Source organism: Pinus tabuliformis, chromosome 8 (assembly GCF_031772625.1).
Source record: "Pinus tabuliformis cultivar Carrire ecotype Pingquan chromosome 8, CPIR1, whole genome shotgun sequence".
NCBI lineage: Eukaryota > Viridiplantae > Streptophyta > Pinopsida > Pinales > Pinaceae > Pinus > Pinus tabuliformis.
This window is the reverse complement of record NC_142294.1, coordinates 1,842,270,624-1,842,558,981: the sequence shown is the minus strand read 5'-3', so window position 1 is coordinate 1,842,558,981 and position 288,358 is coordinate 1,842,270,624. Positions and strand designations below refer to the sequence as shown.

At 38.2% G+C, this 288,358-nt stretch overlaps 4 protein-coding genes across 6 annotated transcripts; 2 read left to right on the top strand and 2 right to left on the bottom strand.

The window, feature by feature from the left end:
• Positions 1–6,122: 6,122 nt before the first annotated feature.
• LOC149243628 (COP9 signalosome complex subunit 5-like) lies at positions 6,123–69,213 on the top strand. Its single transcript, XM_089374588.1, has 6 exons — positions 6,123–7,103; positions 32,752–33,033; positions 33,185–33,332; positions 65,760–65,842; positions 68,547–68,624; positions 68,760–69,213. Exons 1-6 carry the CDS (start codon positions 6,702–6,704, stop codon positions 68,856–68,858), a joined length of 1,092 nt encoding a protein of 363 aa, XP_089230714.1. The 5' UTR covers positions 6,123–6,701; the 3' UTR covers positions 68,859–69,213.
• LOC149243629 (uncharacterized) lies at positions 50,504–60,743 on the top strand. Its single transcript, XM_089461045.1, has 4 exons — positions 50,504–50,614; positions 50,765–50,830; positions 58,832–59,726; positions 59,887–60,743. Exons 1-4 carry the CDS (start codon positions 50,504–50,506, stop codon positions 60,531–60,533), a joined length of 1,719 nt encoding a protein of 572 aa, XP_089317171.1. The 3' UTR covers positions 60,534–60,743.
• Positions 69,214–79,757: 10,544 nt separating the features above from the next.
• LOC149243627 (uncharacterized) lies at positions 79,758–244,060 on the bottom strand. Of its 3 annotated transcripts, none has more exons than XM_089374587.1 (11): positions 243,888–244,060; positions 243,387–243,694; positions 186,964–187,007; positions 186,607–186,749; positions 84,116–84,356; positions 83,629–83,922; positions 82,194–82,619; positions 81,911–82,096; positions 81,657–81,744; positions 81,400–81,459; positions 79,758–81,234 (listed from the first exon to the last, which is right to left on the bottom strand). In XM_089374587.1, the coding sequence occupies exons 2-11, from the start codon at positions 243,664–243,666 to the stop codon at positions 80,156–80,158; spliced, it is 2,841 nt and encodes a 946-aa protein (XP_089230713.1). In that variant the 5' UTR covers positions 243,667–243,694; positions 243,888–244,060; the 3' UTR covers positions 79,758–80,155. The 3 variants fall into 3 exon arrangements, with proteins under 3 accessions (XP_089230713.1, XP_089230711.1, XP_089230712.1); XM_089374585.1 differs by having other exon boundaries at positions 79,758–81,197; positions 81,300–81,459; positions 243,888–244,059; XM_089374586.1 differs by having other exon boundaries at positions 79,758–81,197; positions 81,300–81,459; positions 186,607–186,725; positions 243,888–244,058.
• Positions 244,061–263,353: 19,293 nt separating this feature from the next.
• LOC149243626 (nucleoside diphosphate kinase B-like) lies at positions 263,354–264,855 on the bottom strand. The gene is given in 2 exon segments (XM_089367839.1): positions 263,354–263,410; positions 264,466–264,855. Coding segments are annotated over 2 exon segments (447 nt in total).
• Between the last annotated feature and the right edge of the window lie 23,503 nt (positions 264,856–288,358).

Sequence of the window (288,358 nt, the reverse complement as noted above, 5' to 3'; positions counted from 1 at the left end):
ACTCAAATCACCAAGGGCGAAGCGAAAGAAAAGTTTTTTTGGCCCGAAACCCAACAAAAGTCGTTTTCTGAGTTGAAGCATCGCCTCTGCTCTGCACCAATGCTGACATTACCAGACCTGCAACAACCATTTGAGATTGAGACACACACCTCTGACTATGCTATTGGTTAAGTTCTTACTCAACGAGGGCATCCAATGGCTTACCATAGTGAGAAACGTCTGAAAGTATCCCACTTATGTCAAAGACATGTATTCCATTGTGCAGGGTTGTCATCAATGGAAACATTACATTATGGGGAAGGAAACGGTCACCCACACAGACCACCGACCCTTGCAATTCATACAGACACAACAGAAGTTGCAAAACGATTTCCATAAGAAATGGTCCACATACCTACAACTATTCAATTTGAACATTAAGTACAAGAAGGGCAACACCAATAATGTTGTAGACTGTCTAAGCTGACCACCAGCGATGGTGTTGATCACTATGCTCGACTCCTGTGGGCACGAGACTTCGGGGTGGCTGCATCTTTACGAGAGCGATCCTAAATTCGATAGTACATACCAGACACTCCTAGAAGGTAAGCAAGTTCCAAATTTTCACCTCTAGGATGCATAATTATGCCACTTGGGACACATCTGTGTTCCTTCAAGCAAGCGTGCCAAGATGATTTGGGAGGTGCACTACAGTCGGATCGCTGGACATTTCGGAGTAGAAAAAACAATGATAGTACTACAAAAGTATTTTTATTGGCCAAACTTTCGTCAGGATGTTGGAAGGAACATTAAATCCTGCACTGTCTGTGCCATTGCCAAACCAACCATCAAGAAGCAAGGCTTATATACTCCTCTGCCTACTCCTAGTCGACCTTCAGAATCCATCGCCATGGATTACATGTCGGGCCTTCCTTCTACTAAGCACGACAACGACTACGTTTTCATGGTCATTGACAAATTCTCTAAGATGGCCATTATGGCGGCTTGCAAGAAGAGTATCACAACAAAGGCCACTGCTAAGCTTTTCTTTGAACGAGTGTGGGTACACTTTGGGATCCCACAGTCCATTGTCTCTAATCAGGACAACAAATTCCTAAGTGCATTTTGGTCAAGTCTCTAGTCAATGCTGGATACCAAACTCACTAAGTCCATGACTTTCCATCCCAAATTGATTGCCAAACAAAAGTCGTCAACAAGATGATCGTACACATTATGCGCATGTACAACTCGAAGCATCCACACACATGAGATGAAAGCCTCCCCTATGCCCAACATAGTTACAAAAGAGCTCTCCACAGCTCAACGGGCCACAACCCCTTTCAGGTAGGGCTGGGATTTCAGTGATTATGTCCCATTGATGCAGCCATACCATTTGCAGCTACTCAGGTAGATTCGACTCATGTCCAGTTCGAAGTCAACAGGGCTAAAAACTTCATTGAGTGTATTCAACACATCTGCCAGCAGGTCCATGATATATTGGACAGAGCCAATGCTAAGTACAAGCAATGCCATGATCAACATTGGGTGTCGCACAAGTTCCAGGTGTGCGACAAAGTTGGCTACATTTGCAGAAAGAGTGCCCCGTTGTACCCCACCGCAAGCTTCACCCGCTCTGATATGGACCATACACCATCACCAAAGCTATAGGCGACAATGCCTTCGAGCTCAACCTTCCACTGTTCCTTGGTCTGCACCCAGTGGTCAATGTAGACCACCTTCGACCATACTTTCCACCATTGCTGGACACATTTGACATTGCAGAACAACTCACACCAACAGAGCTAAACCCAGATTACATAGAACATGCCACAATGGATCAAATCTTGGACACACAGATCAAGAACACTCGCCAACAAAAGATCCAACTATATCGGGTTGTCAAAGTTGACAAACTCCTGCACCAAGGCAAGTGGCTCACTAGGAACCAAGTTCAGCAGAAGTTTCCCCATCTCATGGAGGTACTCAACGCAATGGGGACCATTGCTTCCTAAGGGGGAGGACTGATCCAGGTGGATATTGGTGGCCACCCGCCTATTCCACTTGGACTCCAACATTGTCTCTTTTAGTTTTCCAGTTTCCTTAATTTTAGCACAATTTACTATTTTTGGCAGTTTTTCGGGTCCTGAACTTTCAGAGTCGTTTTGTGGCCCTAAACAATGTTTTTGTGGGAAAACGAAGAGTTCGAAAAAAGTCCTATCTTTGTTAATTGTTTTGTTTTTGACCTCCTCTTCGAGCTCTTCGAAACAAGGTATTATGATAGCCAAACAGAGATCGTATGCCAACGTTACGACCCGCAAACGGGGCCCACAATTTTGGCGCTTCATCTCCTAGGGTTAGGTTTTTGGATGTTTAGTGTTTTCCATTGTTTCTCAATAATAAATAGGCCTTTGAGCCTCCTTGTAACATAGTTCAGAGGCATGTAGCCCCCACATCTCTTCTCAGAGATAAGCTACCATCGCCCAAGCTAGTTTATTTCTATTCTGTTTGTAAGCATATTTAAGTATTATGATATTAATGAAATGAAGTGTTATTTCAGCTGCATTTTTGTATTTATGGTTATATTCGTAATTTGTTGCGTTCCTATTTAAGTTTAGATCAACTTTGTAGTGGGACAACAACACATTTAAGGTATGTTAATGCGTCTCTTTCCTTCTCTTGGTTACTTTTTGTTTGCTCTTTATCTTTAATCCAAGTTGCTTTCCTCTTTTCATATTTCTCTTGTTCACTTGTTTCAAAAGCTAATTAATAACTATACTTCATACAGGGCAATTAATGAACCATTTGCTTGTACGTCATAACTAAAAAATATTGTTTAGTTTAATGCTCAAGGTTTGATCTTTGCATTGAATCAAGGCTAGTATGGTTGCATATGTTTCCCTCCCCACTTTCATTTTATTTTCCTTCTTTCACGTAGTAATTAACTTACCAAGATGAAATTAATTAGCCTTAATTTGTTATTCTTTCCTTTGTTAATTTTGTTGGTTGATATATTTATTGCCACAACAATCCAAAAGAACTCATCCTCAATCAAATAATCTACAAACCTAGGCGTTATGTAACAAGCTCTCTTATAGTAATAAACCTAATGACCTAAGTCTTTCTTCTTTTCACCTCTCTTCCAAATTTTCTTAGTTCCCAAATATTGAGAGGCAACTCCATTTCCATTCTAAACCCAAAAGCTCACGCCTTTCTGACTACGATAATGTAATTCCTCGCTCTAACCTTTATACTAAACTTTAATTTTTATAATAAGAAAATAAATTGCTTTCCGATTAATGCTTGGTTTGATGAGGAATGCAAAAAGGCAAGGAGAACATGGAAAGAATCAAACAAGGATAACATAAAGCTCAAAGCTTACAAGTAGTTATTAAGCAAGAAAAAGGTCGATTTCATGGTTTTAAGAAGGGAAGAACTAATCTTCCTTGGGAAAAATAATCGCAAATTATTTTGGAAGGAGCTCCAACCGAAAAAGATACAAATTGGAGATAATAATACAACTTCTAAATGGTTTGACTATGCAAGACAACTCTATGAGCAGGTTCCCAAGGTTGACCCTCCCCCCTTGGTCAGCACTGATACTGAACTCTTCATGGTACAAGAGGCAGAGATGGGTATCAAGAAGTTGGGTGTTGGAAAAGCAAAAGACTTAGTTGAACTCCAAGCAGAATATCTAAAGTGGGGCCCAAAGATTTTTGCACCTCACATTATAAAAATCTTCAACAACATCATACAACAGGGGCTCCCCACAGATTGGACAACTAGTCTGGCAATACCTCTTTTCAAGAGCGGTGACATCAATAATCCCTCCAATGATAGGACCATCATGATAAATTCTTTGCTTGCAAAGCTATTTGGAAGAATGCTAGAAAACAAAATTAGCAAGTGGGCAGAAGAAAGAGATAAGCGTGCTAAAGGGCAAGAAGGTTTTAGACCTAAACATTCCATAGTTGATCATTGTATAACTTTAAGGCACATCATTGAAAAAGTTTGGGAGAAAAAGGAAGAAGTCTTTGTTGAATTTAGAAAAGCATTTGACTTGGTTCCTAGGGATAAGCTTTGGCAGAGAATAGAGGAACTGGGGTTCCTAAACATTCCACAGTTGATCATTGTATAACTTTTAGGCACATCATTGAAAAAGTTTGGGAGAAAAAGGAAGAAGTCTTTGTTGATTTCAGAAAAGCGTTTGACTTAGTTCCTAGGGATAAGCTTTGACACATAATGGAGGAACTTGGGGTTCCTAAACATTTGAGAGCAGCTGTGCATAGGCTGTATTAAGAGGTGAAAGTCAAAACTAGAACTTCAGCAGGCATTTCTGAACGTTTTAGAAGCGATATCGGGGTCAAATAAGGTTGCCCACTGTCTCCTACCCTTTTTGGTTTATATACCAACAAGCTTGAGGAGTGGTTAAATTCACAAGGGGGTGATGGTATCTATTTGGGCAAGTTTGTTACAAGGCTTCTTTTGTATGCAAATGACCTTATTCTGATTGCTAAATTGGCTCTTGGTTTGCAAGAGCATTTTCTATCCCTTGAGCATTTTTGTAGAAGTGTGGGGATGCAAGTCAATATCAACAAAATGAAAGTAGTGGTTTTCTCTAAGAAAATACAACATAACCAACATAAGTTCTACTTTGAAGGCAACATTTTAGAAGAAGTTATAGATTACAAATACACCGGAATTGACTTCAACAAAAATCTAAGCGAGAATTGTTGTAGAAAGAAAAGAACTTTGGGGGGTTGGAAAACATTTTATGCTTTTCAAAATAGGTGTAGAGAGGCAGAGTTATGGGACTGAAAAACCACACAAACCCTTTTTGGGCTTCTAGTGATTCCGATGATTCTCTATGGTTGTGAACTATGGGCCAGCAATACATTTGACATGCAGTGGAGGCAAATTGAGAAAATTCAAAAGCGTTTGATTACAAACAAATTTAAGATTAAAAGTGCAGTTCCTTATGCTATCTTGTTAAGTGAAATAGGGACTGCTCCTATAGAAGCAATTGCTATGGTGCGAGTCATAAAGTGTTTGAAAAAAATTAAGCAAATGGAAGAGGGTAGGTGGGCTAAGGTTGTCTTTAATGAAAGATTTTGCAACAACAAAAAGAATTGGATGCAACAAAATAACAAATGGTTTAGTAAATGGGGTATTTGCTTGAACGCGTGTCCCATAAATAGTAAAGAGATAAAAGATTTTGTTATGGAAAAGTTCCATAAGCGTACTTGGGATAAGGAGCTAGGAAGAAAGAAAAAGTATTATATTGAAGTGTTTAATCCCACTCATAGTCATCAACCAAAAGCATACATAGAGGCCAATATCTCTTGGAGAGCCAAAATTCATATTGCTCAGTTAAGGACTAATTCTCATCAACTCCGTTGCGAAACAGGGTGTTGGAAAAGGTCAAAGGAAGTGTGGGAGGAACGAGTATGCGTTTTTTGTTCTTTTGGAAAAGTGGAAACAGAAAAACATTTCATTTTAGAATGTGAGGCCTTCAAAGACAACAGGGAAAGTTATGTAGATATGCTGGCAGCTAGCTCTTGGGATAATCTATTTAGTGAGGGGTTTGTCGAGAAACTAGGAGCATTTATTTTGAAGCTTCACAGAAAAATGCTAAATATATCAAGCAGATTAAGAAACAATCTACACCCTAAACTATCTTTAGCTTTGTAAACATTAAAATAATTCTTCCTTTCCTTGAACACAATCTCTAAACTATAAAAAAAAACTAACATTATACAATATTTTACACTAACCAATAATACCACCCATATCACATATAATAACATCAATATAACAATTAAAAATTATCCACCGCACCGCCCCCGCATACTTAAATCTTACACAACCCTTTAACTTATTCAATAAATAATATATATCCTTATCGAATTTCACCATATCTTGGAGAATTACACAACAAACAAACTCTATCTCCCTTTAATCGTAATAATCAAATCACCCATGATTAACACCACTCTCTTATGGGTCCAGACTCCCACATCACTAGTGAAAAAGTGAAAAGGGCCAAAAGGCCCCCACGAGAAGGCGCTCATTCCTTAAAAGGGGTCTCCTAAATATAAAGCCCATTCTTTAAAAGGGAGCTCCTAAATTTTGAAGTCATTACAATAAAAACTTGACGCGTCCCATGAATTCAACACATAGACACCACTTAGGTAAGTTAAACGATTCTTGGTCGGTCCGTGGATAAAAGCGCGACACTCAAGGAGCATTCTACAGACATACCACTTAGGTCAGTTACGCAGACGATTCTTGGTCGGTCATCAAATAAAGGATGCACTGACGCGATCTAGGGGCATATAAAGAACGTTGTGGAAACTGGTGGCTGAGAGAGCGAGGGATTTAGTTACATAGGCCAACCGAATTTATCTGGGAAACCTTCGTATTAAAATTTGAAGGAAAACCACTCCGAAGCATTGAAATTTCATTATCCTCCATTGATATTTTCCTTTACTCCTCTGAAGGCCTTTGTGTGCATCAAGAGTTCAATGCCAAAACATAGTGGGCATTGAGGTGTTTTCACAAATTGTATCAGGCGCTCAAGCTTTTTGAATAGGGTGGCATGATTTGAATGGGGGACTGAGTTTCTTCACAAATTCTTATGCGAGTCTTGTAATTTTGAATTGGGTATTGATTGGTTTCGCAAATTCTGATCAGGTTATTCTGATTTGAAAGCGGGCACTGAACCGATGGAGGTCTCAAGTGCTTCTCTTTCCGCCACAATAGCACAGCAAACATGGGAGCTTGAGAATAATATAGCTAACATGGATGGTCATTCTGCGGAGTCTGACTCAATATATTACTATGATGAAGTTGCTCAGAAGAAGATTCAGCAGGACAAGCCGTGGGCCAGGGATCCTCATTACTTCAAGAAGGTGAAGATATCAGCACTAGCTCTGTTGAAGATGGTGGTGCATTCTAGGTCTGGAGGTACGATAGAGATCATGGGTCTTATGCAGGGGAAGACAGACGGGGACACCATAATTGTCATGGATGCATTTGCCCTTCCCGTGGAGGGAACTGAAACCAGAGTCAATGCACAGGCTGATGCTTATGAATATATGGTGGATTATGCCCAGACTAACAAGCAGGTATTTCCCTAGTAACTCCCTCGATTATTTATTTATTTTTTGAGGGTTTCGTAGTGATAAACTCTTATTGCTTGGATTTGCAATTTGTTTAGTTATCTATTTTGCTTGCTGTGGGGTAGGCATATACCTTAGAAACTCTTTTGCTTGAAACTGCAATTTATATTTGATTGGGGCAGACGAACGGGAAAATCCTATTAGGCCATCCTATGAGCACTGGCATTGGCTGTATGCAGAAGAGTTACACCTAAATAAAGGGAAAAGTAAAAGAACCAAGACAGGCCTTGTTTCGTCTGCATAGTTGCCAATAGATGACATGACTTCTATTATATATATGGGCTTTGACTCTGGGGCAAATGTTGTGAAAAAGTTAGCTTTAACTTTTGAGCCATCACATTTTTTGTTTGTTTGGTTTGTCAAGTTGTCTATGTGCTTGAGATGGCTACATACTTAAACGTACTTTTGATTTGATGACTATATACTTAACCTCTGGCATGACTCGGGCATCTAAGCCATCAAAATCACTTGGAGATGGCACCTTGCCTGGACACACCAGCCTTTCAGCCTTTAAAATGACTAGACTTTTACCCATGGATTTTTGAACCAGTGACCTTCACATTGAGGAGTATTAAAAGAGTCATCGAGGAATGTTAAAGAGTGACTTTCACTTAACAGTATGCCCTATCACCATTTATTCAATGCCCCATGAACTTGAACCATCACATTTTTGAAAATGCTTCTCACATATTACTTTCAAGCTGTGCGTTTAGCTTGCTCTTGCATTTCACATGTTGTACTGATCTTTATATGGATAATTAAAAAATGGGCAACTCTATGGTTTGAAATGCTTGGTTACATATATTACTTTCACGCTGTGTGTTTGGCTTGCTATTGTCTTTGGCATGGAAAATCCAAAAACCCTAAATCCCCCATCCATTATGTAGGGTTCTTGATGTTATGAATGATTGTATGCATTGTGTTTCCTCACTCCCCAAAGCTTCAAGTTAAAAAGCTTAAAACTAATTGATGTGCTGAAGGAGCTAATTATGGATTGACTGATGATCTCTGATATTGTGGAACGGGTATCGCAGCTAGATTAAAAGTAGAATAACTACTAGCTATAGATTACCTGTATTATAAGACGATGACTCCTGAGAGAAATTTGGATGTAAAGCGTGAATATAATTGATTTTTTGAAAAAAATATTGATCAATTTAATGACAATTTAACATAGTCCAGCAAAAAACATTAAAAAATGATATTATACTCTACAAATGACCAATCATGTTAACTACTTTCTATAGTTGCCGGAGTACATTAGGGATAGGAGGTGCTTAATGTGTAGTTGTACTCTATCGAAGAAGCAATTTATCCTAGGTGGTCCTGTGTTATTCTGAACATTTGACTATAAATTTTATACCTGAACCAATTCATTCATGTCCACCTGCTGGATAATATGGTACCATAGTTATTGGATTGACCTTATGCCACCCTGCATCCGCATCCACATCCACATCCACATCCACATCCAATTCTTGTGAGAATCGTGGATCTGGTTCTGATTCATGGTATTTTGGTTTATTTTGGATAGGACTGTTCCTATCTTACACCTGAACCAATTTATCCATGCTCACCTGCTGGATGATATGGTACCAGTAACCATAGTTACTAGATTCACGTTAGGGCACCCTTCATTTGCATCCACATCCAATTCTTCCGAGAATCATGGAATCCTGCATCTGTATCTGATTCTTGGTATTTTCGTTTATTTTGGATAGGATTGTTCCTAAAATAGGATTTGTTTCCGTTTTAACTGGATCCAGATTCCAGTGACAGAATTGTGCCAGATTTACCCTCCAGCTGCATATTTTGAACAGCATTTGTATCCATGTCCAATTCTTCCGAGAATCTTGAAATCCTGGATCTGTATCTGATTCTTGGTATTTTGGTTTATTTTGGATAGGGTTGTTCTTAAAAGAGGATTTGTTTTTGTTTTAACTGGTCCCAGATTGCGGTGACAGAATTGTGGCAGATTTACCCTCTAGCTGCATGTTTTGAACAACTTTTACCATCACCATCTCTACGAACAGTGAACACAATTTACATAATAATTATTTGCTAACTTGGTCAAATTTGAGCAATTGGTTCTCAAGTGCTCTTTAAGGTTAGCATTAGATTAGTTGTGTTCATCATGTTTCTATCAATATTGTATATTGGTACTTGTACAGTGAGTTGTATTCAGTTTTCTGTCTTTTAAAGAAGTCTAGCTCTCATCTGAAAGGTTAAAGTTCACATGCAAGTTTTTTCTGTATTTAACAGGTCTCTCTTTTTATTTAGCCATTGTCACTTGTATATTAGCATAGTTTGGTAATGTGAATTAGAAATGTTCACACTGCACGGTTTTCTACTACCAGTAAGGTGTCTCTTTTTCCTTGGTTGGAAAAGATTCATAATTTTATTCAAAATAGATAAAATGACATTCCTCATGCATTCAATCATTTCAAACTGAGTCAAAAAGAGGAAGTAACACATTAGCTCTCCACAAAATATAGAAGCTGTCCAGACAGTTCCGAAATATCAAAATAGTTTCAAAGTATTCTTTGCCTATATATCCCTATACACCCATAAATTGCTTAAAGAAGTCCCATAAAGTGCTGACATAATGAAATTGTGTTAAAATTGACTCATTATTTTGGCATTATAGCCTCAATATTTGATGATACTATCTGCTAGTAATGTGGTCATTAAATTTACAGCAAACTTGGTGGTTTTGTCTCATTCTGCAATTGGACAATATGAGTCTGAAAGTCAGGCATCGATATACTTTAATTCAGATTTCATTTTTTTCAGGATAAATTTAAATTTTAAATATATATTTAAGAAAACAGGGTTATTGTTCCAATCCCCTGATTCCTAATTTTTGGACAAGTGCTGCACCCGCGCAGGATTCTTCTGTTAATTCTGATTGTTCTGTGTTCATTATTTGTCTGAAAACAAAATTCTTATGAATTACCAATCAAAACTTTTCCTTTTCAAAACAAATACTGTGGAAGTGTAGATTAGCTGTAGAGAAACAAAATATCTGAATTTTGGATCAAATACACCATGTAATGAGCTGTAGATTCGAGAAACACTGCTGCTGAAAATCAAATCTGCCAAGCTTGAAATCTGTAAGATAAATCACAATTTCTCACTAATACAAGAGGGATACACCCCCAGACGGTAGGTGTTCCACTTGCTTGAGTTCTCTCAAGTCAACTTGCACTCAAACTCACTTTGGATGCAAGGATACTCCAGATTGGTAACCCTTGTGATGCCATTTTGTTTCATAGGTGGCATGCCTTGTGGGTCCTCTTGGTTGAAGAGATATTCAAGGTTGAAGCTAGATGCCCCAAATGGATGGGTTTCTCATCAGCTCTTGCCCCACAAATTTATGGCTTTAGTAATTCCTTTCTGCCCCTAGGAGGTGGTCTGGCCAAAGTCCTTTGTTCAAAATCAGCCTTGAAACATTATTTTTTTGAAAGACAAATTAATTTTTTATGAACTAAAGCCACCTCTTACAGGTCAGCTTTCCTCCTTCAGGTTGGCTCCTAATTGACATGCCATTTCAAAATAAAATATCTTGTTTTGGTATTGGTCGACCCTGTGAAAATTTGAGAATCCCACCCGGATCTACTACTGCAGCAACTGTTTAAACTTTTCCTATTTGTTATTTTTGAAACAAATTATTTACTGATTCCTACAAGAAATATTGAAGCTAACACACTACAGCCTACACCATTTAAATTATATGCCCAAAACAAGAACAGAACAATAGAGAAAGATACATGCAAGTGACACAATATTTTTTGGACAAATGTCCCTGGGAAAACCCAATTAGGGAAAACCGGTGCAGCTCCTCTCCTCTACTTCAGAAAATCGAACTTCTGAACTCTGCATGTTTTCCAAGTGACCCTCAAGCTTCCTTAAATAATCTCCTCGTTGACATTCAACGACCCAGATTAGAAGCTAATCAATGGCTAAAATCATTTCTGCTTGATCCTTGTCTTCCTCTAGAAGTTACACCCATAGTTTATATTAATACCCTTTAATTATTTTATTTTCATAAGTTTAGACTTAGGGACCCTTTAAAAATAATTAATTATTTTAATAAAATTGTTTCTGGGTGGAATTTCCCAAAATGATTATTGGGTTCTTTGGAATACATGTGCCTAAGCCTCTTTGCAAAATTTGAGACTCAGAGCACATCCAATGCTACCAGAAATCAACACTCCCTCTTAGCGAGGAATGTGCTCTAGTAATGCAACCTACTGAAGCATTACTCTGTTCTGTAACATCTCCCTCTGCGCTGCTAATGTCTGACAAGCTGTCCACCAACCATGGCGCAAATGCTGCATTTGTATTGTTGCTGACCTTGCCACTGTCAACATTACATCCGTATTGCGACTCCCTTTGAATTTCTGCATTTGTGTTGTTGTTGGCACTGCCACTGCCAACTGCCTCTGCAATGCAAATTGTTGCTGCTACTTCATCAGCAACGGAAAAACATCCCAAATTACTGAACTAACTGTGTTCAATATGATACCATGTGAAAGTTGGAGTCTGACTGTTGTTAGTCACTTCGTTGACCCTTTGAATCTACTACAATGTTGCTAACCACTGCTCTATGCCATTTGCATTGCTGCCAACTCTGCTCTGCGATGCTCAGTCTCTGGCGCTCCTAGCCACTGCAATTGTCTCTCTGACACTCCTCGACACCATTCGACACTAGTCCATCTTGCTACCACAAAACTGGGCTCCCGTAGCAAGGTAATGATCCAAGAGGTGGGCTCCTCAAGGATCCTGCCCATCTGTAGCTCCTTCGAACTACAACTCCATATCTCCTCACCTCCCTTGTGGAGATGTGGTTGCCATCTCTGCCAAATAGAAATGTCGAATAACCTCCTCTCTGGTTCTTACTGTTGCTGCTCAGCCAATAAGAGAACATACTTCTTTGCGGAAAGTCTTACCGAGGAAGAAATTCCCTCATCCGTGCTTCTTCCTTCTCTTTTGACGTCTTTTTGCCCAGCGAAACGGCCTGTAGAAAAGTGTCCCACCAACTCTTCCTCACACTGAGGCTTCATCGCTGCTCCCTCTGCCCCGACAAACTTTAGAACTAGGAGTCCTTCCTCTCTGTCGACTCACTTAGAGAGAGACTGCCTCGAAAATCAGTCCTCCGGTAGGACTGGGCAAACCCTCTGGGGTTTCAAATTTTTGCCTCCTGCATCTTTTTTGATCTCCCTCTTCTGCTCAACGCTGGGTTCTCTGGCACTGTTCTTCTTGCTTCACCTGCACTACCTCTGATATCATGTGAGAATTCAAGAATCCCACCCGAATCTACTACTGCAACAATTGATTAAACTTCTCCTATTTGTTAATTTTTGAAACAAATTATTTACTGCTTCCTACAACAAATATTGAAGCTAACACACTGCAGCCTACACCATTTAAATTATATGCCCAAAACAAGAACAAAACAATAGAGAAAGATACACACAAGTGACACAATATTTTTTAGACAAATGTCCTCGGGAAAACCCAATGCGGGAAAACCAGTGCAAGAACTTTGAGGGTTATATATTATTAGCAGTAGTTTTTGAATACAACTCTGGATGCCCTTTTGGCAATCCAGTTACAGAGAAATAAACTGGCAAAAAAACTTAGTGAGATTACTTCGCTCTACCTGGCAAGTCCCGATTGTTCTGTCAGCTGAGCCAACTGTCCCCGACTATCTTTGTGTTGCCCCTGCGTAGGCCTTGCATCAGCCTTAAAAGGATCTGCGTTAGCTCAACTAGGAAACGTTTGCCCTTTGGAGCAGTTTCCAACCCTCTGAGTATAGAAATGTTAGCTCCCTTAGCAAACTCGGACTTTTGCCTCTAAAGACTGCACAACTTCTGCGTGAGCCCTCCTGGCTCAGCGTCAAGCTCTGTGTGGGCCCTTCTGGCCCAGCGTCAACCCCTTCTGGGTTTGCCTTGCCTCCTCCTGGCATCTCTCTGCCTCTTTGTTGCGTATCCTAGGCTCTGGAGAAGATACTCGAACCCAACTATCCCTGCCCCTCACTACAACAACTCACTATCGAGATTCTCCCGGCAGCTTCTTTGCTCTGCTTTAGAAAATCGAACTTCTGAACTTTGTGTGTTTTCTAAGTGACCCTCAAGCTTCCTTAAATAATCTCCTCGTTGACATTCAACAACCTAGATTAGAAGCTAATCAATGGCTAAGATCATTTCTGTTTGATCCTTGTCTTCTTCTAGAAGTTACATCCACAGTTTATATTAATACCCTTTAATTATTTTATTTTCCTAATTTTAGACTTAGGGTCCCTTTAAAAATAATTAATTATTTTAATAAAACTGTTTTTGGGTAGAATTTCCCAAAATTATTTATGGGTTTTTTGGAATACATATGCCTAAGCCTCTCTGCAAAATTTGAGATTCAGAGCACATTTGATGCTACCAGAAATCAACAGACTCCAATATAGGGACCCCTCCAAACATGATAGTCATTGGCATTCCTAGGGCATCAACTTGGAGCATCTGAGGAAAGACTAAATCTGAAGCAAACCTAGACTCAAAAGGAGGGGCGAAGGTGACATGAAGATCATTGATCTGGGTTAAATCTATCTTTGTTTTGGTTCATCATCTATGGTTTTTCGCTGAGGTAATTTTGTCTTTTCTGAGGTATTCGTTCATTGTTAAAATGGATGATCTGAAGACAAATTAAAGGCAGATCTATGCCATCATCTGAGGTGTTCTCAGACCCTCCTCTGTGGCAAATTTTGCTGTGTTTTGTCGTGATGATAAGGCTTAAATTCGGCTTGTCTGAGGTCTCATTTGGTCTTGCTCTGAGGTCAATTTCGGCCCCATCTTAGGGCAAATCTGAAGCTATTTCAGCCCTATTTTTGAGATAAAAATTTGGCCCTGTTTTAGGGCAGACCTGAAGCAAGTTTTGGCCTTGTTTAGGGCAAACTTGAAGCAAGTTTCGTAGGTCATCTTGAGGCTGATCCTAAGGTCATTTTGCGTTATTTCAAGCTTACCTGAGGCAGATTGTGAGCTGTGTTCTAGAACATTTTGTGCTAAATCAAATCTCTGCTTAGGGCAAATTTGAGGCATCATTCTTGTAGAAGTTTGGAGCAGATCTTGAAGTTATACTTGTAGAAGTTTGGAGCAGCCCCCGATGTCATCCTAGTAGAAGTCTTGAAGCAGATCCAAGTTACCTACCCTTGAGGCAGATTAATAGTCTTTTCTGAGGCAGAGTTTCTGAGGGAGATCTGAGCTTCTAAAATCACAATCCAAGGTTTGTTCTAAGGCATATCTGAAGCAACTGATTGAAGCTATGTATTAGAATCTGTTTTGTTGCATTGGAGGTCAAAGTTACAGTGGCATACTTATTGGAGCAGATCTGAAGCTGAATATATTTAGGCAGAGATAACAATGATTGTATATTGTTGTATTTGGGTCACTGTCCTTGGCATGGGGAGCCCAAGAGGTTTTTGTTTTATCTTTTATTCTATAGGGTGGCAAGGTGTTGCTAAGCAATGAAGTTGTTGTTTCCTTTATGAGGTTGTCACCTCCTTCCAGTGGTAGTTGGTAAATCTAGGGTTGTAGCCCTTTTAATTGTAGCTGGTAAACTGAAAGTTGTAGCTTCCCTCAAATATAAATAAATTGTTTATATATATATATATATCCAGTGTTCCTTTGATGTGATGTTATTGGTTAATGCTTTTGATACTAAATTGTAAGTAAAGTGAAAAACTGATTCACCCCCCCTCTCAGTGTTTCCAACAATTGGTATCAGAGCAGGTTACCCTCTAACAGTCTAATCACTGGAGGGAAGATCGCGAATAAATATGGATCATATGGAAGGCATCTCTTCAAGGACAATTTCGATGTTCTATGGAAATGATTATTCACTATGAGTACGGAGCAATTGAATGGAAACCTACTTGAAGGCTTTAGGAGTGGATGTTTGTCTCTCCATCATAAATGGCTACAAAGTTCCTTAACATCCTTCAACAATCTTGACGAGAAAAAGTTGTTCAAGTGCAATTCAAAAGCTCTTCATGCCACCACAACCAAAGATGTTTGGGATAGATTTAAAACTCTATATGAAGGTGATGAGAAGGTCAAACAGGTTAAATTTCAAAAATATAGCGCTCAGATTGAAAATCTGAAAAAGGATGAAAAAGAAGATATTGTGACTTATTTACTCAGAGTAGATGAAGTTTTCAACTCCATTAGAGGATTAGGAGAAGAAATTAAAGATCCCTTGATAGTACAAAAGTTATGTAGATCGCTTCCTATGAAATACGATGCCAAGGTTTCTGCCATAGAAGAAACCAAGGACTTGACTAAAATGACAATGGAAGAACTACATAGCACTCTTACAACACACAAAATGAGAATAGATACAAAAGATGAACCATCAACCAAAGAAGCAGCTTTCAAAGCCACGTAGAAGACAAGTAACAAAGAATTCAAGGTTGAAGGAGCTCTAGATGATGAATTAGATATAGAAGAAGCAAATTTCATTAGAAAGATTGAAAGGGGAACTATAAAACACTAAGGTAAGTTACCTTTTAAATGTTTCAATTGTGGTAGAATAGGTCATTATGCTAAGAGATGTCCTTTTGGAGAAAATAAAAACTTCCATAAGAAAAATGTTTATTTTGAAGAAGACAATAGTTCTTTAGAAGAGAGTGACACAGAAGAAGGGGATGCAAGAGAAGTTCTCTTCATAACCCAAGAAAATCAAGATAATGATCATAATGACGAAGAAGTCATTGATTCAGATGAAGAAACAAAAGGACCAAATGTGAGAATAGATTCCTTTTGGAGACTCAGAAATGATTCAAAAATTGAACAAGAAGATATAGTCGAAGTGTAGATTAGTTGTAGAGAAACAAAATATCTGAATTTTGGATCAAATACACCATGTAATGAGCTGTAGATTTGAGAAACACTGCTGCTGAAAATCAAATCTGGCAAGCTTGAAATCTGTAAGATTAATCACAATTTCTCACTAATACAAGAGGGATACACCCCTAGAAGGTAGGTGTTCCACTTGCTTGAGTTCTCTCAAGTCAACTTGCACTTGAACTCACTTTGGATGCAAGGACACTCTAGATTGGTAACCCTTGTGATGCCATTTTGTTTCATAGGTGGCATGCCTTGTGGGTCCTCTTGGTTGAAGAGATATTCGAGGTTGAAGCTAGATGCCCCAAATGGACGGGTTTCTCATCAGCTTTTGCCCCACAAATTTATGGCTTTAGTAATTCCTTTCTGCCCCTAGGAGGTGGTCTGGCCAAAGTCCTTTGTTCAAAATCAGCCTCAAAACATTATTTTTTTCAAAGACAAACTAATATTTTTATGAACTAAAGCCACCTCTTACAGGTCAGCTTTCCTCCTTCAGGTTGGCTCCTAATTGACTCACACTTTCAAAATTTTCCACAATAGCCAATGAAATTTTCTCAAAATATGAGAATTACAAGGGAGAAATCAGCCTCAAAGGGCCCACGGCCTAGCTATTTTGCAGCTGCCTTCAAGCAAATTCGACCTTGTACAAAGTGCTCATGGCCTCCTTGAAATTTGATCTCCACTTGTGTGAGAGGTCCTGCAAACCCTTATTAGAAGTCTCAAGAAATTTCTCTTCAAAATCTGTCACAGGATGAGTTAGCAAATGCTTCAACAATGGGCTGCAAAACAAAAAGAATGTTAGTGGAGAGAGCATGTAAAGAAGACAAATTATAGTACATACTAATATACAAGAAACCAAATTAAGTGATGGGAGTGAAACCCCATACTTATCTAGTTTAGAAAATTGCTCTTAATTAGCTTATGTAATATTTGAAAGCTCTAGATCAAAAGAAACATGAAATTTAGATTTATAAATGATTCAACTAGATAATGGGAAAGAGAACTCCCCTCTTGTTTCTCTTTAAATGAAAGCCTTGAAGTGAAAATTGATAGGTCTTCAACAACCTTGAATCCGGGAGTGAGTTGATCTAATTGAGACTCCTCCCATGCCCAAAAGGATTCCTACACAGAATTCAAACAAATTTTCCCTACACACTTGGAGATAGATGTTAGCTTACAAAAGGAATTAAAGCAACACGATCGGTGAAATAGATCAAAGATTCCTCCAAAAATCAATTAACAATTTCACTCCTAAAATACTACTTTAAATCAAAGGTATGTGCAAAATAACTTGCACATATCAATCCAAAATATATGGCAATAGAAGCTAGCACCATTCAAATGTATAGAAAATTGAAGCACAATAATAATAGTATGGAAATAAATCACCTCAAAGAAGCCAAGATAACACCACCAATGATGCCTCCCAAGTCTTTGTTTTATTAGCAAAATTCAAGTGTACAAAATGACAGAGTTTTCTCAAGCCCAATAGCTCATAACATGAATACATAGTGAGAGCTCAATGCTCACTTAAATAGAAATTTGGGAGCAAATCCCAATGAGAGATCCAAGTGACAAGTGGCGTTGGAGAAGATCCCAAGAAGAGAAGTCGAATTCCAAGTGGAGAGATGAGATGACATGTGTGGAGCTTCAACCAAATCGAACTCCTTGAGGTGGCCATCAAATTCTTCATCAAGCAAATCGAATATCCAAGTGGAGAGCCAAAAAATGCCAAATGTGTAACAAGAGGGAGTTAACTCTCAATCGTCAAGCCAAGAAGTGCCACCTCGAATTTATGTTCCTAATGTGCCATACGTTGGAGCTCCTTGAGGAAATGTGTGGGCCTTCCTTGGGGAACTCGTTGATCCATTGAGATCCCAAGTGTAGAGATAGTAGAGTTAAGTTGGAGACAAGCTTCCAACAAAATCTCATTCAAAATCCATCAAAATATTCCCTCATGTGCATTTATTTCCAACCATTTTGATTTTCTCAATCAACAAATCAAATTTCCTTTTTGTAGCAAGAAAAACTCTATTTTCCCATGTCATAAGTCATTTACATGTCATTTTCTCACATGGAGTCATTTATTTATCTCCATTTATTTAATTTCTTGGCTAATTCATTTCCACATTTTCCACTAAACTTAAGAAAAATGGGTTTGAGGGTCTAAAACTTATTTTTTATCCTTCAAAGTGTGTCCTAGTAGAAAGTTGAGGATGAGAGGTGTAATTTTGAGCACACATAACTCATACAACCTCTCTAGACATCACTTATTACATTTTGCATTCAGAATTTATTCAAATTCCCCCCTTGCGGGAATTTAAAAAATTAAAAAACTGACCCCTAGACCTATTCAAATTTCACAAAGTTTTAAGAGTGATATAGTATGGTAATATACAATGACTCTAGACACTAGGACTCACCCAAGGCCTCACCATCAAGTCACACCTCGACTTTGTGGTTATGCTTGGAGGAAAAAACTCAATTAATTATTAAGTCCTTGAAAGCACCTAATAAATTAACGAAGTAAAAAAACCTCCCCTAGTAAACTCATTTGATGACAATGTCCCAAGTTACCTAGGTCTGTTACATGACTCAATTCATCACACTAGCATCACTTTACATCATCCCCGCAGGGCTTGTGGAATCTGAGTACAACATGAGAAGAAGATGAGAAGAAGAAATAGAGTTAAAAAAACTCTGATGATATAGTGAACTTTGATGGTACATGGAGACTCTGACATATCTTTAGGCATGGAGTATGTTATCATTCTATATTTTTGAGGTTGAAGGAGTAAATATATTGGACAACATCAAACCACTTTTAAAGCTGGGATCTAGCCCTGCCAACTTCAGAGAGGGATCTCTCTTTATGATTTAGCTTGGTTTTTAAGTTGATTTTAGGCTAGTTATGATTATGCTTGGTTGTTTGTTTGAATTTGTTTGATTGGTTGGTTGGTTGATCTAATCAAATTACTTTCTTTCCATTGGGCTATGGAGTCAAATTACGCTGGATGCTGCACCAAATGTTTAAAAGAGTAATCACAGGGCAAGCTAGTTACATTTACTAGATCTTTTAAATTGAATTATGGAATGGAGAAAAGGTGTGTTTCAGTAGTGATTGAAAAGCATTTAAGAATTTCTCAATCAGACTTCAGAAGAAAACATGCAGATTGTAAAAGCAGTCCAAATAAGGTGTTCAATAACATATCTTATTTTTCACATCTCTTGTTTTACAATTAGATTTCAGATGATAAACATACATAGAATAACAGTGGAAACAACAGTTACAATAAGAAAAACATCACCAGTAATCGCAACACAAGAATCTCGCAAAAAGTCTTTTTATTAATGGTGCTCCAGCAGCGTGGAAAAAGTTCAGTGCTTGATAAAAAGAGTTACAATGATAAGGAACCGACCCTCAATACTTCAATTGAATGAAGTATTTAAACATAATTTGCAAAAAAGATTACAATTAATTCCTTATTGACATGGCATTCTATTATTAACTTCAAACTAACAGAAATGAAATAATGTGACCAAAAGAGGTGAATTTGGCGAAGTGATCTGGACATCTGGCACTGCTTTGGTGGAGAACAGTTGTTGAGTGGCCACTATTTAGGTGTTGCACTGGTGAAGCTGGCCCTTTCTTTAATCCTGGTATTCACATAATTTATCCCACCGCTCCTCATCTGGAATGGTAATTTTTTTGCCTTGCGGTAAATCTCATCCCTACGGTATACCGAGCGAATGTGGGTTTTACTACAAAAATGTGCGGTAAATCTCATCCCTACGGTATACCGAGCGAATGTGGGTTTTACTACAAAAATGTGCTTTATCTCATGCTGGATGAAACTCATGTTGCTGATAGCTTCGTAAAAAGCTCTCCCTGTCATAACACCTTTAATGTGGGAAGACTTGGCAGTATCCTTTGCAATGTCTTTCAGCTTCTTCATATAGTCTTCCTTGGTCATCAGCTTGTCATTGATTACAAATAAAGAAGGCAGACCCTTCTTATTTAATGCTTCTATTCTGGTGAAAAACCTGTTAATTGCTACCTCCAAACTGTGACATTTCTCTGTCAGCTGCACAATCAAATTCTTCTTTGTCAGAACTTTCTTTACTTCTAAGATTGTTTCTGTTCTGTCATCTACTCCCAAATCATCCAATTCATATCTGTTTTTAGAGTTGAGAAATTTGATAATGTGGTTGGTTGTGGTAGGCATTTCTCCCAATTCAGTGTTGATAGTGGAAATGGCTTGCTTGACTTTCTCCATCAACTCTTTCTGCGCATATAATCTACAAGGCCAGATTTCATCCATTGCTTCAATAATATTGTTCCAGGTAATTTCTTTAACTTGGGCCAATGTGTGGCCAATAGAGGACTCAATTGCTGATTTCCTCCATATTGCTATCTGGTTTTGAGCTCTGTAGCTTTGTTGCATGAAAAGTTTCAGTCTTTGTCTTCTGGTCTTGTAGAAGATTGACTTGAGCCTGCAATCTTTTGATTTCTTCAGTTTGGAGAGACATGTTCTGCACTGCACTTGCTAACTGATTTGCAGCAGCCCTGTGTTTGTTGTAGAAGATGTAGTTGTAGGAATTGTTGTGATAGGCAGTGCTTCCAAAGGGACAATAGCCATTTTGGCAGCTTGCTCCTTTTCTTTGATTATCTTTTCCATCTCTGTCTCCATTTGCTTCAATTGTGCACTCTGCTCCATGATGAGCTTCATCATGTCTGCCTTTTGTGACTCTGTTTCTTCAATGTCCTTGGCCAGAGGATCTTTTGTGGCTGGTAATTTCAACTGCTTCCTTAATGCTGCTATGTCTGTATTCTTTTTCCTTATGAGCTCTTCTGTAGCATTGATATTTGCAGGATCATAACCTACTTTGATCACCAAGTCCTCCAAAGCTTTGATCCTTGTGTCTTTGGCAAGTGCAGAGACTTTCTCCATCTTCAATTGTGACTAGACATTAGCTAAAGTAACCTGCAATTTAGGCTAAGGTAACCTGTAATTTAGACAAACTCATAGCAATGTTAGTGAGAGTGGATGAAATCATTTGCCTAGTCTGCTTGTGCATCTCCATTTGGTCAATGGGATGTATGTCTTTCACATCAAATTCAAATGATGTCTTCTTGTAGTCTGATGCTGCCTTGGGCTGGGGAATTTGTGCTTGGAGGAAGGCCATTTGCATTTTTCCTTTCTCTGAATCAAAGGCTAACAACAACCTGCTTTGAGAACTGGAAGTCTGCTTCCAGAACTGATTGTATGTATTGATCTTCAAGGCCTCATTTCTTACTTTAATCTCCTTGAATATATCAAATATACTCTTTTCTGTCTCCCCTGTAGTAGATGTGCTAGTTTGCATAACCTGCTGCTGATCTTGTGAAGTTGTCGAGGTAGTGGGAGAAAGTGTAGTCTGATCACCCACTAATGAGGAAACAAGTGGCTCTTTAGTGGTGATAATATTCTCTTGCTCTGAATCCTTGTTTAGGCTTAGTTTGGAATGTAACTTGGCCTTCTTCCTGTACATGATTTTGAAGCCTTCACTGGAAATCTCAGTCACTGAAGGTGACTCTTCTTCTCTGTTCCTCTTTGCTGTTTTCTCCTGTGTGATAGGAGTTTGTACTGTTGAAGATGACACCAATTGCTCCTCTGCCTCTTGTAGAGTGTTCTCAGTCCATTCTAGTTGGTTTTATACTTTTCAATCTTTGGTCTGGTTGTGTGAAATAAGTAGTAGATTTGTTCTCTACCCTTAACTTAGGGATGACCCTTAATGGATCATATGACCATGTGAAACTGAGACTGAACTGAATTTCTTTCAGCAACTTATCTGCTTCTTCCCCTGCTGTTGCAAATAAAAGGCCCTATTTGTGTTTTGATTTTGAACTGGGATTTCTTCTTGGCAACTACAAAGTGAATCTCATCCATATTAAGCATTTGCCTGATGTATTCTAAGGCAAAAATCCTCGTTGGGAGGAATTTGGGTGGCTTGTAAGGGCAAGTTCACACCCAAATATCTTCAACTTTGTGTAATTATGATAAAGGTACCAATCCTCTGTCTGGACTTGGTTTGATAACTGCAAAACTTTCCTGATTTCCTCAATGATTCTTGGCTCTGACCTGCTGGTTAGGAGACTGAGTGCTGGATGTACAAACATCTCTATGAATTGTTTGTATGAATATTCCTTTTGTTCCTTCATCACCAACGTAGTCCAGAAGATGATTGATTGCTGATTCCCTTCTGCATCCAACTTTTGCAGAACAAGCTTTAGGTTGTCTCCTTGAAAATATAAAAACATATACACTAACACAAAATCATATGTAAATACTTCCTCAGTCTGGAATTTGATAAATTGTTCATGGATGGAATCTGCAAGAAATTGGCTAAAGTTGAACAAGATGGAAGGCTTGGAATCTGCAGAGAAAATGGAAAGAAATCCTATGATTGCCTCATCTACCCACTGATCTGAGTAATAGCCAAGGAGGTAGGAGATGACTGTGATGATTTGCTTAGCTCTCTCAAGGAAAATGGAGGATGGATAGGAGGATTTTTCTTGGGTAATGGGGCATCTTTAGTCAAGAAAAGCTCAAGGGTTTTGCCTCGAGTTTTTGATATAATTCAACAAGTGCTTCATGGGAAAAACGGGTGGCATTCTCTGCTGTAGGAGCTTGCATCATTTGGTCTATAGCTTGGGGAGTGATAGTGAATAGAATTTCTCTAGTAGGGGCAATAATAACTCTTTGGCTGGGTAGATAACAAGCATGACATTTCCTGATGAATTCAGGGGTGTTGTGGGTACGGGGAAAGATAGTGGGGCAAATTGGATTCCTAGAGTTGAATATCATCAGATTTATCTATAAACTTGTCCTCAAGCCAACAATACATCTCAAAAAGATCAATGTTACAGAGGGTTTCATGAATTTTATAGTCTTTGTTTGCCAAAGGAAATTGGATTCCCACAGTTGAGTATCATTAGATTTATCTATAAACTTGTCCTTGAGCCAGCAATACATCTCAAAAAGATCAATGTCACAGAGGGTTTCATGAATTTTATAGTCTTTGTCTGCCAAAGGGATGTGGTGAAAATCGATGGGAGGGTGGAACAGAGGACTCACGGGTTCTTCTGATCCCTTGTCTTTCGGAGGCATGATTGGATAAAGTTATATACACTGGTGAAATAGCTCTTTGGCTGGGTAGACAACAAGCATGACATTTCCTAATGAATTCAGGGGTGCTGTGAGTACGGGAAAAGATATAGTGGGGCAAATTGGATTCCCATAGTTGAATATCATCAAATTTATCTATGAAATTGTCCTCAAGCTAGCAATACATCTAAAAAAGATCAATATCACAGAGGGTTTCATGAATTTTATAGTCTCTGTCTGCCAAATGGATGTGGTGAAAATCGATGGGAGGGTGGATCAGAGGACTCACAGGTTCTTCTGATCCATTGTCTTTCGGAGGCATGATTGGATAAAGTTACAGACACTGGTGAAATCTGAATTGTATAGGTTTACAGTGTGCAGAGAGGACCTGGGATTTGCAGAAAGGAAGATAAGGTACTGGCCTGAATTGAGTTAGCGGGCAATATCCTTGGTCGAGTGAAGTTGTTGCAATTTGGACTAGCACACCTGTAACAGAACAATGGCAATAGCAGTGTATAAACTCAGTAATCGGCGAATGGGTGAAATAAAGGATTTTATAATTTTTGGGCTTTCCTGTTGATGGTGGCATGGGTCTGTTGGATTAACGGTTAAGCAATTTAAGGGATTAACGGTTAGGCAATTTAATTGCTTAACAGATTAATTTTGGAGGGAGCGGATGTGATAGGCGGAGTGACGGACAGATGACGTGGTGATGGGCGCGAGTTTGAATACCACCCATTTCAGACCCACCCCCGATTGTAAAGTTCAGATGGTGAGGGGGGGCAAAACATAAGATGGGCCGTTGGATGCGAGGAGGTGGGTGTGGATGATGGGAAAGGTGGCGGGGTATTAACGTGACGTGACAGGGCACTCGATGGGGTAGGAAAAAGTATTTAATGCATCGCGGGGAAATGCTTGAAGTGTATGGTGGGGTAGAGAAGTGGACGAAATAGATAGCGGAGGAATGATTTTGGGGTAACGAAACTTAGGAAAAGGGAATAATATATAGAATATCATCTAATACATCAAACTTTAGAGTCAAACTCTAATTCCTTTTCTTTTTCTTCTGCACATGAAAATAATATTTAACATTTGATTTAGGATAAAATCTTCATGTTTTTCCTCTAATCACCATAGTGATTCTACCTACCCTTTCTCATTTCAATTCTTTTTGTAAGCTAACATTTTCTCTTCTTGCTTTGCAGGGTGCATTTGAACTAGTAGACCCAAATCATTTTTTTTAATGAAAATCTACCTTATCCTATCACTTATTTCGCCATTGATTCAGATTAAATTGTTTGGTAAATCTTCATTTACTAACATATTGAACATAAATTTAAATGTGTTCAATCATGATTAAACTGTATGATTTGAATAGAACTTTAGTCATTGTGGCATCCAAGAACAATTTGCACACAACCTTATTTGATAATGAAATAAAAGATCTAACTTATCAATAGTGGCACTTAGACTTGCAACACTTTCTGTATTATTTTCTATTTTTTCTTTTGTGGGGTTCTTATTTCCTTTTTTTCTTATTTATTTTTTAACATACTCTCTTTTCATTTTCTTTTTTTTTCACATTTTTTGAAAATCATTTGAATATTGAAATTTATGTACAATAGGAAATTACAAATACAAAATACTCAATCACCTTGAGATCCTATAATTTATAGGACCCTAAGAGAGTCTTCAAAATTTTTTTAGGTACACTTCAGTGGTCAACAGATCCGAAGTTGAATATGTTTAGGCAGAGATATCAGTGATTGTATATTGTTGTATTTGGGTCATTGTCCCTAATATTGGAGCCCAAGATGTTTTTGTTTTATCTTTTATTCTATAGGGTGGCATGATGGTGCTAGGCAAGGAAGTTGTAGTTTCTTTCAGGAGGTTGTCGCCTCCTTCTAATGGGAGTTGGTAAATCCGGGGTTGTCGCCCTTCTAGTTGTAGCTGGTAAATCGAAAGTTTTAGCTTTATATATATATATATATATCCCGTGTTCCTTTGATGTGATGTTATTGCTTAATGCTTTTGATACTAAATTGTAAGAAAACGTGAAATACTGATTCAACCCCCCTCTCAATATTTCCAACAATCCATCACTAGTGCTAGGTATTTCTTTCTTTTTCTTGATGACTAAAATAGGAAAAGTGGATGTATTTTATGAAATTGAAATTTGATGTGTTCAATCAATTTCAAGATTTTAAAGCATTAATAGAAAAAGAGTTAGGTTGTTATAGTACTATTTGATTTGATAATGGTAGAGAACTTCATTCAAAAGAATTTAGCAACTTTAAACATGGTATAAGAAGATAGTTTACTACATCATAGACTCAATGGTAGAATGGAGTGGTGGAGAGACTAAACTGCACTATTGTATAGATGGTCAAATGCATGATGACAAAGAGGTGTGTTCCAAATAGGGTTTGGAATGAGGTAGTGTTTACAACAGTATATCTACTAAATGTATCTTCAACGATGGTGTGAAGTAGAACACCCAAAAGGTATCATGGTATAGAAGGAAGCACAAAGCTAGTGATCTTGGGGTCTTTGGTTTCATTCTTTATGCATGGATTCCAGAAGAGAAAAGAACCAAATTAGACCCAAAGAGAGAAATTGACCATCACAATGTACAATGAGAGTCGTATAGCCTATAGGTTGATTAATGTTGACACCAACTAGCTGAGCTTCAATGGAGATGTCGTAGGTGAGGAGGAAATTGGGCCTTTCAGAACTTCAGAGATCAAAATTACCAAAGAGAAACTCATTGTGGCTTAAGGATTAAAGTGTTAAGCTTTTAAGTAGCTACACTTGGAAGAGGGGAGGATTTTAAGCATGAGGAGTCTTCCAGGTTGTTAATTTCTTTGCGTCCAGATTTTGATGTAGATAGTCGGATCAACATTTGGATGATATAGGTATAAGTAGCCAAGTCATGGTGACGACACTAATTTGGATGGGAAGGATCCCAACAAGAGGCTAGAGTGGTAGCACAACACTATTGGACATGTTCAGGTGGGTGAAATGATGGAGGGATTATCATTGAGAGGTTAGTAAGAAGAAACCTAACATAATTAACTTTGCTATGATGGCCAATATTCAAGGAGTTTATGAGCCATAGGTGTTTGAGGAGGCAATAGAGAAAACTGAATGGGAGAAAGCCGTGGCAATTGAATATGGGAGTCTAATGAAAAAATAGACTTGGGATCTTATAAGTCTTTGACCAAGTAAGAGAACCATTGGTTGCAAATGAATGTATAAGGCACAATTGGTTGCAAAAGGGTTCTTATGGTGAGAAGGCATCCACTATGACGAGACCTTTGCTCCTACATCTAAGATGAACACCATTTAATTAGTATAGCCATGACATCACAATTTGGATGGAAGGTCTATTATTAAATGGATGTGGAGTGCCTTCCTCAATGGAGATTTGGAAGAAATCTACATGTATCAACCACAAGGATTTTAGGTTCCAAGGAAGGTGCATCTTGTGTGCAAATTGAAGAAAAACTCTAATGGCATGAAGTAAGGACCTAGGGAGTGGTACATTAAAATTGATAAGTACCTGGATGAACATGGCTTCTAATGGAGTCATTTTCATTCCAATATGTATGTCAAAAGCATAGTTTTAAAACTCTGACTCCGACTCCGACTCGGCCAAGGGTTGACTCCGACTCGGTATCGACTCGGTCGACTCGATTTCAATGACCCGGTTGTTGTAAAAAATACATTAAATATTTATTTTTTATAAAAACACATAATTTTAAAGATTTTCATTCATGTTTCCAAACACACAGCATTAGAATATAGATAGAAGACAACATATGATCGAAGTAGGCTCATGAATATATCCATTATATCAAAATGGCACCCAGGGCATTGTCCAATACATACACGATGATGATATAGAGATCAAAACAAAAACACATAACCAAGGAGGCTATAAATGGCCTCTACAACAAAAGTCTGTGACCAATACTACTGGCTACTGCTAGAGTTGCCAACATCATCTGGCTCAGTGTTACTTGGGAGTAGGAGCGAAAGTGGGGAGCGAGAGCGAAAACAGGAGCGAGAGCGACATTTTCAGAAGCTCCTGGTTTGGGAGCGAATCCCAGAGGAGTTCGACAACCAATGTCACTAACATCAACGTACATAGAGGGATTGGTGCTCTTGATTAAATACGAGTTCCATACCCTAATACATGACAAAAGTCAATGGAAACATTGCAATACTCCAATCCTGAAATCTTGAAAAACTGATAAGTCTGCTGGATTTTGAATGAAATCTAAAATTCTACTTTCTCCATATGAAATCCAATGAGGCCGAAACCACTCTCAAACATCCTGAGTCATTTCATGGTAATGTTAAAAATTTAAGTAAAATGATGAAAATGAAGATTAAGGAGAATGTCACTTTTACTTTAAGAATTTAACATTACTATGAAATTTGAATAGCATATCAATAGTACATCGCATTTGAGTGTGTTAATAAGGTTTGGGAGGGGGAAATGGACCCCAAATAACATTTAATTAATTCATAAAACACATTGGAGTCCAAACCAATCAGCAAACACCTTAAAAAATCATTATAAAATTGTTAAATCGTTGTTTTACTAGGGTTACAGGCCGCTGTTTGTGATTCGGCCGAGTTAGTATGGAAACGACCGAGTTGGCCGAGTCAGCCATGACTCGGCCAAACGAGCCGTTTCTTCTACCAAGTCACTCTTGAGGGCAACAAAACGGATCAACTCGGCTGTTTCGGTTTCGAAACGGTCGAATTTTAAAACTATGGTCAAAGCTTAGGTAATGATATCATTGTATTGGTCATATATGTAGATGACGTCATTATTATAAGCTAAGTCACCATGTTCGGTGAACAAAATTGATTGAATTCGAAGTTTGCCGAATTTCATTGCTGGGTAAATTTATTTTATGGGGTTCGCAAATCTCAAGCCAAACATGAACATGAATAATTTCACGAAATTCATCTAAAATTCTATTGAAGTTCGTTATGAAATCACAAGAAATTTAAAGAGGTTCGTAATAAAAAATAAAAAAACAATTTAAAGGCTAAAATCTACTTGCTTTTAAATTTTTGAGACTAATATTGGTTAAGTTAGCTTGGGAGGATGCTGGGAGTTGTGTTGTTAATTTACGAAGAATATGATTTTTTTTCAAATAATATTTGTCATTTCTATTTTAATAGTGCTTTTTCTTTTCTATTTTAATAGTGTTTTTTCATTTCTATTTGTTTATCTTTATCTTCACAAAATTTTGATATGTTAATTTTTTATTTATACCATACACACTTAAATTATATCAATTTATATATTCATAAACAATTATGATAGAAGCGCAATATTTCAATAAAATGTAAAAGTTTAATATATAAAAGAAGCATATGTAAATTACACAAATATTTTAATCTTTTAATTTTGTTGTTATTTATTATTTTTGAATGAATATATATATAGAGATATATCTATATTTGTTAATTTTATTTACACCATACACACTTAAATTAGGGCCGATGATTTAATCAGGGCCGATGATTTACCCAGTGTAACATCCACGAAATGTGGGGAAGTAATCTGCGGTTTCTCGTGCTTTGCTTCCAAGAAAAAATAAAAATAAATATTTTTTTTAATAATATATAAAAGAAACATATGCATATTTAACAATATTTTGATCTTTAAATTTTGTAGTCATTATATATATATATATAGGGACGAGTGGATGCAGTTGCAGAGAAGGTGGATGTGTGGGAGTACCCTCAAATTTTAGGAAACTTAGTGGGGACGAGGGGATGTGTGGGAGTACCCTCAATTTTTAGGGAAATTTAGGAGAGATGTGGGGATGTGGGGGTATATATATATATATATATACCTCCACATCCCCTCATATATTTTAAATTCATATTCAATAATGAAAGCATAAATACACTGATACATACATAATTGAATTAAATAATGAAATACATTGATCTATACTCATCATTCTTATTGATACATAAATCATTCATCCATAGACCATGAGATCCAATAATGAAATACATTGATCCATATTCATTATTCATTATTCACCATTCTAGAATCTAAATTGATTTAAAAATTAATTCATCATTCATCAATCTAGATTCTAAATTGATTTAAAAGTAAAATTCATCATTCTAGAATCTAATTAGTACTAAGCAAAATAGACTATAATAGATACTGAAATTTGAAGACTGGAATAGTAGATCGATATAACTAAAACTCAAAAATAGTAAAGAGTGATAAGTCAAAGAGTTCATCTAAGGTTCAAAGAGGGCTTGGTGCTCTTGATTGAATATTAATTCCATACCCTCGTACATTACAATATCTAATGGAAACGTCGCAGTTCTGAAATCTTGAAAAAACTCTTAGTCTGCTAGATTTTGAGTGAGATCTAAAATTCTACTTTCTCCATTTGAAATACATGAGGTTGGAGCCACTCTCCAACATCTTGAGTCATTTCATGGTAATGTTAAAAATTTAAGTAAAATAATGAAAATGAAAGATAAAGGAGAATGATACTTTTACTTTAAGAATTTAACATTACCATTAATTACATAGCATTAGTAGGGCCCTAGGGTTGAATATTAAGCTTCACCACTCATAATCATTGTTTTCATGCAAAATTAAGGGGGATGCCGATAAGCACCCCTTTTGAGGAAACACATCCCCCACATTGGGGAAATGTTCCCCCTGCGTCTCTCGAAAAGGGGGACGTGGGGAAACATTTCCCCAGGCATCCCCCCATCGCAGGTGGGTGGGAACTGTGAGGTACATGCACCCCACCTTGGGGAATGCATCCTTCTGAAACATTGATATATATATATATATATATATTTATTTATTTTTGGTTTCTTTCTATGTGATTCACGACCCCCGAGGATCGGTGACTGCTATGTTCATGAAATATTTGTACTAGGCAGATCTACTTGAAGGGATCGCTTCCTGTCGGCTCAACCACATACCTTGACTTTGAGAGTGTCAAGAGAATTGAACCCATGGTCTCTCAACAACAGAAGTGCTTTAGCAACAGGGACTTGCCCAAATGAGCTAACCCTAAGGGTTATATATATATATATATATATATATATATATATATAATCTAAAAACACATTTATATCTTCACATATATAATCTAAAAACACATTTATATCTTCATGTTATATATAAAAAGAGTTACAACTTTAAAGTCGTCGAACACAAACACGAACTATGTGACTTAGATTACAGGTAGAGAGGGAAGTGCAATAGAACATGTCATATTTGATATGAGTAACACTTTCAACATGATTGATTTAGGCCTTCTACATTACTGTCCAGCTATAGAAGATTGGCAAATAGGCAGCGACATTTTTGCCTCACAAACAAAATATTCCAACAGTTTGCTCGATAGGCTTAGATGAGATATTTCAAATCTTGTCTACACCTATGGAGAAAGGGTTGAAGCTTTCAGTCAAGTCTGAATCTAAGTTACTTACTGAGTCAATCTAGGCAACTAGTGGGGAGCTTAATAATACCTTACAACCACTAGGCTTGATTTGAGCTATGTCATGAGCTTCATCTCCAAAATCATGACAACGTTGAAAGTAGAACATTGGATTGTAGTGAGGAGGGTGTTGAAATATGTGAAAGGGACACCTGACTTTGGCATTCTGTACAACAAAATCAAAGACCATAGGTTACATGGGCATACAGGTTCAAGTTGTGTAGGTTTTGTGGATGATAGACAAATCCATTTTGGATATGTTTTTAGATTTTGCATGGGTGTAGTCACATGGACCGACATGAAGTGTGCATGTGATGGCCCTCTCACAATTAAAGCTAAATATCAAGGAGCAACGAAAGGTGTGTGTGAGGTAGTTTGGCTTAGCAGGATGCTTTCAGACATGGAGATACAATAAACAAAACCAACATCCTTTTGTGATAATTAAGATGTGCTTAAACTAGCCAAGAATCTAGTTTTCCATAAGCATACCAAGCATGTTGAAACACATTTTACACTGTAAAACAACTTATAGAGGATGGATTTATTGCTTTATTGTCTAAGGATTAAACTGTAGACATCTTAACCAAGTTTTTGGGTCCAGACAAATATGTTAGAGTAATAAATGGTCAATTAGACATTAGACATAGGCATTAATAAAGCCATCTTGACTTTAGTTTATATTGCACTTCAATGTTTTATTTTACTTTAGTATGTATCTTAGTCTATCCTCCATTTATAAAGTAGATTGACTTGACTAGCACGATTTTACTTTTCAATTAACCAATGCAATATAGAGAGCTCTAATCCTAGTTTTCACTGTGTCTGATTTTTGTGTTGTCGTGATAAGTTTGAGATAGAGGACCATTCCATATTCTTTTGTTGCACCTATTATTAGATCCGAGGGAGGTTCCTTTGTCTATTCAAGGAGTCATAGACCCTCTCTAGTTTCTTCTAGTGATCAAAGATGTCTGGGCTTTTGTTAGATCATCTAGCTACACTTAGATCAATCTCCATCCAGATGATTACTTCCCTTTTTACGATGCTTCCATCTCCAAGGGGGACAAAGTGATGGACCAATAGCAGCCTTGCTTCTGGTCCTAGATTGGTGAGGGGTTGCGGGTCACATCCCTACTTCCCAAACATCCCAGCAAAAGTGATGCGGTTCTTTATCTCACACTAGCAGACAGACTAGTCGTTCCAGGCCTCAGTAGCAGGCCGCCTGTTCTAGGCAGCAACATATTGTGCAGTACAACTATTCTTCCAGGTCCCCTTCCATAGAGTCATCTGTATGGAGTTTTCTGCGTTAGGCCTTGTATGTTAGGGTAGCTCACTTTAGTGGACCCTGATATGTTTATATTGTTTGTATTCATGACTTTAACTAGTTTCATTGTACATTTTTCTTTGAGTTCTGCTCCCTCCTATCAGGGTTCAGATGCTGGGTTTTAAGTTTAGATTGGTACTTTGCATTTTGCATCTCGCTATATAATAAGGAGCCTTTTTTTGCTCCCACATTGTTATGGCATTTTTGTACTTGGCAGTCCCTTTGACTTACTTTTTTGGTTATTTGTTAGACATTAATAAAATCATCTTATCTCTGCCAAACTAAGTCTGTCTCTCAGCAATTTTAATTGCTCCTTTACTTACATTCCTTTTCCTATTTGGATAGTTTTTTGTGTTTTCATTTCGATGGTGGATTCAGCAATTTCTAGTCAAAGCCTCATCCAAAACGCTCCATGGTATAACTTTATAATTCTATGCAAAGATGACATTTAGGGCATAGTTTCTAACTAAGCCTGTTGCAGATGATCCAATTTTCATTCAACAGAGAACTCATCAAACGGTCATGATTATCATCTTTATCCCAGTTGCCATGAAATGATTTTCTATTCATGAATGTTATTAATCTAACGTGCTTGAATATCGATATCGATTATGTTGGGTCAGTATGCATTGGGTTTGAGAGTATTTTTGCGTTAAAATCTTATCATTATCAAATATTGACCAGTAACTGTATTCCTGTATCTAACATGTGCAGGTTGGACGCTTGGAAAATGTTGTGGGGTGGTATCACTCACATCCTGGGTATGGTTGCTGGCTTTCTGGTATTGATGTGCATACACAGGTTTCTAATCAGCAGTTTCAGGAACCTTTCTTAGCAGTAGTCATAGACCCCACAAGAACTGTATCTGCTGGAAAAGTTGAGATTGGTGCTTTTCGAACATACCCTGATGGATACAAACCTCCTGATGAGCCTGCCTCCGAGTATCAAACAATCCCTCTGAATAAAATTGAGGATTTTGGTGTTCACTGCAAGCGGGTATGTTGTCTATCTTCTTTGATAGGCCCTTCTGTGAATGTATAGAGATATTGGTTTAGTGTCCAGTTAAGATTAGGTTGGCTTTAAGGTGTACCATCATTATTGGCTATTTATAGATGGCACTAATTACACATTGGTTGATTTCTTGCAGTATTATGCTCTGGATATTACATACTTCAAGTCATCACTTGATTCTCACCTCTTGGACCTCTTATGGAATAAATATTGGGTGAATACTCTTTCATCTTCTCCACTATTAGGGAACCGAGATTATGTTGCAGGGCAAATTTCAGATCTTGGTGAGTGCATAATTATCAATTTTCTTACTAGTAACAATATTACTATTGTACGTAGCATGCTGGGTATAGATTTGAAAGTTTTGTTTTGTTTTTTTTCAATTATTTTGTGGACTTCTTTCTCATTCGTTTGACCTGGATTTGTGGTCATTCATTGGACATTAATAAAATTACTATGTTGTATGCTGGAGTATGGATTTGAAAGTTCTGTTTTTCTTGACATTCTTTTGACCTACTGTCCTGGTCATTTGTGGGATATATTAATAAAATTATCTTATCTAATATTTAATTCTAGAAGTTTAATGGGTGACTATCACGAGGAGTAGGAAATGACAGCAGTTGTTGCTGTACATCTGCTACAACAGTCCAAACTAAGACTAATAGAAAAATTTGAGATCTCAGAGATGTAAGGTTTCTCCAGCAAATTAATCCCCCAAGAATATGCTTGAGTTCACCCCCAAATTCATAAAGATTAAATGTGACCTGAACCATGGGAGCTAAGCTTGAGATATTTTCTATATTTACAGCTGCTCAAATGAAGAATAAGCAGAATTATTTTTCTTTTTAGAGGATCCCTGTTAAGTGCTTTAGAGAGATTTTGGATCAGGAGGATATCTCTGTTGAATTTCCCTCTAGCTCTCCTGTGGAAAAACACATGTTTAATACTCTTGAAGCCATTTATGATGCTTTCCTTAAACCCAAAAATGCTTCAGCTCACTAACAATTAAAGTTGTCCTCTGATGGATAGGATGATTGGAACTGAAAGGATTGTATTAATAGACATTCATATGTTAATGGTAGCATTTGGTGCTGAGTAGACTGTAGAGGAGAAATTAAGACCCTTGAAGAATATGATGTCCAAAACAATGTTGCACGAAGCATGGACGTTTTTTGAAAGCAAAGCGTCAGAAGCCTCATTTTCCAAAATTCCCCAGAAGCAAGCGCACTGGAAGTGTGTGTGTGTGTGTATATATATATATATTGTTGAAGAATGTAACTAGGTTCGGTCTTCATAATTGTATTTGAGTAATAATGAAATGTATTTATCAAAAGAAAGAAAAATAATTTATTATTATTATTATTGTGACTTATTAAAACACGGGTTTCATGCTTGGGTCATCATGTTATTCAAAGTCCCCATTGAGGACTTCTAGGTTTTATTTTGAGTCATTATATTCATTGCCCATTTTATAAGACCCTTCTTGGGCTTTTGAATCATGTAAAAAGAATTATTATTGAGTCAAATAAGTCATTTGTCACCTCCACACCAAGTCGGCCCTTACCTGATGAAGTCGGCCTACATTAAGGCAATTCGACCCACAAAAAAATGGTATATATAGAAGTGAAATTCAATTCATTTGGAGCATCACTCACACAAGTTCGATATTCAAGAGAAAGAAGCAAAAGAATACGAAATTGCAGAAGAAATAGAAGGAGATTTGCTGGAGAAGGAAATCAAATATTCTGGGTTACCTCTCTCTCACAAGTGTGAATTTACTGGGCTACTGCTGGAAGGTTGAAGCGCTGCATCAAGGTCGAGTTCCTGTTGCCGCATCAAGGTCGAGTTTCTGCGACTGCATCAAGGTTGAAGATCTGTTGCTGCATCCAGGTCGAAATTGTTGCTGGAAGGTTATCATCTGCAGAAGAAGGGAAGGGCTAAGTTGGTGATTGGAGGAAATCTGTGTCTAGGTTTAGGAGTCTTGGATCATCTCGTGAAACTATTGAAGGAAAAGTTGTTGACTGAGTTTTCCCCTAGATAGGGGTTTTGCCTTAGCTGCCTACCTACATCTAGTGTCTTTGATCTTTGCGTTATGGTTTTGGTAATTGCTTGATGAACTAAGATAAAAGGGCACAAGAAAGTTAATAAGAACATAAGAATATCACAAGTAATTATCAACATAAAGAAAATCTTTTTGCCTTTCTGATTTTCTAACATATATAACATCGAGAGTGCCAAATTAATTGCAAAATATATCAAATCATGCATATTTTACACAAATCAAGATAGAAATGGCATCCATAATACATTAATGATTAATTATTCGAGCATCAACCATCTAGAATCTAGGTCCCTCTCCTCTTGTCTAGCCTTTGCCTCTACTTTGTTTCTCTAAGGATATTAGTCAACTTTGCCCAATTTTGATCAAATTGCTTAATCAAAGCCTTATAATATGGTAGAAAAAGCTTAACATGCATGATCAAGGATTTTGACTCGAGTGAAGGGTACATTTTTGCTAAAGCCATGACAAAGGAGTTCAACAGTCAAAACCACCAACGTTGGGGTACATATAGGGCTTGGAGTTCTTGATTAAATGGAAATCACATACCCTCATACATGATATAATCTAATGAAATGCCATAATCCCATTGATCCCGAAATCTTGAAAACTGTTAAGTCTGCTGAATTTTGAATGGGATATGAAAATCTATTTTTTCCATATAAAATTCGATGAGGTTGAAATCCCTCTCAAACCTCTTGAGTCATTTCATGGTAATGTTAATAATTGAATTAAAAGGATGAAACGTGACATTATCCTTTATCTTTCATTTTCATCCTCCTTCAAGAATTTAACATTACCATTAGGGAGCATTTAGGAAGCGTATAGGGAGCATCAAGGGAGTGTTCAGGAAGCATGGCAAGGGAGTGTTAAGGAAGCATGGTTCCCACATAGTGGTTCGAAAATTCCCAAAAAAAGGCCTTGAAAAACCATGTGAGTGGTTTCCAAAACTGTGGGGGAACTATGGTTAGAAACCGTGACAGTTTCAAAAGTTCTAGGAACTGTGAATTTCAGGTGGTTTGGTCACGTTTTCGCACGGGACATGAATCTAGTCCATAATGTTTCCTTCCATTGGGACAATTGAAATGATTTTGTTTTTAGGTTTGGACCGAATCATATTTATCTAGAAAGATAGCCAATCCTTCTTTTAAGCCATCCCAAATGTTGAATGAATAAGCAACGAATCTCTTGTAGTAAACTGGACCAAAGAGATTGACCATATCTCCACTTGAAGCCCCAGAACATAGAGAAAGGGCAAGCATAAAGAGTTGCACAATTATTGCGCATTGTTGTTCTATGTCTTTGTCTTCAAAACTTCCTATTGAACTCCAGTTAGTGTTGGGTGAGGACCAATTCAACAATGCTGATGATAAAATTTGCTGTATTCGTAGAAAATTGTTCCTTGATGAAGTGTTAGAGAGACAAAAGATGCGCCTTTGTAGAATGCTTTGTGTAAAGGCCCACAACATCAAGTGAATAGCCTTGAGCAAAGGGACTTCTAGTGTGATCTCTAACTAGAGTTGAGGAATTCATTAGTTTTTTTTGAGATAGGAGAATATCACAATTGATGTTGAAGGCGTTAAGTGCTAGGCTACAAGATATAACCCTGTTAGGAAGGCTTCTGGATTTTAGAGAGGAGGTAGAAAACACAAATGTTAACCTTCTTATGCGTAATTTGAAGGATGAAGTCAAATTCATCATTTGAGATAAATCGTTGGTCTTTTGTAACAAGAGGAAATATTATGGAGTTTGAAGAAGATATTCCTCTAGGGGACATCAACGAGCTATTGCCCCCTCACTTGTACACCTAGGCTAGTGTCGGAAAAATCTTCAACCCCACAAGGTGTGATTTTGGTGGCAAACTAAGAGAAGGGGCTGTCACCTAATCCCTACTCTCTTCGTTAAAACTCTCTCCTAGTTAAGCTAAGGGGGGTGGTTCCTAAAGAAGATTAATGAAGGAAATGTGATTTTTTAAGAGATTAAAGTTAAAAGGAAATATTTATCAAAGATGACTTGATCTCCAAAATGTGAACAAGCATAAATAAATATATAAATAATTTTCAATGATATATTCAAAGTATAGACCAACGCTTCAAACTAAATGACAAATGCTTGCTCAAAATAAAATTTCAAAACACAATGATAGATAATCCTACCAAAATCAAATTGTTAGACCAATATGAACATAAAAATTTCACTTGCAACTACAAATGAAATAATATGTGTAAAGACTCAAGAGAGTGCTCAAGTAACAAAAAATAATGACATCCAATAATCATGAGCTAAATAGCAAGTACATGAAATGGTTAAATTGCAAGTAAAACAAAGATTGCAAATGTAAAGATCCACACTACTTGCAAAATAGAGAAAATGCTACTTGAAAGAAAGATAATTCTTGGAAATGAGATTCAATAAATAATATTGCTTGTAAAATGTAAATAGAGATTGTACTTGTTAAAAGAATTGTTTAAATAACAAGAGATAATAACATTAAGTAATAATGAGACCATTCATCATGACAAGTAAATGAGACCAATAATATTGCAAGTAAATTTAAAGTGCTCAAAGATGACTAAATTGAAGTGATGTGCAATCTATCTAATGTGGACTGCAATTATCTTGGTTAGTTTTAAATTAAATGCCTACCTAGATGAATCCTTTCTCTCAACAATTTTGAAACTAGTTTCTAGTGCAAGTTGTGGAGAGAAGCTCAGGGAAAGATAGCAAAGGCTATATTAATGATACCTCCCCTGGAAATCAAACCACATGTGGCTATGATGATTGCAAGGTCACTATGTTAACCACAAAAGGGGTTCTATGTTTTGCGAGTTGGGTGAGAAAGGTGGTCCTAGAGTCTTTCAAGCCAACTTATGCTTGGAGGTAAGTTAATAAAGATGCAAATTAGTACTAAGAATGACTAAATGAGATGCTTGTGTGAATATTTGTGTTTCCCAAAAAAATATTGAAACAATGAGAGATAAATTTTCAAGTAAATGGTACCAATATCTTTCAATGGAAAATGAAAAGTGAAACAATTAGCTCAATGTAGTTCCACAAGTTCTCAATATATTGCTTGCAAGTAAAATAAATTTGCTCCAAGTGAAATGGCCAAAAAGAATGCTTCAAGAGATGATCATCAATAACAAAAATGCCACATAAACATGAGTTGACAAAATGTATTGAAACAATGTATTCAAGCAACTTATAGAACCAAGTAGGTGGATAAGTGAAAATAGTCCAAGTTTGCTAAATAAATATGAAGCACTTGCGTGTTCAAAAAAATAAATATTGCATGTGTTGTAAATGGATTGCACAATACAAGTACTTAAGGAAATGGAAATAGCAAACGTAAACCAATGTTAAACTTATACAAAAATATAAAGGGAAATGAGTGCTATGTTACAAAACTAATCATGCATGAGTGAAATTAATAAATGAAATTAGCAGAAGAGAATTTAGAGAAACTAAACTAAAGAGATTAGTCCACCCACAAGCAAAGATCCTCCCTTTAAATGGGGAGAAGGGATACCATGGGAAAAATTCCCAAGCTCTCACCCAAAAAATCAACCTTTTATTAATTTGATTACAAGAGATGAGAACCCTTCAAAGGCCTCAACCGAACTCAAAGAGAGTCTTTACAATAATAGCTTGGACGCTTCAACATTAGACTTTCTCCTTGATAAATTAGATTGATGCAAATCAAGCACAAAAGAAAAGCCTTCAAATCTGAAATTTAAAGGACTGTTTTGGAAATCACAAATCAACCATTTGAAAAATCACAATGAATGCAAAGGAAGAGAGGCTAGGCCTCCTCCAACTCTTGGCCTTGAAGAAGAAAACTTGCAGCATTCACACTAGCCCACGACCTCCTTAAAATGTGTCCAAAATGAGCTCTCGAACTTGCCAAAATGCCTCCACTATGATGCCAAATGTTTTGCAAGAAATATGTTAGTAGTTTTCAAGAGCTCCTCCATCAAAATTGCCACCAAAATGGATTTATAATTCTATTTAAAGAGACTACAAAACAGATTTAAAAAATGAGTGGAGAGAGCAAGAAAGAAGGGAAACAATAATTTACAACTAGTGGACAAGAATTAGATCAAGCTATGCAGGTAGAACTCCATACTTGTCTAGTTGAAGTCATGCTCTAAATAGCTCATAAAATCATTGAAAACACAAAATTTTTGTTCAAGTTCAAGAAAAATATTGAATCTAATTTTATGTGATTTTAATAGACTAAAGGAAAGGAAACTCCCCTTTTGCATTTCTTTTGATGAGATCCTTGAGGCAAAATCGACTGGGTCCTTCGATCCTTGAGCTTGAGAGTGAGTTAATCTATTGAAGACTTCTCCCGCACCCAAGCATTCCTTCACAAGTCTTCAAAAGAGTTTTCTACACACTTGGAAATACGTATTAGTATTAATAAAGGTATTAGAGAAGTACAATGGATGAGAGAACTAGAGATTCCTCTTAAAATCACTTAGTGCTTTTCACTCCTAGAATATTTCTGTAAATAAAAAATAAACACAAGCTTGCATATGTTAATCCAAAATGAGTGGCAAGATGATAGCTAACATAATCCAAATTGCATATAAAAATGAAGAACAAATCAAAACATCACCTCAAAGAGAGAAGGATAGCACCATCAATGTAATATCTCAATCTTTTTTATTAATTGAAAACAAGTACACAATCCAATAGAGTCTCCTTAAGCCCAGTAGCTCATTACAAAAATACAAAGTGAGAGCCCAAAGTTCATTTAAATAGAGAATTGAGCGCAAATTCCAAGAGAAAACCATGTGACATGTGGACTTGGAGATGATCCCAAGGCAATCAAACTCATGAGAGGAGGAGCCAAGTGTAACCTCATGCAATTCAAACTCCTCTTGCTGCCCAAATGAAATCCTCCCATGCAAAAGTCGAAATGCCAAGTGTGAAGGACGTAGGTGGAGTGGGAGCCAACCATTGAATTTCCTCAAGCGATACAAGAAGTGATACCTCTCCATGATAATCCCACTGAGCCAGGCATACTAGCAATAAAGAAATGCATTGAAGCTACCATGATGGAATGCATTGAGCTTGATCTCCAGTGTGGTTGCCATGTGTGAGAGTTAAGTGAAGTTGTAGTGGAGACAAGACTTCACTAATTTCTCAATATATTCTCCAACATGCATTAATCTTGCATGAATTTTGATTTTCCAAGTCATCAAATCGATCTCCGCAAGTGTAGCAAAAATTTCGATTTTCCCATGTGCTTAATCTCTTGATGATGTCACGTGCCAAATCACCCTTTGTCCCTTCTTTTGTCTTTTGACTTGAGATCATTTTCAAGTCATTTCCATGTCATTTTGTCACATGGAGTTCTCTTATTTTCTCCATTTAATTTATTTCTGGCTCAATTTATCGACACATTTTCCATAAAACTTAGGAAAAATGGGTTTTGAGGGTCCATAACTTATTTTTCACCTCTCAAAGTTTTTTTTAGTAGAAGGTTGAGGGTAAGAGGTGTAATTTTGAGCACACATACACAACTTATTTAAACATCACTTATTACATTTCATAATCAGAATTTATTAAATTTTTTGTCTTGCGAGAAATCTTAAAAATTAAAAAATTGACCTCTAAACCTAATCAAATTCCGCAAAAGTTTACGAGTGATCTAATATGGTAAATATACAATGACTCTAGAGACTAGGACTTCACCCAAGGCATTGCCATCAAGCCGCACTTTGACTTTGGGGTTATTGCTTGGAGGAAAATACTCAATTAATTATTTAGTGCTAAAAAGTACCTAATAATTATCATGTAAAAAAAACCTCCCAGAGTAAACTCACTTGATGACAATGTCCCAAGTTACCTAGGCCTGTTACATGACTCAATTCATCACACTAACATCACTGTGGGCTTGCGAAATCTAAGTACAATATAGAAGAATATGAGAAGAAGAAGATAGAGTTAAAAAACTCTGAGTAAACTCACTTGATGACAATGTCCCATGTTACGTAGGTCTATTACATGACTCAATTCATCAAACTAACATCACTTTACAACATCACTGTAGGGCTTGCGAAATTTGAGTAAAATATAGAAGAATATGAGAAGAAGAAGATAGAGTTAAAAAACTCTGATGGTACATGAAGCCTCTGACATATCGTCGGGCATGGAGTCTTCAAGTGATCTTCAATGGTCAACATGACTATTCATAGATATTGAAATTTTATTGTGGGAAGATTCCCTTAGAAATATGCTAGTCTTTGCTAGGAACAATGGTTCTAAGATTTTAATTAGCGAGCTTGATGAAAATTGAGGGGTGTAATGTAAGCGAATGCCTCCCTTGACCATGAAGGCACTCCCTACGAATTCCCTTTTCTATTCACCGACAAGCAGGAAGAATTTGAACTTTGGCAGGAATATAATCTAGAATTCATATGCAAATGTTAAACAATAGTGGAAATAACAATACATATTTTGAATTCATTATTTAGATATTATGAACATAAAGCATGCCGCAGATAGGCAAAATTATGATTATGAACACTTACCTCTAAGTGAATGCAAGTCCACCAAATGGGTTGTTGAGGAGAAATTTAGCTCCCAATCCAAGCCAAACTATGATGGGAATACTATGAGGGAAAGGGAGGCTTCCACGTGGTTCTAATCTCACTCAACCCAACCAATTGCTGGCACTGTGAAGATAATTTGTCTTAGCACTCTCTTCCACTGCCCTACACAAGAAGGAAGATCTTCCCTTTCTCTACTCCATAGGTCATTGGGGAGCTTCCCTTCATATTGTTATAAGAGGACTCTTCAACTAGAGTTGGATGGGATTGATCTAATTCAATTACTAATGGCATAGCCATCATCTCACTCAACCCAACCAATTGCTCGCACTGTGAAGATAATTTCTCTTACCCCTCTCCTCCACTGCCCTACACAAGAAGGAAAATCTTCCCTCTCTACTCCATAGGGCATTGGGGAGCTTGCCTTCATATTGTTATAAGAGGACTCTTCAACTAGAGTTGGATGGGATTGATCTAATTCAATTATTAATGGCATAGCCATCCTTTGTACACTATACATTATTATCTATGCATTTTCTCAAAGATTTCTTTTTAGCGTTATCAAAAAATGAAAATGAAAACTTTGATGTGTTAGACAATGAGATAGTTAATTATCTATTGCTATACAACCTATAGATAGTTAATTACTTATACAAGTATACAACCTACAAATTACTAATAAGTAATCGAATAAAAAATATAAATAGAATGTTTGGTTTTTAGGGTTTCAAACAGGTGGCAAATATCCTTAAAAAATAGAAAATAAACCAAAAACTCTAATGTTATTTCCCTGGGATTTAGTGTGTGAGGGCTAGTTGGGACAAGATTCGTTTCAGTAGCATGGGATTTGTTTTTGGGTTTGAAGGATTTGTTTATGTGGTGGATCCTTCGTGGATCTGGGTGGATCCATATCTGTATCTGTATTCAAAATGCAGATTCGTGTATCCAGTATCCAGACCTCGTGGATCCGGTAACTCAGCCTCTTAGAAATAACTTGCAGGAGAAACACTTGGCCAAAGTAGTCAATGTGCAGTGATAATTGGGTTGCGGGTCTTTAGTGGTATTTGGTGGTCTTTAGTGGTGTTTGAACATTCATGCAATGATTTTCCTCAAAATCATTCCATCCCCTTTGATATTGTAAGCAACAACTCCCCCAATGTCCACATGTTGTTACCCACCACAAATGCGCAGGGTTCTCTTGCCATTTACAAGCCATAGCATCCATGGTTTTACACAAGTTCCTTCGTGAACAAGGAGAGGAAAATGTTGATGGTGTTGAAGAAAGTGTAACTAGGTTCGGTCTTCATGACATTGTAATTATGATTTTTGTAAACAAGAAAATGAATTTATTATTATTCCTTGCTGCATGGGTTTCATGAGCAAGAGGTTTATTTATTAGTAGCTCCCATTGAGAGCCTTAGGATGTCAAAGAGTCAATGTCATGCTCTTCTTGAGCCTATGTGTAATGTATACAAGTCTATAGAAAGGTCTAGAAGCCCTCCAAAGACAAGCACAATCCTCTTGAAAAAGGCAACAAGCTAAACGATGTATAACACAGTCATGTCGGCCTGCAAATGAATATAAATGTCAAGTCGGCTCACAAAAGAAGACACAACACTTCACACTGTCATGTTGGCTCAAATACAGAGACATAACACCTATAAATATGCGACTAGAGTCACAGAGAGACAAAACTTCGCATAAGCCTCTGCAACTTCGGGTATCTCTGAAGTCTCGCTAATAATTGCAGTGATATCTCAGACAAGTAATGGAGCAAGAAAAACTCAGATTCTCTTTGTAATTTTTGGATGGTACAGTAAGGACAGAATCTCGGATTACTTTGTGACTTCGGATGGTACAATGAGTTGCAGTCTTAGTGATAATTACAGTGAAGTCCTCGCATATATCTCTGCAGTCTCGGCCTAGTTACAGGGTCACAGTGATACAGTCTCGGCATAGTTATGACAAATCTCAGTGCAAGGAAAACATGGTTACAGTCTCGGTTAAGATCACAGTAATAGTCTCGACATTCATGTTAGAGGAAGGATCTCGGTGAAGCATATATCATAGACACAGTCATGTCCTCGACATCACTGTAATCATGATATCAGTCATGATCCTAATGAAGATGAAGACTTCGGTACAACTGTCATACATATATACCTCTAAATGGAGATCTCATTGGTGTGATAAAGTTCTTGGTGAAGGTGAAGCATTGGTGCAACAAGATCTCAATGAAGGAACAATCATGATGCAACAGTGATGAAGATCTCGATGATGGAGAAATCATGGTGCAGCAGGAATGAATATTCTAGTGGCGCAGCAGTGACAAAGAAGAGGATTGGTGTCTTGGTCTTGGAGTGGCATAATAGGTCAAGGGTCGTGGTCTTGGTATTTGTCAATTGGAATCTCTATAAGAAGAATTTTGTGCGGGTTTTCCTCTCCAAGAGGGAGAGGTTTTGGCCCTGGTAGAAAGCCAACATTGTGTGTTCTTGTCTCTTTGTTTTGGTAGCTATTTGATGAACTAAGAAGACACACTCTAATAATAATAAGTGAAGATTGTGCTAAGAAGTAAAGTTGAATACCTCACAAATAGTTATCATGCAAGAAGAATCTCATTAACTCTAATTGCCCTAGATTCTTCAACAGATGGGAGATTGGATAAGTGATCCATGGACCACGACAATGATGAATAATTCTCTTCCCCAGGAATTTGCACAATACATGCTTGCCTTGCATGGGGAGTACACCCTTCTAAGAAACATGGAGAAATGTCAAAAATGACAACTCAAGTCAAATATTGATAGGAAGTATATGCAAAGAATCATGGGCAAGAAAGGTTGTACCTTCAAATGACAAGTGTCAAGTCAAAAATCACCCTTGCACAACCTTTAATATTCCTCTCTTGTGGTATCATTTTCCCCTTGTTGCATCTCAGGCAACCTTTTTGGTGGATATTATTAATACATTTTGTCTTAATTCATTCACCATAGAAACATAATAGCCATGGCGCAATCTTTGTTGACCATTCGGATTCATATGCATTCACTAGAGTTTTGGACTTGAGCTTCACATTAGGAATATGTACAATACATTTCACATTTTTTTTAAATGCCTTGTATTTACAAACAACAAAATGAACTATGGAATGGTATATACTATACACAATGGACATCATAACCTCTTTTGTAATGCTACTAGTATTGAATTAAATTCAACATAAGCTATGGGATTTAGAATTTGGGCATATTTGAAGGAGAATGTCCTTAGCTAGGTATTGATGGCATGCCTCATCTCACTAGATATAGCAAAAACTAGGCAATGAGCAAACCTCATGTTCCAAAACAGACTTACACATGTTCTCTTTGTAGGGATTGCACCTATAACTCTATTTACTCACAATTTTTTTAATCGCATACAACATAGGTGTTAAGTTTAGGTATGTTCTATGCTTAGAGCAATTTATTTCAATTTTTAGAGCTAGCTCAATATCTTCACCATGCTGCACCTATCATCACTATGCTGCATCTCATCATGCTTCATTAATCATGACTGTACCCATCACTGTACTGCATTATGTGCCATTGCTACACCATGTTTCCATATTGACCTATGTGCTGGCCACACCTTGCTTGCTTGTTGCCCCTTTCTTGCTTGTTGTCCCTAGCATGCTTGTTGTCCTTAGCATGCTTGCTGTTGCATGCTAGCTGTCCCTTGCATGCTAGCTATACCAATACATGCTTGTTACACTAAGTATCATGCTGTTGTTCCAATATTAGTTTGTTGTCCCTTGCATGCTTGCTGTAACATTGCATGCTTGGTGTACTTGCTGCTAAGTACCATACAACTGTCCCAATGTTAGTTAGTTGTCCCTTGCATGCTGCTCTCCTTCGGAGACAGATGCTCTGGCTGTTTCGGCAGTTCTTGACAGTTCCATCAGTTCCGGCAAGTTACCTACAGTTCCGGTAGTTCCGGCTGTTCTCGGTAGTTTCGAATTCTGCCCTTTGCATCAACTTTCCTGGTTGTTCCGGCATTTCCCGGTAGTTCCTGCTTCTGCCCTCTACGTCAGCTTTCCGGCTGTTCCAGCATTTCCTGACAGTTCTGGCTGTTCCCGGTAGTTTCGGCTTCTGCCCTCTACGTCAGCTTTCCCGACAATTCCAGTTGTTCCCGACAGTTCCGGCTTTTGCCCTCTGTGTCAGCTTTCCCAGTAGTTCTGGCAGTTCTCGACAATTCTAGTTGTTCCTGGCAGTTGCGGCAATTCCCGGCAATTCCGGTTGTTCCCGACAGTTCCGGCTTTTTCCCTCTGCATCAACGTTCCTGGCTATTCCGACAGTTCTCGACAGTTCCCGGTAGTTCCGACTTCTGCCCTCTGCATCAGCTTTTTCTGCAGTTCCGGCAGTTCCCGGCAGTTCCGGCTTCTCCCCTCTGCGTCAGCTTTTTCGGCAGTCTCGGTAGTTCCTAGCAATTCCGGTTGTTCCCGGCAGTTTCAGCTTTTGCCCTCTGCGTCAGCTTTCCTGGCAGTTCTAGCAGTTCCTGGTAATTCCGATTGTTCCCAGTAGTTCTGGCGTCTGCCCTGTAGATTAGGGCAGCGTTATCCCTTAGGATCTCTCCTCCTACTAAAACCCAAAGACAAGTAGAGAGGAAGAGATCCCAAGTGTGTTGAAATGACTTGAAGGCCGCCTCTATTTATACTAAAACGTTGAACACAAGTGGGGTTTATTTGGTTGCTGGCCGACCTTGACGAATTGTCCCATAACACAAATAAATTCATATCTCCATGAATACTTATCGGAATCAGATGATCTTTAGATCAATCCTATGAGAGGGATCCAAGAAAAATATCAGCTTCCATTAATAAGATGACCCACATGGAGTTTGGCCCTAGCTGCCAATTTTAACACTCCCTCTCAACTAGGGAGAACTCCATCCGCTGATCCATATGTCTGATTGTACTATCTCTGTCATTAGTGCCCTGCACTGCTGAACCATGAAGAAGAAGAATTGATCGAGAATGGCTCATACCATTCTCTACTGACCCGAAGTCAGTTTCATCTGAAGAGAGTGTGTCACATCACTCTTACTGGCCCGAAGTCAGTTTTATTGATCCCAGATCAATATCACAAGAGAGTGTCTCAAACCACTCATATTGATCCCAGATCAGTTTCATTGATTCCAGATCAATGGAGGTCATCCTAGGACAGAGAGTACGGTAGATACATCGATGCGTCCATCGATAGTACTACTATGGTCCCTAACCCTATTTCCCTGCTCATTGGTCAGATGAGAGGTACTTCCCATGAGTCCCAGACTGCATGGGTAGGATGCCTCGACAGGAGAACTAATCATCCTATCCACAGGAGAACGAATCATCCTGCCCCACAGTTGCCACGGGAAAACTAATCATCGCGGCCCACAGGAGAACTAATCATCCTGTTTCACAGTTTCCATGGGAGAACTAATCATCCGGGCCCACAGAAGAACTAATCATCTTGTTCCACAGTTGCCACGGGAGAACTAATCATCCTGGCCCACAGGAGAACTAATCATCTTGTTCCACAGTCGCCACAGGAGAACTAATCATCCTAGCTCACAGGAGAACTAATCATCATGTTCCACAGTCGCCACGGGGTATCACAGGGGAAGGTTGAACCTGTCATCTTGTACATAGCGCACCACCAGGGAGGGTGAGTCGCCCTGTGGTCGTATGTTGCTCTAGTAAGTACCCCAAGCCCCCCAGAGCTCCCAGAGCTCAATGCATGCAACATGCAGGACCCTTATAAGAAGGTATCTCATTGAAAGTTGTTCGGGAAAGTCACAGATTTGACCTTTCCTTGGGGCTTTGACAAAATGTCTACGACCTGTACATCAGTCTCAATGCAATGGAGCCTCCTCGCTCATCGACTTACCATATCCCTGATAAGGCAGTATCTGATGTCTATTTACTAGAGCAATCATCGAATACAGGATTGTTGAACAATCGAATCCCCCCTGGTTGTCACAGAGGATCACGGTGGTATTCATCATATGTACAAACAACTCACTAAATAGCTTCTACAACTAGGCAACTTCATACGAGATCATACTCGTAGCTATGTATTCGGTCTCGACAGTGCTTATAGCAACCGACTGCTGCTCCGTGCTCATCCATGATATCGAAGCAGAACCCAAAGAGAACCAACACTGAGAAGTGCTCTAGTGATCCTCCACACTACCTGCCTAGTCAGCATTCGAATAATCATGCAGCTTCATATTTCCGGCAGTGTATCTCAATCCATGAGAGATTGTGCCCCAAAGATATCTTAGAAGATTCTTGGCACCAATCCAATGAGGCTCAACCAAATATGAGCTCACCATGCTAACTGCAAAACATATGTCCGGACGGAAGTTCACCAAGAACATCAACGCGAATGAGTTTATGAAACTCAGAGGCATTTCCCAAATCTGGTCCGACATCACTACCATATAACTTTTGAAAGTTAAGATCCTCAAGGTAGTCACAGGCTTGCAGTTTATCATTCCACATCCAGAATCCAACTCCCTCTTACTTCTGCAAATGAGAGGGTCTGCACCTGTCAGAAATAGGTCGTCCTCAAAAGGTGCCGGTATGAGAGGTCTATCATCCACAACCTTCGGGTAATGGTTTGGATGCCGGTATGAGAGGTCTATCATCCACAACCTTCGAGTAATGGTTTGGATCGGTTTCACTCCTAGTGAATCTCAGCTTCACCAGACAATTATCAATCCTCTCATACTACGCCCGGGGAGTTTTGCTTCAAGCCATAGAAGGCTTTATTCCACCTGCATACGTGAGATTCCCGATCATGAATCTCAAACCCCTCGGGTTGTTCCAAACCTGTGGACCTGCTACATGAGGGGAATGGTCCCCTCGTAAGATTTTCCTTTGGTACATCTCAGACATGTACTTTCATGTTCTTTTTGAATTCAAGCATCCCTATCACCATTTGACTCACATTTGGTAGGGCCCCATAGGTAAACCTCCGGTGTTATAGATGTGATATGTCAATTGACATGATCCCCCATGGACCATCCTGCAACTTAATATAAATTGCCAACCCTGAACCCATGAGAAAAAGCATCTTTGAAAATTCTATTTTTTAACACGTACCTTTCCATCGATGAGTGCCACCCTGTAACCTTTGACTTCCATTGCCGAAATGGACACTAGGTTCTTCTTGCGATCAGGTACATAAAAGAGATTCTGTAAATGAATTGAGTTACTCTCATTCAATTGAGGGGTAACATTCTCTACACCCTTTCCGGGATAGGTGGCATCGGCTCCAAGTATAATCCCACTATTGTTTCCATCTCTACCAAATTAGAGAGTGCACCCTTCTATCCGATGAAGTGCCTTGAAGCACTACAATCAATAAGCCAGATTCCCAAAGAATCTGGCGGAGAGGGCCAATACAAGATAACGCTTCTTTATCTTATCAAAAACAACATTTGATTCTTCGTACCTGGGGTTCCTTGCTTTCTTTGAAGAGTCGGCCATTTCCTTGATGACCTGCATTACTTGTCATTCCTTTGATCATTGAAGATGTCCTTGGAATGATTGTTATCTTCATCGAGTGTCTCTGTCATTCAGACACTCCTTTGCATAATGGCTGAACTTATTGCAACCAAGGCATTTGCCTTTCCTTCCACTTTTAGGTCTGGACTTCCCAATGAAGTGATCTTTAGGTAGGCCATCAGAAACTTCCGCTGCGCCATTCTGATAATATTCTCTGCTTCGACTTCACCCTCGATGAATTTGAAGAGGGATGAGGAATCCACTGATCCTTTTGTCGTTTCCCAACTGTCTTCAGTGATTTCTCTTTCACTCTTGCTTGGGCATTGTCTTCACCTCAACTTTGATACCATGTTAATTTTAGGTATGTTCTATGCTTAGAGCAATTTATTTCAATTTTCAGAGCTAGCTCAATATCTTTTCCAGATTAGTAATCACATCAGCATTAAAGTAAACTGCAGATAGAACATAAACATAAATCGCAAAAGACAAGCCAAGACTGTTGACACCTAATCCGAAACGGATGGGTGAACTGGACAGTCATCAGGAAGATGAACTGATCCGTTGTATTTATGCATATAAGTATGAGTTAGCTAATGAATAATACATATCAGTTTTCTCTCCCGCTCATTCTGGAGTTACCCTGGCCTGACATGGTATCAGAGCTCAGGTCCCAGTCCCTAAAATAGTTGTAACTCCTGTCCTGAGAGCTGCTCAGTCCTGAGCGCTACTCTGACATTGATTCCCTGGCTCTGCCTCTGCCTGGCCTGCCAGAGACTGCGCATTGTTTTTTATAAACGTTTGTCTGACACTGTCCACGCTGCTCCTCTCTGCGCATGAATCCATGAATGTATCGGTTATGTTTTTGAGAGCTCCCTTGCGCGTTTCAGATGAGAACGATTGACCTTCTCACAGATTCGATTTGATGGTTCTCTCATTCTTTTTTCCCTCGCTGTCTCCAAACCTCTGATTGTGCCCAAACACCGATTGATATACCCAAAACGCAATTCAATTTTGTTTAGCTGGCCTGGAATGGTCTGTTACTGTTTTGAGTGGGCTTGAGTTTGTTCGTGGCTGCATTGACTGTGGTTTATTCCCATACTCTGCATCCATATCCCGCTCCCAGTTTGGTTGGTTGTATTCCATGTTGTGTTGTATGTTACATACCGCCGTATCGCATACACTTTCGCTTCCCATTTTTTTCATTGCTCTAGGCATTTTGCTGATAAATTCAAGGAGCAATATCAGATAGACGTGCCAACTAATGTTCGAGCCAGTCAGAGATTGCGCCTAAATCCTCTCCGCTTGATGCACGAGACCACAGCCACTGCCTTGGCTTACGGCATTTACAAGACTGATCTGCCTGAAAATGATCCGTTGAACGTCGTGTTTGTTGATATCAGCCATACTAGTATGCAGGTGTGTGTCGCTGCATTTAAAAAAAGAGCCAGGTTCGCTGGTTTTTTGAATTCAAATGGACTTTGAAATCAAGCTATTCCGAGTTGAGGGGCTGTTACGAAGGGAATTGAGGGATTGTTGTCAGTAAGTAATTGAGCGATTGCTGTGAAGAATGTTAACGAGAAGCCTCAACAGTCGCCAGTAACGCTGAGTATTACAAAGACTGCAAGGGCGTTGGTATTATGCAGTTGATATTTTAAACTTCATATGGCATTTTTGTATAGGGTGGAGATGCGTTTTTTGTATAGTGGTTGAGCAGTTTGTTGAATTGATATACGCAGTTTATATTATTCAAAGCATTGTTGTGTTTCCAGAATGTTTTGTAGTATTGCTTCATATATATTGAAGTAATATATCCTTTATACATTTTGAAGTGAATACATTCAAAACATAGTAATATTGCTGATATAAGAAATGCTGATGCAAACGTTAGAAGAAAATAAAGTGCATAAGGCTGTGGCATAAGAATTTTTTTTCAGCAGAAGTCTTTTATCAACAGAAGTTTTTTTAGCAGAGATATTTTTTTTACAGAATGCATTCAATCATTTCTATGGTAGGAATAGTTCTCACTGGCAAGGAGAACTATTCAGAATGGTCTCGGATGGTAAAACACACCCTCATCTACAATGAGTTGTGGAAAGGAGTGTGTGTCGGAGAAGAAGACAAAGACCCTGTGCAGCCTACATCAGATAAAGAACTTGTCATCTGGGAAAACAAGAACAACAAAGCCTATGCATTGATCGCAGCATCTGTAAACGAAGAAGTAAGTCGTCATATTTCATCGTATTCCACTGCCTTTGAAGCTTTACAAAAGCTGAAAGAACTCTATGATTCACATTCTGCACTTGAAGTTGTTCAGCTCATGATTAAACTCTTCACTCTTGAACTGAAAAATAATGATCCCCTTGCTCTTGCATCTGAAATAAAGTCTATAATGCATGATATTAAATCCACTAAGGTTGAGCTGGATATCTCTCTTATTGCCTTTCTCAAAGCACTCTATCCTACCTACTCCAATTATCTTGAGTCTTTACAAGCAAATGGAAATCTTAAAGACATAACCTTTGAGTCTCTTGTGAAAAAGTTTGCTGAAAGAGAGAAAGCCTTTGGAAAGAAAACAGCGCCTGAATCTTCTGAAGAGACTGTTTGCCTTGCTCATAAAGAAAAACATCCTGCTCAAGATTCTACAAGAGGAAGAGGTGGACGAAGAGGAAGAGGAAGATACTTCAGAGGCAGGGGGGGCAGACATTCTCAAGCAGAAAAGGCAGATTTGCATTGCATTCGCTGCAAACGAAATGGATCACATGATGCTTCTAAATGCAAGCTACCATGGGACAAGATTGAGCAGAGAAGAAATCAACAGAAAGGTAAAACTGATGACACAGACAAAGGTAAAGCACCTGAATCTGCTCACTATATTGAGGCACAATGTAACATTGGAGTAAATGAAGATTTGTTTAATGCTTCACTTACTTCTTCGAAAAATTACTGGTTGCTTGATTCAGGAGCAACCTGTCATATGACTCATAGGAAAGATTTTTTTGAATATTTCACTGATAATGTTGATGGAGCAGTATACTTTGCAGATCAGTCAAAAATCAAGCCATCAGGGCTTGGCACAATCAGGCTTAAACTGCCTGGTCTTCCAAACTTTCTTCTGGATCATGTTCTATATCTCCCACAGCTCAAGAGAAACTTGCTGTCCCTGGTCCACATCCACCAGCAAGGTCACTCCATTCATATGTTTGATGGAAAGCTTGAGGTAAGAAAGGCATCTGACCATTCACTTGTCATGAGGGGTATAGAAGAAGAAAGACTTCTTAAACTGCAAGGAACCTCTGCTCATGCACAACATTTTTCATATATTTCTCATCATGAAGAAGGTACACTTCCATCAAGTTTATTATGGCATGCTAGATTTGGACATTTAAACTATGACAGTCTCCGCTTGTTGAAGAAAAATGGTGTTGCTGGTTTGCCTACAATTCCTAGAAAACATAAACAATGTGATGCTTGCATTCTAGGAAAGCATAGCAAACAATCTTTTCATGATTCACATTCAAGAGCACATAGGAAGCTTGAACTTATTCATTCAGATTTATGTGGTCCAATGCCTGTTCTTTCTGCAAATGGAAATAAATATATCATGACATTTATTGATGATTACACCAGAATGTGTTGGGTTTACTTATTGAAGAACAAATCTGATGCTTTTCAAACATTCAAGAATTTTCATAAGTGGATTGAAAATGATGCACAATCTCATATTGGGTCTATTCGCACTGATAATGGAAAAGAATATACATCAAATGAATTTGAACACTATCTTCGCCAACATGGGATTAAACATCAAACAACTGTGCCTTATAATCCTCAACAGAATGGTGTAGTTGAAAGAATGAACCAGTGTTGTTAAAATCGCGATAAAATCACGATTTTTTCATCTTGCCAATCAAATCGCGATTTCTATACGAAAAAATCGCCTACTTTTTTTTGCCGATTTTTACTGAAAAAAATCTCGCTTTTTTCAAAAAATCGCGATTTTTTCGAAAAAAGCGCGATTTTTAACGAAAAAATCGTGGGGGCTCAGGACAGCATAGTTTTATAACTTTTTTTGGGTTTTTTCATGCAATGTTTTTTGAAAGAAACAAATAATTTTTGAGTGGGGTAGCTTAATGATCAAGTCTAGGCCCTAGTATGGATATGCTATTCATGGTAATGTTAAATTCTTAAAGTAAAAGTGACATTCTCCTTAATCTTCATTTTCATCCTTTTACTTAAATTTTTAACATTACCATGAAATGACTCAGGATGTTTGAGAGTGGTTCCAGCCTCATTGGATTTCATATGGAGAAAGTAGAATTTTAGATTTCATTTAAAATCCAGCAGACTTATCAATTTTTCAGGATTTCAGGATTGGGAGATTGTAATGTTTCCAGGTGACACCACCTGCCCGGGCTACCCCTGCCACCAGTAGAGGACGTGGTCTACCTCCTATAGCTCCTACTTCTAGTTCTTCAGCGTCTAGAGCACATCAGACTCCACTGCCATTTCCACCTGCACGGGCACCAACATCTACATCTAGAGGGAAAGGGAAAGCTGTGGCATTTTCTCGCAAGAGGGGCAGAGGAAATCAATAGGATTAGACTTTCATTTTATTGTATATGACATTATGACATGATGAGATACATTATCATATTTTTTGTTGATATTTTGAGGCTGAGTTGGGACTCAGGAGTCAGGACTTACTATTCAGGACATGATTCAATGTTATGTGTGATTTTAGCGCTAGAAATGATATTAAACATCTTATGTGTTAGTTTTTTTATCATATTTATGTGTCAATGTATTTATTTTATGTTGTAGATGGTTTAGATATTAAAAAAATTGAAAAAAATGAATATTTTTGTGCCAAACGCTTTTTTCCCGCTTTTGCCGATTTTTTCCGCTTTTTTCCCGGCGCCGATTTAATCCCGATCGCGCTTTTAACAACATTGGAATGAACAGAACAATTTTGAATATGGTACGATCCATGCTTTTCTTCAAAAATGTAAAGACAATGTTTTGGGCTGATGCTGTTCTATGTGCTGCATATATAAAGAATAGATGTCCATCTAGTGCTATAAGAAACAAGACTCCTTATGAATTGTGGTATGGACATGTTCCTTCGGTGAAACATCTCAGGATTTTTGGTTCCACCTGTTATGCTTTAATACCAAAGGTACATAGAAACAAACTTGGTGCTAGAAGTCGTAAGTGTATCTTCCTGGGGTATTCAAACACATCTAAAGCATACCGCCTCTATGATGAAGTAAATAAAAAGTTTGTTTTATCTAGAGATGTCATTTTTCTTGAATCATCCAAATCTGACAGTGTTGTTGAGCGGCAACTTGATCGCTTGGATAAATTCACAAAACCGAAATCATTTCAAGAGTTTGATAATCAGATTCCACATCTTGAAGGGGGGATTCCTATACTAGATCAACATGTGGAATCTTCTTCTGAAGAACAATCTCCCCTACGTGACACTCCAACAACGGATGATGCTTTAAGTGATGTAATTGATAGAATTGGGAGACTCAATCTTGATTCAGACCCAACTCAATCAACAGAGCAGCCTGGACCATCTCAGAAAGGTCCCCCAAAATGGCGGACAAAGACACTTGAAAGTGTTCATCCTGATGAAATTGGAAAAACAGGAACCAGAAATACAAACCGACAAGATGGAGGTGATGTAGATAACTCTAATTCACCTGTTGATATGGATGTTACTTATGATTGTGAATTGAACTTGTCTACAGATTTTGAACCAACTTCCTTCAAAGAAGCTGCTTCTCATGATGAATGGAAAGAAGCGATGTAGAAGGAGTATGATGCCCTCATAAAGAATGGCACTTGGAAGCTGGTTGATCCTCCATTTGGAACCAAACCAATTGGTTGCAAGTGGGTCTACAAGAACAAGTACAAAGCTGATGGCTCACTTGACAAGCACAAAGCTAGGCTTGTGGCAAAAGGTTTTGCACAGAAGGAAGGGGTCGATTATGAGGAAACTTTTGCCCCCACAGCAAAATGGGCCACCATCCGGACACTCTTTGCACTAGCTGCTCAGAACGGTTGGAAAGTCCATCAAATGGATGTAAAAACTGCATTCTTGAATGGAGATCTAAAAGAGAATGTTTTTATGTCCCCCAGCCTGAAGGATTTGCTGTGAAAGGACATGAACATAAAGTATGCAAACTTGTGAAGTCCTTGTATGGCCTCAAACAAGCACCACGAGCCTGGTATGAAAAACTAACTAAGCATCTTCTGAAACTCAACTTCAATCATTTTGATCTTGATGATGCAACTTTATTTGTCAAGAAAGTTGGCAAAACAGTTGTATATCTTGTGGTATATGTAGATGATCTTTTAATGACAGGGAACAATGAAAGCTATATTGCATACATAAAGAAAGAATTAGGAATTTTTTTTGAAATCACTGATTTGGGCTATGTTCATTACTATCTTGGCATTGAAGTAACCCAACATCCAAAGTCCATATTTCTTTCTCAAAAGAAATACATTGGAGATTTGTTAAACAGATTTGGCATGACAGAGTGCAATCCCCTTTGTACTCCAATGGAACAAAACTTGAAGCTCACATCTATTGAAGGAAAGGAATTTGAGGATGCAACAAAGTATAGACAGCTTGTAGGAAGTCTCATCTACCTCACTACTACCAGACCAGACATTTCATTTGCTGTAGGAATCCTCTCCAGATTTATGCAAAAGCCTTGTGAGGGACATTGGTCTGCTGCAAAAAGAGTTCTAAGGTACTTGAAGGGAACTCAAGACCTTGGAATCAAGTATACACAGGTGGACGACTTCAACTTGATTGGATACTCTGATTCAGACTTCGATGGAGACAAAGAAACTGGGGTATCTACTTCAGGATATGCTATGAGTCTTGGATCAGGAGCTGTCTCCTGGAGATCACGCAAACAATCAGTACCAACAGATTCCACAACAGAAGCAGAATATGTGGCAGCAGCTGAAGCAACGAAAGAAATTGTGTGGCTCAGGAAAATTCTTGAAGATTTGCAGGTAAAACAAATACAATCAACTCCACTCATGATTGATAACACATCTGCAATAAAGTTGGCCAAGAACCCAAAGTTCCATGATCGTACTAAGTACATCAATACTAAATATCATCTCATCCGACATCATGTGGAGGCCAAAACAATCCATCTCCGTCATTGTTCCACAAACGAGCAAATTGCAGACATCTTCACCAAAGCGCTTGGAAGAGAAAAGCTTGAAAGATTCAGAACGATGCTTGGACTCACCAACATCCCTTCAGATTAAGGGGGGGAATGTTGACACCTAATCCGAAACGGATGGGTGAACTGGACAGTCATCAGGAAGATGAACTGATCCGTTGTATTTATGTATATAAGTATGAGTTAGCTAATGAATAATACATATCAGTTTTCTCTCCCGCTCATTCTGGAGTTACCCTAGCCTGACAAAGACAAGAGGACACAAGATGTGGTGCTAGCCAGGGACAAACCTCAATGTGGGGAAACCCTATCAATTCTTCTTATATTTCTTCAATAGTTCAGTAGAGAGAGAGAGATAGTACGTTTACAACAGAAGTCAACACTTTGACTTATCTAGATAAGAGCATAGATCATCTCTAAGAAGATGATACATGAGATCAGTTGAAGACATGCTGCTTCAACTGATTCTCCAAGGTGACTCCTTCACCTATCGTTGTGTTGCATTTTGTCATCATGCTGCACCTCATCGTACTGCACCATGCTGCACCTATCATCACTATGCTGCATCTCATCATGCTTCATTAATCATGACTGTACCCATCACTGTACTGCATTATGTGCCATTGCTGCACCATGTTTCCATACTGACCTATGTGTTGGCCGCACCTTGCTTGCTTGTTGCCCCTAGCATGCTTGTTGTCCTTAGCATGCTTGTTGCTGCATGCTAGTTGTACCAATACATGCTTGTTGCACTAAGTATCATGTTGTTCTCCCAATATTAGTTTGTTGCAGTGTTTTACGAAACGGCCGTACCGGTACGGAAACGGCCGTTTCGTTCCGTTTCGTTGCAAAAAACCTTGACCCGGTGGCTGACCCGGTCCGGCTGGCCGAGTCAGCTATGACTCGGCCGAGTCAGCCAATGACTCGGCCGAGTCATAGCTGACCCGGTCAACCCGGCCGGGTCCCGTCATGACTCGGCCGTACCAATAAAAACCGGCTGTGGCAGCGTATTTACCCAAAAAAAATGACTTTTTTGCTGTTTTTTAATAAAGTTAGTTAGGGTTTGTGGAGCTGAAAGGGTTATTGTGATTTGTTTAATGCTTTTGGGGTCCATTTCCCCTCCCAAACTCTATTTAAGACAGCCAAATGCTCTCATTTCACTCACAGCAGTCTTATGCATTTGAGTGAGAGTCTTCTTTGAGAGTTAGTGAGCAGTTCTTGAGCTTGTTTTGGAGCAGCAGTGAGGAGTCTTGGAGGAGCATTGTAGCTGGAGTGAGGAGCTTCTTGGGCAGCCATTTGGAGCAGCATTGAGGAGCTGATTTTTGGAGCAAGCTTGAGGAGGCAGTTTGTGCCTGGAGGTATTTTTTTCCACCTCTATAAATCTGTTTTTACTTAGTAAATTTTAGGTGCATATCAAGATAGCTTAGAGAGTGTTTTTAGTCAAATAAATGAACATTGAATCAATTTTTTTTTTTTTTTTTCATTTTCAGATTGTTTTCTTAGTCAAAAAATGGCACCTAGAGCAAAGGATCCTGCTTGGGCATATGTTGAAATGGTTGATGATGAGATGTGTTGCAAGTTTTGCCATAGGAAAATTAAGTCAGGTCCTGGGGGGATTAATAGGCTGAAACAACACTTGGCAGGGATTAAAGGCAATATTACTGCATGTAAATCTGAGGAAATTGGGGAGATTAGAAAGAATTTGTTGGAAAGCTTTGAAAAATTTAATGCAGAAAAGACTAGGCAAAAAGAGATACAGGCTGAAATTGGGAGGAAGAGGGAGATACAAAGAATGATGGCTGCCAACCCCCACTATGAGTTTGAGGGTTCTTCCTCTATCCCTCAAACTGATGCATCAAACCCTTTCCGTTATGTTCCTCCCTCTTTTGCTTCTGTTCAAGATAAGGGAAAGGGTAGAATGAAGGGTGATGGGACTATCAAAAGTTTTTTCACTCACTCAGGCTCCTCTCCATCAGATGCACATGGTCCTGAAGTTAGTAAAGGTCTTGCTCAGCCCACTTTAGATGACCATTGGAAGAAAGAATTGAGGGAGACTGCTTGTGACTACATAGCTAGATGGTGGTATGATGCTGATATCCCCTTTAATGCTGCTCGTTCACCATATTATGAGCCTATGTTTGAGGCCATACATGCTGCTGGAAAAGGCTTCAAAGGCCCTACTATGCAAGAGCTAAGGGGGTTTCGTTTGCAGAAAGAAATTAAATCAATTAATGAGTATTTGCATGATTTCAAGGAATCATGGGCAAGAACAGGGTGTACCATCATGTCAGATGGATGGACTGATCAAAGAAACCGTACCATCATAAACTTTCTTGTCTTCTGCCCACAGGGAACCATGTTTTTAAAATCAGTTGATGCATCTGATAAGGTAAAAGATGGCCACTTGTTGTTTTAGCTATTGGATGAGGTTATTCAGGATGTGGGGGTGGCTAATGTTGTTCAAATCATCACAGACAATGCCTCTAACTATGTTCTTGCTGGTAGACTGTTAGAGGAAAAACACAAGACCATCTTTTGGACCCCATGCGCTGCACATTGCATAGACCTCATGCTTGAGGATATTGGAAAATTAGATTGGGTCAGAAACACTGTAGATAATGCCAAAAGCATAACAAAATTTATCTACAATCATACACTGGTTTTGAGTCTCATGAGGAAACACACTGGAGGCAAGGATATTATTAGGCCTGCCATCACTAGATTTGCTACACATTTTTTGACATTGCAATCTATGCTTTCCCAACATAGAAACTTGCAAAAGATGTTTTCCAGTGATGATTGGAATCAAAGCAGTTGGTCTAACAAACCAGAAGGCAGAGAATTGAAAAGGAAAGTCCATGATGAAACTTTTTGGAGAAAGGCAGCAGAGATTGTGAAGCTTGCTGAGCCACTAGTTAAGGTGTTGCGGTTGGTGGATGGGGAAAGGTTGACTATGGGCTTCATTTATGAGGCTATGGATCAAGCAAAGGAGCAAATAAAGACATCATACAAGGATAGAGTGGCAAAGTATGGGCCCATTTGGGCAATCATTGATGAAAGATGGAACAATCAACTCCATCGCCCTATACATGCAGCTGGGTATTTTTTGAACCCACGGTATCATTATAAAGCTAAGGAGTCAGGAGCTTTGAGGGGGGAGGTCAGAGATGGACTGGTTGATTGCATTGAGCGCATGGTCCCATCGGAGTCTGATCAGCTGCTGATACATCAGCAGGTCACATCCTTCAGCAATGCAACAGGTACCTTTGGGAAGAACCTAGCAAAGATTGCAAGAGAAGCAGATGAGCCAGGTAAACAAAAATTTCAATTTTCAATTTCTTAATGGTTTTACTTTTTTTATTAAAGTTTGTTAAATCATTTATAATTTGAAAGTTAGATATAATTTGTAATTTTGTTGAGCTTCAGCCTTCATCTAACTCATAATTCATTACACTCCTATGTTTTTTGCAGCACAATGGTGGGAGGCCTTTGGTGGCCAGTGCCCTGAATTGCAAAGGTTTGCAATTCGTATTTTGAGTCAAACTTGCAGTGCATCTGGGTGTGAGCGCAATTGGTCTGTCTTTGAGAGGATTCACACAAAGAAGAGAAACCGTTTGGAGCAAAAACGGTTGAATGATCTAGTTTTTGTCCAATACAACCTTCGGCTCAGACGGAACCAATTGCTGAACAAAAGACCTGATTCAGATCCCATTGTGTTGGAAGACATTGATCCAACATCAGATTGGGTAGTGGAGAGTCGTCTACCAGAGTTTGATCCTGATGAGGATCTTGATGAACTTGATGTTGGAGATCCACTGCAGCATGTTCAGTTGAATGCAGATCCCAATCCACCAGCCTCAGTCTCACAGCCAGCTAGTAGGACTCCAGTTGTAGGTGCTTCGCCTTCCTCTGCTCAGCCACGACAGAAGCGCAGCCGCATTTGTACTCTATCTCAGCTTGCATCTGCTGCACAGCCTAGTGGTACTGGCACCACTTCTACAGTTGCAGTTGGAGACGATGATGATGAGGAGGAGCCATGGGGCCCCTTGTCTGACTCTGATGATGATGATCCAGAGATTGGTCGAGATGATCTTGGCTCCTCTGGCAGTAGCTACTAGCCTCCTTGGTTATTTGTATTTTGTTTTGACTCTTGAGTCTTTGATCATGTATGACAGACTACAGTTGACTATGTATTTACTATTGCCATTGGGTACCACCGTACCATTTTGATATAATGGATTGGTTCATGAGCCTACTTTGATCATATGTTGTCTTCCATGTATATTATAATGTTGTGTGTTTGGAAACTTGAATGAAAATCTTTAAAATTATGTTTAAAATATTTAAAATTATGTTTTTTTATAAAAAAAATAAATATTTAATGTATTTTTTACAACGACCGAGTCATTGAAATCGAGCCGGCCGAGTCATTACCGAGTCCGAGTCCGAGTCCGAGTCGATCCTCGGCCGAGTCCGAGTTGTAAAACATTGGTTTGTTGTCCCTTGCATGCTTGCTGTAACTTTGCATGCTTGGTGTACTTGCTGCTAAGTACCATACAACTGTCCCAATGTTAGTTAGTTGTCCCTTGCATGTTGCTCTCCTTCGTAGATAGATGCTCCGACTGTTCTGGCAGTTCCTGGCAGTTTCGACAGTTTCGACTGTTTCGGGCAGTTTTGGCAGTTTCGGCTATTCCCGACAGTTCTCGGTAGTTCCGGCTTCTGCCCTCTGTGTCAGCTTTCACGGTTGTTCCGACAGTTTCGGCTATTCCCGGTAGTTTCGGCTTCTGCCCTCTGCGTCAGCTTTCCTGGTAGTTCTGCCAGTTCCAGGCAATTTTGGTTGTTCCCGGCAGTTCCGGCTTCTGCCCTTTGCGTCATCTTTCCCGACAGTTTCGGCAGTTCCCGACAATTCCGGTTGTTCCCGTCAGTTCCGACTTCTGCCCTTTGCGTCAGCGTTCCCGACAGTTCCGGCTTCTGCCCTCTGCATCAGCATTCCCGGCTGTGCCGACAGTTCCCGACAGTTCCCGGTAGTTTCGACTTTTGCCTTCTGCATCAGCTTTCCGAGTAGTTCCGGCTATTCCCGGCAGTTCCGACTCGTGCCCTCTGTGTCAGCTTTCCCGACAGTTCCGGCAGTTCTCAACAATTCTGGTTGTTCCCTGCAGTTCCGGCTTTTTCCCTATGCGCCAGCTTTCTCGGCTTCTTCCTATTCTCCCTTTACCCTTGTTGACCATTGAAGTTGCACCTAAAATTTTTGAAGACTCCATGCCCGAGGATGTGTCAGAGGCTTCATGTACCATCATAGTTCATATGTCATCAAAGTTTTTTAACTCTAACTTCTCATCTATATTGTACTCAGATTCCCTGAGCCCTATGGGGATGATGTAAGGGATGATGTAAAATGATGCTAGTGTGATGAATTGGGTCATGTAACAAACTTAGGTAACTTGGGAGGTTTTTTTTCATTGGTTAATTCTTTGGTACTTTCAAGCACTTAATGGCAAGGCCTTCGGTGAGTTTTAGTGTCTAGAGTCATTGTATATTACCATACTAGATCACTCGTAAAATTTCGCGGAATTTGATTAGGTCTAAGAGCCAAAACAATAAAATTTTAAAATTTTCTCCAAGGTGAAAATTTTAATAAATTTTGATTGTAAAATGTAGTGAGTGATGTCTAGAGAAGTTGTATGAGGTACGCGTGCTCAAAATTACACATCTCACCCTCAACTTTCTACTAAGATACTGAGGGGTAAAAAAATAAAGTTCTAGACCCTCAAAACCCAATTTTCCTAAGATTTGTGGAAAATGTGGCAATAAATTAGCCCAGAAATAAATTAAATGGAGAAAAATAAGAAAACTCCATGTGACAAAATGACATGGAAATGGCTTGGAAGTTATCCCAAGTCAAAGAGCAAGTCAAGAGGTAGTTAAAATTTGGCACATGACATCACTTGAGAAATTGAGCACATGGGGAAATTGATTTTTTGGCTACAAATAAGGAGTTCAATTTGATGACTTCGCAAAATCGAATTCTTGGAGGATCTTTGTGGAGGTCAACGAATATTTGATGGATTTGGATGGAGAGATTAGTGGAGTCTTGTGTCCATTCCCACTACACTTAGCTCCTATACATGGCAAAGGAACTTCACTCCAAGCCCCATGCAACATCCAAGGATGTAGAATTTCCCACTGTAGACCACCTGATAATGCAATATACTAAAGCAAAATACTTGATCTACTTCTACAAACAAACTTGCGGAATCTTAATCGATTTTGAGCAAGATCAAATAGAACACATATAACAGAGAATGATAAATCAATCACACATAAACACAGAAGAATACTCTGGGCAAAGCCTCAACTAAAAACCTCGATCTCTGTATTATCATACAAGTGGAAATATGTCTGGATTACACAAAGCTTTAGCTCACAAGCTATCTAGCTCTCAGTACAATCCCTTCATAGACTGAATAGACAAAACATATGCCTTCCCTCAATCCTCCAAGCCTCCTATTTCCTTGCGCAGTTTCTCCTGGGTCCTCTGGCTGCCACCTGTGTGAATTGACCTCTCACACAACTCACCAAACTCAGAAGTAACTGCTCAATCTCCAAGGAATGAATTCCTTCTGCATGCAAGAGATATCTTCAATGGAATATTTCTGCAACTGATAGTACACTGTCCCATCATCTGATCTCAACTGGGTCTCTGACTGAATTGACATGCATGAGTTATTTATCAGAGAATATTCAGTTATCTGAAGTGCAGTAGTTACATGCATACATGCATTAACTAACTGAACTCACAGTCAATTCCACAAACTGTTGGAACTAATCTAGCTGGACTTAACTCAGTTAACTGAGCTAATTAATTACAATTCAAAGTACAACTCATCCTGATCTCCTTAATCAAGGGATAACTTCCTCAATCAAAGGGGAATATAACTTTCTCAATCAAAGGGGAAACTGTTGCATGTCTTCACATAGACTTCATGTTTGATTTTCTACAACTAATTAACTCAAGATGAATTAATTAATTATTTTACAAACAGTGGCTAAGATAAAATTCGAATTTTAATTCTCAATTTTAGTTCAGGGACTAACTAAAATTGGAATGTATCCCGAAATGCTATTTATAGTAGTGCTATTTTTAGCACTTCTATTTTTAGCATTTCTTGTTGCTATTTTCAACAAGGCCCACACAGTTCTTGATGGCAGCTCAATGCATGGCTAGAATGAGATTTGTCACTTCATGACTTGATGATTGAGATTTGATGGGAGATAACTCCCTCTTGATTCACCGGTTCCTGTTTTTAAAACTATGATTGGGAACTGCCTTTGTACTGATTATCTTGACTCTGTTAGCTCTTCCTTGATTCTTGCAAATAGCAGGAAGAATAACACAATTGCTAAAAAAATAAACTCTTATTGCCTGTTTCCTTATATCTAGATACTTAGCTGAGAGTCTAGTCTCTGGCTTCTCCAGCAATCCTTAATGACATTGCTGGGATGGTGGAATGCTTTATGGTTTAGAGTGTATTTTCAGTGAGGTTATAGAATGTGGAAAATCAATAACATTTATAATCAAATCATGCTTCGTACAGTGGTTCTAGCATGGATGTATGACTCTCTCACAGGCTTGATTGCATATTTTTCTAATGAGCTTTATTTGCTGTCCTTGTTCCCATAGGTAGACTGAGGGGAGCCCTGGCTTCAGTGGTATGACTGGCCATAAGCAAACCTGCATGCTGTGAGGATGACCTCCCCACCTAAGGGTGGGACCCTTTATTTTGATTGAAGGTTGTTTATGAAAGTACCCTGCTCTCCAGCCCATAGGCAAGGATAAGATATTCTTCATGGCTCAAGGCCGCTCAACAACAAGCTTCGAAGCCATTACAACAATATTCTCGATATGAATTCAATGTGTCACTTGTGGGAATTGAATGTGGGTGGGGAGGACCAATCATTCCTCCCAAGCACCCAAGATAAATCCAATTGACATTTTGCTCATTGAATATACTTCTCTGGGACCAGCAAGTTTCAAAATACCTAGTTGACAGGAACATAAATTTAGTAATGGGGGCAAAGCCAGGCTTATGCATCAGGTTTTTATTGGTCTTTGTGCAATTCCGAGTACCTGCATATCATACCAATACCATATTGTTTGCAATATCATCGGCAAACTGCAAATCGTAGGGATTTCTGATGTTAGTCATGTGCATATCATACCAATACCATATTGTCTGCAAGACCGTGGCAAACTGCAAATCTTAGGGATTTCCGGTGTTTGTCATGTAAGGAGATTGATTTGCTTGGCTCCAGTTAATTTTCAATTTTAGAATATATTGGCTGATATACACCAGCCACAGATGAGTGGTTAACCTGGCATCCTCCTTCCCTTAAATATCATGAAATATGTTTCACATTCAATCTGTTATTTAACATATTGAGAAGTCATGATTTTTGTTGTCAATCTATCCCAGCTGTCAGAATGCACTTTTATAAAAAAGAAGAAGGAACAATTGCTATTCAGGTGGCTTGAATGATTTTTTAAATGTAATAACATATTGCCCATCAATCACTTTCATTGATGGGGATTTCATTTACAATAATGCTTGTTCTGTTTTTTGCCCCTACACCAACACCATTCCCATAAAATCTGACCAGAGCTTAACATCTGGCTTTTTGTTGTGTACTAATACTCAAGGATCCCAGTCTTGTCAATAGGGTCGTGGTTCAGTGGTGAAGACAGTGGCATGTTTGGCCATCTGCCAAGGTTCTATTTCCCTAAGTCAAATAAATGGTTGGGGCCAGGTGCATGTTCTGGGTGACTTTTATGGAACAGCACCCATGTCCGTGGGAACGCAGCTGAATGGAAATGCTTGTAATAATGATTCATCCCATTTTTCTCATTCAAGCAGGCCACTTGTGGGGCCTGACCTGTTCAGGCTAATTGTAAGCCTTCCACTATGTTTGAAGTAGCAATTTTAAAAAAAGGGATCCCAATCTTTAATTGATTATTCAAAGTAAGCCACTCAGTTCACATAACCGTCTTTCTTGGCCACTGTTGTTAATGATTATTACTCATAATTTTTGATCAAACCGTGTAATGATTTTGAATATCCATACAGATAGATTTTATTAATATCTTAAGCTATGGGAAGCTTTGTTCCTTCAAGAACAGATATTAGTATTGGTTATGCTAATGCTAATTGTCCAGGTATAGTGTTTTGTTTCGATGCATCTTTTGAGCTACCTTTGGAATTTCATCTATTTTGTAGCATATAGTATATGAGATTACAATCTTTACTATTTGGAAAACTAGTTAACTTTCATTATTCTTTATGGGGCAGCGGAGAAGCTAGAGCAAGCAGAAAGTCAATTGGCGCATTCACGTGTAAGCTCATTTCTGGCGCCTCCACAAAGGAAGAAGGAGGTAATGTGTTAATTGTTGACAACTTTGTTTATGGTTGCTCTGTGTTATCCTTTAAATTTAATATGTTTTCATTTCATTTCTTGAAGATGCATTTCCCGCCCAAACCTGAAACAATTTAAAAGATAATTGAATGGATTCATAAGAAATTTTGTTTGTAATTGATTAAATGAGAGATCAATGACAAAATAAGCGCCTCCACAAAGGAAGGAGGTAATATGTGTGTTATTGTTGACAACTTTGTTTATGGTTGCTCACTGTTATCCTTTAAATTTAATTTGTTTTCATTTCATTTCTTGAAGAGGCAGTTCCCTCCCAAACCTGACACAAGTTAAAAGATAACTGAATGGATTCATAAGAAAGTTTGTTTGTAATTGATTAAATGAGAGATCAGTGACAAAATAATATGTTTGGTGATGTAATTGCAGTAATCTTGTAGAAAAACATCTTCATTTTCCAATACAATATTTCTTTTGCACATGTGATTGTTTATATTCTTAAAATGATTTCTGTGACACATCTTGCAACTAATATTCTGGTTGTACATAGAAATAAGTTTCCACATGAATTGTTCAGTCTTTCATTCTTGTGTGGCGTCCCTAATGAACCTGTAAGCGTAGATCAGTTTATCTAATGAAGTTGACCGAGGTGCCAAACTAGCCCTATCCCCTGCAACATTGGCGACAATCATTGAAATAATACCTTGGGCCCTTTAAATAGCTTTCTTACCAACAAATCAATGCATTAATTTATGAAATTCTCTACTCCACTAAACATTTCATTTTTCAGTCGGATAAGTTACCCACTTGTCCACATATAAGTGTTCCATGTGAGGAAGCTGCTACCTTTCCAGTGCCAAGTGGATTCCCTCCTTCCCTAGTTATCTGGATGATGTATCCTGCAACCTCCCTGAGCATCATGGCTTAGCAGAAAGGGTAAAACCAACTGAGCTATCCATTAGGGCTTCTTTGCATTCCATTCTTTGGGGCTTCTAAGCATGGATTAAATCTTAGTGGACCTGAAAAACATGCCAGTCAGCTTGTTTTATGATTCCATGCTGGAAGACTTGAGTACCTAGAGGTGTCATAATAACAGTGATAAACCATTTAAGCCTTTTTTTGGTTATGATGTGGCTTATTTGTAATAGGAACGTATTTTTGTTGAAGTAATTTGTGCTGGTTGACAGTTGATCACTGACTTAATCAGAGTTACAAAACTTTTGATTCAATGCTTACAGTAAGCAAGTCTCATGTACATATGCTTGTGTTCTAAATTCCAATTATGGGAACTCGCGCAGATAATCTGACAAATAGCTGGTACAACTGGGTTCTAAATACAGTACATTTCTTGAATTTCTTTTTTCAACAATAAAATAATAGTTTGAGGTATATGCTGAATTGCTGGGTGTCAATAGGCTTATATGTGGCTTTTTTCACCATATCATACACTCAACCTTTTGTCTGATGAGTAGGCTGAGGAGGCCCAAAGTGGGTGAGTGCTGGTAGCAACGAGGTTTCAATGTTGCTAGTCCCCTATTTTGTCAAAAGGACCTAAGCTTGTAAGACTCAAGAGCTGCATTTGGGGGTAAAGGCAGTAGATGCTGAGGAGAATGTGTGAAGCTGCTCTTTAGGGAACCATTTGCAGTTGCCATAAGGGTGGCTTCAGTAGCAGAAAAAAATGGTCTTTTAAAGTCCTTTGTTGGTTGTGATGGGATTTGAGAGTTCACGGATATGGAAATTGATTTATTAGATAATATAAAGATTGCCTTATTTCTCCCAGAAGTCTTTCACGATATATCATGCTATGCAAGGGAATGGAAATATAACATTTATCCAATTAAAGCGTCACTTAACTAAAGGGAAGATTTCTTATCTCCTAAAGCTCCTAGATCTTTGGGGCTGGGTGAAGCTAATCTCCCGTGTCAGAGGAGGAGAACGAGTACTTGTGTAGAAGAGAAGATTGGTTGGATTATAAGCAAATTGCAAGAAAAGAATTAGATCCTAATCTGTAAGAGGAGTCTGCAGCCACGTCAACGACAGTAAAGGTAATGCCAAGCCTTATGATGTCTTTCCTTAATGCCCTGAACTAAGAGGGCCAGGCTAGACTATCTTGGGAGTAAACCAGATGCTCCTCGCTGGAGCTCTCTTAAAATTCAAGATTAACAAAACCCTAGGAGGATAATATTTCAAGAACCTGCTGATGGACATCTGCCTGCAAGATGCAAGATCTGAGCTGTGAACTGGGAGGATGGTTGTCCATGTTTCTGAAATTATGAAACTGAGGGAGACTGTGGTTTTCCCCAGTGTTTGAACCCACTAAATGCTTTGAGATGATCTTGAAGATTAAGAAATGATTAACAACCTGAATCATAATTTTACGATGTAATGGGTGCCCATGAAGTAATGCCTAAAATTGCACCAATGCCAAGGGGGCAATTGGATATTCCTTCAGCTAGAAGTTTATCCTTAAGCTACCTATGTATCAGAGAATCACCGTGCTTGGAAGTTAATTAAGATTAAAAATATAAACTTTAAAGTTCCTCTTTGTGATCATTTAGTCAATTTGTTTCTGAGTTGTGCTCCTTCCGTTAAGTTATTCGGTACTTCAATTCACTTTTTTATGCTTGAAGATTTGATCTTTAATACCTCGTATTCTGTACTATTCTCAAGTATCTAAGATTCTGTAACTTTATTTAAATCTCTTATAGGAGGAATCACAACTTGCAAAGATTACAAAGGACAGCTCAAAAATTACTGTTGAGCAAGTGCATGGACTGATGTCACAGGTGAGAAATCTGCACTGAAATTTCTACCCTATTGTTGTAATCGATTATCATTTACAAATACGGTTTGATTTACATCAACGGATTTATGGACTAATTTGTTATTCCTATTGAAATATTGTATTCGTTGTCAATCAGGTTATCAAGGACATCTTGTTTAATTCAGTTCACCAGTCAACAAAAACCGAAATTGCTTTTGGCGAGGGATCAGGACCTGAGCCCATGGTTGAGACCTGATGCTTGACTGAAAAGGCCTAGCTAATTGTGCAAAGTCGTTTGCCAATTGATGTCTCATTTTTATCTTTCATTGATCTGCTATTTTGCCATCGCATCAGTCTCTTGTTCTGAATGTGTAAATCATTGCCATCATTCGCTGGGCGGTGGTAAAATACCATTAGCCAGGCAGCATCTGATATTTCTGTTCTCTGTTGGGTAGAGCAAAATTTCTAGACTAATTAGAGTCAGCAAGGCAATTCAACCCAGTTTATTTTGATGTTTGTTTTGCCCAAAATGGTTTCATACTCACTTTTTGGTGATCAAGCGCTTTTTAATATTTCAAAGGGCTTGTGCCTCGGTAAAGTTTCCTAGGGCATTACAGTGAGCAAGGCCTTCAAGTTAGGTTTGTATTGAAATCTGCTCACACATGGTTTACTAGTACCATAGAGAACCGGCATTTTTTTGTTCTTATTATTTACTTTTAGTTCTATGTTTAGATCTTTAAATCGTTTATAATATTGCATTCCTAATTGGATAAGTGGAGAGTAACCTGCAAACATTCTATAGCATTTGCTTGTTTATGTAGTTTTTCCTCTTCTTCGATTAATGCAGGGAAATCTCTGGAGCAATGAAATGAATTATATTAATGTCCACTAATGACCCAAAAAAGGTCGATTGTACTCGAGTACTGTTAACAAAATATTTAGTTACCTAGAGCATCTTCTAAAGAAGTAAGAAATGATATATTTAAAGCTGCAATGCAAGAAGATAAACGGAAAAATAAAAGGGTTCAACCACTTAAGGATACTTCGTACAACGTATAAAGTCACGATTGACAGAAGCACATTGAAGAAAGGGAACTGGTCTTACTCAGAGTCACTGAATAGTTTGTATTGCCATCATTCACAATAAAGTCTCTAATACCGAGCCTGATGATGTCGTCAGGGGAGTACCCATTGCTGAGTTGATGATGTCACCGGGGGAGTACCCCATGCCAAGAGGAGCTGGCTTGACTAGAAGGGGGCTCACGACAAATCTACTATCATCTAGAGCAGCAGGGAAGACAATGGTCGGTTGTTCTTGTCGTGGCTAGAATGGTCATGGTGAAGGGGGGCTTCCATAGTTCTATGTGAACACTGGAACTGGATAAGGATTCGGGGACTAATTCTGCCTACATCCATCAATCTGTTGGTAATGTTGCATGAGTTTGCATCTAAGTTGCACGAAACGGGGAAACGGGCCCGAGTTTCTGAAACGGGCACAGGTACAAAATGTGACACCCCCAAATTTTAAAAACGGGGAAACAATATATATATATATTATGACATTTAAGAAATATGTGCAATCATAAAGCACATATGAAACATTCTAATTTATTACATTATGAATAAATTGTCAATTGTCAATGCATAAACTGCAAGTCTCTAAATTTACATCACATTTACTCATAAATGATCACATAATGAAAATAACAATATCCAAAATCAGCCACGAGAAATTTCTAATTTCTTGTCTTGTGCTTGATTGGGAGTCTCCTCCTACATAGTTGAACAACCTTAATGCTTTTGATTAAATACAAGTTCCATACCCTAGTACCCTACGTGCTCTTGATTATTGGGAGTCTCCCTTGCATAGAGGACTTGGTTCTCTTGATTAAATACAAGTTCCATACCCTAGTACATGACAAAATCCAATGGAAACATTGCAATCCCCCCAATCTTGAAATCTTGAAAAATAGATGAGTCTACTAGATTTTGAGTGAGATCTAAAATTCTATTTTCTCCATATGAAATCCAATGAGGGCGAAACCACTCTCAAACATCTTGAGTCATTTCATGGTAATGTTAAAAATTTAAGTAAAAGGATGAAAATGAAAAATAAAAGAGAATGTCACTTTTATGTCAAGAATTTAACATTACCATGAACTGCATATCAACAACACTAGGGCCATAGGCTTGAACATTAGGCTGCCCCACTCAAAAAAATTCTCTTTTTTTATAACTTGAGAGGCATCTAGAAACATCCAAAAGATCTTTTAGTCGCCTAATAAAAAAATTAGAAGGAAAAAAATTAAAAAAAAATACAAGAAAAAATCAAGTTAGAAGAGGAATCTCCGCTGTACGCCACGTTTCCTCCTCGAGAAACGAGCCAATACGGCCTGGAAACGAGTTTCCAGGCTGTACAATACGAGTTTCCTCGTTTCCGGCCGGAAATGGACCCTTCTCCAACGTTTCCTGCAACTTAGGTTTGCATGCTTGCACATATTTTAACAGTAGTGGTCAATTGCTTTATGTTGTGAAACAAAATTAGGCTTCGTGAACTGATCACTTTGGATCCAATAATTATGAAAAGCGCTTCAGCCATAAGTGAAAACAAAGTGAAAACCTTTTGTTGAGTAGGAAACTTAGAAGACTAGCTGAAGGATGAAGAATTTAGTCCCAGATGGTTTAATGACTCCTTGACGGGAGTCACAGTTTCAAATTGACGAGATTATGTTATGTAAGGGGCTTAATGGCTAAGAACATGTGTTTCTTTGGATCTTTGGAAAAGGTCATAGGTTCAAATCTAGAGCGGTGGAGTATTTACACATCTATATAAACTTTACAGTCAAATTGCATGGAAGGGAAAGGGTCTCTTTTACAACAATTGGTGTTTTGCTTGGCCATGACTTCAAAATTAGATTATATTTATATTTCTAAATTCTTACATGACTTAAAAATTAGATTATATTTATTATTATTTATATTTCTAAATTCTTATTTAAAACAAAGTTGTTTAATTGTTCTACGCTTATTTTTTGTTGGTTAAACAGCATTTTTGAATACATACATGTATTTAGGGCTTTGCTTTGAAAAACTTGAGGCATTCTGATGTTAATCCCACAAATCCTTGCTAAATGTAGACTAAATCCCACAAATCCTTGCTAAATGTAGACTACACAGCTCAAAGATGTAAATCCCACAAATCCTTGCTAAACTTCCGACAAAATTTGTCGGAAAATATGCCGGAGGGGAGACCAAAACATGTAAAAAGTAAACTCAACAAGCCGACAAATTATCCAAGAAAGGTCTGCTCTCCCGACCTGGCATATGGAATATGGAGGTAATATCAAAAGCTGAAAGATTCATCATACAGGAATTCTCTCTCCCTGGTATATAACCTATTTTTCCATTGCAGAATACCAGGTATGTCTTTCAGTTTTCTATATTTTTGTATTCTGATTTGCCACTGATTAGTTCTGCAGGTGTATAAAGCGACCCAATATTATTCTGCAACATAGATGTATTTGAATATTAGCCTCCATTGTCCTATTGAAGCTGTAATACCTCCATTCTCTGCAAAATGCTGTTACTTTCAGTCATATTAGGCCATATTTGGGGATCATTTTTTGGTTCAGTCTTGGATACAAATTTTGTTTCTGTATATTGACTGGACCTATTTTCTTGGCAAATGATGTAATATTTTGCCATTATTTTTCTTATATAATACTATCGAGCTTTTTGGGTCTGCAAAAAAAAAATTAGACTTACGCGATATAATACATTTCTTTTGAGCAGGCAAACGTAATATTTGAATGCATATATCAGCACCATTCAAAAAGGTGCTGAATTGTCAAGTTCTGTAATGTCTGGTTCCCTTGGGCAATAATCACGTAGCATGTTGAAAAATTGAATCATGCATCGGAGGTATTGCTGATCGTTTCAAGTTTTAAATACTTTTGGATTATGCTTTCTTCCTAACATGTGGATACGATCTCGGGCGGGATTGATCGCCCAAGGCGCCAGTACGAACGATCTATATAATAAAAGGTTGCACTAAACACTTTTTCCTTGACAGTATCATGCATTACAATGAATGGAGTTTCATACAATTAATAAATCATTAAGGAGATGTTTGTCAAGTTGGCCAAGGGAATGACAAACCTTCAACCTTCTCAACTGGGAGGGCACTCCAACCTCGATAATGATGTCAAAGGTTGGGCAAGCACAGTTTTTCACGAGGGTTTGAAGGCATATGAAAGCCATAGTCTAACGAGGCGGAGGAGCTGCCCGGAAAGTTATGGAAATTCCTGTCATATTTAGAGAAAATCCGGCAAAGATTTTTGTAAATCCAAGTTATAGTTGTTAAACTTCAAAATTTTAGGTGTCCTAGACGTTTTGGATGGTGATGAATCATTTTCATCATCAAAAACACGATTCAAACACTGCCTTTGCAAGATTTTTCGGAATTTTTTTGTTCGGATTCGAGCCACTTTTGGCTGTCCAAGCAATTCCTCCACCTTGGTAGACGACTCTCATATGAAATGTGATCACAGGAAATGAAACTTGAATCTTTATAAATTTGTTATTTTTTATATTAACTAAAAAAGAACGGGTAAGGAAGAATGTTGTGAACATATCAATCAATTAAAGAAGGAAGAATGCTGACTGAACATATCAATCAATTAAAAAAGTGACTCTCAACTTCATAAACCTAAATTGGTTCGAAGAAAACTACCTGAAGTGTGTTGAAATACTGATGAATATATCGCAGAAAATACTGTAGTTGAGTAATGTACGTGGTTAAAGTGGCCAGGCTGATCTTTTCAATGGAAAAAATGAATAGCTAATTTTTAAATGGGGACGTGTAAAAAGTTCAAATGAAAATAAAGCTTATTTTCTATCTAGACATATGTAAAAATTCGATTTCTATGATGTTTTTATGCAATATCTATGTTGTTTTATTCAATTTAAAGTGATTTTTCAAATTGTGGATTTGCAAAAAATTCAATGGAAAAATAATGTATTGATTTTTCAATTTCAAGTCAATTTTGAAATTGGAAATTTGCAAAACGCTTAATGTAAAAGTGAATAGTTTATTTTTAAATTGGGGTTTTGTAAAAAGTTCACTTTGTACAAATTTAAGATCTATGTTGTTCATGGATCACTTCATAATTGCGATGGAAAAATAATAGCTTGTTCACATTGTGATTTATGCATATTGTTTTACCATAATTGTATTGCTTTTTCAATTTCAAGTCAATTTTCAAATTGGGAATTTGCAAAAAGCTTAACGGAAAAATGAATAGTTTATTTTCAAATTAGGCATTTGTAGAAAGTTCACTTTGTACCAATTTAGGATCTATGTTGTTCATGGATTACTTCATAATTTTCAATTATGAAGTTGGGCATTTGTAGAAATTTACTTGTAAAAATTCAATATTTATGTTGTTTATGCAATCACTTCTTAATTTTTAATTATGAATAATTTTTTTAATGATAATAATAATATCTATTTTTAAGGTCACAGCCAAGCTAGACACCAAATTGGTGTATGAGACCTCCTTGTTTATGGGACGAGGGACCCACTTCCGCACAACGATTTGACTGCTAAGTCTACGAAGGCATACATACTCTACCCCCTCTGGTTTGAACCTGTGACCTCTTAGGAGGAAACACATGCTCTTAACCATTAGGCCCACTCAAGCTGTGTTTTTATGTATTTATTATAATATATATATGATAATTGTATTTATTAAAATTGTAAATGATTTACTTGTTTGTAAATAAGATTGCTAATGAAACATCTAGGACATTTTTAATGATTGATAATATGCTTGATTTTATCTTTTTAGTATTTTCGGTTTGAGGTAATTGTCCATTAATAAATATGTTGATAATTTGTGTAAATTATTATTTGTTGTGCGTTGAAACCTTACCATGGTTGACCAACGAATCTAGAACATCAAGGCCTTAGATGTCGAAAACAATAAAAAATCCATGAATTTGTGGAGGCCATAGCCACTGCTCAAAGAGCTCAGTGTGAACAGTTGGGTAATAATGTCGAGTCGAGGTGCCATAGACATGCTAGGGTTGACAGAGCGACAAACACGCAACTTGAGTGGCCTTCTCGTAAAGTGTTTGAAGAAATTTGCGGGGCTGCCAGGGCATTGTTTGACAGAAATTTCTTGTTAGGCTTGGCGCCCAAGAGGGTTCCTTTGGGTCTAGAGATTCATGTCATCCAATTGGATGGTATTGGTGATTTTGAGATCCAAAAATTCCCATTTTTTGTTAAAACCTTATCTGGTAAATCTCTATGCCTTAGGGTTGCTGAATGGGAGGATGTATCTTTACTTGTAGACAATTTATAAGCTGTTAGGTATTCCAAAGGGGAGTATGAGACTCCTTTATGAGGAGAGGCAATGAAATTTGGAAAATGCTTTGAAGAATTATGGCATCAAAAAGGATGTCTCTGTCTCCCTCATTGTTGGATTGGGAAGAGTTGCCAAAGGAAATGGGACATCCTATGCATATTAACCCCCCCTTATTTAAAGATGCTCTCAATTCAGGGTCTAGCTCATGACCCTCAAAGGCACTTTTTGGCCAAGCTTTTGTGGTTGAACATTCGTTGGAAGCTCTAGCGCTCCAAATGAATGAGCTCTTCACCACGATAAAGATTCATTATTATGTTTAGCATGCGGTCATCTGTTGTTTTAATAGATTTCGGCCCTTGGCCACTGGCCTCATGGATTGAATTTTTCAAAATTGGACGCAAAACTTAGATTTGCTTTTTTGTTCAAAAGGTTATTTTGTTGTTGTCTTTAAGGATCTTGGAGATAGGTAGAAGGTTTTTGACGAGGGTCCTTGGTTTTGGGGTCGTGCGCTACTCTCATTCCAGCCATGGTTTCCAAAGTTCAACTCGTTCTACATGAAGACATCGACCACTTCGGTATGGGTAAGACTCCTGAACTTACCGCTCTAGTGGATTTGGTTGGATTTCCTTGAAGTGATTGCAAATGGTATTAGGCATTTTGTCAAAATACACAGTTAGAGACTAGCTAATGGGTTCATCTCATTTGTCCGCTTTTGTGTTGAACTGGATTTAAGTGCAGGTTTCTCAGATAAAATCATTCTAAAATGGAGAGGCAAGGAACACCATCAACCTCATGAAAACCACCTTTAACTTCATGAAAGATCTTGTCAACAACCCTGTCATCTTCAGAGTGCTTGCCCTGACTCTAAAGGGGTGTCAGGATCCTTGGAGCTGTGAAATCCCAACCGTGGATGGTGTGATCAGAAAACTTCAAACATCAAGAATTGGACAAGTAATAAGGAAAACCCTAAGCAGGAACAAACATTTCCTTATTCTTTAGACTCGCAAGATCTTATGCAACCCACGGTCAATTTGCCTTCGCCCTCGGTGGAAAAAAATCCTGGCTATGGAGAATGAAAATTCATCAGCATTAATCGTAGCTACAACCAATGGGATGAAGCGACCTCATGAGTCCAATCATTCAGATAGTGATAGGGATGCCCTGCACTCAGAGGAGGTGATAGTGACGGAACTATCTGAAAAACGATTATGGCATTGTCCTCAATTGTAACTGATAAATCTGTAGGATGGATAGATGTCTATAAGATAAAGGGGAAAAAACCAGAACACCTTTGGTGTCTAATATTTTTATATATGTTTACAGGTAGAAAAGGTGCTTAGTATGTCATACTTGATTGGAGGCATGACCTAGATTTTTGGTATGACGTTAACTAGATGTATTCAATGAAATCCTTTTTACTATTAATAGAAAATTTTATATCAACTTACAAAAAAAATGACGTGTAAAAATATGATTACATATATATATAGTTTATTATTGTTTTAGGTTTTTCTTGAGATATTTGTCCATTCAATATATATTGATGATTTGTGGAAAATAAAATAAATTTTGTTTATTTAATAGGATTGCATGTATTTATTTTTAATATTTTGAATTGAGATGTGTCATGCATGGATTAATAAATCTGTATTTAGTAATTAAAAGAATAAAATAATATAAATTAAATTTGATATAATTTGTAGTTTTAATATTTTTTTTATAATAAAAATATAGTTAATTATTTGAATTACTTATTTTTTAAATAATAATAAATTAATTAATATTTGATATTTAACACAAAAGAGAAAAGTATGTATATCAACTTTGGTGGGTAAAATTCCATTCCTTCCTCTAACCAACCAACTTAACAACATTTTAATTTTTTTTAATAAATTAAAATTATTAATTTATATAATAATAAGATAATTTAAATAAGTTTTTTACTTAATGAAATTTTAACGCAATATTTTTTCTTTGATATTAAAATAACTAATTGTATATGTATGAAACTTTTATATTTATTTTTTAAAATTTAATTATATTTAAATGTATTTCATCATATAAAACAAATTTTCAATTTAATTATTCACACATTTGTTTTTTCTTAAATTTTTAAAAAGAATATTTATATATATACATATCAAGAGTTAGCTCAATGACTCATGTAAAACAATATATAAAATAATTTTTCAATTTAAATTATTCACATAGAAAGAATATATATATACACACACACATATCAAGGGTTAGTTTAACGAGTCTTCAACATTAAAAACACTTTTATTATTTAGGAGGTTACCCATTCAATTCTAACATCCCTTTAGGTGGATCTGTGTGGTACAAATATTCCATATATATATGATCACACTTGTATACATACAATATCACATAAAAATTAAATAGACCAGCCTAGGGCCATCCTAACTTGGAAGGTTTGCATATTTGAGAGATTTGACCCCTTCTTGGTTGAGCCGACAAGAAGTGATCCCTTTAAGTGTATTTGCGTAGTACAGATATTCCATCTATATATATATATGATCACACTTGTATACATACAATATCACAGAAATTAATTAAACCAGCCTAGGGCCATTTTAACCCTAAAGGTTTGCATATTTGAGAGATTTGACTCATCTTTGATTGAGCCGACAAAAAGTGATCCCTTCAGTTGGATTTGCGTGGTACAAATATTTCCATATAATATACATATGATCACACTTGTATACATACAATATCATATAGAAATTAATTAAACCAGCCTAGGGCCATCTTAACTTGAGAGGTTCGCATATTTCAGAGATTATTCGACTCCTCTCGACACTTGAAGTTAAGATGGATCTACATTGGTTATATATGTGTACTATACTACATAATGGTACTATTGATAAAAAATAGGTTGTCAAAACCTGGAGTCCTAATACTACCATTATATTAAATATTTGATATATATATATATATATTTTTTTTTTTTTTTTTCAATTTGTTGAATCAATATTTAATATTATATTACATGCTGAAAAATATACATGTTTAACATTACATTACATGTTGAAGAGTGCCAACCCTCACAATAAATTATAATTTTTATTGATTATATAGAAATTATACATGAATTTTATATAAGATTTTTAACCATACAAATTCACCTCAATTTTAATGTGACAAAATTTTAACCATATATATATGAAAATTCATCTCAATTTTAGCTATACAAATCCAACTCTATTACAAACATGTAACAAGATTTTTAACTACAATAATTCACATATCACTTTGTTACTATACAAAACTTCATCAAATACACTTCTATTTTAAGAAATATAAACAAATATAAAATAGCTTCGTATAGCTTTGTTGCTGGAAGATGCTGCCAGAAACCACCTAATTATCGAATCAATCATATTTATATGATTTTTTTAATTAAATTAAGGAAAACAAAAAATATAACTATTAAATAAATTTCAAACTTTAATCTCTATCCTCCAATTTAATAATTAAAATAAATTAATTATTAATAACTTGTAAAAATACATACATTTTTCTTCCTATTACCAAGTTATTGTAACTACCCCTTGAATTCCGAAATACCGATAACCTTTTCCAAAACACACAAACCTATATTTAAAAATCTATAAACATAACTTTCACTTGATAAAAAGTTTAAATCTGCAGGTGCTAATACATTATTTATTTATTTCTAACAGGTACAGGAAAATCAAAGTTATTTATCTAACTTAAAAATTGATCAAGCTTGTAAACATTATTTGCAAGTTTAAAACATTTCCATGGTCAAAAATGGCGAAACGATTGAACTTCTTCCAATTTTGATAAAAAAAATTAGTATTATAATTTTTTTGCCACTTATGAATGTCCACTTCTATTTTTTTGAAGCTGCACAGTACACCAGACATTTATAAACTATTACCCAGATTAAATTTTAAGATGACCATGATTTCACAGTTCAACAAGCTGTACTCGCCGTGAGCCAGAAAAGTGCGATTTTTTTTCCAAACAGTAACAAGGATAGCTCACAGATTCAACATATCACCAAACATTTTACATTTATTTCGATTTAATCCATATATAAGCTATTATTCTGTTGTTCCTTCCTGGAGCTGAAAAAGACGAGTAACCAGGATAGCTCAGAATCAACATGTGACCAAACATCTATCTTACATTATTCCGATTTGCTCCCTCTTACGAAAGAGGGCTTAGTAAGAAATTTGTGCAGAATAGTTTATCCAAAACACGACCATTTTCCGGCATTTTCTTACTCCGTTGCACAGTAGAAACAACATGTGCTCAGAGTTCCCAACAGCCTCAGGTTTTAAGGTGTCTACCAGTGACCTCAACAGTGCATTCTCTGCCTGGATCAATTGAAACATACTGGATTTATTTATAATGGGATATCAACGAGGATGACTGGAAAAGGTGAGTACTGACAATGCAGATCAAGCGCTTAGGGAATTTCCAACGATATTTCCGTATGGAAAAGATAATGGCTGCCATGATATCTTACTACACATTATAGTAAAAACTACGTCAGGTTTTCTAAATGCAAAGGTGCCACTAAAATAAGCCGTTACCAAGGAAATGAAATGGCCAAACTTTGCAAAAGGAGGCTGAAAAGTGCACTTCTCACACCGGGTTCTTATGTTTGCAGAGCATATGAATTGAATTTATTTGCAGAGACCCATGTCCAATCCCCCTTAAGAATATCCTGCCACATTAATGCAATCAATTTGTACTTATTCTTGTGATATCTCATTGTAAACTGAGCTTATGGATTCAGACACATCAAGTAGTTTGGAAATATATTATCAAGCAACAAACTATGATACAGACGTATGAATTACATGCACATCTAAAGGTGCATGTTCAGCATATCTTACACTCCACAAGCACATTAAAAATATTTTAGAGCAATTCAAAATTTCAGTACTTGTACAAATCAGCTAGACTCTTGAGATCTACCTGAAAAATAATTAAAATGACAAATCCCCTCCAAAAAGAGGAATAATAGGGCTGTTTCTTGTCTTCTGAAATTCCGGAGTTCTGCATACGAATTTCTAGGCATGTGGAATCAATTTTTGAAACAGAAATTGGGCACTGATACTGTCAAGAACAATTGTTCATTCCACCACTAAGAATGACCAAGTGAATAGTGTCTGCAAGCTGCTGCATTCTACTTCTTCCGTGTTTTTTCCCGTTTAGGTCTTGTGATTTTCCGACTCTGTTTTTGACTGCTGATACCTGGAAAGGATCCCACTGTAGACTCATTGTGACCAATTGAGGCAATTGCAGTTTGAGCATCAGATACAGATGGATTTTGGCTTGGAGAACCCGGTTGAGCCCCAGTTGATTGTGTATTTGACTGAGAATCAACTGCAAGAGTGACTGAGGTTGGTGAGACCATCAATGAAGACTGTTGAACAAAAACTGGTGGTGCAGGGCTAGCTGACGTTGCAGCATCTTCTACTATATCTTTTCCAGTCATCTTGGAATGATTTATTATATCGTCTAGAGTTACCACGGGCAAGGTTCCTGTCCCTGTGAAGGGTTTTGCAGCACTAACTTCAACATGGTCCTTGAAATTGCTTGTTTGATTAGCTACACCATTAGATGAAATTCCCAAACCAAATTGAGAACATGTCCCAAAACTCATAGAACTTGATTTAAGTGGAGTAACACTGTTCAAAGAGAAGGAAGTACTGCTGCTATGAACTGAGGAAGTGCCACTACCAAAGAGGAAAGTAGGGGTGCTAGCAAAGCCAGAGTTAGCAGCCATGGTACTGAAACCAAAATTTGCACCTGCACCAAAAGAATAGTCGTTGGAACTAGACTGAGCTGTCTTCATACCAAATGAAGCGTTAGTGGTTGAAACAAATGAAGTCTTTGATGCAGAACCAAATGCTAGAGCCCCGCTGTTAGCCAGATTGAAAGAGAGTGCAGGAGCTGAACCAAATGCACAGGGTTTGCCAAAACCAAATGAAGCACCAGAAGCTGATGTAAAAGGAGTGCCAAAAACTGAAGGGCTTGTACTCCGTACAGAACTGCCAGCAAATAAGGGTGTTGAGAACATAAAGCGTGAAACAGGTTGCGATGCCATGGCAGAATTTGACCCAACTCGATCTATGGATGAATTTGACGGAGAAATTGATGAATGATTGCTGCCTGAAGTAGATTGAGAGTTTGAAGCAAATGCGACAGCTGCCTCCACAGCAGAACTGACATAGCCATCATCAAAATTGTAAAACATGAGCCCTGCAAAAGCTGACTTATTGGCAACTCAAGCAAAGGATGATGAAATCAACTAAATGAAAACTAACCTGAATAACATTTCAGGCTTGCTATCAAATTTGAAATCAAAATTTGGCTTGGAAGTATCTAAATTTTTGGTTGTACTTGTAGTACATGACAAAACAGGACCTGTACTAGTATTTTCAGAGCCAAATTTGACGGTTGGATTTGCATTACACTGTAGATTAACTGCAAATGCACAGAAATATGCATGTCAGTGGAATACGTACATCTGCCAATTCCAATTGATTCAAAACTAAAATAGCGACCCAAGTGGGATGCCATAAATTTCTATTTCCGTCAGACTGATTTGCCAGAAGATTGATTTCGAAAACATCAACTAATGGCGTATTTGTTTGGGAAGCTTTGGTATAAAAGATAATTACCATCGAATGCAGAAGATACAGACTTTGATGTTTGAACATCTGGGGGAGTTGTATTGTTTTTGCTTCCATGAACCTCATTTTCTAAACCCTGGTTTCATTCACGCATAAAGAAATTACAAATTGTTAAGAAACTTACATACAGTTAAAAACCTCAAATTATTCTCTTTCTGAGCTCTCTATTCGTGAAACTGCATTAGATAGTTTTATTTCTGGTTTAATTCAGTTTCCATATCGCATGCCTCCTGTTTACGTACTTGGTCTTTTCTCTTTTCAAATACAGAAGCATCGGCCAAGTCAGCCTTGTTTGCATTTGGTCCAGAAGATTGAAAATCCTTACTGCCCTTAACAGAAGAACTAGGCCTCTCCAAAGATATTGCTGCTGAAGTCAACAAAGGAGTATTACCATTGTCCTTGTATTTTTTCTGCACATCTGAGTCACACTGGACAAAGCATATATTGATTACTGGTTTAAGCTTCATGACTCTGCATCTAAAGATATCAGTAAATTTCTATATTTGTACTCTTCAGAGCACTTACATTTATTAGATCCAGAGTCGGTTGACTTGAGGGCTTATCTCTTACAAAGGTTAATGGCTCTTCTGAAGAATTTTCTTTTGGAGGAGGCAGCTTTCCATCAATATGTTCCAGGATTTTCTGGGCCGTTAAACTTGAGTGGGAAGGCACAGTACAAACTTCATGTGCATCCTCTCTAACTTGTGAGGGTGGGACAACAGTATTGCTTCCGTCTGTCTCTATGGTCTTCTTGTCAAATGTGTTTTGACCTGCTTCACGGTTTGATGATGAAAAAGGGATGCTTGATCCGACATCTGTCATGGATGAATTAAATCCCGTGAATGGTGTGGAAAATGATGGAACATTTCCGAATGACTTTTGTCGTATTCGTCGAATCGTTCCAGCTGAAGCCCAACTGTCATCTATCATATAGCTCCTCCTCTTCAGCATCTGTTGGTAAAGTTAGCCACAGAGTCAAAAATATGTTAACTGAATTACAACTAATCTTACATTTTACAAGTCGAAACAAAAGATGATGACAAAAAGTTTAATCGATAACACTGACATAAGCGACAAATTAGGATAAATATCAGGAAAGAAAGGGATTATGGCATCATCTTTTACTTTTGGTTGCTCAATAACATTTGTTACAGTCCAAGAAAAAACGAAGTAATGAAGAATCAATTAAATAGCTGCAAGGGGATGTTGTTTAAATAAAAGGAGGTCATAAAAGCGATGCCTGTCTCTCCTCCTTCCTGTTAACACTGAATTTACCCATGCCAATTTGAGTGTTAAGTTTCAGCATGTTTGTCAATTCATCATAGGATTTGGGATGAATGATTTGTGAATGTTATCATAGTTGGTGTATGGTTGCAGAACTTTGTTAATTAGAGCATATGGTTGCAGGTAGTTCATTCAGAGCATATAATTACATGCCTCCCATTACATGGTTGGACAGAATTGCAGGTTTACAGGATGACAGCCTTTTGAGTTCAGCAGGTTCCTCATGCCTGTTTTTCAATTACAGCACTTGGCACAAACATGGGAGGTCAAAGATTGCAAAGGAGAGTACCCATTATACAGGACAGCATGTGTGCCAATTTTGGTACCTAACCTGAGAGCATCTACTTTTGTGTTTTTTGTTTCTTTCCTAAAAATAGCTGGTGTACTGGGCCATCCTCCTAGCAGTGAAGATGGGTTTCAGTTTTAAGCAGAAGCCGAGAATTTTGATATTTCAATATTGCATTCCATGTTCACCTACACAAGTCTGCCCTAATTTGTGGTAATCACGTATATACTATTGACATACTAGAGCTGACTTTTCATTCATGTAGTAGTACACATACTAAATCTATTTTCAGCATGAGGGCGAGCATATTAGTTGGTGGTTGCTTTCTTGATGGCAATTAATGGTTGATATAGTTTGAGTATGCTTGTAGACCTAACTCCCATTAAATACCTGCAAAGAATTTTGTGTGTAAGCGGCCCTATAATATGGAGTTTGTAAATGATCAGCCATGGCGTATGGAGTGCAAGCTAAACTCTGCATCCTGTTTGACATTCTTGGAGGTGTTGGAGTCCTATATGCATCAGACCAGCACTCTGTTGTCCTTGGCACAAGAAGGCTCTTCAGTCGACTCTGTATAACCTCATCTCTTGATAAGTGAGACTGTAAAGATAGAGGTGAGGATGACCAGGTATGCTGTGTTCCCATATAAGCTTTTGCAATGTCTGCTGGTGAAGAACTTGCTTCCTGCATAATCAGCATACAATAATATTTAATATAAATTAATTAAGTACAAGCCAGATAAAATGCTAGACGATAAGTTGATACAATTTTCAGTGAAGAAATCCAGGAATGTTTACAAAACCTTCCCCAAGGGAAATTCCAGAGGAAAGATTGTTCTAAATAAAAAGACATGCAAGAGGCAGGAGTGCTAACTTACATCTGGTGACAAAGCAATCCTAGAGACCTTGCCACACAAACCACTATCCCAAACACCATTCCCACTTTCTTCCCTTTCTTTCCTTCTCTCTTCACTCCATCTCTGAGCCTCCTCAAGTGCTGCATGCCTCAGGTAAGTTTCATGAAGTTGTTCCGTGCTTGCAGTCCCTCCATACACCTTTGAGCCAGAGCTATCTACAATTCGAGATTGTAGCAGCTCAGTCAGGTGAATGAACTCATCCCTATAGTATTATAAATAAGTGCAATGTCAATAATATGTTCATGTTATATACACATTGAAGGGCATATGAAATCCATATTTCTAATATACCATGCATATTCACTATGGTCAGCAGAATTGACAGAGTGACAACAACCAATACACGAACTCTTCTCTCCATTACAGTCCATAAAAGCACACATTTAAGAAAAAGTAACAACAATTTACTGATCTGAATTCAACCTGTTCATAGGCTTGAATATAAATGATACTTATTTTTGGCTACCAGAAATTGAATATTTAAGTTACATTAAACTAAGTGAAGCAATGTTATTTGAAGCTAAACTCATCTGATTTGGAATGCTAAACATCTCTAGGAAATTTGTAAAAATATATAGCTGTGAAATGGATTTTATTGAAACTAGGCAGGAAATCAAGCTGAAAGAAAAATCCCTCAAGAAATTAGCACAAAAATATAGTTCTTGAAAGCGCTGGTACAGGAAAGCATCAGTTGAAGTAAATGGACTTCAAGCGGAAGATTTATCAGCAAACACATTGAACATTAATTAATAAATGACTGCATAGGGTTTACCAGAAAATTGTTCCATTTTTCAATTGTATCAGCAAAACATAGACAATGAAATTTTGATTACTAAACATAAATTGAATATTTGAATTATGTTTTAACAAAGCAGAGAAATGTTATTTGATACTAAAGTCTTCTGAAATTTGGAATCTGAAACATCTCTGGTAGATCTGTTGAAATATATAGGTATGAAATGGACATTATTGAAATTAGGCTGGAATTCATGCTGAAAGAAAAGGCCCACCAGAATTCAGTGCAAAAAGAGTTATCAATAGAGGAGGTACAGGAAGCTGTCACCTGGTAAGGTAAAAAGACATCAATAGACTATACGTGGAGCATTTGCATAGGAGATAAGTCTTTATCAGGCATCACAATAGAGATGGCTCCATGAGGCCTTGCTGATCTGGAATCAGGAGCAATGCTGTGATTAGTCTGTCTATTGGTACCCTTTAGCACTGTAAAGAAGAAAGTAACTGCGTTGGTGGAGTTTGGTCTAGGGGGTGGTTGGAGAATCCAAGCCTTGGACCAAACTCCAATCACCCCTTAGACCAAACTCCACCGAGGCAATCACTTTCTTCTTTACAGTGCTAAAGGGTATCAATAGACAGACTAGTCACATCATTGCTCCTGATTCCAGATTAGCGGGGCCTCATGGAGCCATCTCTATTTCCCAAATTCCCATCCATATTGTCATTCCAGTGTTTATACTAACAATTAGACAATTTCGTCCAAGCTTCGGTACTTGACAACACACAAAATTTAGGGGCTAAATTTCACCATTTGGCTAATTTTCCATTTTTTTTTCCGCAAAAGTGATTTTGCCCAAATTCTATAGAATAAAATCATTTTACTTTTAAAATTTGCCAAAACTTTCTTGAGACTACATTAAATCCTTATGAATTTCAATGTTTCACAGAATGCCAAACATTATATAAATCTCATTTTAAGAATTATTAAGACTTGCCCAAGTTTCTACACTTCAAGAAAATTATTTATCCTTAAATTTTTCACTGTTTCACATGGTCCGATACTCTTCCAGCACATCCTTTAGATATTCATCTATTTAGAGTTGCCTCCATTCAGCCTCAAATAGTAAGGGAACCAAAACTAGCAGATCCTGATACACAAGCACTCTTTTTGTTCTGGGTTCTGGTTCCATTTTTTTTCTTAGATCTGCTTTCCACTACTAGTATTCAGTGTTTAGAACTTAACTTAGACCAATATTTTACATTGTCCATCTTGCTTTATATATAAGCCACTTTTGTGCTCCTGCTTTATATGAGCACTATTGTACTCGGCAGTCCCAATGAGCTACTTTTGTGGTCATTAATAGAGTTACCTTATCGAGTATTGACCATTGCCTTAAGGCCATGATAGAGAAAGCATTCTCCATCTTGCTTTATATAGGGCCACTTTTGTGCTCCTGTTTTGTATCAGTGCTATTGTACTCAACAGTCCCAATGACCTACTTTTGTGGTCATTAATTAAATTATCTCATCTACTATTGACCATTGCCTTTAAAGCACACATGATAGAGTCAACATGGGACACCAAGGATGTGGAATTGTGATGGAAATGGGGGATCCAATCAAGCAGTGGCACACAAGCTATACAAATGGGTTTGCACCAAAATTAAAAGTCAAGGATTATCGGAGAGTTTCAGCACTGACGCAGGGATGAAAAAAGGTTGCCCCCTCTCTTCCACATTGTTCAGTCTATATATAGAGAAACAGGATGATTGGATCACAATATGGCAGATATTATAATAAATCTATACTATATCTAGAGGATGCCATCCTAAAAGCAAAGGCACTATGCAACCTACAGGAGCATGCATCAACACTTAACCTTTTGCAAAGAAGTAGGAATGTAAGTCAACATAGACAAGACCAGGCTGATGCTATTCACTGAAATAGAGACCAATTTAGACTGATATCAGTTCAAAAACGGGCCTTTAGAGAACACCTTGGTCTTCCCGGTCACAAGATGCTCTCTTGCTGACCACAAGAATGTATCACTCACCCTTGTACTTATAATCTTCCAAAGAGTGCAATACCGTGGATCTACATTGTCAGACTAGGAGGTAACTCCTCAAATCAATTCATGATATTCATTCAGGTTGGTCTTTATTATATACATGAGGGAGAGACTGTTCATTTCATCTCCCGGTGACTCTTCATATTTTTTATTATTTATTTACATCAATTACAGTGGTTCACCCAATCTTGATGATTAGGTGTCAACATTCCCCCCTTAATCTGAAGGGATGTTGGTGAGTCCAAGCATCATTCCAAATCTTCCAAGCGCTTTAGTGAAGATGTCTGCAATTTGCTCATTAGTGGAACAATGGCGCAGATGGATTGTTTTGGCCTCAACATGATGTCAAATCAAATGATATTTAGTATTGATGTGCTTCGTTCGATCATGGAACTTTGGGTTCTTGGCCAACTTTATCGCTGAGGTATTGTCAATCATGAGTGGAGTCGATTGTACTTGTTTTCCTGCAAATCTTCAAGAATTTTCCTAAGCCACACAATTTCTTTTGTTGCCTCAGTTGTTGCCACATATTTTGCCTCTGTTGTGGAATCTGCTGGAACTGATTGTTTGCATGATCTCCAAGAGACAGCTCTTGATCCAAGACTCATAGCATAACCTGAAGTAGATACCCCAGTTTTTTTGTCTCCATCGAAGTCTAAATTAGAGTATCCAATCAAGCCAAAGTCGTCCACCTGTGTATACTTGATTCCAAAGTCTTGAGTTCCCTTCAAGTACCTTAGAACTCTTTTTGTAGCAGACCAATGTCCCTCACAAGGCTTTTGCATAAACCTGGAGAGGATTCCAACAACAAACGAAATGTCTGGTCTAGTAGTAGTTAGTTAGTTGAGACTTCCTACAAGCTGTCTATACTTTGTTGCATCCTCAAATTCTTTTCCTTCAATGGATGTGAGCTTTAAGTTTTGTTCCATTGTAGTAAGAGGATTGCATTTTGTCATGTCAAACCTGTTCAACAGATCTCCAATGTACTTCTTTTGAGAAAGGAATATGGACTTTGGATGTTGAGTTACTTCAATACCAAGATAGTAATGAACATAGTCCAAATCAGTGATTTCAAAACCTTTCCTCAATTCCTTCTTTATGGATGTAATGTAGCTTTCATTGTTCCCTGTCATCAAAAGATCATCTACATATACCACAAGATATACAATTGTTTTGCCAACTTTCTTGACAAATAAAGTTGCATCATCAAGATCATAATGTTTGAAATTGAGTTTCAGAAGATGCTCAGTTAGTTTTTCATACCAAGCTTGCAGTGCTTGTTTGAGGCCATACAAGGATTTCACAAGTTTGCATACTTTATGTTCATGTCCTTTCACAACAAATCCTTTAGGTTGGGACATAAAAACATTCTCTTTTAGATCTCCATTCAAAAAAGCAGTTTTAAATCCATTTGATGGACTTTCCAACCATTCTGAGCTGCTAGGGCAAAGAGTGTCCAGATGGTAGCCCATTTTGCTGTGGGGGCAAAAGTCTCCTCATAATCGACCCCTTCCTTTTGTGCAAAACCTTTTGCCACAAGCCTAGCTTTGTGCTTGTCAAGTGAGCCATCAACTTTATATTTGTTCTTGTAGACCCACTTGCAGCCAATTGGTTTGGTTCCTAATGGAGGATCAACCAGCTTCCAAGTGCCATTCTTTATCAGGGCATCATACTCCTTTTGCATCGCTTCTTTCCATTCATCATGAGAAGCAAATTCTTTGAAGGAAGTTGGTTCAAAATTTATAGACAAATTCAATTCACAATCATAAGAAACATCCATATCAACAGGTGAATCAAAGTCATCTACATCACCTCCATTTTGCCGGTTTGAATTTCTAGTTCTTGTCTTTCTGACCTCATCAGGATGATCACTTTCGAGTGTCTTTGTCAGCCATTTTGGGGGACCTTTCTCAGATGGTCCAGGGACCAGGCTGCTCCATTGATTGAGTTGGGACTGAATCAAGATTGAGTCTCCCAATTCTATCAATCACATCACTTAAAGTATCATCTGTTGTTGGAGTTTCATGAGGGGGAAGAGTGCTTCAGAAGAAGATTCCACAGGTTGATCTAGTATAGGAATCCCCCCTTCAAGATGTGGAATCTGATTATCAAATTCTTGAAATGATTTTGCATTTGCGAATCTATCCAAGCGATCAAGTTGCCACTCAACAACATTGTCAGTTTTGAATATGTTAGGCCCCTATACTACTAGTGTAACCCCTTATTGTTATTAGTATAACCCACTTATTATATTGATGTACCCATGTAGTGCCCATATTGTTACTATTATGCCACATAGAAGCCCACCATTGTTACTGTTGTGCCCTACAATATTATTGTTATGTAGGCTTTGATTGTATTGGGACCACTTAGACTCCTATATATAGAAAGGAGGTATTTTCATTTGTATCATCCAAGAATTGTTCATTTATGTAATGTAAAGGAGGTTGCCCCCTCGAAGAGGCTGAATTCTAAGGCGTTGATCTTTCTTTTCTATCTTTTCTTGAGCTGGTTTCATAACATTTGGTATCAGAGCTTTGGATTCTAGGGTTTCGCTGCTCCAAACAGGTCATCGTGGCATTTTCGCTATAACTTTTTTCTGTGACGTTTCAGAAGTCGCAAAAAAAACCCATTTGAGAAGAATTGGCGTTGAACCTTGGGTCTGAATGTCAGATCTTTTCGCGTGATATTTTCGGAGATATGATCTGCGGAAGTTGGTCTTTTTGCAGACTCTTGAATTACACTCAAAACAGGTGACCTGGGGAAAATCGTCATAACTTTCTTTCTGAGCATCGGATTGAAATTGCGTAAGAAGGTACAGAAAGAGGACGGACTGTAGTTTCTGTTTATATATTTTTCAGAGTCAAAGGTTGAAACAGTGACACGTGGCACTTCATACAAGTTCGCTCTACTAAACTAGTCTATAATCAGGTCACTGCGGGAGATTGTGCATAACTTGTTCTTGGAGAATCCAATTTGGATCAGACTTGTGGCATTGGAAAGAGGACACAGAGGGCTACTACAGGTCACAAGTTGAGAACTTAAAGATCCGAAAGTACAGAGTTACAGTCGTTTCAAGGTAGAGCTCCTAAAATCAAGAAAACGCAAGATGAGGAAGTTTGATGGCAAGGATCCAGTAAATTGGATACTTCAGATGGAGCAATATTTTGATATACATGGTGTACAACTGTTACAAAAGGTATGTATTGCATCTTCATATTTAGAACCAGATCAATTTTTATGGTACAAAGGGCTTTGTTCTTGTAAAAAACTTGTTACGTGGTCAATTTTCACGGAGGAAATGATAGCACATTATGAGGATATAAAGAGCAACACCTTCTTTAGAGCAACACCACAACAATTGGAAAGAGTAAAAGGGATTTGTGACATAATGGAAAGAAAAATTATGGAAACCAGGAAGCATACCCTTCACAACTATAAAGATGGAAGTGTTGTTTCTCCTAGCCTTCCACAACCTACAAGGGTTACACCACAACAATTGGAAGAAAAAATAGAAAAAGGGCTTTGTTACAATTGTGATAGAAAATGCACTAAAGGTCATAGGTGTGCTGAGAAGAAATTATTTTACATAGAATATGAAGAGGAGGAAGAAAAGGATCAAGAAACATCAAAAGAAGAGGATATACGTCAGGACACCACCCCAGAGAAAGAAGAAATGAATCAGACCATATCTTGTAAAGCATTGGCAAGAATTACCACTGCTCAAACTCTCAAGATAGAAGGACATATCAAGAAGAAAAAGGTGCAAGAAGTGAAAGATCACATCGAGAAAGAAGAAATGAATCCAACCATATATTGTAATTCAATGGATGAAATTACCACTCCTCAAACTATCAAGATAGAAGGACACATCAAGAAGAAAAATGTTCAAGAAGTGAAAGATCACATCGAGCATCAAGAAATGAATCCAACGATATCTTGTAAAGGACTGGAAGAAATTACCACTCCTCAAAAGATAGAAGGACATATCAAGAAGAAAAAGGTTCAAGTAGAGAAAGATCATATCGAGCATCAACAACAAGTTCTCCAACTTTTAAAGGATAACGCTACTTCGGTGCAAAATCAAATGAAACAACAGGTAGATCAACATCGTAGTGAATTTTTTTTTGATGTGAGTGATTGGGTATTTTTACTGCTACATCTCAAGCAAGCTATTTATGAGAAGGAAAAGTTGGCAATACTACATGCACTTAAAAAATGGCGACCTTACCGAATGGGAAGACGCTTCAAGGATGAGGATGTGGAAGCATTGTTTTGTGCTATTTATATTATCCAACCAAATTGGATAAACGAAGCAACGAATGAATGGAAGAAGAACGAAGAAGTATGGCCACTTATTCAAAAGTTGCAAAAGATCCCAATTCAAGAAATATTGCCAGAAATTGAAGAGGAAGGAAAAATCATATTGGAACCTGGAGCAGTCACAGAAACAAGAACCCGACAGCTACGAAATCAATCAATTTCAGAGTATCTCATCAAGTGGAAGAACTTACCCGCTGAATATTCCACATGGGAGGACAAGAATTTTATATAGAAGCATCAAGAACTACTCAAGCGTTGAGGACAACGCTTTTTGAAGGAGAGGGGCATGTTAGGCCCCTATACTACTAGTGTAACCCCTTATTGTTATTAGTATAACCCACTTATTATATTGATGTACCCATGTAGTGCCCATATTGTTACTATTATGCCACACAAAAGCCCACCATTGTTACTGTTGTGCCCTACAATATTATTGTTATGTAGGCTTTGATTGTATTGGGACCACTTAGACTCCTATATATAGAAAGGAGGTATTTTCATTTGTATCATCCAAGAATTGTTCATTTATGTAATGTAAAGGAGGTTGCCTCCTCGAAGACGCTGAATTCTAAGGCGTTGATCTTTCTTTTCTATCTTTTCTTGAGCTGGTTTCATAACAGATTCAAGAAAGATTACATCTCTAGATACAACAAACTTTTTATTGACTTCATCATAGAGACGATATGCTTTGGAGGTGTTTGAATACTCGAGGAAGATACACTTACGACTTCTTGCACCAAGTTTGTTTCTATGTACCTTTGGTATCAAGACATAACAGGTGGAACCAAAGTGTTAAGATTGGCAACCAGGGCAAAACTTCATGTGGGTCATCTTATTCATGGCTGATAATATTTTTATTAGATTCCTCTCGTCGAGAGGTGTAGGATTGATATAAAGAGCATCCGATTCCGATAAGTATTCATGGAGATATGAATTTATTTTGATTATGGAATTATTATCAAGCCGACCAACAACTCATGTAGGCTCAGAAGCCCAATAGTCGCATCTATTCAAACAACAACGTTGTGTATAAATATAAGAGGACTTTTCCTCATTTGCACTCACTCTTCTCATCACATCTCTCTCTCTCTACTGCGCAGAAATGAGTCTCTTCTCTACTGCGCAGAAATGGGTTTCTCTCTCACACATGTGAAGCCAGAAGCTGTTGAACCTGAAGCTGCAACTACAGATCCAAATATTGACTGCGTGGCCTAGAAGATCTCCTCTTTGGAACTGCACTGTAGGTCCATCTGGATCTCCTCTAGAAGCCGCAACTTTTGGTGGTGGAATGAAGTCAATCCGACGAATAGTTTGTAAGATATTGACTGCCCTAGTTGGAAGCCGGAAACTGCTGAAACTGAAGCTGCAACTGTAGAAGTAAAGATTGACCTGTGTGGCCTAGAAGATCTCCTCATCTGAACTGCGCTGTAGGTTCATTTGAACCTCCTTTGAAAGCTGCAACTTTTGGTGGTGGAATGAAGTCAATCCGACGAACGGTTTGCAAGATATCGACTGCCTAATTTGAAGCCGGGAACTGCTGAAACTGAAGCTGCAACTGCAAAAGTAAAGATTGACTTGCGTGGCCTAGAAGATCTCCTCATCTGAACTACGTTGTAAGTTCATTTGAACCTCCTCTGGTGTTGAAATTTGGTACCGGAGGACAGGTGGTTCCCTTAGGCTTTGATCTTTGGCCTAGGGAAAAGTGTCCAAAAGAATTTAATTTTTCTCCTAAAGTGACTTTATAGTTTTATAAAGTTAAATCTAATTTAAAAGTGACTTTAAGTGATAAAGTTACTAAGTCTAATTTTAAAGTAACTTTTATAAAGTCAATGAAAAATTAGAAAGGAAAAGTGACTTTGGAAATAAATGACTAAGTGGGTCTTTATTAAAGTGGGGTGAATTAAAAAATAGAAAGTGAGATTTAAATGAGCATTTAATCTCAGCTATTGATCTAAATCTATTTCAGCCATTGGATTTAGAGATCACCCAAAAGTCACTTGGAGTTATATTAAAGGAGAAAAAGGAGGAAAAAATCATTCATTCTTTCATGAGCAGATTGGGAGAAGGAGAGCAAGAGAGCATGAGAGATTTCTGAGCAGGGAGGAGAAGGAGACAACAGCTTGGCACACATTCCAAGGTAACAGTTGAGCAGATTTGTACAGCTGATTCAACACATAGTGAAAGGCAGATTTTTGCACAAAAATCGAGGAGCAGTTTGCTGATTTTTCTGCACACAAAACGGAGGCCGTACAACATTTATTACTGTCCTGTTTGCTGTAATTTCTAGATTGCTGTGAGGCACGGGAAATGAGATAAGTTGTAAATTTGCTTGCTGATTTTTTGCTGAATAATTCTCACTGTAAAAAGGCAATTTTCAGAAATAAAGAAGAGCTCTCAAACTGGTTTTCCCCAAGAGTTGTAGGGGGTTTTTCCAGGGTCAAGTTGACCAAAAATATCAGTGTTTTAATGGCTGTTTTTGATTGCTGATTTTTAATTCTGCAATTTCCTGCATTCTGAAAAATTTCCAGAATTTGTGTTTTCAGCGATATTTATTTTTTTCAGTCTGTTAAATGTATGGTTATGGGAATGGGCATTTAACTACATGGGAGAAATAAGGAGAAACTGAAAACCAGGGTGGGAAAACAGAAATTTTTACATGGTATCAGAGGTTGAGTGCTGAAGGGCAGTTTGGGACAGCAAAAGGAAAAATTACAGTTGCTGATTTTTCACTCAGAAAATTCCAGCAAGCTGATTTTTTCATAAACAACAGTTTTATCTTTACTACAGCAGTGCTATTTTTCAGTTTTAGGACAGCAGGATGTCATTGGGATTGAGGGTGGAGGATAGGTTGGATGGGCATACAAATTACAGTGTTTGGAAGGAGAGAATGCAGAGTATCTTTGAGGAGGCAGAAGTCTGGGATATCATGGTGCATATCGCACAAAACCCTGTTGTTGTGCCCACTGATGTTACTCAGTTGGCTGAGTATAAAAAGAAGAACAATAAGGGTAAGAGGCTGATTCTAGACAGAATCAAAGACCATTGCATTCCTCATGTGAGAGGAAAGAGCAATGCCCATGAGATGTGGACAGCATTGTCCAATCTCTACCAGAGTACCAATGAAAACCGGGAGATGGTCCTGAAGGAGAAGCTGAAGAACATTAAGATGGGGAATGATAGTGCAGCTGGATATCTCACAAAGATTACCAATGTGAGAGATGAGTTGGCAGCGATTGGAGAGGCCATTCCATCCACTGAGTTGGTGCGTATTGCAGTGAATGGCCTCCCCCGTTCATGGTTGAACTTTGCTGATCGGGTTTGTGCACGTGAGACCCTTCCCACATGGGAGAGGTTTTGGGATGATTGCATTCAGACAGAGATCAAGAAAGGACAGCTTGGGGCAACCAAGCCAGTTGAGCAGGATGAGGACGTAGCACTGGTGGTAGGAGGCAAGAAAGGCAAAGGGAAGAAGCAGGCTTCCACAAGCGGTGGTGGGGGCAAAGGCAAAGGTAAAGGTAAACATGGGAACACACAGAAGGACTATTCCAAGGTGAAGTGTTGGAATTGTCAAAAGATGGGACACTATGCAGTTGTGTGTCCGGAGAAGAAGAAGAAGGGGAAGAACCAGGACGTGGCAGCTTCAGCAGAGATTGAGGACTTTGCTGGTCGTTTTGACCGAGAGTTTGCGTTCACTACGTGTGAGTCCTATGGTGCAGGATCACCTGCCACACAGGTTTAGAGGGAGCATGCTTTTCCCTCGATTAGCGGAGCATCTACAGGTATCTGGTATGTGGACAGTGGGGCTTCACGTCATATGACAGGAGTATGTGAGTACTTCTCAGAGCTTTCAGAGAGTGGCACTGATATCGAGGTAGTACTCGGTGATGACAGAGTTGTTAGAGCAGTCGGGGTGGGGACAATGACATTTCAGAGGGAGTCCAAACCTCCCTTGAAGGTGTCAGAGGTTCTTTATGTGCCAGGGATGAGGAAGAACCTCATATCCGTCTCAGCTTTGGAGGACAGAGGATATGAGGTACTGTTCAGGGGAGGACAGGTGTTGATGTATCCCAGGGGCACTCCAGCTGATTCAGCTAGAGTGATAGGTGTACGCCATGCAAAGGTGTACAAGTTTGCATTTCAGCCCCTTTTGGCATTGAGCAGTAGTACCGACAGGAGCTAGCAGTTCTGAGCTGTGTGAGATTTGGCACTGCAGGATGGGACATATGTATCATGGAGCCTTGAGGACATTGCGGGAGATCACTACAGGTGTGCCAGATTTCAGTACTGATCACTTTGATACTTGCAGAGGTTGTGCGATGGGCAAGTTTGCCAAATCCCCTTTTCCCAGCAGTGACAACAGAGCGACGGGGATACTTGATTTGATTCATTCCGATGTGAGCGGTCGGATGTCTCATGTTTCCTTGAGTGGATATGAATACTATGTGTTATTCATTGATGATCACTCCAGGAGGACCTGGATTTATTTTTTGAAGACCAAGAGTGAGGTCTTCAAGCGGTTTCAGGAGTTCAGAGCTCTTGTGGAGACTCAGACAGGTCGAAAGATCAAGTCCTTGAGGTCGGACAATGGAGGAGAGTACACCCTTGGAGAGTTTGTTGACTATTGTGCGGAGGCAGGCATTAGGAGGGAGTTCACTGTTCCTTACAACCCCCAGCAGAACGGAGTTGCAGAGAGGAAGAACAGATCCATCATAGGGGCTGCCAAAGCCATGTTACATGATCAGGGGTTGCCATTGTTCTTGTGGGCAGAAGCCTGCAACACAGCTGTTTACTTGCAGAACAGGAGTCTGCATCGTGCCTTGGGGCACATGACTCTGGAGGAGGCTTTCTCTGGGAAGAAGCCTGATATTGGTCATCTTCATATCTTTGGATGCATAACATACTCCTATATACCCAAGGAGAAGAGGACCAAACTAGAGCCCACCGCAGAGAAGGGTATCTTTGTGGGCTATAGTGAGACCTCAAAGGCCTTTCAGATTTACATTCCTGCACAGAGGAGAGTTGTTGTCAGACGGGATGTGAAGTTCGAGGAGGACAGGGCCTTTAGGAGGTCACGGGAGTTAGAGTATCTGGATCAGCCAGACTCTCAGCAGCAGTTGAGTCAGTCGCAGGGATCCAGTGGGCAGGGATCAGAAGGATCAGGAGGTACATCTATGAGGATGTCAGGTCCGTCAGTGAGCAGTGGCTCATCGAGCCAGAGGGGTGGTGCTCCGGGCAGCATGCAGAGCAGTTCACAGAGCAGTTCACTAGGGAGTCCATTGATGGACAGTTCACACGGTACCTCAGCTTCTACAGGTTCAGGTGCAGGCAGGAGGACAGCAGACAGACAGTCAGGAGTTCAGGCTACTGATGGTGATGAGGAGGAGGAGTTTCATTCTCCTATGGGAGAAGCATGCTCAGGGAAGAGGAAGCCCAAGTGGCTTCAGGACACCTTGAGAGATGCCACATCTGTTGCTGAGCCGAAGAGGCCGGTCAGAGAGAGTAGACCACCTGAGAGGTTTTGTAGCTATATGGCGATGGTTACCAGCATCCTTGACTCTGAGCCTTCTAGCTATGAGGAGGCAGCTAGCCAGCAAGGTCTGGAGAGAGGCCATGCAGGAGGAGTATTCTTCTATCATGAAGAATGATGTTTGGGAGGTGGTGCCGAGGCCTGAGGGCAAATCCGTGGTTACTTCCAGATGGCTTTACAAGGTAAAGCATGCTGTAGATGGCAACATTGAGAAATTCAAAGCGAGGTTTGTGGCTAGAGGGTTCTCCCAGGTAGAGGGAGTTGATTATGAGGAGACCTTCGCTCCCGTGGCTCGATATACTTCGATCTGCTCCATTATATCGATAGCAACAGAGATGGGTTGGAAGATCCACCAGATGGATGTGAAGATCACATTTCTCAATGGCTTCATACAGGAGGAGGTGTACATTGAGCAGCCACAGGGCTTTGAGGTGCATGGGAAGGAGTCCCATGTGTGCAGACTGAAGAAGGTCCTTTATGGCCTGAAGCAAGCTCCTAGAGCTTGGTACTCCAGGATAGATACATATTTGCAGGGGATGGGTTTCACAAAGAGTGAGGCAGATCCGAACCTTTACTTTATTGTGATTGGTGAGGAGCCTCTCATTCTGGTGCTGTATGTGGATGACTTGATCATTACAGGTGCAGAGAGACTCATAGAGCACTGCAAGAGAGATCTTGCGGCGGAGTTTGAGATGAAGGACATCGGTTTGATGCATTACTTTTTGGGTTTGGAGGTGTGGCAGGAGGAGGGGCATTTCTTCCTGGGGCAGGGGAAGTATATTGTGGACATCCTTAGCAGATTCCACATGGAGGATTGTAGACCCATGTCGACACCGATGATCACCAACTGGAAGAAGCTTCATGCTTCGGATTCCGAGTTGGTGGATCCCACATTGTATAGGCAGCTGATTGGTTCCTTGATGTATTTGGTCAACACTAGACCAGATCTCTGTTTTGCAGTCAACACGATGAGTCAGTTTATGTGTGAGCCTAGGAAGGTTCACTGGGTGGCTGCAAAACACATTTTGCGGTACTTGCAGGGGACAGTGGATTATGGTCTGGACTACAGGCAGGGAGATGGAGTGAGATTGGCAGGATACACTGATTCTGATTGGGCAAGTTGTGCTTCTGATAGGAAGAGCATTTCAGGGTGCTGTTTTGGGTTGGGTTCAGCAGTAGTGTCATGGTTCAGCCGGAAGCAGCAGTCAGTAGCACTGAGTTCAGCGGAAGCAGAGTATATGACAGCCAGTCTAGCTAGTTGTGAGGCTATCTGGCTTCGCAAGATGTTGTTTGGCTTATTTGGTCAGCCGTTGAGACCTTCAGTGATTTACTATGATAATCAGAGTTGCATTAAACTCACGGAGAATCCAGTATTTCATGACAGGTCAAAGCATATCGGGATCAGATATCATTTCATCAGAGACTATGTTCAGAAGGGAGTTGTGAAGCTTGAGTATATTTCCACTGATGAGCAGGTTGCAGATATCCTTACCAAAGCCTTACCACGGGGCAAGCATGTCTACTTTAGGGACAAGATGGGTGTGGTGAGGAACACCTTCCTCGGTAAGAGGGAGTGTTGAAATTTGGTACCAGAGGACAGGTGGTTCCCTTAGGCTTTGATATTTGGCCTAGGGAAAAGTGTCCAAAAGAATTTAATTTTTCTCCTAAAGTGACTTTATAATTTTATAAAGTTAAATCTAATTTAAAAGTGACTTTAAGTGATAAAGTTACTAAGTCTAATTTTAAAGTAACTTTTATAAAGTCAATGAAAAATTAGAAAGGAAAAGTGACTTTGGAAATAACTGACTAAGTGGGTCTTTATTAAAGTGGGGTGAATTAAAAAATAGAAAGTGAGATTTAAATGAGCATTTAATCTCAGCTATTGATCTAAATCTATTTCAGCCATTGGATTTAGAGATCACCCAAAAGTCACTTGGATCACCCAAAAGTCACTTGGAGTTATATTAAAGGAGGAAAAGGAAGAAAAGGTCATTCATTCTTTCATGAGCAGATTGGGAGAAGGAGAGCAAGAGAGCATGAGAGATTTCATTTTTACGGCTCAATGTCATTTTTACGAGCTACACGGATCAATGTCATTTTTACGGCTTATACGAGCCATAAGCCATAGTGAATTATGTCAGTCCAAGCGACTGCAATCTTAGGGTATGCAATATGAGCCACCACAAAGATCTATATGTATGTGATGCCTCAGTGATGTGATACCGCAGACATGGATGCGACGTGATTCCTCAGAAATTAGACGTGATGCCTTAGTGATGTGATACCTCAAACATGGATGTGATGCGATACCTCAGACATTGATGCGATCTCATGCCTCAAAAATTATATATATGCGAGATCCACTAAGAAAATAGTGCGAACCATATAATAGCGAGTCAACAGAAACCACAATAGCGACCCATAGAGATCAGTTCTCTCAATGATGTGATGAACTAAGTCCATAGGATATTTACACAAATTGATGGGTGCCTTTGCTTTTGAGATCGATTTGGAGGGAAATTCTTAAATTCAAATTTCATTCAAAAAAATATTAAACATATTTTTCACATGTGCCTTAATGAGTGCTTGCCCCAAAGATTTGCCATGTTAATTAATAAAAGGAGTGTCTCTAAGACTGTCTTTCGGATTAATCACATAATTCGTTATTTGGTTGACGTTTCAAACCATCTAATGTGGTTCATCCTCAAGACAAATATCTATCCTGAGGATGACCCACATTGGATGGTTCGAAACTTCAACCAAATAACAAATTATGTGATTAATCTGAAAGACACTCTCAAAAACAATATGGATCACAAGAGTCTGGAGTCAAAAAAAGAAAAAAGGAGTGTTCCCAAACAACTTAATAAGAATATTTTTTTCCTTTGTCCAATATAAATTCTCTTTGGAGCAAGCTGGGCTTCCTTTGTGGCAGTAGGGTTTCTCATGGGAAATTCGTCCAATAGATGCCCAAATTTCAACACTCCCTCTTAGCTAGGGAGGAATTTCCATCTTCATCATAAGTCTCATCCCGGATGTCTCATCTTGTCTCATAGAAAAAGAATAATCCACAACCGATGGTAGGGGAGATCGATTAGATCCTCTAAACCCTACTAGTCTCCAGCTCATGTTCCATGAGCTACATCTCAATTGAAAAATGATGTCTCGATCTAAAGAAGAAGAAACATCATAGGGGAGCTTTGGCTTCCACCCTATATCCATGGAAAATAGGGGAGATTAATTTGCCACCCTATATCTGATCGACAATAGGCAAGATAACACTTACCCTGAGAGGTAAGAATCACACTCTGTCCTATTCTCTAATGACAATAGGCAAGATACCCAACTCGTCATAAGTGTCAAGGATTGTACATCCTATTGTCTGTTGATCTTCACACCTTAACCCTCAAGAATCAAGTGGTAGAACACTTGCGTCCACTAACTTGGGGAGGATACCCAACTTACCAAAGGTAAAGATCAAACACACCCAAGTCACCCATTGCCTAGATGGGTGGCAATCCCGACAAGCCCAACTTGTGGGAGGATGCATACTGGGATATACTTTGTCAAGTCCCAGACTTGATGGTAGGGGAGGATCCCCCACTTCTCAAAATAACAAGGATCACGTACACCCTACAATGACAATAGGTAGGATACCCAACTTGCCATAAGGGACAAGGATCGCACATCCTATTGTCCAGAGTTCCCTCAACCCTAGGAGCTGTTTGGCTCAATTCCTCTCTTTGGGAGCTCAAACAGGGGGGAAGAGAATAGCTAAGTGTCCTTGATCAGTCGTGACACTTTCTTGGTAGGGTCACATCCATCAGTCCAAGTTGTTTTCTGAAGACCAAAAGCTTCCCTTTCAGCGAAGGCTTGGTAAGAACAATCTGCTTATCTGTGGAAGCCTTGCTGCTTCAATTCCACAACAAAATAATGTCGAAGCCTCATTACTCCCTGTGCACCATATCCTAGATATATTGATATCTAATCTCAAAATGTTTGGACCAGTCATGAAACACATGATCCTTAGAAAGTCAAATCCCACTCTTAATATCGTAGTATATCACAATCATCTCCAACACATGCTCAAACAACTCTTCAAAGAGCTTTTTCAATCACATTGCCTCGCAGCTAGCCATGCTAACAACAATATACTTTGCCTATGTTGTACCCAAAGCAACAAAATTTTGTTTCGACTCATCCAAGAAATCATGGCAGACCCCAAGCTACAACAACATCTAGACGTGCTTTTCCTGTCAACAACATTTTTCAGCCTCGTTCAACATTGTTGTATTCATGAAATCCAATAGTGTATCTCAATCCATGATTAATCGTTTCATGTAGATATCTCAATACATATCCAGGCTTTATCTAGCTCCAAGTATGCAAAGCAAGGATCCATCTGATCGCCTACTCATCATGAGATCCATCAATTTTGAATCTTGAAGAGGAGTCTCTCTCAACTACTTCAATGCAATCTATCATGCCAAGTCTCTGACAACATACTTCTTTTAACAAGGAAGTCCTCATCACCAATCTCAAGATGTTGATCATCTGGGCTTAGAGGTCAACTCACTCTTGCACTAAATACTAAGATGATCTGATCATGTCAGAAATAAATTGTTAGCATATAAATCAAATATCAAAGACACTTTTAAAGTTGAAGAGGGGTTGGAGTCTGCATTCGGTGTCCATCAATCCAAGCATGCCAGGTCCAGGAGACTAACTTGAGTCAATATGGGACTTTCTTCAATCTGTAATCATGAGTCTCATCTTATGTGCCTTAAAGCCTTAGGGTAGGTTCAAGTACACTTCTTACTTAAGTATAACATGAAGGAAGCCAACTTCACATACATCTGATTAGTGCTTCCGACAATAGGAGCTACAATCCTCTCCCTCTTAAGTGCAAATTCATTATCGCGGATGAATTTAATATTGCGGAAGCATCTGACACTATTGTATCTTGTCATCTAGAATGGTTCTTGCATGAAGGACATCTAGCTCTCATCATCTCATCAGATTGTTGCATTCAATATGACAATGTACTCCCTCTGAATAGGAAGCCTCTTTAGTCATAGTCATCAACCTGTGAGACTGCAATCCTCCTTAGAGGTCTAGGCTCTTGTCCATCGCCATTCTAATCAAGGGATGGCTCTACATCCTTCTCAATCTCAATATAAAGGAATTGGTCCTTACATCCATCCAATGTACCTATAGACCCTAGAACAAGTGCAAGAGAAAAATCATGAAAGTGTACGTGATCATGAGGTAGTATAGTCATGCTTTTTCGAGATAGGAGAGTGGCTTCTTCATTTTCCTACACCAGCTTCATCTTAGAGCTAACTCTTCCTACAATGTTCTACATCTTGATGATCCTCTAGATGGATCACATCCTCATCCAAGAAGTTAGTGGAAGAAGCATTCAAATACTCATGTAGGGAGAACAAACATAAATAAAATTAAACAAGAACAATGTCATAAAGAAATAACTTAAGTCTTGAGAGTACTACCTTTAATGAGGATTGTAGGAAAGCTATTAACTCCCTCTTAATCCTTCCTCCATGAGTCACCACTTGCCATCAACCATATGTCAATGCCAACCGCAAAAGAAAAAATGTTTCCTCTTGAACACCACTTGTATCCTTCATTTCCTTCATCAGCAGCGAAAACCAAATTATCAATATACAAAAATGATCATTGGATCTGTATCATATCATTTCTTATTGGGTAGGAGAGAAGTTCATCTAGGGTTTCTCTGAACTTGTCATAGGTACTTGAATAATTGAATGTCTTCTCACTAATTATAATCACACTAGGGTTTCAAAATTGTAAAACCTAGGCCTTTACCATATTTCAGGCCACTCCTAGGGTTTCTCTCAAACCCTAGCTTTGATTTGCAAGGACAATGATCTAGGTGGATATTGCTGGCCATCCACCTATTTCACTTGGACCCCCACCATTGTTTCTTTTAGTTTCCTTAATTGTAGCACAATTTACTATTTTTGGCAATTTTTTTGGGTATTGAACTTCCAAAGCCATTCTGAAGCTTTAAACAACGTTTTTTTTGGAAAACGAGCAAACCCATAGCCTGCGACAGGGGTTTGCAGTCGAAAGTTGTTGTAGTCCTCGGATAGATCTTTCTAACGAGGTATCGTACGTATCAAATGAAGATTGTATGCCAAAGTTATGACCCCAGGAAGTTGATGTACCAATTTACCCCAATGGGGCCCACAAAGTTTTAGCGCTTCATCTCCTAGGGTTAGGTTTTTGGATGTTTAGGATTTTCCATTGTTTCTCAATAATAAATAGGCCTTCGAGCCTAATTGTAACACAGTTCAAAAGGCATGTAGCCGCCAAATCTCTTCTCAGAGATAAGCTACCATTGCCTGCGCTAGTTTATTTCATTTCTGCATGTAAACAAATTTCAATACTTTGTTATTAATGAATTGAAGTTTTGTTTTCGTTGTTTCACGAGGTTTCTATTTATATCTGTATTTCATTTCGTTCCTACATAAATATGGATCAGACAACAATTTCCCTATGTTACCGGATCCGTCGGGCCTAATGGCTGGATCTGTGGATCCCCGGATTGGAGACGGATTCGGATCAGGATCCGCAGAGATCTGCATATCTTCTATTCGTGGGTAAAAAATCATCGACATACGAGAGCACAAAATTCCAAAACGAAAAATTCAATGCAAGTCAATGGAATGGTAAGAAATAGATTAATGAATCCGTTAGCGGAAATAAACTAGGGAATTGCTGGGCGACATAAAATTTATTATTTTTATGTTGAACATGTTAGTGTCGGTCTTGAGCCCTCCATCAGTGATCAATAGCTCTTTGCATTTTGCATAAGTAGGTGTCTCATTAGTGTCAATTTTGCATCCCGCTAGGCATGCCATAAAACTGAATGGAGGGCTGGTCTTTGTTCCCTTCTTGGCTTTGCTGGATCAGGTCATACCACAATGAAATTGAGTCATGTTTGTTTTTATTTTTGTCTTGAGGTCCCAGGTCTTAGGTCTAGGGTTTTGAGTCAAAATCACTGCAAGGTCATGAGTTCAAGTTCAGTGAGTGCCCAGCAAGCCAGAAGGAGGTATGTACATATGTTTCATAGTTATTTTCATCAGCTACAGGTCATTTAATGCCTTGGATTTAAAAACCCTGTTTTTAAATCCAAGGTCATGAGAAATTTGTAAAAATAAAGAAATTTTCAAAAGTTTTCAAAAGTGCCGGCAACAACCCTGGTTCATTCGCCACAGTCCATCAGATGGTCAACCTGCAAAAAGAACGGAGTCAAACGCCTCAAAAAGCTAATTTCAGGACAAAATCAACTCAAAAACAGTGTTAAAAAGAATGCAAAACTGAAAACATTATAAAGTGGGTTTTTCAAGTTAATTTTTTCAAATGTGAGCATATAAAGGCCAATTCCCTCTCAAAAGAGACTCATTATGCATTTGAAGGCAAGAAAACACAAGGAGAGAGGCAAGAGGGCGAATTTGATAAGTTTTAGCAGTTTTCAGGCTTTTTGAGGGTGCGCGACCACTCCACCAGGGTGCGCGACCACCTGAGAGGTGCGCGACCACTCCAGCAACATTTCCCTGTGTTAATTTGGTCGGGCGCGACCACTCGAGGCTGGTGCCGACCACTCGGCCAGCTTGCTCCAGAACGCATCAAAACTTCAAAAATTTTTGTGATTGCTCGTGAATTCTCTGAGGTAGGCCTCCCTTGCATTGTTAATGATTGTGCCATGGATTCAATGGATGATTATGGTCATTTTTATCATGAGAAATTAATGAAGAAATAGGTTAAATGATTTTTTGCCTTTGCAAGCATTATGCTAGGTTATTGTTTGTTCTTCAAGGTTTATTATCCCTTTGTTATTTCCCTCCATGTTTTCCCATCATTATGCACAAATGTCAGAGTGTTAATTTATTCAATCACATTTGCAACTTAATGCTAAACCCTATCCCAATTTCATGAAACCCTAATCCCTCCCTAAAACCCTATATAAACCCTAAATTCTCCCATGCCTTTTACCCAAACCCTAGTACTATGTCACACAGCAAACAAAAAAATGAAAAGAAACATTGTGAAAAGAAAGAATATGATGGCAAGAGGCATGCACATGAATATTATAAAAAACAGAGTAAAGACATGTTGCTGTATAAATTTCAGAGGTTAGATAGCTGTGGGAGTGTCCATGACAAAGTTTATCATTGTGCAGCTGTGCTAGTTATTAAAATAGGCAGTTTGCTGTGCCAGGGTTTGCACAAGGGCATGATTCATCTCCCTAATCCCAAAACTCTGTTTTCCTACCCTTCCCTTCACTAAAACCCTAATTCAATTGCTTATCCATTCCCTAAAATCCCTTTGATATATCCCTTCCTTTTTGTCAAGCATGTAACAAAGCCTCATTTCTCCTATGACAAAAACATTCATGAAGCTGCAAGTATTGTCTAAGGACCTGCTGTCATAAAGTATAGTTGGCAGAGATTGTTAATGTGTTCCCTAGTCCCAAAACCCTAATTTCCTTTCTCCCTCCATCTCCCTAATTCTCTTGATACAAAGTATCCCATTTCCCTTTCAAAACTGTCATAAAAACCCTTCCCTTCCCCTATGATCAAATAAGTAAAAATCCCTGTTTTCCATTGGCATCAAATGTTGAAAAACAGAGTATGCTCATGAAAGACATTCAAATACAAAATAAAAAGGAGCAGCCTGTTAATTGTTCATAATTGATGCTACCCTATTCCCCTATGCTCATGCCCTCATTCTCTCCATGATGAAAATTTATATTGTCCTTTCCCTTGGTGATCATAACACCTATTTTCCCTAATAAAGTATTTATTTGCAAATGATGAGAGATAGAATGACATATTTGACATTATGTGATTATTTCCTTCAAAGTTCCCTGTTGTTTATATATATTTTCCCTTTCCTTATGTAAATTCCCTCCCCTAACATTTCCCTCATGATTTTTCCCCTTGAAAACAGCATACTTCTCAGCATTTTTGCAGGAAAGGCAGCAGTCATCTTGGCTTATTTGTTCCACCTTGCTCAATAACATCATGTCAACCACTGAGACTAATGAGCAAGGTGATGACCGATCTTCATCCACGGAGGTTGAGACATAGCGGAGGCCTCGTAAGGGTGGCAAGGGTGGTCACCACAAGAGAGAAGAGCCCACATCCTTGGCAGAGTTCCAGGCTTGCCCATTGGCAGTGACTTGCTTTCAGTACATGTCATGCTATCAGTTTTGCGAGAGGCTTGCACAGATTCAGCATCATAGGGAGCTGGCCCGGTTATTTGTTCTACACCTTCATGACGGGCAGGTCACCCTTGCAGGGGTGAATTTTGTGTTTTCTCCAGAGGCTATTTCACAGGCTACCGGGATACCCAATGTGGGTGAGGTGTGGCCAAAGCGCAAGTGGCTGGATTTTGTTTACTTTGAGCCATATGTCAGGCCAACACACATACACAACTTGTCAGGGAACTTTCCTATCAGGTTCCTCCGAGGGGAATATGCATCTATCATGAGGCTTATTATGCGCTATTTCACATGCGAGGGGAGGTTCTCAAGAGTATTTGCTTGCCACATTCGCATGCTGATGCACTTTACCAGGGTGAGGATGATGAACATCCCGATTTACCTTTTTCATGACATTCAGAGGATGGTTTCTATATTCCAGAAGCAGACCCCGGCTCAGCAGCTCAGGAGCTTGTGTCATCATGGTCTCATCTAGCTGGTTGTTTCCCATCAGCTGAGCCAGCAGGGCATTTCTTGGGCAGATTTTATCTCCCGTGAGTTCTTCACACAGCCACAGCCAGAGCCAGAGGCAGTTCACGAGGAGGGAGGGCCATCACATCAGCCCGAGGCTAGTATTCCGAGACATATGGCTTCTTCTCCTCAGATCACTTATCAGAGAGGTCATAGGACCTTATTTGCAGCAGCTCGACGAGTACTTTCTCCACAGCAGGTGGAAGGGGTCTCGTCATCCTCTTCAGATCAGCGAGTGTTATCTCCACCCCAGGTGGAAGGGGCCTTGCATCCTTCAGCAGCAGAGGCAGTACGAGAGGGCAAGCAACCCATGGTTGAGGATGAGGCAGTTGGCGAGGCACATCCTGATTTCATTGATCTAGATGCTCATTCTCCTTCCTCTTCAGATTTCTATGAGCTCATTAGGCAGAGAGAGGAGGAGAACCTTGTGTTGCAGCGGAAGCTTGAAATGGCTCAGTGGACCATCACTTATTTAGGGCAGCGGAACAAACAGCTAGAGACGGAGAAAGAGCTGGATGAACTATGGAGAATCCGCGGTAACAGAGGCTTGAACCGCAGGAGGCTCGGGGAGTCATTGCTCATCCAAGCAAATCTTCGCTTGGAGAGATTGTTGGAGAAGGCAAATCATGACAAAGAGCTGCTACGCAACATGAAAACACACTATTGGGCAAGATTGCATGTTTGCAAGGCTAAAATGAAAATTCTCCGAAGGAAGCTGTCAGAGGCCCAGAAGAAGAAGAAAAGGACAAATCCACTCCGTATCTTGGCTGAGGCATCCCTCATTCACCATGGTACTCATTAGCCTTCATCCAGCAGCAAAATCAAAAAAATTTGAGAGTTTTGGAGCATTTTGGAAATTTTTTGGAAATTTACAGGTTTTTGCCTGTGGAGTGGTCTCACCCCCCGCGCGACCACTCGGGAGGACTGCTCAGAATCACAAAAAGTTGACATTTTTCGAAAGGGCATGCAAAAACTAGAATTACCTATACTTGGGGTCAACTTGATTTTGAGATTTGGGCCTCCAAAAGCTCAAAATACATCAAAATTTTGACTTTCTGCCCACTTTTTGAGTTGCAGAAAGTGACCTTGGGAGAATTGACTTTTGAGGGGTCAAATCAACTCCAAATCCAGAAATTCCACTTGGGATGGAAAGTAGACACACAGAGCTTTCCAATGAGCCATCTTGCACTTGATTTGGACAACTGGAACCCACTCAAAAAGTGTTGCAAAGGGGCGCGACCACTCGAGCAGGGGGCGCGACCACTCGAGCTAAAATTGCCAGTTTTGACTTTTCAAGCCTGCAAACTCTGTTTTTTACCTTGGTTGATCATTTGTACTTGTAAATGATGGATGTATGGATAATTTTCATGGCACATTGATAGATTTAATCTCTCTTAACCCTTCTAGAAGCTTCCTTGATGTAAATAGTGAATATTTAAAGCATGGATGAGTTAGCTAAGTTTTAGAGGCAAGTTGTTTTGACTGCCTATTATCTAGTGCTAAGTTTAGAATTAGTTCAAACTGCTCCTAGGAAGCTGAGCTCGACCCCTAGAGGTGGGGAAAGGAGTTAGATGGTCTATATTATGCCTTCTCTTGCTCATTTTCATGGTTGGACTCTTGTGGGAGAAGCATTATTGTATATTGTACATCTATTACTGCAATTTAAGGAAAAAGAAGGCCAGGGTTTTGCAGACATCATTGTGGATTGTTGTGTTGATGGTGTGTTCTCTACATGTTATTGTAAGTGTGTTTATGTGTTCCATCTCTTTCTTTGCTGCTAATTGAACAGATGAAGTGATAAAGTTTGAATTCATGCATGCCATGCTCAGCTTTTAATTTTGTTCAATATTTATGTTTTCCACTGTCTAAAGAGGATTCAAAGTTGTTGTTTGCCCTCTTTAGCTCCTCCTCTATCATTCCTGATCATCCATCTCAGCGAAAGGCATCAGCACAAACTCCTACCTTGCCCCAATGACCCACCTGAAAAAACTGAGCCCAATCCCCGCACCCTGAATTGCGCTCCCTCCACTTGCCACCAAAAACCCCAAAAAATCTTTAAATCAACCTCCCTTATCAATTTACTAGCCTAAAATCTTTATTCCTAATTGGTCAGCTTATCATATTGAAAGATCTACCGAATCTGACCCGAGAGAGCCTTCTCATACCTCGTAGGGCTAGCTACGAGGTGAAATGGTTTGATGTAGCCTTGAGAGTTTGTCTATCTCAGCCTAGGTGAATTCCAAGCGCTAAATTATAAATTTTAATACAAGATGCTATAAACTTTAATACAAGTTCATGGCGACAATTTATTATTTCTATGTTGACCATATTATAAACTTTAATACACGTGACATGAACTCCTATTTATTAAACTTTAATAGTATTAAAGACATTATAAACTTTAATACATGTGACGTGAACTCTTATTTATTTAGAAGATATTTTAATCAATTTTAAAGTTCCTTTTCAAGTTTAAGTAACTTTTATAAAATAACTATAAGTTTAATAAATTGCTTAATATTAATTATTATAACTTAGTGTTTAAATATTTATAAATGATGCATAAATTATTATGATTAATTTAATAATTATTTTTAAAGTATTAAATTGGAGTTATATATTTAAAAATTCATATATGTTTTTTTTTTTATAGAAATTTAATTAATATTTATAAATGATCCATTAAAAATTATTTATATAATAATTATTTATTGTATGTAAAAACTATATATTAAAAAATTAGCATACGTTTTTATTTTTATATTTGTATAATTTTAGTTTTTATTTTTATATTTGTATAAATTTTAATTTTAAAAATTATAAAATATTTTATATTTGCTTGTACTTGCCGTTTCTTTACCGTTTCCGGATCCCGAGTTTACAAAAAATTGGCAAATCCGTATCCAAATCCGGATCCGAATCCTGGTAACTTAGCAGTTTCCCTAGGGTTTCCTTCAAACCATATCGTTCTTTTAGGTCTTTGCCATCTTCATCCCTTTCACTCTGCTTTGACCATGAACTTCATCATAATTGTCCTCACGAGGGTGATCTCAAAGACTTTTCTTCAACCCAAATCTGATACCATGTTAATTTTTAGTGCTAGATTGTTTTCTATTGAAGATAATTACAATTTTAACCTTTTCATTACATTTCTCACATTACATTCACCCCATAACATAATATCACCATTAGCAATTATGTAGAGACTAGAGAGAACAATATAATCACAATGCAATGAAACAAAAAAGAACAATAGAAGAAAAACATGCACAATAGAGACACCAGGATTTAAGTCAGAGACCAGGGCAAAACCCCACAAGGGGGAAAACCCAAACATATTCTTCTTCTATTAGATATTCATCAATTGTTCAACTGAGATACAAAGTACAAAGATAATGAGATACAACAATTAAATCAAGCCTCGTAGGGCCAACCCTAGTCAGTGCACAACATTGTTTGTGAACTAAACAAAACAAGTCCAAGGGAGCTGCTACCATATCTCTGGCATATACACTATCACATACTGTCAAGTGGATTACTGCCATCACTATCATAAGAGAACAGTTACAACTGTCACAGGGCATTGCCACTGCCATATCAAGGGTTACTGCCATACAACAAAGGGCATCTCCATGTAGATCTTTGTCACATATCAAAGGAACTCACACTGTCTCATTGTCCACAAGGTCACTGTCATATAGGTTACAACCATATATAAATGCATAAAGGTTATTGACATACAATGTTGTCATTATTACTGTCAACATAAGAACACATGTCCTAGCTATACAACATACTGCCTTTTCATGTTATTTTGTCACCAAACTTAGCCATGTTATCACTGCCTTAATATATATATATATATATGTATAGCGAGAGAGAGAGAGAGAGATCATTGCCTTACTGTCCACCATAGTGCAAGCCACAAAATAGATGAAAGCCATAACTTAAAGTATGTGAGCCACAAAACAACAAATGGGAACTAATGCAAGCCACATATGAGCTACACAAAGCAATGCCACTGTTACACACCACAGAGCGAAGTCACTGTTACGCATTATATGAGCCATAAGCCATAGTGAATTATGCGAGTCCAAGCTACTACTATCTCAGGGTACATAATATGAGCCACCACGAACCACGAGAGCCACCATAGAGATTTATACGTATGCGATGCCTCAATAATGCGATACCGCAAACATAGATGCGTTGCAATGCCTCATAAATTAGATTGTGATGCCCCAATGATGCAATACCTCAAACATGGATGCAATGTGATGCCTCACTGATGCTATACCTCAGACATGGATGCAATGCAGTGACTCATAAACTATATATATGCGAGCTCCACTGAGAAAATAATGCGAACCATATAATAGCGAGTCAACAAAAACCATAATAGCGAGCCAAAGAGATCAATTTTTTCAATGATGCGATCAATCAAGTGAGCCATAGGATATTTATACAAATGGGTGTCTTTGCTTGTGAGGTCAATTTGGAGGGAAATTCTTAAATTCAAATTTCATTCAAAATAATATTAGGTATATTTTTCACATGTGCCTTAATGAGCACTTGCCCCAAATTGATTTGCCACATTAATTAATAAAAGCAATGTCCCCAAACATTTTAATAACAATATTTTTCCTTTGTTTAATATTAATTCTCTTTGGGGCAAGATGGGCTTCCTTTTGGGTAGTAGGATTTCTCATAGGAAATTCAGCCCATAGCTGCCCAAATTTCAACAGAAAAATATACTCGAGGCTTGGGGCATGATTGATTTTGTCACGAAGATGCAATGTTAGGTGGTTGAATTCAGAAGTATTTATCATATGCCACCATTCTGATGCTTGGGAAATGCATTGAGAAACTTTACAGAGTGCAAAAGGTGATAAAAAAATGTTGAATATCCAAATAGTGTGGTCAATGGTGGTACTATTTGGATGGGGGGTGATTTGGGTAGTTGCATGTTACTACCAGCGACAACACATGAAGACAATGCCCTTGCAAATAATCAGCAATTGCATATTTCCTTTTTTGCCACTCTGATTTCATTTCTCGGCAGCAACCGAAAGATTTAAGACAATGTTCAGATACTTTTGGTAGTTCAAAAAAGATCTCAAGGAAATTTGTACTGCTTGATGTTCTTGCTGGAGATATAAGGCTATAAGTTCCTCCATAATGTAAATTATTTTCAGCATAGTGTGTTTAGGTCGATCTTCTATCAAGTGTGGTGATATCTAATTTATCATACAAAGTTCTGGAAAGAAGGTATGATAGAAACAGAGTCAGCAAGGCACTTTGTGCCTCAGTCACGTCGTATGTTTTCCATCAGTTGGGATTTTAGTCAAATTTCTATCTATTTTAGATATTTGGGTCAAGTCGTTTGAATAATAATAAGTGTTATTATGACACAGTGTTCATAATCAAAGGTGTAGAGAGATTAAATAAGGAGTCACATTCTGATGTTTAAAATTTGTACATATAAATCAGTTTCTGTTTTCTTGAGGTATCAAGGTCTAATGATATTTCCAGTGTCACTTATGAATTAAATTTTGAATGTGGTTTGAGTCAAAATCCATCTTAGTCAAATTTGGATGAAGGTACAGATCTAGGGTTCTTAGCTTTCCACAAGGAATACTTTCACCAAGATAGAGCCAATGTCAACAGATGTAATAGTCAGTAGCATGACTTAGATGGGGCATGAAATACATCAAGTTTTGAGAGGGAAGCATGATCTTTGGAGAACTAGGACAACATAAAGTGCCTTGCTAGTGATAATAGGATGTTAAACAGCACCCATAATGCCTCCAAGTAAGCGCTTCACTCAGAGCAAATTAGCACAAGCACTTAATCAAGAACTAATTGTTGATTTTGGGTAGCATCAGATGTGCTCTAGCCTTGAAATTTGGTGGAGACACTAAGGCACATGAGATCTCCAAGACTCAGAAATCGCTTGGAGAAATTCCACCCGGATGAGGAGTTGTTAAAATAATTAATATTTTTAATGGGTTTTTAATGGGTTCCTAAGTCTAAACTTAAGAAAATAAAAATATTAATGGGTATTAATAAAGATAATGGTGAGAAGCTTCTAAGAGACGAGGATCAAGTCTGTTTTACTCTTAGCTGTTGATTAGAGACTTAATCTCAGCCGTTGATTCATCAATAGGAAAAGTATAAGAGAAGACTTGAGGTCATTTGGAGACACACTGGCAGATACTCAATATCCCAAGGAAAATCGATTCTCAAAGACGAGGAGATCGATTTCAGAGGCAGGGTTGCAGGGTGGAGGAAGAGGAAGGCATTAGCAGTGGTCAGTGACTGAGAAGGAGGTGATGCAAGGGTATTGAGAGATAGGGCAGAGGGAGACGCAGTCCAGGGGATACGCAGCTCTCACGCACGCTGATGCAGAACCACACAGAGTGATGCAGAGGTGACGCTGAAGTGGGAAAAAGGTCTCCAGGGTGTCCGAAAGTTTTTGTTGGACACCTAATCCTCTAAAGGTTGGTGTGGAAGCCAAATAGACTAAGGAAGTCCAAGAGACCTTGGGATGTGGAACCCAATGGTCACACGAATGTACTATAAATGTATATCATTGTCAAAATAATAGATGGACTCTCCTGCTTATCTTTAATATTTTGTTGCTACCATGTGTGTGTTTAACATGGTATCAAAGCAGGCGATCTCCTACCCTGCTCATATTTGAGCCACTTGTTTTGTGGCCTCTCTGTGCATATCAGTTATGACGTTTCTGTTCACTGTCCATAACACTCCATTAATTCATTGACAGTTAGAAATTTGTTGCTTTTCCTCTATGGATTCCTTGGATTGTCTCTCTGTTGTGCCTAATTGGAATTCATGCACATCGGCTATAACGTATTCTGCTTTCGCTACCTTCGACCATTTCTCTTTAGATTCTTCTTTGAAAAGTGATTTATCAAATCATTTTCTTGTTGGCTTCCTGTTGGCCTCACAAAAAATGCCTTTGTTGATTCTCTGACTACTCAACACTCACTATGGTAACTGTGCTCTCAAATCAACGCTATCTTTCATTGTTATTCTCTGCATTGGATATCTGGTTGGCCCACATTCGCATTTCTCTCCTTGCCAAGCATTATTCCCATGACGGTTTTCTCTGCTCGACTGTTACCTTGTTAGAATGCTGACACTTAATGTTTCGTTGGTGCGGACCCCGAATCTCAAAAGCGTTACTCTCCCTATGCTCAAGCTGCCTACGATTCCTCACAATACCATTGTATTCTTTCCTTTGCTCAACTCTCATTGCAGGAAACCATTCATGTCATTGTTCTCTCCCTATGCTCAAGCTGCCTACGATTCCTCACAATACCATTGTATTCTTTCCTTTGCTCAACTCTCATTGCAGGAAACCATTCATGTCATTGTTCTGTCCATGGTGAAATTTCATTTCTCCTAAGAAATACAAAAGCTCTCGTCAACTCCGGAGGAAAATTGCCAGAAAATCCATTGAAAGAAAGAAACATCGTCTGGAGATCCTTCAGACGCCCGATGGAACAAGGAATCTCTCCATTCATGAAATTGTGATCTAACTTCAGAACGCGAAGCCTGGTGCAATTTGAAATCTCAGTGGGAATTGAACCACTGAGGTTGTTCCGCTCCAAATTCAGATACACGAGGTTACTCAGTCTGCCAATTTTAGGATCCAGAGAACCCGAGATACTATTGCGGGAAAGGTCAAGATGAGTTATGTTGGTCAGAGACCAGAGAACAGACGATATTTCGCCCTCTAAAAGATTGCTCCCGACAGAAAAATGCTGTAGAGTGGACAACTTACCGATAGTAGATGGAATTTGGCCGGAGAAGCTGTTTCCCAGCAAATTCAAGCTAACCAAACGCGAAAAATTTAAGATGAATTCCAGAAACTTCATGGAATTGGCCTACTGATCCTGTTGTGACTTCTGTCCTCAGAATGCATACCTCCATATGCAACCACTGCCATACCTAAAGTCGAAGCCTTAACTTTGGGAACTAAAACGCCTTTTTGAATCAAATGTACAACCTATAATCTGGCATTTTCAGGGCAGCCTGATCTTCTTCTTCATAAATTTGGTTTAGAGGTCATTCTTCTGTACAAATTTCTGGTTCACGAGATTTCCTAGAAATCCCAGCAGTGCGTGACTTGACCTTAATGTGTGATGTTTCTGGAGAAGAATGTCGATTTTGGAATAGCGCTTGCTAATTAACGTAGGTATAGTGCTTGCTACACATTTTATTCCAGCTTCCTTAGCCCCTTCCCTTACTCCTTCATCAGTGCAGCGCTTCGCTCGCAAGACTTTCTCCTCTTCAAAAGTTAACTGTCTTTTTAAGGCATTTTACTATTTTCGTTCGGTGATGGAACAAGGACCGTCTCTTGGACTCCCTTGTGCAGCGGAAGCATGATGGGCTTCTCTTTCTTCAGCTTGACGCTTTGATATTTCAGCTCATCTGTTGTTGAGCTCTTCCTCTGCTATCCACACATCTAGCTTGATATTGGGTCGCAAATGGTTGTGCCACCATGCAATGAGGGAAGGAATTCGACCCAACTGTCAACTAGAGGATTTTCGGTGGACACGTGAAATAGTTATAGTAGGGAGTATCGTGTTTAACGAAGGCGATGAAAGGAGTAAAGACAATATTCTAACTTTGAATGGAGATTCGCAATGTCTGATGACAATGACATTATTTATCATATGCTTTGTCTTGGTAACAATATAGAGAGCCTATGTATCTTACAGTCGACTTGAACTTCAATTTCTCTGATTTTTCATTTTGATTGGCACTAGAACATTTATTTCCCAGGATATAGTGAGTGTTCAGGACAAGCTTCTATTGGTGCAAGTTAAAGTGCTAATATTCTATCCTTTCCACGCTATATTCAAATCTCTTGTGAGAAAGATGTGGATTCTTAAACACAAATGATGTTAACTTGTATGGAGAAGGTGTGACCATAGTAGCACCGATGTGGCTACATTTGTGGCATTGTATTTAAAACTCATTATGGTTTTTGTGTTTAGTGTTGAATTTCCCGTTAAGTATTAAAGTATATCGAAGTTATCCCCTTATTCCAAACGTTGTATGATTTCACCATTCAGCTAAAACTTGGTGCAAATCGAAATTGGAGCAACTTCTTATATCTTTGAAAATAAGTTAAATAAGTGTATTTTTAATTGAAGCCGACACTCCACATTTAACAAGTTTGATTTGTTGACAAAATGGGAAGACTTTATGGAGTATTAGAGTTACTGAATACACTAATACGTTCTAGTGTCAAAAACATAGTCGAAATCAACAAAGAGTCTCTCTTTGAAATGCAGACCTGTCTACAATATGCACAAGAACAGATTGATTTTTTACAGCTTGAATCTCAACTGCAGCAGAAAGAATTACAACAGAGGAGTCATCATTCTGAACCTATTTCTGTTCAAAGCATTGAAACAGACTCCCATAAACAACAAGTCAATAATGTTACAGGTGTTTCAAATCCAGTGCCCAATGAAGCAGCAAGGTTACATGCAGATGCAGAAATTTAGTTTGCATTTCCCAAGCCCATCATCAGACCTTGGGAAGAGCTTGTCCACAACAAGCACAGAACTGGTCTTGGATATGACAAGGACATGTCCTTTCATATTCCAGACTACTCAAAGCCCATCCAGTTTCAGAGTGTTGGATTCCTTCATGACAGTTCACCTTCAACTGTTCCAGATTCTGCTCCTCTTCCACAACAACAACAACAAATTGTGAAATGCCAACACTGTGACCAAGTTGGCCATTTGAGAGATCACTGTTTTGATCTTCATCTATGTAAGCATTGTCATAAAACCAGTCATTCTTCAAACAGATGCTTCAGAAACAAACCTCCTGCAAGAACAAAGATTCATCTTGGATGGATCGCTTCTTGGCAATGGGCATCAATAGCCAAGAAGATATTCCAGTCATATCTCAGAACTTGTTCTAGAATATTGAACAGTCTTGCAGTTGAGATTTCTTCATCTGCTCACCTTGTATCTGACGGGGGGGAAATGTAAGTCATGTACAAGCTTCAAAGCCATATCAAGCGAGCCTGAGCCACAACTTGCCACACCAGATTCAGAGTTGTAGCCAGAGAAAAAGATGCCCTTGAGCATGCCTTCAGTTTGTGACACCTCTTCAAAGAATTGGGGACACTTCCTCTAACAGAAGACTTCAGCTTCTTGCCAATTTTGGAAGAGTTCCAGGAATTGCATTCAACCTTTCAGAGTTGTTGGTCATCCTTAAACCATCACAGGTTGAGAAAGTCCGGTTGAGGTTCTCCCTTTTATGCGGGGTGAGGCTTCCATTTCATGGTTGAAGGTTTCCCTCTTCAAAACATCAGGAGCACTTCCTCTAGCAGAAGACTTGAGCTTCATGCCAGACTTGGAAGAGTTCTAGGAACTGCACTAAGCGTCCCAGTGTTGGTGGTCATCCTTAAAACCATCGCCCTTTATACCAACATTTCAGAGAGCACATTCATCCTAGAGCTGCCATGTTTTTTGCACATTTTGTATTACAACTCTCTTCTTGGACTCATACATACCCCTTCAGATTAAGGGGGGGAATGTTGGACACCTAATCCTCTAAGGGTTGGTGTGGAAGCCGAATAGACTAAGGAAGTCCAAGAGACCTTGGGATGTGAAACACAACGGTCACACGAATGTACTATAAATGTATATCATTGTCAAAATAATAGATGGACTCTCCTGCTTATCTTTAATATTCTGTTGCTGCCATGTGTGTGTTTAACAGTTTCCAAGGGAAAGTCTCAGGTGTTTTCTTTTAGTTCCTATGTAAAATCATTCTTTGTAAAGCAATTGTTGCTGAAGATTAATAAAACCCTCATCTACTGCACCGATTTCCCCACATTGGGTTTTTCCAGGGAAAATTGTCCAAAAACAACTGTGTTAATGTGATTGGTTCTTGTGCATGTATTTTTTCTTTGTGTAATTATGTGATCACTGCAGTGGAATTTAATTTAATGTTTGTTGAAGGGATTTCGTAAATAACTTATTGTGAAGAATAAGTAGGTGAAATAAATTAGTTGCTGCAGTAGAACTTCAGGGTAGAAATTTTCACACAAATTAGCATATGGACATTTGAGTACTTTGTTTAGCCATTGACGAAGATTGCATTGAGAATATTGGGTGGAAGAGGAGTGCTGCTTGCCTTCTTAATCTGGTATCTATCTCCAGGTGTTAGGCATGCCAAAGAGTGGAGGAGTGCTGCTTGTCTTTTTAATCTGGTATCTATCTTGTGTTGCTAGGCATGACAAAGAGTCTTTGATCAGCACCCATCTAGAGTCAATTCTTATTGCTATTATCAGAAACTTTATTCTGATATTTTTAGGAGAAACATTGCCTTACATTCCAAGAAGGGTGGTACTTTTGGCACCAAATATAACATTGTTTTTGGGTTAAATTCAGTATATGGGCATTGCCGTCTTGGGTGTTAAGAAAAGGTCACAATCAGCAGGTGAGCTAATGCATGTGTAGGGCACTGTTCTTATGATATTCTTGAATGACCAGCAAACACGTTAGAAATATTAGCTCGGGGGTACCTCAGCAGTGGCAGTGCCTAGCCTGCGGCAGTGACTGAGCAAATGTCACTTCTTAGACATTGTATTTATAAAGTTGTTTTTTATATTTAATTACTAAAAATGGCTTAAGTGATTTTATAAAGTGTCTTTTTTCTAAAAGTGATTTTTTACCGTTGATCTTAGATGAAAAGATTTAATGGATTGAGTAATTAATGAGTTTATGAAAGAAGATGGGGGAAGGGAAGAGGCACGCTTTTCAAAAGAGAGAAAAAAAGAAGGCTGAGGAGAAAAGGAGAAGGAACAGCAAGGGCACAAATTCTGAGGCAGCTAGCAGCAAGAAAAATGCACATTTCTCATGGCACCTTGTAGCAGGGAAAGGGCACACTTTTACAAGAGATTTTCAACCAAATGCAGGCTGTACAACAGCAAATCTGGGCACGGAATTTCAGCTGAGAGAGCACAAATTTCAAGGAGAAACACCGCTATTTGGTACAGGAAAAAATGGAACAAAATCGAGACAGAAAGGTCACTGTTTTCTAGATTATTTTCTAGTGCGCTTAGTGCAGTCTGCACAGTCTGTACACCGTACAGTATTGAAATTTCCTTGCACCTTAGGTCAATTCTATGCCCTAGCTACAAACACAAACACACTACAGATGCCCAACCAAAAACAACTTTGCTCAACGGAAATATAACAGCACACAAGAATATTGGCCCAAAACAGTCTTCTTATATGTCCATTAACAAGAAAACACTAGGTTTCCTGTACCAGGGATCATGGCCCTTCAGATCTCTGATACAAAAACAATATACAGCCTGTCCTTTGATTGAACCTAGGGCTTGAGATCTGCTCCTTTAGATCTTCAATCTGCCAAATAAATCAAATGCATACTTGAGCTTGTCCTTCAGCGTATGGTCCTTGGGTTGTTGCTGTCCTTGGCAATTAGTCCTTCCACAACCACACTACAGCTTCTCGATTTGCTTCTTCAGATCAATGTTTTAAAACTCTGACTCGGCTGAGGGTCAACTCCGACTCCGACTCCGACTCGGTATTGACTCGGCCGGCTCGATTTCAATGACTCGATCGTTGTAAAAAATACATTAAATGTTTTTTTTTTACTAAAAAAAACATAATTTTCAAGATTTTCATTTATGTTTCCAAACGCACAGCATTAGAATATAGATGGAAGACAACATATGAATCTCAAAGAGCTGCTATATAGCCTTGTCTCTTCATATCTTAGCTTTTAGCTATGCACTTTTTGTGTATTATTATATTTCACAATTTCAGTCATTGGACCTTTTCCAGTTGAGAACATACTGTGTTACTTGAGGTTTTCTGATAAAATATTTTTCGAGTTGTATTCACTTGTGTGATGAATTCATTAGGGCTTGTCCAATTGAAAAAAGATGCAACATTTCATGTTTTCTTGAGGTTTTCCAATGCTGAATAATGATTTGTGGAAATTACAGAATACTTATTAAGTTATTATACAAATACAGGCTTGGTTTTTGTGATTGAGTAAGCTCATGTATAATTTGTTGAATGGTTGGGAGAAGAAAAAATTCCATCTTTAGCAACAGGACATAGTTCAAGTCTCAAGATCATCTTATGCATTACTTCTCCCCGTGTCTTAGTTTACAGACAAGGGGAGGCAGAAGACAAGAAGCCTTTGGTCTCCAGCAAGGGAAGGCAGGGTCTGTAATTGTATTGTACAGCTTCTACATCTGAACCTCAATCTCCATCCCACAAAACAGATGTATGTGCTGAAAAGGATTTGTTCAAAAGGATGAGGTACACACACCTAAAGCATTAGTGACTTTCAAATTCTTGAATGGGAGACCAAAGCAAGGGAACTGTTGATGAAGCTAAGTCATACACCATGCCTGTGAATATTGAATTCATGCCCCAACCTCATTTGGTTTGGATTTGATAATGGACGTTGATGAAAATGTTTGCCAGAACAAGTAAATACATGTAAATCAGTTCTATTTGCAGAATCCATAGAGTTTTTATATTTATTTTCAGTTTTTGAGAGGTAAAATGAAATTCATAAACAGAGGTCACGAGCCAGATATTTACATGCTGATACAAAAATGTCGAAAGGGTACATCTTCGCCCCCTTTCCACCTGGCTAGTAAATTTCTTCTCTTCCCCTCCTTTCTTTCTACATTTCTACAGTTTTTCTGACCTTGATAAACTTTCCTTTATATAATAACCTTATAAAATTTTCTAACAGATGAAAAAAGACATCCAAGGACTGAGGAAGTTTGTATGTTGTCTAGGATTTCCATTCACGTTCTCTTTTCTGAGCTTCTTCCATATGCATTTCTAGCATTTGGAGCTCCTTTTTGTCTTGGAAGTGTGATTCTGCACTTCCGTCTGCACTGAAGTCCCCCACACTCAGCATTTAATATAAAAAAATTAAAAAATTGCACAGATTTTTTAGTCCCTGGGCCGCTGTACGTAACCCGGCCGGGTTGATACGGACTCGGCTGAGCCGGCCGAGTTGTTAGACAGCTCGGCCGGCTCGGTATTAACCCGGCCAGCCGAACCGGTTACTTGGCCGAGTTGATTTTTTTCAGGCCTGGCTCGGACCAACTCGGCTGAGTCGGTTCCGAGCCGGCCGTTTTTTAAAACACTGCTTCAGATCACAGATCTGACTTTCTTCTTGCAGATCTGACCCTCTAGCACTCAGATCTGACTTTCTCCTCGCAGATCTCAGCTTCCAGCACTCAGATTTGACTTTCTTCTTGCAAAACCAATGTTACCAGACTCGGAATCGGCAATAAATCGGCGAGGCAAAAGAGCGAAGAGTTTTAATCGGATCGGGAAAAAATCGGGAAAAAATCGACAAATTCATTAAATAAAAATATACACATATATATATTGAATTAAAAAAACCATTTTTCATTAATATTGGGTAAAGGTATGTCCAAACAATGCATAATATCAATAGATTTCCAAAATATCATGAATAAATAAGTATCTCATATATTTTAAATAATATTTTTTATTTTCAAAATTTTATAAATTAAAAAAATATTTTATTTAAAAATAATAAAAATAAATTTACAAATTATAAAAATTTAAAATTTAATTAAAATTCTAATTAACCCAAAACCTTTTCTATAATAAGATTTATCTTTAACACACTTTTCAACATACTGTTCATTATCTCTCACAAAATCTAACATAAAATCTAAACTAGTGTCCCTCACACTTGCATGTTCCCCTTCTCCATTTCACACCCGTGCAAATACTAGCAAATAAATTTGACTAGGAAGCGATGACACCCAACCAAAAGCATGAGTCCCAAAAACAAAATGAATTTACGAATTCGTAAACTCCCGAATGATATTCCCATTAGTTCGAAGTATATATCAATGTTAACTCTCATATATACAAAGACCAGAATCTTAAACCAGCCCGAAAACTTCCATTTAGGTGGATTCGACCAGAATCTTAAACCAGCCCCAAAACTTCCATTTAGGTGGATTCAAGTCATTTTATGTGTATGCTGAAATTTGGCCATCTACACTTCAGCTCGATTTCCAGACAAGGATAATCATTTAAACCCGTTGAGCGTTTTGTTCGTGTAAAAAATGAACTTGATCAGCATGCCCTTTATCAGGTTGGGCTTGAGCTGTAGATTTTGCGTTGTTTTTCTGTTGTCATCACTCTTTTCTGCTTAATGTATGTTTGCTGCTGTAATAAAATTGCAGTTCAGTGAATTACCAAACATCCTCATGTTGGGGATCCTCGCGAATTACTCACGATTTTGTGAAAGGGACAAAAATATCGGAAGCTAGAAGGGCAATTTTTAAGCGACGCAATCATCCAGTGCAACTGTTTAACATTGCGATGCAGCATACAAGTGATGGCAGGTAGGTTTACACACTCATCAATTTCACTCGACAGGGACTGTGCTTCGAATGCGGCTTCGTCGTTCGAATGCGCTTCGACAGGCTTCGTCGTTCGACAGGGATATGCTTCGAAGGCTTCGTCGTTCGAATGCTGCAATGACAAATGTTATAAACGCGGCAATGTTATAAATGCCGCAATGTAATCACCGTTAAACTGTTAAACAATTCACCGATGCGGGAACGCAAACGCGGCAAACCGGAACAGGCGAAAACCCTTATGAATTTGGCGGGACTCGTAAAAATCGAAAGAAATCGGACGAAATCGCATAAATCGCGAGTCGAACTCGCGTTGACCACGAGTTAAACTCGGTCAACGCGAGTTGACACGCCCAGATTCGAAACGGATCTTTCTGCCGCCGATCCGACTTGCACTCGCGATTAATCCGATTTTTTCCCGATTCCTGTTTCACTGTGCAAAACCGACCTTCCAGCACTCAGATCTAACTTTCCTCTTGCTACTGCAACTCCTCTAAAGACAGATCTGTGGCTAGGACCTTAAGCCTCCCTCTCTCCACAAGTGAAAATTCTTCTCCACTTGTGTATCTAGGCCTCTCCTTTGGCCGCTTATTTATACTTTTGTGTGAGTGAACTTGGAGTTTTTTGTTAGTTTCTGCAGCATCGAACGTGTTCTAGTCACAAAACTTGGTGGAGAGGCTAGAATACATGAAATCTCCATAAACCAGAAATTGTTTCTCGAAATTCCAAATAGAAATGGCTTAATTAGATCATTAACCTATTTTTTAAGTTTCTTAAGTTTAAACTTAGGAAAACTGGTTAATTAATCAGAATTAAATAAGTCAAGGTGAGAATTCTCAAGAAACTCACACGGATCAACATGGAATTAATTTGGGCCTTTGATTAAGTTATAATCTTGGTCGTTGGTGCTCCAACAAAGGATTATAAGAAGTCGTTGATGGGTAGATGGAAAACACACTAGTGCAGATACTCAATGATCTAGACAGTTCGATTTTCCAATGTTGGTGATTCAGTAGGAGAAATCGAGTCAAAGGTCGAGTTGCAAGTGGCAGAGTAGTAGATTTCCGAAGGAGTCTCCAATTTTGGAAGAGTCAGAAGAGAATGCCGAAAATATGCCTCAATAGGTAGCGTTGGGACTGCACAGTGCCTCAAGATAGACAGATCGATTCAGCCAGGAGGAGGGTTGATTCAAAATCCAGAGGCCGGGAAAATTTCCAGGAGGCCAGAAGAATCACTTCCAGTGGCAGCAACAGGCTTGATGTCACATCAAAGGCAGTTTTTGGGCAGTACGAGTAGGGTATGTGCAGAAGCAGCGCAGAACAGAGGGTTCTAGAGCCAGTTCTAAGGCTTAGTTTGTTGTAGGATTGCTTGAGGAGGAGGGTAAATTCCCTCAGATAATTTTGCCAATATTTTTCTCAGATAGAAACACCAGTTTGGCATCATTTTATTGTACTCAGAATTTATAATTTATATTATTGCATAAATAATACAACCCTCAAATACTGCATTGGTTTTCCCACATTGAGTTTTTTTGGGGACAATTGTCCAAAAATAACGGTGTCACAATTCTTGTGTGTGCTAGAATTTATCAGTTTTTAGTATTTTATTTTCTGCGGTATTTTTTATGGTGAAAATTGCAGTTGTGATTCTATTCATTATTTGTCGTAGCAAATAAACTGCATAATTAAATTTGCATTTAGGAGAATAATTTCCAATTATTGCAATAGATGAAATTTTCCCATGGTATCAGAGCTTAAGTGATCAACCGAGAAGCTCAGAAGCAAAGGCGAGAATTTTGTTGTTCAGAGGGAATAATAGGCCAAAATTCTTAGAGGCTGCGTAGTGCTCAAACAAGTAGTTCAAATTGTTGGGCAGAAGTTCGATTTTCAGTGCAGGTTGGCAGAAAAATTTGACTTACCGGATTCAGTGATTCCAACAGTTAAAGGGAGTAGCAGCAGCTCCAATTTTCGTTGAGCAGACTTGTGGTTGGATGCGTAACATTTTGCAATAGGAGAATCAATGTCGAAAAAAGAGGAATAACCAACAAATTATCTTTTCTATGACCATGGACAAAATTGACATTTAGGGGGCTTCATATTTGTCTTCCATCAACTTCACAAGGTGTCTGGTATATAGACAATGGAGCATCAACTCATATGATAAGGGTTATAGAATATTTATCTAGCTACAAGGAGGAGCAAATGGACTTCCAGAGTATGATGGGAAACATAACAAAGTGTACTCCAGTGGGGAGAAGTACCATCAATTTTCAGAGGGAGAAGTCAAGAGCAAGCACCAGCGCTACAAATGTAATGCATGTGCCAGGATTGGGTATGAACTTGATTTCAGTATCCTGGTTACAGGATAAGGGGTATGATATCCACTTCGTAGGGAAGAAAGTGTTTGTCAGACACTCAAGCTAGAAGAGGGTAAGACAGAATGGAGTTCGAAGCAACAAATTGTACGGGTTGCAACTTGACTCTCCAATGGCACTAATAAGTCGTGACAATAATAGTGGGAAGAAACTGAATGAGTTATGGCATAGAAGAATGGGACGTCAACACCATGGAGCACTCAAGATGCTCAAGGAAATAGTACCAGGGATTCTAGAACTTGGCATGGAACACGATGATGTGTGCAGAGGATGCATACTTGGGAATTATGCTAAGGCAACATCCCCAAGATGTGACAACAGAGCAGATGGCATGTTAGGATTTATACATTCAGATATTTGTGGCCCGATGTCTATACTAGAGCTCTCAGTGATGCTGAATACTTTGTCACCTTTATTGATGACCATTCCAAGAAAACCTGGATCTACTTCTTAAAGACCAAAGATGAAGTCTTTGATCGTTTTAGAGAGTTTAAGGTCCTCGTGGAGAATGCGACAGGGAAGAAGATCAAGGTGCTTCACTCAGATAATGGTGGAGGATATATTGATAAAGATTTCACAGATTTTTGTGTGAAGGAAGGCATCAAAAGAGAATGGACAACTCCGTATAATCCACAGCAGAATAGGGTAGCGGAGCGGAAAAACAAAACCATAGTTGGGGCTGCAAAAACAATCTTACATGACCAGGATTTACCTAGGTTTCTATGGGCAGAGGCATATAACACGACAGTGTATATTCGAAAGAGGACTCCTCATAAAGCATTAGGGAAGAAAACGCCAAAAGGGGTCTTCATAGTGAAGAAGCCAAAGGTTAGTTACTTCAAGATCTTTGGCAACGTTGTTTATTGCCATGTGCCAGATGAGAAGCACACCAAATTGGATCAGACTGCAGAGAAGGGGTTTCTTGTTGGGTATAGCGAGAGCTCCAAGGCATACGTGATCTACATCCCTAGCAATAGGAAGATTGTAGTGAAAAGGGACGTAAAGTTCATGGAAGATTGTAGTGAGAAGGGACGTAAAGTTCATGGAAGATTGAGCTTTCAAGAGATCTCGTGAGATGCCTGCAGATGATCAAAATCAGACAGTTGAAGCTCCATAAGTCCACAACAGGGGCATCCAGTGGGACCAACAGTGGGACAGTCACAGAGATCCAGCACAATAACTGGTACTAACATTTCCTCAGGAGTAGGGAATCCAGTAAGAGCTCAGGAAACAGAACAGCAGTGGCAGGATGAGGAGGAATTGGTAACCTCCCACTACTAGTGGTCGAGCCAGCAAAGAGGTTCGTCAAACATTAAGAAATGTCGAGGAGTTTGTTGGAGCTCCTAGGACGAACCAAAGAGAGCGTAGGCACTTGAAAAATATCAACCATTTGTAGCTCAAGTCGTAGAACCTTCCATCTTTCAGGAAGCCACACAACATCAGGTGTGCGTAGATGCCATGGTGGAAAAATACATCTCTATCATGACGAATGATGTTTAAGAGGTGGTGTCGAGGCCTGAGGATAGGTCAATTGTAGGTTCTCGATGGATCTACAAGATCAAGTATGTTGCAGATGGCAGCGTGGAGAAGTACAAGGCTAGGTTCATGGAAAAGGGGTATGCACAGAAAGAAGGGATAGATTATGTGGAGACCTTCGCTCCAGTTGCCAGATACACCCCTATTCGGTCAGTTATATCCCTAGCACCTCAAAGGGGATGGAAAATTCACCAAATGGACATCAAGACAACATTCTTGAACATGGTTATAGAGGAAGAGGTGTACATTGAACAACCAGAGGGCTTCGAGACTCATGAGAGGCGCACTCATGTGTGCAAATTGAAGAAAGCTCTATACGGGCTCAAGCAAGCTCCTAGGGCATGGTATGGTCAAATTGACAACTACTTGCAGCAGATGGGATTTGTTAAGAGTGACGTAGATCCCAACCCTTATTATTTGATGGTAGAAGGTGAGCCACTCATCCTAGTATTGTATGTGGATGATCTCTTCTTGAAAGGAGCATCAAGGCTCATAGAGGACTGCAAGAGGAACCTAGCAGCAGAGTTTGATATGAAGGATTTGGGGTTGATGCGCTATTTCCTACGATTGGATGTGTGGGAGAAGGAAGGGGAGATCTTCCTTGGGTAGAGAAGATACGCTACAGATATTCTAAAGAGGTTTAGAATGCAAGATTGTAAACCCATGTCTACGCCTATGATCACCAACTAGAAGAAGATAGATGCATCAGATGACAAGGATGTCGACCCCACCTAGTATAAACAACTTATCGGTTCTCTCATGTATCTAGTCAACACTAGGCCAAATATTTGCTTCACAATCAATAACCTCAGTCAGTGTATGGTAGAACCAAAGAAAGTACATATGATTCACAGTCAATACCCTCAGCCAGTTTGAGGTATGTGCACGGCACAATCGAGTATGGGTTGAGAATCGAGATATACCCGAGGAGATGACATCAAACTATGTGGGTTCACAAGATGCAAGTTGGACAGGTAGTTCAGTGGATAGGAAAAGTACCTCTAGGTACTGCTTCAGCGTTGGATCAAGGATAGTTTCTTGGTGTAGCCGGAAGCAGAAGTCAGTAGCATTGAGTTCTGCAGAAGCAGAGTATATGGCAGCAAGCACAACTATGTGCGAAGCTATATGGATTCAGAAGTTGCTAGTAAGCTTGTTCAGGCAAAGGATGGAGGCGACCAATGTCTATTGTGATAACCAGAGTTGCATTAAGCTCTCTGAGAATCCAGTGATCCATGACAAGTCGAAACACATAGATATTTGATGTCATTTCATCAGAGATTGTGTACAACATGGAGCGGTCCAACTACAGTATGTTCCCACAAAAGAGCAGGTTGCAGATATACTCACGAAAGCTCTAAGGAGAGCTAAGTTCATCTATTTCAGAGAACAAATGGGTATGGTGAAGGCCCTGTTTCAGTAGCAGGGACTAATTATTTTGGATGCTTCTCAGTGGCAATAGTTGTAGTTGCGACATCAACAAATGAGAGGAAGTTGCAGTGCAGATGCAGTGTTGGCAGCAGTATAGTAGGGTCAGCAACAACACATATGCAACATTAGAGTTGCACAATGATTGGTGGGAAGTATGGCCAGACAACAACGTGACAATGGATGATACAAAGACAGAGTGTGGTAGCAAGGGGTTTCAAAGCCAGTTTTGAGGCTCAGTTTGTTGTGGGATTGCTAGAGCAGGAACGTAAATTCCCTCAGATATTTTTGCCAATATTTTTTTCGGATAAAAACGCCAGTTTGGCGTCATTTCATTGTACTCATAATTTATGCTACTGCATAAATAAAAAAACCTTCAACTGTTGCACCGGTTTTCTCACATAGGGTTTTTTCGGATACAATTTTGTCCAAAAATAATTGTGTCATAATTCTTGTGTATGTGCTAGAATTTCTCAGTTTTCCTTATTTTATTTTCCACAATACTTTTTATGGTATAAATTGCAGTTGTGATTCTATTCATTATTTGTCATAGCAAATACACTGCATAATTAAATTTACAGTTAGGAGAATATCTTCCAGTTACTGCAATAGATGAAATTTTCATAGTTTTCCTTGTCCATCAAGAAATCACTATTTTACCACTCAACAACAAATTAGATTAGACAATTAATTAACTTGGGTCAAAACCCAAACCACTTGGGTAACTTTCCCAACCAACTTCCTTTTGGTGGGTTTTCTCCACTCGGAAATACCTTTCAAGCTACGCAATTTCCAACACTCCCTCTTAGTGAGGAAGGTATTTCCATCACACCTTGAATCTCTAGCTCCATGACCTTCCTTACATGCTCATGACTATCATTGCATGAGTCATGACTTTCCCTTACATGGCCATGACTATCCTCGCATGTGCCATGTCTTCTTTTATACTTGGTGTTGACAACTATCGGTCAACTACCCATGCAGTCCACCCCCTTTTCTTTGCAAAAAGGGGTAGCGCTTGATCGACGTGTCCGTGCCATCCTGCAGTCATCAGCAGCTTGATCATTTTAATTGTAAACCCAATATGCATGTATGAATTGTAAATAATCTTAGCAGATCTGAGTCGTGTATGTAAATTGCCTAGGTGGACCTAACTTTCTAATGGTAATCTACGTCCCGGAAGGTTTTTCGTCTCACCGATCCATGATCGGCAGAGTTTTCCTTCAGCCTGACCCCAAAGCCGGGATGGATTTTGTCATTAGAATTTTAGGAGAATCCTAGTGTGTTAATCTGCTGGATTATAGTTGTGTCGCAGAACTTGGTGGTTTATGAGGGTCTATGGCAAATGGGTTGTCCCCCTTAAGATGTAAAGTTGTAAAAGTCATGATGTAAAGTGTCTTGAGGGTTAGAAAATGTTTTAATCCCCTCATAAGTCCTAAGTCCTAGGTCCTAGGTGATTTTTCCAAAGGCTAAGTTCAAGGATCCATTTTAAAATGAATTAAAAATTAAAAAATTAAAAATAATAATAAAAAATAATAAATATATATATATATATATATATATATATATAATTAAAAAATATAAAAATTATAAAATAAAGCAAAAACCCTAAAATAATAAAATAATAATATTTTAAGTGAATGCATGTAAAATATCATTTTTTAATAAATCGACGGATGGGATTAAGAGAAGTCTTAATCCTCATCGACGGTCGAGATCATTTCAACATGGATCACTCGAACTAGCCGTTGGGATCATTTCCTTTAAGTAGGGTGCTAGGGGTCATTTTCAGATCATTGGATCTGTGAGTCTTGGCTGAAGAAGCTCTCTTGTAGTTCATTTTTTGTGCAATAAAGAAGACTTTGGGGTTAAAAATCTTGCTGGTGTTACTCTTCTGAAAATGTTGTAAGATTGTTCTATTTGTTCTACATAATTTTATTTTCAGCCATTAATGATAGCTTAATGAAGATTGATCTAGGCACAGGTATCTTGTCTGATCTTTGAGGTTTGAATGATAGTTTAGATCCTGAAATATATTGGCAGGTATCTCCATTTGATCGGGGTTTCACTATTGTTTTCTCCTTCTATGTTGATGGTTGATTTTAAGCTGTGCAGGAAATCCTTTTTTCAGATTACCGGGCGTTAGAGGAAGTTCTTGGCTGAACCAGCCAACTCCCGGGTTGTGTTTTCTGAAAGAGCCCAGCCAGTTCTTGATCCCGGGCTTATCATTCGAAATATATTTTTATGAATGCATGCAGGGTTTTCTGAAGCGTTTTACGTTAAAATCAAATTTCGATAATATTTCTGCTGTTATTGCTAAATCTGGCAGTTAAAGGGCCAAAATCTGTAAATTACTCAGCTAATCTGGGGTTTCAAATTTTGCTTTATACAGTTTTCATTAGGGTTTTGTTTCCTTGCAATTGCAGGTACAGGGTTTTTTTTTATTTTTTTTAGGGGTTTACCAAATATAAATTTGTGAGGAGCTTCACTGTTTTCTGGGCAGTCGGCTTGTTGTTCATTGGTTTTCTTCAAATTATTTTTCACCTGCAGCGAACTGCATCACCAGACCTTCATTCTTTTCGTTCATCCTGCAGACAAATCACTATCAACCAACGCATATCCCTTGCCGAAACAACGCTCAGCATTTTTTAGCTCCAAAATTAGCCACTTGCCTGTTCACGCATATTATTACCCTGTGCTCGCTGCTCTTCAACGCAGTCTCACCTCTACTTGCCTCAGCCGCTTGTAATTTTCCCCACACCCATCCAAAAGCAAAATCGATTGAGGCTCTCTGAGACTGGGCAAGGATCACATCGTTCTGCTGTGGGTATCAGCTGTTCGTCGACATCATTCTGCATATCCGTTTCAAACGTCACTGAGCTGCAGTAAGAACGTGATCATTATTGGTATACGCTGGCCAGGCAATGTATTTTTTTGTGCGCAGCCTCCATCTGCACAGTTCCTATTAGAAACCCACACTCCCTCACCATTACCTGCGGAAGAATACCTGCGGGCCAGTTGAAAAGAAAGTCTCAGTTTCGTCAAGCGTCGGCTCTCAACGTGTATATACCCACGCGCAGAAAGAAGGGCTTTGAACGAGACAGCGTGGGTAAAGAAAACACGTGATTTTGGTGGATGCGCCAGGTAACTGCGTTTTTTTTATTTGTTGAATTAAATTTTTGGTAAGTCGAGCGTATAGTTCTCATGTGTAGATTTTTTTTTATATATTTTTTGTATATTCGATTTTAGGATTTTTATATGGCATTTAGATTTATTTTTTTTTTTAAATTAAATGTTAGTTTTAATTGTTATTTTTTTAGGGTAGGGTTTTGATTTTATAGTTTTAGATTTTAATTTAAATTAAAATAGATTTTAATAATTTTAAGTTTTGTTTCAGTTTAACATTTAGTTTAGGATTTGTCAAGTTTTATTTTCGTTTAGATTTTAATTTAGTCTTACTTTAGTTTTAAATTTACTTTAAATTTAAAAAAATAAATAAAAATAAATAAATAAATTTAAAATTTTAAAATAAAAAATAATAAAAATAAATTTTGCAATTGCAGTCTTGGCTCGGAAATTACCTAGGTTTCATCTTTTATGCTGAGGCTGAAAATTTTAACGTGGGATTTAATGTTTATCGTGCGTAAAATTTCATTTGAAGATTAACTGCATAAATTTGATCTCTGGCTAGCATTTTGGTGGTTGTCCAAAGCATTCACCCATTTACTCTTTTAAATTGCTGAGCTATTGAGCCTTTATGGTTATCTTGTATCTGGCAAAAGTTAAGCTTTGATGATAAATGCTTGCTCTACGTGGTTTATATTGTTGCAGCGTCTGATAATTAAACGATTAAACATTTACTCCACAAGGCACTGGTCTTTTAACTTCTAAATCCATTTAGTGCTTATCATATCGTGTCTCCCACCCAACTGGTTCACAGTTGGTTTTCATCATTTTTCTGTAGGGTCTACCCCCCTTAGCCGCGGGAGACAGGCTTAAACGGAGAGATCGGGGATCAGAGTGACAGCCCCCGGTCTGAGCGTTGTCGTGTCAATCTGTGCGACAACATTTTTTGGCGCCGTTGCCGGGGACATTTTATTCTCGGCGTTTCAACGACAATCATCCTTCTCATTTCTTATCTTTTCATCTGGCCCGACAACCCCAACATTTTTTGGCGTCGTTGCCGGGGATACTTTATTCTCGGTGTTCCAACGACTTTTCATCATTCATCGTTCATCTTTCTATCATTCATCTGGCCTGGCAACGCCAACATTTTTTGGCGCCGTTGCCGGGGACAGAGTTTTTCTGTCCCTGAGTTTCATCGACATTCATCTTCTCATATTTCTCATCTCTCATTTGAGCTGGCAGATTCAACCTTTGGGGTTATCATTTGGATCTTTTATTGCCTTCTTTTCCGTCATATCAGCAGCATCTCTTCGGTTTGTTTCTTGTTTGGGTGGCGACTACATTTTTTCATTTTTCCTAGACAAGAAGCCTTCCTCATATATGCTTGTGTTTCCTTTTTGGATCCTAGAATTAGACTCATTGTTCAAGTGGCGACTCCACTTCTTTCATCTATTATTTTTCTTGAGCAGAGATCTCGTTCTATCATCCATTTGATCCCTTATTATTCATCATGGATTATTCATTTAAACCATGTCATTTTACTGATCGTCTCCATGATTTTCCGGAGGAGGCCATTTCTAAATTACATGTGTCTTTGGGTGGTGATTCAATCGCTGTTAGAAGGCATCTAGGCTTGTTTACTCGCATAATGATCATATATTGTAGACCCCCTATGTTTAATCATGAAGATATCAAGATGCGTCTTTTTGTCTTTTCTTTAAAGGGTGATGCTTTGAATTGGTTTAACAATTTTCCTAAGGATTCTTTCACTTCTTTACAAGACATTGTCAATGCTTTTAAAGATAGATATGGTAATCCAAACAGCTTGCCTTCTGCCCCTAAAATTGTGCAACAGAATGAAAGTAATTTGATAAAAGGTCCAGCTGTCGGTGAAAGATTCCAAGACGATTCTTCATATCAGAATGTGTCGTCCACCTGTACTATTTCAGATGAAGTCCATGATAGTGGAAAAGCAGGGACAAATGACAATGAAAAGGAAGATCAAAGGCAAATTATACAAGAGCTAATGATGCTGGTAAAAAATATGGAGATTAATCAAACTAATTACGTCAATGATGTGAGAACTTTATGCACCCACCTGGAAAAACGTAATAGGGAGATGGAAATTATGCAAAATCAGCATGCTAAAGAAATTGAGGCCATGAAGAATAATCATGACACAGAAATTAGATTTATGCAAAGCAAGTTATCAGGCTTAGAGGAAAATATGATGACCATGAAAGCTGATCATGATAGGGAAATTAATTCTATGCAAAACAAGTTATTAACTATGGATGAAGAAATGACTATCATGACGTTCGATCATAATAATCAGTTGGCCACCATGCAAGCAAATCATAAAGAAGAAATAAACTCCATGCAGCATTGCTTGATGAATATAAAGGAAAATAACGATAAAGTAATAAAAGATATGGAAGAAGACCATGCCAGGCAAATCAGTGCTATAAAGGTTGAACACTCTAGTCAGATGGATGCCATTAAAATACAGGTTCAAAAGTTTCAACAATGGTCAGAGGATGAGAGAAACCAGGGGACATCAACAGATCAGGGGCCTTCTCATTTGTTGCAACAAGTTCCATCTTATTATGAGGAGGTCATTGGTTCGATTGAAAGATGGTTAATTGAAGGTGATCCAGATAGACTTAAAAATGATAAAGATCAGATGCAGGATAAAGAAAGACATATCACGCATATCTTACATACTTCATCTGATAGTTTTGAAACAGAAAGTTCCATGTCATCAGTGATACAGCCTGCCACAAAGAAAAAGCGCAAGAGAAAGAGAATGAGAAGAAGATTTGATGCATTAGACGACCGCGAGCAGCTTGATTTTCGGATAGGAAAATGTCCTACCATATGCAAAATTGGACATGGCACATCCGACAAGCAGCCGACAAATTTGCCTGAAAGCAGGCAAATGCTCAGTATACACTATATTGAACACATCTAATGCCAGGGGCATCCACTGTATTTCTAACCCTACTCCTTGTTTTTCCGCATTTTCATTTCTGTTTTAGGATAGGATTTACTTTCCTAGAAAGTTAATAAATGAAGAGCTTTTATCTTTCATGTGCTTAATGTTATATGATGATTTTTGGATGGACGCTACTTATTTTTATCTGTGTGTTGCATGGATGCAGATTCTGGATTCTCACATTCCTACAGTGCAACAACGTGTCCCCAAGTAGAGCCAGATGTTGACCACTATCGGTCAACTACCCATGCAGTCCACCCCCTTTTCTTTGCAAAAAGGGGTAGCGCTTGATCGACGTGTCCGTGCCATCCTGCAGTCATCAGCAGCTTGATCATTTTAATTGTAAACCCAGTCTGCATGTATGAATTGTAAATAATCTTAGCAAATATGAGTCATGTATGTAAATTGCCTAGGTGGACCTAACTTTCTAATGGTAATCTACGTCCCGGAAGGTTTTTCGTCCCACCGATCCATGATCGGCAGAGTTTTCCTTCAGCCTGACCCCAAAGCCGGGATGGATTTTGTCATTAGAATTTTAGGAGAATCCTAGTGTGTTAATCTGCTGGATTATAGTTGTGTCGCAAAACTGGGTGGTTTATGAGGGTCTATGGCAAATGGGTTGTCCCCCTTAAGATGTAAAGTTGTAAAAGTCATGATGTAAAGTGTCTTGAGGGTTAGAAAATGTTTTAATCCCCTCATAAGTCCTAAGTCCTAGGTCCTAGGTGATTTTTCCAAAGGCTAAGTTCGAGGATCCATTTTAAAATGAATTAAAAATTAAAAAATTAAAAATAATAATAAAAAAAATATAAAATTAAAAATTAAAAAATATAAAAATTATAAAATAAAGCAAAAACCCTAAAATAATAAAATAATAATATTTTGAGTGAATGCATGTAAAATATCATTTTTTAATAGATTGACGGATGAGATTAAGAGATGTCTTGATCCTCATCGACGGTCGAGATCACTTCGACATGGATCATTCGAACTAGCCGTTGGGATCATTTCCTTTAAGTAGGGTGCTAGGGGTCATTTTCAAATCATTGGATCTGTGAGTCTTGTGCTGAAGAAGCTCTCTTGTAGTTCATTTTTTGTGCAATAAAGAAGACTTTGGGGTTAAAAATCTTGCTGGTGTTACTCTTCTGAAAATGCTGTAAGATTGTTCTATTTGTTCTGCATAATTTTATTTTCAGCCATTAATGATAGCTTAATGAAGATTGATCTAGGCACAGGTATCTTGTCTGATCTTTGAGGTTTGAATGATAGTTTAGATCCTGAAATATATTGGCAGGTATCTCCATTTGATCGGGGTTTCACTATTGTTTTCTCCTTCTATGTTGATGGTTGATTTTAAGCTGTGCAGGAAATCCTTTTTTCAGATTACCGGGCGTTAGGGGAAGTTCTCGGCTGAACCAGCCAACTCCCGGGTTGTGTTTTCTGAAAGAGCCCAGCCAGTTCTTGATCCCGGGCTTATCATTCGAAATATATTTTTATGAATGCATGCAGGGTTTTCTGAAGCGTTTTACGTTAAAATCAAATTTCGATAATATTTCTGCTGTTATTGCTAAATCTGGCAGTTAAAGGGCCAAAATCTGTAAATTACTCAGCTAATCTGGGTTTCAAATTTTGCTTTATACAGTTTTCATTAGGGTTTTGTTTCCTTGCAATTGCAAGACATGTTTTTTTTTTTTAGGGGTTTACCAAATATAAATTTGTGAGGAGCTTCACTGTCTTCTCGACAGTCGGCTCGCTGTTCATTGGTTTTCTTCAAATTATTTTTCCCCTGCAGCGAATTGCATCACCAGACCTTCATTTTTTTCGTTCATCCTGCAGACAAATCACTATCAACCAACGCATATCCCTTGCCAAAACAACGCTCAGCATTTTTTAGCTCCAAAATTAGCCACTTGCCTATTCACGCATATTATTACCCTGTGCTCGCTGCTCTTCAACGCAGTCTCACCTCTACTTGCCTCAACCGCTTGTAATTTTCCCCACACCCATCCAAAAGCAAAATCGATTGAGGCTCTTTGATACTGGGTAAGGATCACACCGTTCTGCTGTGGGTATCAGCTGTTCGTCGACATCATTCTGCATATCCGTTTCAAACGTCACTGAGCTGCAGTAAGAACGTGATCATTATTAGTATACGCTGGCCAGGCAATGTATTTTTTTGTGCGCAGCCTCCATCTGCACAGTTCCTATTAGAAACCCGCACTCCCTCACCATTACCTGCGGAAGAATACCTGCGGGCCAGTTGAAAAGAAAGTCTCAGTTCCGTCAAGCGTCGGCTCTCAACGTGTATATACCCACGCGCAGAAAGAAGGGCTTTGAACGAGACAACGTGGGTAAAGAAAACACGTGATTTTGGTGGACGGGCCAGGTAACTGCGTTTTTTTTATTCGTTGAATTAAATTTTTGGTAAGTCGAGCGTATAGTTCTCATGTGTAGATTTTTTTTATATATTTTTTGTATATTCGATTTTAGGATTTTTATATGGCATTTAGATTTAAATTTTTTTTGAAATTAAATGTTAGTTTAAGCGTTTAGTTTTAATTGTTATTTTTTTAGGGTAGGGTTTTGATTTTATAGTTTTAGATTTTAATTTAAATTAAAATAGATTTTAATAATTTTAAGTTTTGTTTCAGTTTAACATTTAGTTTAGGATTTGTCAAGTTTTATTTTCGTTTAGATTTTAATTTAGTCTTACTTTAGTTTTAAATTTACTTTAAATTTAAAAAAATAAATAAAAATAAATAAATTTAAAATTTTAAAATAAAAAATAATAAAAATAAATTTTGCAATTGCAGTCTTGGCTCGGAAATTACCTAGGTTTCATCTTTTATGCTGAGGCTGAAAATTTTAACGTGGGATTTAATGTTTATCGTGCGTAAAATTTCATTTGAAGATTAACTGCATAAATTTGATCTCTGGCTAGCATTTTGGTAGTTGTCCAAAGCATTCACCCATTTACTCTTTTAAATTGTTGAGCTATTGAGCCTTTATGGTTATCTTGTATCTAGCAAAAGTTAAGCTTTGATGATAAATGCTTGCTCTACGTGGTTTATATTGTTGCAGCGTCTGATAATTAAACGATTAAACATTTACTCCACAAGGCACTGGTCTTTTAACTTCTAAATCCATTTAGTGCTTATCATATCGTGTCTCCCACCCAACTGGTTCACAGTTGGTTTTCATCATTTTTCTGTAGGGTCTACCCCCCTTAGCCGCGGGAGACAGGCTTAAACGGAGAGATCGGGGATCAGAGTGACAGCCCCCGGTCTGAGCGTTGTCGTGTCAATCTGTGCGACAACACTTGGCCAAGTTTTATCTTGGATGGTGGATAACTGTCCTTGCATGCAACAGGATTTTTCCTTGCACCACCATGATTGTTCTCACAAGGTTTGTGATTGTCCTTGCATGGGCTGAAAACTCCACTCTGTCTCTTGAACCTGTAAATTAAGACTTCCACTACGCAACTAACATTCCTTCCCAATTTCCCTCTGAAGCTATACTCCCTCTAAGCCTACACAACCTCCACTAGATTACTCTGGTTCCCTCCTAGAAAGTGTTGCTACTAAACTCGTGTCCTTCCAAAGTCAGTCTTGAGTTGTGGTCTAACACTGGGTCTAATCCATTCTAGACCACCACAACTCTACTTTGCATGAGTCCTCATCCTCCTGGGTCATATACCTCATGTGCACATGGCTGCTCTACCGGATGTACAACTTCACAAGCCAATGAAGATACTATCTCACAACCATCCTACCATTCATCCAAAGCTATCTTGTCCATGCCAAAGCATTTTCTATGTTGAACCTTCTGCTCCATGTATAGGCAACACACATGGCAATAGTTTTGTTTTCTGCAACAGTCACACAACTCCCTCTTAAGTTGCTTCTTGTGCACACTCTAATCCAACTGCCCATCAAAGTAGCTCTGATACCACGTTTAAATTAACTTGCACCCTAGGTCAAGTCTATGCCCTAACTAGGAACACAACCACACTAGGGATGCCCAACAAAAAACAACTTTCAAAGCGGAAATATAGCAACACACAAAAATATTGGCCCAAATCAATCTTCTTATTAGTCCATTAACAAGAAAATAGTAGGGTTCACGTACCAAGGATCATGGCCCTATAGATCTCTGATACAAAAGCAATGTACAATCTGTCCTTTGACTGAACCTAAGGCTTGAGATCTGCTCCTTCAGATCTTCAGTCTGCCCAATAAATCAAATGCATACATGAGCTTTTCCTTCGGCTCACGGTCCTTGGCAACCAGTCCTTTGGCAACCACGCTACAGCTTCTCGATCTACTAGATTTGCTTCTTCAGTTTACATATTTGACTTTCTTCTTGCATATATGACCAACTAACACTTAGATCTGACTTTCTTCTTGCAGATTTGACTCTCCAGCACTTAGATCTGATTTTCTTCTTGCAGATCTGACCTTTCAACACTAATATTTGACTTTCTTTTTTGCTAATGCAGCTCCTCTAAGACAAATTTGCAGCTAGGTACTTTAGTTTCCCTCTCTCTACAAGTGAAAGTCCTCCACTTGTGTATCTATGCCTCTCCTTTGGCCTCTTATGTATGCTTTTGTGTGAATGATCTTGGGGTTTTTCCTTGTCCATAAGAAACCACTATATTACCACTCAACAACAAATTAGATTAAACAATTAATTAACTTGGGTCAAAACCCCACCACTTGGGTAACTTATCCAACCAACTTCCATTTGGTGGGTTTTCTCCACTCGAAAATACCTTCCGAGCTACCCAAATTCCAACACAGTCTGTAGAACAAAGACATGGAATTCTAGACAGCGTGTGTTGTAGCTTTCGAGAGAATCTTCGACAAATTTTTTTTGATAAATACAACTTGTTTTTGCTGGGAATTAATTGTTGTAAACTCAGAAATTTCTTTGTAAGCATTTAATAAAAAAATTCTCTTCTTTATTGGTTTTCTCTTTGGGGTTTTTCCATAGGCATTGCCCAAAAATCTCAAGTGTCAATTCTTGTGGGTTTTTACTGTTATCTTCAGCATTTAAAGTTCAGATTTAGTCTTTAGTGTTTCTGCTCATAGAAATAAGATTGCATGGGTTTGAGTTAAAATACATTATTGTTGAAGTTTGTATTGAAGTTGGGAATTTGAGTGTTGACTAAGTGTTTGACGAAATTCCTACATGAGATAATCACATTGTAGGTGAAAGTTCAACATGGTATCAGAGTGAGGTTGTTGAAGTACAGTGGATAGGTGTTTACCCAGGTTTATTGCATGGATTGGAAAAGGGGATTGTGAAGGAAAAGTGACTGTTAGTTGGGGAAGATGGCTTTCCGTATCAGTTACGATGACAGGTTGGAATGGATCTCTAACTACTTGCAGTGGAAAGTGAGAATGGTGGTTGTTCTCAAGAAGAACAAGCTATGGAACTTCATTAGCACTATTGTACCTGTACCCACATCAAATCCTATTGCTCTAGATGTTCATGAGTGAAGGAAGCAAGGGCATCAAGGATTATCTTGGATGGTGTGAGAGGCCACTTCATTCCACATTTGACTGAGAAACAAACACAACCATGGAAATTGGCATGCACGTAAAAAATTGTACAAAAGAAGAATGAGAACATGAAAATGTCCCTTAAGGACGAGCTCCTTAATACTAGGATGGTCAAAGGAGAGAGTGTGGCCTCCTATCTCACCAGAGTTGCTTAGGTGAAAGATGAGTTGGCAACAGTTCGAGAGGTCATTTCAAACTCAAAGTTGGTGCGTATAGCTTTAAAAGGCTTCATCAAGGAGTGAGATGTTTTCGTGAAGTGTGTGGTGGGTAGAGAGCATCTTTCAGATTGGCACAGGATGTGGGATTACTTTACTTAAGAAGAGATGAGGGTGTTCTATGAGTAGAGATCAGGTGAAGACAGATGCTGGTGACAAATAGAATGTGGCCCTTGCAGCAAAGGGTAAAGGCAAGGGAAATGTAAAGGGAAGTGGGGGATCTGCTTCTGGAAAGCGCATGAGCAAATTCAAGTGCTTTGCATGTCACAAGTTTGGTCACTATGCAGGCCAATGTCCAAAAAGGAAGAAAGGTTAGAAGGACAATGAGGAATATGTAGTTGGTTCAACTGAGGTTGATGAGTTTGTAGAGAAGTTCGAGGATTGGTATCTCATCTTTCGAGGAGCAGTGTCATTGAGTGAAAAAACACTGTTGTTTGGTTTGTGGATAGTGGGGCATCATACCATGTGACAGTGACAAGAGCTATGTTCCTCAGTATGACAGGGATCGAATCAAACATGCATGTTGACAAAGGGGTGCACACCACACATGCATTGAGGGGCAATGGATATGTGAGATTCCAATTGGAGTCAAGAGGATATCTGGAGGGTGACTGTGTGCTTTGGATACCAAAGCTGCGAGCAAATATCCTCTCCATTGTAGCTCTAGAGAAAATATGTTCTATTTTGTAATCGACAGGTGGTGATTTATCTGATGGAAGGGAGTGTGGATGGAACACGAGTTATTGGCATTTGTGTAGACAGAATGCTGTTAAAATTGGCAACTAGAGCCAAATTCAAATTTGAACTCCTTTGGGGACGATATTTGCAGCATTGAATTCATCTTTTCGAGAGGACCAAAATCGACCTAAAGATCATCAAATTTGGTTAAGGAGAAACATGTTTTTGACTTTATGCCCACTCATATGCACAATTGTTAAGGTCGGCCTCACCTCCATAAAATCCAATCGACATGTCTCTTGGCCTTCTCCAATTCCTATATATAGAGGTGCTTCCAACCTCATTTGAGACATCATCAAGGAGCAAAATTATTCTGAAATAGGGTGCGGATCTGAGGCTAGGGCGTCCAAAATCAAGGAGTCGAGTTTGTGAGAGGATTGTCTCTGTTTGGGTACAGTTTTCCTGTGGGAAAGAGGCTGCAGTTGTATGAGGGTTGCAGTAGCCAGCAAGGAGGCTCGGAGGGCTGTTTGAAGGTTGTTTAGGGCTACAGATGCCTTACTATCTCAGCCCGCAATTCAGAGAAGAGGTAATAAGGTCTTCCATGCTGATGTCTCTGTTCAGGCCGCAGGAAGGGTTCAACTACAACAGCAGGTTGCATCACTTGTTTGAGGGGTCGTAAGGCCTAGGAAGGCTCTTCTCTTAAAGCTGCTGTCACAAAATGGTACAATGCAGTTGATCAAAGGCTCCTTCCTTAGTTTTGGGATTATTTTATCTAATTGTTGGTACAAGATTACTGTAGGGTGCATTGAGGAGGAGCCTCAAACCCTAGATCAGTGTTTGGACATCTATAACTGGACTATAAGGGAGCAGACCAGTGGGAGGAAGACTCACCGTGTTTTGAGTATTGGTTTAGGGCTGTTGGTGTGCCCTAAACAGTCTTGTTGATGCACATAAGATAGTATATCTTCATCTTTATTGTACTCTCTCTCTCTCTGTTGAACATTTGATATTAATAAAAGAAGGGTTTTCCTCATCTTGGGGTTTTTCCCTGGCTTGAACCAATCACTATGTTCTCTTGTCTTGACTTGTCTTCTGCATTTACATTGGACGTCCGTTCATCAGTTACTATTATAAGTCAATGGGTAATATGATTCGTAATGTTATAATGGAATTAATAATGGGCTAAAGAAGTGACTGACCTAAGCAAAGAACATGTTAATCCTAAATTTAACATGGTATCAGAGCACAAGGGAGGTCAAGCCCAAGCAACAGCAAAAGAAAAAAGGGGCAATCTCAGAAGGTTTGTTGACTATTCTCTGTGGCCTCATTCTCTGATGAACCAAGGTATGTAACAATATTCATAAGGTAAGTTTTGATTGACGTCAAGAGATATCTTTGAAGATTATTTTGCAGTCACAGTTGAACGGGTGAACAAAAGATAGTGTGAGGAGATCTCAGATCTGTGGAATTATTGCAGGACATGTGTATATTAATTTTGAAGAATATTCCTGTAGCAATTACAGACCTGTGAAAGAATACTAAATTTGCTCCTGGAGAATACTCGTATCTGTAGTAACATTCCTGCAATCCAGTAACTAGAAATTGCAGACTTGTGAGCTCTGTTATGGATGAACTGACTGTCACTGTCTCAACCTTGGATCCTGTGGCTTTCACATCACTGCTTGAAATTAAAACCATGGAGACATGTCTCATTAGGTGGATCATGTAAGTTCACTTTAATCTTAACAGACTTGCAGACCTCTCAGTATTCCTATGCGAATCATTACAATCTTCCAGACCTCTGTTCATTGTCACTGTGCAATTATAACTGATCTTAATTCTTGGAGAAATCTTGGAAGCACAGTCCTCGTTTACCTTGGAAGCTCAGTACAGAGTTGAAAGCACAGAAGTAGCATCGTTTTGCAGACCTTCGAAGCACAAATATTGGATTTTATCTTGCACCCCTTCTAGAGCCAACTAGAAGTCTGCATTGCAATAATCATGAAGCACCCTTGGAGTTTTGGTTTATAAACATCATTATTGAAGTAACTTGATATCTTGGAGAATATCCTGAAGCAGCGTTGAAGTCTTGAAGAAAACATTGATGAAGCTTCCTTAAGAAGCTTCCTTAAGACTTGTTAAAGCATTGTTGAAGCCAATGTTTTTAGAACTACTCTTGATCTCTCATATGTGGACTTCTACATGATGGAGGACTCTCACTACTGGAATGATCTAATCATAATGACAATATTAACGCTCTTCTGTAAAGCCTCGTTGTATTGGCATATCTTCTATATGGTATCGGCGTTATAATCTTTGAGTTATAGTTATATGGTCTCTGTTTATCTAAGTCTCCTCAGTGTATAGTCTCGACAGGATAATTCTGATGCTATTAGCTTCATACATATACAGTAATCTCGGTTGATCTCTGCACTATATATATATATTCTCCGCATTCTTGAATATATGGGTTCTCATGACTCAGTCAATTGGAATGACCTCGACACATGAAACATGATGTATAATTTGCTCTACAGATCACATTACCCTTGGTTCAATGCTCAATATTTATTATAGCACTCTGACTTCTTCTGAGGCTTTCACATATCATATTGGTTTGTGGCTTTCGCATGGCTAAGGGTTTTCGCATGTCAATCTGCTCTGAGGTTTTCGCTTCTCTGTTCTTTGCAAGGGCATCAAGCTACTACACCTTAAGATATTTTGGCATATGTTCATGAGTAATCCTGACACAAGTGATCTCAACACTCATACGTGAGTTATGGTCTCAATCGTATAGCATTATGGCATCACACCTCTGTTTCGCAGACTGTTATGAATGGCATCTCACTGATGGATTGACTTCGTCGGATTGGACAGTGACAGAGTCGCACAGAACTCTCGGAAGTATTGACAGAATTCCTCTATGATTGATACAGTTTCTCAACAATTTCACTTTTATGGTTCTCTGCGAAGTTATTGGTTTTCTCTGTATGGCATCTTGGTCTCAACGATGTATGTATGGCGTTGGCTCCTTCTCAGCGTTACATGTATGGTCCCAGCGATGTATGAATAGTGATTGGTTCCATCTTCTGTTCATTTATACATGTCATCGTCTCTGTATGGCGTCGGTTCTATGCATGTATGTCATTGTTTCTATAAATGGCTCTATACAATATTCTCAGCAACTTTACGATTGGACAATGGATAGTCTTGGCATTACTATGATGTGGTTGGTTCCATTACTCCATTGAATTGGACTTTCGTAGCATGGTTGACTCCGACACAATCTCATATGTATTATGCAGTATCCCGAGGCTCATGTATGGTGACATTACTATTGTCTATATTGTCATCACAGTTCTGTTGGTTCAGGTATATATATGTGTGGCTTCATTGGTATTATGTATGGTCACGCCCGCTCAGCGTTATCTATGGTTCCACAGCAGTTTAGTGTTTTGCTTGGTTTTGATATAGAGCATAATCGATCCTGGCTCTAGAGCAATATTGATATTAGCACTATAGCAGTATGATGTATCGTTAACAATGAACCTTGTTCACAAACAAAGTTGTGAACAAGTCATAGATAGACTGTGGGAAGCCTGTTGGTATTTGTACCTCTCTATTGGTCTTTCGATGACAATCTAATAGAAGAAGAAGTGCATAGCACTGTGGAACAGTTTCTTTTGTGGCTACCCTCATCACCATGAAATCAGAAGTGCCTTAAATAAGCAGGTACATATCAGATTCTATGTCTCAACAAGTACAATAAGCAGGAGACTCTGATTTTTGTCATCCAGGTTACATTAAGAACAGTGTTATAAGACATGAACGCCTGAATGCGAAAGAACCCTCCTTATAATGGATCAATTGTCTCATATGGGAAGATCATGATTGAAGGCCAGATGATCACCTTAAGAGGGAGTTATAAAATCCCTGGATTAATAGCAGATGGTTACATTCTTGATATTCAAAGGAGCTATGAAGTTTGGATACAGCTATTGATGTTGTCTCTCATTTATCAATTCTATGCCTTGATTCAAAGACAATTTATGGATAGCTGCTCATTGACAATTGAAGTTGGTCTCAAACCGCCTGAATCCTGGTGCGGAAGGGATCTATGCCTTCCCCCTCTTGCATCTTGAGGCATCTCAACTTTTCTTCCAGGAACATCTTCCACTGCTCGAAAGTGCCCTGATATAGCGTGGAGAGAGCATCCCACATCTCTTTGGCAGTATCCTTGTCAGCTATGTGTGAGACTATATGGTCCCGGACTCCATCCAAGATCAACCGCTTCGCCTTCGCCATTTCCTTCCTGTATTCTTTTAGCTGATCCGCATCCTGGGGAACTGCCACAACATTGTCTATGTAGAGCTTCAGGCCATATTCATCCAACAAGAAGGACATCCTGGCCTTCCAGATGACATAGTTGGAGGAACCCTCCAACCTATCCTGATCTCTAAGCCTTGTTGTGGCCATCTCAAGAACTGTCGAAAACCCCCTCTTTCCTTTTGCCTGGTTGTTGCTTTGCTACTCACACTCCCTTTTGGAATGCGTAGATCTGTTCGCTGCGACTGCGAATCTCCATGGAAAAATCGAACTTCTTGTTGAAGGAAATGTAACTAGGCTAGGTCTTCATAAATGTAATTTTGATATTTGTACTTATTCAAGAAAAAGAAATTAATTTTGTATTATTTGTCAATGAGTTTCTTGCTCATTGAAAATAGGTCAAGCACATTTTGAAGTTCTTCTAGAGAGTCAAAGTCAAAATGTAATTATGATAAGACCCTTTGAGGGCATGTTACATCATGTATGACATCATACAAGGTCAAGGGAACACCTCCAAGCATGGTCAAATCCTCTCCTAGCATCACCATGGTTTACAAGCAGCAAAACAATGAATAAAAATGAATTATGAAGCAAACTGTCAAGTCGGCTTTAAGGACAGTCATGTCGGCTAGAAGAGAGTGTCAGAGTTCTATTTGTAGAGGTTGTCCACTCCTCATTCAACTTACAATACAAGCTCTGGAATCCGCAAGCAAGAGGAGATAAGAAGGACGAAGAAAAGCCAAGGTAAAGGGCCTGTTAGGATAGTGAGGCAAGGAGGAAGAACAACGAAGGTCTAGGGCACTGTCTATAGGGTTCAAACAGTCACACGTGCGGAGGAATGAAGGTTTGACTACGACCATAGCAACAAAGAAGAACAATCCAAGTATCATCATTGTTTGGGGTGGAATTTAAGGTTTACAATGCCTCCCTCTAGAGCAAAGGAGATACCCTCACAAACGAAGGAAAAGGAGGAATAAGAGGATTGTTTCTAGGGCTAGAAACAATCACACATGCGAGGTACAACAGGGGTATGACAGCAAGCTAAACAGTGTTTTGTTTGGATAAGACATCAAGCCTCCAAGGGTTCACAAGCCTAGTGAAGGAGTCCATATCTCTAAGATGAAAAAGACTCTACTTGGAAGACAAAGTGCCGAAAGTGACAGTGCAAAAGAAGGAAGGATTTGACTTATGCTTGGGGGATATCCTAGTCAAGGGTCTAGGGTTTGGCAGTTGTTCAAATAAGAAGCTTCAATAAGAGAAATCTTACAAAGGGTTTTCCTCTCAAGAGTGACGAGGGTTTGTCCCTGGCAGAAAGCCAAATTCTATGTTCTTGTTATTTTGTTTTGGTAGCAGTTTGATGAAGCACACACATATGCACTAATAAGAAGATGAAGAAGTATAAGCTAATAAGAAAAGTAAAAAGACTTCACAAATTGTTATCAAGTCACAGAGAATCATCACAACACTACTTTACCCTAGATTCTCTAACACTTCTAAGACTCAAAATTCCCGGAGAGCAATTTTCCTTCTGCTCTGCGTGTTTTTCTCTTCCACCCGACGTTGGTTCTGTTGTTGCAAAACCCTCTGCGTCCAACCAAAAATCTGCTCAGCGAAAAAATCTAAGCTGCAGCTGCTCCCTCTGACTGTTGGAAACACAATCCCAAGCAATACGACTTTACTGCAACCCTGCAACTGAAAATCGAATTTTTCGCCCCAACATTAGCTTGCTTATCAAGGAATTGTGTTGCCTCAAGAATTTTGGCTTGCTGCTCCTACTAAGCAGCGAAATTCTCTTCTCTGCTTCTGAGCTTCCTGACTAATCACTCACGCTATGATACCATGTGAAAATTCAAAACTGAAATCTTATTGCAACATCTAGAATTAATTATTCTAATTTTAATTAATTTAACAATTTATTTGCTACGACATATACTAAATAAATCACACTACAACCTTCACAAATAAAATACTGCAAAAATAATAGCACTGGAAACTAAGAAAGTTCTAGCACACAATAAAATTGACACCATTATTTTTGGACAATTGTCCCCGAAAAACCCAACTTGGGAAAACCGGTGCAGCAACCAAGGGTTTTATTATCATGCAATAGTGAGAAATTCTAAGTACAATAATCTAGATGCTGAAACTAGCAATCCAACATAATAAAATTCTAACAAAATCCTAGTAAAATTCTAGTGAGGATTTTTCCTCACCCAACAAGGAAATTTGGGCTTTGATTACAGCTCCAAGTGAGCCGTCCAAATTGCCTCTACGCTGCTCTGCGTCACCCTAGCACAATATTTGCCACGCTCAGCTTAGATCGGCTGCTCATGTAGTCGTCTTGTCTGCCACTTGCTAAGAAACTGTCTCTTCGGCGTTTTGGAACCCTTTCCCGACCTCTGGAACTGAAACTCGGCTTCTCTCCAACGAAATCAAACTGCCCTCTAGAGGCTTCTACATAGCCCCTGCGTCAGCCTCACTATGGTACTTATGCCTCTCTGCAAATGCACTTGCTAAATCGGGAAATCTTCCTCCAACCCCACTGTCTCTGCCCCTAACTATCTTTTCTTTGATCTCTGGCTCTCTGATAACTGCCATTGCTCTTTGGAAATCGATCTGCCAATGAAATTGAACTTTTCGTGTATTTTCTCCAATTGCCCATCGACTTCCTCTTATAATCCACTATTGGAGCACCAACGACCAAGATTAAAACCTAATCAATGGCTAGGATTCTTTCAGAGTCGATCCGTGTACGTTTTCTAAATGATTCACACCTTGACTTAATTAATTTTTATTAATTAACCATATTCCTTAAGTTTAGACTTAGGAAGTATTTAAAATCTAGTTAATAATCTAATTAAGCCATCTCTAGGTGGAATTTCCAAAAACGATTTCCGGGTTTTGGAGATCTCATGTATTCTAGCCTCCCCGCCAAATTTTGTGGCTAGAACACATTTGATGCTACAGAAACTAACAATCTAGGCTACCTTCCAGGACATCTATACAACAAAGATCCAAGTGTCATCTAGGCTACATGCAAAGAGTCAAGACACCAACTCAAACAAGGATCCAAATGTCATCTAGGCTACCTGCCAAGACATCTATACAACAAGGATCTAGGTGTCATCTAGGCTATTTGCCAAGACACCAACAGGGATCTAAGTACCATCTAGTCCATCTGCCAAGCTACCAACCCTAACAGCAATCTAGGTATCATCTAGGCTACTTGCCAAGATACCAACCCTAAGTATCATCATAATCTAAGGACCATCTAGTCCATCTGCCACAGTACCAACCCTAACAACGATCTAGGTATCATCTAGGCTACCTGCCAAGATACCAACCCTAAGTATCATCATACGGGCTAATTAGCCTAAGGTACAGCAGCTCACCATCATGATTTGGTCAATGCCTCAACCTTATGGTATACAGATTCATTACCATCAAGGTCAAACTTCAAGGAACATCTATTCTCCAATCTCAGATTTTTACCAAATTCTTCGATCCCCATTCTCTCTTTATGGCATTTAGTTGTTAGTCCTGACTTAGTGCATGACACATGAAGTAGATAATCATGCCCAACATCACTCCCTCTCAACTAGGGCGGATATATATGTTCCTTTACATACAAAGAAAATATATCCAAGCTCCCTCTTAACTAGGGAGATGTCTCCAACATCAGCTATTTTACACAAGCTTTTACTTTCACATCATCATGTCATCAGAGAACTTTGGTCTTCCAGAACATTATGGAGCCATCTTTTAATACAAGTTTTACATCACTTTGGTTTTGTCCTCATAAAAAAAGGCATTATAATTATTGTCACTCACTGCAAAATTTATTTTCAGCTGACCAAAGTACACAAGAACAGAAAAGGTTGCAGCCATTTCCCAAGCCACAGAAGCCCTCAAAGCTAAATTGGACCCCCCCCCCAATGGATACTGCTCGGAATTAGCTTTCCAATGGTATATGGAACTCCTCAAATGGACCCCAGAATCAAAAGTCAAAGCAGACTGAAGTTACCCTCGAAACCAGAAGACACGGAGAAAATGTCTAAGGGTAAAATCTCGGGTCTTGGCATATCGGCGATCCCGTCATATCGGAAGTCTCGGCATACCGGCGATCGAAGGTCCCAAGGTGCAACGCAACAGCGGAAGCATTTTGTCAATATGCGATTAGCGATCCCGCACATCAGCAATCCTGCATATCAAAGGTCCAAGGCATCGAAGCATCAAGAGATCAACGCATCACAATCGGCGATCAAACAGGTGACAACCTTTTAAAGTTGCGATATCGCATAAAGTTTCGATTGTGATTAAATTCGCCAAGATTTGAGCCTCTAGTGTTAAAGCGTCGGGAATGCCTTGAAACATTTAACAAAGGAAATCAGTTGCAAAACCAGAAGAGGGTTGACCTTTTCTCTCTCCTCGAGGGGCCCACATGGTTGAACATCATTAGATTTGATAAATGAAACGTGGCTACACATGATTGGTTCCGACACATGACACTTCGCAGCACATGGTTGGTTTTGATAAGGGACACGGGGCAGCTGAAGTCAACATGACATGGCAGTACGGTGGACACGTGGCAAGCAGATTCAACGTTTTAAGGGGTCATAAGGGGCCAAAACAGAGCGACACATGTCACCACTCACAAGGTGACACATGGCAGAGGATGATGTCACATCGACAATCGAAGGATGTGTTAGAGTCAGTATTTGCATACTACCATCAGTGATCAAAAATCCTCTTTTCATATCATATTAGGGTCCCATTCTGAAATTTTTGTCATTCCACTAAGTCGTCATGCAAAAATTTGCTCACTGAAGGTTGATTTAGGATTTCCTTTACTCCTTTTAGAAATTTACCCCTTGTTGGCTCATTTCAACCTTGCTAAGTATCCATTGTCCATAAAGTTAATGACATCATGCCATCACATCAACTGTGTCATCTTGAAATTCAGTTCTTCAAGGTCTCATTAGGTCTTTTAGGGTTTTTCAAGGTTTCATTAGGTCATTAGGGTTTCCAAGGTTCCAATAAAACTCCATTCCATTACATAAGACTAGAAAGTAAAGAGTGACCAAATAATATCTCTTCACCATGTGAAGATGATTTGTAAAGAGAAATGTTTATTTCATCATGTAATTTTATGTCTATTATATGTAATAAGTTACTTTTTAGTTGCATACTCAATTCCATTGCCAAAAGCATCCAAGCAAAAGTCAAAAATCAAGATTGCCAAAGCATCATCCACCTGTCAAGAGCAAAAAGGTCAGAAAGTCAAAAAGCATTAATATGGAAATTTGGAAATGACAAGAAACATTAGAAAGTGGGTGTGCAACTCATAAATTAAATTCCATCCAAGTATAAAGGCTCTCAAGACACCTGTTGTAGCATCCATTGTTATTTAAGTTTTATTTTCAGTTTTATCAAAAATATGAAAGAAAAATCAAACATTTTGTTATAACGGAAATAAAAATAAATGCGAAGATTTGAAAGAAATGGTTGATTTTTACGGCGTTTGAAAGTGATAAACCCGCGAGAAGATCTAGGTCGTCTGATCAACAGGCCACAAATCCGACGACAATCGCGTAGTTAACTAGAATGGGGTTTATTTCGGAGATCGGACGCGATGGTGTATCAAATACAGTTTAATTCGTTGAAGTCCGGGCCAAATATCAGGTCGGAAAGTAATCAGGTTCTATCTTTAAAATCAGACCTGATAAATCATTAAATGGCAGTTTTTATTTCCTATCGGGTTCATATGATGCCAATGGATATCGGTTCGGCAAGTAATTGGGTCTTATCTTAAAATCGGACCCGATAAATCATTAACTAGCAGTCTTTATTTCCTATCGGGTCTGTATGGGAGTCAAAGGGGCGTTGAAAATGCAAACGCGACAAGTTTATGAACCAGAGTGTTAATTCTTTTTTAGTTTTGAAGGTTTGCCATATGCTAAAGGTCATGTAGGTTCAAGAGGCACGATCAAGCGATAGCCTGATAAGTACGATGAGGTGTGTTGCGGGGAAGCAATGAGCACGAAGGTTAATTAAAGCTCAACCCCCGCAGTTGAATGTGACGTTAGTATGGTTGACCGAAATGTGTGGCCAAAAATTACTGCGGGGGTTCGACCTCGTTGAAGCTCCTGTACATTCTTTACCCCCGCAGTGAGCTCCCAAAGCTTTCCGCCCCACGTCACTCATTCCACATCTTCCACCGCTTTCATCTGTTAATTGCCCACGTCACTCACCATACCCTGCCACTTCATCCACTACTCCATTAATGCTCAGCCATCAACAAAACCACAAGCTCAAGCTATAGATTCTAACAGCGAGCAGCAATCTCCCATCATTCTCTGATTTCTATTACTTCTTATTATCTTGTTTTCTTGAAATGAATGAGGTGTTTTTACCCTCAAATGTAATATTTTGTAATGATCTTTACTTCAAAGCAGTTAGAGGATAGTTAGGTAGTTTGACAGTTTTGGGTGGTTATTAACTATCCTATGATGTATAAAGAGGCATAGATTACAGAAAAAAAATGTTTCGAATTTTGGAGAACCTGGAGACCAGGCCACTGTATTCCTGATACAACTGTTGATTAATGAGGAATCATAAGTTTTCCATACATTGTTGGGTATGATTTTGTGACTTCTTTGTTATGTGTCATCAAATGTTTTCTTCCTTTAAGTATGGTAATGAAGCTGCAGGTCTTTATTTGCTTATGTAAATGAAGTTAAAATCCCTTAAAAGAGCGCTCTTATACTTGAAGTTCCCATCTCTGCAATTCTCCTAAGTTACAAATAGTAGTTTCTGTGTAAGACAGCATATTATCTTTAACTTCTCCAAGTGTCACAGGTAGTAGACTCTGCGTAAAACAGCGTATTGTCTATGACTCTTATCCTTGAAGTTCCCACCTATGCAATTCTTCTAAGTTACAGATAGTAGTTTCTGTGTAAGACAACATATTATCTTTAACTTCTCAAAGTGTCACAGATAGTAGATTCTGTGTAAAACATCATATTGTCTATGACTTCTACAAGCTTTCTTCATTCATCATTTATATTCAGTAATCAAATGGCATTCTGAGATTTTCATGTCACCTAAGTATTGAGGGTTTAAAACCAAGTCTTTCAGGTCCTTCATTTGAGAATACAACATACAATTAAGTGACAAACAAGTGACAATAATTATAAACATTAATGTCTTAAACACAATTTCTACACAGCCAGGAAATTGGTTTCTTAAGGTACAACAACACCCATAAAACTTCATTTGCATTCTAGCACTCTCAAAACTCCTCAGCAAAAGAAATTTGTCGATTTTAAGGCAAAATTGGGCAAAACAGAGCAAGAGGGCGTGTTTAGCAAGGTCGTTGCGCGTTTAGTCAGGTCGCTACGCGTTTGACTGGGTCGTTGCGCGTTTGCCATAGATTCTAGTGTTATTTACAACGGCGTTGCGCTCCTTTAGCTGAAGGGCTTCCAATGTTATTTACAATGGCGTTGCGCTCCTTTAGCTGAAGGGCACGTTTGCCTGGGTCATTGCGCCTTTGCCTGGGTCATTGCACCTTTGCCCAGGTCGTTGCGCCTTCACCTGGAAGGAGCCAAAACATGCAAGAAACCCTCCATCCCCACCAAGTTTCCAAGTTGGTCATCATATACTTCAGCAAATTAGGTTGGTGGCAAATTTACTCACTCCCTCCCTCCATTTTTCACCTACATAGGGTTTAAGTTGTTGTTGTTATTCCTAAGATCAAACCCTAGTAATACATTCCCACCATCTCAAATCACATTTCCTAGCTTTCATTACCATTCCCCCTCACTTAACAACTATCCTCTATCACCTCCCTCATTCCACACATCCCCATCTCCTCCTCATCATCTCTCCTCACATCATTCCACATTTCCCATACCCACAGTCCATTCTACCATTTCCCTAGGGTTTTGACAGCAACAAATCATGGCAGAAGAAGAACACAGAAGTCAGAGTGAGGAAGAAAAACAACAGAGGAGGAAATATAAAAAAGGAGGGAGAATCATCAAATATGAGCCAACCAACACTAGAGAGCTCATGGCATCTCCCATCACTATCACAAGCTTCAAACATATGGGCTGTTTTGAGTTTTGTGAGAAGGTGGAAAGAATCCAGCATCATTCTGAATTGACCAGACAATTCATCATCAACCTCCATGACAACCAAGCAACCCTTGTCGGTGTCACCTTTACTATATCTTCTGCTATCATATCAGCTACTATTGGGATCCCAAATGTTGGGGGAAAATGGTTTAAACAGGCATAATTGGATTATTGCTACTATGAGCCATATCTTAAACCCAGCCACAAGAATGAAAGGAGGATTTTCCCTTTCTCTTACCTCCTAGACAAACATGTTCCTATGATGAAAATCATCATGAAGTACTTCACATGTGAGGGCAGGTTTTCTAGGCTCTATTCCTATCATATTTGGTTACTCATGCATTTTACAAGAGTCAGAATGCTTAATTTGCCCTACTATCTTTACCGGGATATTGACAAGATGTCATACATTGCCCGAAGGAAAGATCATGATCATCAAATGCATAGCATATTTCATCATTCTCTCATCAAGATGATAGTCCTACACCGCCTTGATCAACTTAACATTGCATGGGACACTTTCATATCCAATGAGATTTTCACAGTCCCACCTATTCAGCATGGCCAAGAGGCACCTTCATCCTCTCATTCATCCACCTCCATTCCTCCACCTCAGTCCATACATCATTCATCTTCATCTGATGAGTCAGCCACACCATCACCTCCATCATCACCATTTCATGAGCCTATTCATTCACCTGGCAGAGATGAAGGCACTGGGCAAGAGCATATTGAGCATGGTGAGAGCAGCAAGCCCAAAAGGGTTGGTTTAGGTACCTTGGCACATACCTATCAAAGAGGGCATATGCAAGTGTTTGCCCCACTGATTGTGGGAGGGGCATTTCCTTCTTCATCAACAAAGCAGGTATAGAAGGGTAAGGAAAAAGTTGTAGAGGCAGAGATCCAGCAGCAGGAGGAAGACCTCCATGAGATAGAGCATGATTTTCAGTTAGTTGACTCAGATGAGCATGATGACAGTGAAAGCATAGCTATTGTCATCAAGGAGAAGAATGCACTCATAGGTGAGCTCGAGGTCAACTTGCAAGGGCCAAATGGATCATTTCCTACTATAAACAAGAGAACAGGAAGTTTGAGGTCAAACATGAGCTCATGGAGATTCAGCGCAAAAAGGCAAAGAGAGAGGCTGAAAAGGCAAAGGCCTTACTTGATGAGGCATATGGGCAATATGGTGAGCCACTTGATGAACAGGTGCCAAGAAGAAGGCCAAGGACTAGAGGCCTAAAGAGAGCTTTGGAGCAAGAAAGAAAAAGGGAGGCAGAACTAGCCAATGAGCTCACCTTGAATGAGCAATTTGCCAAGATGGTAAATGAAAACCAAGAACATTGGCTTGAGAGGGTGAATGGTCATCTGGAGAACCTCCTAGACAAGGCCAAGAAGGACAATGATATTCAAAGAAGGATGGCGAAGCACTATGCCATGAGAGACAAAATTGCAAGGGCCAAGCTCAAAAGAGCTCATGCAAAAATTGAGGCCTTGACCAAGCAAGAGGAGAAAAAGAGGTTGGATATCCTTGCCAAGGCATCACTCCATGCCTCAAACATATAGCCAGCTGTCAGCCCACCAATTTTGACCATTGTTGAACAATTTTGGCAAGATATGTTTTGCTGTGTTTTTTGAGAAATTTTGGCACAGTCAGCATGGTCAAACGCGCAACACCTTGGACGTTGCGCTCTTTTTTGGAGCATCCAATGAGCAAATGGTCAGCATTTTTGGATTCAGAATGATGAGGACATGCACCCTGTACTTTTGCTAAGCATTTGGAGCAAAACTGGTTAGCCAAAAGGGTCAAAAACTACCAAAAATCACCTTTTCTGCCTCTTTTTTGGCCTGGTCGCTGCGCGTTTGAGTAGTCTTGGGAGATTGTAGTTTTGGAGGGGCAAATAAAGCCCATTTTGAAAACCAAGGGCAGTTTTGGAAACTAGACAGGATAAGCTTTCCAATGAGCTATCCTGGGCTAGATTTGGACATCAAGAAGGCAGTCAAAAGTCAGCTTGAAGAGGTCACTGCGCGTTTGACAATCTTCTGCTATTTTCACTGTTTCACTCCAAGTTGACTTTTACCTATGGGAAATTCAAGTTTTACTCATGTAATTGATCTAGATGATGTAATTATTATGTTTTTACTTTTATCTAGGGTAGATACATCAGTTAAATGGCCTATGTGGCATGTAATGAATCAGTTTGCTAGAGTGAGGGATGAGTCACTTTGACCACCCTACACTCCAGCTATCAGTTCAACCTTTCTTGCAACTGCTCCTCCTCTCATGGATTCGACCCCTGAGCCTAGGATGAGTTGGTTTTAGGCCTATATTATGTATTTTCTTAGTCATTTTACAGGTTGGATTCAATGGGGATGCTGTACTAGTGATCAGAGACTATTGTATCAGATTTTGGCCAGTTTCAATAGATGAGTTGCAGCTATTTTTCTGGGATACATGTGGTATGAATGTTTAGCATTGTTTCTTCTTTGTGATCATTTGTATGAATGTTTTATTAGTTCATAAACCATTTCATGTCTATTATATGGTAATTTTCAAGTTGATAGGCAGAATACATGCTTGCTCATGCTCTGTTTTGGGAAATTTATCATACTTTGTTCACTTTTCTTTAGTTTAGGAAGAATACATCTCTTATGCTCTTCCTAACTCCTCATCAGTCTTAAACCATCTCATCAAATCACCTTTTAAGTATTAAGCTTGATACCTACCTTGCCCCCTTGAATGTCTGCAATCATATCTCGTTTGCCCTAACCTAGTCCCTTTGACCTAAATCACTCTTCCTTGCGACTACCCAACCAAATCAAATCAAATAACCCTCTGCACTATACATCTAGCCTAAAACCCTAAACTATCCAACCCTCCTGGCTGTCACCCTTTGGAGAGAGCCCCCTCAGGCTTGGTAGGGCTAGCTACCAAGCTAAAAGATTGGTCTGCGGTTACCTCAGCCTTGGAGATCTGGGGGAGTGCTAACAGGATGAGCATTGTCACTCCTAGTGAAACCTCTGAATGCGATCTGCCAATAAAGGGGCTCCGACACAAGGGTTGGCCCGCGATTACATAAAGAACCAAAGAACCAAGGGTTAAGCTGAAAAGGTGATCGACATTCGACAATAAGCGAAGTGAAATGTTGCAAGCCAAATTTAAATTGTCGATTGGAATTCGTCGATAGAGGAGCTCCGATGTGGGGGTTGGTCAGCGGTTGTAAAGAGATTAAAGAAGAAAAGGCACGGGGCTAAGAACCAAGGGTGATCCCGTATATTGGCAATCACAAGTATCGGAGGGTGCAACCAAATGCAATGTCATGAAATCGTTGATTGTGATACCCTGATACTGTGGGCCCAAAGCTATGTGGACAAGTGGCATAAGGCAGGCGACATAAATATGTGTCTGTGGTGTGTTTCGATCAATGACTAGGCAGACGATTAATAAATATTTTTATAAAGAGCAGCAATTGTTTTATATGTTTAAAGCTTTGGCGAGGGCCCTCCCGCTTTCCCTCTACACATGGATCGAGCCACGTCACGCGTGGCAATCACAAGTTTTGGAAGGGTGCAACCAAAGGTATAGTTGTCAAATCCCCAATCTCTGATTTCCAATAATTCAAAGGGGGCCCAGGGGCATAAGTGGGTGGTCCTATGTGCTACACATGGGGACCGTTACTAATGTAATGATTCAAGGAATCGACCCCCGTCCTAGCTAAAGGGTTTTAAGCCCCTAAAGGCTTTGGCCTTGAGTCCCTAGGCCTCTATCAGGTAGTTTCCACCTAAGCCCCAGGGCTCAAGCATAAGGGGCCAACTGGAGATCGACGATCACAATTTTGCAGAGGTTGTTCGGTTTAAAGTCCCCAATAAGCTTGACCTCTGATACAACTGAATGACCGTTTCGAAGGGCATGTTGAGTTCTAGAGGAACTTAAAAGAAAGGGGCGCAAATCACTTTATAAAGGAAAAAAGGCCCCCAGACATGAGTCTATAGGCCTTAGTGCCTTAAGGCTAAGCCTTAGGTCACAACCCTCGGTCCTATGATGACAAAAACAGAAAAGGGTTAAACCAAAGGGGGCCAAGGAGCATCGAGACTTGCTCTTTTTGTAATGTCCTTTAGAATAAAAGTCTTGATGTAGTAATGTTCTGATAGCGTGGTACAGAGCTTTAAAGATGTAATGGGTCGGCAGCCGAGGTATTGAATGGAAGTATGGGTCAAGAAGATTTAATGGTTTAGCATGGAGCTCCACTCAGTTATGCAACGAAGGACTGCTAGGTCGATCTCCGCTTCCACTCTGTTGCAAGCAACCACCGTTAATCGCTTCCAGCTCCAGAGAGTGGAGATTCGGGCAGTAAAGGCGAAAGTGACGAGAACCGACCGAGCAGCAAGGAAGGCACATCAACGCAAAGGCGTGGCTTAATCAGAGGCCATCTCAAAGATGGCGTGGGGATACTTCCTCTAATCACCATTCAATTTTCCTTTTCTTATTATTCTGTAATTTTTGTGTCTTTCCAAGAAAGGAATCAAATCCTTTAGAATCATTTGGGCAGCAGAGATAGCGCATGCCGAGGCAATTAGTCTAGCAGGCAGCTGGAGCTTAGGCCGAGATATTTTGTAATTGTTTTACAAAGCTCTCCCTCTCCTTATAAATGGGAGTAAGAAATACTTAGAGGAGGTCCCGGAATTCTGCACCTGAGGGTCCAAATTCTGTGATTCCACTTTTGGTTCTATTTGCATGTTCATGAGGGACTTGAGTTGTATATCGTTAAATGTAATGGGCTGGTGGATTGGACTCATTTTGAGGATTAATGAAACTCTTTGGTGATTCCTATCAAAGCAGTAAGAAGTATGTTCTCCTCTTCGTATTTCACTTCATGTATGTTTCTCTTCTACAGAAATTATGTAATGAAGTTGTCGGTCTCATTCTCTCATGGTTATATGTATGTTGCTAAGTAGTAATAGTACTTGTGTTAATTAAAGATTTACTTATGTACCTTTAAGAGCACATATTTTACTTATGTTGGTTAGTGATAAGTGTATCCATGAGATATAGAGCATGAAACCTTAATTCGCGCTCCACAATTCCTGTGATTCCATCTCTTCAGTCTTCCGTCCTCCTGTAGGAATATTGTTGCTTAGGATTTTGTATTATTCCCCGCCCTATGCATCAGATTCCTTCGCTTCTCTCCCCCTCTTCATTTTACTACAACTCGATATTAAGCCTACCTATTGTTGTGTGTCGGCCACTAGAACCAGACATTTCTCTTTTAGGTTGGCCCGATTTACCCCCTGAGCATTTGGATCCATGTATTGGTTTTGAGTTTACCTCGATGAAGGCCCATTGTACCAAGCCCCCCCTTTATTATCTTTTCAAACTACGTGACAATTGGAGTGCAGTAGAAAGCCCCCACTTATAATCTTCCAAAGCACTCATCTATTTAAGATGTCCTAGGCACTGGTCTACAATCAACCGAGAGGTTATCTCTAGGAAGCTTTCTATATCTCCTGAAGCACTTGTGCTACAAGTGCTAGAAAAAGCGACAACAATATTTATCAAACTTAAGCTAATCAAAGTTTCCTTATGAAAGTGATTTCTTCGTCGATGTATAAACTTGACCTTTAGGTTATCTTCTTGCATTCCTATCTTTTAAAAATGAAAACATCTTGACTTCATAGTTGCCAAATATGTTGAAGTTGCCTCAACATTCTTCATATATTCGTGCAATATCTTTCCAGATAGCAAAAACAATATGTTAACCAGATAACCATCAAAAATTATTAATATTAGACTTACCTCATCATGACGACCTTCTCATCAAAGCATCAACATTGTCATGGTCCATCTTGACACGAATCAGAGTGCCCAAGGATCGAACTTGATTACAAAGTTACAATATCTTTCTTAGAGTTGCCACTAATAACTCCAAAATTTTCTTTCAGAGACTATACTTGATGTTGACCAACATTGTCATATGCCATGTAATTTTGCGAGGAAGTCTTGATCTTTATTGTTTTCAAAGAACGTCAAATTTCTTCTTTCGAGTAACATGCAACCATATGAGAAATTTACCAAGCATATTTATAACTAACTCTTCCTTCATGATTCTTTTCCTTCGATCATGCTCATTATTGCATTGATTTGTTTCTTCATTCTTATCTTGCTTCTTTTTACGTACCTGCAATTTTTGTCAACAAGTACAACCAAACACAAAAATACAAATACAAGAATTGTTTACTCTAGGGTTTCTCCTTACAGCAGAAACATTTTGTCCTAGGGTTTTAAGATATGCTTCAACCTTAGTTTGGTACATACCTTAGAATCCCTTTTAAAAACTCTACAAGGGTTTTGAAACATTTAACTAGCAAACCCTAGATGTCATATTCCATGAACTTAGGAATTTTAATTAGGATTAGGCATTTTGTCTATTTAGGATTTACTTTTGTCCAGGGTTCAAAAACCCTAAATGTTGGCGAACACTAAGTTCTCATGATCTATAGTTTCAAAAATCCAGTGTTCCACCAAGGTTTCGGGACGAGGGGGCGAGGGAGTGAGGGGGCGCGGGAGCGGCCTATGCAAAAGCTCCCTACCATTTTTTAGGAAACATGGGGGAGCGTCAGGGTCTTAAAAATTTATAAATATAAAATATAATTTATTAATTGAGTCCACTATGACAATTTGCCAATTTGGTTTGAATTGAAAAGCTGCAAAGCATAGCATAGGCCTGTTCATGGTGAGATATGCATTAAAATGTTCATGGTTGTTCATGGTGAGATATGTATTAGATGCTGTTCATGAGGCTGTTCATGGTGAGATATGTATTAGACGTTGTTCATATATCAAACGTTGTTCATATATTAAACGATGTTCATGAGGCTGTTCATGGTGTGATATGTATACAAACGTGTTCATATATTAGATGCTATTCACATGTCAAATGTTGTTCATGTCATATGAATATGGAACCACGTTAATGCAATATGGAGTCCATACATGGCATATACGTTGGAAATATATACATTGAATATATACGTTGGGCATTCATATAATACACCATGCAGTCATACACAGTCATGAGGATATCCACGCTGATGAGGATGAGCCACGCAATAGGTCCATTGACATGATACAACCGCAGGCATAGATGGCAGCCACGCAGATCCATTGTCATATAGCCGCAGTAAGGAAAGAAATTTAAAACACGGTATGAAGGGAAATTACACGCAGATCAGGTAAACTTCTACGCAGTCTAAGAGACATGTAACTTATAGCCAAAAGAAGAACTGTTCACGCTGAAAAATGACAGGTGTGGCAGCCGCAGTCAAAGTTATAAACTCAGGTACAAGGTCCCACATTAATGGCACGTAGCTGTAGATGACAGCGTGGTAAATCCAAGGCTGTCTATAACAGTCTTGAAATCTGATCTAGGTGGTTCTTCTGTAGCAATTTAAGCATGTTGGACAGCATAATATAACAGTGATTAGAAGATGAAAATCTCGGACGAAGGGGCTGTGTTATACACAGCAGTCCTGGGATATCTCGGTAAAATCGCAGTGCCAGTACAAACATCTTGTACAACAAGGAAACGCCCCCTCAGGGAAGGGAAACGCCCCCCTGGCACGTCCCCCTGAGTTTCCTCATTTTTGAGAGCGTGGGGAAACGTCCCCTTCTAGTCCCCAAGTCCCCATAGCGCGGGGGAGCGAGGAAACTAGACCCCTGGGGGGGGGGGCGCGAGTCCCCGTGGAACACTGCAAAAATCTCATAGATACTTTAAGTATTCAAATAATCATAAAGATATAGGATACATACCTCAAACAGTGTTTTACTACCTTTTGTGCTTCTCTATGCTCAAAATCCATATAGATAGATGATTTTCCATAATATTGTTGCATGTGCAATCTTAACTTTTGTACCTTTAAAAACTTGAGAGTTGAATTGTTTCCTCTAAATCTAGCCATAATCTTCCTGCAATCCTTTTTCAGGGAGTTTATAAAAGAAAAAGTTATAATCAAATGATAATAAAGTTAAATGTACTAAGGAAATGCAATGTAAAAAATAGAATACTTATCTTTTTGTGAGTAGCAACGACTCCCTCTTGATCTTGAATTGATTTAGACATTATTGAGGTATTTGTCTACTTTAACAACTCATCCTAGGGATTTGTCCAAAATTCTAGACAAAACCTCAATGAACAAAAATGTGCATAATTTAAGGTTACAACTAAAATCAATATTATCTTATACAGGGTCTCTAACAAAACCTGGAGTCAAAGGCCTATATAATTAATATGAAACACTATCAATCCCTAAGCCTTCAAGTCTTTTCTTAATTGCACAAATCTTTGACATCGGAATCTTCTCCTTTGGATTTCTTTGATGGTTCATTAGTATCAACAATAATAGCATGATATCTTTCTCTCTTCTTGTTATCATTTGATTTTACGGGACATTGTTGTATATAGAGTCCAAATTTGTGACATTGGAAACGTTGAACTTTTGATAGATCAATCTTCTTATGACGATTTCTTTTTAAACCATCGTTACGTTTCTTATTTCCTCCTTTTTTCTTGAAACAATTGAGTAAGCATTGGAGATAGCATTTTCTTCTTCTTCTTGATTTCTTTTTACTAGAGCAAAGTCAAGGTTCTTCTTAAGTACAGGAAGACCATAATTCTTCAAAAGGTGGAGCCTCTTTCCAACTATTAGTACTAGCAGCAAATGCATTCCAAGATTTTGGTAATCGTAGAATCATTGATATGACAAGTTCCTTATCGAGAATAATTTCGTCGATTGCTTGGAGTTCATCTCTTAAATGAGAGATTCTTACAAAATATGAAGATATAATATCATTCTTTGCCATCTTGATAGTTTGAAGCTCATTCTTTAAGCTTGCTACTTGGCCAATATTTTTTATTGTAATTAGTTTGGAAAGAGCTTCACACATTTTCTTTAAGGTGTCTTAAGTGGATATGTAGGGAATTAAATTGTCCTTGATTGAATCCACAATGAGACGCATGGCTATTATGTTATTCTCACTGAATTTTTCCTTTTCAGCATCATCTGCAGGTTCTTTAACTTTACCTAGCACAATGTCCAAGAGTTTGTTCCTAGCAAAGGATAAGATCCATCCATGTTTACCAAGCTCTGAAATCTGAATCCCTTGAAGCTTGTTTTCTGATTTCATTGATGATGCCATAGATACACTTGTTAATCTTGAATTCTTCAATAGGTCTCCTTCCTAGCTTGCTTTTCATGATAGTTTCAAAGCGCTGGTTACTCCCCCTTCTTAAACAATACTTCAAAGTTCCTTGATACTTCTTGCTTCAATGATGATCCAAAAAGACTTTTATAAGATCCTTCATGAGAGAGAGATCCTCTAACTATTTGTAATCAAGAGCTAAATAAAGAGAGAGAGAGAAACCTTCTTCCTTCTTTCTTCCAAGATAACTTCAAATATCTTTTTCTTCCTTCAAAATGAATGGTGAGCCGCCATAGGGTCATAGTCAATCGTATCAGTCATCGCCAATAGCCATTCATAGCTAGAAGGTCAATAGCCAGAAAGTTTGCTTGAAACCGATTCTTGAAAAACTTCTCATTCGCGGGTTTTGCCTAATAAAATCTCCTATTTAGGGATCAACCATCGGAGCACCGAAAGTGGATTTACTATTACTTGACTATAACCTCTCAAAAAGTTTCACTATGATAACCAGGATCCTATATTCTTCTTTTATGACAAATGATCTTCAAGCTGCAGTTTTCCTCCCTTACCTTAGCTCTCATACCATGTTAGAAAATCAAATGGCGGAAAAATATTTTCTTATTTTGATAATAACCTGTGATAATTTTATTTTATATTATCTTCTTTCTCTTCTCTTCATCAAACAACTATCAAATCAAAAAGAACATGAAGACTATAAGGACAATTGAACACAGTATGTAGGCTCTCAGCTAGGACAAAACCCCTCTCCTAGAGGAAAACCCAATCAAACTCTTCTTCTTGTTATAGAACCAAATCAAAATGACACAACCAATACAAGACCAGAACTTCCACCAAACACCAAGTCAACCCTCCAAATTGTCTTCTTCAAAGAGTCGAAGTCTTCCTTCAAAATATCTTCTTCAAGGAATCAAAGTCAACAAGAGTCAAAATCTTCCCAATCTACAATAGTCAAGAATTCGGCTCCTTACTTCAGTGTTGAAATTTGGTACCGGAGGACAAGTGGTTCCCTTAGGCTTTGATCTTTGGCCTAGGGAAAAGTGTCCAAAAGAATTTAATTTTTTCTCCTAAAGTGACTTTATAATTTTATAAAGTTAAATCTAATTTAAAAGTGACTTTAAGTAATAATGTTATTAAGTCTAATTTTAAAGTGACTTTTATAAAGTCAATGAAAAATTAGAAAGGAAAAGTGACTTTGGAAATAAATGACTAAGTGGGTCTTTATTAAAGTGGGGTGAATTAAAAAATAGAAAGTGAGATTTAAATGAGCATTTAATCTCAACCATTGATCTAAATCTATTTCAGCCATTGGATTTAGAGATCACCCAAAAGTCACTTGGATCACCCAAAAGTCACTTGGAGTTATATTAAAGGAGGAAAAGGAGGAAAAGGTCATTCATTCTTTCATGAGCAGATTGGGAGAAGGAGAGCAAGAGAGCAAGAGAGATTTCTGAGCAGGGAGGAGAAGGAGACAGCAGCTTGGCACACATTCCAAGGCAGCAGTTGAGCAGATTTGTACAGTTGATTCAGCACATAGTGAAAGGCAGATTTTTGCACAAAAATCGAGGAGCAGTTTGCTGATTTTTTCTGCACACAAAACGGAGGTCGTACAGCGTTTATTGCTGGCCTGTTTGCTGTAATTTCCAGATTGCTGTGAGGCACGGGAAACGAGATAAGTTGTAAATTTGCTTGCTAATTTTTTGCTGAATAATTCTCACTGTAAAAAGGCAATTTTCAGAAATAAAGAAGAGCTCTCAAACTGGTTTTCCCCAAGAGTTGTAGGGGGTTTTTCCAGGGTCAAGTTGACCAAAAATATCAGTGTTTTAATGTGTTTTAATGGCTGTTTTTAATTGCTGATTTTAATTCTGCAATTTCCAGCATTCTGAAAAATTTCCAGAATTTGTGTTTTCAACAATATTTATTTTTTTCAGTCTGTTAAATGTATGGTTATGGGAATGGGCATTTAACTACATGGGAGAAATAAGGAGAAACTGAAAACCGGGGTGGGAAAACAGAAATTTTTACATGGTATCGGAGCTTGAGTGCTGAAGGGCAGTTTGGGACAGCAAAAGGAAAAATTACAGTTGCTGATTTTTCACTCAGAAAATTCCAGCAAGCTGATTTTTTCATAAACAACAGTTTTATCTTTACTACAGCAGTGCTATTTTTCAGTTTTAGGACAGCAGGATGTCATTGGGATTGAGGGTGGAGGATAGGCTGGATGGGCATATAAATTACAGCGTTTGGAAGGAAAGAATGCAGAGTATCTTTGAGGAGGCAGAAGTCTGGGATATCATGGTGCATACCGCACAGAACCCTGTTGTTGTGCCCACTAATGTTACTCAGTTGGCTGAGTATAAAAAGAAGAACAATAAGGGTAAGAGGCTGATTCTAGATGGAATCAAAGACCATTGCATTCCTCATGTGAGAGGAAAGAGCAATGCCCATGAGATGTGGACAGCATTGTCCAATCTCTACCAGAGTACCAATGAGAACCGGAAGATGGTCCTGAAGGAGAAGCTGAAGAACATTAAGATGGGGAATGATAGTGCAGCTGGATATCTCACAAAGATTACCAATGTGAGAGATGAGTTGGCAGCGATTGGAGAGGCCATTCCATCCACTAAGTTGGTGCGTATTGCAGTGAATGGCCTCCCCCGTTCATGGTTGAACTTTGCTGATGGGGTTTGTGCACGTGAGACCCTTCCCACATGGGAGAGGTTTTGGGATGATTGTATTCAGACAGAGATCAGGAAAGGACAGCTTGGGGCAGCCAAGCCAGTTGAGCAGGATGAGGACGTAGCACTGGTGGCAGGAGGCAAGAAAGGCAAAGGGAAGAAGCAGGCTTCCACAAGCAGTGGTGGGGGCAAAGGCAAAGGTAAAGGTAAACAGGGTAACTCACAGAAGGACTATTCCAAGGTGAAGTGTTGGAATTGTCAAAAGATGGGACACTATGCAGTTGTGTGTCCGGAGAAGAAGAAGAAGAAGGGGAAGAACCAGGACATGGCAGCTTCAGCAGAGATTGAGGACTTTGCTGGTCGTTTTGACCGAGAGTTTGCGTTCACTACGTGTGAGTCCTCTAGTACAGGATCACCTGCCACACAGGTTCAGAGGGAGCATGCTTTTCCCTCGATTAGCGGAGCATCTTCAGGTATCTGGTATGTGGACAGTGGGGCTTCACGTCATATGACAGGAGTCCGGGAGTACTTCTCAGAGCTTTCAGAGAGTGGCACTGATATTGAGGTAGTACTCGGTGATGACAGAGTTGTTAGAGCAGTCGGGGTGGGGACAGTGACATTTCAGAGGGAGTCCAAACCTCCCTTGAAGGTGTCAGAGGTTCTTTATGTGCCAGGGATGAGGAAGAACCTCATATCCGTCTCAGCTTTGGAGGACAGAGGATATGAGGTACTGTTCAGGGGAGGACAGGTGTTGATGTATCCCAGGGACGCTCCAGCTGATTCAACTAGAGTGATAGGTGTACGCCATGCAAAGGTGTACAAGTTTGCATTCCAGCCCCTTTTGGCATTGAGCAGTAGTACCGACAGCAGAGCTAGCAGTTCTGAGTTGTGTGAGATTTGGCACCGCAGGATGGGACATATGTATCATGGAGCCTTGAGGACATTGCGGGAGATCACTACAGGTGTGCCAAATTTCAGTACTGATCACTTTGATACTTGTAGAGGTTGTGCGATGGGCAAGTTTGCCAAATCCCCTTTTCCCAGTAGTGACAGCAGAGCGACGGGGATACTTGATTTGATTCATTCCGATGTGAGCAGTCGGATGTCTCATGTTTCCTTGAGTGGATATGAGTACTATGTTTTATTCATTGATGATCACTCCAGGAGGACCTGGATTTATTTTTTGAAGACCAAGAGTGAGGTCTTCAAGCGGTTTCAGGAGTTCAGAGCTCTTGTGGAGACTCAGACAGGTCGAAAGATCAAGTCCTTGAGGTCGGACAATGGAGGAGAGTACACCCTTGGAGAGTTTGTAGACTATTGTGCAGAGGCAGGCATTAGGAGGGAGTTCACTGTTCCTTACAACCCCCAGCAGAACGGGGTTGCGGAGAGGAAGAACAGATCCATCATAGAGGCTGCCAAAGCCATGATACATGATCAGGGGTTGCCATTGTTCTTGTGGGCAGAGGCCTGCAACACAGCTGTTTACTTGCAGAACAGGAGTCCGCATCGTGCTTTGGGGCACATGACTCCGGAGGAGGCTTTCTCTGGGAAGAAGCCTGATATTGGTCATCTTCATATCTTTGGATGCATTACATACTCCTATATACCCAAAGAGAAGAGGACCAAACTAGAGCCCACCGCAGAGAAGGGTATCTTTGTGGGCTACAGTGAGACCTCAAAGGCCTTTCGGATTTACATTCCTGCACAGAGGAGAGTTGTTGTCAGACGGGATGTGAAGTTCGAGGAGGACAGGGCCTTTAGGAGGTCACGGGAGTTAGAGTATCTGAATCAGCCAGACCCTCAGCAGCAGTTGAGTCAGTCGCAAGGATCCAGTGGGCAGGGATCAGGAGGATCCGGAGGTACATCTATGAGGATGTCAGGTCCATCAGTGAGCAGTGGCTCGCCGAGCCAGAGGGGTGGTGCTCCAGGCAGCGTGCAGAGCAGTTCACTAGGGAGTCCACTGATGGACAGTTCACACGGTACCTCAGCTTCTACAGGTTCAGGTGCAGGCAGGAGGACAGCAGACAGACAGTCAGGAGTTCAGGCTACTGATGGTGATGAGGAGGAGGAGTTTCATTCTCCTATGGGAGAAGCATGCTCAGGGAAGAGGAAGCCCAAGTGGCTTCAGGACACCTTGAGAGATGCCACATCTGTTGCTGAGCCGAAGAGGCCGGTCAGAGAGAGTAGACCACCTGAGAGGTTTTGTAGTTATATGGCGATGGTTACCAGCATCCTTGACTCTGAGCCTTCTAGCTATGAGGAGGCAGCTAGCCAGCAGGTCTGGAGAGAGGCCATGCAGGAGGAGTATTCTTCTATCATGAAGAATGATGTTTGGGAGGTGGTGCCGAGGCCTGAGGGCAAATCCGTGGTTACTTCCAGATGGCTTTACAAGGTAAAGCATGCTGCAGATGGCAGCATTGAGAAATTCAAAGCGAGGTTTGTGGCTAGAGGGTTCTCCCAGGTAGAGGGAGTTGATTATGAGGAAACCTTTGCTCCCGTGGCTCGATATACTTCGATCCGCTCCATTATATCCATAGCAGCAGAGATGGGTTGGAAGATCCACCAGATGGATGTGAAGACCGCATTTCTCAATGGCTTCATACAGGAGGAGGTGTACATTGAGCAGCCACAGGGCTTTGAGGTGCATGGGAAGGAGTCCCATGTGTGCAGATTGAAGAAGGCCCTTTATGGCCTGAAGCAAGCTCCTAGAGCTTGGTACTCTAGGATAGATGCATACTTGCAGGGGATGGGTTTCACAAAGAGTGAGGCAGATCCGAACCTTTACTTTATTGTGATTGGTGAGGAGCCTCTCATTCTGGTGCTGTATGTGGATGACTTGATCATTACAGGTGCAGAGAGACTCATAGAGCACTGCAAGAGAGATCTTGCAGCGGAGTTTGAGATGAAGGACATCGGCTTGATGCATTACTTTTTGGGTTTGGAGGTGTGGCAGGAGGAGGGGCATTTCTTCCTGGGGCGGGGGAAGTATATTGTGGACATCCTTAGCAGATTCCACATGGAGGATTGTAGACCCATGTCGACACCGATGATCACCAACTGGAAGAAGCTTCATGCTTCGGATTCCGAGTTGGTGGATCCCACATTGTACAGGCAGCTGATTGGTTCCTTGATGTATTTGGTCAACACTAGACCGGATATCTGTTTTGCGGTCAACACGATGAGTCAGTTTATGTGTGAGCCTAGGAAGGTTCACTGGGTGGCTGCAAAACACATTTTGCGGTACTTGCAGGGGACAGTGGATTATGGTCTGGACTACAGGCAGGGAGATGGAGTGAGATTGGCAGGATACACTGATTCTGATTGGGCAGGTTGTGCTTCTGATAGGAAGAGCACTTCAGGGTGTTGTTTTGGGTTGGGTTCAGCAGTAGTGTCATGGTTCAGCCGGAAGCAGCAGTCAGTAGCACTGAGTTCAGCGGAAGCAGAGTATATGGCAGCCAATCTAGCTAGTTGTGAGGCCATCTGGCTTCGCAAGATGTTGTTTGGCTTATTTGGTCAGCCGTTGAGACCTTCAGTGATTTACTGTGATAATCAGAGTTGCATTAAACTCACGGAGAATCCAGTATTTCATGACAGGTCAAAGCATATCGGGATCAGATATCATTTCATCAGAGACTATGTTCAGAAGGGAGCTGTGAAGCTTGAGTATATTTCCACTGATGAGCAGGTTGCAGATATCCTTACCAAAGCCTTACCACGGGGCAAGCATGTCTACTTCAGAGACAAGATGGGTGTGGTGAGGAACACCTTCCTCGGTAAAAGGGAGTGTTGAAATTTGATACCGGAGGACAGGTGGTTCCCTTAGGCTTTGATCTTTGGCCTAGGGAAAAGTGTCCAAAAGAATTTAATTTTTTCTCCTAAAGTGACTTTATAATTTTATAAAGTTAAATCTAATTTAAAAGTGACTTTAAGTGATAAAGTTATTAAGTCTAATTTTAAAGTGACTTTTATAAAGTCAATGAAAAATTAGAAAGGAAAAGTGACTTTGGAAATAAATGACTAAGTGGGTCTTTATTAAAGTGGGGTGAATTAAAAAATAGAAAGTGAGATTTAAATGAGCATTTAATCTCAACCATTGATCTAAATCTATTTCAGCCATTGGATTTAGAGATCACCCAAAAGTCACTTGGAGTTATATTAAAGGAGGAAAAAGTCATTCATTCTTTCATGAGCAGATTGGGAGAAGGAGAGCAAGAGAGCAAGAGAGATTTCTGAGCAGGGAGGAGAAGGAGACAGCAACTTGGCACACATTCCAAGGCAGCAGTTGAGCAGATTTGTACAGATGATTCAGCACATAGTGAAAGGCAGATTTTTGCACAAAAATCGAGGAGCAGTTTGCTGATTTTTTCTGCACACAAAACGGAGGTCGTACAACATTTATTGCAGTCCTGTTTGCTGTAATTTCCAAATTGCTGTGAGGCACGGGAAAGGAGATAAGTTGTAAATTTGCTTGCTGATTTTTTGTTGAATAATTCTCACTGTAAAAAGACAATTTTCAGAAATAAAGAAGAGCTCTCAAACTGGTTTTCCCCAAGAGTTGTAGGGGGTTTTTCCAGGGTCAAGTTGACCAAAAATATCAGTGTTTTAATGTGTTTTAATGGCTGTTTTTAATTGCTGATTTTTAATTCTGCAATTTCCAGCATTCTGAAAAATTTCCAGAATTTGTGTTTTCAGCAATATTTATTTTTTTCAGTCTGTTAAATGTATGGTTATGGGAATGGGCATTTAACTACATGGGAGAAATAAAGAGAAACTGAAAACCGGGGTGGGAAAACAGAAATTTTTACATTCAGCACTGCAACTCGCCTTGCAATCTTCGAACCTACGACTTGCATGAATCCCTAGAAATCTTGCAAGTGTGTGGGGGTTTAGGTCAAAATTCAGACTTGATTTGCTTTTGCTTTTTGGGTGCAGATCGAACTTGATTTTATGATTATACTTTAGGTCAAATTCACCCCCAATATATACTCATTTGGTGAGGTCGAATAGGCCTCTTCTAGGGCGACTTCATTTGGCAAGGCTGCTGGTGTTGGGAGTAAAAAAATGACATTCTAAGATCAAATTTAATATTTCTTTCTTGATACAATGTGCCTATAAGGGACTTACACATAGGATAAGGACTATATAAACCCTAGAGCATGACGAACATGCTTGACCTAATTGACAAAATGAAATAGATCATGAAACCCATGCCTTCATAATTATATTTCTCTCTTTCTTTTGCTTTTACATATAATGATGTGAGTATAATAACAATTACGAAGACCGAGCATAGTTACATTTCTCAACACCAAGATCTAGGTGCTTGCTTTAAGCCATATATAGCTTTCTTCAATATGTAGACATGGGTTTCCCTCTTATTTATTTCAAATCCTTGAGTCTGCACAATGAAAACATTTTCATCAATAGTCACATTCAAAAAAGTTGTCTTAACATCCATTTGATGGATGTTCATGTTGGAAATGTAACTAGTTCGGTCTTCATAATTCTTGTTGTAATCATTTCAATATGTATCTTATGTAAAATACAAAATAAGAAAATAAAATTTATCATTTTAAAGCATGGGTTTAATGCTCTTTATTGATGGTATTCTAGGTAAAAACATGTTCTTCATGCTTCTAGGGTTTGTTACATCATAGGATTTATTGTCATGAGTCAAGAGAGTCAACATCATGATTATAAGACCCTTCTGTGCATAATGTATCTTGAAGAATAATTATTTTTGAATCTAGAAAGTCCTGGAAACCTCCAAAGTGCAAGTTGGTCCTAGCAACTACAAGTCAGCCTAAAGAAGGGAATTTTACCCCTTGGAAAGGCTATACAAAGAAGTGGATTTGACCTCATTTGTCAGGCCAGGGTAACTTCAGAATGGGCAGAGAAAAACTGATTGCATAATTCATTAGCTAACTATCATTTATATACATAAATGGGACGGATCAGTTCATCTTCTTGATGACTATTCGCGTTCCAGTTCACCCATCCGTTGAGGATTAGGTGTCAACATTCCCCCCCTTAATCTGAAGGGATGTTGGTGAGTCCAAGCATCGTTCTGAAACTTTCAAGCTTTTCTCTTCCAAGCGCTTTGGTGAAGATGTCTGCAATTTGCTCGTTTGTGGAACAATGACGGAGATGGATTGTTTTGGCCTCAACATGATGTCGGATCAGATGATATTTAGTATTGATGTGCTTAGTGCGATCATGGAACTTTGGGTTCTTGGCCAACTTTATTGCAGAGTTGTTATCAATCATGAGTGGAGTTGATTGTATTTGTTTTACCTGCAAATCTTCAAGAATTTTCCTGAGCCACACAATTTCTTTCGTTGCTTCAGCTGCTGCCACATACTCTGCTTCTGTTGTGGAATCTGCTAGTACTGATTGTTTGCGTGATCTCCAGGCGACAGCTCCTGATCCAAGACTCATAGCATATCCTGAAGTATATACCCCAGTTTCTTTGTCTCAATCGAAGTCTGAATCAGAGTATCCAATCAAGTTGAAGTCATCCACCTGTGTATACTTGATTCCAAGGTCTTGAGTTCCCTTCAAGTACCTTAGAACTCTTTTTGCAGCAGACCAATGTCCCTCACAAGGCTTTTGCATAAACCTGGAGAGGATTCCAATAGCAAATGAAATGTCTGGTCTGGTAGTAGTGAGGTAGATGAGACTTCCTACAAGCTGTCTATACTTTGTTGCATCCTCAAATTCCTTTCCTTCAATAGATGTGAGCTTCAAGTTTTGTTCCATTGGAGTAGAAAGAGGATTGCACTCTGTCATGCCAAATCTGTTTAACAAATCTCCAATGTATTTCTTATATGGATTTTGGATGTTGGGTTACTTCAATGCCAAAATAGTAATGAACATAGCCCAAATCAGTCATTTCAAAACTTTTTCCTAATTCTTTATTTATGGATGCAATATAGCTTTCATTGTTCCCTGTCATTAAAAGATCATCTACATATACCACAAGATATACAATTGTTTTGCCAACTTTCTTGACAAATAAAGTTGCATCATCAAGATCAAAATGTTTGAAGTTGAGTTTCAGAAGATGCTCAGTTAGTTTTTCATACCAGGCTCGTGGTGCTTGTTTGAGGCCATACAAGGACTTCACAAGTTTGCATACTTTGTGTTCATGTCCTTTCACAGCAAATCCTTCAGGCTGGGACATAAAAACATTCTCTTTTAGATCTCCATTCAAGAACGCAGTTTTTACATCCATTTGATGGACTTTCCAACCGTTCTGAGCAGCTAGTGCAAAGAGTGTCCGGATGGTGGCCCATTTTGCTGTGGGGGCAAAAGTTTCCTCATAATCGACCCCTTCTTTCTGTGCAAAACCTTTTGCCACAAGCCTAGCTTTGTGCTTGTCAAGTGAGCCATCAGCTTCGTACTTGTTCTTGTAGATCCACTTGCAGCCAATTGGTTTGGTTCCAAATGGAGGATCAACCAGCTTCCAAGTGCCATTCTTTATGAGGGCATCATACTCCTTCTGCATCGCTTCTTTCCATTCATCATGAGAAGCAGCTTCTTTGAAGGAAGTTGGTTCAAAATCTGTAGACAAGTTCAATTCACAATCATAAGTAACATCCATATCAACAGGTGAATTAGAGTTATCTACATCACCTCCATCTTGTCGGTTTGTATTTCTAGTTCCTGTTTTTCCAATTTCATCAGGATGAACACTTTCAATTGTCTTTGTCAGCCACTTTGGGGGACCTTTCTAAGATGGTCCAGGCTGCTCTGTTGATTGAGTTGGCACTGAATCAAGATTGAGTCTCCCAATTCTATCAATTACATCACTTAAAGCATCATCCGTTGTTGGAGTTTCATGCAGGGGAGATTGTTCTTCAGAAGAAGATTCCACATGTTGTTCTAGTATAGGAATCCCCCCTTCAAGATGTGGAATCTGATTATCAAACTCTTGAAATGATTTCGGTTTTGTGAATCTATCCAAGGGATCAAGTTGCCACTCAACAACACTGTCAGATTTGGATGATTCAAGAAAAATGACATCTCTAGATACAACAAACTTTTTATTTACTTCATCATAGAGACGGTATGCTTTAGATGTGTTTGAATACCCCAGGAGGATACACTTACGACTTCTAGCACCAAGTTTGTTTCTATGTACCTTTGGTATTAAAGCATAACAGGTGGAACCAAAGATCCTGAGATGTTTTACCGAAGGAACATGTCCATACCATAATTCATAAGGAGTCTTGTTTCTTATAGCACTAGATGGACATCTATTCTTTATATATGCAGCACATAGAACAACATCAGCCCAAAACATTATCTTTACATTTTTGAAGAAAAGCATGGATCGTACCATATTCAAAATTGTTCTGTTCATTCTTTCAGCTACACCATTCTGTTGAGGATTATAAGGCACAGTTGTTTGATGTTTAATCCCATGTTGGCGAAGATAGTGTTCAAATTCATTTGATGTATATTCTTTTCCATTATCAGTGCGAATAGACCCAATATGAGATTGTGCATCATTGTCAATCCACTTATGAAAATTCTTGAATGTTTGAAAAGCATTAGAGTTGTTCTTCAATAAATAAACCCAACACATTCTGGTGTAATCATCAATAAATGTCATGATATATTTATTTCCATTTGCAGAAGGAACAGGCATTGGACCACATAAATCTGAATGAATGAGTTCAAGCTTCCTATGTGCTCTTGAATGTGAATCATGAAAAGACGGTTTGCTATGCTTTCCTAGAATGCAAGCATCACATTGCTTATGTTTTCTAGGAATTGTAGGCAAACCGGCAACACCATTTTTCTTCAACAAGCGGAGACTATCATAGTTTAAATGTCCAAATCTAGCATGCCATAATAAACTTGACGGAAGTGTACCTTCTTCATGATGAGAAATATATGAGAAATGTTGTGCATGAGCAGAGGTTCCTTGCAGTTTAAGAAGTCTTTCTTCTTCTATACCCCTCATGACAAGTGAGTGGTCAGATGCCTTTCGTACCTCAAGCTTTCCATCAAACATGTGAATGGAGTGACCTTGCTGGCGGATGTGGACCAGGGACAGCAAGTTTCTCTTGAGCTGTGGGAGATATAGAACATGATCCAGAAGAAAGTCTGGAAGACCAGGCAGTTTAAGCCTGATTGTGCCAAGCCCTGATGGCTTGATTTTTGACTGATCTGCAAAGTATACTGCTCCATCAACATTATCAGTGAAATCTTCAAAAAAATCTTTCCTATGAGTCATATGACAGGTTGCTCCTGAATCAAGCAACCAGTCATTTTTCGAAGAAGCAAGTGAAGCATTAAACAAATCTTCATTTACTCCAATGTTACATTGTGCCTCAATATAGTGAGCGGATTCAGGTGCTTTACCTTTGTCTGTGTCATCAGTTTTACCTTTCTGCTGATTTCTTCTCTGCTCAATTTTGTCCCATGGTAGCTTGCATGTAGAAGCATCAGGTGATCCATTTCGTTTGCAGCGAATGCAATGCAGATCTGCCTTTTCTGCTTGAGAATGTCTGCCCCCCCTGCCTCTGAAGTATCTTCCTCTTCCTCTTCGTCCACCTCTTCCTCTTGTAGAATCTTGAGCAGGATGCTTTTCTTTATGAGCAAGGCAAACAGTCTCTTTAGAAGATTCAGGGACTGTTTTCTTTCCAAAGGCTTTCTCTCTTTCAGCAAACTTTTTCACAAGAGACTCAAAGGTTATGTCTTTAAGATTTCCATTTGCTTGTAAAGACTCAAGACAATTGGAGTAGGTAGGATAGAGTGCTTTGAGAAAGGCAATAAGAGAGATATCCAGCTCAACCTTAGTGGATTTTATATCATGCATTATAGACTTTATTTCAGATGCAAGAGCAAGGGGATCATTATTTTTCAGTTCAAGAGTGAAGAGTTTAATCATGAGCTGAACAACTTCAAGTGCAGAATGTGAATCATAGAGTTCTTTCAGCTTTTGTAAAGCTTCAAAGGCAGTGGAATAGGATGAAATATGACGACTTACTTCTTCATTTACAGATGCTGCGATCAATGCATAGGCTTTGCTGTTCTTGTTTTCCCAAATGACAATTTCTTTATCTGATGTAGGCTGCACAGGGTCTTTGTCTTCTTCTCCGACACACACTCCTTTCCACAACTCATTGTAGATGAAGGTGTGTTTTACCATCCGAGACCATTCAGGATAGTTCTCCTTGCCAGTGAGAACTATTCCTACCATAGAGATGATTGAATGCATTCTGTAAAAAAAATACTTCTGCTAAAAAAACTTTCTGCTGATATACAGTGAAATTGTACTCAAAAGGGTAACAGATTTCAAAATCTTTATGCACTAAGTTTTCTTCAAATGTCTCCAAAATTTTATAAAATATCCTCCACAAAATATTCAAACAGCTTCCACAACTTATTGAAACAGCGTCCAAAACGCATTCAAAAACTTATTCAAACAGCTTACAGCGCATTCAAAAACTTATTCAAACAGCTGGTCAATATATATATGCTGGTCAATCATCAACAAGGCATATACATGCGGTTTAATACTAAACTTTATGGAAACATATACCACTCGGACGGTGCCAATAGTTCTCTGACAGGAGCGGGCTCAGAGATCTCTTCAGTTGGACGAAATCAGTCAACACTCAAGGAGTCTCCAGAGTCGCAGCAGCCGCTGAAACGCCACCAGAAACTGCATGTAATAACACATTGCAGCAGAAAAAGAAGAAACCCATTGTTTCTGTTGACCAGAAGGGCAATATCAGAGTTCTCAAGGTGGTGCCCATATGCGGTTCCCTCAGGAAGGCTTCTCACAACCGTGGCCTTATTCGTACTGCCATTGAAATAGTCGAGGAGTCGAATCCGGGCATGGAGATAGAGCTGATAGACATCAGCAACCTTCCCTTTCTGAACACCGATCTTGAAGTGGATGGTCGGTTTCCAGATGTTGTGGACAGCTTCAGAAAAAATTCCTTGATGCCGATTGTATACTCTTTTCTTCTCCAGAGTACAACTATTCCGTGACTGCTCCCTTGAAGAACGCTATAGATCATTCAAAACAGCATATACATTTGGAATTAAAATCAACGCTCACAAGCCAACGCTCAACGTAACAAGCACTGAGCCGAAGGGAGGAGTCCACAAATGGAAATGAAAAATGCGGCTCAAAAAAAATGTAATTAAAGTTCAAGCAACAAGTTATGGAGACACTCCTGCTTTTCTTGCAAAACAGACTGTCTTGAACTAAGCAACACTCCGCCGATTTTATTCTCCAGGACTAAAGCCAAGCCAGTACCACAGCCGCCTCGTAAATCTGAACAACAGATCTTTTCATTGCAAAGTTGGTTCTACGACCCTTATGGACTGTAGAACGATGCTCCTGCCACGGACTTGAACTCGCTCGGATCGACCTCGGGGCGAATGGCCGGAGCTAAAGAAACCTTTCAAGAACCGGGGAAATGTGAGCCAAACTGGGCAAATGAGAGATCAAACGGAAGCAGAGAGGAGCATGCGGATATGATGATATCTACGCAGCTGGGTATGTGGCGTGCTATGAATTGTTGTGTGATGCAAAATCCGATTCAGTTTGGTGCATCGACGGTGGGAGACGGTGGGAGAACGTTACATGCATCTCTGGGCAGCGACAGAGGCAGAGTAGTGTCAGGCAAACGTTTCAGGCAGATGCGTTGGCCAGGCAAACGTTCAGGCAGGCAATCAATGCGCAGAGAGACAAACGTTCAGGCAGGCAAAGGCGTTGCAAGGAATCTGGGACCTGCGCTCTGATACCATGTCAGGCCAGGGTAACTCCAGAATGGGCAGAGAAAAACTGATTGCATAATTCATTAGCTAACTATCATTTATATACATAAATGGGATGGATCAGTTCATCTTCTTGATGACTGTTCGCGTTCCAGTTCACCCATCCGTTGAGGATTAGGTGTCAACATCATTTGGCACTCACACTCACATAAGTTCGATCTCAAGAGAGGAAGTTCAATCTATAGTTGGGAAGCAAGGAGAAAAGAAGAGCAAAGGTCTAGGAGGAAAGGAGGAGGAAGGAAATTTGTTTTTGGACTCTATCTCTCTCACATGTGCAAAATCTAGGGTTTTTGTAGCATCTAGGAAGGTTGAAATTCCAGCTCCAAATTATTGGAGAGCGATTTGTAGTATCAAGTTGCTAGAAGAGAGAATATTATGTCTTGACCTCATTGACCTTGGGAGGATTTGTATTGCTCAAAGAAGGATCTCTTGAAGAAGCCGAATTAGGGTTTATGCAGCGACTATAGGGTCAAAGTTGTAGGGTCGAAGTTGCAGTTGGAAGTTGGATTGAGCCTTGTTGATCTGATCTATTTGGAAGGACTTCTTGGAGGGCTGACTTGGTACTTAGAGGAGGACTTGGCCTAGGGTTTGGGTCTTTGTTGTCACATTTGACGTTGATTCTATAAGAAGAGGAGTTTTTTTGGGTTTTGCCCTGGCTTGGAGCCTAATTTATGTGTCCAATGTCTTTATTGTTTCTATTCTTGGTAATTGTTTTCTAATAATGAATCACAAGAAGATAAATAAAGTTCACAAGCAATTATTAAGGTTAAAGAAAATCTAAATTAATAGTTGCCATACTGCATTTTCCAACACTGTATCAGAGCTAAGGTGAACAAGAGAAGGCAGTTGAAAGGATCATCTTGTGGACACAAAGAAGGGTTTGCTTGTCAAGGGGAATTATTTGCAGAAGAACACAAGGGAAAAGAAGACTTATTGATATAGAAGAAGGGTTACTACATCAAGCCTTCATTGAAGAAGACTACATCAAAGGAGGGCCTAAAGAGGAAAACTTCAAGAAGGTTGTTGATCACTCCTGAGATTAGATCTATTTGGAAGGCATACTTGAAAGAGGCATCAAGCAATCTTGGTATTCATCACTCTTTGAAGCTATTGTGAAGGGTGTCCTAGAAGACATCTTTCTAAGACATCATTGAAGTCTCTTTGAAGATCTTGAAAGCCTCGAGATAGTTGGAGACATCATCAAAGAAGGGAAGACCTTTGATTGACAAGTAAGTATCTTTATGTCTGAATCTACAAGTCATATGGGTTCTTTTTGCAGGGAAATATTTGATTTCTTGAAACATAACAGAGCAAAGAACAAGATATATAGGACACACTTATTTTTCGACACAATAGTCCCTGGAAAAACCCAATGCGGGAAACCGGTGCAACAACACTGAGGGTTTATTATTATGCAAGAGAAATATTTGAATACAAATCTAGGATGCTCATCTAGCAATCCTTAAAAGAGAAAATGCTAACGGAAAATTTGAGTGAGTTTTACCTCACTTCACCTAGTAGAATTCGGCTGATCCGGCACAAGACTGGCTAACCCCAACTATTTCTGCGTTGGCTCTGCATCAGCTCTGCGTCACCTTCTATGCACTCCATGTCAGCTCTCCAGGCTATTCCGGCAGTGCCCGGCAATTTCGGTTGTTCCGACAGTTTTGGATTCTATGTGACAAGCAGCTTTTATGTGTCAGCTCTCCCAGCTCTTCTGATAGTTCTCGGCAGTTTCGATTGTTCCGACAGTTCTTGATTCTCCTGGCTACTGCGCTGCCTCTCTGCAAGCTCTCTCCGCCTCTCTGATCTGTATTTTCCGAACAGCCCTTCTCCCGAATTTTCTCTGCCCCTCAGTTGCAAGATCTTCCCAGACGATTTTCCTCCTGAGAATTTCTCACCTCAGAAAATCGATTTCCTCAATCTCTCGGTGTGTTTCCAAATGAACCCTAAGCCTCCAATTTATACTTTTCCTGTTGAGTCTTCAACGACCGAGATTAAGTCTCTAATCAACAGCTAAGATGAAAACATGACTTGATCCGCTTTCTAGATCACTCTCACCCATATTTTGATTAATACCTATTAATATTTTAATTTCCCTAAGTTTAGACTTAAGAACCCCATTAAAAATATTAATTATTTTAATAAAATACAATCCGGGTGGAATCTCACCAAACGTTTTTGGGTTCTTTAGAACTCATGTGCCTTACCTCTCCAATTTTCAAGGCTAGAGAACTTCCGATGCTACCAAAAACTAATACTCCCTCTTAGCGAGGAAAGTGCTCTAGCAACAATGTCCACTTGCATGCTGCTCTGTTTATGAAGCGTCTCCTTTCTACACTATTATTGCCACCAACATTGTTTTGTTGTTGCTGCTACTCTATTGTTGCCCATGACATTGACATTGCCTCTGCCACTGCCATTGTTGCATCTGTACTACAACTCCCTCTCAAACGTTGCATTTGTTATGCTACTAGCACTGCCACTACTAGCATTGCATTCGTACTGCAACTCAATTGCTGAGAGAAGCAACTGAAAAACATCCAAAATTAATTGAACTTAACTGTGTTTAGCATAATACAATGAATGTTGGAGTGTGACTACTACTGACCCTTTGAATCTTCTGCGTTGTTGCTGACTTCTGCACTGCTGCCAACCTTGCTCTACGCTAGTCAATCTCTGGTCCCAAGCCATTGAATTTGTCCTCCAAACACTCCACTGCATCATCTGACACTAAGTCCATCTCGCTACTGCTAAATCTTGGGCTCTCGTAACAAGGAATTGATCCGAGATGTGGATTCCTCAAGAATCCTGCCCACTTGTAGTCCTCCCGACTACAGCTCAACATCACCCCATCTCCCTCCTGGAGATGCGTGGGCACTCATGGAAAACTCATCCTCATCAATCTTTGCTGAAGCAGCCTTGGGATCATATTTCTCATTCTTGTCCTTTTTTCTTCAAAGGACACTAGGATGCATAGTGGCCCATCTCACCACAACTAAAGCATTTCACCTTCAATATGTCCTCCTTTCGCTTCAGCTTTTGTTGTTCCTTCGATGCTATAGCTGCGTTCTCCTCCTCCGTCTTTGTGCCACTCCCACTGCTGCGACTGAGGTTGACCTTCACTAGGTCCCTCCTTAACTCCTATTAAGGAGTCGCCCACATCTCCTCCCATGAAGGTAGTTTTTCTCTGCCCAATATGCTTTGGACGAAAACTTGCCATTCATCCGAGACTCCATTCAGGGCTATCCTCACCATCGCGGTTGGTTGAGGAGTGGACCCCATGGCAGCAAGTTGGTCCCTAGTGTCCTGAAGACATTGAAGATAGACAGGTTCATCCCTTCTCCTTTCTACATCAAAGTCCACTGCAACTTCTGCTCCAAATATATTTTCTGTTGTTCGAAAGAGCCTTCATACAGAGAAGACAAGGCTTCCCACATCTCTCGGGTTGTATCCTTACCCTGCAAGTGTGAGACCACATGATTTCAAACTCCATCGAGAATGAGCTTCTTTACCTTCCCCTGCTCGGCTTTGTACTTCTTCTTTTGATCGTTGTCAGCAAGAACAACTACAAGACTATTGACGTAGGTCTCGAGATCATGTTCCTCCATAACAACTAAGATTCTGGTCTTCCATATGACATAGTTGGAAGCGCCTTCCAACCTATCCTGATCTCTGAGCCCCTGCGATGCCATTTCACCCAACTGTTGAACTAACTCCTCTAGTCATTGCTTAACACTGCTCTGCTGCTCAGCAAGTGAGAAATTCGAACTTTCTGGCAGAAAGTTCTTCGAGGAGAAAATTCCCCTTCTACATGTCTGTGTTCTTTTCCAGGGGATTTCTGCCCCGATAGAAATTGTGCCCTTCAAGTATTATGCTGAGGCTCTCCGTCACTCCCTCTGCCTCTGCAAACTCGCGAACTAGAAATCATACTTCTCTGTCGTCTCACTTAGAGAGAGATTTCCTCGGATCTGCTTCCCAGCAAGGATTGCACAATCCCTTCAAGGGGATTCAAATTGTTGCCCAGTGCAGCGTTCGGCCTCACTGCTCAGCACTAGATCTGCTCTTCCCTGTTTCAAAATCAATCTTCTGATACCATGTGAAAATTCCTACACTTGAAGGAACCCCTACTGTAGCAAATATGAATTTACTTCACCTACTTGATTTTTAACCAAATTATTCTTCTGAATACTGAAGCAAATTACTTCTGCAGCCTACACTAATTAAATATTTGATCTCATGAAACAGAAAACAGTGCAAAGAACAAGATACATAGGACACACTTATTTTTGGACACAATAGTCCCTGGAAAACCCAATGCGGGAAAACCGGTGCAGCAGCACTGAGGGTTTATTATTATGCAGGAGAAATATCTGAATATAAATCTAGGATGCTCATCTAGCAATCCTTTACAAAGAAAATACTGGTTGAAAATCTGAGTGAGTTTTACCTCACTTCACCTGGTAGAATTCTAGCTGATTCGGCGCAAGACCAGCTAACCCCGGCTATTTCTGTGTTGGCTCTGCATCAGCCCTGCGTCACCTTCTTTGCCCTCTGCGTTAACGCTCCTGATTGTTCTGACAGTTCCCGATAATTTCCGTTGTTCCGGCAATTCTGGATTCTGCGTGACAAGCAGCGTTTCTATGTCAATTCTCCTCGCTACTAGAGTCAACTCTCTCGATTGTTCCGCCAGTTCCTGACACTTTCTGGCAGTTTTGGTTGTTCTAGCAGTTCTTGATTCTGCCTGACAAGCAGCTTTTCTGCGTCATCTCTCCCGACTACTGCGTTGCCTCTCTACAAGCTCTCTCTGCCTCTCTATTCTGTATTTTCCGAAAAGTCCTTCTCCTGGATTTTCTCTGCCTCTCAGTTGCAAGATCTCCCCAATCGATTTTCCTCCTGAGAACTTCTCACCTCGGAAAATCAATTTCCTCAATCTCTTTATGTGTTTCCAAATGAACCCCAAGCCTCCATTTTATACTTTTCCTGTTGAGTCTTCAACGACTGAGATTAAGTCTCTAATCAACAGCTAAGATTAAAACATGACTTGATCTGCATTCTAGATCATTCTCACCCATATTTTGATTAATACCCATTAATATTTTAATTTCCCTAAGTTTAGACTTAGGGAGCACATTAAAATATTAATTATTTTAATAAAAATACAATCAAGGTGGAATTTCACCAAAAAGTTTTTGGGTTCTTTAGAACTAATGTGCCTTAGCCTCTCCACCAATTTTTAAGGCTAGAGCACTTCTGATGCTACCAAAAATTAACAATAGGGTCCTTCATTAACCACTCCTACCCAGGAAGGTAACGCTAGTACATGGTCAAAGCTTGTTGGAAATGCATGCCATTATGAAGTGTCCACTTCTACCCTTGATTAGCATACTTATTTACTCAAGTGCACTAATGAATTATTGTACTGGAAGGTGAGGAGACGCATTCAATCTTATACAGGATTGCAGGCGGGTTTTCATCTTGGACTTGGCCTCCCTATACAAGATTCAGACCGCCCAGAGGATCACAATGGCATTTGTAGGGTGAGAGCATTGAGAGCTTCCAACCTTGTAGGGCGTTGATCACCACACCATGGGCTTCTTCAGTACGACCACATTGCTTGTTTGTGTCCCAGTTATATAGCAATGATAACACACTTGGACCACATTGCCCAGCCGGCTACACATTGTACCCGACACTTGATAGTTGATCCAAGTCCCAGAGGAGGTTTTTCTCTTCCTAGGGAGACATGGGAGGGCATGTGTCATCTTACAAGCCTCATTAATGGTTCATCAACTTGATCTTCAACCATTTGGAGACCCATGAGACCCATTTGGAGCCCACAAAGCCCAAATTGAAGTTTGGAGATGTTTTGCGGCATTTGGAGGGCACCCCCCTCTTATTCATTATTTTTTAGGCCCTCGCTCTCATCCTTAGCAATTGAGGCCTCAACGTTTCCCTTCTAGGCCTACAAATTAGCCTAACAGGCCCTAAGAAGGCTTATTCGATTTATTTTGAGCTATCATGGTTGGCCTCATTCTAATCATCACACTTTGGATTTTCGCTAGCCCCATTAGAGGATTCAAACCTGCAATTAGAAGATGAATCTTGGACGAATTGGATGAATTTTGATGTTTGGTTATTTCGCTATCATTCTTGGAGCTTCTCTTTGGGATTCTTGTGGATGGATATACACTTCATTGTCTTGTAAGTGTTATTTAATGCTATATTTCTGAATTAATGAATGTCTAATGGTCTTTAATGTGCCCTAATTAAAGAAATTTTGTGAGAACATTGAAGCTATTGGAAATTTTGCATGTGTTATTCATGGATAATGAACAAATGAATGTTCCTAGAGGTTATGTTGCATTTCACACCCTTGAAACTCCACTAATAATAATTTCCATTGAAGTATAAAAATCTAGATGTGTTGTGAAGCTACTTCATTAGGGCTAGTGAAGCTACTTCTTGGTCTCCTTGAAAAGCGAGTTGCCAAATCACAGTCATCTTTGACTCCAATTCTCCCAATTGCTAGGCATTGGTCTTTGTTAAATTTAGTTAACAACGGTATGTTCTAAGCTTAGTAAAATTTAGTTTAATGTTCCTTTAGCATCCCAATGACAATTTCCAATAATTTCTAGTAGCAATCACATTAACCATTAATTACATTGACAGTAAATGCAAATAGAACATAAAACATATGCAGAAGACAAGCCATGACAAAAGGATACTAGATTTGGCGGATGCCAGGGAAAACCCCCAATGTGGGGAAAACCCTTTGATCAAATCTTCTTTTTATTATTCAATAGTTCAGCAGAGAGAGAGTACAAAAGTCAAATAGATTAGCCCAATACAAAGTCAAATTAGCCCTGTCAAATTTTGCAATCAAACTTCAGCCCTAACCAGAAATTCAACGTTGGTCAAATCAGCAGCAAGCTTTCTCCAGTGCAGCTTGGTCTTCCTTGGTCAAACTCGACCTGAACAGGAGGTCAAGTGCAACCAAAACAACTCAGTCAAACTCAGTCAAAGGAGAGAAATTTGTTGTAATTTTTTGTGGTCAAACAAAAGTCAACACAAGTCAACATGTCCATAAAATCTCGATTTTAGTGCCAGTCAATGCGGCCTCCCAAAATCGGAATTTTGACCCTTGAACAGTCAAACAAGGTCAATAACCCTTCGGTTAATGTTGCTCTGAAGTCTGAAATTTCCGGCCTGCAATATCTCCCAGAAACTCGACCTTCATCCACACGTGTGAGAGAGAGAGAGAGGATACCCAAGTTGTATGAACCAATCTGATGAAGAGAGAGAGAGGAATGTGTGAGTGATTGATGTCCAAATGAGGTGAAAGGTTACTCCGATTTATACAATTCGTTGAGGGTGAAAAAACACATCTATTGGGCTTCTTGAGCCTACATTACGCTGAGGCCGACCTGAACAATTTACACATGTGAGTGAATAAATTCAAAATTTCACTTCTGCTTGCCTGAATGAGATGATCTTTATATCAATTTCATGCCTCTCGGAAAGAGGAATCTAATGCAATCATCATCTCCATCAAATGAGTTGTACCAAGGTGGAATTTGGCCCTAGTTGCCAATTTTAACACTCCCTCTCAACTAGGGAGAATTCCATTTGCCAATTCAGCTGTCATCATCATGTGTTAAAACCTAGACACCTTCATTAGAGAAATGCTCCATTTGGTGTCTTTGCTTTGTTGACTTAGCTTAGGTTGCTTGTAGACTTGGTCCAAGTTTATTGTTGGCCTCACTACCTTAACCTTTAAAAGGGTGGAGAAAGCCATTGCTTACATGACTTTTATAGTCATTAGAGTTTGATGGTTAGTGTGACACTAAATGCAGGAGAATCTTGTTGAAGGAGATTTTGTAATCTCATTGATTAGCTTGTGGGATGCAACTTGCAAGTAGAAGATCTTGAGGTAAATGAGTGGGTGTAATGCTAGCTTATTTTGGAAGCTCCAAGGGGTGGCTTTTAGAACTTGGTGGGATGCGCTTGGCTAACTTATGCTGGTTAGGGTTTGCTGTTTGGATTTTCAAGGAGTGTTGAAATACTTCTCATAGATCAAACCTTAGAATTCCACCACTACAGATTTTATTTCTAATATTTGGGAGTTGAGCATGATAAGGAGCTTAAATAGTGATTCTATCCTCATGTCTTTGAGCTAAGAATGATGATGATCTGCTCTAGCCTCATTATCAAATTTTGTACTTGGCTAAACAGACTGATTTTATTTACTGAAGGAAGATATTGTGCCATTTCTTTGATTCATGGTGAAGATATGATGCATGAGAACTCTTTTGTATGATTATATTGCTTTGAGACTCAGATCTTGATATTATTGTCTCTGTAGGATTCAATTTTGCAATGACCCAATAGATATTCCTCTCATTTCTCCTTGTTTCTCTTTAGTCTGTTGCCCAATCAGACTTCAGACACTGATCACTTTAAAAAAATAAAAAAATAAAGTCGCAAATTCTTAAAGATACCTCCCTTGAGTTAAAAGAGCAATAACTCAGAAGTTAGAAGGATTATGCCAGTGACATAGATACCTTCCTTGATTTGTTCATTCAGAACCCCTTCAGACTAATTCTTCGAAGGACAATTATGAGTGATAACATGCCAGAAAAGCATGGTGTAAGCAAAGCCATACTTATACTTTTCATTGTGAAGCAGACAATCGTATCATAAAGGACATAGCATTAGAAGATAGCAAATGGAATACAGTTTTTCAGGATTAGGTAGAGGACAAAGCAGGGCAGCAAGGATGACTGAGCATTGTTTTAAGATCTGGCCGGCTCGGAATCGACTCGACCGAGTTGGTCCGAGCCGGGAAGGAGAAGAAACAAATTATAAAACAATTAAAAAAAAATTCAACCCGACAGAAAATTCGGTTCAGTCAGCCGAGTTATCACTGACCCAGCCGAGTCATAGCATGACTCGGCCGAGTCAGTCATAACTCAGCCGACTCGCCCAGATCTGTAACTACTCTGCCGAGTAGCTAACAATGGGCAGTGAACCATAAAAACACGCCTTATTTTATTTTATTTTTTATTTTTCTAAGTGTGGGGGACTCCAAAGGGGTTTATGAATTAGTTTGTTGGTCTTTGGGGTCCATTCCCCTCTCGCAAACCCTAGTATTTGATCATATTGCCATACTAAGGCTATGTTATCCATGGTAATGTTAAACTCTTAAAGTAAAAGTGACATTCTCCTTGATCTTCATTTTCATCTTTTTACTTAAATTTTTAACATTACCATGAAATCACTCGGGATGTTTCAGAGTGGTTCCGGCATCATTGGATTTCATATGGAGAGAGTAGAATTTTAGATTTCATTCGAAATCCAGCAGACTTATCGGTTTTTCAGGATTTAAGGATTGGGGGATTGCAATGTTTCCATTGAATTTTGTCATGTATTAGGGTATGGAACTCGTATTTAATCAACAGCACCAATCCCTCTATGTACCTTGATGTTAGTGACATTGGTTGTCGAACTCCTCCGAGATTCGCTCCCAAACCGGGAGCTTCCGAAAATGTCACTCCCGCTCCCCGCTTTCGCTATCGCTCCCAAGTAACATTGAGCCAGATGATGTTGGCAACTCTAGCAGTAACCAGTAGTACTAGTCACAGACTTTTGTTGTAGAGGCCATTTCTAGCCTCCTTGGTTATGTGTTTTTGTTTTGATCTCTATATCATCATCATGTATGTATTGGACAGTGCACTGGGTGCCATTTTAATATAATGGATATATTCATGAGACTACTTTGATCATATGTTGTCTTCTATCTATATTCTAATGTTTTGTGTTTGGAAACATGAATGAAAATCTTTAAAATTATGTGTTTTTATAAAAAATAAATATTTAATGTATTTTTTACAACGATCGAGTCACTGAAATCAAGCCGGCCAAGTCGATAACGAGTCGGAGTCAGAGTCGGAGTCGACCCTCGGCCGAGTCGGAGTTTTAAAACATTGTGATTGAGATGCAACATGTTGCACAAAGCCCAACTGAAATAAGTGACTCTCTCCAAGGGGCATGCCAAAAAATATAGCAACACCTCCACCGAAAGGGGATATCATCTCCTTTATGCATTCCAATTTTCTTATTATATACAGGAGTACTACAATGAGATGTAAGCTTTTCATCCCATAGACCACTTGGCCTTGTGGACATTTAATAAAATAAGAATCTATTCTATTCTATTTTATAACATAACCCACATTTGATGGGATGTTAAAAGAATGTTTAAGAAGTATTCTGAAAAACTTTACATATACTGCTGCTGTTTAGAATTAAGAGTACAGCAGAACTTTAGCACTCAGTCAGAAGATAAACGAAATAACAAGATATGAGATAAATAAAATCCGTTTCGGAGAAAATGAATACACATAATAAAAATACAAATAAGGGGAGGATATCCAATTTAATTCAACAACATGCAGAAAAAATTCAATGAGAATGCACATTACCTTGTAAATGTTTTGCCAGCAAGTACTTGTTCAATTTCAAAAAATTTAGATTCACTTTTCTCATTGGCTACTGAAGCAGGATATCCACTTTGTTTACGTGATTCTGTTACATTGCAATTCTGCAATAAGGAAGCACTATAAGTCTTCCCTAGAAAATAGATGAGGTTCAGACACACATTATACTAAAGAATAAAACATCCACGTGTACCTTTTCCCTCCAAATTTGTTATGTATCTCAATTTTAATTTTAGAAGTATATAGGGTGTCAACCCAAAACAACTGTTTCCAATATTTCTCTGCAGCAGTCCAATGTTGTAAATGGTAAAACAAAAGTCTATTGTACAAAAACATTCTTACCTCCACTGCTGCTACTACTCGAGCATTATCTTCCTGTTCCTCCTCTGCACACAATGCATTATACATATCTTTAAAACAAGAAAATGGACTTTGCAGTTTAAGATTTGTGGATAAAATGCAACCCAAAGACCATGGACTAAATTGCTGAAAAACATAAAAAGAAGTGTCATTTTTCCTTTTGCTGGAGGAAATAGTCATAGATGTTTTATCTATATTCCAACCTTATTAACCACCTCTGTCAATCTTAAGTTTTACAACTCAATCTTTTACGCAATTTAATGCTAATGTCCTTTTAAAAGTCAGTGTGTTCTAGTAAACAATATTTCCAAAGGGGATCTCTAGATTAGTTCTAAATTTAACAGCTATACCCACGGTTGAGGGCCAGTAAGAAGTTTTTGCTTTATTGAGTGTATATCACAGGATCCTATTTGATATATAAAATATAAAATATAAAATAGTCAAAGCCCTTAGTTGCACTTCTTGTAGACAAGCTAAGTCTATAGAAGTTAATGTCCAAAAAATGAATATAAAAAGTAGGTCAATGTGGCTTCTATTTCAAAATTAAGGTCAAATGCAAGGGGACATATGACTGGCTCAGGTAGCGAAGATCAAATAGCACAATATATCGGCTACATTGGTGGCTGTCAGGGGCTGTTGGCTGCCGGCTGAAGAAAAATCTAGGAGAAACATCCTCCTATGGGGTCACCCACTTTTGGTGGGTAACACACCCCATTGGCAATATGCTTTTGGTGGATGGTCCAACTAATCAAACAAAGGATTGGCGCTATAGGCACCCCAATAAGTTGTAGTGATGTCTTCTTTTCAAAGGTTTTACCATTTTGACTTTTACCACATTCCACCCATGTTAATGTCAAGGGAATACACCCCATCAGCTAGTCACTTTCAGCATGGCACTTGGCCATGAATCATTTTTCCCTTCATTATCACATATTTACAGTAATACCTATTAATTGAGGGGTTGACCTTGGAAATGTCACTTCCCCTTGAGGGCTAGAAGCACCTAATAGGGTCGACCATTAGCCACCTCTATCAAGGTAGGGAACACCTTTACGGCACTTGGGCTAGTTAGTGTTGGAAAAGTAACTAGGTTCGGTCCTCATAATTATCTTTGTACTTGTATCAATTTGTGTTTTTTGTAAAAGGAAAATAATTATATTTGTTCAAGCATGGGTTTCATGCTCACATCTAGGTTAAGCATGTTCTTCATGCTTCTAGGGATTGTTGAGTCAAGAACAATATCTGTCATATATTAAAGTCCCATTTTGAGATTGTTAGAGTTCTCGTGATCTCCTGCTCGAGTAGCTTCATTCACTTTTTCGAGAGATCATGTCCCAATTTGAGCCAGATGTTACCCACCATTTTCTGGATCATATCCCTAGGAGAAAAATTTCTCCAAGATGGTCCTCTGCTAGCAGCCAACAGCCCCTTGCAGCCACCAATTAGCTCATTGTGCCATTTGTCTGCCACCTAAGCCAGCCATGTGGCCCCTCACCCATTTTCCATGATCATATGTTTGAAGGAGGGCCTCCCAAACCTAAAGGTATGCCTTGAAAATTTGGTAATTGAGTATTATAGTTTGCTTATCATGGACACACTTGGGCATGGATTAATGGGGGGATTTGACGGAAAGAATGGGCTAGGTTTGTGCTCCTATCCCCTAGACCTCTTTTTGATGTTAACCTTGTACCCTAGTCCCGTGGGATCTCTTTTATTGACCCTTGGGCTTTAGAGATGGTATTACATGGGAAATCTCGATTTTGATTGCGTGGTCCCACTCCCTCATCCATATATATTACTCCCCTTCCACTCATTGTAACCCCATTCATCATTTCTCCCACATTCCTCCACTGGGTCGACATATGGTTAGCTTTCCCCTTTCCGTTGCCCACACCTTGGGTGGAGCTTGGAATGATACCCCGGAGGTTGACACAGCTGAAAAGAAAAGTAAAGGCCTAATTGGCCACATTCAACAAGAAATGTACCACAAAACGCAAAAGATGGTCGAGACAAACACATTTAGCACGTCGGCAAAAACCAATACATGAGCTCTACCCCATCATCATGGCAATCACCCTAGTTCCTATAGGCCCTAGATGAGCCTCCTTTATCATTTAGGAACCCATGATTGTCCCAACCCCTGGTAAGCAATGAACCACCCTACCTTAAAGGGGGTATCCACTGCTATATCTCACACATCATGCTCTTTCCCCTTGAACCCCGAGCAGTTAATTAAAGAAAAATCATAAAAGGAAAAAGGCATATAAAGAAGGGTGGAAAAATCAAGGTCGAGGCACTTCATGCACCACGATTGCTCCCTCCTATACATTATACACCCAAGTGTGGGCTTTCCTTTTTCTAGCTACCCTTGTACCCCACCATGTGGCCTAGGGTTGCCCCTTTTCATTCCCTACTCCATTCATCTCTTTATCACATGCCACCACCTTTTGAAGGATGTACCTTGGACATACTATCCCCTTTAAAAGTAGAAACCACCTAATAAGATACTTGGTTAACCCCATCTAGACCTTGAAGACATTAGCACATGCCAAAGCCCATTATGGAAGGGCATGCCATTATGAGGTCCCCACCTCTTGTCCATGGTTTGTAAACTTTTTTACTTGATTTCCATGATGACTAGTTGTATTGGAAGGCTAGGGGATGCATTGGATCTTATGCAAGATTGCAGGTCGTCTCCATCTTGGGTTTGGTCTCCCTATATGGGGTCCTAACCCTCCAGAGGGCTACATTGGTGCATGTAGGGTGTGCATTGAGAGTCATGGGCCTCCACAGCAATAGACAACACTCCATGGATCCCCAAATATGTTCAGAAATTGCTGGAGATTCACCTATTGGACGAGGAAGATGCACCTAGTTCACCTTTGCCCAGCCAGCCCCACAATTGTACCATGCACTTGGCAGATGGCTCAAGACTTGTATGTCGATGTGGCATCACTTACACCATCATCTAAGCCCTCACAGATGGTCTACAAGCATCTTCGACTTACTTGGAGACCCATGAGGTCATTTGTGTGCCCTCACACCCATTAGGAGCACCACAGGTTTATTATGTGGAGAACAAGGGGCCAACCCCTTGTCCATTACTTTTGGAAGTCCTATTCATCATTATGGCACTTATGGACTTCATCAGGCTTCTTAAAGAGCCCAACAATATGTATTATTGATCACTTGACCTCTTGAGAGGCTTGTTATTTTGTTTATGAGCTAGTTTGGTGGGCTTGTCACCAAAAGTTAGTTATTTGCACATTATTGTTATTTTAGGGGCTAATGTAAGCTCAAATAGCTAAATCGAACTCCTTAGAGATGTATAAATACAAATGATGAGAGTTCATGTCTCATCATCACTTGGTTTGGACTTGTATCTCTTGAGATTTTCGCTATTCCTTCTTGATGGACGAATTTTGATGTATGTATTGTCTTTTCTTATCTTGGAGCTTGATGGATGAAATTTTGGAGCATGGATGAATTTTAATGTATGGATTGTCTTTTCTTATCTTGGAGCTTCTTGATTGGCAAGTTTATTGGTGGTTGGATATATTCTCTTACATGTAAGTACAAATTTAATGCTATTTATTCTTTTACTTTGTCACATTCATTGATGATCATATTAGTGCTGGTTGTTGCATGCATTCACTACGAAATTGTGGAATTATGTTTCTATACAGCATATCTCTATGTATGGTCCATTTATGTTGAACGAATTCTACTATGGATAATTCTATGATTGAATTTATCTTGACAAGCCACTTCACCTTGCAAAACGAAATATAAAAGCTTTTAAGGTCACTCTCATTTTCCATAATGACAAGCGAAGTTGCTCTTAGAGTCTCCTTAACCTAGAAATGAAGTTTATCTTCATATTCTTCTTGAATCCAATCTCCCCAAAGGATTAGACACTGGTCTACCATAAGGTGATCACCCAAAGAAACATTTTTCTTCATCTCTCCTTCTTTACTCTAGGTCGAGCCACATTAGGGTGCTTAGGGCATCATTTTCCCAACAAACCACCATTAGAAAAACTTCAATCTCTTGGCCTCAACCGCGTTAGTGTCTCGCCTAGGCCTCCTCCAAATTTGAGGAAATTCTAATGGTCTGATTGTGAGATATCCCAAGGCCTAGCCTTGAGAATTGGTTTTTTCCTAAGCTTCCCTAGGCTAGTTCCTCATAGCGATCATTTTGCACCTTTGAGTGAAAATCACTTCTTTGATCCCTTTCTCCTTATTTAGGTCAAGTCTATCATTGGTTGCTAGAATCTTTCCTCTTGACCTAACTTGGGTCCACTTAGTCCCGTGTGATCCCATACTTTCGAAAATTCAACTCTTCGGAAAACCAGTTGGGAAGCCAAGTTCAACGAGGATTTTAGGGTTTTGGAAGTTCCTTTACAATTCACATAGCCCTTAAATCCTCATCTCCTTCTCCTAGGAAGCCTTGTACCTTGATTATGAAGCAAGCAAGTCCCATTCTTGAGCCTCCCTTAGGAAAGGGTCCTCGAGATCACTTAACACCCATCTTAGTTGATCTATCCTTCATAAATGATTCTCTATATATCAGGTCTCCTCCCATCGGTGAAGGTCTGTAAAGAGTAGGAAGCTTTAGATGTGGTGACACTGGGCTTTAGTTTCATTGTTGCTCTTGACCTAGCAAGTGTCCTTCTAGGACCCCCTGCTAGTTTGAGCAGTAATAGGTCCTTTGTGTAGATGATCTCTTTCTGACAGGTCTAGACCCTCTCATTTATCAATGCAAGAGGGTGTTAGCTTCCGAGTTCGAGATGAAAGACCTAGGATTACTGCACTATTTCCTAGGCCTGGATGTCTAGCAAAAGCCAGGTGAGATTTTCCTTTCTCAAGGAAAATACATTGTGCAGTTGCTCGAGAGATGTGGGATGGTGGATTGCAAGTATGTTTCTACTCTGATGGAACTCAACTTCAAAAAGTTATATGGAAGTGTTGTTGGGCTCGAATTGGCAAACCCTTCTGAATATAGACAACTTGTGGGGGTATTGGTGTTCTTGATAAACTCTCGTCCAGACATATGCTTCGCTGTAAATACGTTGAGTCAATTTATGGTCAACCCTCATCACATACATTGGATCGTTGCTAAAAATCTCTTAAGATATCTTCGTGGCATAATCAACTATGGACTGAGATACAATGTCAAGAATTTGAGGCTACATGGATATACTTGATGCTCACTGAGCTGGCAGTGTGTTGGATTGTAAAAGCACATTTGGATGTTGCGTCTCATTAGGGTCTACTTCAATTTACTGGATGAGAAGGAAGCAAAAATTGGTTGCTCTAAGCACCACCAAGGCCGAATACATTGTAGCTAGTATGGCTCGTTGTGAAGTTGTGAGGTTGAGGAAGCTTTTTAATGAGATATTTAACCACGTGTTGGATACCACTATGATCTTCTACGACAACCAAAGATGTGGTGACAGTGGGCCTTAGCTTCATTGTTGCTCTTGACCTAGCAAGTGTCCGTATAGGACCCATAGTTTTTAAAACGGACCGGTCCACCTAATGAACCGGTTTACCGACCGGAACCGGTCTAACCGGGACTGGTTTGGTCTAAACGAACCGGTTTTAGAAAAATACATTAAATAATTATTTTTTAATGAAAAAAACTATTTTTAAGATTTAAAACCATGATTCCAAGCCAATAGAGACAAAATATGCAAAGATTGCTCATTGATATACCATGTAAAGCCTTAAAGGTGAATATATCAAAATGGCACCGAGTGCAATACATATCATCGACAAAATACATAAGCAATGAGGCTCTAAATGGCCACTAGAGTGCAAAAATAAAGCCTACAAACTATGGGGCCAGTGGCCTACTACAAGACTTCAGTCTAGACTCTACATATATGATAATAGTAATACTATAATAGTGATCAACATTATCACTTGAAGTTGAAACTTCTCATGAGTCTCAGTCATCATGATCAAACTCAGTGGGTTGAGTCTCGACTCCCAAACTGTGTAGCCACAAACTTCTCTATTGGTTCAGTGACTTGAGTCTCAAACTTCTGAAGGTATTCTGCCCTAATATGCCCTATTATTTCATTTGGTGCTCCACATGGCTTTACATGGCCTCCTATCCCAGCCAAGTGTTGCTTGAACCTATTAATACCCCCTCCTTGAATGGATTTTTGGCAATATTTGCAGAGCATTTTGCCATCAATCATATCACAATGAGCCCATGCAGTATCTTCGGCTTTTGGAGGCATGATGACTCCCTGGATGGTAGATTATAGAAGTGAGAAGTTTATAACACAAAAAAAAAATTCATGGACAGCAGACTCAAATGAGGAATTATCAAGTGCAAATCCTTACCTGGAAATGCAAACTAGCTCCCTTAGCCTCCTCTTGAAGATGGCAACTCCACTGACAGCTACACACTATCTCCAAAATAGCTACAACTCCAACTCCAAGATGACTACTTCAGCAAAAACTCCACACTCTCCAAGCTCACAAACAAACTCACAAACACTCCAAATCAGTTGTGTGAGACAAATGAGAGTGAGAGGGGTCTCTTATAGCTTGGAGAGGGTGTTTTTTGAGGGAAAATACCTTTACCTCCCCCCCAAAACCCCTAAACCACAAACCAGCCACGCCTTTTTCCAACATTCGATGGGCATGCCATAAACCGGCCGGTTCCGTCCTAAACCGGCCGATTTTTACCGGTTAGGTCAAAAAATCGGGCAAGTGATGGGTTAAACCGGGTTTTTAGGCCGGTTCCAACCGGCCAGCTAGCTAACCGGCCGGTTTGACCGGTTACCGGTTTTTCAAAACGGTTTTTAAAACTATGATAGGACCCCTTGCTAGTTTGAGCGGTAACAGGTCCTTTATGTAGATGATCTCTTTCTGACAAGTCTAAACCCTCTTATTTATCAATGCAAGAGGGAGTTGGCTTCCAAGTTCGAGATGAAAGACCTAGGACTAATGCACTACTTCCTCGGCCTGGACGTCTAGCGAAAGCCAGGCGAGATTTTCCTTTCTCAAGGAAAATACATTGTGAAGTTGCTCGAGAGATGTGGGATGGTGGATTGCAAGTATGCTTCTACTCCGATGGAACTCAACTTCAAGAAGTTATGTGGAAGTGTTGTTGGGCCCAAATTGGCAAACCCTTCTAAATATAGACAACTTGTGGGGGTCTTGATGTTCTTGATAAACTCTCGTCTAGACATATGCTTCGTTGTAAATACGTTGAGTCAATTTATGGTCAAGCCTCATCACATACATTGGATTGTTGCTAAAAATCTCTTGAGATATCTCCATGGCACAATCAACTATGGATTGAGATACACTGTCAGGGATTTGAGGCTACATGGATATACTTAATGTTGACTGGGTTGGCAGTATGGTGGATCGTTAAAGCACATCTAGATGTTGCGTCTTATTGGGCTCTACTTCAATTTCCTGAATGAGCAGGAAGCAGAAATCAGTTGCTCTAAGCACTGTCGAGGCCGAATACATTGCAACTAGTATGGCCTGTTGTGAGGATGTTTTGTTGAGGAAGCTTTTCGTGAGATATTTGAGGACGTGTTGGATACCACTGTGATCTTTTGCAACAACCAAACTAGGATTCGCCTTTCAGAGAATCTCGTGTTCCACGACCGCTCCAAGCACATTGATATCAAGTACCACTTTATCTAGGATATGGTACAACAGGGAGTAATAAGGCTCCAACACATCGAGATTGATCAATGGGTCGCATACATCCTTTCGAACCCCTTAGGGAATGTCAAATTCTTAGCCTTCCAAGAGAGACTTGGAGTCATTGAAAGACCGTCTCATGAGGGTCCTGCTTAAGTTGGACACTGAGCCCTGGGAGCTCCTGGGGGCTTGGGGCACTTCTTGGAGCTATTAGCGACCATACGGTGAGTGATTCACCTTCCCATATTGGTGCCCTATGTACAAAGTGAGTGGTTCACCTTCCCCTGTGATACCCCATGATGGTTGACGTGTGTCTAGGGTGAGTGGTTCACATTCCCCTATGATTGACGACACGTGTGTAGGGTGAGTGGTTCACCTTCTCCTATGGCATATGAGCAAGATGGGTGGTTGATCTTCTCCTATTGATGCCCCAGCATACATCTTACCCATGTAATATGAGACTCGTGTGAAGTACCTCTCATTTGGCCAATGAGTTGGGAAAAGTGGATAGGGCCCATAACACTACCGGTGGACACGTCGTGCACTGTCATACTCCCTATGTCTAGGATGCATGGTGCTCAACAACTTGATCTAAGATCAAGTCAGACTAGGGTTCTACCTCTGGACTGACTTTTGTCAGTGGAGAGTGGTAAAGTGTTGTATCAATGTTCAACAAAGATGAGATGAGATACAAAGATGGTACATGATGACAAGATGGCATGATGATTGATGATGATGGGTGGATTGGCAGGTGGAATTCTTCCTAATTTGAGAGGGAGTGTTAAAATTGGCAATTAGGCCCAAATTCCACTTTGTACAACTCATTTGATGGAGATGATGATTGCAATGAATTCCTCTTTTCGAGAAGACCAAAATTGATCTAAAGATCATCTAATTTGGACAAGCATAAATGTGTTTTTGAATTTATGCCCACAAGTGTAAATTGTTCAGGTCAGCCACATCATCATGTAGGCTCCTGAAGCCCAAGAGACATGTCACTTCACCCTAAACGACTTGTATAAATACAAGTGACCTCTCACCTCATTTGGATCATCATCACTCACACATTCTTCTCTCTCCTTCTCTCATTAGTTCATACAACTATTGGGCATTCTCTTTCTCTCACACGTGTGGCAAGGAGGATGAATTTCAGACAAAAGTACAGGGCCAAAAATTTCAGGAGTTGACTGAAGTTTGACCAGCGTTGACTAGGGACTGTTTGACCAAGTTTGATTGCGATTTTGGAGAATTTGACTTTGTTTGACGCTGCATTGATTGGCACAGAAACCGAGATTTTCTTGGTTGTTTGGCTTGCGATGATCGCGACCCTGTTTGACTAGAGGGTTGACTTCAAGTTGACCAAGTTTCACTGCAGATTTTTTGATTGTTTTGTGCTGACTATGACAACTGTTGGAGGTTGAGTTTGAGTGCCTTTGACCGAACTTCAAAGGGGAAGTTTTGTTGATGTGTTGACCATCTTTGACTTTCTAGTTAAGGCTAAATTTGACTGCATATTTGACAAAGTTGTTTTGATTTTGATTTGGTAAGTCAACTTTGACTTTTTGTACTCTCTCTCTGTGTTGAACATTTGATAGAGTAATAAGAAGAATTGATCAAAGTGTTTTCCCCACATTGGGGTTTTTCCCTGGTATCTGCGAAATCTGGTGTCCTCTTTGCCTTGGCTTATCTTCTGCATTTTATTTTATGTTCTATCCACAGTTACTGTGAATGTGATTTATGGCTAATGTGATTGCTATTGGAAAACTAAATTGGAAATTGTCATTGGGCTACTAAAGGAACATTGACATAATTGTGCTAAGCATAGAACATACCATTGTTAACTAAAATTAACATTCCACTATTTAATTTCTAACTATTGTGTGATTGACGCTATTGACTTGAATCTAATTTCAACATTGATTAGAATTAGCAATTTACATGTTTAATTGAGATCATAAGGACTTTAGTCACTAAGTCTTGGAAATTTTACACTCACGAGTTCCACTCAATTCAAGGTGATTTTAGTAACTATCCAATGTTATTTTTCTTTTTGCAACTTGGGGAGGTTCCCTCGCAAGCTTTCAAAGGAATGAAAGCATGATTTTGAAGAATTAATCTATGTGTGAAATTTGTTTTATGATTTTTCTATTTAATGTCTAACTATCCTATGATTGATGCTATGGTTTGAATTTAATTTCAGCATTGATTAAATTTAGCAAGTTACTTGTTTAATTGAGATCATAAGGATTTTAGTCACCTAGGCTTGGAATTTTTACGTTTGCAAGTTTTTTATAGGTTACACTTAACCAATTCACCATATTCATGGTTCTTGTTGGCTTACCCTCAACCATTACATCATCTTGGGTTTTCATTGGTTTACTTTACACTTAAACAATACATGAGGTTTTTTTCCGATTACCACAAACTACTACATAAAGGAAAATACTTATGATTTCTTTAACACAAATGACAGATCTAAAATAAATTGAAACCATACTCTAACAATCAGAAGTTGACATTAATCTTTTGACTTCCCCTTTATGAGAACTAACTTATGAGTACCAACTCGTGTTTTTAATCATTGGAAATTTTACCTTTTAGAATTATTTCATCATAAAATATCTTATATGATCCATGCACATTTAACCAACCACAATTTAAAAATATGTAAGGCAATGATATTTGCCTCTACCAAAATGTGAAATGATCATGATTTGTCAAAACACAGATAATACACAAGCGTCAGTGCTGTTAGGAAATAAAAAAGGCAGAAATATTTTCTTATCTTGATAATTACTTGTGATTTCCTTCCAATCTTTATTATCTTCTTTTATCTTTTTATCATCAAGCAACTACCAAAACATAAATGCATGAAGATCAAAACAACAAGGAGATCGGATAAGGTTGAGAAGAAGAAAGGGAGGAAAACATAATTTCCTCCCCTTATGTACATTACTTCTTTCTGGTTTTTATTCTGTTTTTGACAGCAGTCTTTTGTGCTGCTTGTTGCATATGCAATTCTGCATCTACAAAATGTAATTTTGTTATTTTTAATAAAATTACGATTTTTCCTAGGGGAAAAAAACAAGGACACTGGATGTAGGCTCTCAACCAGGGAAAATCCCTCTTCTAGGGGAAAACCCAAAAATTATCCTCTTCCCTTAGAACCAAATTGAATGAGACAATCAAGACCCTTTGACCAAGACAAAGATCTCCTCCAATCCACCAAGTCAGCCTGGCAAGATAGTCTTCCAAGATGATAAAGATCAGCTTCTAGTCAACACGAGTCAACCTTCTTCAATACTGCATCAATCACTGATTTCAGCCTCCTGCAACAAAATTTTGGCCTCTACTGTAGACCTGCAATTTCGGCCCCTTCTTGCAACCCAAAAAATCGCACGTGTGAGCTCGAGAAAAGATAAAATGAGCTCCTTTTTCTTCGCTAGGGTTCTTTCGTCCTTCACTAGGGTTTCTTCTCTACCTTCAAGCGTTTGTCACCTCTTTTCTTGCCTTCGCACTCTCGTTTAATTGCAGATTGAACTCTTGTTGGATGGATGCTCAAATAGGTTGAATTGCACTTCTATATATAGTCCTTCTGTGTGGTCAAATTCCCTTAATGAGGATGACTTGGTGGAGGAGGCACAAAATACATTTTTTACTCAACTACAAATTCCTTTCTTGATATAAAAAGCCCAAGAAGGGTCTATTAGATAGTGACAAGGACTATGACACATGACATAAATCCCAGAAGCACTCAATGGGTGCTTTGACCTAAAACAAAAATAAATGAAGCTTGAAACCCATGCTTATAAATCATTTTCTTTTACAATAATTTTATTTTTCTTTCTTTTTGACAAATACACAAAAGTTAAATCATGTCATGAGCTAGACAACAATTATGAAGACCGATACTAGTTACATCTCTCAACACTCCCTCTTAACTAGGGAGGCATTGATGATTGTTCAACCAGTACAAGGTTGACCTTAATTTGAAATGTTCCAAGAAGAGTACAACAGCATACAAAATGCTAGGGTTACCAAAACTGCCAAGGTATCCTCCCAACAGGGACTAAGGTGTCATCAAGGCAACTTGCCACTATAGGTACCATCAGGCTACAACCCTGATATCAATCCAACTAGATATAGATACCATCTAGGCCTCCATGCCAAGACACCAACCCTCACAAGGATCTAGGTATCATCAAGGTCAAATACTAAAACAATGCTCCATCAGACAAAGATACCCTCCCACACGAGATCCAGACATCATCAAGGCTAAATTATAATCGAGATCTCAACACCAACTAGGCCAAGATGTCGTCCCAAGAAGCGTCATACGAGAAGGGTATGGTACTCATCTCTCCCTCTCAACCAAATCAATCCATGAATGTTTATCAAATATTCAAAACTATGCTTATCAAATATTCAAAACTTCTCAGAGAAAGATCCACAGATCAACTACTTGTTCATCCATCTGAACATACACAGCCTCACGCCCCCAATCACTTTCAATATATTGGTTCTTATTATCGATATGCTAGCACAATCTTCGGGATCTTTGGGGCCCTCAATAATTCTGATGCTGCTTAGTTCATCATAATATCAAAACAAATCTTGACGAAAGCTTCCTTCTCCAACTTCTTTAGCAACAACAAACTTAGCTTGAACACTTATCCAAATAACCAAATCTTGTTTACAACCTCATCAAACACGAATAACCATCAATAGTGCTTCACTTGTTCTCCAATCTCATTCTCTTCTTACAATACGTATGGCTTAACACATAATGTCCTCGCTCTCAATTATGGAGTATATATACTTTCATTCATCCAAGCTCTTTCTTAACTTTAGGGAAATCAACAACTTTATTCTTTCAACTACATATCATCGAAGAACGTCATCATCATATTCTTTCTTTTGCATCATCATATCATCGGAGAACCTCAACCTTCAAAAACATCATTCCTTTTATCTTCATATGGTAACAAAGTCATCTTTCAATCACCAATGTAAACTTTAATGTCATCGAGATTCTTATACCTCCCTCTTTCCATCATGCTCAACATCATCATAAAGTCATCATCAAGTGTGAGGTAGGCAACCTCTTGAAAATTATGTAGTTGAAAATCCCATTAACGGGTACAACCAAGTACAAATATATATGTACAAAAGCATGAAATTAACTTTCTAGGGTTAGCATCTAAGGTTATCAAAATTTTGAGTTTAAACTTTAAATATTCAAAACCTAAACCTTGTTAGGGTTTCAATTATAGTGGAAACAACCAACTAAGGTTACACTTTCATTCCCTATATCCTCACAAAAACCCTTGCTTGGGTTTTGTCACAAACCTTAGATATTATCATCAAAACTTTAATATTAAACCTTTTAAAGAATAAATCATGTTATGGTTTTAATCAAAATGAAAGCATCTAGGGTTTCTCTTTTAAGGCCTAGAATCTTATTTCAACTTTCATTAGGGTTTTTATCATAAACCCTAGATAATATCATCAAACCCTAAAAAAGAAAGGTTTTTATCGTATGCCATAGATATCGTCAACAAACCTTAATCAAAAGGCTAGGGTTTTACCAAATTGAATAAATATCTTAGAAATCAAACACCCTAACAATATAAAAAACTTCATGATTCTATAACAAAACCCTAAACATGAGAGAGTTATTAATATAAAGTAACTTTAAAGAAAAGAAAAAAATTGTGTCTTCTTATATGATGAAGACATGCTACAATTATACATGCCTTTAGTTACTTCCTTTACAAACCTTGTAAGCTTTCCTCTTGGAGGGCTCCCTCTGAATCTAGCTACAATCCTTTCTTTTATCAACATTCTTGCAAAATTTTCTTTCCAAGGAAAACACAAGAAGAAGGATTATAAAAAAGCAAAAATGAAGCTAGAGAGGAAATCAACAATGAAAAGGAAATAAAGAACAGGATACTTATCTTTTGTGAAAAGTTGGAAGCTCCCTCTTAATCTTGCATCAATCTAGTCTTGTGAGGGATTTCTTCAACTTATCAAAACAACTCAAGAACTTTCTAACAAAACATAATAGATCTATAAAGCCTAGAAATCAAAAAGAAAAATTGATCCTAGAGTCAAACATAAGAGAAACTCTAACATTATAAGCAAAGGATATAGAATGGATAATATCCCCAAAGACTTAATAGAAAAAGTCTTTGACTTCAGAGTCCTCAGTCTTGGTCTTCTTAGGAGGACCTTCATCAACTATAACTATAGCTTGGTCTCTTTCTCTCTTCTTGTTCTTTGGATCATCGAGGCATTAGTTCTTATAATGACCTATCTTGTGACAATGACAACATTCTATTTTGGAAAGGTCAACCTTCCCATGATTTTTCTTTGACCCTTTAAATTTCTTATTTCCTCATTTCTTCTTGAAATGAGTAGAGTAGGCATTTGAGGTATTTTATTCATCTTCTTGCTTACCTCCTATCAAGGAAAGACGAGCTTCTTATTGAATACAACCAAACCACATTTCTTTGAAGGAGGGAGAATTTTTCCAACTATAAAGGTATTCCAAGGCTTTGGTAGTCCTAGAAGGGCAGCAATCACAAGTTCCTTATCACGGATTATTTCATCAATTGCTTGTAATTCATCTCTTATAGGGGTAATTCTTACAAAGTAAGAGGATATTGTATCATCTTTGGTCATTCTAACAATTTGTAGTTCATTCTTTAGGCTTGCCACTTGACCAATGTTCTTGATTGTAAATAATTTGGATAGAACATCGTACACCTTCTTTGAAGTATATAGAGTGGATATGTAGGGAATCAAGTTGTCTTTAATTCGATCCACACTTAGGTTCATGGCTATAATGTCATTTTCTTTTTATTTTTCCTTTCCAGCATCATTTGTAGGTTCTTTAACTTTTCCTTGTACTAATTCTAATACCTTATTCCTTGTAAGGATGAGGCCAATCCTTGTTTTCCATGCTCTAAAGTTAGAATCTCCTTGAAGTTTATTCTCGGATTTCATTAATGAGGCCATAGGTAAACTTGCCAATGTTACTCTTATGATGGATTCTAAATATCCTTGTAGCTTTCTTCTTCAAGTTAGCTTATTACCTTTCAAGACTTCTATAAGATCTCTCAATACTTCCTTCCTCCTAGCAAATGGAGTCCTTCAAAAGGTTCAATAGATAAGACTTCACTTCTCCTTATGATCTACCTTAAAAACTTCTCTTGAATCCTTCCTTAAAATGATGAGAGTTATTGATCTTCAAGTTGCCTTTTTCTTTCTTCACCTTAGATCTGATACCATGTTAGAAAATCGGAAAGGCAGAAATATTTTCTTATCTTGAGAATTACCATTAGAGGAAAAATTAGCCTAAAAGTGCCCATGAAATTTTCACATACATAATATGTAAGCCAATCAAAATCCTTTAAATTTAAAAAGAGGTACATCCAAATATTTTGGAGGGAAAATAACAAAACTACTTTTTAATTGTATTTTTGCCCCATCTCATTATAGGTTTATTCAAATTTCAAGTGTAGACACTCGTTGGATGTGGAATTAAATTCCACATCCATCGAGTACCCATTATGCATACTTTTGAGAAGACCCACATTGATAAAAATTGAAGATACATTAAAAAAACATTGAACACATTTTTTGATGTATCTTCAATTTTTATCAATGTGGGTCTTCACAAAAGTATGCATAATGGATACTCGTTGTATGCGGAATTTAAGTTCGCCTCCAATGAGTGTCTACACTTGAAATTTTAGTAAATCTATAATCACAAAAGACAAAAATACAATGAAAAAAATAGTTTTCTTCCTTTCCCTCCAAAATTCATAACTATTATTTTATTATTTTTCCTTAGGAGGCCACTTTTAGGCTGAAATTTCCTCTAATGTTGTGATTTCTTTGAAATCTTATTAACTTCTTTTATCTTGTTATCATCAAGCAACTACCAAATCATAAATGCATGGGGATCAAAACAACAAGGAGACAGAATGTACGCTCTCAGCTAGGGCAAAACCCCTCTTCTAGGGGAAAACCCAAAAATTATCTTCTCTTCCTTTAGAGCCCAATCAAATGAGACAACCAAGACCCTTTGACCAAGAAAAAGATCCCTCCAATCCACCAAGTCAACCTCCCAAGGTAGTCCTTCCAAGATGATAAAGATTAGCGTCTAGTCAACAAGAGTCAACCTTCTTCAATACTGCATCAATCACTGATTTCAGCCTCCTGCAACAAAATTTCGGCCCCTTCCTGCAACCCAGAAACTCGCACGTGTGAGCTAGAGACGAGAAAATGAGCTTTTTTTTCTTCGCTAGGGTTTCTTCTCCTTCAAACCTTTGTCACCTCTTTTCTTGCCTTCACACTCCCTTTCAATTGTAGATTGAACTCTTATGGATGGATGCTCAAATAGGTCGAATTGCACTTCTATATATAGTCCTTCTATGTGGTCGAATTCCCTAAATGAGGTCGACTTGTCTTCTCTTGAAGTTCACTGGTGGAGGAGGCACAAAATACATTTTCAACTCAATTACAAATTTCTTTCTTGATATAAAAAGCCCAAGAAGAGCCTATTACATAATGACAAGGCTTATGACACATGACATAAACCCTAGAAACACTCAATAGGTGCTTTGACCTAAAACAAAAATAAATGAAGCATGAAATCCATGCTTATAAATAATTTTATTTTACAATAATTTTATTTTTCTTTCTTTTCGACAAATACACAACAATTACATCATGTCATGAGCTACACTACAATTATGAACACCAATACCAATTACATTTCTCAACAAGTTCCAGCTCTTAGCTTCACATGATGACAATTATTCTCCTCCTTCTAAATATGTTTTGTTGTATTGATATTAGAATTGGTACAAAATTCACCCTTTGTAGAACTTTTTATTTTTAGAAACTTCATGTCCCTATTTACATATTTGACCATCATAGGCCAACCCTTCATTCCTTGGCCTTATGCATAGCTCTCTGAGCTTCTAGATGCCTTGCCCATTTTTTGCTTAAACCTTTGCCATCAGATCATATTTTATTCATGGACTTGAAACTTATTCCTTTCATGTGTTTTTCAAAGGACCTGATTACATCATCTTCAATATTGGGCTCAATTTAAGTAGCATCATGAAGATGGTCATTAAGAGTGTCATAACATGAAAGAGAAACGTTTCTATCATTATCAAGTCACTAAAATATCACAGGAACTTTGAATCAAATCATTTGTGTCACAAATTGCCTCACAAATTAGTTTCTCTAGATTGATGTTTTCCACCTCACTTGGCAATTTTAGCATCGCTTTTACTTTTCAAACAATTATTGCTTGAATAATTCTATTAATTGTTCTTTCTTCTCAATAAGTTTGAGAATATCAATTATCCTTTCATCTTGATTGGTCACTCCATCTTCTAGCACACTTATTTGATGCATTTTAGAGTTCATCATGCTTTTGTAGGACTTCTTATCTTCCACTCTAACTAGGCTCACTTTTTCAATTGAGTTATGATGTTTTGCAATACGTCGACCTCCTACACAAATTCATTTAAAGCTATCTTCTTCGCCTTTACTTCTCCACCACACTTATCCCACCACACTTTGTTTCACATATCCATGCTATTAGGACTTAAGTTTTGGATTCCTCTCAACATAGGATAGATTTTCTTATATAATGATTTCTTAGGCACTATGCTCCCTCCTATACAAATTCATTTAAATCTATCTTCTTCGCCTTTACTTCTCCACCACACTTTGTTTCACATATCCATGCTATTAGGACTTAAGCTTTGGATTCTTCTCAACATAGGATAGATTTTCTTATATAATGATTTCTTAGGCACTATGCTCCCTCCTATACAAATTCATTTAAATCTATCTTCTTCGCCTTTACTTCTCCACCACACTTTGTTTCACATATCCATGCTATTAGGACTTAAGCTTTGGATTCTTCTCAACATAGGATAGATTTTCTTATATAATGATTTCTTAGGCACTATGCTCCCATTTTTTATTCTCACAAATGTACTTAGTAATCCCATTGACCTATTTGTCATCATTTGTAACATTCATAATCTTATCTTATCTTAGTAACACATTACAGTCCTTTTCCTCCTTTACCCATTACATCACACTCGCTTGAGCAACAAAATCTCATCATTGACACAACATGTTTTTCAAACACAACAATTGTTGGGGTGTCAGCCACCACCAATCTTGCAACACTAAATGTTCCACTTTAGAAAATGATATTAGTCAATAAAAAAATGTTATAGCTCACATCAAAGAAGAAATAACAATTTCTTATTTTTTCTAATGAGGTCAAAGTAATGAAAAGTTGTAAATACTCTCAACTATAGGTATCTAAATAATGGAGAGCCAGAAGATACAACAGAGCATATCCTAGTTGGATAGGACGTAGTCTATCATATGATTCACCAAGGTGCAAGGCGTGTATGCCATATGTTAAAGAGATCTTGTAACATCATATAAAATATCATGCAAATCAATTGGGATTGGCTCAATAACCTAGAGGGAAAATGTTGAAAAATGTGTAACTAGGTTCGGTCTTCATAAGTATGAAATATATTTCTGATTCTTGTAAATTATGAAATGAAGAAAATTATTATTATTATTTTTGGAGCATGGGTTTCATGCTCAAAGTCTTTTATTTTACAGGTCAAGCACCCATTGAGTGCATCTAGGGTTTGTCCTAGGTCAAGATGTCAAAAGATTCGTTGTCATGAGTTGAAGACCCCACTAGGCACATTGTAACTTGAAAAGAAAATTATTTGTCTTTAAAAATGTTGGAATACCCTCCAAGACCAAGTTGGTTGGCAGCTAGCAAGTCAGCCTAAAGGAAGAGCCACGTCCACCCTTGAAGAGCAACCTATAAATAGAAGAGGACTCATCCTCCTTGAAGCACACTCACTCACCACTCATTCTAGCAAAGGAACAAGAAGGAAGAGGGAGCAAAGAAGAAGGAAGACGAAGGAGACTTATGTTTGTGCTATCTTGCTCTCACACGTGCTAAAGAGGACTAGGGTTTTTGAAGCAGCCCTAGCACATCCATCTACAAGTTCAATCTTGGAGAAAAGTAGGCAAAGAGGTCAAGCAAAGGCCACCAAGGGTCACTCTCAAGCTCAAGAAGGAAGGGAAAGGCAAGTGAAGCTCAAAGGAGGGCTCTAGAAAAAGATTGAAGTTCCCATGCATGGCAACAGCAGTTGCTGGGAGACCAAAATTTCAGATTTGCAGTAGGAAGCTGAAAATCTTGCAGCGGGAGATTGAAAAAGGTGCTACTGGAAGAGATTTACTGGGTTTGACTAGATAGAAGTTGGCACATCATCCGAACAGGTTGGTCTTGGTCTTGAAGGGTATTGGTCTCAATCCTAAGGTCATGGAATTTGTCAATTGAAGAATTCATAAGGAAGAGGAGATTTAAGGGTTTTCCTCTCAAGAGGAGAGGTTTTGGCCCTGGCTTGTAGCCTATACATTGTGCCATTGTTCTTCTTGTTTTTGGTAGTTGTTTGATGCTTCACACAGATAATAATAAGTAACAAAGCTAATAAGTAAAGGGGAATCACAAGTAGTTATCAAGTAAAGAGACTTAATCATAATCATTGCCCTGTTGAATTCTCAACAGAAACGGCATCCTCTAATTTGTCAAGTAGTAAAATCGATTAGGCCTCATAAGGACCTTGAAATCCTCTAAGAATATGACCTAGAGCTTGTTAGATTGTGTAGCTCAGTCGGTCATCCACAATTGCTTAAATAAACTTTGTAAAGTGATTTTATAAAGTATCTTTCGTATTTAATGAGTATAAGTGACTTAAGTGATCTCAACAAAAGATTAAGTCACAACCATTGATCTTGATATGGCAAGATCTAATCTTAGCCATTGATATCTAGGGTTAGGGTTTTAATCATTAAAAGGTTATAAAAGGAAACCTGAGGGAGAGGTAAAGACACATTGAGTGGCACTAGCCTCACAAGGAGTCTGATACTCTAGTGTGCCAAGTCGGGCAAGGTCCACGATAGGTGCAAGGAGCAACAAGGAGATCCAGATCACAGCCAATGAGGGCTTGATCGATTGGATCAGATCCAATTGTTGTATACATAATTTTTCAGTTGGACCATTATCCCTAGTACGAGAGCCTAAGTTCATAATAGAACATTTTTCTTGTTTTCCCCTTGTGGGTTTTCTAGTGTAAATCGTGTCTAATGTGATGATGATTTCTGTGTGTTTCCGTTGTGCATTTTCGTTAAGAACTTAGCCATGCATAAATTAATAAATCGTTTAAGAGTTTATTCGAGATTTATTGCCAAGTCTAGATTCTTGGAAATTCAACATGGTATCAGAGCAATAAGACTACACTGAAAATTTGTGTCAAACAGACGACGACATCGTGACATAGAGCAACCGAGGTAAATAGGTAGAATGGTCAAAAGCTTTTTTTTAGGCTGTGTTGTTGCTCAAATTGTACACGAGAATGCGACAACGCTCACGACAGGGGTTGTCACTTTAATCCCTACCCTCTACGTTTAAGATGTCTCCTAATTGCACACTAAGGGGGGTAGTCCCTATGGATGAAGAGATGGACCACTTGTTGGGAGCCAACAAGTGAAGGAGACACCAGTGAATGGCCTAACAACTTGATTTAGATTAAAGGCAAGTATAATTATTTAAGCACCACTTAATTTGATTTATTGAACTTTTCAGTTAGAGACCAGTAGCTTAGGAGTCAATCTACTTGCACAATATGTATTTTAATTCCAAGTTATCGGATGAACAGTTGTTGCAATATGCAAATCTATCCTATATGAAGTGCAATGCAAGATCTTGGTATATTTTAGTTGAATGTCGTATCTAGGTGAATCCTCACTCTCAATTGTTTTTAAGTTAGTCTCGAATATAAGTTGTAGAGAGAAGTCCAAAGGAAGGAGGCTAAGGCATCATTAATGATACCTCTCGTGGAGTTCTAACCACCCAATTGCCTATGTTCCTACAAGGGATTGCCCGCAAGAGAACTGCAAGGTCACATGTGTTAACCACAAATGAGGGTCTAAACTTCACAAGTTGGATGAGAAAGGTTGTCATATCTTCTTACAACCAAGCTTATGCTTGGATGTCTATTTTAAAAGTGCACTTCTAATCCTAGAATGAAATGCAAGATGTGAGTGAATGCCTTAATGAGATTATTAATTAGATTAAGAACTCTAAATTCACACACTTATAATGATATCCAATATGAGAGCAATTAGATGAAGCACCTTTAAGAATAAACAACTATCTCAAGTGAAGCAAGATGAGCAATGAAGAAAAGCAACTTCAAGATCTTGTGTTATGATTAGCAATATTAAGCAAGCTAAGATCCTTAACACAACACTTATACAATTAGCAAGAGGAACTTAAAATCACAGTACTTTAAGATATGATGCCCAATTTGCAATATCAAAGTGAAAAAAGCTTTGAAAGGAAACACTTTTAATTATTCCAACAAATCAATGCTTATCAATGATATTCAAAGACAAATAAGCAAATCTCATGAATGAACCATTTGCTCTCAAATATCAAGAATTATCAATGGCAAGATCTCTTTATATTTGATATGTCAATTAGCAAACAAAAGAGATAGTAATGTCATCCACCACAAGGATTATCCCAAGATTATGCCAATTAGATTAACCAACACTTATTATGACAGCCAATTAGAGCACACTTATTCTTGAAAGAGATTGCTAACAATGATCTTTTAAAAAAATTGAGGACATCAATGAACTACAAGAGAATGCTATGAATGCAAATGCTTGAAGAGCAGTCTACTTAACACCTTGTTATGCACTTAAGAACAAGAGAGATGAAATTCCCAAGACTTGGAGATGATTTCTTATGACTTTCAAACCTTCTTAAAATGTTTTCTTATCACTGAAAGAAGTATATATTAGACTTAAATGAGCATAATATCAAACCTCTTTTCACTTTATATCAGACTCTCAAAATCACACAAAACATCACCAATTAAGAGGATATGAGTTGATTAGTCTTTTATGTTAAGTGTGAGATGTTCTTGGACTTATGTAAAGATATTTTAGGGTCTATTAGAGATGATTATATGAGACTAATATTGTTGCTACAAAGTCACTTCAGATCTGATCATGAAAACAGTGCGAAGAAAAGGGGAGAGGAGGCAAACCCTTAGGCCTTGAGGCCTTGTTGGATGGATAGATGTGCTTCTTATATGCACTAGAGCTTCTTCAAACACCTGCAACACATTATTACATCGAAAAATAATGGATCGGCCCTCTTAGAGCTTCTAGGGCTATTTGATAACTTAATAAGACCTCAAACCCTTGAAATCTCTCCTCAAACCAATGGCAGGCCTACAAAACCAAGTGTTAGCTTGAAACACAATAGATTAGTGGCAAAAATGATATGGAAATCAACTTAAACCCTTGCCAAACTTACCATAAGCTTGCAAACACAAAGTATTAGTGCCAAATTAATTGAAAAAGACCAAAAATAAGCCACAAATGGACTGCAATTAGGGGATAAAGGCCTGCGGCTAGGGTGAAAGGCCAAATAGGCTGCAAGCCCTCCAAGGCTTGTGGCTGCCCCAAAAGAGGCCTCTAAGGCATGTGAGAAGGGATAGAAGCCCTGTTTAGGGTTGCGGCTGCCAAGACAAGCCCTCAAAAGGGCTGCCGTTAGGGAAAAATGCCCTAAAAGGGTTGCGGCTAAGGGAGAGAGGCCCCTTAGGGCTAGAGGCCCCTTAGGGCTAAAAGGCCTTAAAATGATTGCGGCCAACCTCCAAGAGGATAGAAACCCTCACGACACCCTTGAAACCACAACAAAATTAAATTTTTACCTAAATGCATCCAAGGGCACTGTAAAAATGCCTCCAAGGGTTGCGGCCTCCTTTTCTAAGCTAGACATTAAGCAAATTGAACTTGGGAAGGTTAGATCCATCCCTCAAGACCTTGGATCAAGCCCCTGCACTTGGATTTCTTGCTTCTTTGGGCTGCACGACTTCTCTAAAGGCCTAAAAACCCTTGAAACCTTAGTCGTTTAGGCTAGGTGAGGCTAGGGCTCTCCAAAATTGATTTTTGCTTCAAACCCTCGAGCTATCACCTACACAAATGAAAAATAGAAAGCCCAAATGGCCAATATATACAAAAATTCAAATAAACCCCCAAAACCCCAATGTTATACAAGATAGTAATAATGGGTTAGTATTAAAATACAAGGGTTAGATTTAAAAAATTATTTCACAAATATTTACAATATTTACAAAAATAAAATTGCTCTTATTAGCATATTAAATCTTTGTAGCACAAGTAAAAAGATGAGAAACATTAATTGAATTTAAATTTTGGCAAAGCCCTCCTGCATCAAAAATTTTGTTAGATTAAGACTTGGAGCCAAACGAAATATTATCCCTTCACAATCTATGAGCTTGGGCTTCCAAGGGCTAGAGCAACCTGTAGCTCAATGCTCTTTGAAAAATAGATTATTAGATCAAAGGGGTTTGATTCACACAAGAGATCTATAAATCTGGAGATACCTACCAAACTTTGCTAGATCTAGAGTGCTTACTCTAGCCCAACACCTAAAGCAAGATAGTTGTGCTAATAGATGTTCCTACTACTGGCAATTGAAATAATAATCATGCAATATAATAGCTCAAAGCATAGAAATAATTCATCCAACACATACCACAGATCAGCAAATGAGAAACACCACAAATTGAACCTGAAGTCTTATGCTTTATTATTCAAAAATAGTTTCAGCAGAGCTTAGCCCAGTACAAAGATTTTCAACAATAGACCATAATACAATGAAGAGCTCAAAGGCTTCCTTATATAGAAAAATGAGAGAGAAAACCCCTCCAAGTGGAAATAACAGCTAGTTCCCTTGATCTGTGGCTTGATCCTTGTCAAAATAATTTCATCCATTGATCTTCTTTTTGAAATAACTTGATCTCCTTTGTTGATTTAAATTTATTCCTTCATTTTGAGGAAAAAATCGAATTTCTCTTAAAACCCCTTTTTCTTAGTCCAAAAAATAATATTTTGGACTTTTATCCTCAAAAATTTCAATTTGACTTGACCACCAAGGTCCAAAGGGTCAATTTCTCTTAAAAAATCGATTTTTTCCTTGGTGGAGGACCCTTAAATTTTGATTCCTTTTGAACCCACGAATTTTTTATGATTTTCCACTTGAAGAGAATTTAATTTCTCTCAAATTAATTTTTGCATCAAATTTAATTAATTTCTGGCTAATTATTTTATTTTTATTTTTGCCAGAAAAATTAATTAAAAGACTCAAGAGGGGAATAAATATTTTTCCACCCTCTAAGTGGATCTAAAAAAAATAATTTAGCCATGGTGTCTAAATATGAGTAACCATGCACTAAACTCTTCACAAATAAACTTTTGCATCAAAATATTACAATATCAACCCTTAGAAGAGGAAATACACATTTGACATAGACCCTCAAGACTCTACCCAATTTTGCGACAAGACACATAATCTAGTATGAAAAATATACATAGACTCGATAAACACTAGGACTGACCTAAGCCCTCGTCAAAGAATTCCACCCTAGCTTTGGGGTATATCTAGGAGAAAAACTCTGCCAATTATCCATGTTTACAAACACAGATAATTTGGGGAGGTTAAAAAACTCCCTAGGATGAATCCCTTTGAGAAGAATCATAGGCTTACCTAGGTGTTGTTACATGGCTTAATAGTCATACTAGAATCATTTAAAATATAAGATAAGAAATTGGGTTACAATGATAAAAATGATGTCGAATGATGACAATAATCTTTGAAAAAATTTGTCCACTGCTTTGTATCCTGCTTCTTGGACTGTTGACACAGATGTAGTCAACAGGGCAAAAAAAAAAATATCCAGAACAAAATTTAAAAAAGAAATTATACGGGGAAAACCTTAGGTGGTCGACAAGCCTGAGCCCACCAACCACCAGATCAACTACAGAGGCTATCTAACCAAGGCAATGACCACAGAGTTCAATTCTAGATAGGGCCGCAAGCAGAATGGAAAGAGCAGTCGTATCAAAAATTGTGTCAGTGTGGGGGAGCAGGGACAAAAGTTCCACAAGGCTACGGCAAGGTGCCAACAAATTGCAGTAGACACCTGGGACAGGAGTGTCGGGGATGTGACCACGGTCAGCCCCGCCAACACTGGCCTGTTACAAAAGTTGTCATAACAAGCAAACAATGCACTAGGAGATTGTGCAGCAGAGGATTTGGATAATCCCAATTAGGATATGACCAACGACTGGGACAATCAAGCTAAGGAATGCAGTCACATCGATGAAGAAACTACGATTGATCAAGCAATTATTGAATCCTATCGCCACAATCTGGAAGAATACGAGCTCCAAAAAGAGATGGGGGTTCTACATGTGAAGAAACTGGAGTTTGGTGACAATAGAAAGCCCATGCAGGGGCAGTGGTTGTGGTGGCACAATCATGGCACAGCTGCCAACCGCCAAGAAGCCCAGTTGACAAAGTTGCACTATTGACAAGCATCGGGATCAAGTCATGCAACGGGTCCAAGTTGTAGGAGCTATCAACAAGTTGACCAAGCTGCAGGCAAGGCTTACACCAAGTTGGACCGATAATCGCTTTGTGGATCTACAAGTGACGGTTCGAGAGGCGTAGTTAGTTGGACAAGTGAGCAACGACCATGCTTAAGGAATATTGGAGAAACTCTGATGTGGCTAGGGCTTGCATTGTAGCATTGGGGCAATGTTTGGGCCATGTCGAGACCATAGCGAGTTTGTTGTGGAGTTGAAACAAGAGGGTTGCCGAGAGAAATAAAACAAAAAAAACGTTGCTATTAAAATTAAACTACTGAAGTGTTCGAGCAAGGAGCAAGAAGCTCCTAAGAGCACACGAGACTCCCAGGGAGGGAGAAGAGGCTCCGAGCAGCCTCAGGAAATGCGTATGAAGTTTCCAGCAGCGGGCTCGAGTAGCATGCAACAAAGGGCTAATATAGGCACATAGCGTGGTTAGGAGCGAGAGGCTTCTAGGAGCATAGTTCTCACATCGGGTTTCATATCTAGTAGCAGAATAGACTTCAGTGTCAGAGGGAGCAACTAAAGTGGATGTGAGGAGCTTATGGGCAGATCCGAGTTATGGAAGTACCTTCCTCGCTAAGGAGTGTTGGATTGTGTAGCTTGATAGGTCTTCCACAATTGCTTGTTGTCTTAGCATATGAAGATTGCCTCTCTAAATAAAATTTGCAAAGTGATTTTATAAGTATCTTTTGTATTTAATGATTATAAGCGACTTAAGTGATCTCAAAGAAAGATTAAGTCATAATTGATGATCTTGAGATGGCAAGATCTAATCTTAGCCATTGAGATCTAGGGTTAGGGTTTTAGTAATTAAAAGGTTGTAAAAGGAGATTTAAGGGAGAGGTAAAGACACCATTGAGCAGCACTAGTCTCGGGAGGAGGAGTGTAATACTCCAATGTGCTAGGTCAGGCAGGGTCTGAGGAAGCTGCAATGAGTAGCAAGGAGATCTAGATCACAGCCAAGGAGGGCTTGATCAGCTGGATCAAATCTAATTGATGGATATGTAATTCCTCAGTTGGGCCATTATCCCTGGTACAAAACCCAAGTTCATAATAGAACAGTTTTCTGGTTTTTCCCCTTGTGGGTTTTCCATCGTAAACCGTGTGTCCAATCAGCTGAATCAAATCCAATTATTGTATATGAAATTCCTCAGTTGGGCCGTTATCCCTGGTACGGGAACCCAAGTTCATAATAGAACAGTTTTCTGGTTTTTCCCCATATGGATTTTCCATCATAAATCATGTGTCCAATGTGATGATAATTTCTATGTGTTTTCGCTATGTGTTTTCGTTAAGAACTCAATTGTGCATAAACTAATGAATTGATTAAGGGTTTGTTCAAGATTTATTGTCGAGTGTTAGGTTTGTGGAAATTTAACAGAGGTGAGCATTGAATGATGTTGAAATATATGACATGGTAAGAGTCTCGATCTGAACCTTTGTGTAGGGAAAAATCTACGAGGTCGACAAAGTAATAAACATCAAAGTAGATGTCCCAAGAAATATGGGACATGTTACTAACCCTCACCGACATGAATCCAATGTGACCTTAGCTAAGGAAACCATTGTGACTCTACCCAAGAGGAAATCCCAATATATACATGCCACAACTCCTAACCCCTAAATACTTCTTGAGCTCCAGGTCTCCAATTTACAAGTTGATAAGCACTACTACCCAAAACACTTTGGGATAATCCTCACAGCGATCATGTGTATCTCAATCATAAAGAGAATATCCAATAGCCTAAGTGCATGAAAAGCCTCAATCATAGAGAGAGTATCTACTGGCTTAAATGCATTGAAAACCTCTCTTGAGGACAACTAAAATGCTTCGTTGCAATTCCAACATCCAATTGTAAACTCGAAACCCCTCCCCTCCCCTTGTTGATACGTCATTGAGGAACCCAGGAAGGATAATCTTGAATTATCACACTAAGATATCTAATGATTTCCCATTCCCTATTCCTTGGAGCACATAAGCTCCACTGCCTAGGATTCCTGTGGGGGAGGAAGAAGAGTCATTCCTTGCTCTAAGTGCTCAAATGTTCTGTCAACGACCTGACTCAAAGAAAAAGAGAAAAATCAAACCCAAACCAAACTTTCTCTAGATCGACATTAAGAAAGTCCAAAATCTCCCAAAGGAAGGAAGCTTCTATCTACACAAGATCACAATGTAGTATTTGTTGAGAAATATAGGGCAACTACATTAGGTGATTTCTCTTACTTTGATAACAGCTTGTCATGTATTTTTACTTAACTTAATGAGCTTCTTCTTTCTTTTGATTATATTTAGTGTTCTTATAATCAAGAAACTACCAAAACATAAAGAACAATGAGGACACAAGTTGTAGGCGATCAGCTAAGGCCAAAACCTCTCCTCGTGAGGGTAAAACCCACAAGAATTCTTCTCTTCTTATAGAATCTGTTAGCGCTTGAGATTTCACCCTAGGCTGAGGAAGGTAAACCTTCAAGGCAACATCAAACCATTTCACCTCGTAGCTAGCCCTACGGGGTATGAGAAGGCTCTCTCTGGTCAATCTCAGTAAAATATTCAATGGACAGAGATGACCAATACAGTGACACTGATATTAGGCTAGTAAACTGATTAAAAGGTTGATTTGGGGGTTTTTGGGGTTTTTTTTTTGTGGCAAATTGAGGATCTGCAATTTTAGGGTGCGGGTATTTGACACAGTTTCTGCAGGTGGGTCTTTGGGGCAAGGTAGGAGTTTGTGCTGATGCCTTTAGCTGAGATGGATGATCAAGGAAGAATGATAAGAAGGCTAAAGAGGGCAAACAATGACTTTGAATCCTCTATAGACAGTGGAAAACATAAACATTAAACAAATTTGAAAGCTGAGCATGGCAAGCATGAATTCAAACTTTATCACTTCATTTGTTTAATAAGCTGCAGTAAAGAAAGAGATGGAACACATAAACACACTTACAATTACAATAAGAGAACACACCATCAACACAAGAGTCCACAAGAATCCCAATGATGTCCGCAAAACCCTGGTCTTCCTTTTCCTCAAATTGCAGAGATACAAGTAAAATATACAATAGGAGCTTCTCCCTCAAAAGTCCAACCATGAAAATGAGCAAGAGAAGGCATAATATAGATGATCTAACTCCTTTCCCCACCTCTAGGGGTCGAGCTCAGCTTCCTAGGAGCTGTTTCAACTAATTCTAAACTGAGCACTAGATAATAGGCAGTCAAAACAACTTGCCTCTAAAACTTAGGAAACCTATCCATGCATTAAATATTTACCATTTACATCAAAGAATCTTCTAGAAGTGTTCAAGGAGAGTAAAAGTATCTAAGTGCCATGAAAATTACACAAAAATCCATCATTTACATGCCTCAAAAGTCAACCAAGATGAAAACAGTGTTTTGCTGGCCGAACTGGTCAAAACAGGCAAATTTCCCTGACAGGTCGCGCACATCACTCTGACTGGTCACGCACATTCACAGCTCTGTTTGAGGGCCTTCCCGGTGTCCAAATCAGGTGCAAGATAGCTCGTTGGAAAGGTCTGCGAGTCTACTTTCCAACCCCACCGGAATTTTTGAATTTGGAGTTGATTTGACCCCTCAAAAGTCATTTCTCCCAAGACAGCTTTCTGCAACTCAAAATAGGGGCAGAAAGTCAAAATTTGCATGTATTTTGAGCTTTTGGAAGCCCAAATCTCCATAAAATCTGAAACCCATCCATAGGCAAGTGTATTTTTGCATGACAATTCCAAAAATGCAAAGTTTTCCCCGTTCTGAGTTGCCCCCATGTATGGTCGCGCGCGGGGTGAGACCAGTCAAATGGCCAAAACCTGTAAAATTCCCAAAAATGCCTCAAAACTCTCAAAATTTCTTGGGTTTGCTGCTAGGAGGATGCTAATGAGTATCATGGTGAGTGAGAGAAGCCTCGGCCAAGATACGGAGTGGGTTGGTCTTCTTCTTCCTCTTGCGGGCCTCGGACAACCGCCTTGGATCCGGTGATTGTAATTTTGACATTTCTCTAAAACCATGACACCTGTGCAAAAAGTGAAGGAGGTTTTTCTTCTTTGGCATGTTGTGGACAAAAACTTCTCTCAGTTTTCCAAAATTCATCTTTTATTGCTCTGGAACATCATTTGAGTGCGACTTGTCCCGATGTGTGAAACAAGGAATTTTGTCGAAATGGAGCGAAATGAAGGGGATAGGGGGCTTCTAAATTCTTGAGGAAATTTTTGGGAGTGGGGAGGGATGTTAGGAAGCAGGGGAAAGTGGAATCTCAGAGATTGAGTGAGGGGAAGGGGTCGAAAAGGGCAAAACACAGGCCAAACCTAGAAAATTGCCAGGTTGTAGCTAGAAACTAGGGTTTGTGCAAAAATGAGGAATTTGGCGGATCTAAGGGATGGGAAGTGTTTTATAAGGTACTTTAAGGATAGGGGAAGGTGTATGAACATCTGGATACAAGTTTTGCTGGTGACTTGACCGTCCAAGAGAAATTGGCTTCAAAACCCTAGGAGAGGGAAATGACCTTACCTAGGCACAACTGAAGCATGAACAAGGTGTGAAAGGACTCATTAGACACTGACATGATAATGACAACCCTATGAATGATGATAAACTCAGCTGAATGGTGACATGGACTGACATTTGGGCAAACCCTAGACCTAATGCCTAGTGACCAAATTTTGCTTGAAAACTCTTTGAAATGACAAAATTTGACTTGGAAACTCTGAGACCACTTTGTAAGAGCATATTTGATCACTGTAGGAAGGCTGGAAAGACTGACACTAACAGAATCTTCAAATGACCAATTCCAAAACATAAGACCCTTGACAAAGACCCCTCGAAGACCAAGTCAACCTTTCTTCTTGATGAGATTTCTTTCCAACAATTTCAACCCCAACAACTTCAACGCAATAGTTTCTTTTGCAACTTCAACCCAGCAATTTCTTATGCAACTTCGACCTAGCGGTTTCTTCTGCAACTTCGACCCAGCGGTTTCTTCTGCAATTTCGACCCCAGCAACTATCTACCACTTCGACTTGCCCAACAACTTTCCAACACTTCGACTTGCCCAACAACTTTCCAACACTTCGACTTGCCCAGCAACTCGACTTTCCTAGCAACTTTACAAACCCTAACACAAGAGAGAGAAATAGATCCAAAACTTCGATCTTGATTTTCTTCTTCTTATCTTGATTTTTGTCCTTTTCCAGCTTCTTTCTTGAGGAGTCGAACTAGCTTGAGGTATGTCCAAATGAGATCAAGTTCCTTCTTATATATAGGATTTCCAAGGGTACGAATTGCTTCCTTGAGGACGACTTGATCTTTCATGTAGGCTGACTTGCTTGAGGCACCATGACAAGGTCTTGGAGGCTCTTTGACTCCAATTTGACGCAAATAATTTATTCTTTACAATATGTAACATGCCCAAAAGGGTCTTTCATACATGATAATGACTTGATGACTCAAAGACAAGCCCTAGAAGCACTCAATGGGTGTTTGATCTTAGAAATAAACTTCCCTCAGGCATGAAACTCATGCCTCAAGAATGACATTAAATACATAAAATCATGATTAAATATGTCATTATGAAGACCAAACCTAGTTACAGATTTCAACACTCCTTAAGGGAGTCGTCCCTACTGCCCTCCATAGTAGTTAGAAAGAGGAAGGTGGAATTTTGTTGTACTGGAAAGGACGTCTCAATAGGGAGATATTCATAATCCATACAAGGTACTTGGACATTCTCAAACTGAAGAATTCTCATAAGAAGAGTCGGATTGGTAATCCATCTCATAAGCTATCTTATCAGCTTATACCAGAGCATCTTATCATACTAACCAACATTGTCACATAGCAAGGCCTTGACTAACAACTCTATCTCTCCACAAGATCAGAGCATAATGTTGTCGAGACCAATGACTAACAGACACCATCATCAATGTCTCTTAAGGCACATATCCCACCCGGGTGTTCACAAGGCATGTCCTTTTAGGACAATTCCTATCTTGGAATAACGCATCCTCAAGGAATTTCCTCTTCGACTACTGTTATCTTGGATGCCCTATCTCATCCTCAAAGAGTATCGGAATCAGTGTCAGATGCTTACCCAAACCTCCATTCTTTCTTCACAATGTGAAGACAAGAATGATGTGTCCATCTTTCTTTCTCAATTAGGGAAGATATACTTATTCCTATAAAGGAATATACCCAAGCTCCCTCTTATCCAGGGACTTGTCCAAGCTCCCTCTTAACCAGGGGCTTGTTTCCAACAACAACTCTATGCTCTTTGGTGGAGATCATGGTACCTTCAGTTGCTTGTAGAGCTCCCCCTTTCGATGTCATGAATTCATCTTCATCATTATGGAGCCTTCATCTTCTAGGTTTTCTTCGTAGGGCATCGACCATCCATCACTTTCATTCAACGAACCATAGGATTGAGCCAATAGCCATGTCATCCGTCTTTTCATCAGAAAGTGATATTTCAGTCCACATCTGGCTTTTCTTCATACAGCGACCTCTTGCAAGTCATGTTTCCTTTATGATCTTCCATCCAATCACATGAGTGCTAGTTGTAGGTGACATCCACAACTGTCTTTCCATAGCCCTATATCAACCCATCTAGATGTTGTTCAGAAAACAAAAATGAACATCAAATCAAAGTTACCTTTTGTGATGGCCTTTCATCATGACATATGCTTCTTTCAACATCAACATCTTGCACATTCATAAATATATCTCCAAGACTTTCAATGTCAAGGGTCTCTTTTCTTTACAGACTTTATCAAAGTCTTCATATCCTTTCTATGGAGATATCATAGCCAATTCTTTTAGTCATTGGATGTTGATCACTTATCTTATCTTACATGACCATAGTTGCATATTTCATAAACTCTCCTTCCTTTCTTCACATATTGTTCCCCAGGAACTTCCATACATAGTTCCTTCATCTCTTCATCTTGTCAACTACCTCATATTCCATACGAGGACATATTATGTTGACTTCATTTTATCAATATGTGAACTAGTTCAAAGTATATGCCTTCATGCATCCTTCTAAAGGAAGAGATCCTTCTTTTTTGATCATGCTCATGAGATAGAGCATTCAACCATGTTATCTGCAACTATATGATGACATGAATACATACCTCTTTTCTTCTTTTGGTCATCTAGACTTCCTTCGACACCTTCCTTTCCTTGCTTATGTCAACATACCATCATCCTTCTAAACAAAAGATCCCACACAAGGTGGAATGTAGACCATCAACAAGACACTTGCTTCTTCCAGTAGAGGTGAACCTTCTAATGAAGATTCCAATGGAGGATCTTGATTATCCTCATCCTGCAAATGCTCCTTCCTATAGATGATGTATGATGATTTCTTTTTATGCTAGATGACTTTCTTCCAATTATATTACTACTTCAGTATGAGCTACTATCATTATGACTGCTACAACCATGTAGACTTTTACTTCAACTATTCTTTCAAGCTTCTATAATGATGTCATGAGCTCTTTCTTCAATCGTATCCTTCTAATATGATGCATCCTAGCATACTTACAATGCTTCTCATTTTGACAGTAATCTCTTAATCATAGTAGAGGTCGTTTCACCTTCTACATTTCCTTGCTATATACCTGAGATACCTTAATAGTGAAGATCTATTCCTTCATTCTTTGATTTCTTCTCATCATGTTCTTTTACTTCTTTGGTGATATGGGCTTCAATTCTTTCTTTCCTTTTCTTGTTGTCCTTCTTGAGTTTCGAACAATCTCTCTTGAAATGCACATATTCCTGACAGCCATAGCATTAGATCTTTGACATATCGATCTTCTTCTTTTTCTGAGGACCAAACTTTCCTTTTCTTCTAGCCATGAGAGCAAATGATTGAACTTGCTCATTTGATCCCACTTCACTTTTTGCCTTCAATCTTGTTTCCTCAATCTTACATAATGACCAAAATTCACTAAATGGGGTGGCTTCCTTCTTTCCATAGATGCTTGATACAAAGTTGCCCCATTCCTTCGATAGTGTATTAAGCACAACAATGGCCATCTCTTTGTCGGACATCATTTCTCCCAACTCCTACAGTTGGTTTCTTATTTGTGACACCCTAATAAAGTATGAGGCTATTCCTTCTTCCTTTGATATCTTCATCTTATAGAGCTCGGTTCTCAATGATATCACTTCTCCTGTAGTGCTTGTGGATAATAATTCAACCAATTTGTTATAAATGTCTTTTGACTTCTCTAATTTTTCCACATAAGGGATGAGGGAATCATAAGGATTCTTTGAGCCATTATTTCCCCCTTCATATACTTTGATAGAGCTCCAGCTTCTTCTTTTGGTGGTTCGGCAATTAAACCCTTAATATGTCCAATGACTTCATTTTCTATGAGGATCAAATTTGTCCTCTTCCTTCTTCCATGCAAGGAAATTTGATGATCCAACCAACATATTGCTCTCCTTGCAAAATGAACTAATTTTGATAGAAGATTCAGTTATAGATATATGGATACTTACTTGTCAAGTGAAGATGCTCCTTTGATGGTGATATATTCAACTTGATGTCTTCTTGATTTTGATGATGATGTTTGCTTCCTTGAAGATGACAATGCTTCTTCTAGAGATGTCCTTCTTCAAATATGCTTGTGATGAGATTCTTGATTCAAATAGAGGGAGAACACCATGATTCATTTGATGCTTCTTCTTTGATGTTAAGACTTAAAGCTGCTTCAATGTGTATACCTTCTTTCTTTGAGTGGAGGAGGGGTCCTTGAGGTCTTTTTCTTGTTGTTGCTTTATGATGGTATGATCCTTGAAATGGGTAGTCCTTCTTGATGCTCCTTATAGATTGTTCGGCCCTTACGTATCCCTTCTTGATGATTCCATGTCCTCTTTGATGTCTTAACCTTTCTTGACACTCCTTTTGATGGTCCTTCTTCAAGTTGTCTTTCCTTGTCTTGTCACCTTAGCTCTGATACCATGTTGAGAAATCTAGGGTAGCTAGATTAGGTGATTTCTCTTTGATAACTGCTTGTGACGCATTTTTACTTTACTTAATTAGCTTTTTCTTTCTTTTGATTATGTTTAGTGCTATTATCATCAAACAACTACCAAATCATAACGTACAATGAAAAAAGAGGACACAAGGTGTAGGTGATCAGTCGGTGCCAAAATCTCTCCTCTTAAGAGGAAAACCCAGAAGAATTCTTATCTTCTGATAGAATCTTCAAATAACGAATTCCAAGACCTAAGACCTTTGACAAAGACCCCTCCAAGACCAAGTCAACCTTTCTTCTTGATGATATTTCTTTCCAGCAATTCTGACCCCAACAACATCTTCAACAACTTTGACCCAGCAATTTCTTGTGCAACTTCGACCCAGAAGTTTCTTCTACAACTTCGACCCAACAGTTTCTTCTACAACTTCGACCCAGCAGTTTTTTCTACAACTTCAACCCCAGCAACTATCCAGCACTTCGATTTGCCCAGCAACTATCCGGCATCCGACTTGCCCAGCAACTATCCAGCATCCGACTTGCCTAGCAACTTTCCAGCACTTCAACTTGCCCAATAATTTTCCAGCACTTTGACTTGCCCAGCAATTCAACTTTCTCAACAACTTTAGAAACCCTAAAATAAGAGAGATCCGAAACTTCGATCTTGATTTTCTTCTTCTTATCCTTGATTTTTGTCCTTTTCCAGCTTCTTTCTTGAGGAGATCGAACTTGCTTGAGGTATGTCGAAATGAGGTCAAGTTCCTTCTTATATATAGGATTTCGAAGGGTACAAATTGCTTCCTTGATGTTGACTTGATCTTTCATGTAGGTTGACTTGCTTGAGGCACCATGACAAGTTTTTGGAGGGTCTTTGACTCTAATTTGACTCAAATAATTTTTTCTTTACAATATGTAACATGCCCAAAAGGGTCTTTCGTACATGGCAATAACTCTTATGACTTGATGACTCAAAGACAAGCCCTAGAAGCACTCAATGGGTGCTTGACCTAAAAATAAATTTCCCTTGAACATGAAACCCATGCCTCAAGAATGACAATAATAAATTTATTTTTCTCTTTACAATAAATACATAAAATCATGATTACATTTGTCATTATGAAGACCGATCCTAGTCACATATTTCAACAGTATTGCCAACAATGAGAGTCCCTTCACCTTAAAATTAATCTCCAAAACACTCCTTGTTAAGCTTGACCTACACCACCTCATTGTTGAAAAGTGTAACTAGGTTCAATCTTCATAATGACATGTAATTATGATCTTTGTAAATGATGAAAAGAAGAAAATAAAATTATTTTTATAACGCCTTGCTTCATGGGTTTCATGAGCATGAGTTTTTATTTTAGATGGCTCCCACTAAGAGCCTTTAGGATTTGTCATAAAAGTATGAAGAATATATATGAGTCTATAAAAGTGTCTAATAGCCCTCCAACGACAAGCACAAGTCCTCCTATTCATGTTGGCTTCAAGATGAAGTAACCAACTCATGTCGGCTCACCTATTTGGAGACACACCGGTTCGAGATCACAGGTCGGCTTATTTATGGGTCAACAACTATATATAGGCGTGAAGGCACTTTGCATTTCTACAGTGAGAAACTCGCATATCTCTCTGAAGTTTCGATGGACAATTATAGTGAGGAGTTCGGATGTCAAATCGCAGAACAGAACTCAGATGGGTAGGGAAAGCAAGGATCTTTAAGAACAGAAGTTTGGATGTCTCTATGACTTCGTATGGACAGTGGCAAAGTGAAGTTCGCATATATCTCTGATATTCGGATAAGGATACACAGTCAGACTATGATTCGATGCCACCATTGCTAGGAGAATTCAGAAGGAGAATTCAGAAGGAAGGTCACAAGAGTGTGATAAGATCTCAGTGTTGTTACAAGGAAAAAGGTCTCGGTGGTGTCTCAAAGGGCAGCGAATATGGTTCAGTGTTGTCTTCAGGATTCGATGTTAGAACTGAAGGATAGTTTTGGTATCCTTGACTAACACAGTGACCACAGTTCGATGTCATCACTTATGGTATAAAGTCTGAAGTAGAAGGAACTGTTGAAGAATCAAGTGCACCAATGTATAGTAGGATTCTTCTTGACTTCATAACAATTTGTGAAGTCTTTTTACAATTTGTCTTATTAGCTTAATCTGCCTCTTCTTATTATTAATGCATGTGTGTGTACTTCATCAAACTGCTACCAAAAACATAAGAACAAGAACACAAGATGTTGGCTCTCTGCCAGGGCCAAAACCTCTCTTCTATTGAGAGAAAAACCCTTCCATAAATTTATCTTATTAGAGCTTCTTATTGACCAATGCCAAGTCGTAGACCCTAGAAAAGAATATCCTCCAAGCACAAGTCAAGTCCTTCCTCCTTTTTGCACTTTGTCCTCCTCCTTCTAGCACTTCGTTCTTCTTTCAACTGTTGGTAGACCTTGTTGCAATTGCTCTAGAAGAGGCACTTATTCTTAGTCTATGATGAGACTCCTTCCTTGTGATGATCCCTTCCTCTTGACCAAAAAAGCTTCTTCCTTGAGGTGTAGGTACAGACTTGGTATGACTGTCCCGCAACCCTAATTTCTCACATGTGTGGGAGGTTTACTTGATGTTATAAGCTCTTTCTCCTTCGCTTGAGGCTTCTTCTTCTTCGCTTGAGTAGGAGGCCTTGTAGGCCTAGTTTTCAGCCCAAACAATGAGAGATGTTTAACTGTGAGTTGCTGTTGTCATAACCACAGAGACAACCCTCCCTTTCTCGCACGTGTGGCTATAATTAGCCCTAGAACAGTCCTCTTAAGCTCGATTATGTACCCTTCTTCTTCGCTGCACTTGGAGACTTCTTTTTTTCACCTTTTCATATCCCTTCTTCGTCTTCTTTCTCGCTGATTTCTGAGATGAGTGTGTGTCATTCCGGAGGAGTGGACAGCCTCTATATATAAAGGATTGCCCCTCCTTTAGGCCAACTTGGTGACTGTGGGTTGACTTGTCTTCTTTGCTTCGGATGGGTTCTTTTGATGGTGCCTTTGCTTGGAGGAGACTTGACTTTGCTTGGAGGTGTCTTCTTTGACTCTAATACATAAGTATACTTAGTGTAACATGCCCTTAACGTCTCCAACATAATTCTTTTGACTCTTTGACTCACCTATAGCACTTTAACATGTGCTAGACCTATTTCAATGAGTAATAAACTCATTGACATATATAATAAAAATAATATTTCTTTTCTTGAATAAATACAAATATCAAAAGTACATTTATGAAGATCGAACCTAGTAACATTTCCTTCAACACTCCCTATTACCTAGGGAGGTATTCATACAACATTACAAGGTGTTTGGCTATGTTTCAATCTTGAAGAATGCACATAAGCGAAACCGGATTGGCAAACCATCTATTATAGCATCATAGTAACCATTATTGTTTCCATAGCAAGGCCTTGACTGACAACTCTATCTCTCAATAGATCAAAGCACAATGTTGGCAAGATCAATGACTTATAGACACCTTATTCTGTGAAAGTATTTGAATCTAACACATCAAAAATCCCTACTACAATTTCCGGTTTACTATCTCCTACTTGTTCTTTACATTAACAAGTTATTTAATTGCATAAATATCGAAGTAAACACAAATACAACCTTCACAGATTGTCAGGCCAGGGTAACTCCAGAATGGGCAGAAGAATTTTTGATTGATGATTTCATTAGACAGCTATTGTTTATATACATAAAATGGACGGATCGGTTCATCTTCTTGATGACTGTTCACGTTCCAGGTTACCCAACCGTTGAAGATTAGGTGTGAACATTCCCCCCCTTAATCTGAAGGGATGTTGGTGAGTCCAAGCATCATTCTGAATCTTTCAAGCTTTTCTCTTCCAAGCGCTTTGGTGAAGATGTCTGCAATTTGCTCATTTGTGGAACAATGACGGAGATGGATTGTTTTGGCCTCAACATGATGTCGGATCAGATGATATTTAGTATTGATGTGCTTAGTACGATCATGGAACTTTGGGTTCTTGGCCAACTTTATTGCAGAGGTGTTATCAATCATGAGTGGAGTTGATTGTGCTTGTTTTACCTGCAAATCTTCAAGAATTTTTCTGAGCCACACAATTCCTTTCGTTGCTTCAGCTGCTGCCACGTATTCTGCTTCTGTTGTGGAATCTGCCGGAACTGATTGTTTGCGTGATCTCCAGGAGACAGCTCCTGATCCAAGACTCATAGCATATCCTGAAGTAGATACCCCAGTTTCTTTGTCTCCATCGAAGTCTAAATCAGAGTATCCAATCAAGCTGAAGTCGTCCACCTGTGTATACTTGATTCCAAGGTCTTGAGTTCCCTTCAAGTACCTTAGAACTCTTTTTTCAGCAGACCAGTGTCCCTCACAAGGCTTTTGCATTAACCTGGAGAGGATTCCAACAGCAAATGAAATGTCTGGTCTGGTAGTAGTGAGGTAGATGAGACTTCCTACAACCTGTCTATACTTTGTTGCATCCTCAAATTCCTTTCCTTCAATAGATGTGAGCTTCAAGTTTTGTTCCATTGGAGTAGAAAGAGGATTGCACTCTGTCATGCCAAATCTGTTTAACAAATCTGCAATGTATTTCTTTTGAGAAAGAAATATGGATTTTGGATGTTGGGTTACTTCAATGCCAAGATAGTAATGAGCATAGCCCAAATCAGTCATTTCAAAACTTTTTCCTAATTCTTTCTTTATGGATGCAATATAGCTTTCATTGTTCCCTGTCATTAAAAGATCATCTACATATACCACAAGATATACAACTGTTTTGCCAACTTTCTTGACAAATAAAGTTGCATCATCAAGATCAAAATGTTTGAAGTTGAGTTTCAAAAGATGCTCAGTTAGTTTTTCATACCAGGCTCGTGGTGCTTGTTTGAGGCCATACAAGGACTTCACAAGTTTGCATACTTTGTGTTCATGTCCTTTCACAGCAAATCCTTCAGGCTAGGACATAAAAACATTCTCTTTTAGATCTCCATTCAAGAATGCAGTTTTTACATCCATTTGATGGACTTTCCAACCGTTCTGAGCAGCTAGTGCAAAGAGTGTCCGGATGGTGGCCCATTTTGTTGTGGGGGCAAAAGTTTCCTCATAATCGACCCCTTCCTTCTGTGCAAAACCTTTTGCCACAAGCCTAGCTTTGTGCTTGTCAAGTGAGCCATCAGCTTTGTACTTGTTCTTGTAGACCCACTTGCAGCCAATTGGTTTGGTTCCAAATGGAGGATCAACCAGCTTCCAAGTGCCATTCTTTGTGAGGGCATCATACTCCTTCTGCATCGCTTCTTTCCATTCATCATGAGAAGCAACTTCTTTGAAGGAAGTTGGTTCAAAATCTGTAGACAAGTTCAATTCACAATCATAAGTAACATCCATATCAACAGGTGAATTAGAGTTATCTACATCACCTCCATCTTGTCGGTTTGTATTTCTGGTTCCTGTTTTTCCAATTTCATCAGGATGAACACTTTCAAGTGTCTTTGTCAGCCACTTTGGGGGACCTTTCTGAGATGGTACAGGCTGCTCTGTTGATTGAGTTGGGACTGAATCAAGATTGAGTCTCCCAATTCTATCAATTACATCCCTTAAAGCATCATCCGTTGTTGGAGTTTCATGCAGGGGAGATTGTTCTTCAGAAGAAGATTCCACATGTTGTTCTAGTATAGGAATCCCCCCTTCAAGATGTGGAATCTGATTATCAAATTCTTGAAATGATTTCGTTTTTGCGAATCTATCCAAGCGATCAAGTTGCCGCTCAACAACACTGTCAGATTTGGATGATTCAAGAAAAATGACATCTCTAGATACAACAAACTTTTTATTTACTTCATCATAGAGACAGTATGCTTTAGAGGTGTTTGAATACCCCAGGAAGATACACTTACGACTTCTAGCACCAAGTTTGTTTCTATGTACCTTTGGTATTAAAGCATAACATGTGGAACCAAAAATCCTGAGATGTTTTACCGAAGGAACATGTCCATACCACAATTCATAAGGAGTCTTGTTTCTTATAGCACTAGATGGACATCTATTCTTTATATATGCAGCACATAGAACAGCATCAGCCCAAAACATTATCTTTACATTTTTGAAGAAAAGCATGGATCGTACCATATTCAAGATTGTTCTATTCATTCTTTCTGCTAGCAGCTACACCATTCTGTTGGGGATTATAAGGTACAGTTGTTTGATGTTTGATCCCATGTTGGCGAAGATAGTTTTCAAATTCATTTGATGTATATTCTTTTCCATTATCAGTGCGAATAGACCCAATATGAGATTGTGCATCATTTTCAATCCACTTATGAAAATTCTTGAATGTTTGAAAAGCATCAGATTTGTTCTTCAATAAATAAACCCAACACATTCTGGTGTAATCATCAATAAATGTCATGATATATTTATTTCCATTTGCAGAAGGAACGGGCATTGGACCACATAAATCTGAATGAATGAGTTCAAGCTTCCTATGTGCTCTTGAATGTGAATCATGAAAAGACTGTTTGCTATGCTTTCCTAGAATACAAGCATCACATTGCTTATGTTTTCTAGGAATGGTAGGCAAACCAGCAACACCATTTTTCTTCAACAAGCGGAGACTATCATAGTTTAAATGTCCAAATCTAGCATGCCATAATAAACTTGACGGAAGTGTACCTTCTTCATGATGAGCAATATATGAGAAATGTTGTGCATGAGCAGAGGTTCCTTGCAGTTTAAGAAGTCTTTCTTCTTCTATTCCCCTCATGACAAGTGAGTGGTCAAATGCCTTTCTTACCTCAAGCTTTCCATCAAACATATGAATGGAGTGACCTTGCTAGCGGATGTGGACCAAGGACAACAAGTTTCTCTTGAGTTGTGGGAGATATAGAACATGATCCAAAAGAAAGTCTGGAAGACCAGGCAGTTTAAGCCTGATTGTGCCAAGCCCTGATGGCTTGATTTTTTACTGATCTGCAAAGTATACTGCTCCATCAACATTGTCAGTGAAATCTTCAAAAAAATCTTTCCTATGAGTCATATGACAGGTTGCTCCTGAATCAAGCAACCAATCATTTTTCGAAGAAGCAAGTGAAGCATTAAACAAATCTTCATTTGCTCCAATGTTACATTGTGCCTCAATATAGTGAGCGGATTCAAGTGCTTTACCTTTGTCTGTGTCATCAGTTTTACCTTTCTGCTGATCTCTTCTCTGCTCAATTTTGTCCCATGGTAGCTTGCATGTAGAAGCATCATGTGATCCATTTCGTTTGCAGCAAATGCAATGCAGATCTGCCTTTTCTGCTTGAGAATGTCTGCCCCCCTGCCTCTGAAGTATCTTCCACTTCCTCTTCGTCCACCTCTTCCTCTTGTAGAATCTTGAGCAGGATGCTTTTCTTTATGAGCAAGGCGAACAGTCTCTTCAGAAGATTCAGGGACTGTCTTTTTTCCAAAGGCTTTCTCTCTTTCAGCAAACTTTTTCACAAGAGAGTCAAAGGTTATATCTTTAAGATTTCCATTTGCTTGTAATGACTCAAGATAATTGGACTAGGTAGGATAGAGTGCTTTGAGAAAGGCAATAAGAGAGATATCCAGCTCAACCTTAGTGGATTTAATATCATGCATTATAGACTTTATTTCAGATGCAAGAGCAAGAGGATCATTATTTTTCAGTTCAAGAGTGAAGAGTTTAATCATGAGCTGAACAAATTCAAGTGCAGAATGTGAATCATAGAGTTCTTTCAGCTTTTGTAAAGCTTCAAAGGCAGTGGAATAGGATGAAATATGACGACTTACTTCTTCATTTACAGATGCTGCGATCAATGCATAGGCTTTGCTGTTCTTGTTTTCCCAAATGACAAGTTCTTTATCTGATGTAGGTTGCACAGGGTCTTTGTCTTCTTCTCCGACACACACTCCCTTCCACAACTCATTGTAGATGAGGGTGTGTTTTACCATCCGAGACCATTCAGAATAGTTCTCCTTGCCAGTGAGAACTATTCCGACCATAGAGATGATTGAATGCATTCTGTAAAAAAATTACTTCTGCTGATAAAAAAATCTTTACGTTACAGCCTTCAAATCCTTCTGATATTTGCTAAAAGCATCAGCGTTTCATTGTACATATCACTGCAATACTACTATGTTTTGAAAAAATGCGCAAGGGATCACTTCAATATATCACTTCAATGTATTAATATATCACTTCAATATATCAATTTATCATGCAACACTATAAAACACTCTGACTGATATAACTTTGAATGCTTTGAAAACTGCTTATATAAACGCTTTGGATGATATATATAAACTGCGCAATACTATTTGAACTACCAAACACAGTTTTGTTACCATACGCAGTTTTGTTATCTATCCTCAGCAATGTTCATTCTCAAGGACTTCCCACATACGGCGCCAGATGTTATTTGCAAACAAAAACATGATACATGGCGTTCCCTACTTCACAACAACATTACTATTATGGAACTTGTCTTTGAAAAATTTACTAATACGGATCTGATCATTAACAACTTGCCATGAAAGGCTCCGAATTTCAGAGATCTGGACTGGATAGTTAAAGATACAGTCAGACCAGGCGTAACGTAAGATTAAACTTCGATATATAATGCATATAGATCCGGCTTTTGCACGCGAATCATGTGATAAGCCCTTCCCGACCGATTGGTAGGTTGTTTGGCCATTGATTAAATCAAACAGCGAGCGGGCGATTGCCCACTGAAAAGGAGAAGAATTACAAGAGACTTTACCACACGTTCTTCTTCTTCTCAGGGCAACGGCAATAATGGCCACCGCCGTGGTGGAGAGTATGGAGAAGTTCTGGTTTTGGGGCAATGTAATGTGGTCTGCTTCAATGCCTGCTGCTACTACTCATAGTTGCAGTGATAGTATTGATGAAGAGAGCAGTGAGTTGAAAAACATGGTGGAGGAGCAGACACAACACCAGCTACTTCAACAAACTCGTGTGGGCTTGTTTGAAAGAAGGCACCGCAGGTCTTTGAGTGAGGATAGCCAACGGACTGGTAAACATTCCTGGCAGATGTACCTTGTCAGGCCGACATAGGTGAAAGCATCTTAACAACGGTCTATTCGAATGAGAAAACTACAGATGCGTTAAGATACTGATGCGTTAAGTGAGAATGTTAGGTGATAGAGCGTTAGGGCAGCACAGGCGTGGCAGAGACTCCGGACAGAGGCAGCGTTCAGGACAGAGCTCAGTAATGATATTTCAGGACAGAGGCAGTGGCAGGGAGTTACGACTATTTTAGAACCTGGGACCTGTGCTCTGATACCATGTCAGGCCAGGGTAACTCCAGAATGGGCAGAAGAATTTTTGATTGATGATTTCATTAGACAGCTATTGTTTATATACATAAAATGGACGGATCAGTTCATCTTCTTGATGACTGTTCACGTTCCAGGTTACCCAACCGTTGAAGATTAGGTGTGAACACAGATACATGAATCATGCACTACAGTAAACAAAAACAATAACACAAGGGACACCGTTATTTTTGGACAATTGTCCCTGGAAAAACCCAATGCAGGAAAACCGATGCAGCATATAGAGGGTTTGTATTATTAAGCGGATTCGTGAATACAACTAGGCTACCAAAAATGGCTCACCCAACAAAGAATATCCTTGGTAGTAGTATCTCTACCCGGAGAAAGATATTCTAACAAATCAACAACTGGATGATCAACCCCACAGTGACTCTGATTGTTACTTGTGCTGGACTATGAAAGCTGCTCCAAGCGCTGCTCTAGAACTGTGTCACCCTCTCTCAGTTGATCTGCTCTGTCTACCCCACAGAATCTCCCTAGCGTTGCCTCTGAAGCCCAGCGTCAAACTCTACAGCCCTCTGCACTGCCTTCATTAGCCTCTACGGCCTTCTGCGTCCTCTATGTCAGCTCCTACTGCTTCTGCATCAGCCCTTCTAGGGCATGTGTTGTCTCTCTGGCACTGCGCTGCCTCTCTGATATGTATTCTTCAGCCTCAGATGAAAATCCCTTGTTGAACTGCCCCTCGCTGCAACTGATCACTTGTTCGATTTCCTCAACAAACCTCACCCCAAAAAATCGAACTGATTGATCTCTCCTGGGGTATCTCCAACTGACCCTCAAGCCTCCTCTTATACTTTTCCTATTGACGATTCAACGGCCGAGATTAAGTCCCTAATCAAAGGCTAAGATTGGAACTAGCTTGATCCTCGTCACTTACAACTTTCTCACCTATTTTATATTATTATACATTAATATTTTTATTTTCCCAAGTTTAGACTTAGGGACCCATTAAAAATATTAAGTATTTTAATATCTCTTCATCCGGGTGGAATTTCTCCAAACGATTTATGGGTCTTGGAGATCTCATGTGCCTTAGCCTCTCCACCAAATTTCATGGCTAGAGCAAATCCGATGCTACCAAAAATCAACACTCCCTCTTAGAGAGGAATGTGCTCAAGCAATGCTTCACCATAGAAGCATCACACTGATCTTCCGCATCGGTCCTCTGTGCTGGATGCTTGCCCTGTTGTCCCACATCCACTACACTGTTGCTTCCTGTACTGCTGCCCATGACACTGCCACTGCTACATCTGTACTACAGCTCCCTTTCAACATGTTGTATCATGCTGCCCATAGCACTGCCACTGCTAACTGCTGCACTGCAATTCAGTGACCGAGAAGTAAGTAGCTGACTTCACCCAAATATTGACATCCTGGTCAATCTGGAAGCCTCGTGATGCTGAAGCTACCTCTGCTGTTATCTTTTGCTCCCTCTGCTGCCACTGCGCTGTTGCAACCTCTTCTGTGCCTCTCGCACTGCTGCAACCTCCATTGCGCTGCTACAGACTTCTGCACTGAACCACTGCCTTGTCGCTCCATCACACCTTGCTGCACCCAGCACCTGTCATCATGCTACTGTCGTTAAGGGCTCCCGTAATCATATGTGATCCAAGAGTTTGGGCACCTCAAGGATCCTGCCCGTGCATGTAGTCCTTTCGACTACAACTCTATGTCTCCCCACCTCTTCTCTAGAGTCACATGAGCACTCGTGGCACAATCTTCATCAGTCTCGACATCCTTCTCCGCCTTTGCTGGAGTAGCCTTTGAGTCGAAAGCACTGAGAGGCATAATGTCCCAACTCCCCACAGTTGAAGCACTTGACCTTGGAGATATCTTTCTTCTTCCTCTTTTGAACCCCCTGTTGTCCCACAGATGCTAGAGTTGCATCCTCCTCCTCTTTCTTGATTTGAACTCCCTTACCGCTACTCCCCGCCTTGGTCAATCTCCTAATCTCTTCCTGTCAAAGATCTACCCACATCTCCTCCCAAATGGGGAGAGTCGCTCTGCCCAAAATTCTTTGGACAAACGTCTCCCAGTCCTCCAAGACTACATTCAGAGCAGTCTTGACCATGAACTCTGGATCCAGTGCAGAGCCCATGGAAGTAAGTTGGTCGTGAATTCCTTGCAACCTGAGAAGGAACAGATCTATCTCCTCTCCTTTCTATATCTGATATGACCTCAGTTGATTTTCCAATAACATCTTTCGTTGCACGAAAGAGCCCTGGTATAAGGTGGTCAGCGTCTGCCACATCTCCCTTGTTGTGTTCTTCTCAGCAATGTGTGGTATGACATGATCCTTGACCCTATCTAGGATCATGCATTTCGCATTCGCCTCGGCCTCCTCATACTTCTCATTTGCATTAGGGTCAACTGGGACAACTACGATTTTCAAGGCATAGTCCTCGATGTAATGTTTATCCAGGATTGCCAAGATCCTAACCTTCCAAATGACAAAATTGGAAGCCCCGTTCAATCTGTCTGAATCCCTCAATCTATTTACTACCATCTCTACTCCTCTTCTCTAGACTCCCTCTGAGTCCTGATTTCCCTCTGACTTAGGGACCCATTAAAAATATTAATTATTTTAATATCTCTTCATCCGAGTGGAATTTCTCCAAATGATTTCTGGGTCTTGAAGATCTTATGTGCCTTAGCCTCTCCAGTGAATTTCACGGCTAGAGCACATCCTATGCTACCAAAAATCAACATAATCATTCTCTCAAGGTACATACCCACCCGGGTGTTCACTGAGTATGACCTTCTAGGACTATTCTTATCTTAGGTTCCCAGCCCTCAAAGAATACCTGTCCTCTTGCCTACTCTTGTCTTGGATGCCCTACACATCCTCAAAGAGTATAGGACACCAGATGATTACCCAATCCTCCCATTCTTTCTTCCCAAGTGAAGACAAGAATGTTGTGTCTATCCCTTTTCCAAACGATTTCTGGGTCTTGGAGATCTCATGTGCCTTAGCCTCTCCAGCAAATTTCATGGCTAGAGCACATCCTATGCTACCAAAAATCAACATAAACATTGTCTCTCAAGGTATATACCCACCTGGGTGTTCAATGAGTGTGACCTTCTAGGACTATTCTTATCTTGGGTTCCCAGCCCTCAAAGAATATCGGTCCTCTTGCCTACTCTTGTCTTGGATGCCCTACACATCCTCAAAGAGTATCGGACGCCAGATGATTACCCAATCCTCCCATTCTTTCTTCCCAAGTGAAGACAAGAATGTTATGTCTATCCCTTCCTCTAGAATGAGGAAGACATGTCCAAGTTTCCTTTGACAGGTAACTTGCCCAAGTTTCTTTGTAGTTGGGAACTTGTCCGAACTCCCTCTTAACTAGGGACTTGTCCATTCATCAACAACTTCTTCTTCAAGGGTCCTCCAGCTACTTGATCTCCTTCCTTCCTTCGATGTCATGAAATCTTTGGTCGAATCTTCTTCTTGGTAGGGCACCATCCATTAATCACTTTCCTTCCTGGTTTGTCATGTCATTGCTTCCTTCATGGAAAGTGGCCTTCTTGACATATATCAGGTTCTCTTGTCATTTGGCTACTCCTTTGTCATCTTTCCATGCTTCAGAATACTCTTCTCATGGATGCTTCATTGTACTTGCTTGTTTACATGCTTCGATCTAGTAGCCCTTCATGACTTCATCCTGATATTGCTTCAACATTAAATGGTGCTTTTGCTGGATGGCTTCTTCATCATGACATCTTCGTAGAGTAGAATCAGTTATCTGCACCTTTCATATCTCCAAGGCCTTCATAGGTGTCACGAGTCCTTTGATCTTTTTCCTTCCTTTATCAGAGTTGTCTTGCCTTCTTTCGGGAGATGTCTTCAATGAATCTTGTCTGATAGTGATTCTTTGTGATCATGGTGTTCTTCACATGCTTGATCTCTTTCTTCATGTGCTTCTTCTTGGATAGATTGGTCAACCACCTTCTACTCCTTGTGGGAGCACTTCTTCATTGCCTGCTTCTTAGACTCGTCAACATTTCTTCTTGCTTCTTAGCCACAAATTTTATATTCTTTATGTGAGTATTTCCTATTGTTGACCTTCATTGCATTGTAGTACATGCCTTCGAGCATGTCATTGGTGAAAGAGATTCTTTCATACTTGATCATGTCATAGAATTATTCCCATGACTCAATAATATACATGACTTAACTTTGGTGCATACATACCTCATTTTGATTCTCCTTTAATCATCTTAGCTTCATTTGGTTGTCCTTGGTGTGGCCCTTCTTGCTTCATCTTAGCTTGCCTGCATATCATCCTTTTCTTGAATCCCATGAATGGGACTCCTAATGAGACATTTGCTTTTGTTTATGAATCTTCTTTTGAAGATTCCATCAAAGGATCTTGAAGACCCTTACCCTGCAAATGTTTCTTTCTTTTTGATGATGGAGGTCTTCTAAGATTCTTAATCATGATCAATTTTCTTTCATTGTGGATGAGGTCCTATACTAGGTATGCTCCTTCTACATGAATATCTTGAGCTATATCTACCATGCTCCTATATTCTAGAAGATATTTCTAACCATGCATTTTGTTATATTTATAAATGCTCCTTCTACATGAGTATTTTGAACTCTATGTACATCATGCTTCTAGATTCTAGAAGATGTTTCTAGCCATGCAATTTTATTCTATTTCTACATGCTAGTATACTACTCAAAACTTTGAAAGAAGACTTTAAGTAATGAAGTAGACTTAGTCATAGAGATCCAAATCTTCCTTCTTTTGCTTCTTTTCTTCTTCTTTCACCTCTCGAGTCATGTGAGCTTCTTTCCTTTTTCTTTTGTTATTGTTGTCCTTCTTAAGTTTTGGACAATTCCTTTTCTAGTGTCCATATTCTTGGCATCCAAAGCATTGGATTTTGACATATCTCTATTGTTTGTTCTTCGTGGACCAAATTTGCCAAACTTTCCCTTTTTCTTGGCCATGGTTGCAAATGCTTGCTCCTTTGATCCCACATCCTCTTTTGCTTTGAGTCTAGTTTCCTCTATCTTGCATAGGGACCATAATTCACTTAGTGGGGTAGCTTCCTTCTTTGCATATATGCTTGATGGGAAGTTGCCCCAATCCTCGGGTAGAGCATTGAGTACTACAATTGTCATTTCTCAGTCAGACATGACTTTCCCTAGCTCTTGAAGTTGATCCCTCATCTCAGAGATCTCCATGAAATATGGAGCTATTCCTTCCTTCGATATCTTCATCTTATACAAATCATTTCGAAGAGATATCACTTCTCCAGCTATGGTTACCGAAAATAGCTCTACTAGTTTATCATAGATTTCTTTTGATGTTTCAAGTTTGGAGACATAAGGAATGAGAGAGTCTTTGATGGATTCTATTAGAATGCTTTGAGCTCTTGTCTCATCCTTATTGTACTTGGCTAAGGCTCCAGTTTGTTCCTTAGCAGGGATAGTGATATTCCCTTTGATGTGTTCTAGAAGTTCATTCTCCTTGAGAAGTAAATCAGTCCTCTTCTTCCATGCAAGAAAGTTATTGGTACCTACCAATTTGTTGCTTTCCTTGCAAAAAGACATTGATGTATATTCAGAAGGGGACATATACTTGATAGATTTTGAGATGTAGTGGACTTGCTTTCTCCTTGAAGACTTGATGGCTTGCCTTCCTTAGATCTTGATGTTCTTCAAGTTGCTTTTTCCAAGTGGGCTTACTTGATGATGAGATTTGCTTGATGACTTGTAGCTTGATGTAGGTCCTTCTTTGATTTGCTCTTCTTGTAGGTGCCTTTATGTAAGGCTCTTCTTCTTGCTTTGTAGTCTTCCTTGATGAATGATAGATGGTAGACCTTCTTGTCCTTGAAGTGATTGAGACTTCTTGGCTTGATGCTTCAACCTTGTAGATGTTCTCGAGATTTTCTTCCTTGATGAGTCACCTTATGAGTGTTCTTGAGATGCCCTTTCCTTGACGTGTCACCTTAGCTCTAATACCATGGTGAAGAATCAAGGGCACCAATGTATAGTAGGATTCTTCTTGACTTGATAACAATTTGTTAAGTCTTTTTACAATTTTTCTTGTTAGCTTAATCTTCTTCTTCTTATTATTAATGTGTGTGTGTATTTCATCAAATTGCTACCAAAAACATAAGAACAAGAACACAAGATGTTGGCTCTCTTCTATTAAGAGGAAAACCCTTCGGTAAATTTCTCTTATTGAAGCTTCTTATTGATCAATGCCAAACTCTAGACCCTTGACAAGAATATTCTCCAAGCACAAGTCAAGTCCTTCTTCCTTTCTGCACTTTGTTCCCCCGCACTTCGTCCTCCTTCTTCTGACACTTCGTTCTTCTTTCAACTGTTGGTAGACCTTGTTGCACTTGCTCTAGAAGAGGCACTTATTCTTGGTCTATGATGAGACTCCTTCCTTGTGATGATCCCTTCCTTCCTCTTGACCAAATGAGCTTCTTCCTTGAGGTGTAGGTACAGACTTGGTATGACTGTCCTGCAACCCTAATTTCTCGCACGTGTGGGAGGTTTACTTGATGTTATAGGCTCTTTCTCCTTCGCTTGAGGTTCCTTCTTCTTCGCTTGAGTAGGAGGCCTAGTTTTAAGCCCAAACAATGAGAGATGTTTGACTGTGAGTTGCTATTGTCATAACCACAAAGACAACCCTCCTTTTCTCGCACGTGTGGCTGTAATTAGCCCTAGAACAGTCCTCTTAGGCTCGGTTATGTACCCTTCTTCTTCGCTGCACTTGGAGACCTCTTTTCTTCACCTTTTCGTATCCCTTCTTCGTCCTCTTTCTCGCTGATTTCAGAGATGAGTGTGTGTCATGTTGGAGGAGTGGACAACCTCTATAGAGTACTGTCCCTCCTTTAGGCCGACTTGTTGACTGTGGGCCGACTTGTCTTCTTTGCTTCGGATGGGTTCTTTTGATGATGCCTTTTCTTGGAGGAGACTTGACTTTGCTTGGAGGTGTCTTCTTTGACTCTAACACATAAGTATACCTAGTTTAACATGCCCTTAAGGTCCTCAACATAATTCTTTTGACTCTTTGACTCACCTATAGCACTTTAACATGTGCTAGACCTATTTCAATGAGCAAGAAACTCATTGGCATATATAATAAAAATAATATTTCTATTCTTGAATAAATACAAATATCAAAAGTACATTTATGAAGACCAAACCTAGTTACATTTCCTTCAACGGGAACCTAGATAGAGTAAACGAGAAGGAGGAAGAGGACTTGTGTCTTAGTATTGAAGTGGCTAATAGGTCAAGGGTCTTGGTCTTGGTATTCGTCAATTGGAATCTCTATAAGAATAATTTGTGTGGGTTTTCCTCCTAAAGAGTGAGAGGTTTTGGCCCTGGCTGATAGCCTACATTTTGCGTCTCTTGTCTAGTTATGTTCATGCATTGGTTACTGTTTGATGAAGAAGAACACTAATAATCTAAGAAGAAGAAGATTCTAATCTAAAGAAGTAAAAAGCATTCACAAGCAATTATTAATCGAAGAGAAATCACCTAATGCTAATGCCCTAGATTTCTCAACACCCATTGACCATTGTATAATTGGGAGGATTCACTCTTTCCCAAACAAACTATATCCAATATTTGAGTTGAGTTTTAATTACCTATTGAAAGGTTTCCTTTGGGTGTGAAACTCATCTTGCTTACTCTTAAGGTCTAGAATATTTGCATGGAATGATTTGCTCAGTAGTTAGATGGTTTCTTGTTCTTTGACATCCTAAACCAATATTTTTCGAATAAAATTATTAGTCTCCATTTTTCAAACCCAATTCATGAGGTTGTGAACATCACCCCATAACTGATCCACTCTCATTGTTAAATCTTGAATGTGTACTTACTATAGTTGCTCAAACTTATGTGCTAGATTAGTCTCCATTTTCCAAACCCAGTTCATGAGGTTGTGAACATCACCCCATAACTGATCCACTCTCATTGTTAAATCTTGAATATGGACTTCCTATAGTTGCTCAACTATGTGCTAAGTCCTTGGGTTGATCTACCCCAAGGATTGAAACCTACTTTGTATCCAATACCATCATTATGTACCATTTCAACCTACTGCCAAACCCCTAGGTTGCCACCATAAAGCACAAGGCAAGTTGAGTTGAATCTCGCCATGTGTCGAAAGATGACGGTGGGGTTAAAGGAATTGCAAGAAGGGTAATTGGTGGAATGTTAAAATTGGCAACTATGGCCAAACTCCATGTGGGTCTTCTTATTTATGGCTGCTGATATTATTCTTAGATTCCTCTCGTCGAAAGGTGTAGGATTGATCTAAAGATCATCCGATTCTGACATGTATTCATGGAGATATGAATTTATTTGTGTTATGTGACGATTCGTCAAGGTCGGCCAGCAACCAATTTACCCCATCTTATCCTCAACGTTACACTATAAATAGAGGTGGCTTGCAAGTCATTTTAGACACATCTCTTGTGATCTCTTCCTCCACTTGTTTGGGTTTTGGTGGAAGGAGAAGTCTCTAAGAGAATATGTTGTCCTAAGAAGAGATCTAATCCTAGCCACAAATCTAAAAAGAGGAAGCCCTAGCAACAGTCTAGCTGCAGTCAAAGGAGGATCATCTAGACATAATTAAAGGGGATATGCCATGCCCTAATCCGCATTCTGAAAGAGACTAGGACACAGTCAAAGGAGGACTTATATGCTGCTCATAAAAGCCCTAAACACTATCATAAGGAAGCCCTACTTACAGTTAAGAAGAAGTCTAAACGCAGACCTAAAGGGAGATTCCCTAACTGTTGTTCTATACGAGATCAAGGCACAGTCAAAAGAGAAGGCTCTACACAGTCAAGGAGGGAGCTCAATCCACAGTTAAGGGTGGCCCTAATTCACTGTTAAAGAGGCCCTTATACGTTGTCCTAAGGTGCCCTAATCCGCAGTCTTATCTGCTGCCCTAGCTGCTGTTTATCTAGCCCTTAATCCGCAGTCAAGAGACCTTAGATGCAGTTAAAAGGGAGGCCTTAAACTTCAGTAAAGGAGAACCCTTAGACGCAGTCAAGGAGAGACTCTTAACCATAGCAAGAAGGGGTCTTATCACTGCATGAATAAGCCTGGAAGGACAACACGTTTTTTGTGATTAAAGAAGTTGTTTATCGTATGCTTTGGCCAAATAATGAAGTCATTGTTATATGTTGAAAAGTTGAATAGCATATGCAAATCAAATAAGTACTAATAGCTAGCCAAGTTTGATGATGCTTGTGAGTTGTTCGTTGGAGGTCCATATGCCTATCTTGCTGCTGAGCTAGGCCACATGCCATAGTTAGCAGCAAAGGTTGTTCAAGGGTTGTCTAAGGGTTGCATTATCAAGTCAGTGTTGGATCGCATGGCAATGATGGAGTCTCCCCTCAGCCTCTGAAGAGCTGTATAGTTGATGCCCTAAATCCTGTAGCAGTGACAGCTAGTGCAATAAGCAGTCATCAATATTTTGGGCGCTATATTGGGTCAAGGGTTGACCATGTTCGGCTCAATTGGATGAGCATCCTATTGGTGCCATATAAATGATCTTCAGAAGAAGATTTTGTCTAGTCCAACTAGCATTGACTTCTCTAGTCAAGGGTTTTCTACTACTGTCATAAATATCAGTTTTGTATATTTGTACTATCTCTATCTCTCTGTTGAACTATTGAAGATCATAAGAAGATTTGATCAAGGGTTTCCCCACAATGGGGTTTGTCCTTGGCTGGTGCCACATCTTGTGTCCTCTTGTCTTGGCTTGTCTTCTGCTAATTATGTTTATGTTATATCTGCACTTTACTATCATCTGATGTGATTGCTAATCTGGAATTGATATTGAGCTAATATGAAAAATTGAAGTAAATTGCTCTAAGCATAGAACATACCTAAATTTAAAATGGAAGGACTATAGTTAATGGAATTATGGTTAAAATGGAGAGAAAGGAATGGCAACGAGTGGATGTATAGGGGAGGGAGAGTGGGTATAAAGGAATGGGGAAGGGTTGGCTCATGTAGGAGTAGGCAGTAACAGGAGTGAAGGGTGGGGATGCAAGTGAGAGGTGGGAGGTGAAGGAAGACAAGGTCATGAAGGAGAAGAAAGGGGAGAAGGGGGGAGAGGAAAGGGGCGGTAGGGTAAAGAGATGGGTACATCGACATCGTGAAATAAGAAGAGATGGGTTGGGAAATCATTGTGCACAAAGGGAAGATGTGAATAGCAACTCTCTAATCAAAGGAGAGGATGCAATGAGGCTTGAGTCAAGCAAGCAAAAAAAATCAAGGACCCATGAGAACAACACAAGAAGCAAGAGGGCATCACAAGTAGTGATCGGACATCATGAATAATAAGAGAGAAACATGGTAGCAAGAGGGAAATGTGGCACATTGCCATAGATACCTACCATGGATTTACTCTATCAATAAAACAATAGACTACTTGATGTTTCTCTGGTTGTGCTCTACAAGCAATTGGGGTGATTTCCACGAGGATAAGTTGGGTTGAAGTTCTAGTAGCCATGCATCCCACCCTATGTGGTGCATGTCGAATGGGATGTATGTGGTTGGGTTCTACATATTAACAAGGGCCATTATGTTAACAAGTGAATTGGTGATCTCATCAGTATCCATTGTGAGTGTTGTTGAGTGCAATATAATAGCGTGTCAATTCAATAATAGTTTTTTATTTGAGGGGGTGATTATATTTCCATATTTGCTACTAGAAAAAGGGTTATTTCCTTGAAAAAAACGACAAACTTTTTAAACAAACTTTTGGAAATTGTTTTAATATCATTCATGTACACTCGAATCTATCATAAAATACCATTGGTATAGACTATATAACAAGTTTATTGAATTTACATTGATAGCATTCATGTACTCAAATCCATCTTCAAATACCAATGATCTGATGTAGCATGCCGTATAAAACTAAAGACAATAATTATTGGTTAACCCAACATCAAATTATTAGCTTTATTGTAGAAATTGTTGTACAGCAGCATTTAGCCTAACATTTCCCAAAAGTGGTGCTATGTTACATGGTACTTTAGTACTAAATGCAACTACAAAAATGTTTGAGATGTAGTACAGTACTAAAAGCACTATCATTAGAATTAATTGATCACCCATTTGAAGAAGGTGTTGGTAGATATTTCAACATAACTTATGTGCATTCAATCATTTTGAAATAAACATCGAGTGATCTAAGATACATAATAGTCTCGTGATCAATGCTGCAAGAGGAATATGCTTTTAGAGAAAGTCACAGAAGCCTCATGACATAAATAAAGACAGTTACATGCCACATATCATACTGCCAAAAGACAGTATCATTAGACCTATAGTTTATTGTAACCACTTATTTGAACAAGCTTCTAGAAGTCTAAGTTATTTATACAGCCACTACAAACTGGATGTTATTTCAGGAGGAAATCGAACACAGAACTTGCTACCTTGTAGTTGAGATTTGCATAAAATATTGCACAAAGTTGTTGACACTCCTAGCACAAGCTACTATTGTAATCCATCGTGACTATCCCAAGTAGCCATTAACTGCAGAATATGACCTACCATAACAATCTGCCAAAAGTGGCCCTAGGCCACCATACGCCTTCATACTGGAAGATCATGCTATGTTTCAAAAGAGGCACTGCCTTTAGAATCAACTTCAACATAAGCAATTTGGTTTGTGAGAAAAATCATGAGCAGACTAACCGCAATGATTGGAAATTAGCAAGCAGTTGGTAGTAGGTACAGATATCCCGAGCCACAGTAAGAACGTGTGAGCCTAGTTACGATTGACCCCTGAGCTTTGCCAGCTCAAAAGAAAAAAAGCTGCCTAGAGTGAAACTGGGGTCGGATTAGAGGAATTTACCCTAACATTACAGCCTGTGAAAAAATCCTGCAAATTTACTTTAACAAAACAATCTACACTCTGCTCCTATAAGTCAGCAAGCCACGTGTCGAGAGCCAGCTAGAGCTCAAATCCCCCACGTCGAAAATGACCGCAATTTATTAAAATATCAGTCTGTACTCTGTTACTAGAAGTTACGTGAAATCTGACTTGACACATGAACAAGGGTCAACACTACCCAGATATGCAACGTGGAGCTCTGCGAACAGCTACATGCTCAGATTTCTTTACGTTTGCACACACGGACTGTCTTGGAAAAATTTCAGAAATTGTAGATGTCAAATTACAGGACGCAGCTCGAATTTCCCCTACGATTCAACAATTTGGGAGAACAGACCCTGCAGAATCAAACTTAGCTGCCACGAGGTAAATCCGGTCAGAACCAAATCATTCCTTGGCAATGCCACGTGGCACGCTGCTTAAACAGTGTCTTACTTAAATTTACTTTAACCTAACAGCCGGCTTAGATTACATATCAAATTAGGTGATATTGTAGAATTTGCCCTAAGATTCAGCATTCTGGATTCTGCGAGTTGAGGCCCCTGCCAGAGCTACCTTTAAACTGTCACATGGCAGTTCTATGTAAGAACCAATTCATGCATTTAAAGAACTGTGTTGACGTGAATTTACTTTAACCTAACAGCTCGTTTAGACAAGTTTCTGAATTTTGTTTTTTGACATTTAACATGTAAATGAACGTGGATTTGACCCAAAAAACCAAGATCTGCCTATTTTTCTAAGATTACAGCTCATCCGAACGGCTCACTGTCCTGCAATTTAAATTCGACCTAATCCTAGGGTTCTGAAAAGCCTTTCTTTTTTTAAGAAAATGAAGAGATAATTACCCGAACTGTTTTCGTCTTCGTCATCAGTTGAAGAAGAATAAGAAGAAGAAGTCTCGACCGATTCCTGCCGCCGGAAAACCGAAGAGAGCAACCTCCCCGCGCCGTTTGCTATGGGACTAAGGAATTTCGAAAACCAGCTGACGCCTCCATTACCGTTAGAGATTCTGAGCTCGGTAGGGGCATGGCGCCCGACGAGCGGGCGGTCGTATGGGGTCCTCGAAAAACCGACTCGCCTCCGGGGCCGGAGCTGCTTGCCCCCCGCGCCGCCCACCGCGTCCATAACTATCTTCCTAGGGTTTTCGAGGTGTCTGTTGCGAACAAGCAGTCGATTAATAAGAACAAACCCTAGACGAGAAAAAAAAAGTACTTCAAACGAAACAGAAAGAAAAACGAAAAAGATTTTTGATATCAGATATTTATTGTTGACTTTTATTTATTGTGTTTCAGATATATCCATAACTGAAATGGATAAATCGCTGAAAATTTATGTCCAGAGCGAACCTCTTTCCGTTTCGTCGGAGTCAGGTACATTTCCCAGGAAGTACAAACAAATATTCAAGTAGATGTCACGAGTGGAAATCGATCTTGCGCCACCAGGGTGTTATCAGCACCATATATTGGGAATTGAATCTGATCAACGGAGTAAACTTCTACGGAATCTTCTTATGTTAATGGCGTTGAATTCTATGGAAATTCCCTAAACGCTTATTAATGTACATAATTGTTATAAGATATTTTATTTTATAGGAAGGTGTCAACTTTTATATGTGAGCAACTTAGAATAATAATGTGTTTGTGAGTAATGTATTTATTATAAATAAAACCTTTTAAGAAATTATAAAGAAGCATAAATTTACAATATATTATTGTTTATGGTTATTTATTACATTTCTAAATATTCAAAGTTTAGAATATTATGAAATCAGTTATTTTGTTGTTATAGTAAGATATTGGATTATTTTGTTGTTATAGTAAGATATTATTTATTATATTTGAATATTATGAAATCAGTTATTTGTTATTGTAGCAAGATATTTGATTATTTTGTTGTTATAGTAAGATATTTAATTGGAAGATGTCAATTTTTTATGTGTGGACTAAGAAATTAGATTAATAATATTTTAGATTGGAAGCTTGTCATGAGTTCTACGTTTTAGGTTTATCAGGACCAGGATTAGGAGCAAGATCAAAAGATCGTTAATATATATCTCTGAGACATGCAAGTGAGGAGCAAGATCAAAAGATCGTTAATATATATCTCTGAGACATGCAAGTGTCAGTATCCAACTTTCAAAAGAATAATACAGTCAATATCCAACATTCAAAAGAATAATTAATAACAAAGAACTTTAAAGAATAAAAATTAATATATTCAAAAGTTATTTTTAATTTTTTATTTTAAATTAATTTATTTCATATGTTTGAGAGTAATGTATTTACTATAATAAAATATCTCGAAAAATCATAAATAAGTATAAATTTAACTCGTTGTCTTTATTGAGATTTTTTGGAAGTTTTTGTGGTTTAATTTCTCTAAAATCGAAGTGCCCTAGGGGTTTTTCAGGACGTGGAATCCATATTTTTCAGGGTGTTGAATCCATATATATACAGTCAAAAACCAGTTTAATTAACAAAATCAAGATTTCTTTCCGTCCCATAACCGAAAGTCCAAAAAGTAGCACTAAAGACAACTCCTAAATTTAATATATATTATTTTTATTAAATTATATTTATAAATTCCAAAAAGTAGCAATAAAGACAATTCCTAAATTTAATATATATTATTTTTATTAAATTGTATTTATATTTTGATAAAGTCTTTTGGGTTAATCACATTATAAGTTGTTGGTTCATCTAATGCATTTGGTTCAGGAGTTAGTCGTTAAAAAATAGTTGAATATATATACATATAATCATTTTGTTTTATTTTATTTTATTTTATTTTATGTAATGTATATGTATAATTAAAATAATATTGAATTCAAATTAGTTAGATTAGTTTAATAATAATATAATAAGAATTGAATATTTGTAAATATATAATCATAATTAAAAATAAGTTTAATATATTTATGAAACGGTTATTAAATAAAATAATTCATATTCAACAAATAGATTCAAATATTATTATATTAAAATAAGGGAGAATATTTTACTAGTGAAGTCAAAGAGTTGAAAATTGTTTAATAATTATGTTTAATATGCTTAAGTATATAAATAATAAGCGTTTTTTTGTTAACTTCAAGGATTAATGTAATTGGTGAAGTTTTTGTCATTAAAAACATTTTTTGTTATTGAGAGGTCATGGGTTCAATTCTCTAGTGAGGGCTAGGCTTTGTGGTTGAGCCGATCTAGTAGATCTGCCTCGTACAAATATTCTATGGATGTAGCTGTCTTCAAGGTCCATGAACCACATTTAAAAAAAAATTGTTCTTTGTTAAGAAATAACTTGAGGAAAAAAAGGATTGAATAGGAGATTTGAATTTTTTGAAGAGCAAATTAATATGAGCAATTATCAATTATAAATTAGATATTGACATTATGGTAACACAATATATTCATATCATCTCATGAACCACATTTAAAAAAAAAATGTTCTTTGTTAACAAATAACTTTAGAAAAAAAAAGGATTGAATACAAGATTTGAATTTTTTGAAGAGCAAATTAATATGAGCAATTATCAATTATAAATTAGATATTGACATTATGGTAACACAATATATTCATATCATCTCATGTATGTTAGTTACTAGCAGCCATATAGATTTAATGGCTAGTAAAAGTGGATAGACATCAATCCATAATAAGCATCGAAACATTTACTACATAATATTCATATTGCTAAAAACCTAATTTTAACTTTATTTTAAATTATTATTATTAATTATAATAATAAGTTACTATATAAGTTAAACATGTATACATTTAAAAAAACAAGGAACAAGATTTTTAACCATGGAGATTTACTCCCACTTTACTATGGAAATTCTTAATTTGTAAATAGGATTCTCTACAATACCATGTGTCAATGCCATGGCTTATCAATATCACATACTCAAAAAGTCATAACTCACTTCACATGATACTTGTTCATATGATATTTTTTTAAATAATCAATTTAATTAAAAGAGTTAAATGGGCATAACTACTTTGGAGATAAATTTCAACATTTCGTTTGTGTATACTATTATGAATATTCTAAAATATTCCATGGAGGTTAAATCTCTACCATCCTCCTAATAATTATTGGTAATTAAATTAAAATTTTAGAAGCCATATTCCAAAACATAGCTAGCGTTTCATATCCCTTAGTTTAATTATTGAACTTTGAAAAGTATGAACCAACTGGCACATTTGAACAAGGGCTACAGTGTAAATACTCTCGCTTAGTTTAAATATAGTTAAATTAGAGTAAAAATGAAACTTTCATTGTGAGTGATTGATAGAGATGTAATCATAATAATGGGCAAATTATAAACCTGAGTATTAAATTTTATGAGCCTAACCATGAGTTAATCATCTTTTTTAAGTTCTTTGTTTCATAGCTAAAATTATTTTGACCAAATCATTTTACAAAACCACAAAGTTTTCGAAGTAAAACAATCATAATGTAAAATTATGATGTTCTTAAATTGAAACATTTTTATACTTAATGTGTTTGTGAGTAATGTATTTATTATAAATAAAACCTTTAAAGAAATTATAAAGAAGCATAAATTTACAATGTATTATTGTTCATGATTATTTATTATATTTCTAAATATTCAAAAGTTTAGAATATTATGAAAGCAATTATTTTGTTGTTGTAGTAAGATATTTGATCCAAAGGTGTCAATTTTTTATTTGTGGATTAAGAACTTAGATTAATAATATGTTTGGGAGTAATGTATTTACTATAAATAAAATATCTAGAAAAGTTATAAATAAATATAAATTTAATAAGTTGTTTTTAGTGAGAATTTTTGAAAGCTTTTTCCTATTTATTGAAATCACAAGTTTGATGGGTAACCCCTGCACAATGGAAGTGCCCTAGGGGTTTTTGAGGGTGTTGAATCCATATTTATAGTCAAAAACCAGTTTAAATAATACAAATCAAGATTTCTCCTCAAATTTTTCTATTGGATTCTGGCACCGCCCAAAAGTCCACTAAAGACAACTCCTAAATTTAATATATATTATTTTTATTAAATTATATATCATATTTTGATAAAGTCTTTCGAATTAATCACAACATAAGTTGTTGGTGGACGTTTTGAACCATCTAATGTGGTTCATCCTCACGACAAAGGTGAAAAAATTAGTCAATATGTTTAAAGAGCATAAATGCATGGTTCCATAGTTAGCTTAGCTGTTAAAAATTAGTTGAATAAATAAATATATATATATATATATATATATATATATATATATATATATATATATATATATATAGATATTATCATTTTTTTTATCTTTTTTTTATTTCTAATTAAAATAATATTGAATTGAAATTAGTTAGATTAATTTAATAATAATATAATAAGAATGGCATTTTACCATACCTCTCGTTTATTTATATTTTTATTAATTTACCATACCTCTAATCTTCTGCAACTAGATCTAGATCTTCTACCTTATTCCTCTGCGGCTTGGTTCTAGATCTTCTACCTTATTTCTCTGCAGCTTGTTTCTAGATCTAATCTTCTGCCTTATTTCTCTGCGGCTGGGTTTCGACTCCCACGCTGTGTTTCGGCATTCTCCGTTGTCTCACGTTATGGGGTTATCAAAGGCAACAACCAATTTCATAGACAAACCACCTGTTCAATCTTCTGCGGCTAGATCTAGATCTAACCTTCTGCCTTATTTCTCTGTGACTGGGTTCTATGGGCAAATATGGCTCCCAGCTTCGCAAAAATAGTTGTTGGCTCAGTTTCGTCCACTTTTGGAGGGCAAGCTCCTGCCCATATCGGCAGTGAAGCCCCGACTCCCACTGTTCAGGTGGTCCAAGCCTCACTCGATGAGACTTTGAAGTTTTCCGAAAGTGCCCTAATCTGTTGGTTCAATGGTTTTTGGCCACTGCTGACAGCTCTCCACAATTGGATCTCGGAGGTATGGAAGCCTGTCATTTCTGATGAAATTAATATCTACCCCTGTGCTAGGGGTTTCTTTACAGTAGATTTTGAAAATCCTGAAAGCAAACAATGTATTCTAGATTCTGGCCCTTGGTTTTGGGAAAACTCAGGCCTATTCATGGAGCCATGGAACCCATCATTCGATCCCTCAACAATAGTCGTAACCTCAACACCAGTTTGGGTGAGATTGTCAAGCCTGCCCTTGCATCTTTGGAAGCTCTCTTCGTTAAAAGCCATTGGAAATGCAATTGGGAAATTTTACTGCAAGTGCCCAGAAACAGAGAAATATGCCAGAACCACCTATGCACGCATCTGTGTGGAAATGGACTTCAGCGTCGGATTCCCAGCTGAAATAAACCTAACAAGTAAAGACTATGTGTGGAACCAAAAACTCGATTATGAAAGTGTCCTCTTCAGATGTCGATCCTGCTTTGAGACAGGCCATCTAGCCAAAAATTGCCCAAAATCCCAGAAAAATTCTGCTAGAAAAAGCCACCACAGATCTACATGGTGGGAAGGAGCACAAAAAGCACACTACACTATCATCAAAGAAAAATAATCTAGAGAAAACTCTGAATCACAAGAAATCGGGCAAGAAAGAAACAATTCTCAAGACAAGCAAGGAGAAAACCCCGCCCAACAACAAAAAAGTGAACTTGACAACCCCGCAAACATCAACAGTTATGAGGATTTGAATACCGCACAAAATAAATCTTCATTTAACAGCAAAGCAAATCTCCTAGACCAAACTTCTTCTCTGACTATCTTCAAAAGGACTAACACAATGGATTGCGAAGCTAAAATACCAATGTCCCAAGAACCAGAAGAGATGAAGGAGATGCAAGATAAAGGAAGTTGGGAGACCGTTTATATATATATATATATATATATATATTATCATTTTGTTTTGTTTTGTTTTATTTTATTTTATTATATTTATAATTAAAATAATATTGAATTTAAATTAGTTGGATTCATTTAATAATAATATAGTAAGAATTGAATATTTGTAAATATATAATCATAATTAAAAATAAGTTTAATATATTTATGAAAGGGTTATTAAATAAAATAATTAATATTCAATAATTAGATTCAAGTATTATTATATTAAAATACTGAAGAATATTTTACTATGGAAGTCAAAGAGGATATATATATATATATGTTGGATCCCCACCCTCTTTTATATATATGTAAGGGTGGGATCCAATTTCTACTTAGCTCCCAACCATCATCCCTATTAAGATTAATAGTGCACTTTTCAATTTCAATGGCCTCTCTAAGCTTCCTATGATGGAAGTAATCAACCCTTGCGATGACCCGAGAATCCTCAATGCAGGCATGGTGATTGGATTTCACTGCATGTTCAGTTAAAGCTAAGGAATGAGAACGGTTGTGCTTCATATAAACTACATGTTCTTGGATTCTCTAGTTAATGGAGCTACTAGTTTCCCCAATGTAGGGAATCCCACAAGAACACGAGATGGGGTATTTCACGTCTTCAGGGTTTACAAAGTCTTTAACAGACCTAATTATATTATAATTAAAAAAAATGGAACATTATAATTTTTGTTTAAAGAAGTAAGTTAAACAACATTGCAATTAATTTAGTCTATTTCAAAGGAGTTAAAAAATGCTTAATAATTAAGTTTAATATGATTAAGTATATAAATAATAAGTATTTTTTTTGTTAATGATCCGGATCTTGGGGGGAGGCCCTCAAGATCTAAAAGATGAAATGGATCTTGGGGGTTGCCCTGCAAGATCTGAAAAATGGAAATTGCCAGAAGAAAAAGAGTAGAATGTCCAATAAACAATCTGTCCTTTTACAAAATGTGACTTGTTACTTATAGTATTTTTCAGTTACAATACCACGGGTCAATTCCATGGGTGAATGAATACCATGGGTGGATGCCACTTATAATACCATGGGTTGATGTCATTTTCCATTCGGATCATTCCTCCCTCCTTAAGAAGCAATGGTCCCCATTGCATGAAGTTTCCTCCTGCGAAGCCTTTGTTGAATATGAAGAGCCTCTAAAGAGAAGGGTTTTATGTGGTTAACCCATAACCATAATGAAAGAAGATTTGAGGATAGAGATACCCTGTAATGCTTGTGACCAACTTTGATACGAACAGTGTGCGGCTTAGCAAATGGACTTTGATGAAGTGTAGGTTTGTGGATGACCCATAACCATGATGAATGAAGATCCGAGGATAGAGATACCCTGTAATGCTTGCGACCAACTATGATACTAACAGTGTGCGGCCTAGCAAATGGACTTCGATGAAGTGTGGGTTTGTGGATGACCCATAACCATGACAACTGAAGATCCGAGGATAGAGATACACTATAATGCTTGTGACCAACTGTGATACTAACAGTGTGTGGCCTAGCAAATGGACTTCAATGATAAGGATTTTGTGCAGTTGACCCATAACCATGATGTTGGTTGTTGATGAAGTAGCAGGTGCCTACATAGCCTGGGGTGGGAGGGCACGTCTCCAAGGAACCCAAGCCGAATGTTGTTATGCTGAAACTGATGAATATGAAGCAAGTGCCTACTAAAACAGGGTGGGAGGGCACGTCACCAAAGGGAACCCACTCTGAATGCTGCTCCAGAATTAAAATGGACATAACTCGGTCAATATAACTCAGAATATTTATTATACCCTGTTTTTGGAAGCAGAAAGACCATTTTGCTTCTTCCCATGTGATGGAAATCCTTATCTGGACACTCTAGAATCTCATATTTGAGCTGCAATTTTTCCACTGTCACAAAAGTTCTGAAAAAAAAATAGTTGATTTTAAATCAGCGATATCTCCCACATCCAAACTCCGATTCGACCTGGTTTTTTTTTTTTTTTTGGTGATTTTTCAAGAGGAGCTCGAATCTATAATATTTTTTTTTGAAATTCTGCACAAAAACTTCAAAAAATGATAGGAGAGTCGTCATCCACCAGTTGTCGTCAGGAAAAAAATTTATACAACATAGCTGATCTTAAATCAGAGATATCTCCCTTATCCAAACTCTAATTCCGCCAATTTTATTTTATTTTTTTTATTTTTTTTGGTATTTTTATGCAAGGAATCCAGATCTGTTGTTTAGTTTTGTAAATGTTACACCAAATGTTTCAGATCTGATTTGCAAACTCGCCGCCCAAAAAAAAATCCTACAAAAAAATGAAAAAAAAAAGAAAAATTATTCCTGCTTGGCCCAAAAAAGTGCTTTGTGGAGGTCTCAACGCGTGCCTGAAGTTTGTTGAATATTGCTGCAAAAATTTGAAACTAAAATATGCATGAAACCCTCATTCCCATGGAATCGTAACCTGCTCTGATACCATTGATCCGGATCTTGGGGGGAGGCCCTCAAGATCTAAAAGATTGAAATGGATCTTGGGGGGAGCCCCCAAGATCTGGAAAATGGAAATTGCCAGAAGAAAAAGAGTAGAATGCCCAATAAACAAAACCACAAAGATTTTTTTTTATTAAAACATATAATAACTATAAGGACTACACTGTGATGGACAATCTGTCCTTTTACAAAATGCGACTTGTTACTTATAGTATTTTTTAGTTACAATACCACGGGTAAATTCCATGGGTGAATGAATAACATGGGTGGATGTCATAATACCATGGGTCAATTCCATGGGTGAATGAATACCATGGGTGGATGTCACAATACCATGGGTGGATGCCACTTACAATACCATAGGTAAATTCCATGGGTTGATGTCATGTTCCATTTGGATCAGTTAACTTCAAGGATTAATGTAATTAGTGAAGTTTTTGTCATTAAAAGCATTTTTGCTATTGAGAGGTCATGGGTTCAATTCTCTAAACACTCTGAGAGCTAGACTTTGTGGTTGAGCCGATCTAGTGGATCTGCCTCGTACAAATATTCTATGGATGTAGCAGCCTTCAAGGTCCATGAACCACATTTAAAAAATAAATAAATAAATGTTATTTGTTAAGAGATAACTTGAGACAACAAAAAAAAAGGATTGAAAAGGAGATTCAAATTTTTTTAAGAGCAAATCAATATGGGCAATTATCAATTATAAATTAGATATTTACATTATGGTAAAACAATATATTCATATCATCTCATATATGTTAGTTACTAGTAGTCATATAGATTTAATGGCTAGTAAAAGTGGATAGACATCAATCCATAATAAGCATTGAAACATTTACTACATAATACTCATATTGCTAAAAAACAAAAAACTTTATTTTAAATTATTATTATTATTATAAGTTACTATATAAGCTAAACATGTATACATTTAAAAAAAATATGGAACAAGATTTTTAACCATGGAGATTTACTTCCACTTTACTATGGAGATTCTTAATCCGCTACAATACATGGCTTGTCAATATCACATACTCAAAATGTCATAACTCACTTCACATGATACTTGTTCATATGACATTTATTTTCAAATAATCAATTTGATAGAAAGAGCAAAATGGGCATAATTACTTCGGAGATAAATTTCAACCTTTGATTTGTGTATACTATTATGAATATTCTAGAATATTCCATGGAGATTAAATCTCTACCATCCTCCTAATAATTATTGATAATTAAATTAAAATTTTGGAAGCCTTATTCCAAAACAAAGTCGCATAGCTAGCATTCCATGTCCTTCAGTTTAATTATTGAACTTTGAAAGGTATTAACCCACTGCCACATTTGAACAAGGGCTACATTGTTGATACTCTCGCTTAATTTAAATATAGTTAAATTAGAGTCAAAAACGAAACTTTCATTGTGAGTGATTGATAGAGATGTAACCAAAATAATGGGCAAATTATAAGCCTGAGTTTTAAATTTTATGAGTGTGCAAAGTTGAGTTTGATTATATTAACCTTCAGTTAATCGTCTTTTTTAAGTTCTTTGTTTCATAGCTAATATTATTTTGACCAAATCATTTTCAAAATCACAAAGCTTTCGAAGTAGAACAATCATAATGTAAAATTATGATGTTCTTAAATTGAAACAGTTTTATACTTGTATTTGATGTGGTAAAACCAAGTGTCTTATGGGGGAATGGGTGAGTAGTATGGGGGTGGTGTTTGAATATCTTTCCCTTGACTTTCTGTAGGGGCTTGCCTACACGAACAAGCTTGCCTATAGGTCGTTGTATCATAGGTTTACCTGCTCTATAAACTCTTTAATATTCAGAGATTTAGTCACAAAAATGTCTAAGTTGGAACATCCAGATGTTAGTTATAATGTACAAATACACTCATCATATATATTTAAACGATATTATTAATTGATATGTAGTGAAAGGGATAGTCACTTATGTTAGGGGCTTATTCAATACGTAGAAAATGATACTAGAGACTATTACAAGGATTTTGTTAAAACCTTCATATGTCTTCTATTTTGAACATGGCATCTTATTATTTAGTTAAACGTAATTTTTTTTAATGTGTAAAATTAAAATTTTTAAATGTATTTGGTGAAACGATTTGGGAAATAAAAATAAATGTGATTTTTTAATATGCTTTATTATAATTAGTGGAAGTTTTAAAGTTTATACTTATTTTAAAGCACAAGAATATTAGTGAATTTTACTAATTTTTAAAATATTAATTATAACACGTTTAACAATATATTTGTAAAAAATATTTGATTTCATAAAGACTTAATATAGTTTCAATTTTTGATGTTTTCTATAGTAAAATATATTTCCTCTTTAAAATTTGGGAAAAAAGATTAAATAGAAATTAACAAATTTTTATTTCTTATTTTTGTTTATTAAATATGAAAAATGACTTTTATCAGAAATTTATTCTCTAAAATTTCGCATAAATGATATTGCAAACATTAGATCTATAGAAAAGTCGTGTATTGTTGTTACATTGCACGTCAACATCAAAATAGTGTTAGATTAAAGCACACAATGTTGTAAGCAAACTCCCAATTAAATGTAAACGGAGAGAGTATCGTGAAATGAAAGGTCCAAATAGCTCGTTATTCTTTCATGTACATTTCACATAGATTACAATACATTTGTCCTTTCTTGGGAATCTAGTTCAGTGTATTGACACAACACATTAAATTTAAAGTATGACAGGGTTTGGCATGTCACCTCTCTATTTCTTACTATGCAAAATGTTAGGTGAGAAGTTGAAGGTTATCATCTTGCTGCCAATCACAGTTACACTTATGTACTCTCACTTGTCTAGTAACTCTAATTTCAATTTAAAGAAGAAAATATAATATACAAATTATATATTTAATAATTTATTTTGTATCCTATAATTGAACATTTCATTTTTCAGATTTCAATGGCGTGAAATTTAAAACAACAGTAATAATATTACTTAAATTGTTTAAGAATAAAACAATTATGATCATGAACTTATAACAATTAGATTCCTGAGAATGGAAGGAAGCCTCCACTTACCCTATGTTACGAGTTAAATGGTAGGGTTTTAATGATTTTTACAATGTTTCAATCATGATTACTTAAGTTCCACATGGGAATGATGCCTTCAGTGAGCCCAACTTTGTTCTACAATTTGAATGATAGAGTTTCAATGATATTGACAATGTTCCAATCATCATTAAATATGTTCCATATGGGAATGAGGAGTTATTTATCGATAACTTACGTGGATACCCCCAGAGCATACACGTTGGTATTGTTGGTGTCAGTATTGGAAGCACGATCTGGTACTGCAAATGCACCTGTGGGTAGCGTAAAATGATTACACAGTAAGACTTCGGTGCACAAAACTGATCAGAATTTAAAAATAGAATTAAAATATTCTAAAAAATAAATTATTTTTTGTTTGTAATGTGAACTTTGTAGATTCTTTGTTTTTTTTGTTGTCAACTATAGAATAATTCATGGTTCAATGCATTATCAAATGCGTTATACCCTATGTGACAGGGATAATGATAATGTGGATGTAATAAAACCCTCCTAGGTAGAGTTATGAAGGAGAAACAAGAGAAGCAATATGACATTGTCTCTACTCTAAATGACATCAAGCGTGTTCAGAGGTATGAGCGTTCGTGATTGGAGAGTTTGGCTGCCAGGATAGCCCACTTGGAGAGTCATCTCTAACGCTGCAAAGCCTCCAACTCCTCTAGGTTCCAATGCCAAGGATCTTGCTCTAGTGGCTTCCTCGGAATCCGGATTTTCCATCATGTTCTACAGTGGCATTTCATTGTGTACTTATGTAGATGATAGACATGTTTATTTCCTGTAGTGTTTTTTATCTTACTCAGACTTTCTCATCCGTAAGCGATTAATATATTTAGTTTCCCCAAATCATGAACATTAGGGAATGATATCTTGATTTTTTGAGTTTTTGATGTAATACAAATATAAATTCACAAAAAAAAAACAAAAACAAAAACAAAACAAAATAAGTATATGTAATATATTTACACCAAGCTTCATTCTTCCTTCCTGCTGGTGGCCCTACTAGGGGCTCCCCTGCTACTTGGGGCCTACTGGTGGCTTAGGAGATAAGATTTTAAGGAGGGTCGTGGCCCTATATTTCTTTCTTTTGGGGTATTGGGTAGTGTTGTTCGACTGGAAGACATAGAGCCAACTCCCAAGACTTTGGATTTGTGTGGTTTGGTTGGGCAAACATTGTTCATCCCAAACAATTCCAGCATCCAATTTTTGTTGTCCTCTGTCAAGTGAAAAAATGACACGTGGAAAGGATTCATGAGCCATTTCCCTTATCCTGGTACAAGTTTCGAGTCTCATCTGTTTACTTTGTCAGGGGATGGTACAATGATGAACGAGAGCTCCAACAACGACTGGACATGAAACATGGATGCTACATGTTATGTAAATGGATCTGTTTTTTTGACACGGTAAACAAGCTCTTCATCAACTGAATCAAGAGCTTTTGCTTCAATTTAAACTAAAGAAGGTCATAGAATTCACTAATTGATCGAATAAGGTACTATGCAGGCAATCACTCACCCCATTGCCCAAAGGTAGGGGAAGTTGGGATAGTATAATGTATAAATAGATTCACTGATATAGGCGGCGCCAATGTAGCTATGGTTACTCCCGTAATGCCTCTAGATCTAGAAGATGGTTTCAGAGAAGAAAGAAAATAGTTGGGTCATGCATGGGAGTGGTTTGATGAGCGGAGTTTGTCTCTGTACGACTGAAAGAACACCAGTCTTATAGAGGTAATAGCCATTTCATGTTAGGTGCAGTAATATCTACCTACCATGCATACAATGATTATTTCCATTATGCCCATGTAGGTTGCAGATTAGCCATGAAATATTTGGCTTTTATTAACCCAATCTACGATGACCATGGTGTTAGTGAATCATTTGTAACTCAAGTGCGTGACTCAACAAAAATGAATGTAAGTCAACTGCATTTCGAACATGTCAGGCAGTGGAAATGTTGATAACATATGTATGCTTGGATTAGCGACCCTACTTTCTTGAAACGAGTTACCTATTCTTGTGTACATGAAACACACCTACATAATTGATCTGATGTTCTCATCGTACCTCTGCACAAGAATTATTTGCCTGCAAAACAAACTGGAAAATTGGTGCAAATGCGTCAAAAAATGCTCCTAGAGGGAATGGAACTGTGCAAGGATCGTACCAACGAACACACAACTGCACAGAAACTAGTTACCTGTAAAAGAAATGGAAAATTAGTCCTCTATTAAGTCCCTATAATACTAGTGATTCCCCCATTACTATTGTCATTGTAGCCCTTATTGTTATTTTTGTGCCCCTATTGTCCCCATATTGTTACTAGTCTGCCCCATAGAAACCAGCTATTGTTATTGTTGTGCCCTTATGTTATTACTCTTATGTCGGCTTGATTATATTGTGACCCCTTAGACTCCTATATATAGAAGAGAGGTTTAGTCATTTGTATCATCCAAGAATTTTTCATTTGTGTGATGTAAAAGAGGTTGCCCCCTCGAAGAGGCTAAATTCGAAGGCGTTGATCTATCTTTTTGTGAGCTGGTTTCATAATGTTTGGTATCAAAGCTTTGGATTCTATGGTTTCGCTGCTCCAAACATGTCATCGTGGAATTTTTGCTATAACTTTTTTCTGTGACGTTTCAGAAGCTAAAAAAAAACCCATTTGAGCCTAAATCGTTCTGAACTTCGGGTCCAAATTCAAAGCTTGTCTCGTTATATTTTCAGAGATATGATCTGAGGAAGTTAACGTTTTTGCAGACTCTTGAATTGCATTCCAAACAGGTGACCTGGGGAAAATCGTCGTAACTTTTGTTCTGAGATCAGATGGAAATTTCGTAAGAAGTTTCAGAAAGAGGATGACCTGTAGTTTTCTGTATATCAGTTTTAGGTACTAAGGTCGAAACAGTGACACGTGGTACTTCGGACAAGTTTGCTCTACTGAATTAGTCTATAATCAGGTCAATGTGGGAGATTTGGCATAACTCTTCCTTAGAGAATCCAATCTTGATCAAACTTGCGGGGATAAAAAGAGGAATCAAAGGGTTACTGCAGGACGTGATTTCAGATATTCGAGATCTGCAGTTACAGAGATACAACAGATTCAATATCGAGCTCTTACAAAGTGAATAAAAAAGTGTGTAGCTTTTTTAAATTTTGCATAAGATTGGTTTGAAAAATTAGTTTGAAGGAATTCAAAGGGAATAGTGAAGAATTATTAGCATAAATTGATGCCCCAAAGAAATAAAATGGAAACACCTAGTAAGCAACCTGCAAGTTCTAGCATGACTCGTGAAGAAGAGGAAGAAATGCAACATGAGATATCAAAATTACAAGACCAAGTACAACAAATTTTACTCTCACAAAAGGTAACTGAGGCCAAGATGAATGGTGTGGAAGCTAATATGAATGGAGTGCAAGCTAAGATGAATGGCATGGATGCTAAGATGGAAGAATTAAAGATAATTTTGAATAAGTTGCTACAAGAAATGGTTACTAATGGTGAAAGGGTAGTAAAGGAAACTCATGATGAGAACAAAATAAATGTTAATCATGATTTCATAGACTCTAATGTTGGATTGAAGACCCACCATGTTCCAAAAATCGATATGAGGAAGTTTTATGGCAAGGATCCCGGAACATGGATACTACAGATGGAGCAATTTTTCGATCTCCATAATGTGCAAAACACACAAAAGGTATGTATTGCAACTTTATATTTGGAACCAAATCAGTTTGTATGGTATCGATGGCTTTGCTCTCGTAAACAAATTGTCACTTGGGCAATTTTTACAAAAGAAATGATAGCACATTATGAGGATACAAAAAGCAACACCTTTTTTAGCCAATTGATAAATCTCAAACAAAAGGGTTCAATGATGGAGCACATTGAGGACTTCCAAAAATTGAACATAAGGGTAAAAGATATTCCAGAGGAGCATAGGATTGATGTGTTCATAGGGACTTTAAAGGATACTATCCAACATGAGGTTCGCCTTTGGGAACCTGATTCATTGGAGAAGGCATTCAGGTTAGCAAGAAAAATGGAAATCAAAATTCTGGCAACCAGGAAGCCTACCACTCACAACTATAGAGATGGAAGTGTTGTTGCCCCTAGCCTTCCACAACCTACAAGGTTGACACCACAACAATTGGAAGAAAAGAGAGCAAAAGGGCTTTGTTACAGTTGTGATAGCAAATACTCTAAAGGTCATAAGTGTGCTGAGAAGAAATTATTCTACATAGATTGTGAAGAGGAGGAAGAAAAGAAACAAGAAATGTCAAAAGAAGAGGATATACTCCAGGAACAAACCCTAGATAAAGATGAAATGAATCCGACCATATATTGTGATGCATTGGCTGGAATTACCACTCCTCAAACTATCAAGATAGAAGGACATATCAAGAAGAAAAACGTAATAGTGTTGATTGATTCGGGAAGTACCCATAATTTTATTCATTGTAAGATAGCCAAGGAATTGAATTGCTTCCTATATCTAGCACGAGAGTGTCAAGTGATGGTTGCAAGTGGAGGAACCATAAATTGCTCTGGAAAGTTCCATAATATCAAGCTATCCATGGGAGAATATGTATTGAATAGCCCAATGCTTTCCATTCCAATGGGTGGTGTTGATGTTGTACTAGGAGTCCAGTGGATACAATCCTTGGGTACAATAGATTTTAATTTTCAATAACTTTTCATGAAATTTTGTGCGAAAGGAAAGGAAGTTGAATTAAGGGGTATTGTAGGGAAACCGGGAAAGATAATAAGCTCTAACGGTATGACAAAGCTTCTAAAGAAGGAACAACGAGGCGTAATTGCACAATTATGTTCGCTAGAGGTTCCCACATTGAAATCATTTATTTCTCCAGATCTTCAAAAAGTCCTAGACAATCATTCCAAGGTATTTGAGACTCCCAAAGGCCTCCCACCTATTCGTGATCATGATCATGCTATTCATTTGATTCCAGGAAGTGCTCCTCCAAACATCAGGCCGTACAGGTATCCCTATGCCCAAAAGAGTGAAATTGAACGTATGGTTGCAGAAATGCTAGAGGCTGGTATAATTCAACCTAGTCAAAGTTATTTCTCTACTCCAGTAGTATTGGTGCACAAGAAGGATGGATCATGGCGCATGTGTCCGGATTATAGGGAGCTCAATAAGCTCACTATTAAAGATAAATTTCCCATTCCTTTCATTAATGAATTATTGGATGAATTGCATGGATCAATTTACTTCACCAAGTTGGATCTTCGTTCATGATATCATCAAATTAGAATGAAGACTGAAGACATTCCGAAAACAACAATTAAAACTCATGAGGGTCATTATGAATTTTTGGTCATGTCCTTTGGCCTTACCAATGCACCTTCTACATTTCAAGGTTTGATGAATTCCATTTTCAAACCCTTCCTTAGAAAATTTGTGTTAGTATATTTTGATGATAACATTCTACATTTCTAATCTACAACAAGTCTTGGAAAGATCATGTTCAACATATTGACAAGGTGCTCAAACTATTGGAGGAGAAACAATTATATGCAAAAAACTCCAAATGTTTCTTTGGAGTACAAGGGGTGGAATATCTGGGTCATATTGTATCTCATGAAGGTGTTAAGGTAGACCCTAGTAAAATTAAAGCCATTAAGGAATGGAAAATCCCCACATCCATAAAGAATCTGCGAGGATTTCTCAGGTTGACAGGGTATTATTGCAAGTTTGTTAAGAATTATGGGAGAATAGCAGCACCTCTAACAACATTATTGAAGAAATATGCATTTTCATGGACTCCAGAAGCAACAAAGGCCTTCGAACATCTTAAAGAGGCAATGTGCCAAGCACCGTCTTAGCTACGCCGGACTTCACAAAAACCTTTATTGTGGAATGTGATTCTTCAGGAAATGGAATTCGTGTTGTTTTAGTGCAAGATGAAAGACCCATTGCTTTTGAAAGTCATCCAATCAAAGGAAAGTATTTACACAAAGCTATTTATGAGAAGGAAATGTTGGCAATACTACCCTACCTAATGGGAAGACACTTCAAGGTAAACATAGATCATGATAGTCTTAAATACTTTTTAGAACAAAGATTATCCTCTAAAGAGCAACAAAAATGGGTCACAAAGATGTTGGGTTATGACTTTGAAATCATATACAAAAAAGGGAAGCAAAATGTTGTGGCAGATGCACTCTCAAGAAAGGATGAGGATGTGTAAGCATTGTTGTGCGCCATTTCTATTATCCAACCAATTGGATAAATGAAGCAAGGGATGAATGGAAGAATGACGAAGAAGTGTGGGCACTCATTCAAAAGTTACAACAAGATCCTAGTACATCTGATACATTTAGCTGGAAAAATGATTCGTTATGGTACAAAGATCGCTTATACCTATGTAAGAATTCCCAACTCAAACAAAATATTCTTATGGAATTGCACACTTCTCCCTTAGGAGGGCACTTAGGATTTTTAAAAACTTACCATAGGATTAAGAAGGAATATTTTTGGGATGGCCTTAAATTGGATATTCAAAAGTTTGTAGTCGAATGTTTCGTTTGCCAACAAAACAAAGTTGAAACAATTAAGACCCCAGGTCTATTACAACCTTTATCCATTCCAAGCCAATGTTGGAGGAGGTTTCAATGGATTTTATCACAGGTTTACCCAAGTCCGAAGGAAAGAGTGTCATCATGGTGGCAGTTGACAGACTTACCAAGTATGCACACTTTTGTGCATTATCGCATCCATTTAAAGCCAGTATAGTTTCTACTGCATTTATGGAAAAAATTCAAAAGCTACATGGAAACCCAAAGATTATTGTAAGCGACAGAGATCCCATTTTCACTGGAAATTTTTTGATAGAATTATTTTCTTGTCTCGGTACTCAATTAGCTCATAGCTCATCTTATCATCCTCAATCTAATGGGCAAACTGAGACAGTAAACAAATGTTTGGAAGGATATCTTCGTTGCTTTGTATATGATAAACAAACACAATGGGTCAAATGGTTGCCTCTGGCTGAATGGTGGTATAACACTTCCTTCCATACTGTAGAAAAAATGACCCCATTTATGGCACTTATGGATATCATCCACCATCCATCACATCATATGTAAGAGAAAATTCTAAGGTTCAAGCAGTGGAACATCACATCGAGCATCAACAACAAGTTCTCCAACTCTTAAAGGATAACCTCACGTTGGCGCAAAATAGAATGAAACAACAGGCAGATCAACATTGCAGCAAAAGAAGTTTTGATGTAGGTGACTGGGTATTCCTACGGCTACAAACATATAAACAAATGTCCCTCAAGCAAGCTAAGAAGGATAATAAATTATCACCAAAGTATTATGGTTCATACAAGGTGTTGCAAAATATTGGTACTATGGCATACAAATTGGAGCTTCCTGCAGCTTCCCGAGTGCACCCAGTTTTCCATGTTTCATGTTTAAAGAAGGTTATAGGTGACAAGCTCCCAGTTCAAACAATATTGCCAGAACTTGACGAGGAAGGAAAAATCATATCGGAACCAGAAGCAGTCACAGAAATAAGAACTCGACAACTATGAAATTGATCAATTTCGGAGTATCTCATCAAGTGGATGGACTTATCCGCTGAATATTCGACATGGGAGGATGAGAATTTTATACAGAAGCATCCAGAACTACTCAAATGTTGAGGACAATGCTTTTCAGAAGGAGAGGGGCATGTTAGGTCCCTATAATAATAGTGATTCCCCCATTACTATTGTCATTGTAACCCTTACTGTTATTATTGTGCCCCTATTATCCCCATATTGTTATTAATGTGGCCCATAGAAGCCCACTATTGTTATTGTTGTGCCCTTATGTTATTACTGTTATGTCAGCTTGATTATATTGTGACCCCTTAGACTCTTATATATAGAAGGGAGGTTTAGTCATTTGTATCATCCAAGAATTGTTCATTTGTGTAATGTAAAGGAGGTTGCCCCCTCGAAGAGGTTGAATTCTAAGGCGTTGATCTATCTTTTCTACCTTTTTGTGAGCTGGTTTCATAACATCCTCACTTGTCAAAAATTCTCCTAAAGGGAATTCAACTCTACAAGATTGTACCTTTTTTAAGATAAATATCCAGTCACTTTAAAAAGGATATAAGCTTCAAGAGTTACTCCCTGTCACCAAATTTAGCCATTTAATTTGAAAATCATATGAAAGCTAAATTCACAAGATCAAGGAAAACCGTCCAACACACATTATTAAGGAACATCTAAATTCTTAGTAATGTTTGAATAAGACTCCAACTAACAATAAGAAATGCTAAAGATTTTCTTTTGAAGTCAAAAGTTAGTTCAAACAGCATTAGAGATCATATAAAATTCAACCACGAGTTGTTTAGGATTTTCCCTTTTTATCATAATTCACTCATAAACCCAAGAATGCAAGCTAATTTATTAGTTCACCACACCTTTAGGAAATTGTCATGCGGAAAGAGTCAATTTTGCGGACAAAACCGACCTCCCTAGAAAACAAGGCTTTTCTAGTGACAAACAAAACAATCAAGCACTATCTTTCCCTAAATATGCATTTAAAATAAAAGCAACCAGGTGTTTAAGGCTTACCTCTAATCCAACGCTGTTTGTAGCAGCCAAGCCTCTCCGATCCAGATGAGCTCCTTCTCCTTGAAGCCTGCATTCACTAACAAGCAAACGATTACATAGCACCTGAATAACTCATATAATAAAACATATTCCTCATAAAGACCAAGGAGTTTATGAAACAAATTATATATAACAACTTGTTGAGAAAAATGAACTTAATTGTATTAATTGGAAACAAAAGAAACTTTACAACCAGTGCCTTGGTGTTGTGCAGGTCCCTCCCAGGGTCCAGCAAGAGTTCTCCTCTAATTTGATCAGCTCACCCACTTCCAAATGAAGCTAAGAAAGGATTGGGATCTCTCCTCTCAAGCTCTATAAGGGAGTCCTAATTTCAGCAGCATCTACCCTTAGGAATATTCAGATTTCAACCTCTCTTGCCTCTGGCCCAATGCCTGTATTTATAATGCTTTGGAGGAAGTTAAACAGGTCCACCATCAATGGGATAAGCCCCTCTTTCAAAGGGATAGATCCCCTCTTCATGGGATAAGTTCCTCTTTCATTGGGATGCATGAACCATCTGGAGGCACTCAATCCACGTCAAACCATTTTCTAGAATGCTTTAGAATCAACCGCAAGTAAGTTTTTTGAAGTAAAACTTGCGCCTTTTGACTTTTACAGGGGTACGCACCTACCCCTTTACAGACAGAGCGTACAAGTACGCAAGTATTATGTACTTGAGGTGCGTGCCCGCAGGTAAGAGTAAGAGAAAGTGCGAAACCAGAGTTATATTGATTTTTTAAAGGCTTTCTCTCTTTTTTGGAGTTTGACATGAGGAGCAGAGGTATAAGACTTGCCAAGGAGGACAATATGGTTATTGATGGAGCCATACTGACTGCAAATAATCATGGTGACAAATTTTAGTGTAACAGAAACCAAAGTGTTTTTTCCTTCTTTGCACTCTCAACTGCATCACTGCCATCGATAACATTCCTTCCAACCTCTACAGCAAATTCGCCTCTAATAGTTTTGGTTTTAAATGTTGCAGGATTTGTAGCTCTGGTGATTTTCCTTCCAGTTGCAACAACACCTTTCCCCTCCCAAACCATAGCTACAACAGGGCCATAGATTATATACTCTACCAATCTGGGAAAAAAGGGCTTTGAAGATAAATCCTCATAGTGTTCCTCTACAAATGATCTCTCCACAACCACCATCTTCAGGCCTTTCAAAATAAACCCCTTCTTCTCAAACCTAGATATAATTTCTCCCGCCAATCTACATTGCATGTCGTCAGGTTTGATCACGATGAAGGTATACTTCATAATGAATTTGTCGAGAATTCAAATAGCAAACAAATACTAGGTTTCTCGACATGGAAAAGGATACAATTCACATTAATGCATTGTTAGAATGCTCCAAGAATTGTACCTAGGAACGCTCACTGGGATAATTTGATTAGCTGATCCATGACTCTAACAAATGTTATGGGAACTTAGAATGCAACAACACCTAGAGAAGGGGAGTTGTCACATGGTGTCCATGCCTTGTGTGTCTAAGGCATGTAGTTTATACAAATAAATAAAAAAATGTGTCACTTTGCAGTATAATGTGGAAAATGTGTACTATGTCAAGGTTGCGTTATGATGGGTTTTGGAATGATTAAACCAAGAGTGGAGTGCACGCTAGCTTCTCTTTTCAGTAATAGTTGCTTTGATAGGGATTCATTTCACCAATGATAGCAAAACTTTTCTCGCTTCCCGTATGTTTTCGGTAGTTGACGTTGACCATCACTAGTCGCTACTTTGATTGGGAGTCATTCACCATTAATAACATAACTTCTCTTGTTTCCTTTATGTTTTCGGTAGTTGACGTTGACCATCACTGATAGTTGCTTTGATAAGGAGTCATTTCACCATTAATAGCGAAACTTCTCTCACTTCCCTTATGTTTTTGGCCGCTGACATTTGCCACAACTTTTTTTTAATTATGTGGCCTTATTAACACATAGATCATGGATTAATCTTTGTCACAGTACAAAAAAATCCCTAAATGAAGTATATTCAAAACTAGCCCTCAAACAACCCTCTCTATGAAACATGCTCAAAGAGGTGGTATATAAAGGATCTACAATAATGGATCGAATTATTCCCATTTAGGTAACACCTTAGCATTTATTCAAAAAGGAAGTAATATGATAGTTAGAAGATCTCTTTAGTTGGTACAAATCACTAGTTGTACAACCTTTTTTGTTATTTATTCTTCTATAAAAAGGAATAATGTGGAAAGATCATATTGCTTTCATTTGAACTAAATGGCTTCACTTAACAAGAAAGCCCCATCACCTAGCGCCCATCCCTCGCTTTTCTAGTTTCCTTGCCAATGATTTACTACTTTTTTCCTACCCTTTAGACCCTTCTATTATTAAGTAAGAGTGAGTTGCTACTTCTTCGTTGGGTGTGCGACATTGTTTTATTTGTTTCTCTTTACGTAGCTTGCTTAGGTGCTATTTGTAAAAGCCTCGCCAACAAATTGAGGATATTTATTTGTTCCAAATCAAATCTTTGTTTATTGTTTTTTTTATTGTTCTCCTCTATTCAAATATGACACATATGATATAAGAAATTTATCATACATGTATTACATCCTTGGGTTGAGAAAATTATTTTATATTCATTACACATTTGGGTTTCAAGGGTTCTTTCACAACCTTGTTATCCACATTAGATTTGAAGAGTTTAAATGATCATTATTTAAGAACCTAAATGATCAAATAATGATCATTATTTCAACTAGATTTAAGAACCTTGAACATGACTCGGAGTAGTGGGCTCTATTCGTGGTGAGATGATCTTCCCAAATCTTCTATTCCTTCGGTGTACCTTTGCACTTTTGGGGGCAAGTGCTAGCATATTTATATTATATTCATTAATGTAAATAATGTCGTTAAAGAATCTTCTTAGGAATTTTAAGTAGGAAAAAGACAATTGAAATAGTTTTTCACTTCTTCATTTATTACTCTTTTTTTCACTTTTTATATTTCAATTTATTACCTTTTAATTTTGACTTTCAAAATTTTTGGTCTTCTTGTTTATTTTTTCCATTTTCAATTGAGTTATTATTTTCACCTTTAAAATAATACAAAATTAAAATTTTAATACATATATAATGTAAATATTTATAATCAGGACATAATTAATGCAAAATCAACAATAATTAATTAGAACTAATAGTTAATTAATTATTTGTTTAAATAATATTTATTAAATCTAACAAAAAATATACATATTATTAGTTATAATTTTATTTAGTTAATAACAATTTAATTTTAGGCGCAGAGGAACATTGGGATGCGCTGCTCCCTCTCCCATCACCGCATTCAGGGAAATCCTTTATATATCCCCGGTATGCAGCCTCAACATCCCACAGTTGGAACTTATTTTCGTAGGCTCCAGAGCGGAATCCCAGCTGAGTCTCACCAAGCTATCTGTGTTACTCTCTGTCAGTCCGAGCATCTACACCCAAGTTCTTTTAGCATCCTTGAGAGCAGTGCTGCTCTCACTAACAGCAAGATAAATCCTCAGAGGCACGGAGATCAGCAAAGACGTAGTGCCAGCAACCACTCAAAGGGCACAATGGAGGAGCAATGTTTTCACTGCAGGGATCTGCAAGCCGAATTTGAAGAAGTTCGAGCACAACAAAGAGAGTTTGAGGATCAAGTGCGTAGCTTAGAAACCAGGCTTGAAGACCAATGTAAAATCCTCCACGACAAATATAGAGCGGAGATGGCTCTTTTTCTACACAGGGTACACTCCCTTCATGAGCAGTTCAATGATTTGAGCAATAGATGTAGTCATGCAGAAGAAAGAATCTCAATACTCAAATACATGATGGAAAAGAAAGATGCGACATCCTCCTCCAGCGCAAAGCCGATAGCAACTGACCAGGATCCAGAAGGATCAACAGCGAGGAAGATAAGCCATATTGAGATTGATTAGTAATGTGTTGCAGATGTAAATTTTGGGGTCGCCAGTTTATAGAAATCTATAGTAGTATAAGTAGCACTAGGAGCAGTCAAACTAAAGTCAGAATCAAGGAAAGAAACTGTTTTGTGATTCCCTGGATTCAAAACGCTCTTGAAGCATCTTATGTATGGAAATCTGCCTTCTTTTTTCAGATTAATATATAGCACCCGATCTTTGTCTAAAAAAAAAATAACAATTTAATTTTAAAATTTTTGAGTTGAGGCTTCTGTGATCCATATCAAGTTTATGAGATAATAGGAATTTTTTTATTTTTTATTTTTTTTAAATCTCTAAAATTAAAACAAATTTGTGATAGTTAATTTAACTTTAACTTATTTTAATTTTTAATTAAATTGCTCTCCTTTCCCTTGGTCCTATCTTGGTAGCCATTTCCTAGTAAAGATTAGCCGTTAGTTGATCAACTGAGCCGTTGTCTAGTCAAATATAGCCGTTGGAGGTCCTGCTCTAACTATTTAACATGCAACATAGATCTGATTCTTCAACTTGTCCTGACGATGAACCACACTGGTTGGTTCGAAACGCGTCGACAAATGTAAGATCATGTGATTTACGCCGAAGAATTGTCTCATAAATTTAAAATTTTTATTTAAAACAAATATGAAAATTTGGAAAATAATCAAATTAAAAATTGTAATATTGTATTTTAAATTAAATAAATTCAGATAATAATATATTCTAAATAAATTGATTAATTCAAAATAATTTTTATTTTATCAGTCTCTATCTCGCTAGGGACTATAACATTCGCTTCACGGTCAAATTCCATTGATTATTAATTATTTTTCCGAGTTTTTGCAATTTTAACCAAAGTTTCGAGAAAATGCTTAATAAATTTATTTTCTTTGTAAATTCAAAAATCATTTTCTAATTTCTGGAAATCTTATTTCTCATTTTCCATTGGTTGAGTGAGGTTTGATATGATATAATTCCCTTGGTGGAGGGCGATTTATTTTCTCTATTTGTCAATGCTTGATAAATCATTTTAAAATATAAAAAAATAAAACTAATTTTGTGATTGGTCATTTCGTGAGTGAGTGCTCTCACATTGTTATGCCTGACACTGCTATTTCTCTTCCCAATGATGCAACAACTGACGGGGTTGCAAGTCCCTTATGGGGCAAGGGGCGGGCTAATTGCTACTATTTGTTGTGCAGAGAAAGGGTGTGCGGAAAGTGTGGGAGAAAGGGTGTGCAGTGGAGTTTGTTAAAGAACAAGGACTATATCGAGTCAAGCTTTTTTCCTCCGCACTTTGCATAAGGCTAATTTAATACTCGGAGTCAGGGCGTGGACAAAAAAGGCTAATTTTGCGATCTGCAGAGGAAGGAGAAAGTTTGTTGGGGAAGTGCGGCAGAAAGGGTGTGCGGAGAAATTGGATGCGGGGAGGTCTGTTAAGTAGAAAGGGCTATATCAAGTCAAGCTTTCTTCCTCCGCAATGTGCATAAAGCTAATTTACTATGCGAAGTCGAGGCATGGACAAAAAAAGCTAATTCTGTGAGTGGTGATTTCATTAGTGAGTGCTCTGACACTATTATGCCTGAGATTGTCATTGCTCTACCCAATGATGCCAAAGCTAATGGGGGTTCCATGTGGCTTATGTAAGCGGGGCAAGGGGTGGGGGAATAAAGAAATATGCGCAAGTAGCTTTGAAATATTAATTTAATATGAAATTGTTATGATTTTGTTGTGCGGAGAAATTGTGTGTGGGAAAGGTTGTTAAAGAGCGGGAACTATATCGAGTCAAACTTTCTTTCCCACACTTCGCATAAGGCTAATTTAATATGTGAAGTCGAGGCATGGAAAAAAAGGCTAATTTTGTAATATGCGGAGGAAATAAAAAGGTTATGGGGGAAGTGTGACAAAAAGGGTGTCTAAAGAAATTGGGTGCGAGGGAGTTCGTTAAGGAGTAGGGACTATATCAAATCATGTTTTTTACCTCTGTAGTGCACATAAAGCTAATTTAGTATGCCGAGTCTAGGCATGGACAAAAAAAGCTAATTGTGTGAGTGCTCATTTCATTAGTGAGTGCTCTAACACTGTTATGCATGAGATTGCTACTGCTCTATCCAATGATGCCAAAGCTGAGTGTGGACGTGTGGAAGAAGATTTCAGAGCACTAACATTGACATTGACACTATCATAGCTACTATTAGTGTGTTTCGCTCTTATTTCATTTTAATTTTTTTTTCCATCTTAAACTTTTACAGATTTAGTTGTGTGAGAGAATAGATGCATAGGGCCGTGAATTTGTGTGGAATGGAGGATTGTGCGAAGGTAAGGAAGTGTGGTGAAGCACCTTTACACCTGGACAAGAACTATACAAAAATATGTGAGAACATGTAGTTTCTTAATTTTAATTAGTTGTCTCTTTTGTTTGATATATGAAAAACAGTTGGATATAGCAGATTCGAATGAGACGAGGTAAGTTCTAGAGTGGCAACACATTTTTCACTTTTCAAAAAACATGTAACACTTATGAGCCAATATACATAATTAATTAATACTAATAGTAGGTTCGAAGCAAACGGGGCAAGTTGTGGAGTGGCAAGACTTCAAAGGAGGAAGTACTCATGCAAAACTATTCAGGAGGCATTGAGGCTGCAACCTGTTTTTTAAAGAGAATTTTGTGAGGCTATTGAAAACTTTACATTTTCTATTGTTTGTCAAGGGTGGAACAATGGTGCATTTATTCACAATTTTATGCAATATTAAGTGAAATGTCTTTTTTGTGTGAAAGAACGGTTGTGCAGAGTAGGGAATATAAACATTGTTCTGCAATGTTTCATATGTCTACATACATTTTTGTATACCTTCCTCTATACAACATTACATATCATAGAGTACATAAAAAATATAGCAAAAAAAACACAGAGTTGTATAATGTAATAATAATAATAATCAAATGACAATAAATCGAACATAAACACACCTCTTAGCAAATTTATCATTGTCTTTAATTGTATCTATTCTACTTGTGTTTATTTTCCTTGCTCCAACGATATGAATTAGATCAAATATATAGAAATAAGAGGGAAAAAAAGCTTATAATTTCATAACATGAAAACAATTGAGACGTAACAACTACACAACGATACTATTTATTGTATAAACATTTTTAGAGTTGTAATGTATATTGTATAAACTCTCTAAGTACTCACATATAGAAGAAAGCATGCATTGTTTACCTGACAAAAATGCTTTTGCATCCCAATATCAAATAGGACGTGTTCACGTTGAAACGTAAACCTTACATTTTGCATCTAGCTTATACTTTGTCTGTTATTATTTCAAAATAAATTATTTTGTGCATTTAAATTATGGAAATTATAGGTTACATTAAGTAAAATGACAAATAAAGTGTGAGATTGGAAAATAAATAATGAGAATGCATTGCAATTTGCAGAGTGAGAAGGTGCGAAGAAAGCACAATTACACTTTGGTTGTTGGCATAAACTTGTAATTCAATTTGTTATTGTTATTATTAGTCTGTGCCTCACCATGGACTATAACATTCCCCTCGCGGTCAAAGTCTATTAACTATTAATTATTATTATTATTGCAACTTAGTATCTAAAACATATCATGAAATTTTGACACCCAATATGACGATTCTAATTACTAAATCTTCTATTTGTTATTATTATTAGTAGTTGATGCCATGTTAGGAACTACAACACTTGCTTCGTGGTTGAAGTGTGTTGAATCTCTATTATTTTCCCGAGTTTTTGTAATTTTAACCATAGTTTTAGGAAAACGTTGAATATTCCTATTTTCCTGTAAAGTCAAAAATCATTTTCTAGTTTATGTAAATCTTATTTATATTTTTCCTTTGGCTAAGCAAGGCTTGTCTTTACTTACTATCTAATATGTATGTTGAAAATTTAAAAGGTGATGTGATAATTATAACCACAAATTCTAGTTATGTTGTCCGTAGGAGCATTGACCAGGTGTTTATCATGTAATTTTTTAGCATAAACATTGTGAAAACATGTTCGATTTCTTTTTAGGGGAGATGGTTACAGATAGATTTCGTGTCCAGGTTGTACAGTGGTCATTTTGGTAATTGCATGGTGTGAGGTATTTTCTCTATAAGCTCATTTCAAACGAAGGTGCAAAACGTGTAGCATTTTTGTTAGGTAAACAGTGCATGCTTTCTTCTATATGCGAGTACTTATAACGTTTATACAATATATGTTACAACCCTATAGAAATGAGGTGCGAAGTTCAAAAAGTGGATAATATGAGAGTGTTAAAAATGTCTATACAATATACATTATTATTGTGTAGCTATTACGCCTAAATTAATTTCGTGCTATAAAATTAGAACCTTTTTTTCCTCTTATTTCTATATATTTGATCTAATTCATATCATCAGAATAGGGAAATTGAAAACAAGTAGAACATATATAGTTAAAGGCGATGATAACTTTGCTAAGTTGTGCACTTATGTTCTATTTATTATCATTTGATTATTATTTCATTGTACAACTCTGTATTTTTTTTGCTATATTTTTATGTATTCTAACTAAAAACAAGGCTTTTTCAATTTTCAAGAAACATATAGAACTTAGAGATTCATCCAAGACAACAATAACAAGGAAATATAAATTAGAATCTATCGAAACTAAAATATGTCTAGTATTTTACTATATGCATAGAATTCAGATTCTATCTAGTAATTATGAACCTGATATTAGAATATACATTAGCAATGACTTTGTGCTATCTGGTTATGTTTTAATGAGCTAGTTCTTACTTGGTATCAATTATAATGTTTTTTTAACCAGTGATTTGAATGCATTATTTATGAACATGCAAAAAATATCGGATTCAGATGATGTGACAATAGACATGGATGAAGAAGTAAATATGGAGATGAGCACTATTATAGAAGCAAATATTGCAGGAGACAAAGTGAAAGGAACATAAAACAATGAAAAAACAAAAGCAAAAAGGTAGTTTTGTCCAGGTTTAGTTAACCGTATATCAGATTTCTTTTTTATTTTCTTGAATTAATTTCAATTCAACGCTCATGACTAGGAAAAAAGAGATCACGTATATGCCATTATTAATCAAAGATATCAATAACAACATAACAAGAAGCATTTTCCATGGCGTTATCTTAGTCACCTATCAAACTTTTTTGGACAAAGCAAATAAGAAAAAAAACAATACTTCGTGCAAAATTAATGGATAAGAAGGCTGAAATGACAATAAAATTGTTTGTGCCAATACAATTTATCAAAGAGCATGAGGCAAAACTAATTGAAAATGTTGGTGTTTCTATTAGAAATAATTCCAAAGTACAAATATGATAGTGGTGACTGTGAAAAAAACTATGTCTAAATAGCTTTAGAATTGTAGAAAACATGTTGCCTTATTATTGCATAGTACCGATTCTTTCCAAATACGACGATTGCAAATATGTCCTGTAGTCAAGATCTGTTTCCAGTTGGCACACTTGGTGCCATTGTCATTTCAGCAACACAGACAAAAATGCAATGTGTGCTAGAAATCAAAGACGAGAATGTAGAACAAGACATGGCAACAATAAGCTTTGATTTATTTGAATGTTTCAAAGCTACCAAGTTACTGTCCATCTCTTATATGGTTTACATGTATTATTTTACAAATATTGCATATGTGACAGTTTCAAGTACACGACAAACTTCTTTTAGCATATCTTTCAATTTAGGGACAATTGCAAGAAAGTGTTTTTATGCTCATCTTGCTTAAAAATGTAGTTAGAAAACAAGAAAGAGTTTTTCGAACTCTACAATCCACATTCATATATTCATTGGAAACAGAAAAGAAAGTTGAAAATCTAAGAAAATTGTTTTTTTTGTCGAGTGGAATATGCACACACACACACACACTGTATATATATATATATGGAAATAAAGAAAGAATGATAGAAAGACATTTGATTTCAAGTTGTCAAGTCTTGGTTTTCTATATCAATTTTACAACACTTGCAAAGACAAATAACACCGACTAGTGCATATACGAATCCATTTGAGACTCAGCTTGTGCGAAATGCAAAATTTCAATTACAACTACTAGAACTATGAATGAAACTATGATTTATTGCACCATTTGCAACGAAAATTCTCTTCGTTTATTTCCATCAATTAAACCGTATCATACGTGCAAATGACCAGACTACAATATATTGTGTTCGAAGAGGCGTGGAACTAGAGAAAGTATTACCTGATCTACGAAAAGTTTCTTATTAGCAATAGTGTGCGGATGAATTAGTTGTTATTAATTTATTGTCCAATTACGAGATACATGGCACATTTATAATAAACCATCAAAACATGATTTTACATATGCAATGATGGTTCTCTTTGTTTACATTGTCAATGAATCTAGTGATGATATGGTTCTCATTGCTTACATTTTCAAGCAATCTATTGATGGTATTCTAGTTCTTTTCACTTACATTGTCAAGAAATCACTGCTTACATTGTGAAGCAATCAACCGATGGTATTCTAGTTCTCTTTGCTTACATTGTCAAGTAATCTATTGATGATATTCTTATAAGACTATTAGCAAGGAGTACGAGGGACGTTTGCACTTTTGTACCTCTGCATATTCGTAATTTCAATTTAAATACTACGTTTTGCTTATTGCTTGAATAATTTGAGCATTGTCGGAGAGATTTCCCGGTTTGTTTGGTTATTGGGATTTGATTTCATCTTCTTTTTACTTGATCTGTGGTTGGCAAGGAGTAGGAAAAGCGTTCACATTTCCCCATGTTCGCATATCTGCAATCCCAATCTTAACATGACCTTATACTTTCTCCCTCAAGAATTTGACTATTATGGGACAACGATTTGGTTTGTTGGATGATTGGGATCTAATTTCATGTTATGATTAGATGATTTACTATTCTCTTCTCTTACATTGTCAAGCAATCTACTTTTGGTATTCTAGAGATAGCATTATTGTCAAGTTGTCAAAATCAAGAGGTGTTATATGGAAATTATGGATATCTCTCTTACTGATAACTAATAAGATTGAATTCCCATTGATTGTTAGTGAGGGGTGGGGGGTTGTCTGCATTTCCATGCTTCCACATATCTGTACTTCCAATCTTAACATCGTCGTCTACATTCTGGCTCGAGAATTTGAGCATTGTCGGAGAGTTTTTCGGTTCATTGGATAGTTGGCATCTAATTTCATCTTGTGATTACATAATTTGTAGCTATTAACATTGTACAAAAATATATTTCAATGAATTTCTTTGTTTAAGTTCTATGTTATTTACTAAGATTATTTAATATGTTTTGATTGTAATGCGTAGCTGGTTCATTGTGTTATGTCGTGTCTGTTTTTTATTGATTTATCAATTTTGCAAATTCTATAATTAGTCAAACAATATTACAAAATGCATTTCCTTCGCAAATAGTTTATGTTAGCCAAAAAACCATGTGAGGAGTCCCTATATTTGAAGATTTAAAGATTATATGGATCCTTAATACTTGTTTAACATCTCTAAAAAGCAAAAGTTGTGTTTAATAATATTTGACAACAATCGTCGTACTTTTTAGTTTAACTCAAAGTGTATGACATTTCCACGCAAAAATCAGAGCTACTAGTGTTACATTGTTATTTTGTTTTCAGTTTCCCAAAATTTAAAAACAAAAATGTGTAACTAAAGTATACAATATGTTGCAGTTAACTAAGTTTGAAACTCAGGCGTTACATTTCCAAGGTAGAATAAAATAATTTCCAAGCTTCATTGTGTCAAGTTAACAAAGATTCTTTCTCGTTTTGACACCATTTCATAGTCTGCATAATTGTTTACATTGTGCGAATGTGTAGAGGAAGATTTGTTCCCCTGCCCACCCAGTTGTTTCTTCTTCCGCACTCTGCATAATGCCCCACCGCCCCTTCCCCTGCCTACCCCTATTGAGTATTGATCTTTGTACTGTGCTATTCATTAACATTATTTACTATGTTTTGATTGTAATGTGTAACTAGTTCATTGTGCTATGTTGTGTCTAGTTTTTTTACAATGTGAATTCTTACATTGTTTTATTGATTTATCAAATTTGGAAATCCTATAATTAGTCAAACAATATTAGAAAACATATTTCCGTTTGTTTGCAATTGTACAATTTGATTATATTAGAAAACAAACACAAACAATTTCATGCATAACATTTACATTATTCTAATGACCCAATTTGGCATAATTTACTAAATTTATGTTCCAATAACATGATCAGAGTATAGGTGATGCAATGCTATTAGACTGTTCTATTATATGTTTCTTGACATACATTTCTTCATTTATTTGTAATACATTGACATATTTCTAATAACTTGTTATAACTATTTCTATCAAAAGGGGCCTATCACGGGAAATTTAAACAAATTTCTAAACCAATCATTATCACACTGAACTCAAGCAAATTTGTAATCAAATGCTGATTTGAAGAAATGTCACATGGAAGAGTACAAAATAATTTACAAAAAAATTTGCATGTATACATACGTGTATATTCCATGATATTTAAATATGTTTTCTTTATTGTGCTGAGAAAATTACAATATACAACCTTTAGCATATACTGAATTTCAAAATTGGTTGAGCAAGTAGCAAATTTTGGTAAAGATTAATTTATTAATCAACCATAGTTCCTGGAGGTTGACGCTTTTGTTGATTACACTACGAGAATGGAGTTCTAATTGCTTCGTTCATGTTTCGCAACAACTCTTCCAATAACATTCCTATGACATCCAATTTAGCTTCCAACCACCCAAGCGTTTGTTGAAGTTCGCGTATGTTATCCATTAGTGTTAAAATATCTTGGCTAAGCATTAAGATATCTTGGCTCTTTGCATATACCTCTTCATGTATGTTTCTGCCATTGTTTATTTCTGCCATTTGTCTCAACGTTGGTATTACAATAGTAAGAACTAAGTCGTGGTATTCTGAGTGGCAGAGCATCCCACCCTAGACCCTCGTCCCTGTTGAGAAATGTATAGGGCAATGATTAGAGTGATTTTTCTTTACTTGATAACTGCTTATGATGTCTTTTTACTTATTAGCTTTGTTACTTATTATTATGTGTGTGTATCATCAAACAACTACCAAAACAAGAATAACAAGAACACAAAATATAGGCTACAAGCCAGGGCCAAAACCTCTCCACTATAGAGGAAATATTGTAAATCTCTTCTCTTCCTTATAGATTCTTCAATTGAAGAATTCCAAGACCTTAAGACTGAACCCAATACCCTCTAAGACCAAGACCAACCTCTCTGGATGATGTGCTAACCTTGATCCAGTCAAGCTCAGTCAAATCTCTTCGAGTAACACTTCTTCGACCTCTAGCTGCAGAATTTCGGCCTCCACTGCAGATCTGAAATCTTCGCCCCTGCAACAATTGTTGTTGTCACATGTGTGAGCTTTGATTTGCCTTCTGAGCCTTCCTTTGACCTTTAGTTTCCTTTATCTGTCTTTTGGAGCTTTAAGATGACCCTTGGTGACCTTCACTTGACCTTCTTGCCTTCTTTTCTTCAAGATCGAACTTGTAGATAGAAACCATAAATCTAATGCAAAAACCCTAGTCCTCCTTATCACATGTCAAAGAGAAATGGCCCAAACAAAAGTCTCCTTCGTCCTCTTCCTTCTTCATTGCCTTCTTATTCCTCCTTCACTGGAATGAATGATGGATGAATGACTCTCAATGAGGTCAACTCTTCAAGCTGGACATGGCTCTTTCTTTTAGGCCGACTTTCCAGCTGCCGGGCCAACTCAGTCTTGGAGGGTATTTTGACTCTTTAAATGACAAAAATAATTTTATTTACAAGTTACAATGTGCCCTAAAGGGTCTTCAACTTATGACAATGAATCTTTTGACTTCTTGACCTATGAAAAACCCTAGAAGCACTCAATGTGTGCTTGACTATAAAATAAAAGACCTTGAGCATGAAACCCATGCTAAAAAAAAAAAACATTTTATAATTTACAAGAAACAAAAGTACATTTCATATTTATGAAGACTGAACCTAGTTACACATTTTTCAACCCTCCCTCTTAACTAGGGAGGTATTCATAAATGATACATGGACATTCTCAATCTGAAGAGATCTGATAAGAAGAGTCAGATTGGTAACCCATATATTTAGCATCATAACAACCAGCATTGTCATATAGCAAGGCCTTGACTAGAAACTCTATCTCTCTACAATATTAGAGCATAATGCCGGCGAGCCCAATGATTTATAGACACCATCATCATTGTCTCTCAAGGTACATACCCCACCTGGGTGTTCACAGAGTATGGCCTTCTTTGGACTATTCTTATCTTGGATAGCCAGTACTCAAAGAATATTGGTCCATGACTACTCTCATCTTGGATTCCCTGCCTCATCCTCAGAAAGTATCGGATGTTAGATGCTTACCCAATCCTCCATTTTGTCTTCCCAAGTGAAGACAAGAATGGTGTGCCTATCTCTCCCTCTCAAATAGGGAGGATACATCAACCAAACCAAGCTTTCTTCTCAAATACACAAGCTTCTTATTAGGAAGAGATTTTGTCAATATGTCAGCTGCCTGCTCATCGGTGGAGATATATTGTTGCTGCAACACACCATCTTGTACTAGCTTCTCAATGTAGTGATACTTTTTATTGATATGCTTTGTATTTCCATGAAACTTTGGGTCTTCAAACAATTGTATACCATCAGTGTTATCATAATGTATCATTGTAGGGTCCATTGGTCCTTCGAATAGGTCAAATAACAACTTCCTCAATCAAAATGCTTCTATGATTACTTCACAAGATTAAATATACTCTGCCTTAACACTTCTTAAAGCAATTGTATCTTGCTTTCAGCTCATCCATGAGATCATGGAGGATCCCAAACTGACACGTCCTCCTGTAGTGCTCCTTCCATCTTGTTCATTACCTTCCCAATTGGAATCTGTATATCCAATCAGGTGGACATCATTCCTCCTATCATACTTTAGGCAATAGTGTATGGTTCCTCATAGATATCTCATAATATTCTTTGTTGTTATCGAATGATCATGCTTCAGCTCCACTTGGAATTGACTGAGAACATTTACTGCAAAGCATATGTCTAGTTGAGTATTCACCAAGTACATCAGTTAGCCAACTAATTGTCTATACTTGGAAGGGATCCACAAGGCTCGATTTAAAAATCCTGAGTCTTTTCAAATTTGTGATCATTGGGGTTGTCATGGGTTTGCAATCCATCATGTCAAACCTATTCAACATCTTGATCACATACTTTCCTTGACATAGATAGATTTCATCGGGTCCTTACCAGACTTCTAGTCCCAAATAGTAATGCATCAACCCTAGATCCTTCATGTCAAATTTTGTTGCTAGTTACTTTTTGCATTCTTCAATTCAACCTTCTACACCTGTCAACAAAAGATCATCCACATACAAAAGAATGATTATCGGTTCACCCTTCACAACCTTAATATAAAGGTTCAAATCAACAAAACTCTTTTTGAAGCCTAATCTATGAAGGTATGCATCAATCCCAGAATACCATGCCCTTGGTGCTTTGTTGAGGCCATATAATGCCTTCTTCAAACTGCAAACATATGCCTTTCTGTCTTTAAATTCAAATCCCAAGGGTTTTTCTATATATACTTCCTCATCAATTGTGCCATTCAAAAATGCAATCTTGACATCCATTTGATGAATGTTCCATCCCATCGATGCTTCCAAAGAGACCAACTAACATATAGTTGTATACCTTGTTGTTGAAGAAAATATCTCTTCATAGTCAATGCCTTCTAGCTGAGAGAAATCCCTAGCCACAAATCTTGCCTTATACTTGTCAATACTTTCATCTGCTACATGTTTGATCTTATAGATCCATTTGGAAGCTACCACATATTTTTCTTTAGGCCTAGGAACAATCTCCCAAACTCCATTCTTTATTATAGATTGATATTCTTCATTCATGGCATCCTTCCATTCTTGATGATTGATAACTTATTCAAAAGTGGATGGATTTGCTTCTATTATTTTTTTCATGTAGGCTGCATACCCAAAATATTGTCTGGGCTTCTTGTTTTCCGTGAATGTGCCTTGAGCTGCTCCAAGACCCTCTGCATAAAGTAATGTATAATTCAACCAGTTAGGTCTCTTTCTTGATTCAGTGATGACCACAAGTTGAATAGGTTCACTAGGACCTTTATCTTCATGATTAGATTCTTCTTCTTCCCTTGTGACTTCTTCTTCAAATAATGGTAGTTCTTCATCAACAGAGTCCATAGGAAGTTCCTTATATTTCTTAAATACAACGCTTTCGTAAAATATAATATCTCGACATACTTCTATATGATGTCCTTGCTTTATGTAGATCCTATAGGCCTTATAAGAGTTAATGTAGCCAAAAAATGTTCCTATTATGCCTGAAGGCTCCAACTTCTTTCTCTTGTCCTTCGGTATATGAATATATACATGACAACCAAAGATTTAGAGATGATCCACAGTTGGTTTCTTCCCAGTGAATACTTCTTCAGGAGTTATGTTATCTAGTGACCTGTAGGGACTTCGATTTTGAATATATACAGTTGTCTTAGTTGCTTCTCCCCACAAAATTTCTCTAGATTTTGATCATGAAACATTACTTTTACACTTTCTTCAACAGATCAGTTCTTTCGCTCTCCAACTCCATTTAGTTCTGGATTATATGGGACTATCAACTCCCTCTTAATCCCAGACTCCTTATAGAAGGCTATGATTTCCTTGGATGCATAATCTCCTCCATTATTAGATCTTAGTATCTTTATTCTCCTTTCCATAAGGTTCTCTACTTTAACTTTGAATTCTTGGAATTCGGTAAATACTTCATCCTTGGATTTCATTAAGTAAACCCAAGTTTTTCTTGAATGATCATCCATGAATGTGACATAATATAGATGACCTTGAAGTGATTTTGGAGTCATAGGACCATAAACAACGTAATGAATAAGATACAATATTTCTTTTGACCGTGAAGCACTGCTCCCAAATGGTCTCTTGGTGTTCTTACCCAATGCACATCCTTTTCATATTCCTTCGTAATCTTCTTCAAATTCGGGGATTCAATATACTATAGAACTTAGAGTTGGAAGGTTTTTGAAATGGAGATGACCAAATACTTTATGCCAGAGTTCACATGGGTTGATTTTAGTGTGAACCAAATCTTGTGCAAGAGGAGATATCAACCTGTAAAGTCTTCCTTCATGAATATCAATTATTCTAGCATTCTATATGCTTGGGTTCTTACTCCATACTACAAATTTTTCGTGAATGAAAGCTACTCTATCACCCTTATCTTCTAGACTTAAAATTGAAAGTAAGTTCTTATGCAAACCTGGAACAAATAGGATGTTATTGAGATGAATGTTGCTTCCATTTTCCACCTCTATAGAGGTTGATCCAATTCCTCTTACATGATAGCTCTTACTATCTCCAACTTCCACCGAGTAAGAAGATTTTCCCTTTGATAATGTATTCAATTGTTTGTGATTACTAGTCATGTGTCTAGATGCGCCACTATCGATTACCCAAATGCTCTCGTCTTGGAATGTGCCAGTGAATGCTGAGAAGAGACCTTCATCCTTTGTCTTGATCAGTTCCTTCTTTGTAGTAAATATAAGATTGAATGCTTCCTTGTTGCGTTTCTTGAAATAACTTTCTACCTTTGAACACTTCTTGAGGAACCGCTTCAATGTAGTGGAGATCTTCATAATGTCCTTACCCAACCTTAGCCTTGATACCATGTTGAGAAATCTATAGGGTAATGATTATAGTGGTTTCTCTTTACTTGATAATTGTTTGTGATGTATTCTTACTTATTAGCTTTGTTACTTATTATTATGTGTGTGTATCATCAAACAACTACCAAAATAAGAATAATAAGAACACATAATATAGGTTGCAAGCTAAGGCCAAAACCTCTCCACTTAAGAGGAAAACCCACAAATCTCTTCTCTTCTTTATAGAATCTTCAATTGATGAATTCCAAGACCTTAATATTGAACCCAATACCCTCCAAGACCAATACCAACCTCTCTAGATGATGTGCTAACCTTGATTTAGTCAAACCTAGTCAAATCTCTTCTAGTAGCACTTCTTCGACCTCCAGCTACAGAATTTCAGCCTCCACTGCAAATCTGAAATTTTTCGCCCCCCCAGCAGTTGTTGTTGTCACATGTGTGAGCCTCGATCTGAGCCTTCCTTTGACCTTCCCTTTCCTTTCTCTGTCTTCTGGAGTTTAAGATGACCCTTGGTAACCTTTGCTTGACCTTCTTGCCTTGTTTTCTTCAAGATTGAACTTGTAGATAGAAACCTTAGATCCGTCGTAGAAAACCTAGTCCTCCTTAACACATGTGAGAGAGAAATAGCCCAAACAAAAATCCTCTTCCTTCTTCTTCCTCCTTCTTCCTCCTTCTTCACTAGAATGAGTGATGGATGAATGACTGTCAAGGAGGTCAAGTTTCCTCCTATATATAGGCTCTTAAAGGTGGACGTGGCTCTTTCTTTTAGGCTGACTTGCCAGCTTCCAGTCCGACTTGGTCTTGGAGGGTACTTTGACTCTTTAAATGACAAAAATAATTTTCTTTACATGTTACAATGTGCCCGAAGGGGTCTTTAACTTATGACAATAACTCTTTTGACTTCTTGACCTAGGACAAACCATATAAGCACGAAATGGGTGCTTGACCTATAAAATAAAAGACCTTGAGCATGAAACCCATGCTCTAAAAATAATAATAATATTTTTCTTTCATTTTACAGTTTACAAGAAACAAAAGCCATTTCATATTTATGAAGACCAAACCTAGTTACACATTTTTCAACAACTCCCCTCTCATTCGACAACAATGATACCAACAAGACTTAGAAATTTAAAAAAACCATAGATCATTGATAAAACAAACACTGATAACACTTATCAGTTTAAGAAGAAACGAGACAAGTCAGTTGTCGATAACTTTTTTTCTAGAATAAACGAATAAAGTTTGTTGCCTAGAATATTTAGGGGCAAGTTCAATGTTAACGAGTATACAATAAGATGAACATTGGCAAATAGCATTCCTAGAGCTATTAAAAACTATTTCAGAGCCAACAAGCCTACATATAATGCATCAGAGGCGATAAGTCATCTAAATCACGAATTGACATCAAAGTTCTGAAAGGACATTTAACTATTGTCGATTTTAATGGTATTCACTAACTAGTGATCATCATCAATCTGGTTAGTATTGATTTTACTAATCTCCAATTAGAAAATACCATTTTGAAATTAGTTACTTTCAACCATATCCATTTTTCTTAAATTCCAACTCGAGATAGTCCAATTCATAGGATTGTGTTTCATGATTGCTCTATTTGGCATGCTTTAGAAATTGATATCAACATACTATTTTATTAATATCCTAAATCTCATTCTATTTTGATTTACTAAAGTTCTCCTACAACTCCGAGGGTTGGCTCAATTGGTCAAGTACTCATCACATAAGCACCTTGCTATGAGAGGTCACGGGGTCAATTATCCTTGACACCCTCAGGGGTTAGGCTTCGATATGAGCCGATGGGATTGATCCCTTCGCGATTTACTCAGGACCATTTCCATGGATGTAGTGGTCACCGATCTTCGGAGCTTGTGAACCACATCCAAAAAAATTAAAGCACTCAAATACAAGTCTTTTCGACATTTATTTAATGAATCAATGTGTATTCATGATATTTACTTTGTTAGCTTGTTTTGCTATTAGCCAATTTTTGCTATCAAAATAGAGTGAACAAACCTTGGTATTGACATTTGTCGAATACTAAGTGCATTAGTTATTTCACATTTGTCAATTGAATACATATTATCTAATATTAAATGAATTGTGTTTTTAATATGTGTGAAGAAGTGTTATGTGGGAGAACGGATATGTGGAGCATACTACAGATAAATCAAGTAGCAGTTTTGGCTTGTTTAAGTTTGTGGCATGAAAAGTTTGGTTTATGTGTATATCAGATGCGGAATGAGTATAAACGATTAACTCTATTTGCGAGGCAATTTCCTATCTTTACTCAATATGGTTTCTATCGCTTTATGTTAAGCTAAAAAATAGCATTTCAAAAATATTATCGTTACAACAGGAGTTTTAGTGCTCTCCAATATACGAAAATCATTGTACATGGTTTTCTTTTCACCTCTGTATTTTTCACAATGAGAAAGCTTTCACACAATATAACAACATAAGAGATATAGGGTAATATTAATTATTAAAATAACATATACTATGAAAAAACATAAATTTCAAAATCAAATTGTGAAAGAACTAATTGGGTTTCCGATCTTGTCCTATTCGTCAATTCCTTCGTAATTTGAAGATTATTTTGTACGTTATACTGGAAATTCCTAAAGAAGGAAGAGCAGACAAGTAAGGGGCAATATCACTCATAAAAAAAAACCTATAAAACCTTTTGATAGGGTTTGTTCCTAATGAGAGAAAATGAATAAAAGGTGTTTTTCCTCCTCTTTTATTTTGTAAGCCAAAAAAATAGAAGAAAATATTCTATATGCACATTTATATTCTAAATGGATTAAACATTAGTAGTTTATGAAATTGAACATTGCAACTATAATTTACGTCGTAACTGATGTGTGTTTTCTTGGAGCACAATAATGGTGTTAATCATGCCCGGTTACCCAAAGGTTGTGTAGGAGATATCAATTTCCATTGAAGTTATACCAATTTACACACATAAACCATATAAAATTAAATATGTGTACATTTAAACTCTATCAATTTATGCATTTATGTATTTACATATTCAAACTAATTAATTACAATATTTAAGCATTTATCAAACCTAAAAGCTTTTATATATAAACTTAATTTTTTTATTTAAACATATAAATATAAATATTGTCCAATAACTAAGTTTGAAGCTTTTATACTTTTAGTGTGCAAACTAAGTAACATAAATCTTCCCCTCTTTGCATATAAATACCAGAAATTTTGTTGTGTGGAGAAAAAATGTGTGAAAGTAGAGTGTGCAGAGTTGTTTGTGTTCCTTGCTCAGCACACGCATTCTCCGTGCACATTTTCTGATGCACTTCTCACACACAATTTCTGTTGCAATTCCCACACAACTTTTCTTCATATACCGAAACAGAGTTTATTTTCCTCATAGCTTAACTTGTATATGTACCTTGCTAGAAGTTCATATTCCTAAGAATATGTCTCAAGAGCAGGAGAGACCATTTGATTTTGCTAATGGAGAGGTCGAACCATTGTGTAGGAAAATAGATTTCATTTGGATCCGAGAATGATTAACAAGAGGTCAACTGTAGAATCAATATATACTATTATGGGAAATCAAAATCTCGGTTTGGGCATGCTTACTGACTCCATTTTATTGATTAATGTATATCTTTGACCTTTTGAATGTATGAGAATTCTAGGAAAGGGTGGTTGTTGTATTAGTGCGCACAAAGGGATAATTAAACTATTGAGCCATCAACATAAGTCTTATGTACATAGGAATGCATTGAACGTACCTTGAGAAAAATGCATTGAGCATTAAAATGAAGTGTTTGAGTTTCAAATGTTTGACAGGAAATAGGTTAATCAACTAATTAGTAGTTTTGAGTTATTAATGTGTGTCAGGAAGAAATGTTGTGCGGAAAACCGGCTATGAGAAGCAAGGAACAAACACTTTCCCCCTGAATGTCACGTATCTTAGTATACATTTCTGCATGTTACGTGTTAATCAATTAATTAGTAGTTTGGGCTTATTAAAGTTTGCGACATAAAAATTTTGGTTACGTAAATACTAAGTGCATTTGTGCTGATACATGGTATAATTTGACTAGGTATAATTATATAATTTTTGGTGTTAATATTCAAACTTGAGACTTGATACAAAATAAGTGTCGAGGTGCAAAGATTCGCACAACCAAAAAAGATCCACATAATAGATAAAACACTGAAAAAAAAAAAAAAAAAAAAAAAAAAAAAAAAAAAAAAAAAAAAAAAAAAAAAAAAAAAAAAAAAAAAAAAAACCCTAATTCCTCCATAGATTTCTTTCTATAAATTGCAAATCGTCAATTTTTACATTATTTGATACACATATTTTATCGTTCGACAACAATGTTTTTATTGGTAAAAAAAAAATCTACTAATTACTTTATATCGCATATTTCTTTCGTAATTGTGCTTACATTATTTTAGTAGTGAAATTGTTATGCTTCACATTGCAATTTGCATAATGCAGATGTGCAGGAATGTAGACGAAGCAGAATAAAGGCTTCTTCCACACTCTGCATATATCGTTTAGATATTTTGGGGTTTTCCCAAATTTTAATAATACAATTTATCAAACTATTTTTTTCTTTAATTAAATAAATTGTTTTAAGATAGCCAAATAAACATGTTTTTAAAACTATTTATCCATTCATTTGTACATTTTAATTTGCCAAAAGGTGACAAATTTTCGCTAAATCCCAGGACAACACTCTACGTTTTATCATGTTGTTGTGTTATATGCTAAATAAAAAACTTTTAATGCATTGAAGTAATCTTTAAAGATCAATAAAGTGTAAAGCATAAGATATTAAAGACTGAAAATGAATTCCAACACACAGGTATTGGATACCACATCCCAAAGAAACAAAACGATCATCTCGTCAAAATTTTGAATAAAAATAAATGCAAATAAGGAAAAAAAGAATATGTGGATGACATTACAGAAAAATGGTGTTGTAAAAAGTAACTATGTTCGGTCTTCAATAATGTACTTGAGTAATCATGTAATGTGTACTTGTCAAAATAATAAAGAAAAGATTTATTATTATTATTATTGTGACTTATTAAAGCATGGGTTTCATGCTTGGGTCATCATGTTTTAGGTCAAAGTCCCCATTGAGGACTTCCAGGATTTATTTTGGGTCTATAGAATTATTGTACATTTAAAGAGACCCTTCTTGGGCTTTTCAATCATGTAAACCGGTTAAGTACTGAGTCAAATATGAATTATAGAACCTCCAAACCATGTCGACCTAAGAGAAGATCAAGTTGGCCTAAGGACCCATTCTACCCCACAATAAGCCTATAAAAGGAAGGACTATGAATTCATTTGTTGCATCACTTCTCATTCTCTCTCTTCTCGGCAGAAGTGCGAAAATATGTTTGTCAGGCAGAAGTGCGAAGGAGGAAGCTGGGAAAGTCTGTTGTTGGGAAGCTAAAGTGAATGTGAGTTTGAGGAAGTTTAAGGAGTTAAGAAAAATTGAAACTTTGGTGGCGGTCTCTTTGTGTTTCATGCTATGGATTGGGAGAACCAAGTCTCCCAAGTTGGACTGCTACCAAAAGCCGTGAGTTGCCGCAAGTTGTTGCATAGTCGAAGTTGTTGGAAAGAGATCAATCTTCTGGAGGTTAACTTGGTGTGGAGGGAAGGCCTGATCAAGGTCTAGGGTGAAGAGTCTCAAAGAATACTATTGAAAGGAAGAATTACTTTGATTGGGTTTTCCCCTCGAGGGGGGTTTTTCCCTAGCATGTGCCTACATCTTATGTTCATTGTTTTATGTGCTGCTGCTTTGTGTAATTGCTTGATGAACTAAGGAAAGAAGATATAACGAATCATAATAGTAAGTAACATCATAATTAATTATCAATATCGAGAAAATCTTTATTGCCTTTCTGATTTTCCAACATGGAAACAAATCTTTGGTGAAGAAAGAAGAAAAAAGTAGATGTACTCATAGGCACTACCTCAGTGAAGGAGTCTATCATATTCAAAGAGGATGTCTAACTCTATCAAGGGAGAGAACAAGCTTGAAGGAGCAACTAATTTTAGATCATGGAAGAAGAGGATTGACCTAATCCTCGAAAAGAACAAGGTGCTAGATTTGGTAAAAGGAAATGTAAATAACCCTAGACAGGTTCTGGAAAACCCTAACTGAAGGGTATGCTATTGTGAATATCTAAAACCATAAACTAATTAGGGATATTGTGAAATGTTAGTTGAAGTATTTATTGATGATTTCATGTTTGGGTTTTTGGTATGATCGGGAAATCCTAACTTGTTAGAATGGAATGATAAGATCTAAAATCTCGGAACCTTTGAATTTTTGGTAATATAGGGTCTTCTATGTTCCACATTGGAACCCTGGCTCATTGGGATTTGGTGGAATGTCTGTTCTACATTGGAACCCTAGCTCATTAGGGTTTGGTGGAATGTGTGAGTAAGACCCTTATATTGTCTTAGACTTGATTTATTTTGTATTTGTGTGTTGTCTGATCAAACCCTAGTGTAATAAAAATAATTATGTGTCTAACTCTTATTTGATATTGTTTTGAAGTTGGGTTTGATTAACACATGATATGAAATGTATGTTTCATGACGATGAAATCTAAGCATATAGAGATATGGCCTTTTGGTTGAATCCCTATCTTGGTCTATGTCATATTTATTAATGTTATTCGACATATGATATGCTTATGTATGGTTATGAATTCTATATGTTTGTTGACCTATTCATTGATGGTCATGAATCTTAGGATTCAATGAAGTCCTTGTTTGAGATTCCAGGATGTTGATGTTTGGAAATCCAGGGTGTTATAGCTAACCCCTAGTGAAGTTAAAGGTTGTTTAGTATGTGTGGCATAACAATCTGAAATTTATTAGATGATTGTTGGAAAATGAAAATCTAGGGTTTGGAAGTTAAACCCTAGTAGTGACATTATCTAGTGTGAAATATAACAATCTGAGATTTATGCATGTAATGATT

Excerpts from the sequence above, each read along its gene's own strand:
- LOC149243628 (XM_089374588.1), top strand. The coding sequence starts at position 6,702 with ATGGAGGTCTCAAGTGCTTCTCTTTCCGCCACAATAGCACAGCAAACA. Across the intron at positions 65,843-68,546 it reads CTCCACAAAGGAAGAAGGAG|GAGGAATCACAACTTGCAAA; the intron begins GTAATGTGTTAA and ends AATCTCTTATAG. Across the intron at positions 68,625-68,759 it reads TGCATGGACTGATGTCACAG|GTTATCAAGGACATCTTGTT; the intron begins GTGAGAAATCTG and ends GTTGTCAATCAG.
- LOC149243629 (XM_089461045.1), top strand. The coding sequence starts at position 50,504 with ATGCACGAGACCACAGCCACTGCCTTGGCTTACGGCATTTACAAGACT. Across the intron at positions 50,831-58,831 it reads CAAAGACTGCAAGGGCGTTG|CTATTGGATGAGGTTATTCA; the intron begins GTATTATGCAGT and ends TTGTTGTTTTAG. Across the intron at positions 59,727-59,886 it reads AAGAGAAGCAGATGAGCCAG|CACAATGGTGGGAGGCCTTT; the intron begins GTAAACAAAAAT and ends TGTTTTTTGCAG.
- LOC149243627 (XM_089374585.1), bottom strand. The coding sequence starts at position 243,666 with ATGGACGCGGTGGGCGGCGCGGGGGGCAAGCAGCTCCGGCCCCGGAGG. Across the intron at positions 82,620-83,628 it reads ACACACAAAATTCTTTGCAG|ATGCTGAAGAGGAGGAGCTA; the intron begins GTATTTAATGGG and ends CTTTACCAACAG. Across the intron at positions 81,745-81,910 it reads TTGAAAAGAGAAAAGACCAA|GGTTTAGAAAATGAGGTTCA; the intron begins GTACGTAAACAG and ends GAATGAAACCAG.